Genomic DNA, 224961 nt, shown 5'->3' with positions numbered 1-224961 from the left:
CATCACAGAGGTTATGAGAATCAAACATTACTTTAGCCGCTGGTTGTAAGGCACTCTGTTAATTGTGCGATTTCTCACATGGCACTTTAATTATGTAAAGTTGAGGCATTCAGTTGAAATTCAGAATTGATTATTTTTTCATACAGTGTTACATATAATTGGTGGGTTTATTACAGTAATATCATTAGCTTGAGCTCAAAGGGAGATGGTATGGTGCTTTTTTCTGAAAGGTATTAGTAACTCTTAGATGAACTTTGACTACCTACAGTTTTGGAAAATTTTACAATTAAACTTTCAAAATTAAGACATGTGACCTGCTGCTGTAGCGTGAAATCAACCTCGGAGGCTAGTTTTCCCATGCTGGCATTTCATTTACGCTCATGCTTCCTTTTGTGCGGCGTCAATGTAACTATTGATAGACCGACAGCATGAGATGCATGTCAGACAGATTTGCATGCTTGTATCAGTTTCTGTTAAATGCTGTCAGTGTTGGCACATTTGTAGGATTTTCACACCAGGAAGATGGGCACTCTTTTCTCTGGCCAGAGGCTAATGCAGTTCTGACTCACATCCATAAACCATACAAGCTGGGCAGAGTGCCCACTGCTGCCAACCACAAAAGGTCTGCTCCGTGCCAAGCCTTTTAGCACTACAAACATACATACAAACACACACGCACACACACACAGCAGAGATGCACTGACAGGATAAGCCACAGCGTGCACAAAACAGAAACAGACCAAAGCACACACACACACACATAGATCCATACCCCTGGTGTATATACACTCAGCGCTTGCCTCTCGCAGGCAATTTTTGTAATGATAAATTCATTTCATAAATCATGCGACTTCCCGTCTCCAACTGAGATACGAGCTGTCATGGCAACAGAAGAAAACAGTGGTTGCAGCATGAGGGCTGGTTTGTTGGGACAAGCTGCACCAGAGCAGAGAATTGAGATGCAGCAGAAGTCTGGGCTGAAAGAATTAGTCATGAGTGTGTGTCCAATTACCCCTCTGAAGCCGACAAAGGATATCAAAATAATGAACAAAACCAGTTCTCCTCACTGTGCTTAAGAAGACACAGTGTCACAGTAAATCCAATATTCAACACCAAGAGAAAACTAAAGATACATGTGTAGAAATGTGAGTCAATAAGCTCACACAAACAAGAATAATGTTTTTTGGCCCTCAACTTCTTTCTTAACATAACAACAAAAGCTTCCTTCCACGTTTGTAAAATTGAAGTCCAGAGATTAAAATCAGTGATTAAGGACCTCAGATTGTATGTTATTTAGCTGTAGTAGCCTACTTAATGTCATGATTATACAGATTACACTGAAATGTAAGGCAGCAATTATCTTAATTATAGCAACGTGAAATTATAACTGGATGACTTAAAAGGCCATCCAGTCAGTAAAAATGCTACACTGTAGATCATGTAGCTACATTTTATACACTATATCATGAATATGCTGTGGCTCACGGAGATCTAAGAGATCATTTTCATTGATAACATAAAACAACCCTCTGTATCCCAGGAGTGATGAGCATGTGTCTGGCATGGAGAGATGGTTAACATGCATGTGGGATTTTTAAAAACTACACAATCTCTGAAGGTCAAAGAGCCGCAGCTGTCCACACTTGCCTTTTTGAACCTTCCAGAGACTACAGAGACAGAGGTGGAGGGAGACAGGGAATGAGGTCAAAAGAGGAGAGATGGGAGTGAACAACTTTTTGAATTCATCAGGGGTAGACATATATTTCTGCATGACTGTGTGTCTGTCAATCAGACAAAAAAAAGTTTACTACTGATGGATATGTTATCACCTTCACAGCTCAGTGCAGAGGAGGAATCTCCAAAAATCTAGTCGCATGAAGTCATGCCTACCTTTCACACATCCCTCTCTGTCTGTATACTCTAACACTCACACAGGATTTGACTGAACTTGTTGAAGCAGCGTCCGGAGAGAATTTTAAATGTGCGTATGTGATGACGATTTGCTCAAGGGGAAAACAAAAACCTTCAATAGTTAAAAAAAATATTAATGCCGTGGTGTGTGTGCGTGTACACCTTCATTCATTTATCTGTGTGTTTAGGTATTTTGCATGATTTATCAGCTGGGTGCCTGCCTGCCTGCCTGCCTGCCTGCCTGCCTGCACTGCACGCTGCACTCCATCCTACAGACTTGTACAGACTCCTCTGGCAGTCTAAACTTTTGCCTGCAAAGCACAAACAACAGAGGGGTTAAGCTACTGACTTGTAAATCCAGGTGTTTCTGTGAAATGATACTGCTTGGTAAAAGCATGGGAATTTAGAGCAAACTATGCCAATTAAACTCGACCTCATCTCAGAGAGTAGATGGGTAAAGTAGACAGAATTGACAGTGTGTTGAGGTGAATGCTTAAAACAGGCAACCTCTGTACAACCCATCTGGTAGGAAAGGACAGAAAACGTTTAGTGTGAATTACTCAGTAACCAAATTCAGCATTTAAGGTGATAAACATAGATGATCATAAAACTGTTGAAAGTTGTGGCAGTTATGTACATTAAACAACTTGCATATTTTGTGTGTCACCCAACTAATCCAGAAATCGACAGTTCGTACTGATCCCTTGTTAAAACACAATTTATATAGAAACCAAAAATGGTTTTGTTATAAAGGTTATCGTGTTGAAGGAGTTTGCTGCAAGACTTATGATTCAGTGCTTTTTCTGCACAGCTACACCTAATCCAGCTTTAGTGAGCAGAGCAGAACTGGATTTAACTGAGTTCACAGAGCAGGACTGTGAAGGACAGTACAGAGTTTATTCAGGTATGCAGTATATTCACATTAGTACTGGAATAGAGCGATTTTACAATGAAAGTACCCCAAAATGTAACTTTTAGAATGTATTAACTTTGGTTGGACAACGATCTTACTGAAGAACACTTTGGCTGCATATGAGCATCACAAGCTATCTGTGTAAAAGAGATATGAGTTCATACTTGGATTATCAAAAGTTTGGAAATATTTATGTTACTGTCCACAAATCTCATGAAAAGACAGGACATTAGTGCGTCTCTTAATACCGTCTGACTTCCCTACCCTGTGGCTCCAAGCAATTCTCAAACAGGAGTAAATTGTGCATTTGTTGGGGATATATTTGCAGCGGTGGATTAATTCACATTTGGTAGAATATTAATATTTACAGCATCAATATAGCCTCAATAACAACAATCAATCAAGGAACATTTTATGGACACAAATGGAGGTGTGTGGCACAGCTACTGGCTAGGCCTTGGTAACAGAAGCAGTATTTGTGTCATCAGACTAAACCTTTAATAGTAATGTACCTAATCTGTTGCTGATGTGAGCCATAATTGTGGGTTGTCACTTCATGGGTGAGAGTTTACCAATGTGCTCACCCGCTCCTGACTTTGACTTTAACCAGGATATGAGCTCATATCTGAGAACTGTATAAATATAAACACACTCCCTCCATCAGTCAGGAAGTGAACCCAGTGGAATGTGTCTTCTTGTATTGTATAATATTGCATGTTAGGAGAGATGACACACACAAACACACACCCACAAGCAGAGACAAGTCTGCTGTATGTCTACTGAGAGCAGGTCACTGGAGCTCTGCGGCAGTGCTCAATGGAATGGAAAATGGCCGGGGGGCGCACAGCCGCCATGAAAACCGCTGCTTCATGTGCATTATACAAAAGTGAGTGTTCGCATAAAATTTCAGGGAACTATTTTTTTGCATATAAACATGACAGCCAACAGAGACGTGGAGAGGTAAATGTGGTTCAACAATGTAGGAAAAAAAGATGGAAGCATAATTCCTAGCATTATCTACAACCTGCCGTGTTTTTTCATTAACTGCAGGTCGGGTTGCCATTTACTGACCTTCACAGTGTTCGGATTTTATGGAAACAAAAACAAAATTAATGTAAACACAAACACATGCTGTCTCTCATCCACCGACACAGGTTGTTTCTACATCAAATCCCGCTCACTGAAGTCCACTAACCCTGACTTGCTAGGAGTAAATAGAACAAATTCATTAGAGCTTGAGCATATGGTGGGGTGAAGGATTTCAAAGCAGGGACACCTGGGGGTTTTCACAACCGTCACATAACCTTTGTCCTCATAATCCACCTCTGCCTCTCCTCCCTCTGCTGTAATCGTCTCTTTTGACTCTTCTCTCCCATCATGTGCCCTTTGAAATGTCCCTCTTTGATCTAATTTAATATTGATAGCACAGTTGGGGGTACAAGGACAGTAATTTGTCGCATAGTCGGAGGCTCTTTCTTCTTTTAGGGGAAGCTATGGAGAGGAAATATGCAGTGGATCACTCGATTTGATGGGAAGTGGACTGTGGCGGTACAAGGCAACAACTTTAGGGAAATGAGAGGCTGGGATAAGAGGCAGTAAAAGCATATACAGTGACAGAGGGGGAGGAGTGGGTGATGAGAAAAGCATAGAGAGGTTGAAGTGACACAGAAATGGACTAGGCTTGAGGAAAATAGCTGTAAAATAATGCTTTCTGAAAGACAGCATGAAATACAAAGATCCTAAACAGAAAGTAAATACAGAATGAAAGGAAAAGAAAGAAAGAAATACTAAAAGAGGAAGATTATTGTTAACACATGTGGCATGGGCCAGCCTTTACTGGCTATTACCATATAGTTCAGCAGTTCTCACGGGAGAGGGAAGATAGGGAGACAGAGAAATGAAGTGATGGAGACAAATGTAGAGCTGGAGGAGTAGCAGACTGAGGAGAGTCACATCTGCAGAAAGAGAGAAACACATGGAGATGAAGGAGGAGGGGAGAAAAAGAATGAGACAGCCAGGGAGATGATATGATTGGAGGAGAAGGATGTGGGGGATGGGGGGGTTGTGAGGGGGGGAGGAGATAAAAAGGTTTATGAAAACTGCTGTCATCACCCTTTGGATAGCCGATGTCAAAGCAGAGGTCAAAAATATGATCAAAGGTCAGACCCTTAAAAATCAAAGGAAGGATCAAATAAGTGTACACATTCGCACAACCACACTTTCTCACACACACAGAGACTGTGAAATCCCACCTAACTAGAAACTCACAAACAGAATCAAACCATCTCCTTTTTCTTTCCCCTTTCTCAGCACAGCTGTAGCTCTGCTCCCTGGGGCCGCCATTCCCTGGCTCCCAGGTGAGGTCAGCCCACCCTGGAGGGGGCAGTATTGTTCCAGTAAGGGTATTTGTCTGGGCATGTCCACCCTTCACTTACTGAGATCTCCTTCCACCTGACCCACAGCCTGAGGGGACCAGCCAGATGTGGCATGACAGAGACAAAGATAGATGGATATATATTTGTGTGTGTCTGTGTGTGTGTGTTTGTCCTTTGTCCAGTTCAGTCTTCTTTCTCTGTTTGGACATTATTGCTGTGCTGGCCTGTCAGCTCGAATGTGTGCAAGCTAGCCAACAACAGCCAAAAGTTTTCAGTACCATAAAGTCAGTGTTATGTAATTTTTGCGGCACAGTTTGCGTTCTTACGTAAGAAACAGTCTGAAAAGTTTGTTTCCTCTGTAGGCCGGTGTCTTTGATGTAGTAAAAAAAAACATCACAGAGTAAAATCATGATCAACAAAGTTCTGTGAAACCAACTGGTGTCATGGTGTGACATGGTGTCAGACTTACAGTCAGCTTATTTTTCAAAACTCATACTCTGCACACAGTATGTTCTGTATCTAAAGTTCATCAAAATCCTTCAATATTTTTGATTATGTAGGCTACTTCACAAAAGTTTGAAGCACATCTCTTAAAACATGTTTCTTTTCCTATGAGATGGGTGGATAAAATGATAATTAGAGGAGGGTTTGGAAAATAATAAATATGTATGTGCACACAAGCATAAAAATAATTGTTTACAGTGTGCTTGTCATTGCACCCAGAAGAGTCTTTGAATAACAATGGCAGACAATCACAAAGCAACATTCAAATCAGATAAAGAAGCTGAAAACAGAGATGTGGGACATTTCAGAAAGAACAGCAATAACTTCTTTTTAAGAGCGAGAAAGACTCATTTGAGTGGTCACCACAACTAATGACAAGTATCTGATATGTGATTGTTTGGAGAAAGTCATGCCTGAAAGTTTTCAATACTGGTACCAAAGCAATAACAGAATTCTGGCACAGTAACAGGTAATACTTATTTTCTATACCTTACTTTGTTGTTGAATGTTTTTTGAAAGAAAATGTTTTTACAAATTACGAATCTGACCAGATATCCAATGTTTGGTTCTTGCTACAGAAACAGATATGAGAGTGAGACACTCTCAGCAAGGAAGCTGTATTTCCCATATTGTGAAACTATTCCCTTAAAGGTCAAGTGTGTAACACTTAGGAGGATCTATTGACGGAAATTGAATATAATATTCTTAGGGATGTGTATAATCACCGGAAAATAGGAATTGTTGTGTTTTCCTTACCTTAGAAATTAACCATTTTTGGGGCGCCTCACGTACCAAGGCTGAGTCCTTGTTGCAGCAGCCATGGGTTTGAACTCTGACCTGTGACCCTTTGCTGCCCCAGCCCCCAAACCCCCCTTTCCTGTCACTCTACAGCTGTTACTATCCATTAAAGTAAATAAAAGCCACAAAATAAATATGTATATATAAAAAAAGATGCCACTAAATTCTACACGCTGGCTCTTTACGGCTAATATGTGATCTGGAGTATTATATAGTAACTGCTGCATACTCTAAGTACATAAAAACACAACACAGCATTTGTTTTATGTTTGCAAATTAAAGACACTCACTATATGACCAATTACAGCCTAAATAATATGTAGATGAATGAGGGCCAAGTATCTGTTTGCTCTAAAAAACATCTTGTGTCCTCTCTCTATAACTGTATATTGATGAATGGCAAGTTCCTTAGTATGCACTGTGTATTGATTATTGCAATTACACACTATTACGGTTCTATTATCCGCACTGACTGTCTTTAATTACACTAGAGAGCAAGAGGAAGAGTGAAGGAGGAGAGAGAGACAGTGAGCGCGAGAGAGAGACACTATACAGATAGATAGATGAAGCGAGACACTGCACCGAACTAATTAAAACAGAAACTTTTTGTTTCAGCAAGTTGACAAGGAATGAATCTGGCAGGGAATTAATCTGTCCGCAGGGAACACAGTGAGGAGTTATACACACACACACACACACACACACACACACACACACACATATATATAGGGAGGTGCAGTGCAGACTGCCGTTGCCATAGTTACGGAGTGTGGCGCCACATCATGCGGCAGAGTTAATGCAGAGGTGTGTGTTGGGTGTGTGTGTCTTATTTAAGCTTTCATTATATCACCACCCTGACCTATTCCAACATCCTCTACAAAAGCACAGAGGGAGAAAGGTTGCAAAGATAAATCCAGAGTGTTCCTGTGGAAATAGCAAAGCCTTTGCCGTTAGTAACAGCTTCCAATCTGTAGCTCTCACCTTCGAGGTGAAGCATCCTTTATGCTTATGGTGGGTGATGACATACTGAAAGAAAATATTTGGCGAGGAAAGATAAGCACTTCGAGTCAAGGCCTTAATAAAGTGTTCCTTTAGTTGGTTCTAAAGGGGAGCGTGCTGTAGATAGCTCTTAAAGCAACTAATGCTTATATGTAGTTAAAAGTCCTACTTTCAGCCAGTGTTTGGTTCAACATGGTGGACTCCATGAAAGGCGACCAGCGGCGTATGTAGATAAAAATGGCTCATTCTAAGTTCACGAAAACATAACTATTCTTATTTTAAAGTAATTATACACTAATGGAAACATACCTATGAATATTATATTCCATTTCTGCCACTAGATCCTCCTAAATGTTACACACTGGACCTTTACATGAAAGTACAGATATATCATCAGGAAAATGTGTTTACTGTATTTTATGAGACATATTTGATTATTTGATCATTATAACTGCTGAATTAACAGTTGAGATGGAGCTTATTTCAATTAAAGCTGCATCACATTTTACAAACTGATCATATGTGTTGTGTGTACAGTCTTTATTTGTAAAAGTCACTAGTAAGTATAGCACCTGATAAATGCAGTTTAGTATAAAGTGATAATATTTCACTCTGGTATGTGGTCACAGAATCGAAGGATACAGTGTCATCAAACAGAAATACTAACGTAAAGAAACAACATGTTGAAACTATCTTTAAGTACAGTACTGGAGCAAATGTACGCAGTAACTTTCCACCACTGTGAGAGTCACAGAAAGGATGAAACAGAAGGATAAAGTTATGTAAGAGAGTCTTGCATGCTTCTCCAACAAACTACTTCCAGCAAATGTCCAGTAATCAAAACAAGGCAAGTTAAGCACAAATCCAAAGCATGTGGGACATGTCCGTTCTCATTGTCCTTTACCTAACCAATCTGCCCGTTCAAGTAACTGTCAAAACAGATCTGCACAAAGAGAATTACCGATGGAAGCTTACAAATAATACCAGCTCTCAGTTTCAAGAGCTATTGATTCACTGTCTGTTGTTCAAACCACATATTCTTTCCTCAAATAGAGAAAACAGCTAAAGCAGAAGACTGTAAAGATGGAGAATATCATTTCTTCTCTGTAGGCAGGATGTGTATGTTTGATCTTGAAATGAGTAGGTGTGTCCCTGCTCCTCCCTAACAGTCCACATGTGCAGAGGTTAGTGGTTTACAGCTGCAACAGTAACATATTATTGTACTTTCATAGACTATTTTCCAAGTCCATTCTGAGCCCCATAACCCTCCGTCTCACCTCCTGTTTTTTCACAAGACATTTTAAAAGGAAACCCCACAGTAGAGGAAATAGCTGTAAACACTGCCCTTGTATCCACTAACAAATCATTGTGGCTGTAAAGCAGGGCTATAATTGAAAGCAGTTTGAAATACTGTGTGGCAGCTCATAAGGCTCAATGATGGTTGCGTCCACTTGGTCAGAAGGCCTGCTGTCTGAAAATACTACAGGGACAGGCGCAAGAAGGATCTAACTGGGTAGAGAATGGAGAAATTAAGCTCTAAGTAAGTCTATACCATATTTAAACAGAGTACCGGTGTGCAGCACACTTTAGGCCCGCCACTGACAATTCGGATTGGTTAAACAAAATAATTCAAACAACCCAGATAGTTTGAGAAGTTCAGAATGACAGCAGGTTCAGCCAGAGCTATATCCTGTGCTGGCACAGTGAAATGGAGTGTGGAAATAGCTCTGGCAATGTAAGAGTATCATTATATTAAACTGCAGCTGACTGCTGAACATGACTGAATACATTAGCTGTGTAAGACCATTTCTTACAGGACAGATTAGTATTATTTTTTATCTATAAAAGACTACTCTGTAATCACACTTTCTTTGTTTAATTATTTTTCACATTTATATGTAAACATTTTACATATATTTAATAGGAATGAAATGTTGCAATAAGAACCACCATGACTCATTCACTATTTCATCATAGACACTCAAAAGTTTAAGCTAGTGAGCGATAAGTTGAGATTTCACACACTTCATCAATCATTCAGAATCCTCACTGACAAGGGTAATTCCTCAACTGTGATTAATATAATAATGGGTTGCACTTATGAGGGCACTACAGCGTACAGAATTCAGTCAGAATTTGGGTTCTCAAATAAAATGGTGGACAATAACACTGTGCTCTGTATAGGAATAGGCAGAGATTTCAAACACAGCCCATACATATGCAGGGTTTTTGTTTTGGGAATGCAAATATTCAGATACATCAGCACTGTTTGTGTCTCACAAGATCCAGGTTCTGATTTTGATGTGTCATTGCTTGATCCTTGCTTTTGTCTTTTGATCTTAATGCACAGTAGAGGAAAGAAACACAAAGGACTTGTTTCCCTGAGCAGAAACATATTTGGTCTACCTACAGCATGAACAAAGGTATGGGTAGTATAATATAGCATACCATAGTAACAAATACTATAGTATAGCATTATATAGTATAGTATAGTACCATATAGTAGGCAGTAGCTATACCTTTAGAATATCATTGTATTGTATAATGTAGTACCATACAGTATAGTATAGTACAAAACCACAGGCAATAGCTATAGAATAACATTTAGTATAGCAATTTAGTTTAATTTATTAAAGTTTAGTATAGTACAGTATAGTACAGTTAAGAATAGTATCATATATTATACTTCGTACCATATACTAGTACAGTATAGTTTTAAAATCACATACTATGAGACTGATTCACACTGACTATTAATCAAAAGGTTCACAAAAGGTGAAATCTGCTCAGTCAGTCAAACTGATGTAGTGCTGTTTCCAATTTATGTTATTTCTAACAACATCCTCGCTGGAATAAAAATATAGATTAATGCTCTTTCCTTCCATTGCTCAAGTCTCACAAATATCCTAAAAAATTAATTCATAACATTGGGCACTTGAGCTTTGTGAAAATTGATAACGTGCTTCTGCATATGTCCCATAACAACTCTTTCCTGCAGACATAAATCTAAGATTTCTTTGTTTCCCCCGAGAATGTGCTCTCCTTCTCTCTTTGGTGAAAAGTGTTGCTGTCTTGAGGAGTTATGTCTAAATGAAAGTGTGTGACATGTTTATTTTTCAGCAGCTGGTGAAGTGAGGGAAGTAGACGTGAGTGTGGCACGTTGTACACGCATACTGTATGCTGTTTAAACTTTCTTTGTTATAGAGGATGTTTTGCAATGGTTTATGATGCATAGAAACCAGCAGAGAGAGAGAGATACAGTTGTTTGTTGTTCTATTCAGTTAAACAGAATAGGCTGCAGAAGCTGCTGTAGTCATGCAATCTAACACTGCAAACAGGTAGGCACAAACACAAAGTAACAGAGTAACAGAGGCAGATGCATTAAAAATAGATTGACAAGCTCTGGTATCTACAAAGGTATGTATTGAGTGGAGACTGTCGGAGGGTAAAATATGAATACACATCCAGGACAACAAGCAAAGTTCCCAGTCACCTCTCATCTGTACCTCATATTATTCTTCTCCTAAAACAGACATATAGGCTATTGCAAACCTTCATTGTTTCAATACCTCTATCCTATGTAATGTTAAAGCACAGGAAGTCAACATGTTAGCCCATGATACGCCAGAGTAAGGGGTGCAGACTGCAGTGTAAGTAGGTTAGACCCCAGGGGCCCTAAAGACACTGTCTGGTTTCAAACTGCCAAAGAATTATGACAGGGTTGCAACATCTGCTGCCTGAGAGGAAGACAGACAGTGATGGATGGCCAGGTGTGTTTTGTGTGTACACACAAGCGTGTTAGTGTGGAAGCGCTGCATTCACATATACAGCTCAGGAACCAAGACATGCATACTGTATGTGCACATTCACATGCACCTACAAGAAGACTGGCTGTTAAATAAGAAATGCATACATCTATGGCAGATGACAATTTCCATTTACAATTAATCAAAAATGAACAATGGAGAATTCACAAACATATGGGTTCAATATGCATGGCTGTTTGCAACACACACACACACACACACACACACACACACACACACACACACACACACACACTCACAAACTGTCAAAAACACAGTAACTTGTTTGTGATGGCTCACTGTTTAATACCTGTCAACAACTTCCATATGAATGTGTTTCCAGTTGAATAAATAATCCCATCAGAAGAGATAAAGATTAATGATGTATTCATCATACAATGACAAGAGCTTCACGCTGCACATAAAAGATCAGTATCTAGATGTCAATGGCAAATCCTATTTGATGAGATTACTGAACAGTAGGAAATAAAATGCCACTTCACCGTCACGAAAATTAATGCTACATTCATAAAACATGACATGTACCACATACTTTGTAGACATGAACTTTTCCAAGATGGAAGGATACCCCCTTAAGTCATGAATCTGAACATATTAATGAAAACACAAAAGGAGCTTCAACACACATTTTGGATGACTGAAAGGCATGCTTGTCAATCTGTGTGAGCCTGAATCATAATGTGTGTCAACATTGTCTTTAGGTAATTCTACAAAGAGAAAAAAAGCAACAACTTTACCTATAATTATACTGTAGTCACCTTATATATGGTCATTAACACCATCACTTGTCATGTGTACTGTATATAGCAAGCGCCAAAGATCCGGACGTGTTAAGGCACGAGTAACAGATCACAGGGCAAGGCAAGTGCTGACAGTGTAATCTAACCTCAAGTGTTTGGCTCGGGTGTTTCAGATCACATTCTGTGTATTTTGTGGTAAGATAGCAACAAACGTGGTTTTGTGGTTGACTGTTAACATTTGATTGACTTTATCTTATTTTATTATAATGTTTGCAGGCTTCAAAAAGCAGCTACTTTGAATATTTACAAAGTTGTTAGATGACAGACACCTATAAAGCTTTAAAGCTATCTCTCCTTGTCTGCATCAAACCCCTCTCCGGCTGCTGGGTGTGGGCTGGTTCTGGGTGAAGGAGCTGGGCTGGGTGCTGCAGGGGTCTTGCGTCCAGTGGGGATTGGTGGCAGGATGGCCTTGACGTTGGATCCAGGATGTCTATCAGAGGAGGGAGACGTGGCCACTGCTAGCTGATCTGTGTCTGGACGAGTGGCTTCAGGAGTATGGTCTGATGCCAAGTGGTATGAAATGGGAGTATTTTACTTGACTTTTCAATTACAGATAGGAAAACACATATAATAAATCTTAAGAACTTAATATAGATTAGATTATCTTATAATCATATGTACTGATTTGGTGATTTACAGACAGTAAAGATAATAGTTTTAAACTATAAACTTCTAGTGGCCCAAACATCTTTCCTCTCTTTGCTTTCTATATATAACAAAATAGAACAAATTATTTTAAAAAACAAAACAATAATAACCTTTAAGTGTTTCCAAAGTGTGTCCCAGGGCAGAGATATCTAACGGCTCCACCAGGCCAGACAAGGCACCGGCCGAACTGGGCACGGAAAGTGCTGAACTAGCACGAGACTCATCTGAGCTTCAGGAGGGAAAGAAGGGATGGAGGAAGAGACAAACCACAGAGGGTGAAGGGAAAATAGACAGACAAGGAGAGAAAAGGGAAGTTCAGGTAGTGAGAGGTGTACTGAAATGTGTGCAGTGGAACAAAACAAAAGTTGTTAGAAAGTGAATAGCTTCTGCAAAAAGAAAATATAGCAGAATGTGCTGGTGGTAGTTTCACGATCATCCTGGGAACACCAAGAGGGACTCCAGAGCTGGAGATAGGGATTGTTATTGGTACTGTACAAACAAACAGGTATATATTTTGGGCATTTAATTTACTCATATACTGTAGTCCATGAAGCAAGACGCATACACATGCACACAAACTCACATGAGTAGAAATAAACAAACCCACAAACACAAGACTATGCCAGGAAGAAGAAGAATACAAAAGGATCCTCTGTTACAGTGTGTGAGATGGATACACACAAGTAAAGACATATCCCTATTAAGAGCAGTGTAGACAGATGTCTGGAATCCACTATAGAAATACTGAAGGGCTGAGTAATGCTAGCAGTACATACTGGGGGCATTTATTGCTCCAACCACGTTGACAGAACTTGCAGATTTTCAACAAGTTTGGTGAAACTTGCCTTCTGAGAATATGTATAATACCCACAGGCAACAAATTAAATTTGACTGAACACGCATGTATCTTAAATGTCCTCTTCTGAGAGAACTAACGAAATAAATTTGATGGTAATTTGTACAGGTGAGAGAAAGCTGTGTGTGCTGTTGCATGCAGAACACACACACACATATACACACACATACACACACACATACACACACACACACACATACACATATACACACACACACACACACACACACACACACACACACACACTCACACACACTCACACACACCCACATAACCGCACATACTATGTCAATGTCTGACTGATTTAATCCATATTTGCGCAGTAAGCCTGTTTATTGAGAATAAGTGTACACACAGGGGAGTCCAAAGCTATAAAATCAGAATTTTCAGCGAGTGCATTTGTGTTTAAGCAAGTGTGTGTGCGCATGTGTGTGGGATGTGTGCTCAGATTTGTCCCCACATGGACTGTACCAGCAGAATGAGCTCTATAAAAGTGAACGCAGGCTGTAAAAACAGGCCAGGGGAGTAAGGAATACTACTACAAAAGCTGTGTCCTGCTCCTAAATCTTCAGTCTCAGATTGTTTTTTTATGAAACCACAAGACTTCCTCTGGTTTCTCTCACCTCATCTTAAATCAAAAAGCTATTATTATGAATTTAGAAACCATATACAGAGTGAAATCTTATACGACTTTGAAGTATGTATATAAATCTGTTATGGTCACACAGCAGGATCTGGCCTTGTGACTTTTGACTGCATGTGTGTGTATTCTCACCTGCTGTCCTCACTGAAATGGGAACCAGGATCGTGATTATCCAGTGATGATGGTTCTGTTTGAGCCGATCTAAGGTGAACAAAAAATGGGAATAGTATAGTATAGAAAAGTATAAATCAATTTCACATTCAGATTTGGCTAGTGGCTGGTATATTTTTAGGACGACTGAGAAGAGAGTGCCACTACACAAGCCCATCATATTAACAAACAGTTAGATTCAAATAATTTGGGCACCTGCCACTTCACCCTGAAGGTCAAACAATAACCCAAAACAAACCATCAAAATGCAGTTAGGACAAGTGCACCAATTAAACTAATTTACCAGCTGAGAGTGCCCACTTGAAATTAAGCATTGGAGTGCAGTGGAGTGTGTGCTACTTATAATGCACCTTTTGAAGAGCTGGCTGTAGACCCCTGGACTCTTTCCCACTATAGCCTCTCTCACCAGCTGCTCACGCCTGCTGATGGAAGCTAGCTCCTGCAGAGGGGAGAGACGGAGGAGGAGTTTAGAAGAATTGGGGAGGTGAGAGGAAGGGGAGACAAAAGGGAGAGTGAGGTTGATGTGGAGGGTGATTAAAAGGGAGAGGAGAAGGGGTAGGGGGTGGGATGATGATGTATGGCAGTGAGGATGGGAAAGAAAACCAGCATCTTGTTAGAAGATTGAGGATTCTTTTTGCATACATTTTATACAGTCTATTTAACATTCACTTGCAGGCGTCATTACCAATAAATTTTTCATCAGACATGTTGTAACTCACAGTGGGGCTCTTCTGAGGGCTGAGCTCTGCCTGGATCCTTGCAAAATAGTTTCTGTACGAGGGATCTGCGGGGTCAAGGGCTGTGGCAGAGTGTGACGTGACTGGGCCTGATCCTGACCTTGACGGGGGTGAATGTGGCTTCTCCTGTGGCTCATGACCTGAGTGAGAAAGAGACAGATACAGTATATCAATACTGTGTATTACTGTATATTGTTTCAGCATACATACATACACGCATGCCTGTATGAAAACAGATTAATAGACAATACTATTATTATTATTATTATTAATTTAGACAACACCAAATCTAATTTATTGCCACATTAAAGGGGCACTCCAGTGATTTAGTATTGCAATTTCATAAAGTTAAGGGAAAGATTTAAAAAGAAGGGTCTAAATTGTTGCAGCATTAGGCCAAGATATCCTATTACTCATGTGCTTTATAAATAATAATAAAAAGTGAAAACTGTGCAAGGCGCACTTGACTGCACTTTGCACCCTGTGTCTGACTTCAAAAAATGAGCTTGTCTGCTAATGATGATCTAAACAAACAAACCTGCGGAGGTGTTGTCAGGGGATGTTCTGTTCTGTTTTTCTCCTTCTTCCTGCTCCTCTAGCAACAGGTACTCCTTCACTACCTGCCTCAGTGTTTGATAAGCTTCTTCCCAGTCATCTACTCACACATCCAAGTGCGCACATACACACAGAGCACAACACACAAAAAAAAATCTGGTTGAGAACAGAGCCAATGCATCTCCCATCAAACAGCAATGAATCAAAGATATGGGGATGATGACCTTAGTGTAATGAGGTGCTAGCTCGCAGTGCATAAAAGTGATGAGGTTCCCCACTCCCTGTATGTTCATCTCATTAAGAAAACAGCTAACATGTCTGAGTGCTTTCATGAGGGAATGATAAATACAGCTATTCTGTGGCTACGTGCCCTTAATACATGTGGTAATTGGATTGAAAGTGTAGCGTATGGATTTTAGTGAAGTGTGTTAATTTATCTAAGGCTATACCAATGACACTTGTGCCGAGCAGGGCAGGGTATTTTTCGCTCTGTGAGGCATTACAATGACAAACTGCCTGTGAACAAAGCATTCACAGAAGAGACGTCAAAATTTCTCTCTTACTAACATCATACATATCCAAAGGTTGAATAAGTAGAAAGAAACAAATGTCCTCTCTGGGAATCAATTAAATGTTTTCTTAAAAAAATTGATTTTTGTTGAAAATTAATTGTGAGTATTTATAATTACACATTGTACTACAATTAAACTTTCATTAACTAATTGCAAAATGGGTCTGTTAAGCCACTAGAGGATAATAAATTTGCATAATTATACTGTGTAATGTACACTTAAATCAACAAGTACAACATCAAACAACTTAAATAAATACATTGAATGTCATAATGAAATTCTTCAATTATAAAGTGCTTCCTACCACAGGGGATAACATTATCGAAGAATCCCGGCCGATGCCTGTTGGTATTGGCGTAAAGCACTATACGTGACACCGCCGTGTCAATCTGCGCTTGGGTGTAGAGGTCACGGCTTTTCAGGTGGTCCATGTACTTCTCCAACTGGGTGGGGATAAGCAGGATGTATCGAGGCTCAAAGTAGCTGTTCTTTAGACTGAACACACCCTGCGAGGATAGACAAACAGTTTGCAGTTCTGTTACAACAAGGGTTTAATATTCTGTTTATTGCAACTTTGAATTCTATTTGAATAGTTTGAACTGATCCACACGGGGCTGTAGCAATTTTGGAGATGAAAACTGACTGTCTAACAACTCAAATCCACTGGCAACACACTTCCTCACACAGACAGGTAAAAGCAATTTAGTGTTTCATACAGTGTTTGTACGACTTCACACGGTCTTATCCTGAATCACAGAAAATATTACAATCAACTTTCATTCCAATAAAGCACCCTATTGATACAGAGAAAGCATTTTCACTCTCTGCCCCATGGGTTTAAAACAACAACAGAAGACAACCAATATGGTTTGACAAAAATTCTTCCCCCCTGGCAGTTTTCCCATTAAAAGCAGTACATAAACATTGAATATAACATTGTTTATAACACACTGTAATGTAGTTGTATGCAGATATAGGCAATATTTACTTTGTCAACAACAATTATAAATTCTCCTATGAAGACATATTTTATAATAGTACAACTGTGTTTTAATATATTGTCATTCATTATCTGTTTATACACCAGCATCTACTGATGGGTACCCATGTGAGTTTTAGTTGTTGACAAATGCATTAATAAAAACTTAGACCTGCTTACAACTACTTTATTGTGTAGAGTGTGGTATATCATTTATTCAATGTTTATACACTAATTAAACATATTTTCACATTTATTGTACATGTAACGACTGCACATTTTTATTTCACTGTGCTGTGCTTTAGAAAATGTATCTAACATATAATATAGTATACATGTATAACATTCTATACGTACTACATATATATGTATAATGTATATATATATATATATATATATGGTTGCTGGTAGATCCTCCATCTTTACTGTTAGCCAACCTACTGGCTTTAATGACCACATATGGTATATGAATTTTCCATACGCACCTCTAGCTCCATATGCACACAGCAGGCTAGTCCTTCTCTGGCTACTTCCTCGATGGCGTCTCTGGTCAGACCGTACCTGTGACCCCCGTACTGCACGGTCTGCATAAACTTACCCTAAAAGGGAATTATGAGCAGAGAACATTTTAGTGCCCTGCTTTATTGTCCTCCTACTCATCATGTTACCAGTTATGAGCAGCATTTATCTCCTAAAGTTGACATGATACTTGACATGCATACACACAAACGCCTGCATGCTCTATCAAGATTAACAACCTAAAGCCATTTGCCCACCTGTGAACTGAACTTATGACCCTGTTGTAACCTGGTTTGTTACTTCTCACACATGACCCCTGACCTTTTGTCTGACAGCTTTTGGGGCAGTTTCATTTGAAAAGCATAATTTTTAACTCTTAACAACCTCATGGCCAAATCCAATCTAAAACAAGAATGTCTTGTTCTTTGGTTTGTGGTAGCAAAAGGGAATTGAACAATGAAATAAAACTGAAAGGATTTGTTATCATTCCAAAGAAAAGTTGTACTTAATAAATGTGTATGATATCTATTAACTGTAATTTAGTAGCTGTTGTAAAATGTAAATGTAAGTTTAAAGTATTTTGTTTTGTATTGTTTTATTGAAGCTTATTTTGACTTCATGACTGTGGTTTGCTACATTTAAAATCACAGCAATTAGAGGGCCGGTCTTTGTAACATTCATGTTGAAACTGGCCTGCCAATTAAATGACCACATGTGGAGCCAGTAGCAGTAAACAACATGCCAACAAGAAACTGGTGATCTAACTTAGCTTCATTATAAAAATAGACTCAACTCTCTGCCATTTAGAGCTGCATACCATATGAAAGACTGCATGATACAAAAGTGACACCGATGAGCCACATTGTGGTATCATGTTATGACAACATTATGAGCACTGACAGGTAAAGTGAATAACACTGATTATCTGGTTATCATGGCACCTGTCAGTGGGTGGGATATATTAGGCAGCAAGTGAACATTTTGTCTTCAAAGTTGATGTGTTAGAAGCAGGAAAAATGGGCAGCATGAGGATTTTGAGTGACTTTGACAACAATTTGTGATGGCTAGAAGACTGGGTCAGAGCATCTCCAAAACTGCAGCTCTTGTGGGGTGTTCCCAGTCAGCAGTGGTCAGTACCTATCAAAAGTGGTCCAAGGAAGAACAAGCGGTGAAATGGAAACAGGGTCATGGGCAGCCAAGGCTCACTGATGGTCCATGTGGTCTGATCCAACAGACGAGCTACTGTAGCTCAAATTGCTGAAAAAGTTAATGCTGGTTCTGATATGAAGGTGTCAGGACACACAGTGCATCACAGTTTGTTGCGTATGGGGCTGCATAACATTATTACCCAACAGGGTGCCCAAGTGGTCATAATGTTATCTCTGATCGGTGTATAATACTAATGTAGAGAAAACTCATTAACCGTGAGTCACTACATTTGACATTTATTTATGTAAGATATACTACTTTTTTCAAGCTCCCTTTAACATTTTTTATGTCCCTGAACCTTCCTAAATAGGTCTGACAAGCATTCAAACACTCAATTACAAGCATCATATTTGTGATTCTGTACTACCAGACCTAAATGCTATTCAGACAAAATTGCACAGCAGGTGATCCTTGTGTTTACAACACAGTAAGGAGTATAATAAGTACCAAGGACTGCTGATTAGGGTTCATTTTGTATAAGAACAGCCACAAGAGGTTAGCTCAAAAGGTTATGATTGCATAGTTACTGAAAAGCATCTCAGAGGAAGTGAAGAGGAACAGGGCAATAGACAAATGCAAAGTGAGTAAGAAAAGGAGGGGAGAACAGTGACGAACCAAGTAACTGGCAAGAGAAGAAAATGCAGGGTGAAGAAGAAGATTGGAAAAACCAAGTAGAGAAAGGGACAGACTGTACAGTTAACCTGATTCACTTCCTCTGCTGGAGGAGACAAAAGGCATAAAATCCAGCATCAAAGCCCACGCTGTGTAAATCACTACACGACGCAGACCTCCATTCATCATCCCCAACCGCTCTTACATAACAGGCAGCTTCACTAGAGGAATAAGATGGAAAACAAATGTGTCCGAGACCTCTGACCTCAGCACACATTTTTCTGAATTAAGTCTACTCATTTGACAGTTTTGTTATCTACAAAGCATTTGAGCACACGGTTGGTGTAAAGAATGAGATCTAGTTGCTGCTGATTAACACAAATACGAACCGACCGTGCCAAATAAAATCAGAGCCTGGCACCAGCTGACTCTCAGAAAAGAAATGTATTTTAAGCAATTTTGACCAATGTTTGCATAGAGGACTGTCAGACTAATAATCATCACTACCATGGTGTTTTGAGAGATGCTGTGATAAGTCATCCTCAAAATTTTTTTAATTAATACAGCCATTACACCTTATCAGAAAAACTAAATTCAACTTAACGTATCTTTGTTAAATGAAATATCGGCCAGTTAAAGTAAAATCAATCCATCCAAGTAAAAGTAATTATCTCAACTACTCAACTCATTATCGCCAGTGAGTGAATTCAGTCTGCAATTTGCGGAGTTATGTGAATGAAGAACAGTAAAAAAAAAAAAACTTTCAAAACCCAGAGTCCATTTAATTAGTTTGTGGTGAATATTAATCTCTTTGCATGATTTATAACACTGAATGTATGAGATTATTTTGAGCCCAGAACCCAAACTAATCTTGAAACATGTATTTTGTTCTCATTTAGTCGCTCCAAGGGTAAAAAAAGCTTAATGGCAAGCTAACCTACCATGTGAATCATGTTCTGAAAATCGTCCTCACTGACAAAATGGTAATCAATTCCATTCTCCTCTCCAAAGTATGGCCCCCTTGTGGTGTGACAGGTTCTGTAGAAACAGACAGACAGACAGACACAAACACAGACACACACATGGTAGAGAAACACTCAGTCTGGAGAGTTCAGGGAAACATATTTAGCTATATAATTTATGAGGGCTAAGTATGTGAAAAATTTCAGACCTACAACCACTAAAGGGGACCAGTAGGGGGGCTATGAGCTCGGATAAGACCCTTGAATTTCTGGAATGTTTCAGAAAGTAAAACCAGCCACTAGGTGGGAGCCAGGGAGATGTCAATAAGTTTGACTTGCACAGTGCTGCGCTGTTTTGCCCCTGCATTTAAAGGGTAGGTTCAGACTTTTTCAAGTCTATTGCTCATATGCTATATGTACGTTGGAAGAGTTATACGTCGGAGTTTATTATTAATAGTTATTAATAATTAATAATTATTCCTCTTCTCCATGAAGAGATCCCATCCACAGCAGTAAGCAAAATACAAAATAGAGAAAACTGATAGAGAAAACTGTTAAAACTGTCATACCACTAGTGATATTACCAACAGTATCATTCAGTATAAGTGAAAGCTTTACTGTCACCATTAACATTTTTTTTTAACTTGTTTTACCTAAATATCTTAAATAACAATTAATTTTTTCAACAAGTACTGACTGAAGACTGACCCATAAGCAAAGTATTCGCAGAACTCCTGACACAGTCTGTGAGCCAGCTCTCTCTTCCCACAGCCTTGAGGACCAGTCAGAACCAGCATGGGATACGGGGAGTCTGCACTGGGCAAAGTACTGCTTGGAGACACACACACACACACACACACACACACACACACACACACACACATACAGTTTCTAATACATTTAAACTAGATCATTCTTAGATAAGTTCTCTCTCACAAAAGAAAAGCAAGATTTAAGTTTACAGAGCACAAACAGTCGTGAAAGCCTTTTCTACAGTCAATATAAACGGGAGCCTTGTGGGCAATATGGATGTGGTCTTTCTAGGAAGCACGGAGGAGAATGGTAAATTGACTGTAGCTGCAGCATTTTATTTGCTGATGATGGATGTTTTTCAAAAAAGTGCTGATGCATGAACAAATTTTTTTTTTTTTAGGTAGTAGATAATGTGAGCAATACAGAAACACTGCAGATAAAATGCTGCTCATGTTTTTTAACAACTTTCTTGATAGTTGATTTTAAATGATTTTATGATTATGACTAATAATGTAAACCTCTACATGCACACCTCCTGGAACAACACAGAAGACCATTCAGAAGGTAGGATATTAAACCATACTGTATATTTGTACCAACCTGTCATAGACCACCTGGGGCTGCATCAGCTGATACACCAGATGGGTCATGTGATCCCTGGCTGCTACCACATCCAAAGGAGGGTCGTACTTGTTTATTGATGACACCTGGGATTTAAGGTTAGTAATCAAGTGTCATATAATTGACTTAGGTTGGTGGCATTCATTCTAGCTTTATAAAAAAAAAAAGGCTAATTACCAAAATACATGTTTATTTGTACCTTTTCTTCAGCAGTGACCTTCTCTTGGTCCAGCATAGTCAGATGTTGAAGGAGGAAGACAACTGCCAGTCTGTAATCCGGTTGCTCCTACCAATTACATTCACATGGTATATATTACAAAAACATATGATGAATCTATAATTAAAGCACAAACTGAATACAGTAAACGGAGGTGCCTGGTTGAAACACTATTAACTTTAAAAAGCAATATACAGATGGAAGTCATCATAGAAACTTGAGTGCTTACAGGCTTGGTACAGAATGTGTGATGAGTAGCTACAGGAAAGTGGCTGTGAAACTATCATACACAGTATATCTCCACACATTAAAAGAAAGTTCTCATAATAAGACACTGTTAGTAAAAGGTTGGGTTACCTGTACAGGGTTTTCCAGCAGGTTGAAGTCCCTCAACAGGAAAAGATCATGGATGTGTTTGCACTCCTGAATTTCACTAATCTGAAACAAAACCCCAAATTTATGCTGTGTAGCCTTCGTTTATTTGTGGTTGTTTTTTTAATTAGACAATGCCTGACAGCCATGCCTCCCTTTGAAATGTCCTTAAAATACAACACTTAACATCTACATACAAAATGTCTTTTGGGGGTTTAAAGAGAATGTACAGTACTAGAACTCAAAGTTCCCTATATGGTGCATGGACTTACTCTTACTTTACTCACAGGGTAGCCTTATTATATTTTCAGTAAATTTGTGGTACAGATCTATTTTTGTTTGAATTTGAATCTCATGAATTAGCTTAATCACATGTAAGACTTAGACTGACATATTTGTGCTATTAACCAACTCTTTCTGAATATTTTTTTCAAAGCAATACCAGGTTTTTCTCTAGATTGATGGACCCCAGAAGGTGGAGATTCTGGAGGCCAGAAAGACTGTTGATGCTGTTCAGAGACAAGTCGAGATCCTGCAGACTCTTCAGATTCTCCAACCCTTCAATCCTCTCCAGCTGATTCCCCCTCTGGACACAGACAGCAAAGAGAACACATTTAAAGAGAGAAGTACGTGATACACATGAATATGCACGCATAAGTAAGTGGCTTCCAACCCACAGCTCTATTTCATATACAGTCAACGATTCCCACTAATAAATATAAAGGACATGCCATGGTCGCTCTGCAGGATGCCTGAACCTTCTTTCCCCTCAGTACCGAGTTGAGTGGCAGGCCTGCCTCTCTCTGCTAAATCCTGACAGGTGACGACTGACAGCCAAACAGCTGGCGTGGTGCTAGCACAGCACGCTAACCAACTAAAGAACCAGACCTGGGCACTCCTCCCTTGTCAGGGTCCCCAGCCTGCTTCTCACTCCATTCCACCGACTAAAGTTGTTATCCAGCCGTCTGGCCACACCTCAACCTACTCTTGCCAAGCATGTTGCCTGGCAGAGGGCTGCTGTCAGTGGGGGTGGGTGACTGCAGTGGTCCCCTGCAGTTCTAGGTCGGTGCTGTGATGGGCTGTGAAACAGGCTGGCTGACAGGGCTGCGCTGTTTAGGGAGGCAGCATGTGAGGAAGAGGGGTCAGGGATGGGATTAGATGGATGCTGGATGGACAAGGTGTGAGTGTGTGTGTGTGTATGTGCTGAACTTGGTCCAGGCTCACTCAAACACCAGCAGCTGGTCCCAAAGCAAAGCTACAGACAGGGGCAGACACAGCCAGACCGATGGCTGCTGACAATGAGGAAACACTGATAAAGGACACAACACGCATGTGCACACACATACACACGCACAACCAGAGAAGAGAGAGAGAGAGAGAGAGAGAGAGAGAGAGAGAGAGAGAGAGAGAGAGAGAGAGAGAAAAGGCCTGCTGTTGGACCATATGGTGATTCTCGAACAGGGGGCCAAGGTTTTACTGGATGTAAAAATGCAGCCAAAAACAGAGACATAAAGAGAAAGACAGAGGGGAGAGAATGGAGAGACAAAGAGAAAAAGGTGAAATTTAGCATAAATAAGGTAAATACAGGCAATCAGAAAGAACTCCAAAATAACTCCTACTGTGTGTGTGTGTGTGTGTGTGTGTGTGTGTGTGTGTGTGTGTGCGCGCGCGCATAGATACTCTACAACATGTGGAGGGAAACAACCTCTTGTGAAGCAATGCCTTCCACGTAAATGGAGGCAAAGAAAGACAAATGAGATGTCTGCTTAAAATTAATGTTTGTAAGTATGTACTTGTACTGTATGTATGGATGTTTGTGTGTGAATGTGCACTCTGTGTATCATATTTCAGATTGTAATAGAGTAGGACCTACAAGACAGAGGTGTGTGAGAGGAAGACTGTCCAGGCCGCTGATCCTCGAGATCTTGTTGTGTGCCAGGCTGAGATGGGTGAGCTTGCAACATTGCTCAAGACCAGTGATCTCACTGAAACTGTTGTCTGGGTGTGGGCATGTTAGGAATAATACACATGGGGAAGATGCAGTTGAACATAATGCATTCGTGAAGTACATTTACATGGATATTAGGTAAAGAAAGAAGCTACAGTGTGTGTGACTGACAGCGAAATATGCAAAGACAAAGGAAGTGTGTGAGTTAATGTGCACATGGATGAATGTAAATGTCTCTCAGCAAGGATACGGCCCAGATCCAGTTTGCTAAGAGATGAATAGGCTGACAAATCCTTCATTTTTGTCATACGGTTGTGGGAGAAATTGACTTCCTGAAAAAAAGCAGCACACTGTTAACCAAAGTCATCAAAGTCTTCTGTACGTCTCACAGAAGAACATTTCCAGTAAAATCCATAGAGTATGGGAAAGAATTTTCAATTTGCTAAAGTTCACTGTCATTCAAGGGCAGTTAATGCCTTGTAAGCATATCCAAAGTGACTACAGATGGGCTATGGAAATGCAAGCCTATCTTGAGGGAATAAGCACGAGAGAGTGAAGCCCAAGCCAACAATCAAATGTGCTCTTATCCTGTCAGTTCAAGGTCTTGCATTACCTTTAGGTTCTTAGGAGGCTGGAATCCAAAGAAGTTGGAGATTTCATTGTGAGAAGCGTCCAGGATGACGAGGTAGGGCATGTGGCTCACACAGGACAAATCTAGCAGTTGAGAAAAGTTAGAGAAACTGATAAAAGGATAAAGACAGCCACAGGAAACTAAGATATTCAAATGTGAATAAATAATGTCTTAATTACGTCTTTAAAGGATATCTTATTAATCTAGTAACGAAAACTCACCCTTAATTTTGTTGTGTGGCAGTTCCAGCTTTTGAAGATGGACATATTTGCATAAAACGGAGATGTCACTGAGATTGTAACTCTGGAGAAGAGAAAAATACAACCTTGGTTAAAATAAATGTGACACTAGCAAAAAGAACTGTCAACATAAAAACAACATTACACAATGTGAAGGTAGGCTGATTTGTCCGGGAATGCTGTGTCTTGGCAAATCAGACCATATAACGCATGTATAAGTGTCTTACAGGCAGAGACAGGTGGTGGTACAAGTGTTGCAGCCCTGTGCCAAAGCGTCCAAGGTTGGACATATTTCCGGAGACCATCGCAGCAGTTAAAACGCCATCCTTCTGTAAACATAAGAATAAAATAAAATTCAGTGTTTGTGGAATTTACAGCAGTGAACTATAATGATCCCTGCAATAACAATACAGGGACAGAATTTACTGGACCACTAAAAGCATCAGCTATTGTGCTCACAGCTTCCTGCCCCCCAAAAACACACATGCACATATTCATGCAGCACACACACACACACACACACACATTGTGCACACAACGAATGCACTTTAATTGCTCTTAATGAGGCTATCGCACCTTGCTGTGTTGTTTTACTTCCCCGGACCTCTCGCGCAAGGTTACCTGCTTTACCTGTTGCATAACGGAACAAATATAAAGGTTTACTCAAACTGCTCCATTAACATGCAATCACTCTTCCTTTTGTTACATTTTATCTAACCCCCATTCCACTTTGGTACAATGCCATATTCTAACTTACATTTTTGCCATGATGCAAACAATAAAAAGAGAGAAACTTAAGTAAAAAAAAAAAAAAAAGTTTATTTCTGAAAAAGTATGAAGACACACTACATGTAGCTTAGTTAAGGGTTTCTGCTCCTTACCTCCATCTCCCCGTTTTCTTCTATCGTTAGCTCATTGCAACCGGGAGCCTCAGCACCGGGAGCGTCACTGTGGGACTCTGGGGGGCAGCAGCTAGGAGACGCTACGGAAAACTGTTGACTCGTAGTTTCCGTCATTATGTTATGATGAAAACTCGACGAGGAAGGACTAACTGGCTGATAGACAGTCAAAGTCGAAATATCCGGGTTCCAGCTATAACTAGTAACGTTACTTTAGTTTTTCCACATGAAGCGTACGCCGTCGTCGCTAGGCAACGCTAAGACAAGTGTGAGACGAAAGGAATTGTGGGTGCTGTAGTTGCAAAGCGACACAGGTGCTGTGAGCATTTGTTTTCACAGGTAAAGGGAGCGTTGTTAGCTTGAAAGAGCAATTAAAGTCATTGATAGATAGCCCAGGTGATTTAACTGAATAATGACTACTAAAATTCAATAAAACCCAACTTGTTTCTTTTTTTTTTTTTTACTTTTTATGATTTGACTAATTATTTCTATATTTTCTTCCAATATTTGGGCATTTTGAAATACACAATTTAGGAGATTGACTTATAGATGTAAATTGTAATGCAATTTATTTTTTGTAGTGTCTCAGTTTCAAAAGACCTCTCAATCAACGCGAGACTACTAAGGTTTCCAATAGTGTATTTTAATGACATGACAGAGGACACAATAGGGCTTATAACGCAGCAAGACACTGAGCCCCAAAGAGTCCAACAAATATGTATTTATGCCCACAGCAACACAAGCCTTAAGATGGTATGTTGTCTGTGTTTATTTAACTGATTCCAATATTCTGCGCTTTGGCACTTCATGCTTCAAACCATGTCTCACACCTGTCAGGTAAAGTACATCTTCTAGTGTTGGTTTTGGATCTGTCTCGCTCATATGATATAAGGTGGTAACATCCCAGGTGGATCAAAACAGTGATGGACTGTGTTGTCAAGTGTAGAAGGGGTGTTACTGCGTGCATGAACTCTTGTCAGCAGCACTTCCCCCAATGGAAAATATGACTGCGATGAACCACAAAAAGAAAAACACTGTACAAAATACACAAAACAAGGTTGGAATTTGAAGGGTTTATTTTTCAGTCTATTAGTGTATGCATTGACAAATGATGTGTGCTTCATTTAGAGTCATTTTAGAGCATTTGTGACAACAACCAGAGGAACAATGAGGATGTTTAAACTTAACAGTAACAGTTTGATGTCTAGAATTCAATACATTCTTACACAGAAATTACTCAATTGAAGAGATGTGTAAATTAAATATCCATTGCAAGGAAAAAGAAACATGAAAAAGAAAAGCAAATGAGCTGAGTTTTGCCTCCAAGTGAAAAATTAATCTTTATTACATTTTACATATTTCATTCATGATTAAAAAGCGTGGACAGCTGTTGTCCAGTGGTTTGCACTTACATATACGGAGTACGCCCAATACATAAGCCTGCTGGACTTTTACTTTTTTACTTTTATGTGTGTGAAGTTTGATAACAGTATAATAGTATCTGTGTGTGACATGACAGAACCAGTTAACATTGTATTAAAGTTTCCCATGTATAACATTACAAAAGTAGCTTTTAAGTGAACAGCTGAATGAGCAGATCTTAGATTTTACACCAAGTGTACATTTCAGAGTGGTAGGCCAACCCCTCAGCAGCTCCATGGTTGTTTTCCCATCGATCCCAGCCTATGTGTCATTATGATGGATTGCTTTGTGGGCTTCAGGGAGACCAGCGCCGGGCCCGCTGTATTGACAAGGCTCCCATTCCCCTCTCCTCTTCTCGTTAAGTACTTCTCTCCCAAGTTAATGAACTAAAAACAGGGAGGGTTGCAGGGAGGGGGGGAATGATTTGTGATCGTCTCTTGAGTTTATATGTTTAGTTCACTTTAAAACACTTGAGCACATGCAGTGGGGACGACAAAGTAAAGATTCAGAATTGCATTGTTTCAGTTTGGAGAGCTAGTATGACTGATGAAATGTATTCCCACATAAATCCCCAACACAGAAAAGTGCAAGTCATTCCACTGTAGGGTGCTGGACTTAAAATATCACATTTCAAATAAAACTTGTTTAATGGAAGGATGAAACTGAAATCAGCAAAAAATATCTCCATTATTGAGTCTCTTTTGTCCAATTTGTAAAAAATTTAATAAACTCACAACTTTCCACACTAGCCGCGCAAGTTTGCGGCACAAACTATAAGAAAAAAAAGACAGACACACAAGATTTTTAACAGCCACAGATATGATACAATTCTCAGCAAGGGAAATCTTTGGGGACCAACCCAAATTGGCAGCAGGCGGAAGATGTGGCCTCATTCAGACAGTCTAATCTGGCATCTGTTATTGCAGACAGTATCAGTGGGCCCATGGGGCTGCCAGGAGAGCAGAGATAGAGGTGTAATTGAGAGCAGCAGTTTAGATCTAATAGGAAAATGAGATGAGATGGGGCCTAAGTTTTGGGTGAGTGTCCAAGACAATCGCCTTTTATCTGGAGCTGGAGTCATGGTGAGCAGGGGACTGTTGGAGTCGAAGCGCGAGTGCTGCATTTGTAGTCTCTTTTAAAAAGTGTAAATTGACAATATAGGTTACCTTGTGACACAGATGCATGGGGAACTAGACTTGCAAACTTTGCAGCTGTGTTGGTTGTCACCTACACTTCCCAATTAGAGTGAGTCAGTGCTGCATACACTTTATATATATTTTATATATATATATAAAATCTACATGCCCAGAGTTGGAAGAAAGTACACCTGTGTCAACCCTCGACTACAATGTGTTTCATCACATCAGGCAAGACGAAATGGAGAAGACACACACTCTCCATCAACAGAATGCACACACATTATGATCTAGGTCTAGCGCCTCTATTTCAGTGTTTTCTAACCCAATTCTTAAATATCACCCACAAGTTCTGTAATTCGTTACTCTTGCATACATGACCCATTTATCTGCTGTACATGTTCCTGCAAGACAGATCTGACGGAATTGAAACAGTGTAGGACAGATTGGTGATTGGGAAACACACCATTATTCTCTTTTACTGGTCATATTTATCTGATTTCCAAGCATCTCAACACCCCCCCCTCCCACCCTGTCCTGTTTTATAATTACACTGTAGTTATCTTCTTGTCCTTGGTGGCCTGTTTAATGGCGGCCTGCTCACAGATGATCTCCTTCAGCCTCTGCAGCCGGATGTTTTGGGTGCTCAGGTCCCCTACACCCGTCTGGCTGCGGTGGAGTAAGGACAGGGCATTGATGTACTCCAGCTCTGTGTAGCGAACACCCTGATCCACCACCAGATTCAGCAGCTCATCTGCAGTGTTGTACAGCATCTCGTAGTACTGCCTAGATGGAGTGATACAAGGAATGAATTGAGAGGGAAAGAAAAATGAAAGAATGAAGAAAAGCAAGGGAGAGAAAAAGCAGGGGGAAAAAAGTTAATAACTTTATATTCCTCTGTTTTGCATTATTCCAGTGGAGAATCAAAAGGAGCGACAACAACAAAGGGAAAACACAAAATCCAAACTAACTGCTGTTGCTGTCAAGTCCAATTTCCTTAAAACGGCCTTCAAGGACTTCACCCTGCCGCCACCGGGAGCTGACGGTAGAGGGAAAACATTCACCGGCTACAAACTAGTGAAACCGTTTTAATGAAACACTGTTGACAGAGCCAAAAGAGGGAGGGGGTGTGTGTAGAATTAATAGCTCTTTAACCAGGACCTAATGCCACAATGGGCCATTTGAAAAAGACCATGAAGTACATACTGTTAAAGAAGGAGCACAAAGGGAGAGTATCTGTGGAAAACACACACTTCCAACTGGTAACTAAAACATCAGACATAAAGACTGTGTGTGTATTTATTTGTATGCATGTTGTCTGTAGTTATTGTTCACTGAATATTTACAGGTAGACCTCCTATGTGTGTGAACACGGAATGTAATAGTCATTAGAACCAATTAAGAGAGGAGTAAACAATATTTGGCCATAAATATGGATTTTAGTAGGAAGAAAGCACTGCTGGAGGTAAAGTAATGCACAGAAGAGTGCTGGGATGCAGGACAGACAATTTTTCTTTGCTCGGGGGCAAAACAGGTCAACTACCTTAGAGAATGTGTGTGTGTGTGTGTGTGTGTGTGTGTGTGTGTGGTGGCCAGACAACTATGCTCCCAAACACACACTCCCAAGAACAGCAAAATGCAGGCGCACACCAGAATAGCTTTCACCACTATCTGCCCCTGGCTATGGGACAAATCCCATTCTCTAAAGATACACCAAATGTTACACTTCCATACAGTAGTTGTAGATACGGTCAGAGCAAGAGGACAAAGAGGGAACTATCTACACAATGAACTATGATAGTACACTTTCGCTGACCATTTTTGAATGCGTGCTGTGCAGATAATGAGCTTTTTAGATGTATTTTTCCTACTGTCCTAAGCAGCTATTGGCTTCCAATCCTTTCTGTATGGAAATACAGAAGTCAATAACGTTGATACTATATATATATATATATATATATAGTCTAATTCATCACAATGAAGATCAAGTCTGTGTTCACTTTTGTCAATATTACACTGTTTTTGTTTGTTAATTCAGTTAATTGATGTTTACAGTGTACTGAAAGAGGCCTGGAGCATTAGCAAAAAAATAAAAAATAAAAACCTCATGTGTAGATACGATGTTATGGCTCCGTATGAGTAGCAATATATGTATTTTAATGAGTTTGTCTCAGTGTGACACTGACTTTACTCTGAATGTTGGGCTGAAACCGTTTCAGCTTTCAGGCAAAAGAAGCTTTCTTTCCTAGCATAAACTGGCCTCCTTGGCCAAAGGCAGATGCCAGTCACTCAACAGCAGTGGCTCCTGCTGCTTTGTGAGTGTTGCCGTTCAGTGAGGAAAGATAACTGCAGCTCTGACATTGTTAGGCTGAAGAAAGGCCTTGGAAGTGCTGTGGTTGAGAAAAAAAAAACATTAGGTCCACTTGTTTTCAAATCTTTGTTGGTGCGACAGCAGACAAAAAGGCTGATATATAATCATGTCCATCAAAGCATCTGGAGAAAGAGGGTTAAGCTCTCCATTGTGCCAGAGGAAGATGAAAGTAAATGGATTCAAATCTTTAGTGATTTCTGATATGGCGCAGTAAAAAGACACTTTGGTAAGAAAAGATATTTTTATCTCATTTGTTGAGCTCCTCCACCCATCCAAGACCCATTCCCTTCTTGAGATGATCATTTTCGATGCTAACGAGGCGTTAATGAGCACTCCGGGAGCTTCTGTTCCAAGGTGTTTTATGTGCCGTCATTTTGGAGATTCAACAGTAGAACACGACGAGGGATACAATGAATGAGATGGAGATGGAGACAAAGAGGGAGGGAAAAAGAGTGAGAGAAGAGAAGAATGAGGAATACAGGTACATATCTGTTTTTTGACTTCCCCCTTACAAGTAATGCCCTTGGCCATTGAAGCATTTGCATTCTGTCTCGCTCTCCATCCTGCTCTCAATTTCTCTCCAAGGTCTTGTTCATTTTTCCATCTCTGAGCTCATTTCATGAAAAACCTTGTCAATATTGATGAGGGTCACATTGGTTCACTCCTTAACCGGGGGCAAGACAGAAGAGAGGGATAAAAAGCGTGAAAAAGATGGCTGCCACATGTGGTTTTATCTTATAATGAAATGTGCAGTTTATTTGTGTGTCAGTGCCGTCCAATGTGTCTGTTTTGTATCTGTTTGTATATGCACACTTTGCATTTAAGTGTTAACACATTTACCTCACTGCAACCAAACACCAACTCGAAAGCATTATCATTTCATTCTCTAGACCCAGAGATTACCTGCACGCTTGAGGCAAACCACCCCGTTATGGGACCTAATAGGAAAAACACACATAACCAAAAAGAAAACACACATTTCTTTTGTTGCGGGAAGAAGCGTTGAACAGAAGGCTTCCGCTCTTTCAAATATCCATCCTCAGCTCTCAATGGGAAACAGCTTAGCAGAGAAAAGCAACTGTTGATTTTTACAGGGCAATAAACAGGAGTAGAAACTGCACTTGACTACCTGAGACTGATTCATTCTAACTCTCTAAATGGGCATAATTATCTGTGCAGTAGATGTGTGTGAAGTATTTGTGTACACAGTTTAGCTTGTTTTTTTTAGTTCTACAGTTATTTGCTATGTTACAATATGTTTGGAGAGTCTAAATTGCCTGTTGGTGTGAATCTGAGTGTTTCTATCTATACGTGTCAGCCCTGTGATAGATTGCCGATTTGTCCAAGGTGCATTCGACTGTCACCCAGTGAGAGCTGGGACAGGCTGCGGGTATTGTGCATAAATAATGATTGATGGACACTTAAAACCCCCCAAAAGTAACTGTTGCCAGTACAGATTTTCTCAAAGTTCTTGTTGTTGGATTTTCTGTAGGCTGACTGACTGACCTTTTAGGGTTGGCTCCTTCTTTCAATTAAGAAAACCCTTCTGGTAGACTAGTGACTTATGCATGCAGGGGGAAATGAACAGCAAACATCCCTGTGGAAAACCGAAAATATGACTGGGGCCACTTTGACAGGCACCAAATTCTGTTTGGACATTTTCCTCCAGTCTAAAAAACAATTTGTGTGATAAAATAGTAAAAGTAGCTGGAAAGCTTTGGGATCCATCTGTTAATGCAGCAGCCGGCACGAGCAAATAAAAAATACCTCATCAGTGCTACAAAACAGGGCTTAACTACAGTATAATGGCAACTATAATTCACTTGGCAGTGATGCATTTAGGACAAATCCCACACAGGATTTGTTGAAAGCAGATCTACTGATGCTCATTTATAACTGATGACGGTGTACTAAATCCACCGTGCAGTTTCTTTCTGTACTGCTAATATCAAAACAGAAAAGCTGCATCCACGGGATGACAGTGTGCTAGACTGTCAGCAGGTTGTTAGTTTGTGTATGTGTGTGTGTTTGTGTATGTCTTAGTCCTGAGGACAGCTGGCAATCTGGCCTCTGTTCAGTAGGAAGGGGAGGGGGCTGGTTCAGCAAGAGAAAGTGAAGGAGTGTGTGTGTGTAACTGTGTGTGTGTGTGTCTACGTATGTGTCTGAGTGATGTATGTTAGTGTGTGTTGAAAACACTTTCAAACAGTTCATTACCCAAGCAGTTGGAAAGCCATTTGCCAAACAGGGTAAGGGCTGTTAATAAGATTAAAATCTCTCGGCACCCCGCCATCAAGAAAGAACCCCCAGTGACACACACACACACACACACACACACACACACACACACACACACACACACACACACACGCTAACCACACACACACACATACCTCTCTTTATCAGTTAAAGACACAGATAGTTAATGAAACCAGCATTCCTTTTTTCTACAAAATCAAAGTGAGTTGTTGTTTTGTTGGTCCTTAAAGGAAGGACCAACAAAACACAACAACAACAACAACAACTCACTTTTTTTCTCTCTATTTATGGCCCTTAGTCTACCTCTCTCTCTCCCACACACACACACACACACACACACACACACACACACACACACACACACACACACACACACACACACACACACACACACACACACACACACACACACACACACACACACACACACTAATTTGACCAATTTGGACCTGCTTCTACCACAAGCCCCCTGTATGAGTGCTTTGGTAATCAGTGCATGTGTTCATCATCATACCTCCATGGAGCGCTTTCTATTAAATTTTAATTAGCACCCCCCCTTTCATTTTTCTCATATACCAAGAGCATTAAGTAAATTTATGATGCGTGGATGCAGAATAGGACAGACAGATATGTTTGTCAATAGCACGAAAGTGAGTAAGAGAACGAAAGATAAAGGGAGAGAAACATGGAGGAAAAGACGGAGAGCAGGAGGAAAAGGAAAAAAAGTAAAGACAGAGGAGAAAAGCGAGAGAAAGACAATAATCAGCACAATTCATTCCCCCTTCATTTTCAGCGTGTACAATATTAAGGCCATTACAGGCTGCTTCTGTCAGCGTCTTTGGAAGAACACATTAGTTAGTGGGGGAGAGATGAGGTTAGGAAGGAGGAGGAGTAGAAAGGATGAGAGACGGTGGATGAACTTCTCCATCAGCTGGAACCAAGACTTGTTGCTGCAGTAACAGATACCGGGGCTACTGACACCAACAACAGGACTTTTCAATTTCTTCCTTTCGTTTTTCCCTCCCTATAACATATACGTCCACACTTTATTTGTAAGCGCTGTTTACAAGCTCTGTTTTAGCCCTCTACCCTAATTAAACTGATCTTCTTGACATCCAAAAAACAGCCACAAAAGTGGATACATTTCAAAACCCTGACCGCACAATTTTAGTGTGAATAAGTAAAACTATAGTCAGACATTCAACTTTAAAATCGTTCTGTTGCATCTAACCTCTATATGATCACTAATTTTAAATGCCAATCACACAATACAGGTGCTGTAATGAAGCTGGATGTTTTTTTTGGACAGCCAACTTTGTAACCATAGCAGTGCCTGGTTGACAGGTGGTATTTATGACCTGTGATCAAATTGCTATTCTATGCTTGTCCAGTTGTATAAAAACAGAAAAACAAAAATATGTAAATGAGAACTACTAAAACAGTATATCGTACATGTAGATGGTCAGCAGGAAGGTTTAACACAGGTTTAACCAGCTGAGACAGGTGCAATACAGATATATGTAAGCCAAGAAGCCTCCACTGTACACATTTCTATGAGCTTTGTTTACAGTAAGAAATCCTTCCATCACTGCTCTGTCAGTTATTTCTGACAACTGTGCGCCTGGAAAACTTGTGTTCCCAGAAAACGTGTTGCGTTACCATGACAACCGGCAACTGTGCACTGCCCTGACCAGCATAACTGCACATTTAACAGGGCTTCTAATATGGTGAAAACATTTATTCTTCCGCTTTGATACTTTTAAAATGTAATATGAAGATGTAGTTAATGTAAATGTTGCCATGTTTTTTACGTGATGAGAAGTGGCTATAGATTCAGGGTTTAAATTGTTTTAATAAATCTTTCAGCACCTTTGGCTCTAAAGGACGACAGAGCTTAACAAAAATGAAACTGCTATCCTGGATGCGTGACGATTTCACATGTAAAATTTGCCAGCTTATTGTGAATGTAGTCTCAGTTTATACATGCCTCTGCCTCTTTCAATCTCTCTCTGAAGTATCTCCCTTTCCCCTCCCCTCTGTCTCCCTCCCTCCAAAGCAGTGCAATCGTCTCTCCTCTGATAATGAGGAAAGGTCTGCAGAGACACTGAGACTAAAGCTTCATCAGCAAAGACCAGTCCCATCATGCTGTGCTACGCACAACACAGACACACAGATGCTAACATACGAATATACACACTCTCACTGGTCTCATCAGCAAAGACCAGCGTCATCATAAACACACACACACACACACAAAGGCCAGCGTGGATAGACAGGCTTCATCAGTAAAGACAAGTCTCATCATACTGCATCTTGCTCATGCACACACAGAAAACAGGAGCAGAGGGAGGGAGGGGCTGGAGGAAGAAGGGAAGAGAGAGAATAAGAATTCAGCAGAGGCGTCGCAGGTGTTTGGATGGTAGCAAAGAAGAGAGGACTGGAAGAGAAAAATGAAGAAAAAGGGGCCGAGAAAGGAGGAAGAGAGAGATAAAGAGAGAGACACAAGGTGACAGGAAGGGAGACAGAAGCCGAGCAAAGTGACAGTGTACCGAAGCCAGGCCTAAATACAAACAGTTTTATCTGTTGACACCCACTACCTCCTGACACGGCCGTCAACTGTACTTATTACCACATTCTCTGTAGACACACCAGCCTGTCACCTCGACACACACACACACACACACACACACACACACACACACACACACACACACACACACACACACACACACACACACACACACACAAAACCAAAGACAGTTTATTTGCAGATTCGAACACACTGAATCCTAGAGACACACAGAAGCTGGGGCAGTACACTTCGGGACAATGCACAGTACACAAGGCTCTTGTACAATTCACACCTGTACACCCTCACAGGGTTGTAATTTCCAGTAGCAGACAGGTGGGTGCAATGGGCTGAACTCTGGGGCATCTCTACAGTGAGCCTGTCAGGCTGGTGTTTAGCCAAGCTACAGGCTATGGGGCTTGCGAGTTAGCTAGGGATGTTATGACAGCCCTGCAACCTGCCTACACGGGTCGCTGGGCAGCTCAGAGCTCCACTGTATGTGTGTTTGTGTTAGTGAGTGCGTGTTATGAGTTTGTCATGTCTCAGTGTGTGACTGGAAATACATACCTTAAATTCTGGTGGGCCAGACTTAGAAGATATTTACACAGACAAACATTACATTTATATTTGGTGTATGTAAATTTTTGGGGCAAAACATGTCTGTAGTGTGTAGTGTGTAGTGCCTGTGTTTTCATAGGCTTTGTCTAATGATCCTATGCTTTGGCATCAGGGGAGATGGTTCAAGTGAATTCAGAGTTCAGCTTTCATGACATAAAATCCAAAAAGTGCTGATACAATTAGTTGATTAGCCGATCGTCAGAAAACTAATCAACAACAATTCAGCATCAGGACACGTGCAGAGCAGAATGGAACTTCATGACAGGTAAAATGACAAAAAAACAAAAAAGTTGCAACATTAAAAGCACAACTGACATTTTTTAACAGTTTTTAAAGGCTTTAAGGCCACCTGTGAGCCTAGCTGTGCAGCAAACAATATGTGCTTCGATTTCAAATCTCAGTGAAAGCTAATTATTTTAGATCTCTATTTAAGGTTACTAAATCTGTTGCCGAGCAAAATAAGTCAACAATTTCTCCATAGGCTGAAGTGGACTGTTGCCAGGCAACACTAAGTTTTTGAAAGTTGTATTGTTATGTTTTCTTTGGAACTATGGCTTCTGGTCTTTTCAAGATAAAAGACTCACAAACAAAATCACCTTCATCTCATATCTGCTTCTGTCAAGAAACCAGCAATCAGCATAAAGAAAGAGAGAGACAGAAAGAGAGAGGTAGACACACAGGATAATGGCAGCTGATCAATGGAGTGAAGGTTGAGGGCACAGTCAATACACAGATGTGACATTGCAGTGACACACAGTTCTGCAGAATAGGACCGATCCCCTGAACTGTTTCTGAGCAGATGGTCTGTGTGTGTCCACTTTTGTGTCAGTGTTTAGGTGTGTGTGTGTGTGTGTGTGTGACCTTGACCCAGGAGCTGAAATCGCTGCCAAACGTCTGACTGAGAGACAAGAGACCGCCATAGGACCATGCCATACCAACACACATGCTCACACACATACACAAAGACATACTGAGTTTTACAGACTGTGCAACCTTAACCATCGACATACTGTAGGTTTTCACAGTATTATACTATATATAAACATGGATACTGCCACAGGGGGGCACTGTTTCCCCATCCTTCTTCACAGTCTAAGAGAGAGGAGTGAGAGAGTGTGTGAGAGCGAGTGTGTGTATGTGTGTGTCTTCATGAGTTCTGCAGTGCTGGTTACTGGGCCTCTCCTTAGTTTTAACTCAGATCAATGGTTATCACTGTGCCCTTGTCCAGGTCTCTCTCGCCTCTCCCTTTCCCATACAAGTAAATAAAAAATAAACACACGCACACAAACACATATATAGGAACATAAAAGTACATGGGTTCACAGTCAAGCATCTGCAGCCTTTCTCAAAAGCAGGCTTCCTGCTGTGATCACTTCCTTTCCTCATCTACTCTTGCTTTTCCACATGTGGTAATAAAACACTGATGAGTGTTCTTCTTCTAGGCCCCTTCCTCAGACTGCTTTTTCACTGCCGATTCTGGTTGGACGATATTCTCAAAATCGTTACAGCAAAACTGTTCACGATTCAAAATACTATGTATATGCAACTCAAATAACAATCATCACATCTTTCAATGTCCATGATATGTAGAGGTTTTAGCTGCTAAGTGATTCAATTTGTCAATCTTGGGTGTTCGATGCTCATATTCTTTGAAACATATGAGAAATTCATTATACTTTTGCAGCTAATTTTATATTTGAGTGCACGTCTTCTGAAAAGGAAGCTTAAAAATATTACTTCTGGCTTTTTGGTAAATCACAAATGCATCATTTTATCTCATCCTAATCATCATACTTTCTCACACAGGCCATATGGTCACCTACACTCGCAGGTCTGAGCCACGTATCACACTTTATGAATATTCATGTCCAAAACATAAATATGGTGATTTTAAAAGGCTGATTGGCTTGGCTGAGTTGAGTGTGTGTATGTGTGTGATGTGTGTTTGCAAGAGTCGGTGTGTCTTGGAGCCGGAGGCCGGCCAATCCAAAAAGCCATGAATTTGTAAACAATGTGCTCTGCAATTCCCAATCAACACCTCCACACCACCCACGCCTCGTAATCAGGGAGAGCGGGAGAAAGAGAGAGTAGACAGAAGAGCCATCACTGGCATTTCTCCATAATCAAAGTTGACAGAGGGTAGAAATAACATACTAATCAATGGCCCTCTACATCCAGTACAGTTCAGGTCATTTCAGTGTACTTCTTTGGTTTTTTTTTCCTGGGGGAAAACTTGGCTTGCAATACTGGCAAATTACAAATGTCCCAACACATAGACACCCATCCACTTCAACATATGACACACTCATAAAGAGTCCAAGAGCTGTGAAAAGCAGCTAATTAATCCTACGACACAACATGACAACGTGGCAAACACTGGTAAACACATTTTACAACATAAATATTAAGACTGAGAAGGTTAGGAAAGGTGTGTTAACACAGATAGTTGAAATGCTGCCATAAAAACAATTTTGTTTTTAGAAACAAAAAAGTCTGTTTACTGTGTCTTTACAGTCATGTGAGAAGCATGTCACAACCAAAACTTGTTCAAAGTTTTACTTTTATAACAGAGCCACTGTTGTACTTCTACAAAATAATGTAATGTGAGGAAAAGAGAGAAAGCAAGACCAGGAGAGAAATACAAAGAAACGGATACCCACTGACAGCTGAAAACAAAGTGGTAATATCTGAAAATCAAGCAGATAAAGTTTTTTCTTCCCTTTCTCTCTGTCTGTATCTTTCTCACTTTCATCTCTCACTCTGCTGTATTCAATCTTCTATCCATGCTGTCTTCTCCAAGTCAATTCAATGCCTTTGCCTGTGAAAGACATCTTTTCTATAACTTCCTTTCACTTAGTTTTTCAATTTTCCTCCCCCTAAGCCCTCCCTTCTTTCTCCATCTTTTCCATCACCCTTTCTCTCACACATTCTCTCCTGTCAAGGACACAGGCTTCAGAAAGAGAGAAAAAAAAATCATATGAAGACTATGAATCACCCTTTTCTTTCTGTCTTCTCTCTTTCAAGCCTCCTGCTCCCCCTCTCCTTCTTTTTCACAAATATATCTGAACGCTGATTTCCCCCATGCCTGTCAGGGCTGGAGAGCACTGGGCAACAGCAGGTAGACTCACGAAATATAAACGTATGAATGAGAAATAAACACCAACAACCGTGCACACACTGACACACGGTGTGTTTGACAATCTGTTTGACCATCTGTCTGCCTCGTGCATCGACATAGTCTGAACTTGAGGACATTGTGCAGGTCTGTGTGTGTCTGTGTAGGTGTGTAGTAGGGTCGGACCAACATAAACGGATTTAAACAGAAAAACTAATCATCAGCCAGTAAGCATTGTCTTAATACAGTTCATTTGATTTTATATTTGATATATTATTTACAAATATTACACCCTTTAGGTATCAAAATTAGAATGACTGTAGTACAGATAGCAACACATGAATATGTGTTAATATTAATAATTATAAGGTTATTATTATCTTGGATTTTAAGGTAGAGTCCTGTGATATCAGAGGCTTTATCACCATGACAACAGCAAACCCAAGGGAAAAACAGCAAGCTCTTCTAAAGTACTGGCAAGAAAGTGGCATGAAAATTTAGAGACACTGACTATCTGCACGGCATCTCTTCTGCCAGCTGCTTCGATCCAAGGTTATGAGCCTTTACAAACCAATACTGGTGGAAACTGAGTGCATATACAAGTTTCTGGTTTTGGTGTTTTTCTGTTGTGAAGCCAACAAACTGCTCCAGGTGAACTGCATTATAGCTAATCCCTGTGAAAACGTGACAAGACTCATACCTGGCAAAGTCGAGGTCAGCCTCCCTGGACATGGTGATGTTGGTGAGGTTCTGCTGAAGGACAAATATGTTCCTGCACATCTTCTTTATACCAGACTCGCTGATCCTTTTAAAGTACTGGGCCCCGTTGATTAGAATACAGGAGATCAGATGACCCAGACCTAGCAAGAGGGAAGAAGAGAAAGAGAAAATAATGATAGTCAGTTCAGCACAGAGAAGAACTGAAGTAGAGAGTAGCATAAAAACAGAAAAGGTTGGTGCTGACCTTCAAAGATGTACTGGAACTTGTGCTGCTGAAGGGCAGCCCCCATGGCCTCCTCTATGGCTGAGATGTCCTTGTTAAGTTTCACCACCAGTGGGTCGTAGTCCATGCTCTCCACATTAGCCACAATGGCATAATTGCCTTGCTTAGTCAAGGGGATCAGGTAATGGAAACAATGCACCCTGGATTAGGACACAGAAGGATAGTAGAGTTAATGGAAATAAAAGAGAAGGTGGAACATTTGTTGAAGACTGTTTATATGTTTAATCTTTTTCCAGGTCTTGTCAAACATGCATCTGCTGATTTTGCCATTGATGTTGAAAAAAAAAAAGAAAAAAGCTTATATACCGTAAAGAGATGAAGTGTTTTATGACATAGTTCGAAGGTAGACTTAAGTGGGCAATGAGTGTTCTCACTTCTGAAGCCCTGGTAATATGTATACCTAACTATAACACCTATGATTCAGTACTCATAATATATCCACTTATTCAGCTACCACTACTTCACTTCTGAATACGATTCAGCCAGGAAATCTGATTAGTTAAGGGGAACCTGTGGAGCACAGTGCTAAATACAGTTTGCTGTACAACTTTCAGAGGTATAAAAAGACTTAAACATCTAGTAAATTACAGCCTACAGCCTAACAGAAAAAAGGCTTTCACTTAAACTTTTGTATTGAAATAACACAGCCTGAGGATTTCTGTGAGTTTCCTTCATTCTACAGATCCTTCATGTCCAAAACAAATATGCCTTTGAAGCATTTAATTACATTTTCAGAATATATGCCAGAGAAGCTCATCTTTATGTCTCAACGCCTAAAGTACTGTATTAAAGATGTTTCGGAATTCATTTTATCTAAAAATATTTTTGTTCAGGGACCGTTAGATAAATATGTGGTACAAACATGGATTTGTGCTCTTTGCCAGTAAGCAGTGTAATTATGGGTTAAGAACCTTGCTCAAGGGTTTTTATATTCACTTTTCTTGGCCACATTTTTTTTTGGCAGGTGAAATTACATACTGTATATTCTTTTGTACATGTGTTCATAGCCAACTGCCATGGACAAGGCTGATTTAACTTTACAAGAGACCCAACATCAGAAAATGTCAGAATGTTCAAAATAATGTTTTTTATTCTTTTTACTTTTGGTTCACTGTGCTCTACATGAAAATAACTTTAATCACGAGAAGCAAAAAAATCCTATCCTAGTGTGTCCATGGTAACATATATCTTTAATAATACTTTTACAACTGTTATGTGCAGAGGAGGTGAAATTTAACCTATCCTTTAACAAGATGCTACTTCTCTCTGTCCATTTAAACACCTACATCTTAGTCTGAGGTCCTTTTGGTCCACAGAAGGCTCATTTATGTCTAAACTACAAGGAGTCAATACTCTCATAATTCCATAATCACAGTGCCCTGAGCAGAAAGTTATAAAATTATATGGGTGAATGTCTCTTCCCCCTAAGGTGAAGCCAACAACTACACCACCGTTTCAGTGCCTCCATCCTTATCTCTCTATTCAATCATTTCTTGCACTTAGCTACGGTATCTCCCTTCTTTAACCCCCACCATCACTTTAACCTCCACAATCATCTCTCTTCCTCCCTCCCCTCTCGCTCTCTTCCTCATGGCTTCATTTAGCTGGTACCACTATCAGGGGAAATTCGCTAGATGGGGAGAGTCAATGGAGTGTAGCATATAGCTAGACATCAGCCTCAGGGAGGGTTTTCTACTGAAATCATAAACAATATTGCATAAGCTACACAATAGTCTACAGGGAAATAGTGGTTCATGGGGGGATGGAAGCAAGGGAAGAGGGATGATGGAGGACTATTAGTGGTTTGTGGGGGGAGAAAGTATATGGTGTGGTAAATTAACTTGGATATTGACATTCAAAACACATACTCAAGACATGGTATAAATTCCTGAACTTGTGCATTTAGGGGAGAAGTGTGATGCCACTGATACTTTTTGTCCATATGATTTAATGGCCTGTCCTCCTCTTAGCTTGTGTGGTATGATCATAGTAAATAATTTAAAGTTATAGAGTAATGATCTAACATGCATCAAGATGCCACCAGTGCGCGGGTTACATAGAAAGCGTTGGGTGCGGTTGTTTGGTTGCACATCACACTGGTGTGTTCTGACGTTAAAGGATCCAATCGGAAAAATATAATTTAAAAATGCTACCATATTATGTGGTTGTAACTATATAATCTTCCAACACTTATTTAGGTATACTGTTTAACTAAAGGGAAACAAATCATCACATTGAAATAATCAGCATTGCTTCAATATATGAACCAGTGCAACATATAGGCCAATTCAAGCCAACCTGCTTTGAGCACTATGTTTAGAGTATAATGCTGCTAGGACTGTGTGTGCAGTTTAACGCCTTGACTTTCAAGCATTCAATTAAATAAGAGAAATGTATGATATTAAAAAAAAATTAAAAAAAACACTTAAACATGTCAAATTGTTAGTGTTTTAACAAATAAAATCAAGATTACTGATCATTTATAGTCTTGACATTGACTTTGGAGGATTTAAAAAAAGATTCTGAGGCCATCTGTCACCTGGTAATATGATAAGATAAATGTAATAATACCATGTAGCACCCCTGTGTGTGTTTTCATTTCTGCAATATAAGTGAAGTTTGGGTGAGTTTCTCTCTTTGTCATACCTGACCTCCAGGTGCAATACCAGGAGACAGCGGTCGGCAATGTCCTGGAAGCCCCGGGACAGGTCACTTAGGGTCTGTAGAATCTGCTCCCTGGTCCGTTCGCTCTCACCAACCACCTGGCTGTCTACTGAGCATGGGGATGCACCTGGAGGGACAGAAGAGACAGGAAGACACACCATTTACAAACACAGTTGTACCAAACAGGGGCAGTAGTAATGAGTAGAAGGGTCCTCCTTTAACTAGGGGAACTATGATGAAGTTTCAATGTCTGGATGATAAATGCTGAAGAATGCTTGAGCCAACTATTATAACCCTACCAGCACCAGAGGTGGTGCTCTATAGTTGACCCTGCCCACTGACCCCCACAAATGTGTCATACACTCATTATTACTGTGACCTATCTGTGCCCACACGCACTGCACTGTCCTACAAGATAACAAGCATGTGTGTCATTTAATGTTGACATAATCAGGTACTGAAAATGACACCAGCTTATACAGTACACACAAAAGAAAACCATTAGTTGCAACGTCACACACTTCCTGAGTCCTTCAGCAGGTTCTTGTACTTTCTTCTCGCCACTTTTGCTGAGACAGCAGGAGCATGTGTCAGTGCACTGCATTGTAAACCACACAAAGGACCTGTGCGTATGTGTGTGAGAAGAGAGAGAGAGAGAGAAAGAAAGAAAAAGAGAGAGAGAGAGAGAGAGAGAGAGAGAGAGAGAGAGAGAGAGAGAGAGAGAGAGAGAGAGAGAGAGAGAGAGAGCCAGAGAGCACGAGAGCATGATGAGTGTATATAAATTCAGCCCGGTGTAGATCAATGGCCATAAATTAGCAAGGGGAGGAAAGGGAGAGAAATTGGCCCCGTCACTCATATGTAAGTCTATTTGGTCAATGAGGCGAGTGTTTGTGTGCGTGTATATGTGTGTGTGTGTGTGTGTGTACGAAGAGTGACTGTTGAGCAGGAGAACAGGAGAATGCAGGGGTCCACGATCGATGTGCCGCAGTCAGAGCCAGCTCCCCAGTTACTCTTCCTGCCCTTCCGAAGGTCACACGCGCATGCACGCAGGTACAAATGCCATCGCACACACACACACACACACACACACACACACACACACACACACACACACACACACACACACACACACACACACACACACACACACACACACACACACACACACACACACACACACACACACACACACACACACACACACACACACACACACAGCTCAGGACAGAGTGGTAGCAAGTATGAAAGAAGGCTGAAATGACCTGTTCATTTGTCTTCCATCTCTATGACTAGATGAAAGAATACTTTTGACTGATATTCCTCAAAACAGACAGGAAGTGAGATACAGGTATCTTACTCCAAAGTTGTTGGTTTCATTATTTGTACATGGATCCATTCACATAACCCTAACACACACATAGATTAGCCCTAATCAGAACACACTGAAATATTTTTGCATTCATTATTTCTTACTTCTTTCTGTTCATTCTTACTTTGAAGTGTAGCTAAAACCCAAGAGTCTGCTGAATAGTACATCTGGAACCCAATAAATGGGAAAAATTACCTCTCTAATCATAAGTAAGGTAGTAAATGCAGTGTGTTTTTGAGCTAACTCTGAGCTTTTGAATGTATTGGAGCTCAGTTCAGCAGCTAGCTGTTGCAGTAAGATACCAGGGGATCCATTAATATTTAAATCCAGTACCAGTATCCAGATACTCCAGTTAGAGGACAAACCTTTCGGTAACATCAAATAACCTAAAAAATGGATACATATAAGCGGGCACGTTTATAACAACATGGTTCTACAGGAAGGCCTTTTATTTAATTTGGACTAAAGATCCTAGAAATCTGGTTGTATATCATTTCAAATGTCCTGCAGAAATGCTTATTACATAGATACAACTGAACACTACCTAATATCCGGGTTAAGTGAGCGTGCATGAAAACGACATCAATCTATCGAGAATATAGAAAAACAACACTTAAATAATTATATATATAGATATATGTATAGAAGGATGATCGAAAGGAGCAGATATAAATATTCCTTGAACAGTTGTTTTAAAGCTTCCACAGAAATTAAGTTTTTTAATTTATATCGAGAGATTTAGGTGTTGGATATCTGTTAATTTTACAAGCATGTGTGACATCATGAGCTTCATTAATGCAATCAGCTGGCACACAAGCTTTCAGTTTTAAAGCACAACTGAAACAATGTCTCTTTTTTTGGATTAGACAATGCTATTTGAAAAGAGGAATAACTTAGCATATCCCCCACATTAATAAGGCCAATTTAAGTTTGAAACCTTACTGAACGCATATTTCTACACTGTTTGAAATCATGACACTCAATCAAAGTAATTCTTTGCTGCTTTACATGGTGAGTGCTTCTGTGTGCTAATGTTTGACCATTTTGTATCTGCTGGTGAATATGTGCTTCTGACCCTACTGTTAGTTACTTTAAATGAACCCCCGATAAGACGAGGGACCATTGGCTTAGGCAAACAGCAGTGAGGTATGTGCCATGACCATCCAATCAACAACGCAAACACATCTGGGGGGTTAGGATGTGACAGCTGCTCTTATTGTCTGTGTGTCTGACATATAGCAATAAACGCTGCAGATAGTATTTCTTATTAAAAGTGTGCATGTGATGCGTGGGGCTGTGTCTGTGGAAGTGCTAAATGAATGTACTGTATGTATGAGATTACTTGCTAATTAACTGTCTTCTTTAGTAAACCTCTTGATAATGTGTGGGAGGAAACTGCAGTGCAGAGTCATTCGCAGCAGTTACAGGCAGTTTATACTGTAACAGAGTGTTTCAGTCATCATGTTACAGTCCTGTAATGGAAAGACTTTGACTCTGGCTTCAGATAAATGCCTAAGTTATAGAAATAAAATGTGCAATTGAGAAGGAAACTGTTGACTTCAAAAGAAAACTGTGGTCAGGAAAGCACAGATTTTTGTGACAATTGTCAATAAAAGAAAAAAAAAATAGAATCAAAGCATCAATATGTGCTTGCCTTTCTCACTTCTCGCTCTACAAAGTTGTAAGTAAACCACCAATTATGAGGCTTCCTATCCTCCTTTTAATCAGTTTCATTGTTACCACTAGAACCACCAGCATGAGTTCTGAGATGATTAGGAGGTAGAGTGGCTGACATTTTAGGCTTATAATCAGTCTTTGTTTTTTGTTAATGTAATTTATTTCACATAAAAAGTGTGAAAGTAAAGACTGGCTTAATTCAACAGAGCAGTCTGACATTGCTTGATTGCATGTTTTTTTCTATATTTTCAACACTATTTTTTAAGAAAATGTCAACCAACAGTCATTACAGTATAAAATTCATATGTCCACACTAGTGACTGCCTCCTACACCAACAGAAAACAAGAGTACCAATGATTAGATCTTTAAGTTGGCAATATCAACATTAATCCAGCTAAATGAGCCACAGGAACAACAAACAAGATTGGTCTTAACAGAAAAAATCCACAATGATTTCTCAAGGGAGCGGAGCATAATGACATTAATTGACTTCATTTGATTGTATTTAGCGGATGTTGTTTATTCTCCCTGGTCATCTTATCAGATTATTAACAAATATGGAATGCAGCACTGAAACACAATACTGCCACTCAAACTAAAAAGCCACAATTACAAGAACATTACCTATACAGCTAAGTAATCTTCATATACGACACTACTGATGTCTATTGGCCGCATAGGAATGGTAACAACATCGACAAGTGTTTGGTGCAGCTAGCAGTGCGCCGACAGTTTATAAAGATATAAAACTGTCACCTTGTGCTTCCATAAAGTCTAACTTAAAACACCTGACAAAAGGTACATGTATATTTGTCTGATATAGACCATTTTGCTCTCAGTGTGTCTCTTTCCTTCTCTTAGCTTGTGGTTGTGTTATGTGTGTGAAGAAAGCGAGAGCATTTCACTTGCTCTGCCTGTGGGAGTGTTTTCCCTCCAAGTATGTGTGTATGCGCACATAGGCGTGTGTGTGAAAGTGACTCGAAGGCTTCTGCTTCCTCTCATGTGCATTACACTCACTCACTTTGGCAGCAGAAAGGGAAAAAAAAGGGCTTGCTGTGGCACACACTGCTGGAGGTCTCTCCAGGGGGTGTCCGTGAAACACACACATGCCCAAAAACACACGCGCACTGACACCCACAGAAACACAGACACACACAGATTCCTGCCGCCCCCCAGCCTGCGCTGCTTTGATGATGCGAGGGAGGCGTCACAGCATGGGGGGCACCATTAGCGTCAGGGACAGACGGGCGAAAGGAGACGACTCATTGGTCCTGACTGACAACTTTCTTGCTCTCTTTTTTTCTCTTTATGCTGATTAAATGTGAGGATATGTATGTGCTTGTCGTGTATCTATTTATGCACTCATGTGTAGGCATGCATCTATGTGTGTGTTTGCGTGTGTGTGCTGCGCTTATCCAATTATTTTCGAATCCCATCTAAGAGAAACGTCTGTTGCATGCCATCTGCAGAAGATGAGGGTGGCAGACATTAAGGGAGAAGATCAGTGATGGAATTCACATTCTCACACACATACAGCAATGCAGATGCACACATACACCGAAAGTTCATATTAACACAAACTCAATCTTGCACACTCTTGACCTGTGTGCCATTGAGGGAATAAACAATACATGAAGACACAAGACAACAGTATGACTTGACATTTTCTGTGGCATTGACAAATGCAGACGCTAAATATTTGATACAAATCATGATCTGTTTTGTTTGAGAAGTACATCATGCCCTACCCCTCAACAGAAAAGAGGAATGAAGAGAAAATGGAGAAAGATAAGCAAAGGACAGTATCCTGCAGGGGTGGAGTGATGAATGATTCATAAGTGACTGACTGAGTAAGAGACAGGAGGAGTTATTAATTATTTTGCTGCCTCTGGTAGAGGATGAACATCTGCACACGGGGATCTGAACTTCTGTCCAGAGAGAAAGAGAGAAAGCGAGTGGGGAAGAGAGAGATTAAAATTGAGAATAAGATTGAAAGATATAGATATCTGAAGACCCCAGATTGTTAAATAGTATCTTACAATGAGAGACAATAAAAACATGCTAGACATTTTTGCCAGAAACATAAGTAAAACCCACATGGATGAAACAAAATACAATATTTCAACTACTGAAAAAACAACACCATCTCCCACTGCAACTAGTCCCCCAGGCCTGTGCAGTGAATAAGAATATGTTCTTAGTCAACTTGCCTTGTTAAATGGAGTCAAGTAAAAAAAAATCATTGCTAAAGGGAAAAGACCTACAGTCACCACAGTCAAGGTTAGAAAGTGTATTCTATAAGCCTGCCATATTCAGCAGAGCAACCACTGAAGGGAGGAGGAACTTATTCCCATGATGAGAGCACATAGTTATTGTCCAGAAACCCTACAGCATAGACTAGAGGCCCGTTTCTTAGCACCTAATGATGGTCAGGCCTCTGACATGAACACACATTTGCACACAACAACATAAAGAATTATGTTGGCAATTATAAAGGCAGGAAAAAGTCTGGAAAAGAAAAGACTGTCCGTTGAGACGGCCCTTCACACGGTTCTTGATCTCCTGCAGGTCCATCTTCTGTCCACAAAGATCCAACGAGGCTGCCAGACTAACTGGCAAATATTATTAAAAATGTTTAAAATTCATACAGACACACATAGCAGTCAAAAAAACTGTCTGACATTGCCCCTCAGGCGTCTGTGTGCGAGTGTGTGTGTGTTGTCGGGTAAATATTGTCAGAGTGGATTGGAAGTCCAATGCTGCGACCAGATGGGTGATAAGACCCTTTCTGCAGCCACCTTCACGGCCAATCACCATCAGTGGTCTGTTTGCATACACACACACACACACACACACACACACACACACACACACACACACACACACACACACACAGACACACACACACACACACACACACACACACACACACACACACACACACACACACACACACACACACACACACACACACACACACAGACACACAGACACACAGACAGACACACACACACACACACGCGGGCTCAATGAGACATTCTTAATAATCAGACACACACAGATATTCAAACAGAGATGTATGAAACTGCATGTGCGCACACACCTAAATTTAATTAGGATTTAGCCCTGTGAGGAAGTTGATGGGTTCAAATGTGCGTATGTTTTATACTTCAGAGCATAGCAATGTATGTAACTATACATACAGCAGGATTCAATCACACAAGAAGGTGACCAAACCAAACGTCCACTTTACAGAATCTACCAGCCCATCAGCACTCAAAGAACAGCAAGAACAATGTTCACAGTACCAGGATGAGGAAGGGCAGAAGGAAGGAAAGACAGAGCCATGGCAGAAAGAAAGAAATACTAGGAATGAAGCAAGAGAGTTAGAAAGAGGAATGAAAGAAAGAAAAAGCAAAAAGAGGGAGAGGAAAATGAGTTGTTCATACCTGACTGCTTCTGTAATATAAAATCCAATTTGGAGAGGCATAGACGTGAGGCGGGGGGTGGGTGGAGGATGAGATAAGGTGGGGTCCTTTTCCCCTGCCGTACCCCTGTCCCATCTTACACAGTGCATGCTTATGTACACACACACACACACACACACACACACACACACACACACACACACACACACACACACACACACACACACACACACACACACACACACACACACACACACACACACACACACACACACGCGTTGACACCCATACCAACACACACGTAGTCCGTCATCAGCTCAGCAAACACTAAATAATGAACAATACGGAGGCTGTCCCAGCATGATAAGTGACTGCCCTATCCTTCCCATTAGCGCCACCCGCCAGAATTAATGATAATTATGTCACGTCCCTTCCCGTACTTTTATTGAATTCTTATCTATGAATAAACGAAGAAAGCTAGCGTCAGAGTGAGAGGGAAGGGAAGTTTAAAAAGAGATAGTGACAAAGTCAAGCCCAAATAAGAATATCTGAAATTTCTCATTTAATTATTTTATGTCAGAAAGAAAAGTTGCGATATGGAACAGCAAAATAGTGCAAGTTCAATGAGCAATCAGAGGTCTGAAGCTAGAGAGTGGTGACAATCGCTGATAAGGGTTGAAGCCCTCTCTCTATCCCTCTAGGAAAGGTGCATAATTTACCAGAACTCCGCCAGAGGACTAAGATACTGCAGTGAACACGGCTACGTTTCTCCAGAGTACAGTAACACAATAAGTACAGAGGTGAATGAAAGAGCTGCGTAAATAGGTGATCAAACAATTACATATATTCTATAATCAAATAATAAGTCGTGATATGTTGAAAATGAATCCAATGCTGTATAAATCCTATTAATAACAAATAAAAACAAATGAGGTATTATAAATATCTAAATGCAGATGTCTGACTGCGAAACAAACACGGCAGTACTTTTCCAAGAAAAACAGAATCTTTACAAGCATCATATTGTTAAGATTGGTAATATATTCCGCTTGAAGACATTTTTAAATATGTTAAATATTGAATGAGCTTCCAAGAAAGACATAAACAACAACATGACTTTTGCATGGGACTGGAATAATGAAGTCTGACATCTGTTTGTACTGCAGGAATGGGGGGGGGTTTATACTGCACAATTACGCTCTAGTTTTGATTGAAAAAGAAATGTAAAATTACAAAACAAGTTATAGTACAATAATAAACCTGACCCTACTGTAAGAGTCACTTAATGGGAGTAATAACTCCCTGATTGCTATCATATGATCTTAATAAAAAAGATAGGGACTTGAAGAAGAATATTACAAGATGCTAGAATATTTTATTGGAGATTAAACATGTTCTTAAAGTGATAATGAGCATAAAAACGTTACTGTAATTATTAGTGGTTAACAAGGCCTACTTAAAGACTATGTGTTGGATGGAAATACAGACACCTCATTTTGATCAGTGATTAATGATTCAAAAGTGATGACTGAGCAGGGAATATATGAAATGCTTTTAAGAGTCCTGATTAGGGTAGGCATTTATGCGCACGCACTTGCGGAGGCAGAGCAAAGGATAATAAGTGTGTGTGTGTGTGTGTGTGTGTGTGTGTGTGTGTGTGTGTGTAAAGTGCTCTTTGACAACTCCAGTGGAGAAGGTAATGAGTGTGTGATAATACACTCAAACAAGAACTTAATGAGGCACAGGTAAGAAGTATTCCTACAAAAGCACTGCAGCTGAGGACTTCATATACCCCCGACTGCGACTCTCCATAAACCATCCAGACAATGTTCTTAATCTGGAATGTATTCTGATCAATAACTGCTTAATGGCCTGAGAGACTTGTAGCAACGTCTTCTGGAAAAATATCCATGAATATTGCACTATACTATAATATACCAGTCAGTAGAGGATGTATGTTGTTACTGAGGCTTGTCCCCAGGTGCTTTCAGGATTTAAACTTAACTCTCATATTCATCTATGTCCACTATGAACTCACACATTTTACACAAACACACCCTCAGTATTTTCCCAAATAGTAACATTTTTGGCAGCCATGAAAGCCTCTCTGTCTGTGCCAAAGTGGGAAAAAAAAAAGAAAAAACCGAGGAAAGAAAAAGACAGAAAAGGATAATAAATTTTTGGGTGTGATGCAACCACCCAACAAGCAGAATTCATGTGTCAAAGAAAATATTCAGTTTTTTAGTCTGCAGAATAAACAGCAACAGATGTCTGGTACTGGTCCGTAGGCGCAAAATTTACTGCATATGTCAATGTTTTTGTCAAAAATATAACCAAGTTTAGCTTAATTTGATTTCATCAACAGAATAACAGTTAGTAGGAAAAGGGTTTTTAGCATCCAATCTGTGACCACTCTGTTTTTATAATCCAGTGATGTTACAGCTTCTTGCCTATATGCACAGATATGAGAGCTTAATTATGCAAACTATGAGACCTCAAATATATCTGTTTTTACCAAGAGAACCAGCAGAGAAGCAGTTGAGGTGAAGAAGTGATGTTCTTCATTAAAATAAAGAGCTCAAGGTCTCTTTTTACATTTGTTAAACCACCTTTTTGCGTTTTTGCAGAGATTGTTTGATAATGTGCACCATTATTTCTTATTTAAATAATGATCGTGCCCTTCTCTACAGTATGCTTTCGACCCCGCCATAAACTGGTCCTCAGACATGATGTAAACCGACTGGTTGCTCCAGAGACACCCCAGAAATGTGTCAACTACTTCGACACCCTAAATGATTCTTCCTCTACTTACTGGAGGCATGAGGCAGGTTGGCGAAGAACGTCTTGAGGCGACCAGCAAGCCACTCCATGCTCTCGTGAAGGTTGGCCAGAGCCTTCAGGTCACTGACGTCACGCAGGATCTCATTCTGGGGGATCAACTTGTCTCCAAGGTTTCCAGTCAGCACCTCAGACTCCTTAGCAAAAGCCGCACTGAATGATGCGGAAAGTGAGGGACGAAAGAGTTTGTGGTTAGAAGGACAGATACAATATTTTGTTGGCAAAAAAAATTGAATTTAACGATCACTCCAGCAGACATCCTTTATTAAAAATGACTGCTATCAAAAAAGTTCTAGGACAAATATATGTCTGATGACTAAGAGGAATGACTGTGAATACCCTATAATCAGTCTAGAGTATTACGTTATCTGAAGGAAATTACAAGGCCCTTTGGACTCAAAATGTCTGGTCTGCAGAGGCAGAGAGTGGCTTACATACAATGCTATAATAGAAGCCAATTTTCAAAATTTAAAAACATAAGGAATTGCTGAATGGGACGGATGTGTTAATGCATGGGTGTGTAGTTTTTTCATTATAGTCCCATGCTTATGTGTACAATAGTTGGGGACTGAATTAAAGCTGTGACCTTTACAGTGATGCATGAATGCCAAAACAAGGTGAACAGAAACAAGACAAAGACAGACAAAGACAGAAATGGGAAGAGAATAAGAACACAATAAAGTTGGACACAGTGTTTGGAGGATTTTGTAGTTATAGTCACTTTAAAAGGAGGAAGTTGCATGTAGCTAAACAGTTGGTGGGAGAGAAAAACAACAGGTGATGGAGAACATTTAGAACTGGAAGACAAACAGAAGGCAGATATTTACAGACTGGAAAAACAAAGACAACAGATCAAAACCTCTTTTTCGCTATATTTACAAGCACTCGTGGTTTTGGAGGGATAATTGACTTCGGTTACAGGCGAGAAAGAAGGAGAGGGAACAGGGAACTAAATCTCAACACCACAGTGCCGCAAACACATGGCGTGTGGACCGGCCTCCAGAGTCGCCAGGATGCTCAAAAGATCAAGATCCTTTGAACAACAAATGGGTAAAAGAAAACACCAGACACACGAGCGCACATTCTCTCACATAGGCATGTGTAGCTTATTAATGAGGCTTTATTAAAGCACTGGGTTGCCAGTCGTGCAGAAGCTAATCCCCCTTTCATAGTGATGAAAACATCTACGGCTCTCAAATCAAACAGCCTTATGGTCTCCCTCTTCTCCCGCTATCTCTGAGCTCTTAGAGTGTGTGTGTGTCTCCATGTGTGTCTGAGGGAGGGAGTGGGAGAGAGGGAGAGAGCACGCACACAACAGATTGACTTTCTTTGGACACATAACCAATTTATTTATTTACTTTACTATTCCGCTCCGATGAGCTCCAGTGTTCCCTGAAGAGTGCGCACATTCAAAGGCAATTTCGATAAGACTGACCCCCCCCCAACCTGCCTCAATCTGCTGTCCTTATATTTTCCTATTTTGTTCTTCCCTCGTTTCCTCACTTCCTTCAGATAGAGGGTGTTTAAAAGAGCAATCATTACTTATTTTGTGGGTGCATCTTAGTCAACAAGAGATGGTTCAATAATATGCGAATAAAGGAGCGAAGAGGGGAGGGAGGCATTACTTGCGTGATTGCTCAAGTGTGCCTGTGTATGTCTACTTCTGCTTGTTAGGGTTCACGAGTGAGTCTAGTTGTTACCTTACTTGTTTGAGGTTCTTTATGGCAAAATTGTAAATGTGCACAGATGGACATATGTACATTTATATAAACTATTACAAATGTGTACCGAGTAAAGTCCTCTTCATCCTCTCTCTTCTGTCGGGTCTGTCTGGGTTGGGCCATGTTAGCCCAGTTAGGGAGTGACTGGAGCAGTCGACTGATGTCCTCGTCTTTAGACCAGGAAGCACTGATGGTGAGCTTCTCCTCACACTGGACTACACCCCTGAAGACAAACAGATGCACATAATAATATGTAGACAAGTTATAAAAAGAAACAATGTATTTATAGCATTACTAAAATGCTACTTGCACTTACTATTAACTAACTTACTATGTAACCGAGGCTGAAGGGAATTCATTATTTTGTCTAAAAGGTATCTGGTCTTGAACTGAGGTGATGAAAATTTTTTAATTCTGACCTGCTGGTGGTGCTAAATAAAAAGTCAGGGAATTGCCAAAGTGAATTGGATTAACCTTCTACAGACCGAGAATGTCTGCACCAAATATCATAGCAATCCATCCAAAGGTCGTTAAGATATTTCATTTGAAAATGTAGCCATGCAGAAAGTGTAGCTAAAAGTTAATTACCTGAATAATACTCATAGCCATACAGACAGAATAGTATCACTAATAGTCCGGTAGTTGAACACGTGGTTCTTAAACATCTGTACGGGCATATGAAATAGTATTACAGCAACTCTGATTAGGTGTGAAGAGAAATTGGGGCAGACTGCCAACATGTATTTGCTTTGTGAACATGTGTCTGGGTTAGAGAGAAACTCCTTGGTTCTGCAATTAATATCATACTATAATACCTTGTTCAGGAGACATAAGCCCTTTAGGGGTTCATATCTACACTACACACACACACACACACACACACACACACACACACACACACACACACACACACACACACACACACACACACACACACACACACACACACACACACACACACCTATTTATGTGAAAATGCACACAGGAACACAAACGTACACAGCACACACGAAAACACACATACACACTGGCAGCCTCTGTTGGGCTTGTCTTTATCACTCGGAGGCCCCAGTGAGACTGAGGCTGACCTGTGACAGAGACCAGATGGATTCCCAGCAGTCTGCCAGTCCTTTCCTGCGTCTCCTGGCCCGGTCATCACTCCCTCTCCTATCCCTCCATATTCTCTGGGCCCCCCCTTTACCTGGCCAGGTGTTACATGGTCCCAGGGGAGCACAAACGTGTATTTGATTGTGTGTGTGTAAAAACCAAAAACCAATTTAAACCTATTTCCATATTGTAAATAGTAAATATTCAGTGCTGTGAGCCCTTCATAAAAATGCGCCCCTACATTTCCCCATGCTTTTATTTATTTATTTGGCTGTGGTAAAAAAAAAAACTTCAGCTGTTGGGAAACCAAGTGTCAGACAGTGTTTCTAAAGAAAGCTAAGGAAAAGCTTCCATAAAAGCTTTGCCGTTATCAAGACTGCAGCCTAACTTAGGTTAGGTTTATCTGTCAAAAGCCAAAAAGTCATTGAAACCATAACAACAAAGAATTCCAGGGGCTGTCATCCTCAAGTAAGAGAAAAAATAATAATTTCATAGGATTCTCCTATTGCAGGTGAGCTAGCCTCCCCCATATTTACCTGTAGGCTGTGTTGCAGATCTCCTTGTAGTCTTTGAGCTTGTCACAGACCATCTCGAGGAACTGGTTCGAGTAGGCACTCAGGTCTTGCATTAGGCTCATTAGATCCTGGATGGACTTCTCCACTACCACTGTGCTCTGGAGGGAGACACAGGAGGAGAGCAATGAGTGTTTGGTTGGTTTTATTTACGCATAAAAAGTTTGAACTCCAATGTTAAGGAGAGAAAAACAGACAAGACACAGAGAAAAATAAGGGAGGACTAGATTTTATGTAAGTGCCTGGTCCAGTCTGCTGTAGTGCCAATATAACAGGATATATTTTACCTACAGCTGGACTGATGAGTGGTGCTGGAGTGCTTGTCAGAAGTTGTAACACTGTAATGGTGGAATAGATGATTCTTTGTGTGTAAGTGAATCAGAGTGCATGCACATATTTGTGTGTGTTTTAAACTTCTGTGTTGTGTGTGTTCTCAGGCTGAAAGTGAGTGTGTGTGCATTTGTCACAGTGCACCCATCACCAGGAGCCACGGCAGAGCTGTGACAGCAGCCATTACAGATTAGCCACTACTGCGTGACTAATAGCTGGCCCGGGAACAGCAGAGCAGCTTCATATCCCCAGATACACTCACACATACACAAGCAGAGCAAACTTTTCAAAACACACACCTTTGAGCAATTCAAAAGCTGTTAAATGAGATTACAACTCAGTATGTTCCCGTTTGCCTGCTCCTAGCACTTTACCAATCTATCCTACATCTCCAATAATAGTGATAACTTGCTATTAGTCAGGTGATAGCCTTGCCGCATTCACTCTGAAACTCGCTATGACTACGAAAGCAGTACTGTGTGTGAAGCAAAGTAATCCCACAAAAAGATACACAGAGAAGGAATCTTAAACACATGATTTCTATTCATCATTCACAGATTCTTAATATTCATCTCACTATTCTTCCTGTGTAAACGTAACATGGAGTTTCACTGTTTAGGTGTGAAATGGAAAAATTAATAGCTTTGTCAAAGATGAATAAAATGGAAATGATCTGTGGTAGGTGCAAACAACTGCAGGGGTAGAAGGCACTGACAACCAGAGGCTATTACTTGCTTTTTCGTGCAGCCTGCCAAAACCAGGCAGAAAATACAGACAACCAGATGATCGATTCTAGAGTCGACATCTTGTTTACTAGAAGAAATGGTTAAGAGCGAAAATAAAATATGTAGGAGGGTATGTTATTAATAACATACCTAAAATTAACAAATCCCAGATCTGTGTAATATAAGGGTAAGGATGATCTCTGTTATTTTTTAACAGATTTTTTAGAAACTTACATCATATTCAAGGCCAGCAGCAAGCTGCCAAAATCACCAAAAAGACTGTAGGGGGCAGTAGTGGCTGTAATTGATCATCAAAAAATATGGAGAGACCCCTGATGTGATAGAATGACATTAATATTAATAGCTCTTTCTGTGTTTCTGTTTCCCCCTCGCTCATTCTGTCACAAGCAGGCAAGCATGCACATACACATGCGTGCACACGCGCACACGCACACACGCACACACACACACACACACACACACACACACACACACACACACAGTAGCCACTCCACTGAGGGAAGTAATGATCCATAGCAGTGCCCATGCCCATGGAGTGCTAACCAAGGCCTTGTCTCTGCCAAGGGAGCACCCTTTACTGTCCATGCCTGACTCCCTGTCAGCCTGCCAGGGAAAGAAGAAATACATAGACCCTGCAGGAGGGCTAGCTGTTAGTGTAGCACTGGCAGCATCTGTCCTCATCTTCGTGTAGGCTGGTGGTACTGTGTAACACTCAAAAAAACAAACCAACACTGGCAATGACGACTATGACTATGGTGATGATAATCTAGTGATAATAATATGCTACATTTGTGATACCTGAAGGGAAATTGTTATTTATTTATTTATTTTTTTACTTGCCTACTCCAGGAGGGTCAGGTTATAGGGTCAGCACCACTGTGGCTGAAAGGTATTTAGTGGGTGGCTGACGGAAACTGCAGTCGTGAATTGAGTCCTGTATGGTGCTACAGTTTTTATGACCCATTTGAACGATTATTAAATAATTTGAATTAGATGATCTATTAAAATGGACTGATTTTGAACATACGCAACAATCCTTTTGGAGAAACTGGACTGCTGCAACAACAAAAACTATTAGGAAACAAAAGTACTGACTTTACAAAGTAAATAAGGATAGGACAAAGGTGCAATATCCAAAAATTTTCATTTCAGTTATCTGTTATATTAGGTAAAAGTTAACTTTTACTCAAGTTTAAACATTAAAATACACAAGATTTATTATGAAAAATGTGGGCAAATATAAACGATTATGAAAAATCCTTGAAATAGTTAAAAAAAAAACATGATTTGGAAATGTAGAGATAATAATTTGCTATTTTCAAACAGTTAATGTATGAATAATGTATAATGTGTAGTCAGAATCATAATAGAGGCCCTCCACTCTTGCTGCCTCTACTTTGAGGACATGGAGCTCAATAGCAGGCCAAGCCAGTGAATGGAGGAGAGTAAACAATGGATGCCCGATCCATTACTCCTGCTCTAACAAATGCTCTTGCACTCAGCTCCCTTGTCTAATTCTGCTCATTTAACACAGCCATTTGTCTCAGGCAGCAGAAATCATTAAAAAGTAATCAAGGGACAGATTGAGAAAGGGAGGGAGAGCGTTGGAGTGAGCGTGTTCTGCTACGTCTCCTCTATCTTACTTGACCGTTACATAGGAGACAACATCCACTGTGGAGGCTTCTCTGTCTATGTCTAGCTTACACTCTCCCTCTCTCTTTCTAATGTTTCAAGCTTAAAGGTCAACATACTGCGCAATCATGCGAAAACACCCATATTTCTCTTCGCAACTCTACTTTGCAGTATTGCATTACCCCTGACACTGAGCTTGGTTGCACTTTGTACTCTTTTACATCATTACTACGTAAAAGCATTGTCATCAAGGAAAATTAGACTTGTGTCTTGCAAATGGATCTCAGAAATTTGCTGGGGTAAACTGTCATTAAGAGTGAAATGAAGGCCATAGTGGTTTAATGACAGCAACAAGCACTCCGAGTGGCGCCTCAGCGGAAAGAGCTGTTAATGCGTGGTCATCGCAACAGAAACCATCGTGAGCTGGTGCTAAAAGTTGTTATTTCCTTTGGTTGAGTGAGTAAAAAGCAAAACACAGGGGAATACATTAATACAGTATGAGTGCAGGGATGTAATCGCTAAACTCTTCATCATCCAGAGGTATAAAGGAAGGGACGAAGAGGAAGTGCATTTTATTTATTAGTGCATGCTGTGTGTGAATAGCAGTTTGTTTCACACGGTTTCTGTAAAATGTTGTCTTAGCAACGTGCTTAGTGGAGGGGGCACTTGGGGGCCTCAGGTTTGAACTGGAAACGGATCATGGATTTCCCACTTATATATAATATAATAGTGGGGTGCCCCTCAAGGTTGCACGGGGGTCAGAGTGTTTAACCCCGTGCTCTTTGCCTTTTCGCTCACACCCTGACCCCAAACCGCTGACTCGTGTAATGCCTGTGCCATGCCATTCACATGTGTGACAGAGGGCTGCCAAAATAATACACACTCAGCAGGGCGTGTACACAACGGCACACACCCACGCCAACAAGAACACATGCAAAGATAAGCCCTGTCTGCCCCCTTTCCCCGACACACACACACACACACACACACACACACACACACACACACACACACACACACACACACACACACACACACACACACACACACACACACACACACACACACACACACACACACACACACACACAGGCTGTCCCTCTCCTGGGTAAAGGGGGAACTGGTCATGAGTGGGACATCGTCTTGACAGATCATTCATCAACGTCAGAGTAGAGCCATACTTCGAAGGCTCCCCTGACACACACCGGATGGCCCTCATGCTTGTGCCTGCTCAACCACAGCACATGCTTCTTTGTATGTGTGTGCAAGGGAGCAGGTTTGTACTGAAGTTTGTTTAAGCTCTGATAAGGTGTGTTCCTTTGTTTACTGAAGTGTGTATGATGTCTTAAAAAAAAGAAAACCATATAAAACAGAAAACATAGCCCCTAATTCTCATGGGATTTTATTCAGTAAGCTTAAGAATGTTATCTAAAATCTAAATTAATCTGCAAAATTACTTTTGTATTTGTCTTTTAATTGCCTGAATTCATGGCTTCCAAGATTTAAATCGTGTTTCTCTGGAAATTAAAATGTATGCTTTCATGCAATCAACCCCTTAGAAGAGGTTTAAATCTCCCATAATTTATTTGTACACATATTTATGTTATCACACACAAAAACACCTAAGTTCTTCCTATATAACCTCAAAGCCATGAGCTGTCGAATCTAATCAAGTACAAAGAATGATCCCTCTGATGGACTGCAGTATATATTATAACCTACATATGTATTTGCATAACAAACCCTTCATCAGTTTTTGGGTAAAATCTGAGGTAAAATTGAATCCTAGACGTCATTAAATGATCCATTTTGGACTGAAGGAAGCGAAACAAAGAGAATCGAATAGATTTTAGCTTTGATTGTCACACTGTGGCATTAAAAACGTCTCACCATGAAGTAAATAGACATACACAGAGAATAGACATCACACTCTGTGTGGACCAAATTGAGTCATTAAAAAGAACACATCTTCTCTTTCACCTCCACCATCACTTCTAATGCAAAGCTTAATGCACTGTTTGTAAGTGTTCTAATTGAGAGATGACGAGCAATATCACACTTGGCTGATTACAGATGGGTTTCCATATTACACACCCCCTATTCACACCCAAACAAAAAACACAAATGCAGGCTGAAATACGGAGCTTCTGCATTATGCTAATCCTAGGAATCACCCAAGAGTTCAGAGATGCCATTTGAGTCCACATAGTAACCCAAAAGTCAATTTTACTAATCACTCCGTGATCCTCTTGGTGATTATACAACTAGCACTGTATCATTGCCTTCTGGTGGATGTGAGACGAATGTCCTTACCATTTTATATCATTATTTATCACATATCATTATCAGTTATTCTAAATTATTAATCACAAGAACTGGGTTAAGCCATCACTGGTTTGTGTGGGAGAATAAAAGTCTGTATGAGAGTGAAAGAGTAATTATGAAGTAGTTTAATGTGTTCTGTGAGGGCTATATGTTCCTCTCTGTGCCCCATTAGGCCCATATGGAGCCATCTTATTGGTGTGTGTACACACACACACACACACACACACACACACACACACACACACACACACACACACACACACACACACACACACACACACACACAGATACATGTGCACAGACACACAGGCACGAACACGATGTGTGTGTTCACAGCAACACAGAGATTGTCATTTGCAAATTCAGAGCACTGACTTGCTTCTAAAAATTCAAGCTGTAACTTTTATCAGGCGCCCACAGCCAAAACCTTCTTTCCTTCATACCAAAGGGCATGTTTGTGGTAGAGCTGACATTTCAACTTCTCTCTCTCTAACTCACTCACTCCAAAGGCAAAGATTATGTCTTGTTACACACAGAGACTCTGTCAGTGGTAGCGCTGCATGGTGTGAACCTGTACTTCCTTAGGCTGTAGTCAGCAAGGCTGTTTTCTCCGCTCATTTAAAGGCTCTCTCTTTCACTACACACAGAGAGACAAGCACATACACACATGCTATATTATGTATAATATATATATCAATTATATTGATATAAATATATAAACAGCATAAACAAAGCCCAGCTGTGTCATATTTGTGGCAAAGGAACATTTCCATGGCGGAGGCAGGTCGGAAGCCCAGGGCACCTGGGCGCAAGCCTCAGGAGTATATGTGTTTGGTGTGAGATAACCAGGCGAAGGTGGGTGGTGGAGATTGTTACACCTTGAGCGGTGAAAAAGGAGGCAGAACAGAAATAAGGCTTTGGGATGAGTTAGACTAAAAAAAAAAAAACTCAGAATTTATCAGGGTGCGAGTCAATTTAGTAGAAAAAAAAGTGACTTCTTCCACATTATTGTACTGGAACAAATAGCTTATCACCAAAGACTACTGACATACGGTATAATACGTAGGATTATTTTTTTCAATATAGATATGGAAATACACAGATCTACTAGTAAATGGTTCAAACAAACTTCATTGAATAATAAATTACGCAAATATATATCTAAGAACTGAGAACGGGCAGTACGACAGGGAATCTAGCACAAGGCGAGGTATAATGTTAACACAAATCTAAATATATGTGATGGGACATAATACGTCAATGGTATGGCTAAAACAGCATCTGGATTTCAGTACCTTTAAAAGTAACCAGTAACTACAACTGGGGGAATAATAGGAAAAAACAATTTGCCATTTGTGTTGCCAGACTTTTTTGGTGCACTTCATGTACCGGTGTAACTGTACAGTGTTCCTTTTAAAGAACATGCATGCGCAGCAAACCTCCTTGTATTATCCTCAGATTATTTTTTGTGGCTGTGACTTTCTTTAAGGACAGAGGAACAGAGCGAGGAAGCAATACAAAGTCAGGAAACTCATTCTTTCATCCTACAACCTCTTCTTGACCCTTTTAAGAGCATGGAAGTGAATCTGACCAGTTTGAGATACTGCTACATCATCCAAGCTCAAGTAAGGCTGAGATGAGAACATAAAATCAAATAATCTCTGGAAACCACGACGTCGTCTTAGTGATTACAACTTTTGTCTCTCTTGGTGGTGGAGGAAAGGGAGTTTGGAGGGACTCATTTCAAGTGCAGCCAAAACTGCTGCAAGTAAGAGTGGTATTTTTTTTTTTGTTGAGGTGCCTCATTCCTTGATAACTCTTAACAGCTGTAAAATTGTCAACTGGATGCTTAGGCACAATCCATTTCATGACAGATAATGTAGTAGAGGGCTCTAGAAACTATTTGGACTAAATGGAAAAGCATTTAGATTATTTATTTTACTGTGAACAGGCCTATTTTGGCAGAGTTAAAATGGGTGTTATGCAGTTTCCCTAAGATTCTCTTTATACTAATAAACCTGGAAATGGCTTTTGGTTTTGTTTCTGGTAATGTTTGTGGGGGTAGTGCATGTGTGTGCATGTGTGTATACGAACCACCCTAATACCTTATTTTCCTCCTTCCTCCCACTCCCACTTGTGTCCCAATCACAGGGCACGGCTGATGCAGCTAACAGGTGTATTGTGTTGTGATTGCTGTGTCTGTTGATGGGAGCAGGGTGCTGAGAGTCTCCTTAATAAAGAGAAGCCCCCCCCCCCCACACGCTCTAATCTCCAATGTGTGTGTATGTGTGGGTGTGTGATGGGGTGTTCGTGGGGGGGCAGCAGGGAGCCAATCAACAGGAAGCGATCAGCCCCCCACAAATAAACATTGCCTACACACATCATCACAAATAAAAAGGTCAGTGTCATTACAGTTACTGGAGGTGGATGTGCAAGTGCGTGTGCATGCACAAGTAGCACGTGTATATGTGTGTATGCTCTCTCACAAAGCTACATGTGAATATAAAATTTAAAAAGGTCAACTTCATTAGCAGGCCATTGGCAGCTGAACATATCTGCAATACAGTGAGCGTTCTGGCAGCTGACGGAGGGTGAATGAAATCAGTCTTTATCTGCTTCCAGAACAAGTTATGTGTGCACTCAAACACCCCAAAAAACAGGCAAATACATGCACATACTGAATGAGTAACAAATGCAGGAACACTTATTGCACAAACACAAACACACACACATACGCAGATACAAAAGGACTAGTTAGCTGCTATTGTTTGGAGACACAGGGGACAAAGCTGAATGATACTTAGCTGGAAAGAGAGGGCTAATGTGAAATGTAATTATGGCTCTGGGGTGGTCTTGGCTGATGAAGTAAACAAGCGGAATATAAACAATTCATCCGCACTTACGGACTCTTATACGAGCAGGCGTGCAGGCTCAACACCGCTGTCTTCTGGGCAAAGAAATGTGGCCACTTCGTTGTTTCGGTGCGTATTTCTCATTGTGCTTGTGTGACACTGCATGTGCACACTGTGTGTATGCTTGTATGTTAGTGTTTCACAAATTGAGCTTGTAAAGGGGACATGGGAGGCGTGTGTGTATGTGTGCATGTGAGGGGGGGGGGGTCCTACCAAGATTAATGGAGCCAATCTTCAGAGCTATCCAACAGAGTGACCATACCCTCCCTATCCTACTTTCTTCTTCTACTCTATTCCCCATCTCTCTCCCCCCTCTACCGCTTTCCCTCGATCTAACTCTAATTAAATGAATCAATCAGTGGCAACACCAAAGCTGGACAGATAGCATCACACCACTAGGGCTATGTTTGTGTGTTGGATGCAAGTCCATGGAAAAAAAAAAAAAAGGAAAGAAAAACAAGAATAAAATGTGAAAGGTAGAGAGCAACAAAGACACCAAGCAAGCAAGAAAGAAAGCCAGATATCAAATAAGCCAAAAACAAAACAAAAAAAACAAAAAAACATAAAGAAACATAAAGAAGACTTAAATTTGTGGCTTGGTTGGCTTTCCTCGTTTCTTTAACACCCCTGCTCCTTCAGAGACTTATCAGCCATGGCTACGCTATCACACAGACACATGAATGGACGTTAACCTTTCCTACTGAACTATATACTGTCCCAGTCAGCTCTTATCTCATGCTCCTAGTGGACAATATATAGCCAGTGTCAGGCACATAATCATATCATTATTATGTAATATATGTACATGATATATATATAAATGCAGTATTTGACACTGCTGGTGCCTTGTGATAGGCAAATCATTACCCATATCAATATTACTTATTAACCTAAGCCCAGACTGCATGTGTATTGCTTATTATGGGCTGTTCAAGCAAACCTAAGGCATCATATTCACCTTGACTCTTGTGCAGTTTTTATATAAAGTCATTTTGTCCATTTCTCCTGATGAGATATCACTGTCAAAAGGTCAAATAATTCATATAACAAATGTATTTAATATATGGGCCCACTCCAAAAGTTAATGCTATGGAAATCCATCCATAAATATTCTCTTCATGCAACGAGAGGGAAGCAAAAATAGGTCAGAGGTAAAACTATCCCATATGATGTAGCAGAGGGTCATAAAATAATACAAATTATATGTAAAAGCAGCGATAGTGATGGCTTACTGTTCATCCACGAGTTACAAAAAAAATATCTGTGTGCACTGGCATATGCATGTGCGCTATTACATTTGTGCTTGGTTCAAAACTCTTCAGCTCTATTCCAGAACATACAAAACCACACATGCTGAACGCTAATGTCTTCCTCAAATTCGAACTATTGCACACATTACTATGTGCTTCAGTGGTTGCAGAGAGCAGATGCGTCTATAAAATGTGCTCCCATGTGGTGTCCCGTATGTGGCTCCAGCCAAGGTGTATGAGAGAGTGTGTTTAATGTGCTGTAGCAATATTGAGCTCTCTCCCTCTCGTCAACCACAGCAGCTCTGATGCCAGCGGTGTGTGTCTCTCTCTGATAACACCTGGCACAGAGAGTATCGTGGCACTTAAAGGGAGCACATACAGTACATGTGTGCTCACGAACATGCTCACACTCAAACCCCTTCATAGATATGTAGACACAAAGACACACATAGACACACACAACCACATCTGTTCCATTATTGGAAACTCTAGCAACCATTATATTGTACTGTCACTATAATCTTTAATTATCCATTGCAGTCGCAGGGTTGCTAGATTCACCAACTGGCCAGCCAGAAGCTCCTGACATATAGTACTTTGCGTTAACCCAGTTCAAAAACCTACTTTAGTTCAGTTTCTGGATAAAAGGGTGTCAAAACCCTTTATCAAAAGCTCTCGTGACAACTAAATGAATAAAAACTACACACTGAGGAAGAGAGCAGTCTCTCATAACAGTGACACTGTGGATGAAGGCCATCAAAGAAAACAGTGGGAATGCTCTCATATTGGAGCCCAAAACACAGCCATACACAGGTAGCCAAACAGACTCACAAACAGATACAAATACACACATGAAAAACTACCAAAAATCACACACAAACGCCATCCTGACCCTCGAATGTGAATGGCAGTAGAAGAAGAGCGGAAGGCTCTTTTATTTAGCCCAATTAAAAAGGCAAAAAGCCCAAACAAAAGGAGTGTTTTATTGCACTCCCCTCTATCAGCAGAAAGGCTCATTAGCCACAGCAGCATAATTAGCAAGATGCTGCACTCCTCGTTAAGGAGGGGCCCGAGCCGTAAACAAACCCTGCTGAACTCCAAACGCCCACGGTCTCTCTCTCTGTAATGATCTGCCACCGCTGTTCCCTCCCTGTGAGAGAACCAGGCACACAGACAGGAAGGCTCTGACAGAAACAAACACACAGCAAAACACACACACACACACACACACACACACACACACACACACACACACACACACACACACACACACACACACACACACACACACACACACACACTCTCTCTGACAAACACATATCCAAGGTCTGCTACACAAACACCCACAGCACAAACAAACTACCTTTCTGGGACACTGTCTTCCTTGACAACTGCGTGGACAAAAACACACGCACACACATCACACACAGACCTGTCAAAAGAAATACGTGTGCATGAGAAACGTACATTTTTACAATACTGTTGACATAGAGAGCCATACTCCACCAAACATCCAGAATATCTGACAGCTGAGACATAGAAAAATCTTGCCAACTGTCTGGATCTTGACTTTGGCACTGCTGTAATCTTCAACCTGCCATGAGCCTGCTTTGAATAAGAAAGGCTGCCAAAATCAGCAAGATGAGCCTGTGGTTAAATGTGCTGCAGTTAATGAGGCAGTCGATATCAGTTCAGTTTTTGGTTAAATTTCTAGTTCATAGCTGAGTTTAACAGTTTTTATTTAGACTGTTTGGACTTTGGACAAACATTTCAAATGTAATTTTCAGCAGCACAAATGAAATTCCATTCATCTCAGTTGTACTGGGGTGACAGCACCAATTTCAGAGGTGGATATCTCAAAACATCAGGAGATAGAAAACAAAAACTGCTTTGCAAAATATTACTAGAAGTAAGGGCGGGAATATGTTTTTTATGTGATTTGAGTGAACTGACCGTTTTAAAGGAAAATAATGACTCTCGCGTAAATGTATACTTAGACACAAACACAGCTTGCACTGCATAGAGAGACATCTCCAAAATAAGTACAGCACAGTAAAACTATATTCCTTGTCTGCTAGTGTGGTTGTGCAGTGACACAGTCATGGTGTGTGTGTGTCATGAGGGGCTGCAGAGTGAATTCGAGCCAAAAACCCTGTACTACTTTGGTTAGGTCAGTTACTGTAATCACAGACTTGCTATCTGTAGAAAATGGCCCTGGGAAAGGGAGAATGGTAGATACAAGTGTGTATGTGTAAATAACTACCAGTTAGCAACGGCTACAAACTCAAAGATCAAGCACTATTTCAACCGCAATTATGATCCTGTGAGATAGGTGGCAGGGTGGGCATTATGATCTGAGAGCAAAACAGAGAGGGTGAAAGTATGTGTGGAAGTGTGTGAGTGTTCGCCTGCCCCTGAACTAACTGACATCACAGAGAACTGCAAGGTGAGTGTACTCAAAAGAACCCTCCTCCATTGAACACAAGTACAAAAGAGAAATGGTTCCTACATATAATTTGTAAGCCTCTCTACTGTAACTACTCACATGGGGACATGCTAAAAGTGTGTGTGTCACTAAAAGTCAAAAGTTATTCACTTCCAGTGTTCACAGTTTGAACTGTTGTATTGATACAAAGGAGACTTATAGTCTATTTTTGTTGTTTTGAGAATGTATATGTTGGATGTTTCTTTACCTGTAGCAGGGGTCTCTGGACGCCCAGGACCTTCATGGTATCAGCGTTGGCAAGGATCTTCAAGGGGTCAGCTGCCTTGCTCACTGCCTCAATTTCCTTGTTGATCTCTGTTCGCACCTAATGGTTCAGCGACAAAATGTTACATTATATTGCGTATCTATTATATTATCTGTGCTTTTTGTTTTGATTCAACATTTCCCAAAGGTGAAGATGATGTTCCCATCAGTATAAACAAAAGCCAACGTAACTTAAAATAGTTTTTAATATTTCATGTATAAAAAAATAGCTCAGCTCCAGATGGCTGTCTGGATAAAACACATTGTTAGGAAACCAAGTAGTTGAAATTTCTTTTTAAAGCCAGAGGGCCAAACAGTTGCATTAAGCAGAATTACAATTGTGCTTGTATGTAAGTTTACATCTGTTTTAAAGCTAAAGCAGCTTTAAAAACAAACAAACAACACATGAAAAGATGCAGAGGTTTTTTATGTTACAAAGAAATCTTCTGTCTTTTTATGTAAACATGTACCAACACATAGGAAGAAGAGGAGAATCATCAGCCTGGAAAATAAAATTTAGAAGAACGGGTATTCTATTGAGGTAATGTTGAGAAGATTACGTTTTACCATGATTACTAGCACTATGCCATTGTATTATATAGTTATATGAGTTTTGAGAAATCCTGCCGGGGTACAATACAGTTAGGCCAATTGATTTACAAGACTTCGAGCACCAGAATTGCGTCAGTTTTTTAAATCTAATATATTATGCAAGGTTCCAGCTATTAAGTCCCAAGAACAGACTGGGACTTGCAGTAACAAACTATGCAAATATCTTTATTTTATTTAGTGCTACCAGTGTCTCATAGCTGAGGTTTTTATGATGAAAAATGTTATTTTCTGGGAAAGCTCCAATGTTCCACTAAAACATTGCCTTGAGTGCTGGTATGCCACTCTGTCAGACAGTATAAGAGGCATCAATTTGTCATTCCACTAACCTGGTTGAGGAAGAGGTCATTGATGTAGTAAGTGAGGAATGCTCGGAGCTGGCACTGCTTGGCTTGGCCTGGCCCCATGTTCATCTCTATCTCCTGAATGAACCTGGGAAGAATAGTGAAGACAATCAAACATTAAAACAGCTAAGCTATGGCACCAACATAACACCACCTGTAAACAGAGGCTAATTCACCACCAAAATGTTTGAAATGTTATCACAGGAGCAATGAGACACAGGCTTGTGAACAGCAACACAATAACTTTGCATCAATAGGTTCGACATTAACTGGGATGTAAGATCTGCCGTGGGAACTCACTTTGGAAGGCTTTGTATGACTCTCAAGGTGCTTTTGAGCAAGGTAGTTAACCTAAAAGTGCTCCAGTGGAGCTGCTCGGTGCCACTAGTGCAAGTCGTTAGTTATACTAGGCAACGCTCAGTTGTGAGTGTGTGCTACAGTACAAAAAGTATACAGCAAAACTCCCCTGTAAAGGAAAGAGAAAATATACCAAAGCTTTTTACAGCGTTAATGATATAAAATGATCAGGGCTTCAGTACGCATGGCCTCTGAATTCCCCCAGAAAGCTGGTGTCTGGTTGGTCAGATAGGGTCAGACAGTAATATATGGGTTGGTAGAGGCACATGCACACCTCGTTTGTCAGAGAATCATTGGTCACTGGCCTCGTCTCACACACACCACAGGGCAAACCATGCAAGAGCAAGTGCCTTCTCAAGCGTTCGGCACATATAAATGCACAAATAAATCAAACTCCTCACAAAAGAATTCTTTGACCTACAAGACCTGTAATATATGACCTAAACTTAGAGAATAGAGAGGTAAAGAGAGAGAGAGAGAGAGAGAGAGAGAGAGAGAGAGAGAGAGAGTTCAAAGAGAAATGTTTTATGTGAGAAAATGATGAAAAACTGAGAATAATATAGGAAGTGAAGCTACAAGATGACTCTAGATGGTGATTGGGATAAACAAAGGCTTCTTTTTTTAAAAGCAGGAGGAAGACTCCATTGCTTGGAAACAGTGACTGTGCAGTAGGAGCCTGTAGGAGGCTGCGGCACTGCAGACAACCAGGGATAGACAGTCTATGCAGGAACTATAGATCAGTGCAGGTGGATGATTGATTAGCTTAAGTTAACGTGCGTGAACATACACATACAAACACGTGCATGCGCAGGCAAACCTAAAAACACATGCAGACAAACAAACAGGGAGAACAAGCTCTAAGTTCACACTACTCAGCATCTGTACCCAATTAGTCAGCAAGAGCTGAGGCAAGTGTGTGCGTGTGTGAGTGAGTGTGTGAGTGGTGGAGGGGATACGTGCATCCTTGTGTGTCAGAGTGAGCAAGACAGAGACAGAGTGAGCGAGGAACCTAAACCTATTCTAAATCCTTCATTGATCCCCACTGAAACTCTACCACAACAGAAAGTTAAGTAGGAGAAACTCTTCTGTGGCCTCATTAAAACCGTCAAGCTTGCAAAACAATGGGTCCAGATAGTCAGCTTCTCTGTATAAATATGTAGAGAGCACAACTTTAAACGCTCCTCCTTTACAAAAAAAAAAAATTCTGCTGACAACTTCATTTCCAAGAATCGATCTTAGGACAAAAGTTGCCAGTTTAAACGTGTACCGTGTTGTTCTGAGATCCATCTCGTGCTGTCATTATTGTCATTGTTTCAATACAAGTGTCAAGATGATGGATCTTCAAGTTAGCATGTGAGCACAGATGGATTTTTGTAGGCAGGGGTGATAACGTTTGAGTAATGTAGCAGGGACGAGGCAGTAAAACGGCTTTGTCTATCCAGACGGCCATCTGGAGCCGAGCCGCAGGCCCCTACATGAGGATATGGAGCTCATGGGTGTTGCAAGAAAGTTTAGCCAAGGTAACTGGACTAAAAGCACTGTTGGGGCCCACAATGCTAACCCCAAGAGCTTATGTCAGCGTATTTACATTTTTAAGAGTATAAGTTTAGTGAGGAAGACACATGAATTAAACATTCCGAGAAATCATTTGGAATATAGAGTTGTGAAGCTGGTTAAAATGCAAGTGGATTAATAAGATGGGGCAAAGCACAGCAGAGCTTAAAGATTTCTAAATGGATCCTGAAAGAAAATCTCTCCCAGCTCATTATCATTACAACCACATCTTCTAAACGTCTACCTCGCTGACGGCGCAACATAATGCATAGAGAATAACAGCTTCTGGTGAAGATGATGGTCGTGATAACAAATTACACCGAACAAGTCACACACACACACACACAAACACACAAAAAAACATACATACATTCAAAAGCCATCAAGTTGTCTCAACTGCAAATGAATCACAAACCACCAAAACTCAGAAGAGAGCTTTCTTTGCAGGCAGTACAAGGCCATTTGCAGAAACTCGTACTTGGAGCCAAACCTCCTACACAATAACATGGTCAGACAGCCTGACCTCTCACTGAAGAATGACAGCTAGCCTCATTTGATGTCTCAGGGCTACATCTGAGCTTGACTTTACATTGGTCTAAATTGACATCATTTCACCAGTTATCATGAGCTTCTGCACGATACATCCAAAAAAGACCTGGCTTCTCAACTTGTCTGGCTGAAGTTCCCTCAATAATAGTGGTGGGAAAAGTTTTTTTTTGGAACAAGTCTCTCTACATTAAATAGTCAAAGTACATTTCAGGCATGTTTAAAGGTCAAGATAACACTGTTGTATGAAAGCAAGTAAGGTCCTTTAAGTGTTGTTATTGTTATATTACTGGAATAAATGTGCCAGTAGAGTTATATAGGTAAAGGCCTTTATCACTTCACAAGCATACTATACCACATCAAAGCCAATTTAATGATATCATAATAAATCCATTCCTTAAATAGCCTTCATTTACTTCAAAAAACACTACGCATTTAAAGAATGCTTTCAATCCATTCAGAACCACAAGAATCCAGTAATTGTGTCCGCTTCAGCTTATGAGGCTGCTATAATTGGACCCGATGTGACATTAACAATGTCAGTTTCATTGCCAGGTGACAACAAAACACACCAGTCAACCATATGGCAGCTGTACGCAAGAGAGGTGTCAGCCAAGTCGCTAAGGAGATGCGGTGGAGGCGCTGCAGAGACACAGCAGCAACTACACAGTGTAGACTCGCCCCGTGTGTGAAATCTTAATAACCTTAAATAATCTGCTTATCTACCCACTCACTCACACACACACACACACACACACACACACACACACACACACACACACACACACACACACACACACACACACACACAAATACTGTGGCAGACATTTACACACACACTGGCACGCAGCAAAGGTTGTAACAGTAGGCGTAAATTACATGAAGAGAATTAGAATTAGATCGGAAAAAGGACAAGAAGAACAAAAGTGAGTCTGTGGCGCTAATTGATTTACTGATTACAATAATGAATGCTGCTGATCATAGTAACAATAAATACATAAATAATCTGATAGTGACATTAAAGCAGATGAGATGCTTAACACAATGAAGCTTTGTTTCATTTGGAAAATATTTTGATCACTACTTATTTAAAGGCACAATCAAGTTCATAAAAAAAACAACCCACAAAATGACAGATGCTTTAAAATGGTGGTTTGGCATCATGTGATCTCTGAGTTCCATTCCTCCTGTTGCTAAGGTTAGATTTCAGAAATTGATCTCAGACCAGAGGCACAACAACTGCATTGACCAGGCAGACATGAAACATAGAATGAAATCATTTGTCCATCTAGAAGGCTAAAAGCTTCCCCTTCACGTGTCCATCCACTCACTACTAGTCTCACAGGTGCCAAGAACTCATCACACACACTCTCAATTGCATATGCACAGGCACACTTACACACCCACCCCTATTCAAATTCAGAGGGAGTTTGTCATATCATCCCCTGTGCTCCCCTTGGGGTGTGTTGTCTCCACTGGAACCAACTTGGCTGCACCAGTTGCACTCCAAATTCAGTTTCTTAGCAGCAATTGTCGATGATTGCACTTGACAGCATGTAATTATCTGTCATTAGAAAACAGATGTCAGAGCCTAGGGTCTGGATCTGGATAATTGTAGATGCCATGGCCTATGTGTATGTACGTCAAGAAATAACATTCCTGGATGGCATAATGTATTTATACCAAGAGGGATTTGGCTAATGAGTGAACCCACTGCATCCTAATGGCTCTCTGATTATTCAGAGAAAGCCAAGGTTTGATTTTTTTTTTAAGATAACTAAAACAAATGAGAACAGACAGGGACAAAGATGTTTTATAGCAGCAGCTCTGAATTCATTTCCCACTGGGAACTAAACCTAAGGTAACAAATGCTTCTTTAAATGGAAAGGGTTGGGATCCTATCATCCATCTCTATCTGCAGCGGCGGCGTAATGATGCCGAAAGAGGAATGGGATAAAGACAAAGATTTAAGAAAGACAGCAGAATAAGAGTGTGCTAAGATCGATTAGAGAGTCAGCATTTTTAAATCTCCCAGAATTCCCCCCAGGCACGAACCTATCAGCTATGGTGAATTCTGATTTTGCCGCCCAGAGAGGAAGGCTTGTTCTGTAAAGACCTGTCACACACCAAGGACAGGACACACTGAACCTCTGCCAACCGAGACAGAAGGAGAGAGAGAGTGCAGGCGTGTGCGTGTGTACCTGTGTCCGCCTCACATAAAAATTCAGTCTGTCTTTGTCACACTGACACACACTGACACACACACACACACACACACACACACACTAACACACACACACGCTCAAAGACTGACATAAAAATGTACAGCCACATGTCAATACAATAGACCACATCTTGAAAGCACTTCTCTATATGCAATTATTCTTACTCACAGCACTACCCAGTCACTTCAGGAAGATTTCAAAGTCATAAAAGGATTTTAATGGATGGTGACACTTTATGGGTTTTATGGCACAACCAACATTAGCTTTCATTCCAATGGATCAGACAATAAATGCCACGATGGCAGCTTTTAATTGTTATCCATCCACACATTAAATATTGATTCTCCGGCAATATTACACACTCCAATACACACTAGTTACTTATTTCTAATAGTGGTGTTAAATTAATGAAGTCACATCCAAGAATATAAAGATCTACTCAAAAGGCTTCAAAGCACATGGCTGTAGCATGTCATGAAAGAAGAGGAAAATTGAAGATGGATGACAGAAAATGACATTCTGTAAGACTACTGGCTTGATCCAGAACACCTTTTTATCCACAAGAGGTATTGCTTAAAAATATATACATACTTCTCGGTTAAATGTTCCAAAACCTCCTGCAATTACCACCATCACCACTGGATGGCACTGTGTCAGCTTTTTCCACCAGCTCAGGCTGCAAGACTAGTTGACTGAAGTTTTTTTTTTTTTTTTTTAAATCACAAATGGTTTTTAGGAAGAATTAAGATTCCAGTTGGTGTGTACCATCTGAAACCTGTACAGGATTTTCTCTATGGGTGTGTGTGTGTGTATGTGTATGCGTGTGAGAGAGAGAGAGAGAGAGAGAGAGAGAGTAAGAAAGAGAAGGACAAAGACATAAAGAAAGAGATGGTTGAATATTTTGTTGTATTTTTTTTCCTTAGGTGACAATACTGTGTGTGATTAAGTGTACCAGCATGTGTTTTTCGTCAGTGCCTGGTGAAATGCATATGGTCCGCCCACGCACCACCTACGCCTGTGCCAGACTCCCTGTTGTTTATACCCTGCCCTTGCCCCTGATGCTGCAACACATACGCTGAAGGCTTTTGGTGTGTTTGCACATGTGTGAGATAATGCCTGTGAGAGAGAGTGTGTATATGTGTGCAGGATATGTGTGTATGTGTGTGTGTGTGTGTGTGTGTGTGTGTGTGTGTGTGTAGGAATGGGGTGGAGGGGTGGAGTGGGGGGCATGAGCGTGTTTGTTTAAGAGAACAAAAGGCAGGAAAAGAGGAGTGCGATGGGAAGGTGCAAAGATGCATTATGTAAATGATGTGAGTCCGTGTGCATCCACATGCTTACGGAAGCAGGTATAAATGGGCTTCATAATCAGGACCTTTCCTTGGGAGAGCGAGGCTAATAGGATATAAAACAGAGGTTCATCTTCCTGTAACCCAACATAGACCACAACGGATGGCACACAGAATGAACTGTCACTGTGAGATAATGCATCACTTATTTATTCCCCATTATCCGAACTTGATCCCACCACACATTAAGAAAAAGCTGTACATATTTGATTGAAAAATACAGATTTGTAGATCATTAGTGAAAGGCAACCTAAAGGCTTTTATGCCAAAGCTCCCCAATAAAATAAAAACAGGGCTACAGACTTCCATTTGGTAAGGCTTGTGTGAAGTAATGTGACAGGATACTATCCAGGTTTCTACTGAAGACAGGTATACAAGCAGTAGCAGAATTAAATATGGGATGTCGACATAGATCCAAAACTTTTATCTCGATGTTCTGCCTTGAGATGAAATATCAGCAAACTAGTCCTAAAATCGATGTTGGACTAAATGGATCCCCCTCAGGGTTTCCTTGGTCTCTGCTTACAGCCTAAAGTCTCCCAAACAGAATTTATGTTCAACTGTTCCAATGGTTTTAAAACACTGGGTAAATATCTACAAATATACTGTACACTGTATGGAATATACTGTTGTCTGTCTACCATATGTGAATAAAGCCTTTTTCAAACAACACATTTTGCCATGTAAATGTAAATGTAAACTTCCATGGCTTACTGGGAGCCATTGTTAATGTTATTAAACACTTTTTTTCCACTGTGTCGAGGTCAGAATGTCTGCTGTGAAAAAGGCCTATTACAACCAAATCAAAGCCAGAGTAGTAGATGAATGTAAGGCTTCTGACTGTAAATCTGATAATCCCAGTAAAATCACCATTGGTGCTGCCATTGTGTCCTAGGAGTGTTTAAGTACAAACTGTCTATGAAGAAGACACAGAACAGCATGTGTGGCGGAAGAGTACAACTTGTTCAGATTTAAATTGAGATGTACAATATTACAAAAGTAAGATGTGATTATCTTATTATTATTGTAGGGTAGAGAAAAAGCAGCAGTATTAGATTTAAACACTGTATCTCTTCTCCTTCTTATACAGTAGACATATTGTTATTACTATATACCTCTGCCAGACTGTAAAAATGGAAAGAATTCATAAAAACAGGATCAGACCACAATGAACAGTCAGGACTGCAGTGAGGATCATTAGTGCCATTCTGCCCTCCATTCAGGAGACCAGAGTCCAGAGTCAGGAAACAGGCAGGCAGCACCACTGCAGATCTATCACACCCTGGACACAATCTGTTCCAACTTCTCCCCTCTAGTAGGTGCAACAGAGCACTGTACGCCAAAACAAACAGACACAAGAACAGTTTCTACCCCCAGGCCCCTCACACACACAGTTAATTCCAGACACATTATCAGGAACAATCCCTGTTTAATAGCCCTGTGACTCAAACATCTACAGTATCTGTTTCAGTAACGCATAATTTTCAATACAAACATTACAAACGCATCTATGCATGCAGTGCATAATGTATATACTGTCATATCTATCTATCTCAAGTACATAAAAAACTGCACAAAAATATTTATTCCAGCATCCTTTGTTGTATATATATATATATATATATATATATATATATATATATATATATATGTGTGTGTGTGTATGTATATGTATATGTATCAGTAGAACTGATGAAGGAAAATGCTTTTGTTCTTTAGTGGTTATCTGACTGTGACACAGAGGTAAGCAGGTGTATATCTATATATTTCTCTACAGATGTTCATTCTGTGTGTGTGCGTCCACACATGTATTGCTTGCATGCACACTTATGTCTCTGCTCCTATTTCTGTCAGTGTTTGTGTGTGTGTGTGTGTGTGTGTGTGTGTGTGTGTATGTGTGTGTGTGTGTGTGTGTGTGTGTGTGTGCTGGCCCGTCGCAGTGTGGTGCAGACCAATTAAAACGGGAGAGATTGATGACCAGGGGCTCTGAGTAGCAGCAGCAGCAGTAGCGGTAGCAGACAGCTGCTTCCTGCAGACAACAGGAAATGAGATGGCCTTGTTTAGCTGACGCTGCCAACACCAAAACCACAGAGCCTCAAAGACAAATCACCACCTTACCGCTGCTACTGGCCTACTCCTCCATCTTCCTACAGCGGGATCTCCACCTTCCATCTCTTTATCTCTCTCTCTAATTCCGCCCCAGACTATCTCTCTCGTTAGTGATTTCTCTAAGAGTAATGTAGTCAAGGTATATTCAGTTAATACAGTACAGATATGAAGTACAGATGTGCAAAGATAGAAGCTGCATCTGTTATTTTATCCTAAAACTGCAACAAAAAGCCTTTAGCCATCACTAATTTGGTGATTCTTGCTGGAATTTTCACCATAGATTTGTTTCTGCCACTTTGGGAGCATTTAGGGTATTTGTGTCAACTTAAGCCCACAAGTAATGTAAAAAAATCAATCATGTAGTCAGCTCTGTTATGTTGAGGCAATGCATTATTATAAGAGTATATTTTAGTTTAGCTGGTCTGCTAAATGATAATAGCTTCCCAGTGAATTATGATCCACTGCTGAATCATTGTCTACAGACCATGTTTTAATCATTAGATTCACAGTTGTGTCTGATGGGTATGCAGTGCAGAAAACCCCAACTCCACTAAAACTTGGTTTCAAAGACACACAGCTTTCCTGGCACGTTGCCTAAGGCAAGGAAATCATAGCAGCAGGAGTACAAACCTGTCCACTGCTGGTTCATTCCCATTCACAACAGCTTTCAAATTTTCAGTGGACCAGATCTCTTTATTTCTCAAGGTTTGTCACTGGCTTATGTATTTTATATAATGGGCTGTCTCTGCTGTCAACTGAATGGTAAATAGATTTTTTAGAATAAAGACAGACTCACAGCTTTACTAATGAGTCTGTAATATGTGGTGAAAATCAGTTATTAGGACAAAAAGGAATGTCCTGACCTACCTCATAGCATAGCATATTATATTATATTATATTGTCTCCTGGGCCTGTGCAATATACCTGTGCAATTTACAATGCAATTCACACTTCTATATATGGTTTTGTGCAATTTACAATGCCCTCACTTTCCCTTTATATAGGGTTTTATGCACTTTCCTTTTATTTTTAGAGAAGTATATGTTTTATAGATTTATGTGTCTTTCTTGTGTGTCTTTTTAACTTGACTTGACTCTCTGAACAAACAACCGCACAAGAGTTCCTATGTGTGGAAGCATAAATGGCAAATAAAGTTCTTGAATCTTGAATCTTGGAATTGCAGCATCAAATAGGGGAGACAATTAAATGCTGGTTAATATTAGGTCCTAATTTGTCTTAATGTTATATGCTGTTAAGTTGAGACTTCAAGACCCATCTGCTCTTCATCAATAGCTCAAAAAGGAAAGCGCCGCCCAACCACAGAGACGATATTTTTAAACCTGAAGCATCTGATGTTGTTAAATGGGTCTTGTTATTTCCATTTAAATTAAGTGTTGTGTAAATCACCCCTACGGAACATAGAGCACATTCTTCATTCACTTTTAATGGCAGATAACGGTTGCAATTTGTTGTGTTTTCTTCTTCTACTATCCTGTGAATGGAGGGCTGTGGGAGGTTCAACTCTCTAACAGGCTACATTGAGCCATTAGGACCACAAAGTGGCAAAGATGCCTCAATGTCACAATAGGAGTCTACAAGGGCTAAATTACTGCTTTTGTGCACACTGTACAATGTCAGTCAATACAGACAGAGAGGCAGGTGACAGAACTGTTCATGACCAGTCCCATGGTGCGTATGTGTGTGGGCGTATGGCCCCTACAAATGCTTATTTTCTTAATAACAGCGACCAGGCGCACAGTTCAGACACACAAACACACACATTATTCTCTAGTCAGATAGGCAGGTGCAGACAAATAATGTATCTGGTCTGATTGTACGCTGCTCAATGCTTAAGTATTTAAGTGTTCATCTCCTCCTTATAAAACAAGTCTGATTAATAAGCCGAGCATTAAGTGGCCTCCCACAGGTGACATTTACAGAAACATGGGGAAGGGGATTGCTTTATTAAAATAAGCCAGGAAGTAAAAAGCAAAGCTGATAGAGTAAAGTACAGGAACCACCACTTATTGAAACATGTAGACAAGTGACTGCTATTCTAATCCAAACGGTATCTATGACTTATCATTGGGTCTTCACTTTGGCAGTTTAGTCTAGTCAGAGAGGTTTTTTTTAAAGAAACTATTGATTATTTTGCATTTTGAGATAATCTGCATTGGCTGATGTCTGTGCTGCAAGGCCGCTAAAGAAACAATTTTTTCAGACACGTCTACGGGCAGCCTTGTCACGATATTAGCGCTCCACCTATCTAGGAAGATGGTGAAAAAGTTGGTTTTGAGGCCTGTATTATAACTCAGTTATAGTGCGTTGCTGTAAACATGTGCCAGAATTTCCTATAGAATGGAAAAGAATAATACATGACTTTTCTTTGTTTTGATATCGGCATTCTATATCGGCCATCAGCAGCCATGCTCTCTAACTATCGGCGTCGGCCATTAAAAAACCTATATCGGTCTACCACTAAAAGGAACCATAGCAAAGTACACATGAATGAAGGGGCGTGGCATAAGATGTAACTTCTGGGTTTGAGCCCTAAAAAAACAATACAATGTGAAAACCATAGCTTTAAAAACTGTAAGGTACATTTTGTTTTTAAGTCTGGGCATCTAGAAGTGTATAAAGGTGACCGTCTGAGAGAAACTTGCCTAACATTTCCCTCTGTGAGTCACTTCTCAGTTTCAGCAAAAGCTGAAAGACTTTCGGGTCAAGGGATGAAGTAGGTATTATCTACAGTGCACGATGATTCAACAGTCCTTAACACTGAGTCGGAGAGTTTGTGTTCCCTGCCTGTCTACATGTCTAACTTTTTACACAGTAAGTTAAAGTAGTGTGAGAGCAACAGATGAAGCAGGGTAGGCAAAATGATTAAATGCGTGTTAAGTCCATCTTTTCTCACCTTTGTAACACACACACACACACACACACACACACACACACACACACACACACACACACACACACACACACACACACACACACACACACACACACACACACAGTATGTTCTTTTATAGTTGATGGTGATGATATTGTCTTTTTGAGCCATGGAAGGACACTCATGGTTCAGTGAATGACTCAGCAAGACTGAAATGGCAACTATCCCTGGGAGAGCTAAGTGCGAAAGCACTTTTCAATTCGCCTGAAAACTACTGAGAAAAACACTTAACCTGCACACAACACACAAAGCCCTGGCAGCAGAGATGCACATGACAAGTCTATTTTGGCCCAGAGGGGAGGGTGAATGGAAAGTTTCCCTGAAGAAAGCAGGAAAGTCGAGGTCAAAAGGATTGTTGTGAGGAAACGGCTATAGTTTTGATATTTTCTCAAAAATACAACGGCCATAGGTGAAGGAATGCCATTCTGCTGAGTTATATATATATAAAAACAACAGCAAAGGCTACTTTAATCTTACATTCCCATTCAGGTAAGTGTGTGTTATATACTGTATTTATCTTCACCTTCCAGCCAACACATATCGGCACAGTATACTAGCACTGCGTAGTATCATAGATGTCTGAAGGTTGATGCATTCTTCCAAACAGGTTGCTATAGCAGATGAGGCGTTTCACATCACACTCTACTCTGATTAAAAAAACACTTTATATTTATCACCTCTTCTCCTGACTGTATGCCCTTATCTCCTCCTCTGTATCTCCCACCCTTCATTTCGCTCCTTTTTCTCTCCCCCGCTGTCATCTCTGGTCTGTTATCCTCTGTAACGCTTCAGACTCTTCCCTCTCCCTCATCTTTCTCTCTCACCCCCTTTCCCCTAATTCCCCTGCCTCTCTCTATTTTTACCACTCCATTGCTGTTATCTCTCCGTGGCACCATTTCAATGCAACCCCTCCCCTTCCTTACCAAACCTTTCCTCAATCCCTCTCCTTTCTCTCTCCCTTAGCCCTCCTTTCCATTTAGACCTTTATGTTAGCGTAGGACTTTCCATCCTGTGGCGTCCAGGTAGTAAATTGAAATGGTTCTGGGGGCTCCATTGAAGCCTGATTGAATTTAAAAAGAGAAAGTGCCATAAAGAGAACTAGTGGTGAGAGGTCTGTAATACACCGAAGGGCTCCCCAAGCTATGACAGTACTGACAGGGTGAAGGGGGGGGGGCACAGGAGGTGAGGATGGGTGGAATGGGAGAGAGGTAAGAGAAGGATGAAAGGAAGGGAGGAGTGAAGAAGGACAAAGCTAAGGTAGAGGGAAGCAGTTATAGGAAAAAAAACCAGGATGAAATAGAAAAAAGTGACAGCAAGAGGATGGAAGAAGGAGAGAAAGAAATAGAGAAAACTCTTCATCGGCAGCATGAAAACCAGCCCATTACCCGTCGTGCACAAGCAGATAGACAGAAACACAAAAACCCCAAGCATGCATCCTTGATAGTGACACCTCACAGAAATGCCTCAATCACAGTTTGCATGGCCTGGAGGGAGCGAGGTGACAGGTCTCATATTGGAGACGGCCAACAAAATGCAATTCCAGGAAGTCAGCTCTAGGGCTGTGTGTCTGTCATACCTACAGCTCTGATAATACTCCCACACATCACATTACATTGCTGAAATGGCCACCTCTCAGCATACAGGGCATACACAAAATAAAGGTGCATACACACCTCACAAGTATCTGCACACGCACGGACAGACACACGCCACGTGGACATGCAAGTCCTTCTGTATACATTACTGCCAGGGGAAATATGATGTTAGAGGTTAAATTATTCATTGATCCTTTCATAGCCTGTCCGAGCCTGCTTATTGTGGTGTCATGTCTTGGTCTCTGTGTGAGTGTGTGTGTCCACTTGAAAGGGCTCTCAGGGGAGAGAGGCAACCTTGAGCTGGCACTGACCTTTAACTTTGTGTGTTCCACTTTAAAAAGTGACATGTGTGTGGGGTTGGTGTGTGGGTGGTTGTGTTTTCATGTACATGGCCATATGTGTAAATAGAGAATCCATCCATAAAAATATTTCAGGTATCAGGATGACCAAAGGGAGGAGATCCATTTCACATACCCACTGAGTGATTTGCGGTTCACATAAGATTATGGTCCGGTTTAAATTCATTAAGATAATGAACTATAATTGATATAAATAAGCCTGAAAAAAGAACAAAATGGTCCTTTATTATTTATTAAAGCAGCCAATAATTGCACAATGAACTAATAAAAGGATAGAGTGTGAAATTTATTTCACAGAAATTGAATTGGACTACATTTAATTTTGAAAGGATCAGTAGAGTGCTGCCACAGTCTGCAATGGAAGTGGCAGCCCGCTGATCAGGATCTGATGGGAATTGCTTAGTCGGGAATTGCTTGGTCAGGGATTGCTTGGAATTGATGTGAGAAATGCAGGGTGCCCTCAGAATCTAAATAAGGACCAATGCAGGAAGGAAACACATGATAATGTAAGGGTTTGTTGTAGGGGGTCTTCCTCAGAGAGCCTCTCTACTTGCTCCTGGGGATGGGTCTAATTACTGGTGAGAGTGCAAGTGTTTGCACTCTGTGTGCATTACTGGATTGGATGATCTTTCAGGTGATAAACTCAGTTTGTGGTATTTCCTGTCTTTGTTGGCACAGGTTTACAGCTTTGTTAACATATATATATTGTTTATATCACGCAGCTCTAACTGAACTACCGCCAACTCAATACAGAGACCAAAAGTATTGGGGATGTTATTATACACTGTAGTATCTCTGAGTGTTCGTCACTTGTGCCAGTTTACACTCAGCCTGCTTTGTTAGGATGAAATATTTAAAATACAGATTTGTTACAACTGATTTGCATGTGTTGCTTCTTCACCCACCACAGAGGAATCTATGCATCTACCGTACTGGTTGTAACATGACACCAGGGAGAGTGCAAGGCGTACTATCTCCCCATGGCTCTTCAACAAGCATGTCAGTGTCATTCTTCATGTATGCCGTCATTCTTGATCAGTTCCCGTGAAATACGTTGTATTTAGCCAGCTGTCTGCAGCATATGTGAGAACAGTCAAGAGCTTCTGTTGGTTTCTTAAAGGTCAGCTGAAAACGCACTACTTTTTTTATGCTGCACAGGGAGAGAAAGAAAAAACGTTTATCTGACATGAACAATTATTCTTTTATATACACACACACACACACACACACACACACACACACACACAAATGTATGCCATGTATAAAAGAATGTGAATACGGAGGGCCGTACTTCCATTTAACATTTACATGACATTTCTATAATTATTTGTTCAGAGTTACATCCATTATTAAACTAATAGTTTCCAGTAATTACAGGAATATTTCATCTTCCTGTTTTTCTAGCAGAGAGACTGAGGCCAGCAGTAAATGGCCCGGTGAGAGAAAGAGGAACAGAGGAATAAAGAGAGGAGTCAGAGAAACAAGGAGAGATGGAGAGACAAGAAAAGAGGATTAGGCATGAGGAGTCATAATAATCAGTACACAGCCTACAGCTATAGAGAGACTAGAGAGACTAGAGAGGCTGAGAGATAAAAAGAGAGAAATAAATTGAGAGACAGGGGGAGAGATGTATAAAACCCGTGCTTAACAACAGCTGAGCCAAAGTTCTTGTTCAGATAATGAGATGACCTGCAATGAACATTTGTACACAACTGTTAATTCTAAGGTAATCTGCATAAAAAGGTTATCTTTATGAAACTGACAATGCACTTTTGTAAAACAATTTCGAAATACTATATAATATACCTTACACACCTTTGACCTTGGTGTATAGTACCTATATCTGTATAAGAGAAATTGAATAATACAATAGTTACCTTATTATACAGAAACGTTTAGTTGATGAATCAACAAGTTGGTCAACAAATACTTTGATTATAATAGTAATACTATGTATAGGTAATCAGATGAATCAATAATATTAATAAATGCTATTTGCAGCCCTAGATAACATAAAGCATGGCTTGTTAAAGTTACAATTAAGCTCTCCAGGTGTGCCAGACCTGTCTGATCTCCTATTAGTCATGTCTTTATAAACCAGAATATGAGGTTTAATCTACAAGTACTGACTATTCTGCTCTAGTAATAATAGTTAACAATAGTTAAAACTTAAAGACCACTGGAAAAACAATAGCCTGACCCACCTAGCTTATTCATACTCCAAGTACGAATACTCCCAGTCTGAATAAGGCAGGTGGTTGTGTTATCGAGTCTTTAGATCAACTAGACTCAATGGACTTACTCTTAACAATTTTTATTCAGTCTTTTTCACTCTGCTATCTTTCAGTGTAACGAAGGCTTTTGCCAGCCTACGTCCTGGAATGCTCTCATTACCTTGGTGCAGTTGCCAAGGGAGCCGGCGTGATATTCAATACTTCTGTTTCCCATCCCTCCAATCTCATTTACACTTGACACCTGACATTTGCATAATGGCCTCGCTCCATCTCCCATCTACTGAAATACAGGGTGGAGGTTAGGTAGTTATATTGTGTGTGTGTGTGTGTGTGAGAGAGAGACGTGCGCATGTGTGCTCACGCTTGTTTGGTTGTGATAAGTACAGATGCCTATCTAGAGTTTGCGTGTGTGGGTGTGTGCATGCGTGTGTGTGTGTGTGTGTGTCTGTCTGTCTGTCTGTCTGTGTCGCAGGCAGGGGTTAAATGACTTCCGTCTTAATCTAGCTCATTAAGCCTGCGGAGAGCTCAGGGTGCACCACATTGGCTGATTTGGGACAATTTACGGAAATGCTGGCAGGAACACGTAAATGTGTATGCTAATAAGGGATGCTGTGACCCCAATCAGTCAGACAGATATTAGGGTGTCGGGAAAATTGAAGACGAACATGAGTCTTTGTCTTTTTTTATAACGTAAGCAGTGTCAGATAGTGGTGAAGCGGTATGAAAATGGCACTCTGTCAGAGCACCGGAGTCTTGCATCACACTGGTCTGTTCATTCATTACAAGTTCAGGTAGAAATCTTATCACAGTGTGGAAGAGTACAAGAGACAAGAATCCTAGGCTCTCCTGATCAGGAAAGAGCTGCAGCAGAATATTCTCAGTTCAACAATGTAGCAAATCAAACTAACCAATTTATCAGCAAGACTAAGCAACCTGTTTTGTATGCATTTTAACAAGCTTGACATTACTTTATTAAATTAATGAAAATAATTTGTGGCTTTCACTTTGCATCTCTGACTTTGCACATATCACATTTTGAAAGTAATGAATCCCTGCGCACTTTCAAGATGTGTGACTCTGTGCAAGGTTAGCTCAGAAGAACCCCCAGGTGGCTTCTTATCACTATAAAAAGTTTTGCATATCAACAGTGGGTCCAACGACCTTGAAATCAATGTATGATGTTATAAAATGTGGAAAAGTCATCTTTAAAGCAGCAGTGACATTTCTAAAACAGAGGATGGCGTGTCACACAAAGGGTGTTTCAGTCACGTTTTTCACTCTTCTGTCTTCTTCTGATGGAACAGATATGCTTCTATTTTTATGTTGTTGTTTTTGTTTTGTTTTTTTCATTTTACGCACGTAACTACGGTAACTGTGTGTTGGGCTCTGAGCTCTGCCAAACACGCTTGACCTGCAACTCAATACTGTGCATGAATGCATCTTCTCTGGAGCACCGAAGTTTCTGTCCTTCTCAAGCGTTGCTGTCCTTACTATTTAAGGACTGGTGGAACATGTTGATATATGAAAAGCTGTGATAGATTACCGCTCTATTCATGGCACAATACCTCTCAAGTGTATATACCTCTCCATGTCATAGGAGACCAGATTAAGTTAAACTGACAGAAGCAAAACATGAAGTCACTGGACATGTTTGTCAGGCCCTACACCGATACATCTGCATACACTGGAATTAAGGTGATGTGGTGTTGAGGGAGGATTTGATTACGGAATTTAGCATCATATTGCAGGCTGTCAGACAGGTACAAGTCCAGATGTTTGTTTGTACGTTACATTTAATTACATTTGGATTCGTAGATTGAGCAAACTATCTGCATGAACACACGCACACAAAATAAAAACAGCTGAAGAAAGTCACATTTTCTTCTCTGAATACCTTTGCAAAAAATATAGAAATAATCTCTCTCATAATATAAAAAAAGGCACATATGTTGTGCCTTGAATATTTATCATCACATCTTTATGTAGTACCCCCCACAAAAAGAAAAAAAAGAAAAAATAATATAATCCTCCCCCACAGCTCTCCTAGCCAGAAAGCTATGTGAGCTAGAGCTGAGTGAAACGTCGTACTTAGCAAATTGCATTTGAAACCAGGGGGGAATAAATACTACAGATAAAGACTGCTCTAATGTGCTCAAATCCATTAGAAATCTCATATTCACACATACCAGAAATCACATTACAAGACGCCCCTAATGTCATTTCACAGGGTTTTTCCGCCAGCATTTGCTACCAGGGTGAGACACTAACATCAAACATAATGGATTTTCGCCTTTTCCCTTCTCTTCCCACCTCCCTTCTGTTGTTAATTCCCCTCGTAGAGTCTGTTCTGTCCTCTGGTTGAAATTCCCTTCCAGTCGTCATTGTTCTGGATGTGAGCTCTATTTCGGGTGGATGTAATGAATTTAGCCAAACAGTTCTACTGAAGAGACCACTCACAGAGGGGGGGCTATGGCGAACGTGTTACACTTTTGCTACTCATCAACCCTGGAGGAGAGCTTGGCAGTTCAGTGTTGTTGCACTTTATTGCAAAAGTGTTTTCTATCCCTTGACTTACCATGCTTCACTTCACAAAAACAGGAGAGCAGAGGGGGCGATGTGGAAATACCATGTGTACTTCTGCTTGTTTGGATAACTTTAAACGTGGTGTGATCGGCATCTACATTGATTTACCCTCCTCTGAGGAAAGATTCAAAGTCTTGGAGGGGAGTAGGATTGTTGTCTTGCAGATAAGTATTAAAATTAATAACTTTTGCCTCCAAACAATGCCTTCAAAGGGAGTAGAGTAGAATAGAATAGAGAGAGTCAAGAGGAGAGGAGATGAGAGGAGAGGAGAGGAAAGGTGAGGAGAGGAGAAGAGTGACTCAATAAACAGACTCAATCAGAGCCTGCCAGTTTGACTTTTCCACTGGTTGCACACTCAGTGGGCACACCATGACTCCAGAATGACTGGTCGGGGATCAAACCATTACCGATAGGAGAGAAAGGACGAAAGGGGAGAAATATCCATCTCTTTCAAAAGTGTACGCTGTGCCCTTTCCGAGTTTCGGTTTCCTCTTCTTCTCCTCTTCTTGAATGATTAGATTTGGGCACAGGGCAGACATATTTGGTTACCATTATATCCAGATTTAGAAACCCTATCTGAAAGAAATCATCTCTACTGAGTCAGACTCAAACTGCTTTTGGGAAAATAAATATAATATACACACCAAAGAGATCCTTCAGAACTACTGGAAGATGAGCAGAGCCACAGGCCAAATTCTTCAAAATGTGAGCAGCAAATAAACTATTTTTTTCAACAAACCTTATTTATTTTGCTTCTATTCACATTGAGACCAAGTCAGTCAAGTCAAATATGTCCATTATGTGGATAGCCGGACAATAAATTAAAGCAAGCAATGTAGTTAGAGACAACATAGCGCAACACAAAAACCAACAAATCATAAACTAAGTTAGCCTGCAGAAAATGACTTTACCCCCCCCCCCAAAACACACACACACACACACACACACACACACACACACACACACACACACACACACACACACAAACACACACAGGGCAAATATTCTCCAGGCCCAAACAGTTTCAACTGTGAAACACAGTCTCTTATAAATACCTGGGGTCTGTTTAGCCACTATTGGATTAGATGCTGCATTGAGTTGAGACCATCTATCTTTGAGAATAATTAACTATCCAGAAATATGGACTAACTTATGTAACCACCAATTAGGAGATCACAAACAATCCTTTCAGAGGGAGTTTGAGAATTTTAATGAGGTCTAATGACTTGTTGATTGGTTGGTGGGGTTTGTTTTGAGAAGTACACAGGGCAGATGTACTGGGAACAGTTTAAAGAACAAACTCCTTCCACTCTCTCCCTCATCTGCTGTCCTCTGGTACCAACTGTGTATTAAAATATACAATAACAGAAGTGTGTGGGCATATGTGCATGTGTTTGCATCTGTGTAGTCTGAGGTTTGTGTGTACATGGGTTTATGTATGCTTATCTAGAGCTCCCCTCAACAATCAACCAACCCCCCACTCCAACACACACACACATACCCACCCACACATCTGCAAAGGCTACTTCAGAAGCCTAGCCCCAGACAGGGTGAGCAGATCAATCAATTACATCTCTGCTCCAGCAATCAAACAAGGTTATTATCAGGCAGCAGCTCACCGACCTGGAAAGGCCTGGCCAATCAAAGGCTGCTGTGATGTGGGGGCCGGCGCTCGCTCATGTGACAGTAACACAGAGTGGCAGCTCATGTTGTCAAGGGATAGAAGGATGGAAAGAGGAAAGACAGACGGCTGAGACTGAATTTAAAGGAGAAAACAGAGGGAAGTGGGAGAGACAGGAACAAGAGAATATCTGTAAATTGCCCATCTCTGACACACTGTCTTTACCTTGACATTACGGACATTAAGGATTAAGGACAGGAGGAGATAAGAAACAGAAAATACAGTTCTTCATAAATAGAGTGAATAATTTTTTCAGGATTTTAGAAGGTGGTAAAACTGCTGCTTTTCTATCTTTGCTCGGCTGATTACATCCCTGGAAAATGCAGGAAATTACAGAAAAAAGGAGACAAACACAAGAGCGAGGGAGAAAGCAACACATGTTGAAAACATCTTCACATTGTGGTTCAGTAATTCTCTTCTTGGCAGTAGCTCCCTCTGGCATTTATTCGATAAGCATTAAGGGCATTCTGCCTTCCCACTTCTGTCCTTTCATAGCAACAGGTCTGAAGAGCCATACTAGGCTTAATTAAATTATTGTACACTCAAACTAAATTATTGTTGGTAACACATTACAACAAGACACACACACACACACACACACACACACACACACACACACACACACACACACACACACACACACACACACACACACACACACACACACACACACACACACACACACACACACAAATCTCCAGAGAATACAATCTAATCTCTTTCAAAAACAGCCAATCAGAGACAATCAAGCACTGTGGGGGACAACATCGATGGGGACAGCATGACTGTGTGAACATCTGTGTGATTATGACCTGGTCATCTGGAAAAGCTTCAAAGACCTAACCATGTGCATGTGTTTTTTATGGTACATAAATGTTTGTCTTTGTGTCCCGGCACAATTTCGGCGTCTAAACTGACCAGGGGACAATTCCCAGTATCCTCTATTTTCCCCCCACACAGACCTAAAACCGCAGGGACCTTCAAAGCCGACTTCATAAGAAGTCTACTGCTGAGCGTTCAGACAAACTAGACCCCCTTAAGCTCCAACTGACGACTGTCTGCTTCACATGAGCCTGTTGGACAGGTTGCCCGGGGAACCGAGTCTGATTCCATTATGGGATGGATAAACACAATCAAAGAGTTTATCCACCTTCTATAGCCAGAGAAAAGACCCCTGCAATGACGGATCTAATCTCCTGCACAATATCTGGTGTGTGTCCATTTGTGTGTGTGTTGGGGTGTGTGCCATGCCCAATGTGTGCATGTCTGTCTCCGTGCATGCGTGTGCTTGTAAGACAAGAGGAGATTGAAAACTCTGCACCTCACTGGAAAGTGGCCGAAGTTGCACTTTTGGAAAGCGATAAAGCCAGCGGTATTATTTACAACATGCGTGTGTGTGTGTGTGTATGTGGTCCTGTGAGGAGGGCATCAGAGAGATAAAAGAATAAAGATACATCGGTGCTGCAGCTAGTGACAGGTAGCAGCACCTGACAGATTCATAGCAAACTGGCATTGCGTTCTGCAGACATCCAGCAGCTTTCCATTTCTATACACGCTCTTTTTCTTTCCATCTCTCTCCTGCTGCTCTCCTTCCATGTGTATTTTTGTTTCTTTCTCTTGGTCGCCATTTTATTTTGCTTAGGTTTAGTTATAGGTTCACATAAGTTACTACATTATTTACTGTACAGTAGGAGTGTATTTGGTGTTTATGATAACTCTACTGTACATGGGCACGCCGTTGCGAATCAAATAGCTTTTTGGTTTACCTGGGAAGAGTTGGTGGTGCTATTATTTTTAGTTCCACACACAAGCCTTATATTAGTTTGCTCAAGTTGACCGCTCCTGCAGACAACTTTTCCAGAAACGCTCCACTGTTTTTGCCATGTCAGCAACTAAAAGTATTTACAACGTTGGTTGTGCCATTCGAATATTTTAGGGTAACGTTGCATGTTTTGCAAGGAGTCAAAGTACATTTGTTTCTGAAAAATTTGTAGGAACCATAGAAACACACACACACACCAACCACATAAGCCACCCATGCACCAAAAACTGCAACTCCTACTATATATTGAATATGTACAGGTTACACTCTACTGTTCAATAATCTACTTCATTGCCATCCTCTCTTTTCATTTACTCCCTAGCATATTATGGATGTATGGAGGGTGCATGTACACATAAACAACTTGAACACTTTCTTTCTTCTTCTTCGGACTTATCTCGCTCTATTCTCATCCCACCTGTCTGTTTGTTTTTTTTTATCATCTTTTCCTTTGTGTTTTTCTTTCATTGGCTCCCATCTGCTCTCTTCTCTCTGTTGTTGGTTTCTTTCTTCTCTCTCTCTCTCTCTCTCTCTCTCTCTCTCTCTCTCTCTCTCTCTCTCTCTCTCTCTCTCTCTCTCTCTCTCTCTCTCTCTCTCTCTCTCTCTCTCTGACCTTTCCAGTGTAAAATCCTCTCTCCACCTGATTCCCAGTTTTTAATGGGTGTGGGTTAGATAGAGAGAGAGAGAGGAAGGGTGCTATTTACTGAGGAAAATCCTCTTGAACAAGTGAGAAAAGATTAGAAGAGAGAGCAGGAGCTGGCAGAGCAAAGCAGTACGTGCATGTATGTGTGAGTAAGACTTAACACAAGACGTCTATGCTGCATTTTAATAGCCCATGTGCAGGCATCTTTTCGAGGTGGACTACAGACGTTATTGTTGAAGGAAAACTGTAGTCGTTACCAGTAATTATGAAGCTGCTGCCTGACTAAAAGAAGGTTAGAGTTCAACTGCAAATTATTTTTGCCATTTTCAGTTCTGCCGCAGTGGGAATTTGCATGTTTGAAACAGGTCACACACAAGGTAACTCAGTGGGCAACTACAAACACCAGTCTTGTCACGAACTGATCTCAGAAATGACTTTTCTGATCAAACAAATGTTGCTGCTGGAATGTATTTGAAAAGAATTTGATCCTGTGCTTTAGTCTGTTGTCTTCTACTGGGAATGTGGCTGTTCAGGCTGCCTAATGAACTGCGTAGTGGATCAACATCATAAAAGAATGTGTAATTGCGGGACTTATATGGATCATAAATACCTGAGTAATGGGTGCCATTTTCCTTGTTATAGTAGGGAGTGTATGGACACAGACTACTGTGGCACTACTTTGACAAAGAAAGCAATAATCAAATTTGTTTTTCTGTCTGCTCATCATTAGTAAACAATAAAAGATGGAGATACATGCAGATGACTCATAATAACTGCCTGCCTCTTAAAATCATGTCATCTTCAAGCCTTCGCAATTATTTTGACTTATGACCTATAGTGTTGCATTATTTCAAGGTGACAGCTACACTGGACCATGCTGTAGATGAGATATTTGTCTTACTTCATTATAATATTAATATAATATTATTATAATATCATTATAAGGAAATTCGGAACACCAAAGTCTTTCTCAGAGAAATACTAGACTTCTAAAATGAAAAGAAAATCTAAATGTTAAAAAAGGCTTTCTCCTTGGATGTCGTGTTTGAGAATTCAACAGTGCCAGTCTAAGCTAAATCATTTGAGTAACCTCAAAAATACTTTTTAAAAACTTCTTTAAAAAGGGTACTCCATTTCACCTCTAACTCTTGCTTTATCTATTTATCTTGGTCTGTGTGTGCTGCTCAGGAGGGGAGTTAATGAGAGTGGGAAATTAGTGCAGAATCATGGTGTGTTTCGTTTTCACCACAGGCTACAGCGGTGGGAGGCAGAGCCCTTCTGTCCATTTCCTGTCATCTCGCTTTCTATCCAATCCTCATTCCTTTCATCGCTTGTTCCATTGTCCTTCCCTCTCAGCTTCCCCCGAGCGCTCTCTGTCAATCTCCAACCTTCTGACTCCTTTCTTTCCCTCGCACTTTTCAACTCGACTATGGACACGTACAGTAGAACCAACTTCGAGTAGACCTTGTACGAATCTTTCTATCTATCTGTAACATGAGTACTTCTTAATAACCTATTGCTGTGAGTGCACATAAAGAGCTCTGTACTCAACTGACTGTTAAACAGCAGCAAAGAGATCAATCTAGTACACCTACCCATCTGACATAAACTGAACACCAGCAAGAAAAAGTCTCCTTTATGTTTTGGGACACAAATGCCAGACAATATGACACACAATGACATACACTTACATACACATAATTGGGCTTTGAGTCCTATTGGTTATGATAACATTTCACTTAATAATTAACTCAGATATGGCAACATAGCAGCTCTGCTGGACTTCACCTGTACACACAAAAACACACACTGCAACACATAACAACATAGCAAACATCTACAGGCAAGGCCATGCCTGGTCATCCTGAGGATGGTGAACAGGGAAAGATTAGGGGCCTGCTGAAGCTTTTCAAAATGCCAACCTCGTCCAGAGCAAGGGGTGTAAATACCACCCAAATGTCAGCAGGAGACCCCACGAGTCAAACTAAATTGGCTGCTACATGCACAAACACTCCCCTATGTCTGCCCCATATTGTGTGTGCGTCTATAAAGACATACATTCTTCGCTCTAACACATCAGGTTGGATTGCTATATTTGTGAGGGCAGAACAAATCTTATTCATTTGCTATCTACAAGCCCTAGGACTACTGAACCTAAAACAGACAAGAAACCGCAAGAAGTTTTAACAAACTGAATAAATGACCAACACATAGACAGACTAAACAATAAGGTTTGCTCTTTTGACACTTAGCTATTGATTTGAGGTTTGACATAACAGTAATTGTGTCTATCTCATAATATGAAGTATATAGAAGCAAAACACATACATATTGTTGCTTCAGAAAGACATATGGCCTGGGGCAATATAAGTATAAACCAAACATTAGCAGAATCCACTCCAGGCTAGTCCCCTTCTCATTATAATCCATCCATATTTTGTTGTTTAGGCAGGGCTAGATTGTGGTTGCAGCCGGCTAACCAAGGTAGCCCAGCTGTCCACTTTCCTAGCCACCTCTTCCAGTTCATCCTGGGGGAGCGCAAGGCTTTCCAAGACCAGGTGGGATATATAATCCCTCCAACATATTCTAGATCAGATGATCGACACATTCTGTCGCAAAACAGAATAGGTAACATGCCACAACCTTGGTTGAACCCAGTGCCCAAATGCATTGTTAATTACAGAGAACAGATACCACTCTCACTTGGGAATACATGAACTTGATAGCTCATTGTAATGGTGCTGGCAGTCTATATTTCTACAGTATTCCCCATAGAACATACTAGGAGGGCATTGTGAATAAAACAGGCATTTTCCAAGTCAATAAAGCACATGTAAACTGAATAGGAGAAGTCTTGAAGTACCTTTGCATGAGCAAAGACCTGCACCACTGCGCCATGACAAAAGGCCTGTATGATGAAGCAAGTTCAAATTAGTCTGGCTCTCTTTGGGTTACTTGGCTTCACTAAGCATTACATATGTCCTTAATTACAAGCCAATCAGATGCAACATCCTCTGAACCATGAGTGGAGCACTTAATATGACATAAGATGAAACGGTAATACCCACAGGGGAATTAGATTAACGTGCCAGCAGAAAGTGATATTCAGTGAGGCAAAAGATAAAATGTACACAAGTAGAATAGAGTGAGAAGCTTAGCCTTATTTTTATATCTGAAAATGCTGGGGGAATTCTTACGTAAGCTCTTTACAAGATCTGATTGGTCATTAAGCGGGTTGCTCTTAGGTTAACCCTCTCTGGAGCTGGTTATCTGTGCAGCAGAGGTTACCATGGTGATCTGTGCCAATTAAAAGTGAGTAACCTGAGTAAAGCCCACAGACAGCTGGATACAATCCAAACTGCTCCGCATGAATCTGAGGTCCAACATTACAACACAATATTTAACTCAAAAAGTACATGGATAGTTAAGTAATAAAATGTAGCATGTAACATCATATAAAAGTTTCAGAGGGTTGCAACTGCAGACGTGATTCTTTGAATATCAGATACAAACAAAGACCTGAAAAGCAGACACACAAGAACAAAATAAAGTACACTTGATTTTCAGAGAGAAAAAGAAATATACCACAATCAAACATTAAGACACTGTTGTCTTGTCCGCCCACACATTGCCACACACACCACTGATTTCCAGTGCTACAACCCCCAACTGCTTTTGTCATTAAAGCTGCCATGAGTTGCATGGTTGGCTGCAGGAGGTGTAGTGATCCATCAGCAGCGTGCCAGAGCTTTGCCATTACAAAACCATCTGCAAGAAACAGCGCTCCATTGGCACTAGAAGTCTAGAGAGGACAGGTCGGAGGGAGGTAGAGAAAGAAGAGAGAGCCCTGTGTGCGAGGCAGTTTGGTGTGATTGATATGAGCCATTACAGACAACATGGCAGAGGTTGGCAGAAAGCTAGTCACCGTTTTATTTTTGGTCATTTGTTCAGACAAAAGCTTGGCCAGACCCACGGTGAACAGGGGCTGAACTTCAGCGCGTGTGTGTGTGTAAGAGAGGGGGGTGTGAGAAGAGAGAGGGGGACTGGGAGAAAGACAAGGCTGAACCATCAGTAAAGCGACACAAACACACAAGCAAACACCTGCAAAGAAGGACATTAAAGTATGCTTGTGACACATGCATAAAAACATAGTTCTGAAACCGGTAATTGGCTTTCAAGGAGTCTCAATCAATCAAACGAAAAGGTAACATGACAACTGACAATACAGCTTAGGGCAGTGGGGATGAGGTGAAGAGCAAAATAGATCTGATAGCTGACGTGCACACGAGCTTAACTACATTAAGCTGATTTTCTTACATTCCATATTGTTTAGGTGCCAGTTCAACATTTAGTGGTCAGGGTACAAACATAAGTTAGTTCAAGTATACTTGAACAAAATTAAACAAAGATCTGTTCTGCACTGTCCGTGTTGGATTTTTTTTCCAAATGTATTCACTGACTGTAAGATAAAAAAAAATGCAAGTTAGCTAACTGATAATACAGATGGCCTGTGCAAAGCTCTCCACCAGCTGAGTAAGATTTTTACAGTCAAAACATATGTTAAACTGCCTACTTTATACAAATTTAAGGGATTAATAAAGAGTTTGCCAAAAAGGCACACTTATCCTGCCTCTATGCAATAAAACATGCTCCATGATGTTAAAATTGTAGAAATGTATGCCAAGAACTGTAGTGTGGAAGTAGGAAACATCTCTGTTTAATGGATCCTAAGGTAATGTATCACTGCATGGAGGCCAATTCAATTAAATTGCTTCACTATTAGATTTACACTACTCGCCTGGGACATCAGCGCTGTATAGAAAACTACCAGACATACAGAACATTACCACAAAGACAACCCTGCACAATACTCAAATTTAATGGGAAATAAAAGCGAGGGTGGTAGTCAATCCCAATTCCTGGATGGTATCAACAAAACATTTTGAACTGAAAGTACAGTATATTACATCACGTTTGATTAACGATATCCCGCCAAACATTAAAAAAAAAGATGAAATCGATAAATGGTCACTAAGAGGACATGTAATATAATAAGTGAACATTTTACTGGTATTGAGTCATGTCCCAGCCTTCATGTGTCTTGAGTGACTTGGTCATCCCTCTCTGACAGACCAGTATGACAGTACTGGCCCCTTTCACACGTGGACCTTGTAAAATTAATGGAATCCTGCCGAGGCTGTTCCAATAAAGACAGCGGTTCTGTTGTTCATTAACTTTATTTTAATCTGATCTGATCAAGTCACATATTGTTGGACATTGTTCTACATTAAAAAATCCTGTTGTTTAATATGCCAATAGCAGTAGTGTGCATTGCAGTACGTGTACAGCAAAATACTGTCAAATTAACGGCAAATTCTCAAAATTATGATTTGCTTATCACTTAATTTATCTTTACTTGTGACTCCACTCAGTCCACAGTCATCACACTAGTACACTACGTCAGCACTTACTTGTACAGCGAGCAGTGTATGAGTGATGAGCGACTAGAGACTTCTTGCTGTTTTGTGTTGCTGATCACATTCCCGATAAACTAAAAGCACATCTGGAAACCACATTAAATTTAGCTGGATGTTCAGTGTTTCGCTCAGTGCCGTACCTGAGAAGAGGCTGGAAGATCACGGTGATGTTCCTCGCTCCCGGTTTACACACAAACTTCATTTCTCCCCCTTCAATCAGGTTGTCATCAGCACCACCTAGAACATAAGAGATGGGACTCAATCAAAAGTGTCAAAATAGACATCGATACATAGGGTGCTTAAACTGCACAGTAAGTAAATTGGATATGTGCGGATCATATGTAGGATGACATTTGGAAGGTTCAGCTGCTTTCAGCGTGCCCATGCAGACTCAAAACCATCACCAACAATAATCACCTCTGTGTCCTTTAACAAGACACCAAATCCCAACCGACCCCAAGAGAGCTGCTCTGTAGGTGACCCTGAACTCTGATCTCCCTGGAAGGGGCATGTAACAATGATGTCCCCACTATTAATAATTTTTTTTTAAATCTTAATATTTAAATATTTGATCAGTGCAGGAGCACACATTCAGCCCTAATAAACACATCACTCAATCAGTGCAGCTCTCCATCACAAATCTAAATGCACCCCACATGCCTCTACTCCTCCATGTCCCGGCGTCACTGTGTGGGTGAACACACACAGCTAACAGGGTTAATCAGAAAATCATTGCCATGTAACACGCTCAGAAAGGAGTGGTGGAGTTAGACACTGGGGGGGGGGACAAGGGGAGATCATAGGGGAGAGAAAGAACACCAAAGCTCATTACCTCCACTCATCCTGAAGTAATCAATATAATTGATGGAGAAAAAATTGCAGCTTGTTGTCAATACAGCAAACTGCAAAGCAAAAGGATTGTGTGTGTGTGTGTGTGTGTATGTGGGTATATATAAAGGTTTTGAAAGACTACGATGCACAAGTGCATGCACAAGTTTATATATATATATGTTTATAGAGTGTTCGCAAGTAAAATGTGATAGAGAAGGAGAGGAAAGAGACATTCTAAGAGAGCATTACTGCCTTTATGTCGAGGAGAAAATGTTATTCATTAGAAATTCTTGTTTAAGGTTTATGATTAAGTCTCATGGCACTCAATAACAATATATCCATGAGACTGGAAAAAACAGACAAGGTAATAAATAACATTTTACATTCAAAACCAAAAACAAAAAAAGTTTCCAAGAAAGTAAGAATAATACCATCAACATGTTGACTGCACTTTCCTGTTGCATTCTGGTCAACTGAAACGATGTTTGATGCGATGTCAAGTGCACAGAGTAAGTAATGTGGAAACACTGGACAGAAACCAAACAAGATGGTGTTCCTTGCTACTTTGATAGGGTTTCCAAATGGGCAAAGGTGTGTGAGGATGTGTGTGTTCTGAAATGGTGAGATTTCCGTTAGGCACAAAGCCTTGCTCCGCTGTTTTCTTCCGTTTCATTTCCATGTCCAATATGGCCTTGCAAAGCTTGTGTGATATAACACAAAAGACACTTCGCCATAGTGCGAAAGCCTGTTCCGCATTACCTGTGCAGCCTGCCTAGCCTTGCATTCAAATGCATATCAACCCATTGTTCCCTGTGTCGGGCTCCATAATACACTTCTAATGGAACAAGTCTCATTTGAAAAGTATGGGAGACAACACTCTCCGTATTTTCATTAAAATGACAAGGGGGGCTTTCATTCAATCGAAAACTTTCAAATCAAGGGTTTCTGATTCTGATCTGTTGCCATGAAATTCGCCAGCACGGTAAGCCCACATGCGCGTTGCTAAGTGGAGACAGAGATGAGGTCCAATTCACTCAAACTCTCTCTCTCTCTCTCTCTCCATCCATTCATCCTTCCTTTGGTGCCAATTCAATTAAGACTCAATTACAGTCTCCTAAACAAAGCAGCCGCCAACGCACTTTCTTGCTCACCCTCCATCACATTCTCCATCTCTTGCTCTCTCTCACTGATCATCAACGTGGAAAGACTGGCTAAACTTTTGTTTGCTCGTCATCAACTTGCAAACACTCAAGTTCCCATGAATAACATCAACATGTCACAGACTCTGGGGAAGTTAGCGTTACTTGCCTGCTCTAACTGGTAACCCCACACACACACACAACCACACACACACAACCACACACACAACCACCCCCACACAACCACAACCACAACCACACACACACACACACACACACAGACACACAGACACACAGACACACAGACACACAGACACACACAGACACACAGACACACAGACACACAGACACACAGACAGACACACACACACACACACACACACACCAAATTGACTACCATGTATGTATTCCCAATGACAGTGACCAATTTAATTTCATGCTCTAAACATCTGCATCCGTGTCAAACAAAGGAGCGAGGAAGAGACCTCATTGATCCATGGGGTCTGGGACCAGCTGCCAACAGGGCATAGCACTGATGAATATTAAATAGTCCGGTATTAATATGCATAGGATTCTTCAGAGTTGTCTAGACGTGACAGGGTGGCTCCGGTTTCAGGTCAGGATGCCACTAAACTGCTGCCAGCCCTCTCTCCACATAATGTGTAAAAGTGCCATTTTGTTTGCGAGAGTTTTTGCATGTGTGTACTTCAGTATCTGTTAGTGTTGTCTGGATGAGTGTCTGTGCATTTGTGTCCCTTGGTGTGTGGTCTGATCCAGGATTAGTGGGAGGGGTGTGCGGAGGTGTGGTGCTCAGTGGGACGGCAACTGAAAGCTGGAAGGGAAGAAGTGACACATTCTAATGTGGCCAAATCTGCCTGAAATCCCCCTTGAGGACCACTGCTCCATCTGCAACACACACACACCTAAGCAGACATGACACACAACTTCTATCCCTACGAAACGTCCATGGATTAAAGGGGTACCAACAGACAGGTACAGATGTGGAATGAGTTTTAAACATCCAACAAGAACATAGACACGCACTTGTTTGCGTACTGAAATAAATCAATCAACCTAAACTACATAGATACCATATGTTCACACACCCACACCCACACCCACACTCACACAGTGACACCCATCCAGCCCCCTGTGGAACCTTAGCATGGGCTCCCCAGCCCACATGTAATCAAGTCAGGCAGTGACTTAGTGAAATTGCATTAGCTACACTTTCCTGGGTTTGATGAGAAACGGGTTTGATCCTGTGATGAATTCTGGCCCTGCCCAGATTTAGGCAGGGAAAGAATGAACGTGTGATGCCTTCTTTAACACACTCCAGTGTCTCCTGGGACCAGAGTGTTACTGTATGCATCTGTGAGTGTGTCAGAGAGGGCGAGATGAGGAAATCCAGAGAGACGGGAAAAAGGAACAGCCATAATCCCTAATTTACAAGTGGTTTTAATCTGTTTTGTGTCCACAATCAAAATGTGTGTATCTGTATGGAAAAAAGGACAGTGGCAAACATAGGCGTTATTACAAATACTCCCTACTATCACACATAAAACGAAAGATGTGGGTTCAATGTGCAAATATTTAAAAATTGCAATTGCTTTTTATTTTATTTTACAACTTCACACTTTCATCTGTAAAGCACTTTCTAATTATGTTTTTAAGAGGTGATATATCTTAAGTTTGCTTGATTTTAACTTCTCTCCATAAAACTGTACTATGACAAAATTCTCATATTGAGATTTCAATGTCTAACAGTTCTCGTGTCTAAATAAATGTTAGGTGAAGTATAATTCAAATGAAGATAGAATAAGCTGTTTCTAACATGTGGTTTTGAATGCATTAGTAAAGATAATTACATACTGATATTGAGATAATGTGATAATAACAGTAATGTTAAATTTGCCCATATGAATCATCCTTACATGCAATAGTTACATTATTGTTAATGTAGATTTGTTATATACTAATGGCTTTTCACATATTCAGTCCAGCAAACATAAAAATCCTAAATGTGTATAAGCTGTGTTTGTCTATATGACACTGTGATCGCAGCCGTAATCGCTTATTTATAGCCAGTGTGCCAAGCTGGGTTTGAATTTGTGTCAAATCAAAAGGATCAAAGATACCTGTGATCACTCTGGTTAGATTCTGATTGGGACTGGCAGGAGGGCGACTGGGTGATTGGTGTAATTGACTCACAATCATGTCACACACACACACACACACACACACACAGACACACAGACACACGCACACACACACACACACACACACACACACACACACACACACACACACACACACACACACACACACACACACACACACACACACACACACACACACACACACACACACACACACACACGGCTCACAGAAGTGAAGCTGTGTTGGTCAAGACAACACAAGCAAAATTTAACATTTGGATATAATTTTTCAAGCACACTCATAACATAATCCACATTACACTGATAGGATTCTGCAATATCTGCACCTCTCCAAGGTATGTACAGTGATTGTTGGCCAATAAACACCTAGCGAGAGGCACTGCTCTTCCTTTGATTGAGGCCCCTAATCTGTGCCGTTAGCCAGCACCGCACATTTCATGCTAAATTGTGCAAATAGAAAGCGCTATAAAGAATAATCCAATTTTCAACCTCAATGGCCTCACTTGTCTGCAGCGGTTATGCTAGGAAAATTAGTTTGGGAGTGATCAATTCAGGTAATATTCAGTGTACAAATCAGATGCATTTAATTGTGTGTGTGTGTGTGTGTGTGTGTGTGTGTGTGTGTGTGTGTGTGTGTGTGTGTGTGTGTGTGTGTGTATATATGCTTGTGAAAGAATGAGAGACAGACGGCCACATATTCACAGAGCTGAAACCTGCTGATCTAATAAGAACCATTTCCGTGTCAATAATGTATGACTCTATGGTCAATTCCTGGCAACCCATTCCACTCAGACTGTCTTCATGTCTGATTGGGTCTTAATGAGAGCCTTCTATTATTAAAATTAATTTGATGGGATGCTATCTGCTGCTCCACCCACCAAGAGACCAAATTCACCCCTCAGCTGAGAATAAACGGTATAAATAAATGATAGTATAAATAAATTGAGGTGTAAATTAAGTTGGATTAATTATTAAAACCACCACTGTGGCATACAATGTGTCTCCGTGGTCTTGAGTTTAATGAATGCACATCTGTCAGTGGTGGTATGACAACAATGCACTCCAGCAGCAGAATGAATATTAATTGTACAGGATGTCTCTTCTGAGACATGAGGACGAGTCACCTGAAATAAGGGACATTTTGGGGGAGAAAAACCCTTTGAACAGATGGAACGTATGTTGTTCGTCTTTGAAACTACAGCAATGTAGTTTCAATCTGCTGGCAAGTGGTGGCAATATTGGAAAATAAGCTTTGTACAAATTTCAGAAGTCTACCGTAATGCTAGCAGCTCTGTGAGGCTGTACTTTGGCACAGAGGTTGCTCCGAGCTAAACGCAAATGCAAAAGCAAATGTGCTGCTAACGCACTCAAGAAGTAAAAACAACATGCTGGTTGCACAACAGGAACACCAAAGTCATTACAATTTATTTTCTAGGCACCTTGAATATCTGAAGCAAAGTTCATTACAATCCAATCAGATTTTTTGAGTTGTTCCAGTCTGGAACAAAGAAGTAGACCAATAGATGTACTGGTGGACTGACAGACCGACATAGCCATAGGGCCATTCTCCTAGCATGGCTAAAAAAATACATTTCACGCAGCAAACAAAAAACTAAATCTAAATTGAGCCCAGCTCAACCAGTCACCCTAAAGAATCATATATGTACAAGTAAACCTCACATTCGTCTGTGAATTTCAATCTATACTTTATTTATTTCTCTAACACACTGAAACGTTCACTATTTGACGGAACGTTTCATGGCAGCAGATAACATGCATCTGTGTCTGGAGTACAAAAATCAGTTCAACTTTGGTGAACAGCGAGATACATATTTGAGCTGTTAACCAAGTGAAAACCATAATGACAGTGCTGACCGCTGTGGAAATGGAAACAACCAGGGAGTGCAAGTAATCACTACATCACCATACTCTGAGCACCACGTATTTAGCCAGACTTCTCAAATCAATTTCACTTTGCCACTTTCTGATATGACCAGGCACTTAGATTGGTGAGGGTGTCCCTTTTATCCATGAGAATACATCTTAGCAGGCTTCAATCTATCCTTTGAGGAACTAATGCTAGGTGTGTGTATAACAACGTGTGGGAGAAGTGACTGCTTGCTCGGTCTTTTTCATACGTCATCGAAAGGAATGGCACAGCAGCATCACTGTGTTCACTCCAGCGATAAAGGCTTTAAAAACTGCCATGGTCTCTTGAATCTGCCATAACAAGTATAACAACGAATTACATATGAGTGACTGAGCACATGCATGTATGTGTGTGTGTGTGTGCATGTATAAAGACAGACAGAACTAATCGGCCAGAAAACCATGTGTCATCACATCTTTGATTGGACCCAGCAGGGAATCAGACAACACAATGCACATACCCTTCTTTACCGGAAGAACCTGTTGCATGCTGTGAAAGCAAGAGGTGTGTGTTTATCTATCTGACCATTGAGCCTGGTACGGTGCAGGTGCCAAGGTCTCTACAGCATCAAGTCCCACATGTCCTTCTTCCACCCTTCCTCTCTCCCCCCCCCTCCCTCACTTCCTCCCTTTTGCATTTGTTCATCCCCCACCTCCCATCTTCTCCAATCAGCAGGTCTGAGATTAAAAGTAAACACAGAGGTGACAGTCAAAGCCGCCAATAATGACAAGACCAATGCTGATTAAAATTAGTCTCAGGTTGGGACAATACACCAAGCTCTTTCTCTCTGATTAAATGTCTGCACTGTGTAAACTATTACAACCTTGTTCTCCTTCTGTTGTCCTCTGCATCCACCTGTCGTTTCTATTCAAACCGCCTCCTTTTCTCACTGCGTTTAATGTCTGACTTATCTGTGCATCACCACGCCAGGGTGTCGGTCCATTCTTGATGTTGTGTGAAAATCTCATAACTTTTGGCCATTTTTATGCATTAGTCAGATAAAGCATTTTACATTTTGATTATGTGACAATATGCTTCCCTATAGCTTGCCATGTATGATATTTGGCAATTAGAAATAGTTATAATGCCAAGGCCATCACTGAATGGATGAAGTAACTGCCTGAGCCACGCATGTAGAGTCTAGTGTGGAAGTGCTGCGGTTACTGTTAATGCAGTAATTTTGGAAGACCTCCAGTTTTACTCCTGGGCTCGTACCAAGAGATGTTACTGGCTTGTATTTGGATAATCATCTATGATTCACATTTTGCCGAGAAGTGGAAAACCACAATTGCTAAATGAACTGGAAAAAAACAGGGTGCAATGTGCAAAGTAGTAGCATCAATTCTATCACACATTCTGTAAAATGTTTAGCTTTAGAAGGTTAAAAAAAAAGTATGACATAACAATGAGCCAAATGCTGGAAACTTTTATATCAGTCTTTGAATAACCACCTGCAATGTCTTTTCCATTATCATGCTCATATCCTTCAGTTTCCTAACCAGGGGCTTGGTGAGGAACAATACAGTAAAACGCTGATATTATTATTACAAGCCACAGTGCATTTTCCACACTGTCTCCATGCTCCAGTCTAATTTCAGGACCAGAGCTACTGTAATTCAATCACTGGTCCCACAACAGATGAGAAACCAACACTACATTTATGCCTGGGTGTGTGCATGTGTGCGTGCGTGTCTGTCTTCAAAGAAGAGGGGAGGAGAATCACATCTCTAATGTTTTAACCAATCAACCCTGCTGAAATCTCTGTACGAGTAAATTGAACATGATGAGCCCAAGTTAACACATACAAATAACTACTGAGAGCTACAGTAGGACATCTGCAGTAGTGTGTGTATGTGTGCCTGTTTTCCACAATATGCAGAGCTGCTCCATATTTGCTTTCATGCTGAACACAAATAAAGGCTTTTCACAGTAATAGCCTGTCAGGTAGCAGAGGTACCTCACATTTTATCAACAAACCCAGTTATGTCGCTGCTGGAACAAAGGTGTGGAACATTCATAAAGGTCTGGCACCTGAGCAAGAGGGGAAACATGTCATTTTCTTGTGACATTCTTACAGTGTACTGAAGAATAGACTGGGTTAAAACATGTCATTCAATTACAGCATGTCGTACATGTCATGTATGACATAACTTAGCATGCATACTTTATGGAGCATACGCACAGACCCACATCTGGCCAGTATGAAAGCACTCATTAGTCATTAATATGACATGTGCCTTTTCTACATCATTCAGTGTCATGGGTAATGTTCTATTAGAAATAATGGGGAAAAAAATTGTGAATGTGATGATATTCTGTATATAGAAAAGACTATTACCATGTTAATCAGTCTTTTCCTGGTCTTCTCTTTGCTGTAGGATAGGTCAATGAAAAGCAGCGTTGTCTTAAAGTTTAATAAAAGGTGCCTCTACTACTTTTCCCTACATTTTTTTAACTCTAAGACTGGGACAATGTTTCAGATGTTTGTCAGAAATGTACGACATAGTTATTATTATTATTATTGTTGAAAATACGTGTAGTAATTTTTATTTTACAGCAAAAAGATGTAAGTAATTTAGTGTTTTGAATGGCCTGGGGATTTACAGTTTATAAATCAATTAAAAAAAAAAACTTCCCTAGTCAAGTATTATTTTTGCTCAAACACAACACCTTGGAAAAACATGGACATAGAACATATTTTATGGACTTCTTTGTTTCTTTGTTTGAGAACCCTGAAATTATAAATAGATTTATTTAACTCATTTGACTGACATTTACTTATGGTGGGTCCACATGAACACTACAACACATTGCTTGTTTACTTTGACAGGATTTAATTTGCTTATGATCTGTTGTTAACCTGTTACTGAGTCTTCCATGTTGAGACACCTACGCATACTCACGTGTCTATTGAAATGTCAATCTCCAAGCAACAAAAAGCAAGAGAAAGTTAACTCCAGAAAAGACAGTAGAGCATGAAACATCCAATCTTGACAGAGCATCAGTTCACAAGCAAGAAGTAGAGAAAAGAAATAAAAATTGGAGGCATCAATCACAGCTAAGCAGGTGTCTTTGACCGGCGTCATAATCCTATAATAATTATTGACTTTTTCACCAACAGTTCAGTTCAATTTATGAATATGATAAATCATAATTGCAAGGTCAGCAGAAGTCAAGTATTGATCACTCCATAATATGAGTGAGCAACCATTATCCTTGAATGCCGACAAGAAATTAAGAGAATGTATGATTGGAAAGCGAATAATTGAAATGGCAAGTCAGGGGTTTTACAATAAAAATAACGAGTGATGAACTCCTTCTGAAAGTAGGAGTTGGGTGTAGGATAAGGATAGACCTGGAAAATGGGCTAGTTGCTTGATGAGCTATCTATATGAAAAAGGTGGAATATTAGAGTATGCTGGGGAGGGTGGTGTGTCTCTTTAAAACCTCTTCTGATGACCCCATCACCGTACTAAAATGCCCAAGCTTTCATGAAAAACTAACTTTCCCCTCAACATTAGACATTCCACCCCCCAGCAATCACAATCCCAGTTTCGTGTAACATCACACATCACTTGGCAGGAACATGCTGAACACACACACACACACACACACACACACACACACACACCACCCACACCCCCCCACACACACACACACACACACACACACACACACTTCTGTGAACGTGGCTATCAACATCTGCTAGCCCCACCCCTGATATCCCACCCCTCTTCACCTCTACCCATGTCTCCCACAAGACATTTTTTCCATTTGCACCTCTTCTTCCTCCCCTCCCCACTGGGGTGTACAAATCAGCTTGACAAGGAACACTACTTCTGGTCGCCCTCAGCCGTCACTCTCTTTCTCCTCCTCCTCCTCCTCCTCCTCCTCCCCCTCTTCCTCCTCTCCCTCATCCTCCAGTCTCACGGGAACATGATGCTATTATACATAAACAAGAAGCCGCTAATACAGCATGGGTTTTTTGTCTACTTCAGACCGAGCATTCGGTATGGGAGGGGGAGTGGTTTGTAACTAGATTGGACTCAGTCAGACTGTTCTTTTTGTTCGCCGGACACCCTGTGAACAAGTTTATTTGAATATCAAAAGCAAGATGCAATGTGTGAAATAGATTTGGAACCGAGTTGATTATGAATACATCTTAGGAGTGGAGGGAGGTTAGAGGTGGGAGACAGTTGAGAATGGAAGTATATGTTTGTGCCTGCAGGGAAGGGGGGGGGGGTTGTTTGTTTACATGCATATCCGGGGCAAGAGTGTGGTGATAGGCAGGCTTTGTGTACGGCTGTCACATGGGGGGAGGGGGTTGTCGCTTCAAATGTGCCCCGGGGCAAGGCAATATCGCACGAGACACAACGAACGGCCGTGACACAAAGAGAAATAAAATCAAAAAAAGGCTGTAAATGCATTACTGACTCGGCGTGGCGCAACACCGCAGTAGTTATTGAGATATATTCACACTTCACCTCCCGGATGACCACTGGGGCACTCCGAGTCATCCTCTGCCTACACACACACAACAGAGAGGCAATAAAAAAGCAGAGGGCGAGGATGTAAAAAGTCTAGTGGTTGGGAGACATGCAGAGGAATATGGGGGCATGGTAACACATCTATAGCTGGAAAATTGTTATTTTCATAATTTATTCATAGGGAACCTGATTGAATTTGGAAGGTTCTGTGATTCTGAAGTAGTGGTTTGCCAAGGATATAAATGCGCAAACACTATATACGCATTTATACGCACAGCTGTAAATATGAACACTGTATACATGCTCTAGCTGGCAGTGTCACTACATACATCCAGAATACATACTCCAGATGTGGCTACATATGGAGCTGTAATAGAGTCTTTAGATGAAGCATCGGATTAATTGAAGCATACCCGACGTGTTTCAGTGAAGAAGGCAAGCAATTAAGTCCCCCCCTGTGCGTTTGCATGTGTATGTGAGACATGTGCGCCTGTGTAGCTGAGTGCATGTGTGCAATGATATATGGTGGGTCCTTACAACACTCAGGAGACATAAATTACAGATATTACAGATTAATTTCAAACCCATTAGAGATATGGGACTGTGGAGCGGTTACAAAATTATTCCACGTTCTATACAAACACTGCTGCTCTGATTCTTACTTAAAGATCTGGGAGCCTGAACAAAGATATGTGAGATAATCCAGCGTCGCAGACATGAAAATATATTCTATATCGGTATGCAGTATCATTCACAAAAAGTACTATGCACCAAAGTACAGTGCAGCAAATACAGCAAAGTCATCTGCAAAAACTATGGAAACATCTGCAGTTCTGACTTTGTACTCTAGTGCATGACCATATTTCTTCCTTTGTTAACGGTGCATAGCTGGATTTAAAATGAACAATCAGAGTCTTATTTCCAAGGCTGCACTGGTGAGCATCTGAGTTAATGACTGTATTGACTTGAAGCAGGCCGTTGAGAAAAAAAGAGTTTAGGAAACTCCAAGTAGAGAGACTAAAAGACACACATGACTAAGCTTTAAGTGTTGAGTAATCCTGCAGCCAGAAGAACTCATCAACTCAATCTCTCATTCTAACTCTTTTCCTCTCCCTCCCTCCCTACAGTAAGTTTAATTTGAAGAGAGAGGAAAAAGTCCCTTTCCACACCGTCTCAATACATATTTTTCTAATTTCTTCCTTCAGAAATCTCTTAATGGCTTCTTCGCTGGACCCTGATGAAAACAATGACTTTTAACCTTCCTCTCCCTCCCTCCTTCCCTCCATCCATCTTTCCCCTCCCTCCATCACAGCCGACTTATTTCACTTTCTAAATGATTTCTTACTCCTTCAATCTCTTTGCAGCCATTCAGGCCCCGGCCTAGGCTTGTGGCCGGTGCTACGCATTGTGACAGGTGAAATGAAAGCCCAGAGAAATCTCATCTTCTTATAAACGCTCCGAGGCATTCAGCCAGTCAAAAAAATATTTTTTCCCCTTTCTTTCCGAGGCGCTGACAGATGGAAGAAAAAGAAAAAAAAAAGTGAGCTGTTATTTGAAGACCATTTGGGCTTTTCCTTTATCCACAGTTAATCAATGCTGTTCTTTTTGTGGCGTGGGGAGCTGAGGCAGTATATTTTGCATACATTTACAGACTAGCTACTGTATGAGCAGCATTTTTTTGACTACAGCGTGCATTGAAATGTCTTCAAGAGTTGTAAATCAAGTCCATCAAGTTGAACACCTAGAGAAGTCTAATTACTACTCTTTTATTTAAATAGTTTTCCCTCAAAAATCATAATTAGTTATGCAGATATTGTCAAAGGATCATTTTTGCATGTGTTATGGAGATGTCTCTACAGATTAAAAGCACTTTACTGTTATTGTCTCGCTCCATCTGCTATCTTTTCTATTTTATCCAAACAATGTCAATGAGGAGCTCGGTGTGAAAAAAGGAATAGCAGCAGACAAACAGTGCTGTCAGGCACTGCTGATTGAAACCTCAAGGTCATAGGCAGAGAAACAGAGAGCCAGAGACAGAGAGAGGGAGAGAGAGAGAGAGGGAGAGAGAGAGAGAGAAGCAGGAGCAGAAGAACAGCTTAGAATCTCCAGGGTCTGGCTGTGCAGCTCACTCACTCTGCTGTTTTGTGTGTCTGTGTCTGTGTCTGTGTGTGTGTGTGTGTGTGTGTGTGTGTGTGTGTGTGTGTGTGTGTGTGTGTGTGTGTGTGTGTGTGAGTGAGTGAGTGAGTGAGTGAGTGAGTGAGTGAGTGAGTGAGAGGTTTTCAAGGCCTCTCCCTGTAGGCGGATTCTGCAAAGTCACCCTGCTCTCTGCCTCTTGTCAATCTCTTTCTCTATCGCTGGCTCCCTCTCCACACTCCTGTTGTCTGCCTTTCTTTTTCCAGAAGTGTAACTTCTCGTCCAGCAACATGCCCCTTCCTATCTCTGCTGCACCTTTTGTTATACTGCTCCCTCATGCTCTCATTCAGATTCTCCATCTCCCCAAATACCCACCATTACACTCTGGCTAGATCCCTCCACAACCCAGCCTCTAACTTCTCTCCATCCTGTTCCCACTTGAGGAAAGACAGACACCTGTTTGCCATCTTGTAATAATCTCATAATCTCTCTTGTCATGTATCCATCTGTATTTATCTATTATTCCTGTCTTTTCAATAAGTTTGTAAGTCATTATTTTTCAACTTGGATCTCTTGGGGTTTTTTATGTTTTTTATTTTTTACCCTGCCCTAGGATTGCCCCCAAAAAGTTGATGATTCAAGTCATCAATCGTGAAGACCCAGAGTCGACTCGCATTTTGTCAGTTGAATCCCTGCACTTTTGTTTTTTAGCTGCGTCATTGTACACAGATCAATGCAGGAGTAACAGCATGGCAGGCTTTAAACTTTATAAACTGATGCTCTCTGCTCCGGTGATGACTGTCAATGAAGTCTGCTCAATAACTTTTGAACCAGACGGTGGAACAACTTCCTCTACTGTCGTCTACTGTGACTTTTCGGCTAGGGACTGGGATTTTATAACTGTACTGTGAACAGGACGCGCACTTTCTCTGACTGCGTGAAAATCCGATGCTTTCACATCACAGATGACGAAGAAAGCCATTCAAATGTGAGATAAAACATGAGAGTCATGTGGGCTAATATAGGAGTTTAGTGTGGTGCTGAACTGAAAAGAAAGGAAAAAAATAGAGGAATCTTCGTAACGAAAAGACAAATCCAATGTGACAAAAGTCTGAGTCGGGTACAGCCCTACTCAACCCACACACCTCGAACTTCCCTCCCTCTTTTCATCCTTCCACCCGACCTCAACCTTCTCTCTGTGTTCCAGCTGCTCTTTTCTCTCCCACACACTGCAAACGCTGCTCGATTTATTCGTCCTTCTTCGTCATATTTTCCAATTGAAAACTGTTGAAAACACAGTATGTCAATACTTTTCACACCTTCTGCTCTGTGATCTCTCGTTTCCGTCCTTCATCTCACTATCCTTCCACCCATCTTCACTTCACGCCTTCATCCAGCTGTTCAGGAGTCATCTCCATCCCCACTCTCTCTTTGTCTACTCTCCATTTCTCAGTTCATCCCTCTATCCCCCTCCTCACCTTGTAATTCTCCACTCTTGCTGTAGAGCTCTCGCCTCTGTTCCCTCAAGTAGGCACTCATGCTGATGGCATGGGAAGATGATTCAAACCTACAAACACATAAAAAGGTTTGACAAGTGGGCACAAGACAGTAAAGTACACAATGCAACACAGGAGACAAAAAATAACCATTACAATGACCAATGGCCTTGGGTCTGGCCAATGTAACCCCAAATGTAATATATACAGGATCCTTTATTCTTTTATTTTCCTTCCTTTGGACAAGCACAGAGAGCAAAAGGTATGACCCTTACTTGAAGAGCGACTGCTTGGCACGCTGTGGTTTTTTCTTCGCAAAAAAGGCAGCAAACTCACTGCCAGTGCTGGCATAGGAGAGTTGAGCCGACGGTTCCGTGGCACTGCGGCTGTTCTTCACATCCAGATACTCCATAAGCAGAACCTAAACAATACACAGAGCACTGGGTGTAAAGCTGAAAAGCAAACGAATCAAGGTGTAAAAAGTACTGTTAATTGGAGAGAGTCACGGTCTAGTAGGTCTAATGGTCAAATGTGAACGCCTGTATAATACTGAATCAGTCCATGAAACATAGAGATGAAGTGAAAGAGTTGCCTGGGTCCAGACCTTGAAATCCGCCCACTCTACCGAGTTGACTCAAATGGAGTATAACGAGTTGACAATTCTGTCTGATATCAGGCAACTGAAACTGAGAATCCAAGATAATTTACTGGAATAGCACAAAGTCACAACTAGTTAAAAGTCGACTAACACATGATGTGAGACAATCATGACCAACTACGAAGCATCAATCTAATCTTAGTCCCTAATTTATCCCATGCATAGGCTTCCTCTTAATATTACTACCCCCTGATAATGTAACATAATGTGACTCAAGCTTATTAATGACTTCAAAGCTCCCACCCATAATCACATCCTGTAAGCTCTGCTCTGTTCACTTATCAACTAATTGATTAATACTTTTTTTGTATCCATAAGGCCTTTGTGCAGTATGTCTACCTCTCCACTATAGGTAAAAACAATTACTACCCACATTAACATTTATTTGCCATCATATTATGCTCCATCTCTGTGGAGCTCACTATAAAATAAAGCTCTTGGTAAGTTTAAGAAATTATTGCAGTGTAGAATTGCAAATACAAAGTTTCCCATCCTGTGTTTGTATAAAATGTTTGGATCATTAGCCTTATTAAAGTGCTAATAGAAACATGTTATCTAACTGTCTTTGATTGTATCTGTACATCCCATTTTTTCTGCCACATTGGTGATACAAGCAATGATTCAATTCTGTTGAACTGTTCCAAGACAATTTAATTGACTTATTCTTCTATTTCCACATCCCATTTAACATAAAACTGAATTAAAAGTACCTTGTTCAGCAGAGATATGTATCTATCAGATAAGCTGGACATCCCTAGCAGCAGGTTTATATTTAGTATGGCTTGTAGTATTACAATTTACAACACACTGTCTACAAAGCCAAACCTGAAAAACAAAAGAAAAACCCAACTTGAGACAGAGAAAGGCCACTGACATGCCTGGGTGCCTTAAAAATTCTTGTCCTCCATTTCCCTCATCTGTCTGCATGATCCATGGTGAAATCCATCAACGTCTTATCATGCTTCATGAAAATCTTATCAACTTCTAACAATAGCTGAGGACAATCACATTGAAACTCTGGCCAGACAGAGAAAGTTAACTTCCTCTACTCTATCATTCTATCTGCACATTCCCTCTGTTGCTTTCATTGGCTCTCATTTTTCAAAATCTCTTAGTGCTTCATCTCTCATCGCTCACATTTCTATTTTCTCTCTGTTGCTCTGTCTACCTCAGTTCATCGTCCCCTTTCTCTCTCACCCTTCTTCATTCCTCTCTCTGTGTGAATACATATGTTCTAAAATAGCCTCCCATATCTAATAGCTTCATAATTTAGCAGGCCCATTTAGCCCGTGTGTGTCTAATTCTGAGGCACAGTGTGGGTCAGCCCAGAATGGGACAGGAGTAATGGCCAGGCAGATGGAGATCTATCCCGACCATAATGATGTAATTAACGCTGCCGAGAGCACCCCCCTCGTCATGCATGGGAAAGCCTTCACATGCTAGCATCGATGTTAATTCAAGTGCACACACATACACGTATATCCATGGAAAAATCACGCATAAGCAGGTTTTAAAACTCAATCATATTGATAGGCATATTCAGATAGTTTTGATAGACTACAAAAAACAAGTACAAATTGTAGAACAAATAACTAAAAATGTCTACTTTCATGACTTAAAATGGTTCTGATGTAAAGCTAAATGAGTCCGGTGTCATAGTACTAGGTCACAAAGGTTCATGTAAATACCCAAGTTCAGCGTGCGCACACAATCTCCCACCACATGTGTAATTACTCTCTAACACATTTCCTCACATCACAGGCAGCGCTGGAGGCCATATCACACACGCCCTCTCCAACTGGCAACACCAGGGCCTCCACTTGCCACTAGCGTCATGCTGCAGCTAATCCTATCAGTGTATTAATTACTAATGATGAGCTGATGGAGCGAAACCCCCACTTGCTTGCAAGCTAACGCCCAAGTAGACTTAATGAAATGCCAGCACTGGGCTGATGAAGGGGCTCCGACCCTACTTAAATTGCATTAGCCCAGAGACGGAGTGAACTTTGGAGCCAATTAACTGGACTGCTCGGACAGAGAGAAAGATAGAGGAAGAGAGGGATGGAAGGCAGAAAGCAACACAGATGGAGAGAGAGGAGAAAGGAGAGATAAAGAGTTGTGGAGAATAGAAAGAGCAAAGGATTATAGGTGGAGAATGAACACTGAACAGAATGCTAAAGAGAAAGGGGGAATTGAAAGAGGGAAGGAAGAGAAAAGTAAGGAAGACAAACAAACAAGAGAGACCAAGTTGGATAACCAATTGTCACTGATTTAACACCTCTAAGTGAAGTTACAAAAGAGGGTTGTTTCCCCTCGAACAGTCTCATCAATCTATCTCCAATCAGCCACAAACCATGTTACAGAGATAATAACTCACTCAACTTTTTTTTGGTTAAAGTCACCTCAAATAACAAAGCTGCTTCGGTAACAAGTGCGACATTGGTCCTAACAAAGTTACTTTGTGGCAAAGCCAAACCACTGCAAATTAGTGTTTTTTTCTAGTTACAAGTGGATAGGATGAAGCACACTAAATATATCTCAATCTCACTGTGCACCAAGCCAACTAATTATCAACAATAAAACAACAATTTCAGAAAGTGAAGACTTCATTCTTGGTTGTCTAGAAAGTATCTTAATTTAGTTTTTTTTAATAAATTGACAAGAGTATTACAATTACAGGTGCATCTTATTTAACTTGAGTCACGTCATTCTTGAAATATATTATCTTGAAGTGTTAATGTGAGCACTGTAATGTGTCAACGTCATCACCCCTTGTTACTTACTCCACTAAAATATATTCCATTTAATATTAGCAAACTACAATCAACGTGGTACTATACATATATGTGCATGGAAAGCAACAATGAATACATCCAATAAATCTAAAATAGTCTAAGGTATTTTTTGTTTCATAGAAAAGTTATCCCTCCTGTCTATGGAATACAGATGTGTTAGTCTGCTAATCACACATAAAACAATTACTCTTTTACTCTCTTATGTAGTAGATCTACTGTACTTGGTTCCATACAATGAAAAATACAATTCCCCCTTTCTTCTTTCGTCTTCCCTGTTACCCATCAGGTCAAGCATATAAATCTCATTAAAATTGCTATTACTCAAGCAACAAAGAGGCCTAGATCATATTACTGTCACCTGTCTATGACTGCACAGCTCAGTCAGTGAGGCACACTTAAAAAGGGACAAAGAAATATCAGAAATAAGGACAACAAAAAAAATAGCAAAACAAAAACTCAGGAATTATTGGATTACAAACAAAGAAAAAGGGCAGAAAGATCTCTGTTAGAAAGAATAAGACAGACCAAAAGATGACATTAGATGGATTGAGAGACAGGGATATATTTAGACATATGCAAAACTTTAATTAGGAGACAATGGGGACACAAAAGGCAAAGAAAAAGCAAGTGATGCAAGGAGGAAGAGGTCCCTCTGTCACAGCCAGCAGCATGACAGTTGCCAAAACAAGCAGCTGCCTCAGTGACTGCACCCAGAGCATCCCATCAATGCAAAACAGGACAGATCCACAAGTGACAAAAAAATAAACAAATTCATATATTCCTACAATATTAGAGAAGCTATGGTCCCCAGCGCCCGGTTCCAAACGGGAGCTCTGATAACATTTGACATAACTAACTCTGCTATCACAGGATGAGAAATGGGAATTCATGGAAATGACGCAAATATAATGACCTCCTCTTAACGCCTTCCATATTGGCAGCAGATAGAAACAGATGGAAACACCCCCACGTCTCTTTCCAGATTTCCTTCTTTGTTTCAACAGTTCAGAAAATCTGACATTCAAGCATCAAAGCACCTACTTAGCAACTACTTCACTGGCAGCCAAAAAAGTGTCTACATTTCTTCCACTAAAATGTTATACAGAGTTAATGGGAGAAACAGGAGAGAAGGAAATTAACTGCGTGAATTAAGTAAAAATCAATATTCATAGGTGTATCCGTGAAACTGTGGATGAAAAAAAGGGTGGTAAAGATGTGAGACATGGCAAATGGCTCTTCACACCAGATACTAAGACTAAGCTCAAGAGTTCACATCAACTCGAGTGTGTATGCGGGTTCGAGTGTGTATGCGGGTTCAAGAGTGTGTGTGTGTGTGTGTGTGTGTGTGTGTGTGTGTGTGTGTGAGTGGGCACACATGCAAAAATCACATCTCTCTCAAGGGCTCCACTGACAAAGACAATCATTTCCACCACAACTATTTAATGTAATTCTATCACCCAAACAAGCCTGTTCCACACTTGAGTGGCTTGGGTTCTCTTCCCAAACTTAAATCAGTCCACTGGGCTGAGTGCTAAGTTCTATTAAAAAAGGAGAAAAGCTTCATCGAAGTCTGCCTTTGTAATTCATTACCAGCACTCCCATTTATTTCTTCCAAACCGAATGTCCTGATGTCACCCTTTGTGCTCGGAGAAAGTGTATACTCATCCTCCATCCTGTCCATTAGGGCTTTAACACCCAAAAAATCAGTGCAATTAAGAAAGCATCACTCAAAGCTTTGCAGGTGAGCACTTGTAACTGTATGAACTTGGCAGTCAAACGCTTAAAATTAAAGGACTGAATATCACTTCATTTTCTTTTTCCTTGTTTTCATCCTCTCCTTCTTATTAAGTCATGTTAAAAGCAGCCTAGAGTACAATCTCCACAATTTGTTCCTTTCTCACAGCTTTATTGAAATCGGCTGTTTTGCCACTATATCCCTTGGCTGGTGTCTTGTCACAAAACATATTGACTGATATCCTTTGCTGCTAGCTTGAAGTTAAAGTCCAAAGTGTCCTTGGGCGTCAAAGAAAATGTTCTTTATACACCCTGTATTGATTGTGTTCCTGAAACTTCAATAACCTTCACAAGTTCTGACAGCGCTTCAGCCACAACTACTCCCGCAGCACTGAACTACCGCTAACCAGTGGGGGTTCCCACCTGGAGCGTTCTGCAGCTAGTCAATCTTCTGAAGGCTATCTTGTTGATGGAGGAAAGGAAGATGTGCCTGCGTGTTCACGGGAACCCATTTTATTTCTCTCCCCTGTCCTTGCTGTGTTCTCAACATGTTTTTGCTGTGAATACATTTATATGTGTATTTTATGTATTAAAACAAAGAAGATAGACAAATAACAGAATAGTTTAGAGTGTTGAATGTTGTTTCTATGGATACTGTACTTTGGGAATGCATGTGCATTAAATTGTTTTTAAAATTATTTTATAAGATAGTCAAAATAGCAATTAATATACTGAGAGAGTGAGGATTACTGTAAGTTTCAAATGCAAAAGAGAAAACAAAGCAGATTAAAACATACTTAAATACAGACCACTGGCAATATTACTATTCACGATAATTGGTTTAAATTATGGGTGAACTTTACCATTATGGCATTCCTTGAGATAAAAGTTCATTTCTCTGTTGTAGTGTCTACTGAATTTACAAGAAATTAAGTTAAGCATGGTTTTAGGTGACATATGAAAACTTTTGTTTACTTACTTTCCACCTTGTATGATATCTCTGAGAGTATGTGAGAACACTGATGGTAACAGAGCACTAAGTTCTGTGATTTAAAACTGTACAAAAAAACACCTGGCAGGGGGCGCCCTATAGCTCACCTGGTAGAGCTGGCACCCCATGTATAAAGGCAGAGTCCATGCTGCAACGGCCCAGGGTTTGAATCCGACCTTTGCTGTGTGTTATCCCCTCTCTCTTCCCCTTTTCCAGTCAATCTTCAGCTGTCCTATGCAATAAAGGCAAAAGGCCCTAAAAATATTCTGAAATAAGACCTGGCAAGTTCAGTCGCATTAGAATATCTATCTCTAAAACGATACACGTTGATGGTTTTCCAATAGTTGAGCGACTACACTAACCTTAGCTGAGACATTTTTTATTTAAAGTTGAAGTCACAATAGCGTTAACTGTACAGGACATAATATTGTGTACCCTTCGGCTTCACTGAGTCACAAACTATCAACAAGTCAAGGGAATTATTGCAAAAACATGCATCAGCAGTTGATGAAGTCTCCAGTGATTTTGATGTAGTAGATATGGGTGTGGTGATGTGTGTGGTGCTGAGAGAGAATAGACTTTGCAACACCAGGGAGATGGTAGACTTCACTGCACTCCAGCGATATGTAAATATGACAGCACTTTGGAGGGCAGAATAAATGTGACACATTGATTAAAATGTTGGGCGAGAACAACGTAGCGATGTCTGTGCTTCATATCTAATTAAAAGAGATCATTGTCTTCTGGCTGCTCTCTGGCAGTTCAATTCGCCTCGTTTTCACTGTGTTGATGAACCGAGAGAAGGCACTGCATATTTAAGGCACTTGTATATTTATTTATATATTTTCTGCACAAGCATGAAAATCCTCCTTTGTTTGGATTAATCTATGGCAGTGGAATTATTAATTTATGAAGCAAGTTTATACTAAAATGTAAGTTCACTTTTCAATCAAAAAAGACAGAGAAGGGATGAATGAATGATATCAGCAATATATAAAATGGGAAAGAATACAGTAGTAGTAGTTTCTGTTAGAAATAGATGGAGGTAATGTGTTAAAAGATATCACCAAAGCTCAGAAAAATCCAAGTACCAAAAAGAGAGAGGACTTTTCTGTTCTGCCACAAAGTGTATTCTAAAGCAGGGGCAGGTACCCAGCCGTCAATTTAATCAATTGCTTTTTTCAAAATATTATTTGGAGCCCACATAAAAAAAAACCCTCAACCCTTGTAGCACGCTATCTTATCTCTTGCTACAGTAGAAAATGTTAATATGCAAACATTCCAGTTCTCTGGTGAAGTTTCTATGATTTAGAAATCCGTTCTTTCAGAAGGCAGATAGTCAGCATCTGTCCATATTTTTGAATGTAGGCTCAAAGTTCCCAGAGAAGAAGCCACTCATTAAAAGTGCGATTTGCACTCTGGTCACATACTCACGGCAGACAACGGACATGGCCAGCAGTCACCCGGCCACAAATCCTTGCAGAATGCGCAAATGGCGAGCTAATTAACAAACTTGCACGCCTCAACACAGAACGACCGACAAGGTCAAAGGGTGATGGACGTCATTGGCCAGAGACACTCAGTGCCAAATATACATTAAATATCTTCCATTGGGTGGTCTTAATGACGAATGCATGGAATTTATGAACCATGATCTTTTATGAACTATGTTGCCCAATTACCTGATAACGTATTATGACATCCATCTCGTTAATGATTCAAAGGAAACTTGTGGATTTTCTTGCTTGGCACCTAATGTTGTTTTGACAACATTTTAACTCAGAGAACATTAATCCTGCCAGTCTTAATTGTGTGACGCTACTATACTGTATTTTCTGAAGAGGAAAGATAAGCATATTAAACATTTATGGATACACACAAATTCCAGTCACTGTGATTTCTTTGATAAAACCGACTGCTTTGAAGAACAAGATAGTTTCTGATGGAAAGGGGGGGGGGACATCATAGAGATAGGGAGTAGAAAATGCAAGCAGGGGTGTACACTGGGAAATGTAAATCCAATAATGGTGTAAATAATCAATAGATATACTCACACACATTCTACAGAAAGTCAATTGAAAAATTGTGAAGTAGTATTAAAACTCTCCTTTGAGCTTCCAGCATGTTATGCTTTGAATCAATACTTCTGCACTGAAATTAACCACCAGCAGAAGCATCTCGAGCATTTCTGAACAGGGATTAGAAACTTTACATGAAGCTTGTTTACCTCCTCCCCAGTCTCAGCCTACCGGGCCTCAGTCACACACTGATGAACGGTGATTCTCTGCCGTGGCCTTGTAACTGTGTGCACCCCCTGTTTCTGTCAGGTCTTGCATCTGTCTGCTGGTATGTCATGTGGAAAGGTCAACCTGGTTTCTCCACCTCTCAAAGTGGGGAAAAAATAACACCTACCAAGAGGCTTCTGTGCATATCAAAGATGTGAACTGCACTAAGTAAGAGGCGCAAGACGCAAAAAAGATACTAAAATGCAGTGTTTTTCTGTTCAAGCCTGAATATCAATTATCACTTTTAAACTGCATACTTTGTAGGCAATAGTGAAATACTGTTTGGAAAAACACTTACACTAGTTTTTGTGGAAGCGAAGAAAAACAAAGTCAAGAGAGACACCTAATGAGGGACTAACAAAGATCATAAACCAAATTTTGACCAATGCTGTGTAGGTTCCTGCCTCTTTGAGCCTCTTAACACATGAGATAAGAACTGGCTCAGTATCCAATAAAATTTGACAGAGCCACTATGGGAGCAGTAGGAATTTAATTTCTCTCATTGCTGATATGCAGCTCTCTAGGACAGAGTGGGCTAAACGAAGGGGGTGAAACGGAGTGTGGGAGTTGTGAGAGAAAAAGAAAGCAAGATAATGAGATTAAGAAGGAAATTACAAGGAGCAAGAGGGGTATGCACAAGGTATTGGGAAATTGAGAGACTGTAATACACAGGGCAGCAGGAATGATGCTGAAGAAGGAGGGAGCAAGGGAAATGGAAATGGAGAGTGGGAGAGAAAGACGAAAGCAAGAGATGAGAGAAATGGCAAGACGGAGGGTGGGATGGACGAGGGGCCTTTATATTGATACAATCGGTCAGGAAATAATAACACGAGTGAGTGAATAAGAAAACCTCATTTCACGTAATGAGTATTCTAATCAAGAGATTACATTATCTCACATCGAAGAGACAGGGGAGAGTGGAGCCCCTGGCAACTGGGTGTTGGCAGTGATCTCATGCTGGGGAATGGCTTAATGCCTTCTATAACTGTGCTAGTACAGCAGAGCTATTACAGTACATGCCTATGCACAATCACACCCTTGGAAACACACACGCATGCGTGCACCTAAACACTCCAGTATTTCTGCATCCATGCATGCCAGCTGGAAAAAACCTCAAGCTATTAGAAGCAGACAAGTCATAGTGCAAGAGTTAGAAATAGATGGGTTTTCAATTTAACCAGGCGAAAGCAGATTCTATATTTTTACACTTTGATGATTATTAAAAAAAAAACTGCTCTGTGCAGAAAGGACATCAACAAAAAACAAAAAAAAGATTGCTGATCTTGCTATCGATTGGTATGGCTACAATCAAAACATTCAGCTAAGCTCTCAGAAAAGAATTGCTTCCTGCTGTAACTTTCTTTCTCCTAAATAGATGTCAAATTCTTATCTGTCATGTATATTTATACACAGTACATCTAAGTCATGGATAGGTGAGAAAAGCCTATTAAAATGAAGGAAGAAGCACCCCTCATCCTCTTCAACAGATTCCAGCTAGTTAAAACATGGTCAGACACATGAAATTCATCAGAAAAATAAATACAATTAAAATTACACAATTCCCAGTGAAGGAGCATCACAGAAAATGCTGTGTTCCTGGGTATAAATACAAATAGGAAGACACACACACACACACACACACGCAGATCGCTTTGAGAGCAACGACTGCCACAGATTTTCCTCCGAGAATCACCATAGGTCAGCTCAACAGCTGCTCATCCCCTTAGCCAATCAAACAGGAGTAGGGAGCAAGAAACCAGCATAAATACAAACCAATTAAAGAACCTAAAATTAGTCCAAGCAATCAAGCTTCCCCTGTCTTTTTCTCTTGCTACTTCTTGCTGACAGACTGAATGCTATCCATCACATCACTGCCAGTTTCTCTGATTAATCGACTGTAAGAGAAGGTGAATTAAATCAATGTTTTAAGAAAAGTGCTGGATGGAAAATAAATTAAGGATGAGCAAATCTCCATGGCAGTGGATGAAAAATAAAAGCCTGGGGGTATGCCAGCAAGGGAAGACGAAACAAACAACAAATTCACCATGAAAGCATCTTGTTATAAGGCACAGTGCTTCAATTTGGCCCTAAAGTAGCAAAGGTAAAAATAATTGACACTTTAAGAGTCACAATAATGCCTGATTCATAGATTACACCGCTTTTTGCTCACAAATGGAATAAATAAATTAAAATCTACTCAACTGAAAGATATGGCAAACTATGCTTTGTGTAATCCAATTTCCTTTTCACATATATCAATGGTCTGAGTCAATGGACTGACCTGCAGCACCGTCTGGATCTTGGCAGAGACGTCAGCCTGCTCGTAGAGTTTGATGCCCTCTTCGTGGGCCCCGCGCGGGCACTGCACTGCAATCTGCTGCAGGTGGGCCAACACCACACTGTGAGCCTGGGCCACTGCCTTGAACTTGTCAAACAAAAGTTCCAGCAGTTCAAGCAGCAGCCTGTAGAGGGAGCCAGAGAGAGAAGAAAGGGAGGGAAGAGATGAGAAACAAGAGGGATGGAGAGCAGAAAAGTGGGGAGTAAAGAAGAGGAGAGGGAAAGTGGGGGATCAAGGAAACTTATGAGAAGTAATACTTAATGAAAAAAGATGATACATTTTTCACTTGACTACAATAAAAAATAACATTTGTTTAATAAGCATTTTCCCAGGGTCCTGTCTATCACAATCTACAGTAATGCAGGAGCTGCGAAGCACAACATTCACTAGACAGTTTATTGGTTAGGAAAATGCATACTCCAACAGTAAATCACTTGGTCTTGGATTTCTCTATAAACACAGCAGAGAGCCACCAAGGAATTTAGCTTCTGTTTCAGTATCAGAAAGAGAGAAAAATTAGACCTAGAAAATTAGACACCAAGTGTGTGTGACTGCTAGTGCCAGACGGCACAACAGATTTTTTCATTTCACCAGCAGCAACCATAAAAAGTCTTAACAGTCCAGAGTTGCCACAGATTTGCTGAGAAACAACAGCTGAGAAATACTGATACCAATACTTGAACTTTGCATACTGGCCAATACAGAGTATTGATCTGATACATGTGTGTTAATTGTTAATAATTAGCCTGAAAAATGTATATTTCTTTAAAAAGCATACTATATGTAGTATATGCCTGTATGATTGCTATCATTGTTGTATAGCCTCACTCAGGTTAAACCCTTTATCAGAGTCAGTCAGAGTAGGGTGAGTCATTACTTTGCTATCCTGGGGGAAGGAATGGTGAAGGGGATGCTGCTGGGAAGCAGCAGGGCCCTGTTTGGGGCTAATCCATTCCATGGTATCAGATTGGTGCGCAGATAGGCATACTTGCTGATACCTTATACCGCAATTTAGGCAGTATCAGAGTAGTTTTTGAGAGTGAGATCGGTATGAGAACACCTGAAATAACAACACAGTCCCTGCAGTTCTATCAAAAATAAATGATGCTAATGTGAAGAGATTATCGTGCATCTCCAGCCTCCAATCTGCCTTGAAGGATGTATATATGCACAGATAAATTCCACTAAATTATGAAATCCTTTCTATTGCACTTGATGTAAGGAAAACTGAAGGTAAAACTATAGTTGTTCTGAAGATAATGAGGGGAAATAACATAAAATCTACCCAGAAGTCATTCCTAAGTGTATTTCACAGCACCAGTTAGGTATTGCAGTTCCTTGTTTCCATTCAAATTTCCCATTTAGCAGATACTCACAGCTATTTTAACCCAGCACCTGGGCTGGCTATCGAAAAAGTAGTGAGCTGCCTAACCTGGCCTCAAATGAACAGCTACTCTCATTAGTTCTAAATGGCTCTGGCTGAAGAAGAAAGCACAGCCAAAACCAAAGAGACCTTCCACTTGATCTGAGTGCTAAGCTCTGAATTGGAAACTCACAGTTGCCTCATCTACACTAATGCTTTCATACAGACTTTCCTATACTGGCTTTCTGCACAAGGACAAAGCTTTCAAAGTAAAGAGGGAACACAGGTTACATTAGCTGAGTCTGACTGAGTACCCAGTGCACCCATGCCAGTGAGTGCCCACTTTATTTTAGTAGAGATATTACAGTTATATAAACATAGTCACTATGTTTGTCTAACACTAGTCCTTTAGTACTTTCCTATGGCATTTTAACTGAGTTTAATTAACTGACATTTTTCTTAAAAATATTGACAATTTGAAGTCCACACAACACATTTTAAACATTGTGAGACAGTGTTAAAGTTCCCTATTTTGTGGGACCCATATCTTTCCCACTCACCCTCAACTAAACTGAATTTCTTTCCAGCATCTAACCAATCAGCTCTCCTGCTGATTTAATTAAACCTACTACAAGGTGTTTTTAATTGGTTATGAAACAGAAATGTAATACTGATGCCTCTGCATAAACAAACAAGAACATCAGCATTATTCTTAATGTCTGCCACCGGGTTGGATTCAGTTGGATTCCCCTTGAAATCAAAGAAACAAGGTTGTGTGGTAGTGGTAGTGTTTACCACTTTTGTCCACATGGGCTGCAAGAACCAACAAAAAATTACAGTTCCTTGTTACTGCTTTAAGAAAAAAACAGAAAAGCTGCAACTGCCAAAAACCATCTTCTATTAAGAATACTCAAAAGCACCTGAGCCCATACCTCATTAATGCCAAGTCAATACAAATGATCAGCAATTTAAGTGCTGCAAGAGGAGAAAGCATGCTTAAAGTGTTGGGAAGTGGCCAAGGTTTCCTGGGAAGGTATAAGGATAATGTGGAGGCAAGATGGATGTTTCACTAGGGGGCATTTTGGTTGGCTGTCTGTCACTACACTGGCAGTAGCAGTGAGTAAATGTTATTAATGGAGAGGAAAGCAGGCACAAATCACTATGAGATATAACTCAGTGAATGGAAGATGTTCGTGAGACGAAGCGAAGACCTGTGGAATGCCAACGAGTCAAGGAATTCTCCTCCCACCCTCCCATCATCCACAGACATGAAGGGCTGACAAGAGGAATACGCAAGTCAAGACCAACTTATAGAAATGGCCAAACAAAACATAATCATCTCCATTCATAGAGGTAGACACACACAGTGTCAGTCACCACCTTTTTTTGTTTTGATTTCTAAGTGCACTACAACTTACCCCCACCTCACCCTTTTCACACACACACACAGACAAATGCACACACACACAAAGAGTAGATAGCTCAGTCCTCCTCATTATCTCCCAGTGGAGGCCATCCTAATCCATATCGTCTGTTCTTTGAGACCTCACTTCTCATTTCCCCTCAGGATCGAAGCCGACACACACATGGCTGATGAGCAGTCTGGAGAGACAGCGGGGAGCACACACGTGGACGTACAGTCCCTCACAAACTGGCCGACGGTAAATCTGTGTGTGTATGTGTGTCTTTCTTTCATTTTAAGAGGACGATGATTGTGTCCGCATTAGATTAGGTTGGTTGTCAGCCACAGATAATAAAATTACTGTAAATAGAGACAGAGTGTTTAAAGAACCCCTTTGAAATATCAAATGTGCAGGGTCCTGCTGTCATACACAAATGGCCACAGAGTAGAAACACTTTCACACAAATTTGTCCCTGAGAAGTTTCCAATGACAAAAAAAGAGAGTGTACAAGTGAGACAAGCAATCAATCTCGTGATCAAAGTGCTTTTCTTGTTTTTAAATTGGATTTAAAATACTTAGCCATTTCTTTTAATGTTCCTTGGTCATTCAACCATTTCTTTATTAAATCAGCTCTCTTGCTCAGGGATTCAGATTAGATTCAGAATCTTCTACATACCAAAACCAAAGCAAAGAAATTTTGAAAATAATGAATATGACTTCAACAAGTCTGATTTGATGTAAATGAAACTAAGCTACTCACAGATCAGTGGTGCATTCTAATAACTTTGGTGCATGGAGTAGGAACCTGTATGGAGTATCTTAGTAAAAGTAATATCCAGTAAAAGCAGTTCGAAATTAAAATGCACTTCCAGTGTGGCTGATCGCAGAGGACGTGAATGAGAACATAAACCTCCAAGAGGAAACCACACCGCCCCGCATATGCTGTAAAGTGCTTAAGTGCTGCCTGCATGTCTGCAATGCTATAAAATATAGTGTGCAATATGCAAGACCATTGTTCCCTACAAGTGTTACATTGGAAGGAGTTTCCATAGCAACAAGCCCCGACTTTAAATTGAAGTGAACATAGGCAGAACTTGGTGTGTATGGATCCAAATACGTACACACACAAACCTCTAAGTGTTCGCCCAAATGCACACAGATACAGTGTTAAGCACTCACACATGCGGGCAAACTTAAAACAATCTGTAAGGAGCAGAGCTGGGAATGAGCTACACGGTGGCCTATTACATTGAGGTCAGATGAGATTCAGCAGGCAACAGGAGAAGGAAGGCAGACGAGGCCGGAGAGAACATCCCTGACAGAAAACAAGACGTTCATCTTAAATGGTTCAGGATCAGTGGACTGAGACCTGTGTTTCCCAAGTCTGCTCGCTGCATGTGTATGTCTGCAGGAGCTGATGTGACTGCTTTTAAAATGTAGCAGTCTCTACGGCAGACCTGTGTGAAGTTGTTTATGTGTGTGTGTGTCTGTATGGGTGTGTTTAACCATGACTTGTCTTGGTTTAAAGCAGCAGAGTATCTGTTTTCATGGTCTGAGGCAGGCGTGCCTCCAGTCCTAGCCTTTTACTGTGTTTCATACCTGGTTGACTGTCTGACTATGGACGCCGTGGGACTGCACTCAAAACATGGCATCCACTGCCTTTACTGTCTGCTCTAAATATACCTAAAAAGATTCACTGTGTGTGCTGACACCAAAAATCCAAGCTATAATGATATTTATCAAAAGCTGTACTGTATTAGTAAGAATCTGCAGGGAGGGTAGATAAATTCCTAACCTTTACCGACCACTAGAGAGTGTGGCCACCTTGTAAGTAATGACACTGGGGAATAGATTCTAATGGGAACACTATAATTACAGAAGAACAAGCAAGCAGGCTTGTTTAATAAAACTCATGCATCGATACAATACTGGGGGGATTACAAGTGACAGCTTTATTAAGGTTTGCTTTCACTAGTAACAACAGTAGCTGCATACTGCTGTTTACACTGATAATTATTTTGGAAACATTGCTAATGCTACTTATTATTTTTCTAACAAAACATTATCATTTCAAAAAGATGGCTGTCATCGTTCCACAGAACTGCCTATAGTTTCCTACTTATGGCTATCTACTTACTACATCTCCCTTTCCCTCTTCATTTAACTATTTATTATTAACCTCCAGTTTTCTCCATTTTTTCACTGATCTGTAGCAATCCTCACTCTTCAGGGAGTTGTTCTCAACTCTCAGGAAGCCATGAAATTTCAGCATAGTGCTTTCCTTATCTGCCATGTCCCTTTTTACTGTACCTTGGCTGGCTCTCCTGGGCCAGGTTTTCTCCTCTCTGGTAAGCATGGTCTGCTATCTGAGTGGTGGACCTCTTCACAATCTGTTTCAGCTCAGGTTCCAGCCGCTCCATTATGGCTTTGATGGTCTCAGGGATTTTCTTCAACTTGGCCAGAGCCTGAAAAAGTAAAGGACAATGCAAACGGTTTACTTGAAGCAAGAAAAGAGAGACACTGAAATAACAGCATAGGTGGTTGTAACATAATTTATAAATATATTTTATTTTTGGCCTTTTTGCCTTTATTGGCTAGGACAGCTAAAGATTGACAGAAAAAGGGGAGAGAGGGGACTCAGCCATGGTACATGGGGTGGCAGCTCTACCAGGTGAGCTATAAAGCAACCCTGGTTGTAACATAATTGAGGTGTGAATATTCACAATTAACAGTAGTGTTCATTCGTGTTCATGTATGTACCTTGATCAGGATGCCCATAAACTCAGCACTGTTCTCCTCTGGATCCACCTCAGGAAGGTCTGCTTGGTTCAACTCTTTCCCATCCTCACGTACTAAAGAAAGTATAAACATTATACATACACATAGGTTAGCACATACTGCTTATATTATATTATTATATTTACAAGCATATGGATGTAATCATGTTATGGACAACCGTAAAAATAAAAAAATAAAAGTTGTACTTGCACATTTTAAACCACTTGTTAACTATCTTATTGCTCTTAAAACAAACAGTCCTTGGAGACAGGTCATGTCACCTAGTCAAACGGCTCACGTTTACAGTATTCTACTGAGCTTTGTTACCTATTCAGAAGTTTTACAACTACATTTTCAATAACACTCTAAAACAAATACAATTATAGCTTTAATTATATTAATATACCACATCTTTCTCGTTTAAACACACACACACCTGCCACCTCCTCTTATCCTCCCCCACTTCGTGCTCTCTCAATCTGACTTAGCCACATTAGCGGCTAAATTGAGAGTGGCAGCATCGAATGATGCTCTAATTTCCATTAGATGGGGCCTCCCAATTCCCCATCAAAGCACGGTAAGAGAGTTAATGTTTATGGCAAGTTAATGGACTTTGGGTGTATTTCCTCTTTCCCCCATTCCAACTGTAGTTTGTGTAATAATTATGACAATTACTAGCTACAAATGAGGTGCTCTAATGCTATTAGATAAAATGGCAAGCTAGGCCACTGATGGAAGATGGCTGCTGTGTCGTGACCACAGTTGTTAGCATGACGGTGTATAGGCACTTACCGCCTGGTGGTAGCTAATTGCCAGTGTTCTCTTTGCATAATGTGGAGGAAAACTGTGGTTTAGCTGTTACTTTTAGGCCCACATTGAGTGGATATTTATTATATATTAGTGGTAATTCGTACATTTCAGTGTGTGTTTGTGTGTTTGAGGTCATGCTATTCACATTTATGAGGACGTGCTGAGCTGAGTGAATAAAAAGAGATGGAGTAAAAGATATAGAACTGAAAGGACAGTTGTAGCTGACATAAGCCCTACAACATTTTATTTAAAGAACCGCAGGACAACATAAAAATGTTGCCCACATCGTAGCTTTCGGTGAAAAACCAAACATATGTTAATGTTGTTAATCTTTCTCTGCCAAACTAGTAAGGTACTCGCAGCAATGAGCTGTGTGTGTGGATACAGAGTGGTATGTACAGTACATGTATGGTTGGCTGGACCCACAGAGCTAAAAAGAAACGGTGAGTTGCTAACTTAGAATGCCAATAGTGGGTGGTGAAAAAAGTGCCAGGCTTAATATAAAAACTCAGAAACACCAAGGGAACACCAAGTTATTGCAGGATTAACTTTTTTCATTATCTTCTTGTTTGCGTTCCTCTGCGCTCTGCCTTGAAGGAATGCAGTGCTGACTCTACGCCCCTACAACCAAGAGAGAATTCATACATTCCTGAATACAGTTTTAGTCTGCATTATCAGTCCCTGTTACAGTGCTGGTTACCAGTTTGAGCGTAATGACTGCTGTAACCCTGCTGTGATGACAGAGGTGCTGGGTGACTGATGGTACAGATAGGGGGGACGAGATGATTATACCGTTAGCGAGGGAAATATATATTATGCTCATAGTTGAAGATGTTATGACATATACCACGAGGAAAGAAATGTGGGCTTGTGCCTGTGTGCAAAGTTGTGCACGTGTGTGTATGTGCACAGAAGCATCAGTGGTGTGTTTTGTAGTTCAGATCAGCAGATTCTGTGTGCATTTAGTAATACTGTGTGTGTGTGTGTGTGTGTGTGTGTGTGTGTGTGTGTGTGAAGAGTTGGCAATACACACCCATAATGACATGCAAATGAATGTAAGCCAGAGTGATGCTAATGACTTCATTATCACTAAGAATATCAGCATAGTGAACATAAAATTGCAAACGGAAATCCACACACTTTGTTAGTGGAAAGAGACCAAAAACACTGCTTTGTTGATGTGTTTATCTGTATAATATTCTTAATGTACGCAATTTTAATGTAGAACAAACCATATAACTTATGGTTTTTCATGAAACACCCTCTTACAATTCCCACTTCTTTTTGCTTCTCTTTTTCCTTCATTATCATCTTTTCACCACCATCCATTATTTTCCCCATCCCTATTTAATATTATCTCAGAACCGTACCACTGCTGGATCCAGGTGTGCTGAACTGTGTCGAATCCAAAAGCTTGCGTGGGGTGGACAGGCTGCCGACATCCAACACAGGCATTGGAGATGTGTCTTTGGCCGTGGAGCTGTGCAGGTGGAAGAAATCCAGGGAGAGAGATTATCAAGATAAGTCATGTTTGTGAATATTATGCTTTCTGTCTAATATAAAGCATGATATTGCAGCTGCATGAGAGGAATGGGCTCAAATTAACTTCAAAGAGCTTGAGTAATAGCTTTTTATGCGCATATACAAGTTTAGTATGCGCTAACAGTAATGCACCTACTAACCTGCCTTTCTCTAACAAAAACAATCTACTGTTATAACAAAAAGCCTTGCATCTCTGGGTGGGATTGGTGCTGTTTTCCAATGAGCCATTTATCAAGCCTTAAGCCAGAGGTGGAAGCAATCCAGGTCCTTTAAGTTGGGCGGTATAAACACAGTGTGCCTGCTAAGTGACTGGGGTGTATGGAGGCTGGCTTGTTGTTAGAGGCGACCCAATACAGGAAGGCCAGGACCTGTCACTGGCTGACCCTCAGTAATAAATCACTGTACCTCACCGACCCACCGCCACCATAATTACTGCACCCCCCACACAGAGACACACATGTGTAAAAGCGCAAACAACACTTAAGCTGAATGCCATCCACCGAACACAACAGCACCAACTGTGTGTTCGAAGCCATTGTGCCCCATTATCCCTAATAAGTTATACGGCCACATCATGAAACTGGCCCTCAAGTCACAGAGGCATGGCTGAAGTTATTCTCCTAGCAGCTGCAAAACCTACATTTAAAGCATCACTGATGTCAACACAGAAACTGTTGATGTTATATTCTGTCATTTTCTTTATTTGCTGCTCATTATTGGCAAATGGTTTGTTACCTGCAAACTAAAAAATACAATGTTTACAGTTGCACCTATCATGACTCCAAGTGTGTATTTCTTAAATCCCAATGAGTGAATGAGGGATCTTTTCCTTTTTACAATAAATGATGTGGGGTGTTTTTCGTCTGTGTCTTTGGAACTTCACAGCACAAACTACAAACACAAAGAAGAGCAACAAGTTATACAAGGTCTAATTGTTTTTGTCAGTAATTGGCTTGGTTTCCATACAGTAAATAATTGGCAAGTTGTCCAAGCAATGGAATAACTTATAATGAAGGAACATCTATACAGTCTAAACTTTTCAAAGAAAGCAATTTGAAGGCTACATTTCAGTTGACTACATAATAGGCAAACAATAAAGGCTTTTGGAGCCTCACACTAAACAAACTGGCAAGAACGATTATTTTATAACAGTCTAGGACTTTTTTTTCGATCTCACTCCCTCGGTCTCGTTTTAAACCTTGCACACTTTAATACAGTATATTAGTGATAACTCTGTTAAGAAATTACATTACATTTATTTAATGTTTGTTGTGTGGACCCCCAACTACAGCTTTGCCGAAGTTAATAGGAATGTTAATAAAGGAAATGAAAGCAAATGTGATGAAATTAAATCTCTAATGATAATTTTTTTCAAGCATGCACCCATAAGTAAATGGCAAAGCATCCCCTGATGACACTGTTTTATTTTCACAATTCCATTCTTATGAGGACAATCAAAGTGGTATTAATATAATGTAAGAAAAATGAGAAGCTGCCCCTTACCCTAAAAGACGGGCAGCATTTTTGTCCTTGTTCTTGTGTCCCAGTCGACTTGTGGACTTGATGTAGAGGTGTCGGTGCAGCTCATCAATGAGTACAAGGTGGATGTTGAGCTTCTTGCTGTGGAGCTCCAGTCGCAGATCTCCAAGCCCCTCCACCTGCAGCAGGGGGCCTTCCAAGGATTTCACGGCTGACACCTGCACATGACAACATACTAGTCAATCACCGTTATACTCAGCTAGCTGTGCCTTTCAAGTTTCACAGTGTGTGATCCTACCACTTTTGCAGCCAGACTACCTGTTGTTTCTACTAAGACATACTTTAACTTTGGTAAATGATATCTTATGTGTTTTCTTTTAACATTCTTTTTACATTGTTTTTACTGGACAGCTACCACTCAAAATCCACAGAAATCACATGTACTGTAGAGAGAGAGAGAGAGAGAGAGAGAGAGAGAGAGAGAGAGAGAGAGAGAGAGAGAGAGGGACAACATATGACAAAGATACCTGGCTCAGAATTGAACTGAGGACACCCTACAAAATGGTAAAAATTTAAATGCAACCCATTGCTTGGCCAATTTACATAAAACTCTCATGGCCTGTGAAAAAGTAATCATGACACAACCAACACTGGATGGTGAAGGTGAGGGGGGGCACATTTGTTGTTCTTTGAGACTCGTATAAAACTCATCTCTACAAATATAGGACAGTTATGTACAGGAAAAAACTCTACAAGGGACCTCTATATGGTAATATTGAATTCTTACCCAACAAAAGCTGCTTAAGGGCTATACATTCCACTAGCCTGTGGTTAGTATTCCTCTGTTGGTGAACTTCCCAAATCTTGCAAATATGATTGTACTTGACAAAAGGCTCCAGCTTTAGATAATTCCATTTGAAATTACACTTTATATACTTCCAGTGTCCAACCGATATCAGTCCGGCTCTACTCTATTTCTCTAAATTCAACCATCCTCCTCCCTCCTCCACTCTTTCCTCAGTTTTAGCAGGAGCAGCAGCGGTTGTGGTATGTTTGCAATTAATAAATCTTCATGCCATTAAATAAAAAGTGCCAGTCTGTGTGTGTGTATGTTTGTGTGTACTCCACGGGCACTGGCCAGATGATGGCACTGCGAAGAGTATTTGCACGACCAGGGCACGCCAGAAGGGAATGGGTAGCAAGGAGGGGAGGACGCTGGGCAGGGGGCATGGGTCAAGTGTGTGTTGATGCAAATGAGAGCCACATTAGTGACAAGATGAGCTAACGCGCTGCATGATCAGCCCCCTTTGGCTTAATAGAATAACACGGCATGTCTGCAAGGCTTTGCGTGTCCTATGTGTGTGTGTATGCACTTCTCAGATGTGTCTGTGTATTATTATATGTGTGTGATTGTATGACTGTAAATCATTTAACACTTAAATGATTGGGGGGGGGGATATCTCATTACCACTGGGATGAGATGACAGAGGAAGGCTGGTTAACATCATTAGGGGGCCAGGCCTGTCAGCATAATGAGGGATATGAAGACTCTTGTGGATTTGTTTGGGAGCAAATGGAGAGGAGAGAAGAGAAGAGGATAGAAGAGAAGAGAAGACAACAGTTTATCACTAAACCCTGAGCTCAGAGGAGGGTCGGTCACCAGTTGTATTTGTGTACACCTGGGTTTTGTGATACAAGAGAATGAGAGAAGATATAGATAAGCAAAGGAGTGGAGAGGACTGGACTTTTTCTGGAGCCAAAGCCAGTCTTGTTTTTAACCAACCCCATGGGGTCTAAGACTGCCATTCAATAGCAGACAGAGAGCATAGTCTGAATTCTAATTGTCAACCCTTAGAGATAAGCCACACACACACACACACACACATAGACACACAGACACACACACACACACACACACACACACACACCCCCCCCCCCCCACACACACAGAGAGAGAGAGAGAGAGAGAGAGAGAGAGAGAGAGAAGCGAGAGAATGGCGGGAGCCAGTGAAGGAGAGAGCGAGAGGGCAGGAAGTTCATTCCTAGCTGTTCTACTCTCGCCACACCAAACAACAAAAGTCTTTAGGCACAAATCATTTAAATCTTCTGTTAAATAAAGAAGAAAAGACGATGGGGAAAAAGAAAAGAAGCAACAGAAGGTGCATGTGAAAAACAAGGAGAAAAAAACATTAATCTGACAGATGAGTAATGAGTGCCAGCATGATGGGAATAAACACACCAGAGACTCTCAGACAAGTGACACAGGCAGTAGGATGTTACAGTGGAGAGACAGAGTGAGCATGTCTTGGCAGTATAAAGTACATTAGCCAATGCAATTCCATGGGGCTGATATTATTCCTTTTGGGCAGATTGAAGTGCAACTAAAGTAAGGTTTTTCACACTCCATAATACATTTAACAAGCTGATGTGCACTAGAAACAAGTATTTTTGTTTACATTAAATCACGTCTTAAATGAGTGACCAAAACACTGACTATCCTCACAAAACCCCTTCATTAACGTGCTTGGCAGTTTGACCTCTGGTTATCCGGCATCTACTGAATGTACGGTGATATTACGCCTCACATCAAAAGTGCAGAAAACTTAAAAATAAATGTGGAAGGTTGCGCACTCAATCCCAAACTAACCAAATATGCTATTTCAAGGATGTCATACTGCCATTTTATAATCATAAATAACATCCTCTACTTCAGCTTACGAGTGGGTTATTTAAAGTGGACTTTTCACATATTATATATTCATGAACTGCATAAATATGTCGCCAAAGCTAAAGGTAGAACGAATGCATCCAACAGCATTTTGATCTGCAGAGGCAAATAAAGTTTGCTTTTTACATACCAATGAAAAGTGCACCGTCCTGATCAAGAAAAGCGCATTTGAAGTTTACAAGACAGAGGCAAAGTGTCCAACTGACTTTGAACTTTTCACAACCTTTCAAAACACGCTGTACTGACTGAGCACAGGTTGAATGAAGTTCCACTCCTCTCCACGCCCACAAAGAGGATTTTTCATGGTCCTTTGGGCGTACCATCATCTCTCTTTTTTCCTCCTCCTCAGATAACCCCATTCTAGCAAACTAATTATTACCAAAGTCTGAAGCAAGATGTGTGGGAGTGTCAGAGGAATGGAGAGAGGAAAAGGGAAGGAAAGGAGAGGTACAGAGAGATCACAGAGCCTGGTCGTTTAGTCCTCAATGCCATCCTCCAGCACCCCTGCCGAGCATACTGCAAAACACACATCAAAACAACAAAAGTACACGCATACATACACACCTGCAGCGCCCTCACTGCACTTAGATGATGTTCGCTTGAAGTAAAAGAGTTGCATCCAATGGACTGTTCAAGGCTAGAAAATGATTCTTTAAAGGGATGACAGGACATCAATCTCAGCAGCAACACTTCATAGATACCGGTGTTTATGTGTGTGTACTGTGCACACTATGGGTCTCAGAAGCATATGCATTTAAAATATGCCAGTAGGTTTTCCCACAACTTCAAAAACAAGACAACAATCTGTTCCTTTTCCCATTTCTCACTTCCATCGCCCACCATCCAAACGCTATAGATTTGAAGGACCAAATCTATCATGGAATCAATTTTTTCTCTCTCTCCCTCTCTCTCTCTTTCAGCCTCTCTATATAACTGAAATACTGTACAGCTCACACATACTCAGACATACCATAGATGCTCCTGGACAACAACATTTCTAGCCATCAGTCTACTCACCAGCATATCTGTGGCATGAAGGTAGTGCTTGCTCGCCATATAGGCCTCCAGCCGTTGAGGCACCTGCTTGATGCTTTCGATTTCATCCAGCAGCTGGAGAACGTGCTTGTGCTCGATGCCCTCTATCCACAGCTTCCTCAACTCATCCCTTTTGCAATGGAGCAGCATCTTACAAGACAGGAGGTTTTCCTTCACCTGCAGGAAAGAGTGAGTTCAAATCCAACGTAGACACAAAAAGTTTGTCTACGGGGCGTATTTTAGCTACAGTAGTTCTACAACAGTTAGTTCTGTAAGGTAGATTTTGACTGAACTGGTGTGTTAACTTGAAAATAACCTTCCCTCCTTTTTCCTGCAACAAACTGGATTTTCTTGCACACTTTCATCAAAGATACAGTACAGTCATAAAGGTGATATATACAGTAAAACAATATCAACTTCATTTAAGAAATGTATGTGTAATCAGTGTAGAGAATCTCTGAAATGCAGGGGAAATTATATCCCTTGACACTTTTTTGGGAGACATTCATATACATTTTGGATTTTTACAAGAGCGATGAAACAGTTGGCAATTACATTAAAGGCTCTGTACACCTACACAGGTGCTTCTGGCTGATTAGACCCCAGGTTCAAGTTGGCCAGAGCTATGCTGCGAGTTAAAAAATGTATTATTCTCATTTTTATTTAGCTACTTCTATTTCAGGGCTATGGTATGCTGGCTCACTGTCACATCATCACAGCTTACTGGGATACTTGAATATATCATGAATATAACATTGTTAATGTTATTAGTATCACCTGTGCCTTTCTCTCATGGAGGGGACGGAGTGGCTGACCTCCCCATTTTGAATATTTTAAGTGTGATAGAGAAAATTATGTCCGGGGGCTAAGGATTCTGACTTCAGCTGAAGATTGTTAAGTAGGCAGTTTTCTTCTTTCTTTCTTGGGTGGACAGGATTTGCGTTAATTAACTCGGGCTTTCAGTCTTGTGGAATAAAAAAAGGCTAAAAACTGAGATAAGGAACCATTTTAATGTATGAGGAAGCAAATGTAAATGAATGAAAAACGTGTTTTGTTTTTAATTACACAGCTTAGACTCACTGTTCCAAAAGCCATCAGAAACAATGTCAGCATGACTTCTTATAGTTTTTACAACCCTTCAGAGTCCAGTATCCACCTTTGTATACAAGTCTGTCCTTTCTACCTGTTTGATCTTGTTGCGGGAGCTGGTGATGCGCTCGGTGATGCTCTGGTAGGTCCTGATGGCAGTGGTAAGCTCGGCATAATGCTGAACAATCAGCTCATCTAAATCCCTGTCGCATGTCTCGAAGGCCTCTTCCAGACGACCCTTCTCCGTCTCCCTGTCCTGCACATCATCGCTGCTGGACAGAGTCCTGCATCAGAGAAGAAGGAAAGGAAAGGTAGAATTCAACTCAGTAATTACATCCATATCATCATGAGTCTGAATGAAGCATCAATGTTGGAGTGGAGAATGGACACTTTCTGGAGATGGCAATTACAAGCAAAGTTTAAGCAAAGCAGAGCTTATGTAAAGCACTTGAAGGCAGCATAAGGTACAATTAGAACAACAGGGGTATGACATTATAGGCACCATTGCAGCATGATGGTACTTCCATGCTATAACAAATGGATCCAACTACAACATAAGGAGTGGTGTTGTAAAATATAGCATCTTTTCACATACCGTAAAACTTCTAATAATAGCTTTTATTGGAAGTTTTAACGGTATTTGGCAAAATAACCTCATTCAATCATCCTAGTAAAAAAAAAAAACAACAACTAAATCATTTATTTACATTATGGAAATTAAAGCATGTCTTACATTACATAGTAAGGACCAGCTGGAGGACTTACAGGGCCCCACGGACACTCCTGATATAACGTTACACTTTTGAAACACTATAAAGGTGAAGTTTTGTTTGTTTGCATCATTTTCATATATTTCCCTCTCCCCATCAGAGTTTTACAAGAGGCAGCGAAGCTTTGAGACAAGTAGTAACAACTGAGATAGTTAAAAAGGTCAGGAGTTTTTTGGTTAAGATTACATACGAGTCAAGCTTCTGTGTTCCTACAACATAAACAATCAAGTCAAACTTTAAAATCCCAGACTTGTCGTTACACAAAACCTAGCAACTGTTGCTAAGCGCCCTCTCTTAAATCCAAGACTGCCTAAATGTGTCCCGTTGTTAGGAAAATCACTGACGTTTCTAACACGAATAATCCATGTGTGGCCAAAATTCAACCATCTTCTGTGGCTTTCTGCAACAACAATACAGGAAGGATGTTGCTAACGTGTAGCTTTAGCGTAAAAGCTAGCTGTCAACCAGCGTCTGTGCCGCAAATACGAGCACGGGTCAAGGGTTGCCTGGCAACTTACCGGCGCCGTTAAGTTAATAAACTGAATGCAACAACGCTTACCTTATCACGGAGATAAGAAGACCAGAAGGGTCTTTGTTTTTGCTAACTGCAGTCCTGTATCTCCCTGTATCAGCTGCCATTTTTCCAGCTGCGGCACCCAAACAGGAAGACAGAAGCGCGAGGTTAAAGCGAAGGAATTCTGGGAGTTGTAGTTTGAACAGGGAACCTATTTTTTTGTAACCAGTAGAGCGCATTTTCTCTGCCTTCTGCTTTAGTCACAGTCACAAATGTGAAATATATGTTGTAGCTACATTGATATAGGTAATATAAAATAGACATACATTTGAAAACAGGTTTTGTAAGTAAATTGTCTAAATTGTGGGGCTTCTCTATTTGTATGGAAAGGTATTTTACACCCCATGTTCCACATTTTAGGGGGTTAGGTTTTGCTCAGGGATAACAACAAGGTTGGTCTGGTGTGTACCTGTAGGTCTATTTTTCATTATAAAATATTTAAAAAAATAAATCAGCCATTCAAATAATAAATGATAATAAAATAATGAACATTTTAATTTTAGATCCATTCTCGACATTGATCTCCATGAACAGGGATCTCCATAATCCGGATAATAAATTGTTTCATGGCACACTTCCAGTGTGTTCTGCACAATGGCGAAGATAGTGACTCATTGGTGTGTGCAGCGTGACAAAGTTATCTTAGTATAATACTGAATTGAAACTGTAATATGATATTTTGATGTTGATATTTTAACAATACAAGTATCACAATAGAAAAAAACTGTTTTATTGTAACATTTTCAATCCAGTCCTCTTGAGACTGATAAAGAAAAGGCTGAGCAGAGAAGAAAGGGAAGAGACAGTGTGTGTCAGTGAGTTAATAGCTTTCCCCATTTAGAACATATAGTGCTGGATTTGGCAGGTCTCTCCTGCACTGTATCTCTGACAATCTCTGCTGTACCAATGAGAATGGGAGAGGGCATTGATTCTGGAGCAAAGGGGGTCGATTCCCAACAGCCTGGGCCTTGATTGATGCGCTGGTGGACCGACGAGATAACATTGTGGGTGATCTTTGTGTCTCCTCCAAAAAAAAAAAGAAACAATCGCTGTGTCATGCAGGAGCCACTGTTTTTCTTTGGAAGGCGCCTGGCCTCCCAGGTCCAAGTTTAATTTTGAAGTTCTTATCACCTTTCCCTGCAGCCCATGTCCCATCAGTCCAACTAATCTACAGGGCTTCTTTTCTCCAATAACGCAGCGCCAAGGTTATTTCTTTCAGCCTGATGTGTGTTTGGACACTAAGTAATTGCTTTGACTGACTGACCCGTGTGTGGATTAAATACAAGGGCAATAAGGTCTTTGTAGGACATGCCTTTATGATCTGTTAATGTATAGATCTAAATGCAAATGCTGCATCTCAATTACTCTGTGTCCTTCATCTAATCTTTAGTAAAGAAAGTGTAGATACTTTGAAAAAGGTAACTTTTATAGTACTTTGAATAATGGTGATGCCACTTTTCCAATACAACTTTTCAGTACATAATTACAGTATATGGTTATTGAAGAAATAGCAGATGATATGGATTAAGATAAGAGGACCTCCATTAGCAGAAGCATGCATTTAAACGGCAGTGCTTTCCTTTAGATATGGTTCTTGTGATCACTAAATAATTCATGTGTTTGGTCTTAGGAATCTAGTTTTATGTAATTTTGGGGTTCTATTTAACTGATGAGTCACTGTTAATGTATGATAATAGCTTTAATAATTATCATGAGAGAAATACCACAGAAAAACAAGAGGGTTGTGTAAATACAGTATTTACACCTCTTCAGTGACACCCCTTGGAAACTTGTAACAAAATGTCATCCCTTGGTGATTAAGAAGAAGATACTTCTTTACTTGTTTCCATGGAAATGTGGTTGAGGGAAACAGCAAAACATTGCATCTATTTTATGCCTTCTGGATTTTTCATATGATCTTGAATCAGATAAAACAAAACATGTGTCTCATATCTCCAATTTAATGCACCACCTACATTAGGATACAGCACAGCAAACATTTTATTTTATTATTTTTTTTCTTTTCTTTCCATACTCAATTTTGCTGAAATAACACAAAGATAAATCGCATTAGATAAAGACTGATGGATTCCTAATGTGGAATCAAGTCAAACATCACAAGATCAAGGCAAAATTTGATTAGATATATTGCCTAAAGGTAGTACTAAAATACTGTATATTGGTTTAGAGGATAAAGCAAGATGTAAAAGTAGATATCCACACTATGAAGTGCATAACTTGACCACGTCATGTCTGTATTATGACTTGAGTGATCTTTGAGTTGCTTTGAGGTAGCAGATTTTCAGCCAATAATAGCAACAAAAGCAATTTTCTCGGTGTTTCCCTGGAAGGTTTAAAGTAACAAAAAAAAAGGTTAACTGATTCACATAATTCAGCATGCAAGGTGTGAAAACAGGATGATAAGTAATGATGCAAATTATATTCACATCATCAAACATTTAGGTAGCAGTAACATGAGTATAATCTAATAATATACTGGACATGCAGGAAAAAATAGTTGTCTCTCTCTCCCGCGCATATGGTTACTGAATGAAGTATTGCCAATATGTTAACCAAATCACCAAGCAGCATAATTGCTCAGTATCAGAGTCAGGGATCAGTCTTAATAATAATCTTGTTTTCTATAATAATGCTGTCACAAAAAGCAAGCAAGGCTGTTTTCCACACCATAACATTCAATCATGTCTCTGTTCTATAAGCTCTGTATTCAATACAGCCTGAGGCTTTTCAGAGAGTACCCTCAGGGCATTACTGAACATTCTAATTCTTTATTATGTAATCTGTTCATGTTGTAGCTGTGAGGGATTCCCCTTGGGGAAATCTGTTCATGACAATATGACACACTTCAAATACTTTCTGTATTATCGCAGAGCACCACAGAAAATGAAAAATTAATACAACTTCATAATCTGTTCATTTGTGGGTAAATGCATATCAGTATCCCCAAATACATATCGTATACTGACCAAATTGATTGGTATGGTCCTGCCGTGCACACTTGGCCATTACCTTCTTTGTTTTCATAGTTTGAATAACTGCTTTGTGTCATCAAATTTCTTTCAAGGCATACCTCATATCTTCACATTCCTAGTGATTGATGTCCTCTAATTCACTTTAAAATCTTTATCCTTAGCTTTCTTTTCCAGTTCATATATGAATTTTATATGTTTCTTTTGCACATGCAGCACTGTCAGCCATTCTGGTAGATAGTATATTATATTAAAATATGTATTTGATCAATGTTTATATTGTGTAGAAGATCTGAATGTGAGCCCACTGTGTATATGGAATTTCTCAATAATGTTACAGTATACACAACAACAATGAATTCTTAAAAAGGTTTTGATTGATTTATGTTTGCACAGCATTGCCAACGTATGCAATGCAGAAAACACAAAACCACAAAAATCAGCAGAAAAGAGCATTATAGAAAACTGTATTAGGTTATTGTGTGTGTATAATATATCAAGTTCAGAGGATGATTCTTATGATGTGTCATGCCTTATAATATCCTTTCTTCTCGAGGCATATCAAATTTCCAGCCGCTATTTTATGTCCTGCCAGGCTGTATTAGTTTCTGAAACTGATATTTCATGAAATATATACTTTTAAATGGATTCTCTTAACACACAATAGTTTTTTTGAATCTATTTCAAAATCAATATACTGTACATCTTTAAAACGGCTGATTTATTGACTACTTGATAAAATACCTGCTGATGATGGACCTTAAGATGAATGTTCAGCAAGTACACTTGACCTTTCTGCACTGACGTGATTCACAATTGATGAAAGTATATTCTATCTTTTTTTTCATACAATATTGAATCTTGGGAAGATGCTTTTTGTCTTGTCTGGGATTGTCTTGTATCAGATGTTCCAGTGGAATAGGATTTAATAGCTTTTCTTCTCATTTTGTACTCTTTTTGTACTCTTTATAGTTAGAGTATAAGAAAAATGCAATAGCAGTAATAGCAGAATGTTATTATACAGTTGCAAACAAGCTTAATTAAGAACTGAGATGTCTGTGATTCACCAATAACTTATATAGTCAATTATCATGTTGTCTGAAGAGCGGGGCTGGTTAATGCTGTGTGTCCAAAATGCAGTCTCAGTCAAACATCTCTGTTATAGAAACTCCTTCTCTTTCCTCTCCCTCGTCTGCTGTCTCCTACTCATCTGCATATTTAATTTTGGGTTTTGTTTGCTTAACATCCCTGGTTATCCCAGACAATGTCATACTTTCTATCACCCCATCTTTTCACCTGTCTGTTGCTGCTGCCTGATAGTTTCCCAGGTTGCTCACCACTGTTGTTTGTCAAATTGTCTATGTTGCCTTAAAGCGCTCTAAGCTTGTGCATGCTTACCCCTACCACGTTTGATCTATCTTCTGTCTTTGATTATCCCTGCTTGCCTTGCTCCTTTGGATTTGTTTGTCTGTTATGACAGGCTGCCTGTTACTGAATGTAAGCCACCTCACGACCAAATAAAGCCTTCTTTTATTATATCAGTTCTGCCTCATTGTTCCACAAATTAAAATCAGCATTTGTTGTTCACACATTAATTCCCAGGATTAGATATTCTGCTATACAAATAACAAAGACACGTACTGGGAGAAATATCAATAAGGTGTTGATGGTTTAAGAGACGTCTGAAACAAAGTGAGGGAAGACAAGGATAGAGAGAAGAGAGATACACCCTTCAAAAGTGGTTTAAACGTGATATCAGTAGCAAAGAAATTAGCCATTGGTGGTAGAGAGAGACAGCAGGATATGCAATGAACTTCAGTGGCAGAGTATGTGATGCAAAAGACTGTAAGTTATTTATTTGTCAGGAACACAGACAGAACATACAAGTTGAGGAGAAAGTATTGACAGTATAGGACACAAAAGTGATCTGACTGCTATATTCTACAGCATGACAGTGAGTCTCAGGATGTTGGACCAGTTCAGAAGCTAAGGTTCTCAATCAGAACATGGGCACTGAAACCGGCTATGTAATTGGTTTCCATTTATATTCCCTTTCCTTCTTTTCTTATTGCAGCTCTATTTCAATTTCCGGGGCTGCCTTTGCTTTCCCTGTTGGGTTTGGCAACTCATTCTGCATTTTTAAAATCAATCTGACGACACTGTCCATCAATTGGGATGTATATTCTCTCCTCCTCTCATTCCATCTCTCATATTCTTACTATAATTCTACTCTTTTCTTTTCTCTTTATGTGAGCTCAAGATGAGCAACAACACGCACACACACACAAAAACAAGACCAGTATTTGTGTTGAGTTCAAACAATAACTATAATTTATTAAATATTTATTTAAAAGTATGCAACAATTGAAATTCACGTACGGCTGGATACCAAGCCAAAAATAATTTTGAGTTAATACCAAATTATTTCCTTAGAGTAGCAGAGAACTGACATTATCAAGTACTAAACTGAATATTCAGGCATAATTCTTGTACCGCTATTTGTGTTAAAATATTATATAATTTGTTATAATTAAAATAATATGTGTACATTCAAAGCATATGATTTATGTCTTATCTGAATATATATTGTTGCCTACTTCAGGCAATTTAATTAATGAATGGCACAACTTGACAATGTATGGGGGGAAAACTAGAATATACTAGTTATTTCTTTCTGGATATTGCTGTACAAAAGTCATACACCAAACATCGAGCATGCTGCTGATGAACACAGGAGAAAGTCGGTCAAGTGGCGCTCTCACACTACCACTCTATCGCTTGCAAACAACAACCAATAACAATCCCCGATGCAAAGACGCCGCCGCTTCCGTCCAATCAGCTCACACGTTCTTCAACCACGTCATGCTAAGGAAGCGTTGACGTGCCAAAGCAGTGGCGTGTGGGCCCCAGCTAGCAATACCTGGCTCTAACGCAGAACAACTGTACAAAAACAAAAAAGTGGACTGTCTCCCGTATTACATGTAGATAGCTGACCCTTTGGCAACCTGCGGTCTGACAATGGGAGCGAGTAACAGTACCCGCCGCGTCTCATTTGAGTCAGATGAGAACGAGAATATAACGGTGGTGAAGGGCATACGGGTAGGTGACAGATGATACAAACCTGCTTTAGTGTTGAGTAAACAGTGTTTCACGACTCCCTGACTAACTGAACAGTTAGTGCAATGGCGTATTCTGGCTGTGTCGTAAATGCTTTACTAACTAAGAGTGCTATATGGCGTGTCTAATAGCAGCGAGCTAAGTTAAGTTGTTATTGCGACTTTCATTCATTCTGAAAGCTTCACCGGTCAGTCTGAAGCATTAAGTGTAACAACATAATAGTTGACAAGAAGCTTATAGATTTTAGTCTGAGTAAACTTTTGAATGCCCTTGTGTGGGTGATGTTGACATTGACGTCACCAGCCTCATGCTCGGCTGTCTGTCAGTCAGCGTATGAATGAACCGGACTCGAACCGGACTCGAACCGGGCACGCTGCCGCTGTCTAGGTTGTAGATAATGTTTTTCTTTTCGCGAATTGGATTCGTGTGCATGGGAGTCGTGAGTGCTGAAAGGGAACGACTGGGAGCTGTCACAGGTTCTTCTGTGCCACTGTCAGCTGATGTTAAATATAGATTTGAGAGGCTTTAGTCGATCAGATAAGACTTCAGTTGTCATGGGTCTTGTCTATTATTACTCAGTTGGCAAGCCAACCAAGCGAGGCTAATGTTATCTTTCAATGAGGTGTAATCCTGTTTATGCCAATTATGTCATGGTTGCGTAAACAGATTGAAAACAAAGCTTTGTCTGCATCAGTTAAACACAATGTATAGTTTTCCATAGGAACGATTTAGTGAAATACCCTTACTCGCTTTCTTGCTGAGAGTTAGATGAGAAGATCTGTACCACTCGCATATCTGTGAAGTTTGAAGCTAGGAGGTGGCTTGGCTTAGCATAAAGACTGATGACAGGGGAAGTAGCTGCACCTGGCTCCCTCCAAAGTTACAAAAATCAGCATCTGTAAAGCTCATTTATTAACCTATTGTGTTGTTTGTTCAGTCCGCACACACAGTAAATGTAAAAGTGACATGGTGTGGTTTTTATGTTGAATTATTCCTTTAAATCCATCTCTGAAACTTTTCTCCCACTCTCCTTTGCAGCTCTCTGAGAATGTCATCAACCGCATGAGGGAACCTGTTACTCCACCTAAACATGAACCAGCCCCCACACCGCCACCTTCCATGGCACCTACCCTCACTCCTTCTCCTCTCCTGCGGCCAGTGCCACCCCTCTTTGACCCGGTCACCTCCTTGCCTCCTCCCCCTCCTATTGTAGAACCTGTTGCACCTCCAGCTCATCCTCCACCAGCTCCATTTGCCACAGAGACAGTGGCTGCTCCTCCACCAACACCTCCTCAGCCTCCTACAGAACAGGTAGCAGCACCCACCATAATTGACATGGTGCTCCCATCTTCATCACCCCCAGCTGCTGCCAATGCTGTTACTGCTCCTGCTTTTGAGCCTGTGGCGGTACCTTCTTCTCCTCCTTCTTCTGCTGTTCCTGCTCCTGCTCCTGCTCCAGCTACTGTTGAGCCGGTAATTTTGCCTACACCTCTGCCCCCTGCTCCTCCTCCTCCCGCTCCCATTGTCCCCCTGATACCTGCTCCCTGCCCTGCTCCAGCTGTGGTGGAAGCGATCACTCCGCTTGCTCCTCCTCCCCATGTTATTGAACCATCTCCTCCTCCCATAAATCAATCCGTTGCTTCTTCTCCTCCAGTAATTGAACCCATTGCTCCTCCACATGTGATTGAACCCATTCCTGCTTCACCTGTAGCTGAACCCATACCACCTCCTCTTCCTGTCAAGATTGAACCCATCATTGCTCACCCTCTTCCTGAGTCGGAACCCCTCTCTTCCCCTCCTGTTTTTGAGCCTGTCGCCATCCTGCCAGTCCTACATCATTCAGGGGACACTTTATCCCCGCAGCCTGCTGAGCCATTTGCTGCACCTCCCCTTCCTGAGTTTACTGCTCCTTGTGACCCAGTTGCACCTCCTCCCCAGCCCCAAGTGGAGCCAGTATCCCCTGCTCCTGTCCCTGAGCCAGTGGTAGTGCCTGAGTCAAGTTTGGTCCCACCACCTCCTGCTGCACCGCCCGGTGAGTTTTATTCCAGTAGGCTGAAAAAATTTTTTGTAATACATTTCACAAACAAATGCTGATGGAAACAGTTGTGGCAAATGAGAAAAGCACCAGATTTATTGCTTTATGACTGGATGTTGTTCACTAATATTGTATTGATCGGAACGGTATAATATTCCGATGGTCAAGGGTAGCTTAATCAATGTAAAGACATAGACAAACCTATTATGAATCCTCTTTGTTTATGGACAATAGAGAAGTTGTGTGAGAATTTACTAAATGCTTTTTTGCTAGTTTTTGCTGCATTTGTGCGGTGGTCCTTTTTGACAGGCTGCTGTACCAACGTTTTTCATGCTGGTTCTAACAGGAGTGAATGCTCATTTATAAGAACTGAAGAAATGATTTGTTCTTGGTAATGGCTCATTTTATCCTGAAATATATGGGGTGCTTCTTCAGTAGCATGGTTAATTAGAAGGTAAAGGTTGGGATGGAATGAACTGTCCAAGGATTTATTTTAAGTCCAACTATATTGAATTTTAATCATTTTTATTGTGTGGGTGTTTACTTTAAACCACCTTAAGCTTTATGTCTCCAACTTTTTTTGGACAATTTGTAATTAGTCTTCATTTTAAAAATGGGCCTCGCAGTAGCCTTGGTCGTATTTTGATTTGTTGCCATTTCCAAATTGTTAATGAAATGATTAATTCTTTCTTGTAATAATGTTAATAAATTGATGCTGTAATTAGTGGCCCTCCATTCTGACTTGTCACTGTGGAACTCAAGCTGTCATGATAGCCCTTCACCTTCCTGCAGTCAGTGAGAGCACTCAAAATCATGAGGCTAAACAGTAGTTTTCTTCCTCTCAACATTTAATCTCCCCTCCATTTTTATTCCAACAATGGATCATATGACCACATATATGTGAAAGCTGTGACTTGCAGTGATAAACCCACAGAGAATTATAATATAATAATTAGAATAAACTGGGATTACTGTTTACCACAACCTTGCCAAAAATAGAATACAAAGGAGTGATTAGGAACAGAAACATAATAAATAAAGTTTTTTGATTACCTTTTGTAAAAGGTTAGCCCAATATAAGGAAAATCTATATAATCTCTACTGAGAAGTGCAAAGGAATTTATGTACACTGTGATGGTAGCAGGGAGTTTAATAACATTTGAACCCTGTCACTATAGATAATATAGTATCACACTACACTGATATTGCATATTGAGTTAAATGTGTACATAAGGACTCAAACACATGGATAAACTCACTCTATCTTTTTAGCTTTATTGTCTCTTTAGTGTGTGAGCACGCCCCTTATCTCTTGACATATCCTGCAGAGGACATTTGAATGTTACCTGTTCATTACAAAGTACAGAATGGGGCGTGGGTGCTGGTTCTTCAGAGGGTGGCATCCAGGGTGTGGGCAGGCTTCCCCATCCTTGACTGTGCTCAATCAGTAAGGTAATTAAAAAAGGCCAACTTATGCCACGCCACACTGACTCCAGTGATTAAAACGACACCTCCGCAGTTTCACACAACAAACCACCAGGCCTCATTAAGGGAAGTGTGTGTGTGTGTGTGTGTGTGTGTGTGTGTGTGTGTGTGTGTGTGTGTGTGTGTGTGTGTGTGTGTGTGTGTGTGTGTGTGTGTGTGTGTGTGTGTGTGGAGATAAACTTTTATTTGGCCATAGGGCTTCTCCGATATGACACTAAATTTGTGTGAGCTACCTGCCTTTTTGTCTAGTACATTCGTAACACAATGGGACAATTAAATTTATTCATTTATATTCCACAAAAACACTCACTCAGTCTGTTTTTCCATTTGCTCCAGGGCCACTTTCACAACAGTTTTATTTTTCTCCATGTTAAATAAAGTTTTTCCTCCATTGTTTGTGCTAATTAATTTTCATATTACAAGATAAATGTGACAATATCTCACTTAGTTTTGTGCAGTTGTGGAGTTTGTTTAGTGCATTTAGAAACTGCAAGCTGCTTTCACAGCACTAACAGTGTTTTTGTCAGATTACATACAAATCTATGCATCCTGAAGTGGTCAGTTTTGGATGTAGGTTCTACATTTTGTGTTGGAGGACATGAAGTAGTCATTGCTGCTGCCAAGTCCTTCAATATCCATTCTTTTTAAAAACACAGTTTGAGAAAAAGCAGAGCTCTTTCAGAATAAATAAAGACCTCTCCATGATTACTCCATTCAGATATGTGCAGATACAACACAACAGTGTTAAGGATTGTGATTATGTGTTTGTATTTTTGTTGTTGCTCCATAGTCACCATTGTTTGCAGTTCTATCCACGGCTGACTCCTACCAGGCATTGGCCCTTATATTTACCATATCACATAGCAGTGGTGTTGGTTGACATTTGCTCAGGTATTTTGCATATGCTGCCCTTGCAAGGTCATCTCACAGGCTGATATATACAAAGCTCACCAAATATTATGAAAGAGAGAAAAGAAAAGTCAACTTGGATGATTGATCAAGCATGCTCTTTTTAAGGAACCCCCCCCCAAAAAAAGGTACAATAAATGTAAATGTGAATCTCGTTAAAAAGTTGCAAAGTTCAGCCCAATCCTGAAAGGGTACGACCTTAATGAGGCTGACATTGATTATGTGTGTCCATGAGAGTCGGGTATCGAGTGAGGCTCTCAGCAGGTCGGCTGTCTCTAAATCATGGCCTGAGCCAGTATGTGTGCTGATTACACCATAGTCAAGGTTGAACCTCCTACACCTTCTCCCATGTGCTATAAATATTCATATGCCATAGCCCACACACTGCACTGGACTAATAGCCTGCTTAAAGATGTCTTCCAGGTGCTGGAAAATGGGAAAATGGGAAAGACGAGCAAGAACAATAAAACAAATATGGGTGACTTAGTGTGTGTGTGTTCATAAATGTGAGTGTGAAACTTGTATCACGCTCCATTTGAAACTGACTTTTCCTGTTCTCTTGTGAAAATGTGAAATGATCAGTTAGGTTGCATTTCATAACATGAGATTGAATTATCAGGAATGAGTGTGAATAAAAGAGAAAATCAGAAATGGCACCGGCCTGCCAGGACTGGAAGCCCGGTGCGTTTCTTTTTTTTTTTTCTTCTTTCCTGTTTTGAACATAGTGAAAGGTGTGCAGTGACTTGACTAAGCGCGAGCTGGAAACGTGAGGAAGTGGTAATGTTACAGATTATGCCCTCCACGCGGGTCCTGGGGTTAATGAAACTTCTGATGAGAAACGCAATTTGCCTTCGTCTATTATCTCCACTGCCAATAGCCTGTGCTCCACCGCCTCTCCTCCTCCTCTATGGGTTTTTCCACAGGGTTTAGTGATTGGTGGAAAAGGAAAGGAGGGAGACACGTCTAAAAAGATGATGAGTTTTTAATCTTTTTAACATTTACATGTCCTACTCAGGATTGACACAGGCTCTGTCGATCTGGAATTGTCTCTGACCCAACCAGCCTCCTTCGAGGACCCCAGACAGTGTTTATCATATCAGAACCTGTTCTCTGACTGACCCTGCAGGCCCGCTAGCTATCTGAAGCCTCTCTCTGCAGGGCTGAAGAGGATGTGGTGATAAATGCGAAGTTGCTGAGGCTTGCCTGAACTTGGAGGACTTTTAAAATTTTACTTTTCATTGTGCACTGCTAAAGGGGGTATATTTTTACTGTGAGATATTTTAAAGGGCGGTTGATACAGAAATGCCAGTCTTACCTGATTGAAAAAAGTTCATAATGGCAAGGCTTGACCTCTGATGTGCCTCTTGAGTGTGGTATCCAATATGCAGTGTTTTCATGTACTCTAAAGATCTTTGGAGGGAATAGTAAGTAATTGAGTTTTCTGCACAGCTCTCTTGTACAGCTGCTGGTTTTATAATCAGCTTCATTATTGGAAGAGGCAGCTAGTGTTATCACAACACTACTAAGGCACCATTGCAGTCTTCAGAAGATAGAATGAAGCATTAGTAATATGGATATTTATTTAAAGCTGCATCAATTGATTTATTTTTTTTGCTTTGGCAGTGGTACAAGCAGTTAAAACAACATTGACATGCAGCAGTGTCGCCTTATAAAGCTATTGAGTCCAATATTCACTCTCGTTTTAGCTCTGGTTTGGTTTCCACTAACTTCTGAGGGAAACATATGGCTTTTTAATGGCTAGCTCTTAACTTTGTTTGTCTGCCGTTTAGTGCTGAGTAGTGTACAGGGGCTTTTTCAGAGCTTTATCACTAAAAACAGCTGCCTGGTGTGGCTGAAACAACTCTGATGGGAGCCCTGAGACCGAACCAAAACTGTGAAGTTGCACGATGTAAGACCAAAACAATGAGCCTAAAGACACTAAAGTATTGAGAGTTTATCTTCAACCCCTTTCACATTACACCTAGTTGTTTGATCTATTGTTAATATAAACTGTAAGCTGTTGTATTTCATGATTTCTATGAGGACTCTTTACGAAGTCATTGTTGACAATATCATCATAGCCAATCACATGTTAAATTCCAGCAGCATTATTTTTTTTGACAGAAGACAACCATAACATATTATCTGACATTTTCATATTAACCTAATGTAAAATAGTATTATTACTTGTTACTTTATGGATGTACCAACAGAAAAGTCAGGATTTTAACCCTACAGGTTGTCTTTCTGTCGTAGTTCTTAACAGAGTTGTAATTAGACTCCCCTCTGCAGTGAGATCAATGGTGCTTGTGAGTGCTGTCAGACATGATGGATATTATTTTCTCATGCTCTGGACAGTAGGTGACAGCAGTCTCTGTCTTTGAGGATACACTATGTAGCAAAACGTTGTCAACTGTCAATCACCGCTTCTGTTTGCACTAGTGTTTCTTCTGAAGCCCTGTCATACCAAACCTCCCTCTACCTGACGCTTATTCATTCTCTTTACTGTAGCAAATAGTTGTCATACTGGGAGTTCTTGTTATATGTCGTTTGCTGCAGAGAAGAAAAGGCTATAGAGGTTGGAAATTAGAGAAGGGAATAAGTTAAACCATATTCTGGTTTTGTGTGTTTAAGCATGAATGTCACTTGAGAGCAAATTATTAACAATGTGGGTGTGACAAAGCTGCTGAAGGAGGTCGAAATTACTGAAATGACAGGTGGACTTGTTAACAAGCCGATATTTTATGCATCCATGACAGCTGTTGCATTGACTTTAGCCATGTCTTACTAACTAGTGTCCATCAATCTAGCGGTATCACTGACTGTTTTTTTTTTGAAGACTGAAGAAAATTACAATCTTTTAATAGCTAACGATTATGGGGTTATTAGATAACAACAACAATATTCAGACTAATTAACAACTACCTACGAGATTCAAACTTTCCTGAGTGTCCCTGAAATGCCAATTACATATTACTTTTAAGTATTTCATTAGGTACAGTTTATTTCAGTCTTCACAATGAGCAGAACACATCAAAGCCACTGAGGTTCAAGCCACTACTGGCTCAAGTCAAGAAAATTAAATCCCCTAAAATGAAACTTTTTTTTTTTCTTTCCCTGGTTTGTAGTTTGTCATTCTGTCCACACGCTATCTCAAAAGACTTTTAAATAGATTTCTAAGATAAATGGTGAGGACACTTTGAGCCAAGTAACATTCAAGATACAATGTTGATCTGGAGTTGCTGCATTTACTTTTAGACAATTAATCTTTTTGTTTTGTTTAGTTTTTTTCCCAAAACAGAGAAACTAATGGAGATATATTTTATTCCAAATCACTTGAGATTTGAATCAGCACCACATGTTCAAATTTAACAGAGACAGATGAAATCGTGACGATAATAAAAACTCCGAAGCTCCACACTTTTGTAAAACAGCCACAAAATAGGCACTGTAACTGAATGTGATTGAGCAGTTTTGCTTTAAGAAATCTTTGCCTTTTCCTGTATTTGTTTAACAGTAGGTACAAGATATTAAAAAGAAATGGCTTTGCACAGTTTTGTGTGCGTGTCCACTGGCCTGCCGTTACCACATGTTAACACGTAATAATAGACTCTGACAATAGGGATTATCCCATCTAACTAATGCAGTGGGAGAGTAATCTTGACACACTCAGACACTCCCCCCATCACTGCAGTGTCGCAGCACACCGCATGGCACTTCTGTCTTCAGAGCACGTTTTGGGCCTGGTCACAGGCTGGCATCTTTACTTTCATGCTTAATTACCTGCCAGGATAGACTGGTGGAGACATGGAATCACACATGTATGATGTCCCTGACATGAATATATGTAGATAAGGTGGCGCGGTGCTGAGATTTGAGAATGGGGGATGTGTGTGATTCTTCCTGTGTGTCTGTGTGTGTCTGTGTTGAGGCAATATAGGCATTTTTCTGTTTGAGGGTTGTGTATGATTTTGGGCTTTAATACCTTTCTGCCTTTGACAACTACACACACACTTACAAATACATAGCATTTCAGCCTGAGGGACAAGATTTCTGTCCCCCCCCCACCCTTCGTTCACTCACAGAAAGCACAGAGATGATGGCATACAGCAGTGTAACTACGATTAAATAGGATTAATCGGTCCGTTATTTTCTCAGTTAATTGTTTGGTCAGCCCAAGGTGATGTCATTTTGCTTTAGTATTTTTGACAGGACACTGAATCATGATGGTTTAAATGTTCATTTTAAACAACACATTTACTGATGAATGCATAATTTACAACTATTGTCAAAACACCCACCTTTCTCTGTCTTTTTTATTTATTTTTTACTTTTTAAACAGTATGACTCTATTCAGTGCCCCAACAAACACAATATGCCTGCAAACAACAACAGCTGTGTACTTAAAAACTCTCTTTAACTCTCTTTCTCTCGTCTCTTTTTGTCCCCAGTTGATAAGGAGGCCCTAAGGAAGAAGATCACTGATGAGCTGTACAAAAGCTTGGACCAGGACAGGGCTAAGGCAGAGCGAGAGCTGCAAGCCTGGTTAGACACACACACACACACACACACACACACACACACACACACACACACACACACACACACACACACACACACACACACACCCCAGAGAGAGTTTGGTGTTGAATGGTAAACCAGTTATCTTTATGACCTTGCACAAAAACAATGGGTTGTTGCAAAGCATTTCATTTATTTGTTTTGGAGTTGAAATTAAGATTCTTGGGTTTGCTGAAAGTTTGAATCTGTGGTCCAGTTCTCTACCCTTCTCTTTGGCCCTCTTTTCTTTTTCCTCTCTCCCATACCATCCTTTTTTTAGATCATGATCGATTGAATCAGGGCACTGCACCATTGTCAATTCCTGTTCTGCGATTTCATTAGAAAACTAAGACATTTTCACATGTGACTATTTCCCGCTTTCATTAATAGTCAAAAAGGTCAGCACCAGTCTTTTCCGATTCCCACTGTGTTTCCAATCTACCTCTCTTCCGAAGCACATCAGCACTTTTTTCTCCCTATATCACTGCCTCTTCTCTCCTTCTCTTGTTCTCTCCGGATCAATTAATCATGCCTGAGAAAGGAGGGTGCTATCCTGAGGTAATTTCCTGGGTGTTGAGTGGGTGATACATTAGCCCTGCCTGATGAAGAAACACACTCTTCATGTAAGCAGTAGATTTCTTCTATCCTATCCTCTCCTCTTCTCCTCTCCTCTCCCCTCTCCTCTTCTTTGTGACCTTAAAGAAGCAGGTGCATGTGCCATAATGTCTGATAATTGTGTTGCTCCCCCTCTTTAATAGCCTTGGATGATCTCCAGCAGACCCTAGCGAATGAACAACTGTGATTAGCCACTAAACGCACTTGTACTGTATGGGAAGAAAACACAACCTTTCTGTATCCAGGAGGAGGTAGTGTTAGCCTAGCGATTAGCCTCGTTTTTGAGGCTCATTCAAGAAGAGAGAAATTAACGAGTGGCTTTCAGAAATCATTTGTCTATTGATTTTTTTTTTTCCCTGGCTATTTTATGTTTTTTGATGTAACTGCTTCCTGCAGCTCGATTATTGATGTCTGTTCAGAGGAGTAAGTGCTTCAAAATGATGCCCTCCTTGCAAATAATTGAAATCATGGTGGCTTTCAAGGCCTCAATTTTTGTTCATGCTAGGCACGGGCTGTGTTTTCACTTAAGAAGACTTAACATGAACATGAAATGGTAAATAAGCAATCATCCTTTAGCCAACACTTGTGTGTATGTATGTGTTTTTGTGGAGAGGCATATTAATAACAGTTTAATGTGGCTTGTGTGCTCTGTGGTGGGCTTTGTCTAGACTCAGTAAGTATTATAAAAGAAATCAAAATGTAATCATGCTGAAAACATTTAATAAAATGTATATCAAACCTAATTTTAGTGATGAGAAGTGACATAAAGAAATGTTCAGATTGTGTGGAGCCAGGATTTTATCACATTTCAAGCCTGACTATATCAGAGTGTGGCTGCAGCCAGTGGTGTTTTCCTGATGTAAATAATTTTTTTCTAGCTTAGCTTTTTTTGTTTATTGCATGTTTCTGCAGAACAGACCACTACAAACATTTTCACCACCCCATTATGTTTGTAGATTAATATAAACTGGCTCCTCCAGCCTTTGATTTAAATTAACATATAACATAAACCACCATCTGTGATCACACCTTTGTCATTACTCTTGACAGTACTAGAAATTTGGTCTTTTGGGAATGCCAAATACTGTAGATCAGCCTATATCTTTCTAACCATAGGTCACCCCCTTTTGGCAGAGCCGAACACTCAATCACTGTAGTAACATTTTAGGTTGTTTTTGTTTGTATTGTGTTAGTTAAAACACTGGCTGTTTTCGTGGCCTGTGTCGACTACTGGATCTAAAATATAAGCTGAAACGCCTCCTGTGTATGCATGCCGTTACACCTGCTTGGCTTAAACATTTGAAAATATAAAATACCCTATAGTATTAATATTGCATACACAAATATAATAAAATATATATGAATAAATACAATATAAAAAAAGCACATTTATCTTGTTATTACGTGTTATCTTGTTTATAAAAACAATAAACAAAATAAACATAAAACTTTCCACCTATGCTAACACACCACTATCCATCAGGACTAAAAATGTCTTCCACAACTTTTTTTTGCCACAGTTGAACTTTTCTATTCATTTGTAGTTATTACAGATAAAGGTGACTGATGCTTTCTTTTAATTGAAATAGATGAGAGGAACACAGTGCCTTTTTTCTCATCCGTGCTGTCAAACCGTAATTAAATTGCAATGGTATTTTCACCTTCCCACAGTGCAGGCAGTAATTAAGGGGAGTTTTTGGTTGTTGAAAGCAAACGAGGCACAGTGATTGTGGCTTTTGTTGTGTTGGAAGAGACTGGATAGCTGTTGCTGCAAAACAGAAGTAAGAGGTTCATTTTTTGTGTGTGTGAGTATATCAAAGCTCAGCTAACAAGACTGCACAGTGCCTCTCTGGTTATAGAACCCTGCAGTGAAACTGTTGCACAGCTTAAACACAGGGAAATGGAAGAATATGTTAACCCCCAGGTCATTTGGACAGAACACACATACATGTACACACACACATATAAGATCCAGCCAAAATCTCAAGGTCGTGCTCAACCCCAAAAATTGCTCCTGCAGTTTGTCCGTTGTTAAAATGTCCTCACAGTGTACGCCGAATTCTTACATGCCCTTTTATTGTAAGTCATCCTAACTACTTAATAAATAAATAAGTCAAAAATAATAAATGCAGATTATAAAACAGAGCTATTAAACTGATAGATAAGCCGTTAATAAGAGTGCCAAAATAAGCCTAAAAATGATGTGTGGTTAAAGAATATTAGACCCCTTAGACATCAAATTGTTTCCACACTTAGTATAATTCCTCCATTCTATTCTATGCAATATTGCCGTGTAGGGTACACTGATCTGTGGAGTTTTGATGAACAGTGGTATTTAGATTAGGTAGTATTTCCTCTGTTTGGCTTTAGTGCCATGCTTGAACTCCAGAGATCTGGCTTTGCATGTTTTCCTCTGGTAGGAGTGAAGTACAGGCTCTGTGAGGAGTTCATTTGGGTGCAGCCTAAACTCATTTGTTGCAAGGAGCGGCTGCAGGGAGCAGATTTGCCTCTGCCGCTTCTCTGTGAGGCATCAGAGCAGAACGACTCAGAGAAAAGGATGAGAGAGAAGGAGGGACGAGGGGGAGAGAACTCTTACGCCATCCCGTCTCGCTTCCCTCAACCTAACTCATCCTGCGTCACCATTCAATCCAGGTCTTCTTCTCTCGGTTATTCTCTCAGGCTTTCCTCCATCATGCCTTCCCTGTCTTATCTTTTTATTCCTCCCTTATCCCCTTCCTTTCTGTTTCTCCGCATTTTATCCACCCATCTCCTTTGTCTGTTTCTCAATCTTCCCTCTCTATTTCTCAATCTATTTTCTTCCCTCCTTTTCATGCCTTCTTCCTGCCTCCCTCTCTCTCTCTCCCTTCCTGTGCATGAAATGCATGTGTTTGAGTGTCCAACTCGAACACTTAAAGGTTAGTCGTTGTTGTGAAACTTCTGCCCATTATTTCAGCTAGCAGTCAAACAGCTTGTGCTGGCTTGTGTGATATAATTGCATGTCAGACTTTTGAGTGAGAACACTGACCTTTTCTCAGAGCTTCTGCCTTCTCTTCCCACTAACCAGCCAGCCTCTTTCATAAATTCTTTATGGTTAGACGCAGACAGATAGTCTAAACTACGGAGTTTTACATTTAGTTTATTTTCATCTTTAATCTTTGTTCACACTGAAATAAATACACCGACGCACACACAGAACCCCTAACTCATTTTAACAGAGTTAGAAAGTTGCAAGGTTATTAAAAAACAAAAAGTTCTCAAATCCAACCTGATTTAGTTGGTATTGTGTCTGGGGAGTTGTGATTCCTTCTTTTAAAATGTGTCTGAATCAGCAACATTGCTAGTCTTTCATCAGATTCTGTGACTGCACTTTCATTTGCTATTTCTTCATGATATTCTAACTGCGGCTACTGCAAAAACATAGTACTCCCCAGCTACTTTTTGGTGGACTTTTGGTGGAAGGCTGAGTCCTTACCACAGCGGCCAGGATTTAATTCCAACCTGTGGCCCTTTGCATGTCATTCCCCTCTCTTTCTCCCCACTCCCATCTCTCTCCAGCTATCAATAATCATAATAATATTCTGTATGTGTATTGCACTTTTCAACCACCTCATGCTCCCAAACAATCAACCAGCTACCTTGCAGCTACTATGAATCTAGCTATCCCAAACACCCTAGCTATCACCCAGAAATACCCAACCCTACAGAACATCATAGCAGTTAGCAACCCCCTAATGATTTCCCACCAACCATCTGGTACTGTAAACTAACTATCTAATACCACCCTATCAATTGTGCAAAACGCTCCGACACCTACACCAAGCGCCAAAACAACACCATAGCAACTACGTGCAACCGTCTTCTCAGGCTTCAGCAGTACATTTTGTTTATTGCTTTTCTTTCTGGGGATACCCGTGTATGTGTGTGATGTGATCATCCTCGTGGTTCACTACTTGCATGAATAAATGTAATTTCCAACAAAGCACTTTCTTCCAATTCATGTTGCCTTTGTAAAACTGGTTATATCGTTGTAAATGTGCTTCCATCCCCAGTGTATAAGGCCATTTCAGCAGTTATTGAACTGTAAATATACAGTTATGAGAAGAAAAAAATTCAGCATTTTTCAATACTGTTGCCTGCTGCTGACCTTTTCAGTAGAACAGTAATGGTTATTGACTCTGTCCAATCTCCTAGCAAATCTACTGTCTGTGGTTTGTCTATTACTTGGGCTCTAACAGAACAGATAAAATCAGTTGGCAGGAGTTCTATAAACTTGAATTAATTTCTAATATCATCCCAGTGTTTAGGGTCCATACACCCTGGTAGCTATACAGAATAATAACCATCAGGCCTCTGAACCTATTCCACAACACTAAGTACTGTAGAGGGACTGTGCGCTCTGCCTCTTTCAGTGTATCAAATGACTATATGTTGGGAGCTTTATGCACTAGGTATGATATTTGAAGAGACGACAACAGAGGTGAGAGTGCCAACGTGTGATATTCACTTTTGACAGTGTGCTTGGTCGTCGCACTAAAAACATTGCTGTTATCTCTTCATAGTTGTGGTCAAAGTATAGGGGGAGTAAAAATAGGTTGTATGTCTCTTCTGCAGAGTGGGAGCCCTTCTGAATTAATTTTCTCACCACACTGTCCTTTGTTTCCCATACACTCAGTTTTATCTCTGTCCCAGCATTTCATAGCACCCATAGTCAGGTGTGGTGTATGTGTGTTTATTTGTGAGTGCATGTGTGTGTCAGGGAGAGTGCATAGCCCCATAAAATATTCATAGCCAGCATTCAGCGACATTATTCCTAACATCAATATTGCATTGGGCCTTTAAATGCCTGTGTTTCAAGGCACTTGGGCCGAGTCTGCACTGTTATGCAGGTCTGTCAGAATCCATCCTGCCAGGCAGACTGTATTAAGACACATCTTGTGTAGATGACAGGTAAACAACAGGAAACATTAATGGATGAAGAGCTGAGGAGAGAGAGAGACAGAAGGTAAAGAAATAAAGCGGGAAAGGGTAGAAGACATGAATTTATTTATTTTGTTTTGATATTTAGGGCAGTGATTTTCTGCGGATTATCAGCTAATGATATCTTAATGTACTTGTATTGGCTGTTGCAGTTTTGGCCGCACATCATTTTTGGCCATGTCTGCATTTACCATTGTTATTGGAAAGTGTGTATATACACTCACACATACACACAAGTGAAGCTTGCCCTGAATACAGTCACTTAACCCTAAACTGCAGCCTCTCAGCTACTAAACTTATGCATTTTTCATATAAACTGCCACAGATCTAATCTCTGCCAGTTTTAAGAATAGTGTCCTAAAAGAAGTATAACCAAAGTACTTCTGTTCAAGGTCATCTCCTGAAAATAAGTGAGTTACTTTTCTGGGAAGACCGACACAGTCCGACCCACTTGCACTCCTCTCCTTTTCAAATTAATAATACCTCACCGGTTCTGTCTTTCCATCTTTCTGTTTTCGAGGCCCGATCCACTGAGCCATCAAAACACAGGTTACTGGGGCAAGATTATCCTCCCTTTCTTCCCCCGTGCCGGGCCAAACATCATCCACTTATCCTCCGAAGACATGAGATTTTTTTCTTTCCTCTTCTTTCCTGTCTTTTTCCACTCTCTGTCTGACTCAACCATTCTCTACCTCAAAGCTCCCCTTTCCTACCCAGTGCCAATCTTCTACAGTGGAATGAAAAATGCGTCCAATATCCCAGGGACAGGGCAATAATGACTGGAAAGCAATAGAGGTGAAGCAGACAGATAGCATCCAGCTAGTGATAGCAGTCTTTGCTTCGCTTAGCACTTGCCAGGAAGTCAGTAGAAGGACGTTTTTGCAAGGCTGTCTATTTCCCGGGCTTCCTTTCTTTAACTTGTCCAGGGTGCAGCTTTTGGTCACCTTAGCACTTGACATGGTTTGGTTTACTTTTAGGTATTATGTAAGTTAATAAATTTCAGTTTTTAACTGAACCCTAACCCTAACCCATTAATTAATTTAGTGCAGGCAAAGTTCTTGTAACAAAGCTTCATGAGGTCAGTTTGCTTCGGCAGAATAGTTTTATCTCATTGAACATGTATTAACTTTTTTGGCTAAAGTAGGCTTACTTACTACCAAATTCCTGCATTTTCTGCAAATTGCTACAAAGGGTCCACTTATTGTACCACCAAAGTCCTCCTCCAAAAATGCTGTATACAGTCTCTTCTCTGTCATAGTAGTAGCAACAGCTAAAGCTTCTTGAGGTAGCTTAGGTGTATTAGCAGTGTAGGCAGGCGTGGACTGTATGGAAATGGTGAATGTAAAAGGCCATTAGGAGGCTCCCTGTGTGTGTATGTGTGTGTTGGAGTTGGAGCCAGATGATGGATGGAGTGTGCTGACGTGTGCAGCCCAGTGGACTGTGAGACTGGACATGGCTGGTCTCTCTCCGTCTCCCTCCATCTCTCCCACTCTCTGCCTCACACCCTCTTTGCTTCACTTCCTCAGGGCCAAACATGTCATGTTGCCACCGCTCACTCTCGCTCCTTCCTCTCCCTCTTTCCCTCCGTCTCCACCGTCTCGTCTTGCTCTCCCCTGCTCTCTGACATTTAGTGGTGTTGCAGGGCAAATGGCAGCTTTAAGACATCAGACATATTTTTTATTAGACCTACCCTCAGCTGCTCAAAGCCAAAGGCAACGGGATGGTGATCAGTTAGACTAGTCTGTCCATCACGATTCCTCACTGTCTAAATTTTGAGTATATTCACAGGTGAGTGAAGAGATGAATGAGATTTTTTGAAATAGAATAAAAGATGAAAACCCTTCACGTTGACAGATCAGTCGGTGCTTGTAATATCAGTAAAAACAGGGCCAAGAGGAGAAAAAGCCACATACTGTATCTATGCCTGTTACCACACACTTGACAACCAGGATGATGCACTTAAATTATCATAATGAGCAATGCACAAACCTAATGAGGCTGTGAATGAGTCATGCATTTAACTTTAAGTGTTCATGAATAAAACAAAAATGTCCCACCTTTAAAGCACAACATTGAAAATTATAGAAACACAGGAAAAAATGTTATTCTAATAATTCACCATTTATAAAACAACTACTTTGGTTTAATGGTGGTTCTGCTGTAGACGTCTTACAGAAAATGATAAATAAGAGCTGTAGCAAGGGATGGATCATAGATGTTTCATTTGAATGTGAAGGAATTTCGTATTGAACCGTTTTCCAATCCCACTTCTCATCAAGGCTGTCTTAGGATTTTTCTTAGGCAGAAGTTTATTAAGACCCTCATCTTCTTCATTCAGTCTGTTATAATTCACCCAGGCACTCGCTGTCTCTGTTCTGTGTTTATTTTACCTTGCCACCACCGTTTGATTCCAGGCAGAGGAAGACTTTCAGGGACGTTCCTCCTCTTCTCCAATCAAGCACACTGTCGCCAAGTAGGGAGTGCGTTGCTAGGCAACTATGAGAACCTAGTGACAGGGTTCAAATGGTGGTCTTGTGTCTGCAGAGAGTGTACTGCCTCCGTCTATATCACTATTTCATTGGATTGATGATTCTTGTTTTGGAGAAATGGAAGTGTCTGTTACACTCTGTTTGATATTGATAGTCAAATCACTCTTCTCTGTAAATTATTTGGAAATGATATGAATTGATTTGAACTGTCTGACAGTTGTTAACTGACTGCGGTACATCAGGTTTTTGACACTGAGGCAGTTAGAGTTCAACTTAAAACTTTAGTTTCAGTGTGTGATTGAGTGTGACTTCTCAATGTTGCCCTCTATTTGCAAGCTGTGGAATAGCAAGGGCATGTTTATGGATGCATCTGACGTTAGGGTTGGAAATTAATATACAAGTATATTGGCCTATATCTATGCTTCATTAGCACCGTAATTGTGTTTTTGACCCTTTTGATTCTTTTGGGAGACACTGCAGCATGCAGTATAGCAGGCGTGTGAACGTGGGCAGTGGTAAACTTTTGATAGTTTACCAAAAAAATGTTTTCTTCTCTGAAAAATAACATTTGATATCCATGAGGCAGATATTCAATATCTGTGCCTAACAAGATGATCATTTAATGTAATTTATGTCTTTGAGCGATAGATACCTGTATGTTCTTTCAAAAGATTTTTGTTTTAAAGTAGCTTGATTTTGGATGAAATAAACAAAACCTGCAAAAGGAAGCTTATGCTTTTGACATGTTGTACAAAGGCACCTTTGTGTGCAGTGCAGTAGACAGTGCAACACAGAAATTTGATTCATGCATTATAGAGAAAGCTGCAGGGGGAAGAATAGTGAGTAGTATATACTTTAGTGGAGTAGTATATACCATGAGGTGCATTGTTACTATACCCCTCGTGCAGTCTTAAGTTCTGCTGTGTTTTTGCAAATCATAATCGTGTGATAATTTGAAAAAAAAAATTAAAAATAAAGTGTATTAATCATATAAAATGTTGATGCTCCACAGGCTGGAGGAAGAGAAGGCTCGGTCAGCAGCCCAGGCTCAGGCTGATGCCCAGTCCCAGGTCCGGGGAGAAGTGTCCAGGCTTCTGTCTGTGGAGCGCGCCGTGGCCCAGGAGAGCCTCCAGCAGGCTGTAATAAGAGAGAGGATTGCCACCGAAGATGAGAAGCTGCGCGCTCAACTCTTTGTAAGTCTGTCCACAAACAACCTCGACGTGTGGCAGCTGCTGCGAGCTTAACATCTCATTCTATCTTGCTAAACAGTTTCATACATCCTCAGCATTCAGTTGGATAATCCTGCACCACAGTATCATATAGACACTGAACATTTTAACAGTATGACCTTGCAAGCACGGACTCACTGATGGGAGCAATGTTTACATGGAGACAGGTCCCATTTTATTTTCACACATTCCTGTTCTATCACAGACACACAGAAGTGAACCTATTTGCTGTAATCGACAGGTTATGGCTGGTACAGTGACAAATGCTGTGAGAGCGTGAGCAACGCTGTGAGCAGTAATTCATAAAACCACCCTGAGTGTGTTGGCACAAACGTACATACAAAGATTTAACTGTTTTTTCATAGTTATTTCAAGACATTAAAGCTTTATCTACATTATACCAATTCTGAGCACAATTTAAGTGCATTTTAAAAAACAAACGGTAAGTAAACCCCCCTTTACTGTATCCACATCTTGCAGTTCGGTATTTTTGTCCTCTACCATATCTTTGCCTGTTCATCCTGCTGTATTATAAAAGCTACCTTCATTATAGGCAGCCTGTGTCTTTATTTCCCGTAAATTGCCCTTGTAAACATTGTCAGATGAGCGTTCCTTACCACACTCACAAAGGCAGCATATTGTTTTCAAAAAGAAAACACATTTTCCCCGGAGTGCGGCTGCTGTTTACAAACCTATGCTATTGATTATATAGCTCATTTCACACGCTCATCGCCGTAATAGAAAAATGAATCATTTTGTTGAGCAAGAGAGAGGGAGAAGGAGAGGAGCGTTGACGTGATTCCACGCCGCAGGACAAGTGTATGAGGGATTCCTCATTTGGAACGGCGATCCAGTCGAATGAAAAAAAAGGCAGACACGAGGAGAGAGAGAGAGAGAGAGAGGGATGGCAAGTGTGGGAGACACATGATGTGATGTGTTTTTCCCTTCAGCGTCTGTGAAGAAAGCCGTTTCAGTTGCAGGTGTTCTGTAATTTAATTTAGGTTGTTTTTCATGGGGAGGGAGACAGGACAAATAGAGTGGAGGAAGGGCAAGAACGTAGCACCTGCTTTGTATCTGTAATCTATGAGCAGGATCGTGGGCGGTGGGTCTCACTGAGCGGTCGCAGAGGACAGTCCTTGTGCATGTCATTGCCTGTAGTAGTAACTCCATGTACTTAAGAGAACTCCCTCCTAGACTCTATGAAGCTTTTGCTTGTGGCCCCAAGGCTAACCTACAGATAGCAGCACTGCAGTGGCTATGCATTCCATATGAGACTAAGCATAGTACACACACAGTCATATACAGTCTTTGTCTGTAACTTTTCTATTCTCCCTCCAGTTTGTCTCTACTTCCTTAAAGCACACATATTTCAGAAACAGAATAATTGTCTGAGGGTTTTACTGTTTAAAAATGTGTGTGTGTGTGTGTGTGTGTGTGTGTGTGTGTGCCTGTGTGATAATTTCCTCAGTTTGAGCAATTCTTTTGGAGTGCTGGAGTTTTAATAGAATCCGACGGGTTATCAGTTGAGGCGCAGTGCCGTTCGCACCACTCATGTAATTGTCAAGTCAGACGTTTCCACACAGCCACTGTTCTTTTCAACTGGAAATGGACTTTTCCGTTTTTTAAAAGGCAGCCTCTCGCCCGAGACGTCTCCCACCCATTGTCATTTCACTCTGTGTTTGTCAAACTCTGGGATTGTCCGCTACCCACAGTGAACTCATCTTTGATGAAACATAAAACATGTCTTGAAGGTATTTTTTTGTGTGTGTGTTTGTCCCTGTCTCTTGCCTGTCATTCTTTCTCTGCCGTGTCTTAGTGTGAGACTTTTCTTTTTACTCAAAAAGAACTAAAAAGAACCAAAAGGATTATATTGAATTTGAAATATGTGCATGTGAGCCCATTTTTGCTCATTTTCACGCAAGGTGCTTTTAACTACCCTTCTCATTAAGCACAAGACGTCCTCTTCATAGGTTGCCCAACAAATTAGATTTACATTGTTGTAAAGCACATAAGCATCAGTAATTGGGAGGTGAAATTGGTTCTGATTGCTAGGCAAAGTCAATAAGCTGATGGAGAAAGAGCTCCGGAGAGGTTGTGGTTTGCTGTACTAAGCACATAATCTGGTGGCTGATAGACCTTTCAGAGGTGATTTGTTCAGTCCTTTTTCCTGGTAAACCTGTGAACACCACAAGTATTATCTTACAGGCTGCACTGTTATGTCCTTGAGCAATTAATCAAGATATAGGTTTAAAGGTCCAGTGTGTAAGATTTAGGGATATCTTTGCAGAAATGGAACATAATATTCAGAGTGATGTTTTTATTTGTGTATAATCACCTTAAAATAAGAATTGTTGTGTTTTTGTTACAATGAGCCATTTTTGCCCATTTTAGAGGGACTGAGTCCTCTCTACAGAGTGTGTCATGTTGTAATGTCATTTTCCTACAGTAGCCCAGAACAGACAAACCAAACAAGAGACTTTCAGTTTTCTTTATTTTTACTTTCATACAATTTTTGGCTTGTTGGCTAATACTCACTACAGTGTGTAGTGCTATGATTATGCTATAGTGCTGCAACCATGATGATGATGATGATGATGATGATGATGATGATGATGATAATAATAATAATCTATTATTTGACCCTATGAAATGTGCCGCATTGCACTTACACTGGAATATACGGCTTAACAACAATCTAGTGCTGACTCCTAAAATCTTAGTGATTGATACACAATAGTCTGCTGTGTTCCCAGAAAATCTTTTTGGGAAATTGCTGAAACAAGTGAGCGTGTTTTGAAAACTGCTGGATTTATCTCAGCCTACAGGCAGTTTTAGTGTCAAGAGAAATGATATTGTTTTTGGTTTTTTTTCCAGTCTTGTGGAAAGTGACAAAGGAGAGCTTCGACTACATGAGTAAACATTGCGTCTGTCATCAATCAATCTATTTGTCCAGCTGTGGAGGGCTGTTTTCTATTGGTTTGATATAGATAGGAGAAAGAAGTAGAAAACGTGGAGACAACAAGGTTTAGTCAGAATTTCGATGTTATTCTGTCTGGGATTTTACTGCACTTCACATTGTTTTAATTGAATGTGAATTGACCTGCTTTCATGTTCATTGCCGCTGAAAAAACATTTGTCTATGGCAGCTGTAGTTCTTGTGTTCTTTGTCCAGTGCGGGATTGATTTGTCCTTCTCATTAAGACACAGGTCACGGTGAGCAGCAGGACCCCATGCATTCCCTCCTCTACTTCACACACACACACACAATGAAGGCGATGCTGTGAGCAGTTATGCTTCCCCACGCTCACCTATAATGGCCATAACCTCCGCAACCATAGCTGGACCAATTACAGTGACACCCATTCTGCAGAATTGCCTTGAGACATGCGGTTAAACTAGGGTTGGGTATCGTTTAGATTTTATTGATTTAGATTCTGCTTATAGATTCTGGTTCTTCTGTATCCTGGGTCTGATTCTTGCCATTTTAAGTACTAAAATAAAGTAAATTATATGGAAAGCCAAAGCTTAACTACGTTTAATTTCAGCATATTTTAAGAGGTCAATTTCAAGTTTAAGTTCCTTAAATAATCGGCATGCAACTATTTTCTTCCTTGTCGTGGACAAGTTGGATGTAAGACACCTGTTTCTACTTGCTCTACTTGAGTTGAATGTCCCTTTCACTTCCTGTCTTTTTATATACAACTGGTATGCCTATTGTTGCTGCGTTTTATAGAGTAATGACCACACTGTCGGCTTGCCAACCTCTAAATTAAGCTTTAAATGAAGCTCTAAATTAAGTATGTATGAAGCAAACTATTTTGCATATCTATTCCGGTAGCAACCAGTTTTAGGGCTTCTTAATGCAACATAGTATGTTTTATTATATAGTGCTGTCAAGTGTAACCTAGATGGTTCCTACCACCCTGGTGAGACTGCTTGTCCTTCAGGCTTTTCCACCACTAGTCACTCCCCTCCCTGACAGGCTGACTGGCAGTAGCCAGCCACCAAGTCTACCAGTAATTGAAACTTCACAGCAGTGTAGGCAGCTGTGTGTGTTGTCATTGTCATTGTTGTTGGGTTCCTGGGGTTCTGTTGTCTGAGGGGAACATGTTCAGTGTCAGCGCTCACACATGTTCTGCCACTCAGGGGGAACCGCAGTAAAAGAAAGGGGAACTCTGGCGTACACTAGGGGTTTATGGTAGTTAGAAGCACAGCAGTATTGATTGAGTCTCATGTTATATAAACTCGTGTTGCATGGTGTTTTCACCTTTTTTGTGTACTTTGATCAGCTATTCGGCGGATAGAAAACGAGCAGACATAATTACTGTTGAAATAATTGACGTTTAAATAAGCCTTTGATGATCTATAGTTTTTGGAAAGTTGTATTTGTGATTTTTAATTTCACTCCTTATGCTATTATGCCTGCTTGTCTAGAGCAGGAGAAAAGGCGTCATTTCCGAAATCACAGTGCCTACAAATAACAAAGGGTCAGTCTGGTCAAATTGACACTGAAAAGAAAATAGTCACTTATCACTGTGTTGTTTTGTCTTCAACGTGCTTGGCAACCTAATGAACACAGACTTTCTTCTCATCATGTGGCCATTCTGAGTAATTTCTAGATGAGTGTACCGTCTGGTGTGTAAGAACTCTGATTGGTGGCTTTATATGGTAAGGTTGGCCTCATCAAGGAGTTACTTAGTAGGCTCATTACACAGAAATATACTCTTGATTAGTTAACAGGTCAATTAGTGCTTAATTTCCTAGCAAAATCAATTAGGAATATGTGATTCTTTGTTGTGGATAGTGGCTGAAGACAAAGCAGACAAACCAAGTGAATGAGTGAGCTCAATATAATATAATCTTGACTTAATGTACTAACAAATGATGCGTTTTGACAGAGAGATGTACTAGCTCATGTCATGAACGGGTCATGTACCTCTCTTATTCACAGTCTCCATCCATCTGTCAGTCCACACATCTGTGTTTTAATGAAATCATAGACTTCACCTGTCCCCTCTTGATTTTCAACGACTCTGCTCCCTCCAGAGCCAAACTGGCCTAGTGGCCAATCAATCACGGGCCACAGGTTTTCACCCAGACACAGGCTCTAACCCCGAGGCAAACTTTTCAATCAAATCCAGAATCATCAATCTTTCTGAGCTCCGAACAGTGGCCTGGGCGGGGTCAACCTGGCGGCAATGGTTTTGTCTACTGTTGGCAACTGGTCTAAAACCCTTTTTCTTTTTTTATGAGTCCTCAAGCTAAAACTCTGATTGAGAGGCACTAGGCAACACTATAACGTATATGACTATATGCTACAGAAGGATGTGCGCAGATTTGTGTCAGTTCCTGGGTATAAACAAAATAAACTGAAGTATATTCTGTCAACTGTTAAAGGGACATGCTCAGAAACTGGAAAATGGAAGGACACAGCTGGAGACGTTCACTTTTCAGGAATTGTATAGGCTATAATTCATAAATCATTCACACATTGTAGGTAAAGCAACCACACCAAATAGTGACACTGCACATAGACCTTTTTATGAGACCTACAGTATTTCAGGTTTTTTTTTTTTTTTTTTCACCAGCCTGTGTATGTGTGTGTGCGTGTGCGTGTGCGTGTGTCTGTGCATGGTTTCACCAGTGTGTGCACTTGTCTCTATGGGTCGAAAGTGTCTCGAATCAAGCGTGGTCTGTTGTACTTGTGACCCGGTTGTGATGTAGTTGGATACTACAATCCACATTACATTACAGGGTTTGAAAAAAAAAGCATGTTGTCACCACTAGTTGGCAGTGCAAGTTGGTTTGTTAGATTGTGTATGGTTTCTCTTAAACAGGTGGTTCTTGCTCATCCAAGGGTCAGTCAGTAAAATTATTTCTTTGGTCTTCCATGGTTTGCTGATCGTATAAGTTACAGGTGGACTTGCATATATGATTGTGTATGGCTTGGATGAAAAATAAGATTTTTTTGGAGTCCTTACCTTTGTTCAAAGATGTGGGCACTGTATCACCTCTTAATAATGGATTTAGTTAGTAAGAAATATTTTCAGATATGGAAATGAGGCCAAATGAAAACGTGTGCTAATTCTGTTCAATCCAGCGCCTTGTTCCACCTGTACGCCTTGTAGTTTATCACGCTTTTGTCGCTCCCCCTGTTTCCATCTTTATCTCTCTCTCATTCACACATACACCAGTAGCTAATGTGATTTTCCCTGATTTTTCCACCACCTCTGCTTTCACAGCAAGGGATAACACAGCATACCAAGAATGTTTGTTTGCTCCCTCCGCACACTCTCAGACACACACACCATGTCCATCCTGTCAGAGCTCCTGGAGAAAATCACTACTCTACTCTTTCCTTAAACTGTGTTCCATTTGATGCTTGGCTGGCTTGAAAATGACATTGGGTAAAGCTTAAAATTTTTAATGCAACAAGCCCCCCCCACACACACACACACCCCTCTGCCCACCCCGGTACTCCTCTCAGCTTCCACCCCTCTAAAAACTGCAGTCTCTAGCAAATGTCCTGCTTTTTTTTGGAAAACCTTGTGTACTTCACTTGCACGCTGTTGCATTTTAGATACAGCCGACTGGACCCAACTGATAATAGGGCGACAATTTAATTTCCCAGGTATTAAAGGAGACTTGCTGGGTTTTGAATTGGTGCCAGTTGGTGGTATTTAAAAATTGTGGAGGAAAAAAAGAAAAATATCTTTTTCTCTCAACTTATTATTCTTTCTATCCACATCACAGAGTATGAGGAAGATTGGGGGGAGAAAAGGTCCTCATGTCTTTTACTTTTGAATGAGATAAAGAGAGGTAGTGGTACACTGTGATTTACATATATTTTTGGATTTGCTCAGCTCGCCAAGGACAAATTGCATCCTATCTTTGATTCCAGTTCTCTGAGCTGTAAGAGTAACCCCTGCCAGGCTTGATGTAACTGGATTCAAGAGAACTGTCATTCTGTTTGATTAGTATGCTCTGCAGATGTATTATAGAAAAGGGTTAGGGTGATGTGGCATAGATCGCAGGTTGGGTTAAGACTTAAAACTGAAGGTACCTTTAAACAAATGGTACCACCAGCATGCCAGAGAGGCTGAATGAGATTGTTGCTCCATTTTCCCTAGGACCAGATTTATTTGTAGGCCACATACTTTGATTAGTTAAACAATACTTCCTGTATTTCACATGGTAGTATCAAAAGTGTTAAAGAGAGTAATCTGGTCTATATTAGAATATTTATAAAAACATCCAAGGGAATATATATATATATATTTTTTTGTTGTTTAAATGTTTTTTACGTGCAAGTTTCACATGTATAACTGGACTGTATTGACACTTTTGTCAGCAATGTTCTATGGCACTGAACAAAATCTGTACTTTGCTTTTTTTTAGACAATGCTGCTGACTGTATTTTGACTTTTTTTTTTTTTTTTTAAAGAAAGAAAAATGAATGGCACCACTGCTCTCCAGCATTATCAGAATTTCATTGACTGGCCCAGAGGGGGAGCTACAATTACAGATCTAACAAACAGACACTAATAGGCCTGAAAGGGAAATATATCAGTCACTTTCTATATATTATTAAGTTTGCATGGGTCCTTACAAGCTAAATACCTTCCACAATTAGGGGCTTATTAAAGCTACTAAAAAAGTACAATCTGACAACATGAGCATCAGCTGTTTCCCCATTTATTTTCTAATTTCGTTTAAGTTGCTGAAAGCTTTCATCCTTCAGTTTAAGTGCAAGAGGTAGAGACGTGTTTTGTCTGTGTGTGAGTTCTTGTCTGTTCCCTCAATGCATACAATGTAATTATATGTTCGTGTACTGCAAGAGGTCAACTTAAATGAGCAGATATTCTGTCCACACCACTGGCCTTTTGTTTGTTTCCTGCTGACAGTGTATTGTACATACATGTGTCCATTTTCTCTCTCTCACTCTTTCTCTCTCTCCTGTCTTTTGTAATGCTGTTTCTCTCACATCTTGGAGGGTGTCCATTCAACCGTCCTTTACATATTGGCGAACGTACCTCACCCCTGCCCAGGGTGTGGTGCCCACACACCGTTCCAGTATTAGGGTTAGACGGGAGGTCAGGCTCTAATTGGCGGGGCCTGTGGCTGGCACTCTGCGCCAGGCCCTTACCCTGTCAGCTAATTGGCACTGCGAGCGGCCAGCAGCGGGGCCGGGATACAGCAGCACTTCGATTGATGGATGGATACTGGTGTCAGGAAAGCTTCTTTCTGACAAGAGAGCTTGTATAGTCAATTTATTGCCTCAGCCTCAATGGGCGGTCTATGTATTTATGTATGTGTTCACGCTCATTTGTTCTAAACATTTTGAAAAGCTGTCTGGAATTGTCTTTTGTTTGCTTTTTTACCTTTGTCTGAGCAATTGACCCATTTTAATTACCTAATAGCAATTTCAGCATACTTTGCAGAACTGAAAATTTAAAAAATTTCAAAGGTCTGACTTTTCTTTTCCTCTGTATGGTCCACATTCCTGTTAGTGAATGACACAACAGACTGCTGTGTTAAATTCAAACGGCAAGTACTGCTAAAGACACTCATACAGCAACTGTATAACTGTCATTTAGGGAAAAACTGAAGTGATATCAAACAGGGTTTGATGGATTTTACTGTTTTCTGGGAGTAGATAAGCAGTAAAAGTGACTATTTGTTGGTGCTGTAGAATTATGACAATGCCAGTTGTTTGTCATGGTGGTAATTTGTATGGATGTTTATTTGATGCTGAGATATGTCTGAATTGTATTTATAAAAATGCAGCAATGTGTTGAATCTGGCTTTTTTTTGCCTTTTTTACTTGGGACTGTAGCTAGGGATTAGTCACAATAGGCATGACCTCTTGGCAGCCTGTAGAAGTTTTGCAATTTCTCTTTCTTTGTCTCTCACTTGGCTGAGCTCAGACTTCATTGGCCAGATATTGTCTAAGTGCAAAGGTTAGAAAAGCAAGTGTACTGAGTTAACTTTGATGAAGCATTGTATGTGTGTGTGTGGCTCAGTGCAGTAGATATGTTGGATTTGTAATATGACAGGTATTTTCTTTTGAGCTTGTCCCTTTCCCTTTTCTTGGTCTTTGTCTGTGTTTTCCCTCTTGGCTCTGACAGGAGAGTGGTATTAATGAGGTGCTATAGAAGTGAACAGTCGGCTCAGCTAATGGTGCTAGAGGTAGAGATTTTGATTGAACGATGGAAAGAACTTCGACATATGGAGGGAACGGAGACAAGAGGGGAGTCAAAAAGGCAGTGAACAGCAAAAAAAATCTGGATGAGATATGGAAGTAGTGAGAGAATGGAAAGGGGATAACAGATAGAGGAATAAATAGAGGCGCATGGAAGGAGCCGACAAGAGAGAAAAAGATATTGATTCACAAAGCAGTTTTAAAAACAAGGTTACAAACTCCAATTAGGACACAAACCAATCCAAAACAGCACTTACAACTACATAAAAAAGTGTAAACTTTAAACAAAAGTCAAATAACCTGAGAAGAATATAAACAACATAGCACTTTATCTGCAAACAGGAATTCTTCTGGAATTCTTTGACATGTTTGTGTAAATGATCATGAAGCGTACAAGTCGTATATAAATAAACAGGCTGATTTAAGAGAAGGAAAGTCTCTCAAAATGTCTCTTTTCCCCTGCATCCATTTAAAGTTAGCTGCCATGAGGGCTAACAGTAGGGCATGAAGGAAAAGGGAAAAAGCATATTTTCAGCTAAAGGGGTTAGTGGATTAGAGGTGACCCTGAGTCTGCTGACATGGGCTTGATGGACAGAATCTGAAGGTGGACTGTGGCCCCCTCCTGGCTTCATCGGGTCTGGGAAGACCACCTGCTGCTGAGTGGAATGCATATGCATTAATGCACAGCATGAGCACACATGCACTGAGAAATGTACAGTGTGCCCACAGCCATAATCACACAAGGATTCAGTCACACATACCCTAGGATGGTCTTAAATATGCAGATAGATCCAGGTTAAGGCTTCACATGCTGGATGCACATGCACACAGAAAGGCCAGGCACATGCTGCTTGACTTGTCCATAAGGTCCAATGTCAACACATCCTCAGGGTGTCTCTTTTTCTCCCTGCGTGTCTTCCCCTATTGTCTTCCCTTCTGTATTCCTCTCTCCTTTCTGCTATAGGTTGTTCCTCTCTTCTCCTCCACCAACTTTCTCTCTCATTCACTTTGCTCCCTTGGGACATCTGTTGTCCAAAGACAGTATGCCTCTCTCCACTCTCAGGTCATTCACTGTGTCCTCTGCCGTCAAGTAAAAGAATTTTCCACCATTGGCTTCTGTGTCTGACTGAATGCGTAATAGCATTCTCCAAACTTGTTCTGCCACCTTCTTCTCCCTGTATCCCATTACTCTCACTGTTTGCTGCTAAACAGGGATATGGTCTGGAATTATACATGAGTGGAGGTTGTATGTCCAAAAAAAACAATACTGGATCCTAGACAAGACCGGCCCTACGTTGTTGTTCTTGGCTTGGCCATGCTCCTTTCTCCTTCTGCCTTCATGTATGTCTGTATCTATCTTTTTCTCTCTTCAAGCACCAGAGTATCTTCTCCCTTCCTTTCATCGTCAACCCCTTTGTCCCAATCTTCCCATTGTTCTCTCGGCATGCCCCCTGTTCCCATCTTGGCTGAGACTTCCTCCATACATGCCCCCCATGTCTCGGTAATGAACCCACAGCTCTTCATCTCTCCTTCGTCTTCCCCTGTGTGTTGGACATGACAGATGACTGGGGACCTCCAAAGCTTCGCTCCCCAGGGCTCAAGATAAAGGCAGCTCCGACCGCAAGATGATCAATCAATCAGTTTACACCGCAGGCGCCTGATCAGCCAATTAATCAATCTCCGAGCCAGCAGATGTTGTTGCTGTCCCTCAGCGAAAGTGCTGGCAGTGGAGTGGTGGAGGTGGTGTCTCCAACAAAGGCTGAGGGGCTCGAAGTGTCTGGGAGTAGAAAGGAAAGTGATTTTTCATGTTTCTACCAGAATTTCAACTTTCATGGGCTCACTCGTTTTCAGTGGAGAATCTTTTCTCTTTTAGCTTTTCCCATGTTATTCCCTGCTTTTCAATCCTGAGACATCATAGCACGGTCCTAGTGATCTTTGATTAGCTTATGATGATTCCTGCAAGTATCACAGTTCATATATTTCCTTAAGATAAATTGGTACATCTACAAATTTGGGACAAGTGCAAAAGGGATGTAAATGTGCGCGTGGGTTGACACCGCTGTCTCAGCATCATTAAGGCCAGCTGGTTAAGATCAAGCCCTCTGTTGACCCTTGTTCACAGTCAATGAGCTACAGACTCCACAAGGACACTTCATTTTAACTTGCCCTTAAACAGCCAGTAGTTGAGCTACATGCACAGACATTGAGACACCCACACTAACCACCTACACCTTTTGGCCTTTAGTCCCTGTCCTGGCCCCTTGGTCCCTGTCCAGGGCAGGTCAGCCCTTTGACCGACGGGGTCATTGCGTCATTACTCACTGTGCTAAGAAATCCCCAAGGGAGAGTAATTCTGTCTGCAGCCTGTGGCTTTGTTATCTTTTTCTATGGGGATGCTCCATGCTTCAGTCATTTGTTTGTCAAGTTACCAAAGTTTCCAAATGTTTTAAAGAGTGAAGTAATGACATACCTGGATATGTGTGCTTGTACAGGGATTGACAACACAGTATTTTATTTCAGCGTTTGTTTCGTGCTAGAATCAGATGCAAAAAATGAAAACTCATAAGCGTAAGTAAAATGGACTGACAAGTAACTAATTCACTGGACAGATTTGATGATCTGCCACAATTGCTACACTGCCATAATGTGTGCCAACATGCACCTGGTAAGCAGCATCTGCACACTGCTGTCGTTTGTTTCAGATTTTTCCCAGAATTAGTAAGTGTCACTGGTGATACCATATACCCAACAGGGAAAAGGACAAAACAATGTATGGATAATAGGTTAAATCTAACAACATAGTGGTCAGAAGGTAAATTGCTTCAGATAGAGCTTCTTAGTCACAGCCAGCTTGTTCTCAGTGATTAATGATAACACTGCTTTGTTTTTTTTTACTCTGTTGTGACCATTCCCAGCTCTAGCTCCACTGACATAAATCCCAGTGAAGAGTCGTCAGGATGCTGCAATATTATGTTGTGACAAGGTGGCCATGCTGTCAAATTTGTTTCAGGGCATCCTTCTGGCCCAGCGGTCTAAGATGCATGTAACTGATTTAAAATCATTCAGCAGCCTTTGTTGCAAGTCAAACTCCCGCACTTTCTCCCCATGTTTCCTGTTGTTCTCTCTCTAAAAAAGCCAACTTAACTGATCTCATAGGGATTATTTATTTTCTTTGGTGGTCTTACCATCAGAGAGTCAACACTGAACCTGCACATGATCCATCACAGATAAGAATTTGTGCTAGAAGCATCTGATACTTTTCATCATTTGGGGGCGCCCGGATAGCTCACCTGGTAGAGCTGGTGCGCCATATACCAAGGCTAAATCCTTGTTGCAGCGGCCTTGGGTTCAACTCCAACTTGTGGCCCTTTGCTGCGTGTCATCCCCTCTCTTTCCCCCCTATCCTGTCACTCTGCTGTCACTGTCGATTAAATTCAACAAAAAAAAGCCATAAAAAATGTTTTTTTAAAGAAAGAAAATGGTTGTCATCATGTCAAGACAAATCAGGAATTGTATGTTATGTTTTTTTTGTTGGTTTGTTGTTGGATGTACTTTCTTACCACAAGCCAACTTCACTTCATGAAGTCATTATGGTTCGCTGCTTGCTTTGCAGTTGGTTTGCTGCTTTTGAACGGTTTTTGTAACTTTTCCAATCCGATAAGCATGCCACCTTGTTGGCTGTGTGGAAGTGAAAAAGTAGGCAGGATTTGAACTTGAGCTGTCTTTTTTCATTCTGCCATCCAACTACTGCAGGCAGATATTGTGTGTTTTAACAATTGCAACACCATAAATTCCTTCAAGGAGAGACTGTCCAAAGGTATTAGCAGTTATCCTCCCCTATATGATTGGCACAACTCACCCCTCTCTATTATGACAGGCCGTCTGTGTGTGTGCACGTATGCACGTGTGTAAATTCATTGATATATCCATTGTGGCTGTTCTGAACAGTATAAACACTTTTTTTGCATTCAGATATACTCAAATAAGTTGTACAAACTAGTTTGTTTCAAGCACTTTCTGCATTTGCAAAACAGGACAGAGGCCATTGTCTTAATGCAGTTCCGGCTTATTTGGTGTGCAACTTCAAGGACACAATTTATCATTACAAGGTTGTTTAACAAAATAAAATTTTGGAGTTTGCACATAGCGATAATTCAAATAAAACCAGTATAGTTATTTATATACATACACGTATACACCCAGGAAATGATTCGGCAGTACATCTTTTGAATATATCTCTATGGTTTCATCTTCACATAAAAACAGTGTTCATCAGCTTTCACTGCTTTTGAGCACCAAGCATCATTGATGTAAACACAGATTCTGCCTCCTCTCGCCCTGCTCTCTTTCAGATTGGAAGCAGTTCTCTATAAAGATGTAGATGCAACTTGGTTTAAATGTCATCAGGTTCAGTTGAATCAAACCAAACAGAATAGGTATGACATGACAAAGACATGTGCAGTGTGGGCTAAGTAAAAGCTAATTTGTAATGGATTTCAAACTTAATTTTCAGTTTATGATGGCATGTCTTTTCACATATAAACAGCATAGTATATGCAGTATTATATTTTAATAATTATGTAAATAATCCTTTAGATTTATTTTGCATACAGCACATTCACTGGATGAGGGGAGATCAGGCTCAGTTGCTCAGCTAAGAAAAACATTGAATCCTGTCACAGGATTGTTAGTAATAAAAAGTGAAATTTTTCTCAGGCGTCAGTATGTGTGTGAATAAGTGTTTGACAGTGTGTTTGTCCTTAAGTATTATCAGTCAAGGTTAAGCCCATTAACTGACCACACTGACATGATTTTGTCGCCCATAACCCTACCACCTCCCATGGAGACTAATAGCTAGCCATGAAACTAAGTGTTATTGCTGATCAGTAAAACCCCATGATGCTAATTAACCAGCCAGCCAGTGAATAGTTTCCAATGGAGTTTTACAGCTACTGCTACCATGACTTATGTTTTATTAGTGACTCTAAGGGTAATGCATAATACTGCCAATAAGGTCTGTGTTAGGTGATATCATTTTACACTCCATCACTTAGATTTGATCTGCCACTGATAGCTTTTAAAGGTAGAGTTGCAATGGTTTTAGAGGCAGTTACGGGATGTGCCAAGATTTGTGGGAGGAATGTGTGTCTGAAACCATCTTTGTGTGTGAGCTTTATATGCATGTGTTTGTGGCTGCAAAAAGAGACTGTGTGTCCCTTCATAAAATATTCTTGTATCTCCAAGCTTGATATGACCAACTGTCAGAAAACCCAATTCTCCCTCCAACTATCTTGTCATCCATATTCCATCCACACATTGACCCATCTCTCTCCCTCCCTTTCATCTTTTCTACCCCATGAACTCCCCCCTCCCTTACCTCTATCCATCTCTAACCTCCCATATGCCACCTACACCTCTGCCGTGCCAATTAACACCAGAGCACGGTCACATTGTGCTGCCCTTTGACCCCCTCCCTGCCTGTCGGAGCACACAGGACCTGAGGCCCGCGGCTTCAGTATTAGTTTGTCACAGGGCGCTGTCGCGCAGGTCTGTGATAGATGGGCCGTGGTGAGCAGCTCTGACCCACCATGCTGCAGCACTCACTTGGATGGTGTGAGGGAGCATTGATTATGATGCTACCCGTGACAGGGGTGAATCAGGCCTGAGCTGATGGTGGCAGGGGAAGACAAAGGAGACCAAGGTTATGGATGAGGCGCTGTTAGTTATTGTGATGAGATTTGATTTGTGCTCTATCGATCATGGCAGCATTTTCATCTAGCATGATTTATAAGCATGTAGTGGGCAAACATGTACCAGTGAGTCACCTCGTTGTTACAATACAGAGGTCTTCACCACTGAGGTGTGAAATGAAAAATGTAATATGTACAGAATTGCTAATGGCCATAATTAGATTTTTATTCTCAAGCAATGTTTTTTTATTTTTTATATTGTGGTGCCTAGCCTAAATTTATGCTGTTGGCAACTAGTATTGTAAACCTGTCATAAATTTAATTCTATCATGAGAAGATCCACTTGTTTAAGTCAAATGGTTCTCGACCTGGGGTCAGCCCTGCCAAAAGGTGTTACAATATATATGACAGCTGTAACAAGATGATGAATGGGATAGAAAATAAATCAAAAAACGTATTTCTTCTCCACTAAATTTTGTCCATTATTTGCAGACTTGTCTCTTATGCAGTAATATACGTTTTTCTTGTCAAACACTGGATAGTTTTACCAGGCCTCTAAAAGTTGTTAAAATGAAACAATTTAAGAAGAAAAAGTAAAAGTTTGGTTAAACTGCTCAAAGCTCAAAGAAATGTTTATCGTGTGACAAGGGATTGTAGGTACAGGCCAGAAAAGCATGGAACCATACTAGAATGACCTATTACAGCGTTTTCTGATATCGGCAGAATGATGTAATTTGTCCATGCCTTCTAAAAAAATCAGTTTTATAATGTGATTTATGGTGCATCAATGGGGTAAAGTTTGGTTAAGCACAAAAACAACTTGGTTAGGGTAAGGGAAACACCATGGTTTGTGTAGTAGTAGTAGTAGTAGTAGTAGTAGTAGTAGGAGAGCAGGAAACTATAATAATATGACGTAATTGTATTATCCCTGTAAATGATTATAACAGAGTCCCATACATAGCCTTACACAGTACATACTCACACATGCAATTGCCTTAAGCCTTCTGAATGCTGCAGGCAGGAGTTATTTTTATTTCAGTCCCTTGGAATGCTTTAAAAGAATAATGTGAACAGAGAGAACACTCTCACAAAAAGAAGCAGGTGTGAAAGAAAATAGAGTGTATGGGAGCAAATCAGTGAGAGAACAGGAGGTGGGTGGTGGGCCTGACGCAGCAAAATCCACCTGTTTTCATCCCTCTTCCATCCTTCTTCCATCCTGTTCTCCTCCCCTCCTCTCCTCCTCTTCTCTCCACCCTCACTCCCAGCTCAAACTGCGGCAGTCTGCTAATTAAAAAACATGGCTGTCCTTAATTATTCAGCGGCTGGCTAATTGATATTCACAGAGGCGTTCACCTCGCCTAAACGATCCGTTTAATCTGACCACCACGGTCTCACTCTCAACCGCCTGTCACCCTCAGCCATTGTGCTACTGTACTTAATAAGAGACCAGGGGGAGATGGATACAGGAGGGTAAATGGAAAAGTTAGCTGTTGATGTTAATGTGGTTTCCTGGGCTTCAAATAGCAGTGTGTTGACAGTGGGAGGGTGTTGTTGTGAGTGCTTGTGTTTTAACTATGCTTTTTCTTTTTCATGTCAAGGGTTGCTGCACAGGAAAATTAGACAGAGTGGGGCTGAATTAGAATTAGTGAATTAGCCAAAATGAATTGCATCATCCTCTGGACTTGCAAAGTTTTGAAATTGCTCATAAAAGATAAAAAAAAAACTCAGTTTCATCATGAGAGTGATTGACAGTCATTTTTCACTTCCACCAAGAAATCATTGTCTGGGAGAAAGTCTGGATTTCAAAGCTGGAAAGTTGTAAAAGCTTCAGGTGTCCCCTTTTCTCTTGTTTCTCCACTTTACTTCTTTCTGTACTTTGTGATCATTTTCTCTCTTTAACTTCTTTCTAAAGTCATAGAGACGCACTTGGCCCAGGCTCCATGTCCCATCTAACAGCCAGTTCCCCGTTCTTGACACCTCCAATGATAAATCACCTTTTATTGTCCTCCTCCTCTCTTTGTCTCTTATCTCTCTGTTCTTTCCACTCTCAAGTTCTTTTCCATTTTCTTGTCAAATTCTGCCCTTCTCTTCCTCTTCCTTCCCCCCACCCTTACCCTAGCTCTCCTCCTCCACCCGTGACCGCCTCTTCATTAGGGGAACAAAAGGTGTATGGGCAGTGGTGAAGTCTGTCCCATTGTTTGGCCTTTAGTATGATTAGATTATCTTTAAAGTCTGCTGAATGGGGTTAATCGGTCGGAAGTAATCCTGACATAGAGTGTGTGTGTGTGTGTGTGTGTGTGTGGGTGGGTGTGTGGGTGTGTGGGTGGGGGTGTGTGTGTGTGTGTGTGTGTGTGTGTGTGTGTGTGTGTGACGTCAAAGAGGAGGGCCAACCTGCTTGCATGGAAATTGAACACATGCATGGCTACATGTACGCACACGCATACGCATTGACACAAACAAAAGTGAGCAAAAATAAAAGAAAATCCCTAGATACACATTTCTGTCACAACCTCTCCTCTTTTAATGACCCCTTTAGTCTCGCCTTCAGCACGCATTTATCTCTCCACCCGCTCTCTGTGGGTACAGCTGCTCCGGCTGGTGTGTGGATGTGTGTATGTGCTGATGTGTGCGTTTCAGATCAGTGTCTGAGCCGTTGTTTGTGTCTCGGTGTCTGTGTGCATCTTTTGTCTTTCTCTGCAAAGCTAAAGTCTTTAGTCGCCACCTATCAGCGTAACATTGAATTTGGACACACTTGTGACAGTACACCACCCCCTGCCAATCCTCTCCTCTGTCTTTCCCTCCATCCCATCATCCCTCTTCGCTTCCTCTTAAATTGAGCTGTTGGTGGGAGACAGTTTTTTGGCACCTTGGTAATCCAGTCCCTAAAACTTTGCCAATCCATCATAGGAGCTCTGATTGCATGCTTTAAATCGATAACACATTTAGAGGTCGTAATAATGCTGCTTCTAGTGTACTTATACCTTTAAGGGTGTACTTCAGGGTACAATCACCCAGCACTATCTAGATTTAAGTTCAGCTTGATTCCATCGCGAAGTGCAGGCAGCTTTGGCAACACAATAGCACTTCAGACTTTTAAAGGGGAAACAATGGAGACAATGGTGCGGCCGCAACAATATGGCTGGTTAATGTTAGTGCTGAGGACAGCTGAGAAAGCGGCAACTTGGCTCCGGTGTTGCTTTACTGAGTGATGTCAGGAATGTCATAAAGTGTTGCTGTGGAGGTTTATTTCTCTACATCTGGATCTGGAGATGACATAACTTGTGCGTTTGCAGGTGTTCGCCTGTGTAAGTAGGTTTCTGTCTTGTGTGTAGTGGGTAAGCTCGGAGTATCCCCCTTGACTTTGAAACTTCCCCCACTCATTTCATGTGAGGACAGCCCCTCGGTGACACTCGTCGCTGCTCCTCATCACAATGCATAGAGCGCCCAGCTCTGCCTGCAGTGCATTGAGTAGCCAAACACAGATGGTTATCAGTGTAGTTGGGATTGGATGGGGTAATGCAATTTCTTTTTCTCCATACGTTGTATTTTCTTCAAACTCACCCTGTGTCTCCTTCAACATCCTATAGTGCTTAAAGCAAAGGCTTGCATGGCTGCTTTCCATAGTCCTCTGCAGTAAGGTGGTGTGTGTGTGTGTGTTTGACTTTGAGCTTCAATCTATGTAACTGTGCATGTGTGCATAATGGTATATTGTTATATACCATAAATGTGTTGTGTGTCTATGCACTGGTGTGTGTTTGAGTATGCCTGTGAGGGAGGAGATTGAGAGGATGAAGTGTGAGTGTTCAAGCAGAACAATGCGGTAGCCAGTCACCCCTGGCCTCTGAATACTAAACCTTTTCCAAACGTCACAAGAAGTCCGTAGATGAATCATTGCCTCTTTACACTCTTTTTCTTTTTCTCTATCTCTTGTTTTCTTTAAATGCTCCCCTTATTCAGGAGATAGGACAGAAGGTAAGTCCAGAGGTCTTTACCTACCTTCTCCTAGACTCTACAGTTCTCTCTCTCACTGTTTCTGCATGATAGAGTCAAGAATTTCTTTCCTCTTTCAGCTGCTTCGACATGTTACATTTTTCTTTCCACCAGGTATTTCAACTGCTCAAAGTTTTGATTATCCCTTTTAACAGCTTCTCTTTTGGCTCGTTTCTGAAGAGTTATTATCAGAAGGGAGCAGTAATACAAAATGCTAAAGTTCACTGTGGCTTTCAGTAACACAGTTCCCTGTCTTGTTTAAAGGTTTTTCACCTTTTCTTTTACAGACTTTTTATAGTATATTTTAGAATACTATGAATGTTTTTGGTTTGCTTGATGCAAGTCTGAATTCCACCAGTCTATATAGCATTATCATTCATACCACAGCTATTAATGTACCTATAGACTTTGTCAAGTAAATGCTGAGAAGTAATTACCAAAATACAAAATATGTGGTCCACAAAACTGTGTTCTGTCTGTAGAGAGGATTAAACTTCTATCACTATTAATAACATTTTAATTTCAATTTTGATTTGAGTCATGGCCCTCCGTCCCAGTGTGAAGGTCTGTTTTCTTCTGTCTGGGAGCTGATACATCCAGGTCTTATCTGTTCTGTATATCACCCAGAGAGTCAGCCGTACGTTTAGTGAAGGTCACAGTAGAGGGGAGGACAGTGGAGATTGGTATGCTGGGTAAATATATACGCCAGACCATGGTGCTCCTTCGCACTGAGAACTGATCTTATCCTCTTGGCCTGATAGTGGTTTGGGTGAAGATTGAACACAAGAGGACAAAGAAGCACATACAATACATGTCAAAGCATCACACATGTATTTTCTACACATTAAGCAAAATGTGCACTTGTTCCCTTACATGCAAAACTCGCCTAAACCTCTTGCGGTGGCAGGCACACATCATGAAACATTACATTAAAGAAATCATTCACAATGTGTTTCACAGTCTATATATGCCATTAAACAGAAACCCTGTGTCTGTGTTGTATTATAATGTGTCTCTTATTTATACACACTTGTCTGAGTTCTCATTATAGGCCTCTCTCATGTGTATGTGTGTATTTTGTAATCAGTTTGTTAAAATTGTCACTGCTCCACTGATCACATAAGTAATGGTTTTTCTTCTCTTCTGCGTGTGCATGTGTGTATGCTGCATATGGGTACGTGTGTGTGTGTGTGTGTGTGTGTGTGTGTGTGTGTGTGTGTTTGTTATTTGTGCGTGTTTAGGTGAAACAGCTGGAGGCAAGAGAAGCAGATCTAAAGAAGCAGGATGCTTTCTACAGAGAGCAGGTGGCACGGCTGGAGGAGAGGGTGAGAAACAGTTTGCACCAGACACCAACATGAAAAATGACCGTATATGGACATTACATTAATCGTTATAGGTAACCCAACCTGAGTCTCCGGTAATTACCATTTTCTTACTGGGAAAATATGTTGATGTCCGACATCCAAATTCTCTACCCAACTCACAAAACAAGGCTCTTCCAATTGCTCCAAGAAATAAAGTGATGATATTTCAATCATCTTACGATAGTGGTTTATTTTAATGGTAACGGTAAAGCTTTTATCACCCTTCAATTACCTAATTACTCAGCCAAAGTTGGAGAAACACACCTAATGGATTTTCTTTTAGTTTTTATTAGATTTTTCAGGTGGTATATCAGTAATTTGTCTCCTATGACAAGGTGGGGATCTTGTCGGTGGGAATGCAGATACCAACACTTTTTGCTTTTTAAAAAGCAGAAACCAACTCAGGACAGGATGCGGCAAGTGTACTGTGCCTTTTATATGTAGAGCTTTACATATGGCACATGTCTATTTAATGGGATTCTTATGGAAGTTGGTTAATTGCACACTGGGGTAGACTAACTTGACAAAACTGCTTTAGATGTTTTGTTTTTATGGGGACCAAGCAAATCACTGAGGGGAAAACAACAGTTTTGTGCTACAACATAACCACAAAAAGGAAATTAAAAAAAGACCTTAATAATGGAACAAAACCAAACCAAACCAAAGCATCAAACTAACAAGAGCATCCCAAGGTGAAGGATGCAGTATCCAAAGGTGAAGCAAAAAGTAACTTTCCATTTTATGCAGAAGACAAAGTAAAAACTAAATGCTGCATTATATAGTCACCAAGCAAGGGCATCGTTGTTATTTTCATGAACATACATCACACACTGCCTGCAACTCTAGTTTCTGCCTGGGGAAAAGTTTTCATATCATACCTCTATTAATGTATAATGCACTCATCAACAGCAGCAGTGCACACAGAGAAAAGCACACAGATTTGTACACACAATTTAGCCAGCATGCACAGTGGGCTTGGTCACCACTGGGCTCAGCCAAAGTACAGTCACATTTATTCTTTTTCTTCATCCCTCTGCCCCACTGCTTTTGTTATCATCCTTCAACTTAAACTCTGCATGCTTTCCCCAGTGTGGTGTTCAACGCTCCCTCTGTTGTTCTCCGACTCTCTGTAATTGCCTCTCTGCCGCTCTTTTGCTCTCTGGCTCTTTTTTTCTTAAATTCACTCTCCGTCCCTCCACCTGAAGGATAAAAGGTTACATCTCATTCATCTCAGTGTGTGTCCTCCTGTCCCTGAAAATGACACTACCTCGATGTTCCTTGTCAAACCAGCGTCCTATGGAGGGGGACAAGGGTCAGCTGCCATGCTTAACCCACTTCAATTGGCAGCTCCATGCTGGTCCCAGTGAGACATGCCTGCAAGGCAGGAAACCAGGGTCAAATGCCCTGTTAAAGTGTGTTTAAAGAGGATGCCTTCATGCTGCTCTCAAATCATAAGTGTATCTTAGCAAGGATAAAATGCCCTATGTAACGTGCTTAAAATGATGCCTTCATACTGGGAAGGAGGTTTCTCCCCTTTGGAGGGTGCAAGAAGTCAAATGCCCATAGTGCAGGCAAAATGGAAATTTCGCACCATTGTGAAACCAGATTTCATTGTGAACGATTCTTATTCTTATTCTTAGAACTCTTAGAAGTTTATATAAATTCACATGCATACAAGGATAGCAAAATATCACATACTCAGTGGGTAGATTGTTCTCAAAAGAACCTTAATGTCAAATAAGTTTTTCTTTATTTAAATGGCTGGTGTTTTCTTGGTGAAAACATGGTGTCTTACCCTGTGCATGCTTTTCCGTTTGTGTGCACACCTCATCGTTACAGAGATTGCTTTAAATATTCTGTTCTTTTTTGCTATCTGAAAGTTTGTTTTAGCTGATAAGTAATTCAAATTTGCAATAACCATGCTGGTTTATTGTTTTTAGTGTGGTTTAGTTGCAAATTTTCCTTCCTTCACTGTGTATACATTCTTTGACCCAACCTCTGAGTATTGAGTATTGAGTGGTAGTGGCCTTCTGTCAGTAATTGGAAGTGCATTGGTCTGTACAGTTTTGGTTGGGTAACAGAGGATCCCTGTTTGCTGACGTCAAGGAACAGTGTGAATTAATTTATTGATCATTTGCAAAGAAAACAACTTTTGTTACAGACTTTCATTGGCTTGGTAAAAAAAACCCTAAGGATTTTAAAATAATATGAGATGCAGGCATGTTCTCTGTTTGCACTTAAACCTCACAAATCCAGTCGTATAGCTGAGCTTCTGTCTTTCAATCGTGTTGCATTATTACATCTTTGGACAGTGTAGCTCTACTGCGTTGCCTTGTATAGGAGCAAATGTGAGCTCTGATGGTAGATGTGATGAGTCCCAACTAACGCAGGCATTATCGACTTCAGGCGCTAGCCATCCATCAGCCATGTTGGCCTCTGGTCAATATTCCCTAGATCAAAGTGTCAACAAATCACCTTCACACCACAGAAAGCGACAGAAGATTGAAAGACAGAGAGACAGGGATGGACTGAAAGGAATATTGTATTGAAGATGGAAACTAAAGGAAAAAGAGAGAAACCAGAGATTCAACATGAGATAAGACAAGATAGAAAAAGGACAGTTTGAGATTCTACCTGAGAAAGTATCACAAGATATTATGATAAAGTGACATTTGTGAGTGAGTGAGTGAGGATAAGAACAAGAAAAAGACAAAAGTGGAAGAAATAGAAGAGTGGTAAAAAGATAAAATGTCACTGAATGACAAAGAACAAGAGACACTGTAAAGAAAAGGTTGAAAGAGCACTACATCACGGAAAGGTAAAATAAAATGGAAGGCGAGTGTGAGAAATGGGGAATGTGAGACGAAGAAAGGGTCTGTGAAAATGAACAGTGGGCTCACTGCTTTATTTAATGATGAATTAAATGATAAATTCATCATATTTCACAAGCACTTTGTCTTCAAAATTTGCACACAAACACCACCATTTTCGATTTGAAAATGTTCTCAGGCTCAATGGCCTGCAGAGACGAAACACAACCGAAGTGGCAAGCATGTGTGCGTTTTGTGTGATGGTGTGTGATCCCGTGTATAACTGAGGATCAATGTGGGCATATTGCATGTTGTCTTACTGTGCAGCAAGCGGCTTGGGACTCCATAGGGGGTGCAGTTTGTTTGGACTGTGTTAAATAACGCTGATTTTTCTTGTTCTGGCCACAGTGCCCCATTTGGCACCCAGTCCATCATCTCTTCACTCCCAGTCCTCTTCACCCAGAGTACGCCCTGCAGTATACCAAACAAAATCATTTTTGGCATGCTCTGTTCCCGTGTACTCACTATAACTCCTGCTTGGTTCATGGTGTCCACTCTAGGTGAATAATACAAATAGATAATAGACAGTAAATGTGAGAATTTGTTGTTTTAAATCTATAGAAATTATATATCCTTGAGTTTGAGCGTGCATCTTATCTCCTCAATTATTGGAATATAATCAACAGATTAATCTATAATGAAAACCATTGGCTGCAGCCTTGTAATGCACGTTACTGCACCACACAACAAAATTTGTGAGTAGAGTAAGATGATTTGGTGTTGCAGGGTTTAGTGCACAGGATTTGTTTTGAGACATCACATGGCTGATTTAAATATTCATGAGAGTGATAGCGTGTCAAAAGAAACTCTGTATCAGCGCCCAATGCTGTGCCTCTTCCCGCTCGCTAACCCTTTATTTTGTCAGTGAGAATGCAGTAAATTTGATTTCACTGGGAGTATACTGCTAGCTTAATATTATCTCCCATCACGTTCCTCACCCTCCCTCCATCTGCCCTCCATTCCTCCCTTTACCTCAGGATTCCCCCAGCATCTTCACACACCAACAGAAAGAGGCACCAAAAGAGAGAGAGAGAGAGAGAGAGAGAGAGAGAGAGAGAGAATATAAGTCTGATATATATTACACGTCTGTTCCAATCCAACATGGCCATTCATCAGAGGGGCTTCCAGTGACAGGCCATCACCAGGCTCCCAGGCAGCTCAGCCTGCTGTTTCGGCTGTTGCCGCTCATTGGGGCCACAGCTACCAAATAGCCCCTGAAAACAATATCTATATATTTATTACATTTTCACTCAATACCTGCCCTGCTGTAAAACAATCTCATATTTAACAATCAACTTGCCCATGTTTTTTTTTTTCTCTTTTTTCTTTCTACAATGTCTCTTTCTAGCCCTCCCTCCCCAGCACATCTGTCTCTATATTTCTCCTTTTCAGCTTTTTTTTTCTTTTCTTTTTGGAGTGGTGTTTTGTTTTTTCTTCATACCTCAATTTCTTTTCTTTCTTTTTTTTTTTTTAGAAGACATTTTTCTTCTCTTTTTTCTATCTTTCTTTTCGCCTTGTATATCGATGAAATTGGATTTTTCTGCTCTCCCATGGAGGACAATCACTGCAGCAATTGCCATCTCATAGCAAAGTTCCACAGCGCTGTGAAAGGAAGAAATACAGGGGAAAGAGCATTAAAAAAACAGTAATAGCTTCTATCTCTCTATCTCTGTCGACGTTTCTGACTTGCTATCTTCATCTCTCCCTCAGTCTATCATTTCTCTATCCCTCTCCCTCTCAGCCTTTTGCCCTCTGTCTCGCTGTCTGTAGAATGGGGCTAAAATTTCAACTGCATTATGCTTGTGGTGTTAAAAATTTAAATTAAAACAGTTGTTTTTGGCTTATCTTGTTTCTGTTTTGTAGAAGAAAGTGGGTTTTTTTAACCATGAAGCAATCAATGTTGTCTTATCTAGCTCTGCTAGTTGTATAACTGGAGACAGTAATCCAAAGAGACATGACAGTGTGCTGCAGTGTTGAATTATTGTGTCTGAGACTGTTTGCTGTTATAGCTGCATGATGGGATTCACAGGGATTTAACTGGAAGTCTTTTCAAGGAATAGTGATTTCACAACAACAGAGTGGCACATTAGTTTATGTTTTATAAAAATCCTACAGCAGTAACACTCCACAGGCTAAAAGAATAATGCTGAGATACAACTTTTTAAATGTCAGCTTATGAGGCTCAGTTTTTCTTGAAACTAAGTCACAGAGACTAACTAACTGGTGGTATTTTATTGGACTGCATTATATTGAAAGGTGTAAAAATGAAAATAAGGGTGTAACACATTTTACTTAGTTATTAAGCTAGCTGTCTTGCATTGCCTAATTTGTTGAGATATATATATATATATATATATATATATAGATAGAAGAGAGAGAGAGAGAGAGAGAGAGAGAGAGAGAGAGAGAACATCTAGTGGTTTGCTAGAAAATTGATTTAAAGAACTAAAAACTTTAAATTGCTCATATAAATGTAAGGAATAGTTGCGAAATATGCTGTTATGCTTTCTTGCCGAGAGCTAGAGGAGAAGATTGATACCACTCTCGTGTCTATATCATAAATATGAAGCTGAAGAAGCCAGCAGCGGGTTAGCCTAGCTTAGCACAAAGCGGGAAACTAGCTAGGTCTGTGAGAATGCCAGGCAGCCGGCAGGGATTCCAGGAAGTGACTGAGCCTGGTCCGGCACATAGCTCCCATAAAACTACAGTATGCCATTTTTACATTTTGTTTTTTGCTTCAAATTTGACTGCTGGACATTTGTGTTTATTCTCCCCAAACAGCCAGTTTACCGACCGCACAGACTTTAGCTGTAAACTAACTAGCATTTGACACATCAACGTGTGTTAGAGTGTGTCTGTGTGAGTTTGTGCCTCTGACTGATCTCAGAACTCATCAGAAACTATTTTCCTCCAGTCTTTCTATGTTCACAAAGTAGAATTATAAAGCCCCGGGATACGTGCAGATGTTTTGCTCAAATGGAAACAGTTTCAACTGAGTCTATGTGTCAAGTCGTACTGCTCTGGGCAAATTCGTGCCTGATCACATTTTTCTGTTTACTTTGTATGCTAGCTCCACCTCTAAAATTGGCCTTGCGTTCTGTCTGAACACATGGTGATAGGTGCTGGTAGGCAGATTTAATTACTTTAGCCTCAAAGTAGGTCCTTTAAGGAGTTTTAACATGTTGATGGCAAAAATGGACAGTTCTGGTTTTCATATCTGCGCACCTCCCCCCCAGGATGTTGTCTTGCCCCTTAAGGCAAATTTTTGTCAATGCTTAGTCAGTTCTGTGTGTGCAAGATAGGCTCAATCTCAATAACAGTTTGTCAGCCTCTTTGCTCCCCTTATGAGCGAGTTGCAGTGAGTCACACAGCAGAAGTCTCATTTTCTCTAGCTCTGCAGAACCGTAATGTTGGCCATGGTGGGGTTTCTCCCCATTTCGGCCCTCCTGCTCAGCAGCAGATAAGAGAAAGAAGCCATCAGGACAGGGAGTTATTTGTTTTATTCATTAAAAATTGGAGGCTTTTTTCTCTAAATTGAGCTGGAACCTGCGTTGGGGTGCAGCTTCTATCTTCTCCATATCGCTGCAGTGCATTAGCAGTAATGACTTAATTTGTCTATGACACCCCCCACCAGCATATTGATGGCTCCAGATGAGCTAAAAACCTAGTGGAAAGCAAATAGAGTGAATGGAAAATAAACACTGGTTTAGAGGTAGATACTTGCACATGAGGCATACACAATACGAGGTTCTTGTAGCTACACACTTCTGTTCATCCATTGACACTGGATGATTTGGTTGACAGCAATCAAAACAAGGTTGTTTTTTCGAAGCTGGAAAAAAATTTTTTTTTTTCAGTCCAGGGAGGAATGTTTTCAACCAAACCAAGCATAGGCTCTCATCTCTGGGCTAACAAAAGGTCAGGGCTACTCTTTAAATCAGTTGGACCAACAGCTGGAAATCACAATTTGAGACCACTCAGTAATCACACAAATTACACTCTTCTCTGCCTGGTGGCGAGCGATTGAGTGACTGTTTATATCCAGCCACCAGGGTATGTGTAGACACGTTTTGCAGCATGTCCACAAATGTACTAGTGTGTTAGTACCTTTTGTGTGTAGTTGTTGGCGTGAATGCAGGTGCATTGTTTGTGTGTGTGTGTGTGTGTGTGTGAGAGTGTGTGAGTGTGTGTGAGTGAGTGTGTGTGTGTGCGTGTGTGTATTGTAAGTGGTCTGCAATCATTGTCACACATGGCCTTTTGTCCTCCCTGGTGGATTATTGCACTGATTAGTGCCAGCTCTGCCATTTAGCCAGGTATTATTACCTTATACTTAGTATTCTAGACAGAGACCCAAATCCAGTTCTTTCTGACTTTCTTTTTCTCTTCCAATGCCTCAATCTCGGCACCCAGGAGAAGTCTTATTTTCGCCTCTTTAGCAGCCCCAAAAATCTCTTTTTAGTCTTTTTATCTGTGAATAAGCTTCTCTTTTAAATCCTTTTCCTTAGCTCTTGACAGTTTCTTTGTCTACACTGAAAACCACTTGATTCAAGGCCAAGAGGGCACAGATATAGAATGAGCTTACAAGTTAACTCTTAAACTTTGGGCATACTTGTTTATAGTGTTTTACATACAAACTGATGTCTGCCTGAGGGACAACTGCAGTCAATTGTTAGAGAGTATTCAGACCCATTAATTATTTTCCACATTTTGTTCTTTTATACATTCCATGCAGGACCTTTTATATTTTCTCTTGTGTTTTTCAGTCTCTTACAATTTTTTACTAACATTTGAAATTATTGAAAATAACAGTCTCATACCCTCTTATATATTGTGGACAGGTAAGTAGGGTTTCTTGGAGATCATGACTTAATTACTCATGGGATATGGGACTCCACATAGACATAAATCATGTGTCAACTTAAGACATCTCATGAATAATCAAAAGGAAACAAAATGTATCTGAAAAACCTGAATTGTCAGAGCAAAGAGTGTAAATAAAATATGAATTAAATGTAAAATATATGTAAATGGGTGATTTGTTTCAGTTCAGTACACACATATATATATATATATATATATATATATATATATATATGTAAAGTATATAAATGCTATATACTGCATATGCTATATACTTGGTCTCCAACCTTTTTCAGATGGAGGACAACCTAAAAGGAGAAAATTGTCAGGAGGGATACTCTGTATACGAACGCCATGTTAAATTGATGCTTTCAATAGAATAACATAGCGGGAATGGAACTTATTTTTTTTTCTCTGGTTGTTGTATTAACACTGAAGGATCTTATGAGAAATCTTAATCAGTAATGTTTTTTGAATGCTTTGACACAATGGAACCCAAGTACACTCCCTTGGAAGTGTTATGCATGAAGGTTGAGAACATGCTCAGTGGGCCCCCCATAGGCTACTCGTGGCCTACGTTGGAAATCCCTGCTCTAGTGTATATATCGTGTACATAATCGTGTTTTCATGGTGAGCAGTCTGCATATTGATGTAAAAAAAAAACTTTTTTAAAATGACGTCTGTGAAAAAGTGGAGGACTCTGAATCTATTGCAAACTGTCAGAGTCCAGAGTCCATTCAAATGAAGAGGACTCAAATCTGTATCAGACCTTTTGTCAGTGTTGTCATGTCTCATCTTCTTTTAGCTCTACAACACATGACTATTGATCTTTTCAGCAGCGCAGTTCATTCCCATTGATCTTTTCTGAACTATGATGAATGTCTTTCCCGCAAGGAGGTTATGTTAGGGCAGATGGGACCAAGAGGCTTACATTTGTCACTTTTCTAATGTATCCAGTGTAATTCATGCATGACGATTGAAACATTTGGTTTCCAGTGAATTCTTTTGAAGTCTAAGGTTATTGTCAGGCCTTTGCTAAGACATGTAATTGTTGTTCTTTTAACAATGCACAGATTGTATAAAAGTATGTTTTTTAAAAATTTAAAAACTTCTCCAGAACCACCTGACAAGACCAACTTGCTTTGCACTAAATTAAAGCTTTTTTTTTTTTGTAGATTTTTTTGTGGTTCTTGTGAAGGTCTGCTTATGATTTTGGATAATTACATTCTGAATCTTTAGCTGAGCACTTCATCATGCAGTACTGATTGGCACAAAATCTCTGACCTGTCTAATTCGGAAGAAAAGTTCATGCTTGTGTGAACTATGCTTTTTTAATGAAAATATGTGTTTAAGTATGACTGTCATTAAAGTTCACAGGAAGACATTGGCATTGGTAGACATTGCCTAATTTTGCCTCTAGATCAAACCTTAGTCAAGCCATCCATCACACTTTACAACCTCTCACCATTTGATCATAAATGTGCAGAAAAGCCGCTAAGGGCTGACAAAACAGATCTTCCTCAAGTAGTATAAATGGTGTAGGAGCTAGGTTATATGGCCGTGTTTGAGTAGGTAATTCAGGTTGAGGGGTTCTGCTATGGGTTCATTTGCTATGGGTCACCAGGGGATTATGACCAGTGGTCTGTGCAATGTTGACTAGCGACCCTCTGACCCTATAGGATTGCTGCCTGTTATTACAGCAGTTGTTTGTGAGAGGATAAACACAGCCACATAAACACACAAATATCTGTAATTCCCACACTCACACAGAGAGGCAAACGTACATGGTGCACAACCACACAGAAACAAGACAAAATAGAAAAAATGCTGATATTTTTCATCGCTGCAGACTTCATACCTACAAACATAATCCCCACTTACAAACCATATACATTACAGATCACAAAGTTAGCTTCCGTGTTGTGGACAATAAGCCCAAATGGCAATAGACCTGTGCCCTTAATATCCCTCTCCATTAAGTTTTAATGGAGTTAGAGTGGTGGTCGATGAAGCATGGCTGTATAGGCTCAGCTGCACTGTACTGGACTATACCAGATCTTAACTGTTTGCTGAAATGTGGCCTTTTGCCTAAATAGCTTCAACCAAAAAGATGTGAATATATTGGATGGTCTTTTTTTATATAAGAAACACATTTTCATGCATTTGTCTCACTCACTGGCTTTTCTCTATGTCCCTCTGCAGAGCGCCCAGTTCTACAAGGTCACCACAGAGAACTACCATAAAGCTGCCGACCAAGTGAATGCCAAGTTCAAGTAAGTTAAGACGAAGTCGATCCAAAGTAGATCGAAAACTTTTAATCACATACCAGGAGTTGTACCTATTCTTTAGTAATAGCTCAGAAAATAAAACTTTCAATGTTGCTTTCTTGTTTCTTTTAAATTACTTTTTCATAAAAACACTTTTCTGGTAGAAATGGTTTTTTATAGCAAGTATTTATTTGATGACCTTCATGTGTATTTTCTAAAATTATGCATTCATTGAACATTTGAAATCCATGTGGACCAGTGAACATGCTATTGAATTATGCTAGCCACATTCTAACCTACATCTTTCAATCAGAACTGCATTAGCCCATCCCATTAGCTGATGTTGACGATGTGGTTCACTGATAAGCCTGATCGAATGTTAATGATAGCTGACAGGGCTTTTCTTGTGCCCTGTTACATTTTTCACTGTTGAAAGAGCTTAATTTAGTCTGTAAAATCTCATCTTCAACCAGACCTTGGACAAACGGGATTATGAAATAATTTGGAACAGTTTTATAACATGGTTAGTGTTTCAAGATAACCTCTGTGCTGCAGAAAAGAAGACTACATTGGCTTTCAAAAAGTTTTGCCCTCTTGTAGATTGCGAACTACTTACCACTAGTCTTGTACTCCAAGAAATATTAAATATTTTTAGCATCTACTTTTATCTAAAGTGCATTACAGTACCAGAAGTGCATATGTGGTCCTCACTCTGATAGTGCTATGCTCTAAACACATGTTACAGCCACACCTTGCAGTGAAAAGAACAATTACTTCATTGAAGCTATTAACAGGGAAGGTAATATTAAGCATCCAAGCAGTTACGGATGAAGCACATACCCAACACATATATGTAATTCAAGAAGATGCAGAATGCCCCCCCATCCGTGTTCCATCTGTCTTCTTAATAAGAGGCCATTAGGCTCCATAGTAATGTAAGGAAAGTGGATGAGGAGCCTGCAGGAGGTGGGGCAAGAATGGGCCCTGGCTCTGAGCTCTCCTCCAGGGAGGCTAGGCTAATTGTGTTAGCTTGTCATTAGCCAGCGCTAACACTGGGATCATTGTCTCCCTCAGAAATGCTGGAAACTGATTAGCCTAGCCCACTGGGGGTTTAGCGCTAGACTCATGGAAGCCGGAGTTGAGACTTCCCAAATCACATTAAAGAAAAAAAATCCTCTGGAATAACATTAGTGCCAAATGACAGCGCTAACTGCAAACGTAGGGCTAACGTGCGGGTAGTCATGTGACATAGGCTTTTGAATGAAGAGCAATGATTGGCTGATTGGATTATAGGAGGTGCATTAGAAGGGTTATGACTGGGTTGCAATTGTGGAAAGGTAGAGGATGAGAGAATCTGTGTGTGTGTGTGTGTGTGTGCTAATGAAATGGCGGGAAGGTCTGGTGTTACAAGACAGGGGCAGGGATGCATTGAGGAAATCAGAGCAGAGGGTTAATTGGATTTAACAGGGCGTGTTTGGCCCTTCCTTGTTTGTTTGTGTGAGTTCATGCGTGATGGTGTATGTTTGTATGCACTCATATGTTTGAACATCTTTTGTGAACATAACGTGTGTACCTTTCCTTTAAAGCTCTCTCTCGCTCTCTCCCTCTCTCTCTCGCTCTCTCCCTCTCTCTCTTATGACAGAGACCCCACAGAGATAAGATGCTATCTGTGGCCTCTGTTGAATAATAAAAGGAAATATTTTTTGTCTCACCCAGGCTTTTGATTTCCTCAAAGTTGAAAATGTCCCCCAGAGATAAAGGAAAAAAGAAAAGCCAGGGTCTTATCCATACTTGATAGAATTAACATTTGATATGTTAATGTAAGGGTTTGTTATAAAGTGTGGGAGATGACATCTTTCTTATTAGAATATCTTCATTTCCCCACTCTAGCTCATGTCAGTGCTACTGTAAAGAGAGTGATAGTACTCCAGGGATTGATTAGTGTTATGGCTGATATTAGGCTACGGTTCATTATAGTGAAGAAGGAAGATGTGTGGGACCAGAGCAGACTGCCTGTCATGGGTTATAACATCCATATATGTGCTTTTGGAAGTTTTAATTAGGACTGTTGGTTGGTTTGAGTTTACAGTACCATGTGCCATTACTTTGTGAGATTCAGTTGAGGACAAGATGGAAAAATCAGGTCTCCTGAGCGGATGGGATTTGGGAGGAATAGTATGTGTCATGGCTTTATACAGCACCTGTTCTTATTCAGGTTCTTTGGGTTGATGCTCAGTAATAGTCAACATGGGAAATCATGTTTCTGATTTGAAATGTGAGTAAAAGAGCTTAGATCGGGACGGGATATTTTTGGTAGCAAAAAACGATTCAGCTGAACTACACTGAGATAAAAAAGTCACTCCTGTGTCTTCCTCTTGAATGTGTCTCTCTTCCACCAGTGATACTCTTGCCCTTTTGGGTGAATTTAGTTTAATTGGTATGAGATATACGCAAGTTAACCATGTAATTTAGAAATAGGTGGTACAAATAGGCTTCAGCCAGTAGCCTGTGTGCATACGTTCATTGCAGTGGTACAACTTGGTCATTTTTCTTAGCGTTATAGAAAGAAATAAATTAAAGTATGAGAGGTAGGTACTCCAGGGAGGAGGGAAGAGTGTGTGTGTGTGTGTGTGTGTGTGTGTGTGTGTGTGTGTGTGTGTGTGTGTGTGTGTGTGTGTGTGTGTGTGTGTGTGTGTGTGTGTGTGTAGTTGTGCAGTACAGCTGTTCCTGCCGTTCTCCTGCAGTATTCCCGCCAGAGAATGATGGAGCTCTCCGAACCGGAACGCTACTGCATCACTGTGACCTCATTACATCCACAACACACAAAAATACACACATACATATGAAGAGACATACACACATCTTAATTTTAGCAATGATTTTCTACATAAAGCCAGAACCATACCAATACAGTAAAAAAGAAAAACTCGATTTCCCTTTCATCTTTTTCCATTTTTGAAAAATGTCTACTTTCCCCCCCACAAATTTAGGGATACATGAACAATATTGTCTGGAGTGAGTATGAACAAATACTGCTAAACTGTAAAAAAAAATAAATAAATAAATAAAAGTCTTGAATTGTTGCAATGAATCATAAACTGTTCTCAAAGATATAGAGAAAGACATTTGATGCACATTTCTTCCACATATACGTAAATATACACAGCATGTAACAGATAATGTAATAAGACAGTATGTTAGATACACACGCATACATGTAGCACCAAAGCTTTTACTCACTTTCCCTGTGACACTGACTGTAGATAAGAGTCGCCTGTGGAAAGGAGGCTATCTCTGCCTGTGCCTGATTTATATCCTGCCACCTTCACCACTAGTTGTTTATCCAAGTCTGATGCATTATCACACTGTCCAGCACTGAATGTGTGACCTTTACTGCACGACATGTATGTAAGACTGCACATGTGTGCGTGCTTTTGTCTGTGACGATGAATGAATTTGAGTGTGATATACGCATGTGTACGTGGATATCTGTTTTAGAATATGTGTGCGTGCCTTGACCGGCTGCAGTGACCCAACGGGGCTTTAGTTTGAAATGCAAGCTGACAGGCATGGAGAGAAATGATAGATGTGAGATTATGCGAAAAGATGGAATGGGGAATGAAAGAACGGTGGCGTGGTCCTAAGCCCTCCTGTCAGTGCTAACCTTTGGTGGGGCTTTGGGCTTCTTTGTTGAAGCTGGTCACTGTCACTGTTTGCCCAGGGTCCCTGCAGAATTGAGATGGGACAGGGACATCTTATAATGTCGAATGGGTCGGTCTGACAAGGCTGTGTAATACTGAAGGATTGAGACCATCATCTCTTATGTCTCCATCCCCCTTCTCAGGTCTCAAAAACTTGGGTTCCTCTAAGCTTTGAGCCTTGATGGTGAGATTTGTGATAAGATCAGGAAAGGCAAGATGTTTTTTCACACTTTTGTGTTCGCGTCTGAGAGTGCATTTGTGTGTCTAAGCCGTGCATTTTCCGTTTCTCCCCCATACAGTCGGCCATAGAGAATAAAATCTCATTTTAGTCTGTCACTTCACTGTCAGTCCTTTCCTCCCTCAGGCTACACACTCACTCCCTTTGTCTGTTGTTTATTTTTTTAGCTCTTTTGAATAAATCTTTTTTTAATTTAATCCAGTTGACAATAACAGCAGCCGCAGTCTTCGCCTTGTCTCTCTGTGCGCACACTCACGCACACACACGCAAAGGTGGAATGAGGAGGCGTGGAGCAAAACTTGTTGAATGTAAATGGCTTGTTGTTTTTCTTCATAACACTGGTGTGCTGTACTGCCTCGGTCAAGAGACCACACCTGACAGTCTGTCTTCTCCACACCATGTGGGAGAATTGGAGCCCACTCATCCCTCTTTCAGCCCCTTATAAACATAAACAATTTGCAGTAAACAACTTAAAAAACTCCTCATCTGCTTTATTTATTTATCTATATTAATACATTGCGCAATAATACCAGCAAACTAATTACTAAATAAGTTGCTGCTTGTTAAGTTATCACTACAGCATTTTTATGGAAATATGTCGTCAAATGAGTTGTGATGCTTTGGTTTACAATAAACAAAGACTGTAGTCAACTTTATTGCCAGTAGTGTCACTTAAATTTCAGACCACATTTCCCTTATCTTTTGTTGCAAACCATTGCTTCTTGTCACGAAGGTTGTGGAGGAAAAAAATCTGAAGAATCCTGTTCAACCCTAATGAAATCCAACACATAGCCCTGCACCGAAGCATTGCAGGACAACTGTGTTGTGTATGTTTCTTTTATCTTTCACATTACTGAAGAGGATAAATATCCTGGAGAAAATCCAGCGGAGGTTCATGCAAAAACCACCCTGCTGCTACAAACTGTAAATAAGGTGCAGGGGCAGGTAGAGGCTTTCCATTTTTCTTGGCAGTGCTCCTGTTTGTTTAACGGAATAATACCAATGTCCCGAAATTAATGAAGTAATGATTTATTGAGGTTCAATTGAGCCAAGCAGCACTTCTAATTACTAAAAATGACAGGAATTAATTTAGCAGGTAAGTTATTGCAAAGTATTTCAGTTGTAGTCACAGAGGCGAGGCAGGACAGACTGAGCAGCGCTTTGACCCCCTCTGTCAGGTGAGGGCGACCCACAATTCTGTAGCTAGGCAACCAGGGCACAGGGACAAGATGGTGGTCAGCTGAGGAGACAGAAGTCAATAACTGCTTTAAAAGCTCTTCTTTCGGTCTTAAGAGCTTCGCTGTGCTGGCTGTAAAAAGCACACACAATTTGAGAGACCTGCGTGGGAGCACACACGGAGACATGCGCATACACACCTTTTAGTGGCTGATTTAGTGACTTTGCTGCATTGGAAATGGCTGGGAAACCCACTCACAGCTTTTATTGCTTCTCTGTATTTTTTTTAGATTTTTTTATATAGTGAATAACACCAGCGACATGAGTGATGGAACAGAGAAAAACTGACATGGAGCGTTTCTTGGATATTCAGAAAAGTATAAAACGTTTTTACCAATCACAAAGCACTGCTACTCCTTGCCGTTTTGGGTGAACCTTGTGCTTTCAAGGTGTCTATCACAAATGAGGATCCCTGAATCAGTGAACATCTTTCCACTTGTAATAGTGTGTATAAAGAGGGGCCAGAAAGGACACAATCCCTTTCTCTTTCCTCTCCCTTATCCATCCTTCTTTGTCTCCCTCACTGCTCACTTAGGAACAGTGTTTTCTGTCTTAATTTAAATCTCTCTCACTCACTCGCTCTTTGTTATCGTCTGCTCACTCACTCAAACCGCTCTCTCTCTCCATTCTTTGGTAGTTTTTTATCCCACACTCTTGATTATCTTCTCTCTCTCTCTCTCTCTCTCATATATTCAATCTCTTATCCATGCTGATGGATTTCACTGCAGGGGGTCACTCAGGTCTGCTTTTAAAAAGCAGCGTGAGCGAAATGTGTGTCATTTTTCTCCTTAACTGGATCATTTGTATTTATTTACCCCCCTCAGTACTGACGCCTGCCTTAACTAGAGAGAACATGAGGGCTTTTTAAGGGTAAACCAGCACCCACCCCTTAACCCTATTAACCCCTAAGTGGACCCAAATGATGATAAATAGACAATGTGGTGATTGGGAACTCAATCTGGTGGCAGGCGAGGGTAATCCATACTGTCGATGGAGCTACAGTAGTCTGTGTGTTTTTCACGTGTGTGTGGGGCGAAAGGACAAGTTAGAGATTAGAGGGCAAAAATACTGGCAACGTGTGAAATCTAACCAAATCAGACCATAAAATGGCATCTGCCTGTTCTTGGTCAAGGGCTTTTTAATCATAATCATGGACTTTGTCCATTACAAAGTCATGTGACGGCACACTAAATGGCTTCCTCTAGCATAGGGTTGCTTGTCAAAAAGGATACTTTAACATGCAGAACATTCCTTATGTTTGTGTTTTTAGCTGCCATTATATATTTATTATTGCTCATCCACTGCTCTTTATGTTATTATGCTGGCTGGACGGAGCCAGTTCGTGTCCCCTTGGCCGCCTGTATCTGTGTGTCTTTGCCTTTGTTCAGAGTTATAATGTATCTCAAATTATGACAGATGGACGTACATGTTTCCAGATGCATCACTTTGTTCAACTATTGAAGCATGTTGTATCTTTAACAGAGATCTATGAATGCCATTTTAGTGCACAGCTCTACATTGTTACAGCAGACGGTAGTCATGGTCAATATATGTTGGTTTGAAAAATGAACTGATGCTGATCCTTAGCTCAGACTATTGGCATAACACATGCATACTGTATGAAAATCCCAACATCGATCTCAATACGTCCCCCAGCTCGCCGTCAATATGTTCTTTGAAGAATGTAGCTGTAACCATAAACCTATTCGAATATGTCCCCTCCATGGAAATGTGCTGACTTGAGCAGCAGGATGCTTGAAAGAAGGGATTTTATTAAATGATATAGGGACACCTTGAGGAGGGAGTGAGCAGGTAATCTGTTCTGCTTTATTACATGTTAAATGGGACACATTTACCCTCTCATATCATTTCTGCCCCTCCTCTCAACCCTTTTCTGTTCTTTCCTAAAGGAAAACTTTACAAAGAAAAGAGAGCTTCAGGAGTTTTTTTGTGGAGGTTTGTCTTCTGCTTCTCCAACTGTCTTCTCCAGTCTTCTTTCTTCATAGACTACCCTCTTCTCTTCTTTTCCACGCTTTCTTCTCTGACTCATTTTCTCCAATAAAGTGTATTTTCTCAATGGAGTGTCCCCCTCTCTCTGCCATATCTGTCCCCCTCCTCTCTGTCCTTTTCATATCCTCTCTTTTCGTCTCTGTTTCCTTCTCTCTGCTTTGTGATTTATGACGCAGAGCAGAGAAACTGTAATATAGATATCTAAAGCAAACGTACTCCTCCCTTTCATTCCTATCAGTGGATCAAGGCAAGAGGGACCTTGCTATGTGTATGTGTGTGGTGGGGGTTGGGGTGGATAAGGTGGTGTTATAGAGACCTTTACTGTTACTGATGGTATGAGGTGAGACCCCTATATGACTGTTTAGATTTACTGTCTCTGGGGTACAGAGGTGCAACACACACACACACACACACACACACACACACGCACACACACGCACACAGAGTGGAAATAACCAACTGTATCAGGCTAGATGTCTATATTTGTTTCAGTGTTTCCACCACATGGGGTTTTATTAAATATCCCATGAACCTCTGGGGATTGTGGGATGGAATTAAGGAGAAAGAAATTAAAGGAGGATGGAGATCATGACAAAAGGGAGAGACAAAGGGGTGTGTGGAACATTTATCGGCCATGGCTGCTTCTATAACCGGTTAACTGACGCCGTCAGTGTCCGTGTTGAGCAATGTGTGTGTGATGGCTGTATGGGTAAAGAGCAGTGTCACCAAGAGGGCTTATTTCCCTTATTCTGAGACCCAAAAAAATGTTTTTCAGACTTTTGAAAAAGTCTCTGTTTTGCATTCACCTCTAAAACGTATTCAAATTAAACAGTCTGAAAAGGAATATCAAGCCTCATTTAACTGCTCACAGCTTGCACATGCACCCTTTGATGAGGGGTTTTAAGTTAGAAATTGCTTCAATAAAAAGGGGTCAAAAGCAAAAGAGTTAACCTGTTAAGCAAAATTCTACATACAGCCTAAATAAGGGTGGTAAAAATGTCAAAGTGCCTCTGGCCTTCACCCCTTGTTTCATCTCCTATAAATCATTTAAACATAGCCAAAAAAGAAGTTTTGCTTTGGGAATGTGATATAGTCTTGGTGTTTATGAATGCCTTACTGCTCAGGTTACATGGGAACTGGATGATTCATTGTTGTTTTTGACTATATTTATAATTATACCCTATTCCCACAGTGAAGGAATCTACTGTGTGTGTGTGTGTTTTACTCCTGATACTTGGATCCATCTTGCTCTGAATTCAATACGAATAACCTAATGTTGGTCTTGTTTTTAGTGGTATTTGATATAGCTAGGGATGTAGGAATGGATTCTTGGTGCAAATTGTAATTAAATCCAAGAAACAAAATCTCCCTCTAGCTTGCCTAAAGCTGAGTACAGTAACTTGAGCGTATTTCCATAACTAGCCTGGAAGAATTTGATGATTACCTGAGGCCAATAACTGACTTTAAAAACAAAAAGCTTCTCTTTTCAGATATTATTGATAAGTTTTGAAATTACACTACAATAGTGGTTATGGTTCATGATATGTGTGTATATTTGTTTATAGCACTACAGCAGTATGCTATAGTAAATGACATGAGGACACCTAATGTAAAACTGAGGACGAGGGACATTTGTAGTCTTTCCCTACCAGCTCTGTGTGGTTGGTGGCAGGAACTTCATGTTAATCTTAATGATAGATGATAGAGGATGCAGTGTGCCGCCACCGAGTGTATGTGACAGTGTTATTGTCTCCATGATTAACTCAACCACTGTCTCAGCCCCTTCCCCAAAGAGAGAACCAGAGAGCAAGCAAAAATAGAAGTACCACTGTCTAGTTCCTCATCAAGAAGAAATGATCTTCATTTCTACCCCCCTACCAATCTCTTTCTCTCCCTCCCTCCCTTCCTCTGTCCTCCTTTCTCTCCCTCTCTCTCTCTCTCTCGGAGGCCATTACTGGTGATAAACACTGTGGTTTGTATCAGCAGGATGCACCTGGCATTAACGCAAACGCTTAAGAAAGTAATTAGTGGGTGTATGTGTCTCCCCTTGTCCCTGTAGATGCCCATAGGCGGTGTAATAAATGAGCGCCAGGATCCATAGGAATAGGATGGCAGCGATTTCTGTGAGCACTGCTGTCATCGTTCAATACCCTGACGCAGAGCAATGGCCTTGTCATGCCTCCTAGCAAATGACTGAATTTCTCCCCAGTGGATTCACAAATGCAGAACCTTCTTCACAAACCAGCAGTATAATGTTCCGGTCTGTGGAAAGACCTACCGTGGACATTTTGAGAAATATGCTTATCCACTTGCCTGAGTTTGATGAGAAGATGGACACAGCTCCCACGTCTTTGTAGTAAATACAGAACTTTTCAACTTAGCTTAGCATAAAGACTGGAAACGGGGGGTGAAACGGCTAGCCTTGCTCTGTCCATCGGTGACAAAAGTTGCCTAACAGCACCTCTAAAGCTCACTGATTCAACATGTTCTGTCTTGTTTGTTTAATCCATACATATACATACATATACAGTTGTAAAAATGGCGTGGTGGTCTTATGGCTCTCAGTGATAAGACTCAAGGACCACTGTTCCTGCTTCCAGTCTCTGGCTTTGCTAAGCTAACTGTCTCTTGGATGTAGCTTCATATTCATCATACAGATATGAGAGATATTGATCTTCTCATCTAATTCTTGGCAAGAAAGCAAATAAGCATGTCTCCCAAAATGTCAAACTATTCAATTTAGTGTCCAAACTGACTATTTGTGTTTAGTATATTCTTCAGACATTTAGCCTCTTAGCACTGTATTGGATGGTGAATGAGAAAGCCTATTGATTAATCATACTACTTTAGAAGGTGCGGAGAGCAGCTCTCACGTTGTCACAAATCGTCACTGACCTGCACTTACAAGGACTATAGATTTTTCCAGCCTCCCTAATAAATATGACCATGTGGTGATGCACATATGTACACATCTCCACTGCACCAGCTTCCTGCTGCATTTCACCCTGGGTAATGACCCATGCGACGAATCCTGTGCTTTGTATCCAACGGGGGTGTAATTTCTCACTCTGGGGGGCAAATCAAACATCTGATTCTGACTACAGGGGCTCTGCTTCACCCCCAATATTCCTTTGAGATCACCATAGTTGCTGACGGGCAAAATCTCTTTCCCTTTCACACTCATGCAAGGCATTTAGTGAGGCAGATGGAGTGTCCTGAGCACTGGTGTGAACAAAACGATGACACCACCATTAGCATAATAGCCCTAGCATGTGCATGTGTCATCATTATAGATTTTTATGGGGTGTGTGAAGAGACAGACAAAAGCAGTTAACATTGGGCAAGGCACCAGAGCTGGTGGAACATCCCTCTACTTAGATTGGCGAAAGGATCCAGTTCTAGTATACATCTAACAAAGGAGTCCAATTTTAAATGCACTGAAGTTGTAGTGTAGCATCTACCGTTAGAAGTGCTGGCATCTGGATCATGCCAGCTAAGACGGTAGCAGTAAAACTGTAGCAGACCTCAAGGACGGTCTTGAGCGTGCAAAGTTACTGATGCATGTCCTATAACCAGACATATTAGCATTCACAGACATAACAACGACCTCCTCTTGGATGCTAAAAGATTGAATTTGCTATTTAGACTAGTCCAAGGTGACAGCTACCCAGTCTTTAATGGTCGACACTCTCAGATAGCCTTCCTGCGTCAATGGATGGATTCACTGGTGCCCAATAGAGTGATCAATATTCTCTTCTGTGAGACCTTTTTAAAGGGTTTTTAGTGGTAAGACATAAAAACTGGGACTAATTTACCAGGAAGGTATACTTAGCTTGCCGGTAATTTTAACCTCATCATCATTATCATCATCACATTATAACAAGTAAGCCTTATTGCGTCTAGATTAAACCAATGCCCTTTCTTGTTCCCTTTGCGTTACACATTGATTTGCCGAGTTGGCTTCTCTTCCACGCACTCCCTTGGCACTGATGAACCTCCCTTTTCAGGAGGTGAAGCCACTGCTGGAAGCTTTATTCAACACCTCTCCGTTTTTAGAAAACCCCTGTGGCCTCTCTGTCAATATGTTGTGATGCACACATCGGCATGGTCATAGCGGCAGATTGTGGAGGCTGGACTGACCTTCGACCTTCCTTCCAGCGGTTACAGTAATGTTGATTCTTGCTTCAAGTGTTTTGGGCTGGAATGACCGTAGTAATAGAAAAGGCAGGGGGTGTCGCACACTGTCGACTTCAGTATAACTCAGTGGGCTCTAACAGTGCAGGGGCTCTCTTGAGATAAAAATGACCATCGATTTTTGCTCATTTTCTAGACCAACAATATGTCTTTGTTCCTCTTCTCTTGTTCTCTATTTCTATATCTCAAACTCATTTTCTCAATCCCCCTGCATTGCCCAAGGTTATGCCTTTTCTCTTAATTTTCTGTCCACCTTTGACTCTTTTCTCACTCACACATTTATCACTGTCCCCTTTTTTTTTACAATTTTATCCCTTTCCTATAACTCTCATCCCTCACACCGTTCCTCCTATCCCGTCCTCCCTTCCACTTTTACGCCAAATTTTCCCCCATTTTCACGCTATGTCTCTCCCCTTCTCACCCCCGCAGGCGGTATGAGATGTATCCTGTGTGCGCAGACCTGCAGGGCCAGATCCTTGCATGCTACAAAGAGAACGTTGGAAAAACCCTGAACTGCTCCAACATAGCATCCCTTTACCTACAGTGTGTCAACAACGCAAAACAGGTGCGTATTTACCAAACTAAGCTGTATGTCTTCTTCTTATCACTTTTCATATCTCATTTAGACATAATTTGCATATGAATATTCCGCATACTGTATGTGTATTGCATGCTTGTAAATTGGAATGAATGAGCATTTTATTGTGTACAACTGTACTCTTTGCACGTGAGTAAAATACTTGAAACTTGAACTTGAATCCTTAAAACCCCTCCAGAATAACATATTTTTTTCCCCATTGAAAAGAACAACAAGTATGCGCATGTACCCTCATGGACAGATGATATGTAAGTTGTAGCGCCTCCTAATCCTGTAGTGTAGCTTTCAGTTGAATTGATAGCCCCATTTGTGTTTGCTGCAGCATACGTCACTGGGCTCATAGATATGTATGGTAGCTAAAGTAGAGCTGCTTTTCCCTTTTTAAATGTCTAAATGAATTAATATAATATACACACTCTACACACACATGCACACTAGCATCCATTTACATGCGCCAGCTCTTTGCTTTTAGACAGGAGAATATAATTTCCACTGGGCTACTGGCGCCTGAATAAAGCTCCCCCTAAATAGCCAGTTTAAACCTTACGATCTATTTCCATAATACCTGCTGACACTGGCGTTCCCCCGGCTGTCTCTGTGTGTGTTTTAATGTAATAAGACCAAGGGAGTAGCCGCTGCTAGTTGGATACCATTGTCCTCTCTGGGGCTCTCTTCTTTCATTGCCAAGTGCAAATGTTTTTTTGCCCTCTGTCTCCCACGGTCACACACTGTATGGTAATAGTAATGTCACTCAGGTTGATATTAACTTGATTCCCCCTCTCTCACTGTATGTAACATCCATCGGCCCCAACAAGGCTCAATTCAGATTCATGGAGCTTTTCTATTAGATTTTTTTACAATTGCATTGTTTTGCCGGAAATGAGGAAAACTGAGTTTTGCGTCTCTAGCTCACTGTCGTGGGTATTAGTATTAGATCTAAAAGTCAGATGCTGGCAGATTTTTAAGCTATACATCATGTAAATTGCACAATGTTTTATTCATTGTATAGGTGTGTGTGTGCGTGTGTGTATAAGAGAGCTACCTGTAGCCTTGTCAAGATTCAGCAAGGGTACGTTCACAGTCCGGATGCTGTTATGATGTTGTAAATTGTTTGGAAGCAAGCCTGAAACGATATGGTAATCCGCTTGTGTTTATCACCCTGCGGCAATCACAGCACACTCCTGTTCGTCTGTGCTTATCTATCTAAGACTTGCTTTTAAAGTCATTAGGTGCAAAAAAAAAAAAAAAACAGTTCTGTGATAAGGCTTTAAAGGAATAATATGCAGAATTACACAGCCGACAAAATAGGGGGAAGGAATGAAGTAGGATTGATATGAGCTGATGCAGCTTCGTGATTAGGATGTTTACACAGCTTTATCAGAGCCAGGCAGGAAGCCGCATCGAGAACAAATGTCAAGAGGACACGACTTTGACCTCTGGAGGTCAGAAGATCCAAACGTGCCCTCTAAACAGCCGTCTCTCATCTCTTTGCCCTTTCTGTCAAAGGCACTTGATAGCATTGCTCAGACAGCTTTCAGACAGCAAAATCTCTTTCCCCTTCTTCGTCCTTCCCCTTCAAATCTTAAATTCTACTAACAACTGTGGTAGGGATGTCCAAGATGCCATCTCACTGAGGATAAAAACCAAATCCTTCCTAAATATAAGTTTTACAATATTGACCCCTCAACTGGAACCAAGACAGAGCCGTCGTCAGCAGCCCGGCCTTTGTCACTGATAATTAGCGCTCCTATCGCCGCGGTCAGTGATAACATTTAGACCCACTTTCGCTCCCTTTTGTGGCCTCTGTGCCCGCCACTATTCCTCCTTCACTCCCTCCATCCACTATCCCTTCATCCCTGGTCACATTTCTAATGCATTCAGCACTTAACAGGTCCAGATAACAAACTGTGAAGAAGAGGCAGTCGAAGGACAGATAAAGTCTCTTTCTCTCTGCCTCTCTCTCTATGAAAAAGAGTTTATCACGGAGGCCCATCTCTCCATCCACTGCTTGCCTCCTCATTCCATATTCTCGCCGCATGACCGCCTCTTGCTTCCTATCTTTTCCTTCTCCACTTCATTTTTTAGACTGACCCTTCCATCTCACTTTTACTCTCAAAGGAGCCAAGCTAGCTGACCTGTTTGTAGTTTGAGCGGTTGTTTGCAAGGATCGGAATAAAAAAGGTGCTGGCTCCTATAAAGGCCTATATTGATTTCAATCAGATTTGTAGAAAAAAAGTATATTTTAATCATTTAATTTGTCCTATTAATATTTCTAGACAATAAATGTTGTATGTCTTTGCTTTTTATTTCATAGACGTGTTTTGGTCATCTCTCTTATCCAGAATTACATTTTAGTTTATCAATATTGCAATAAGAAACGCAAGCATCTACACACCCATAGAGGTCTTAGTTAAAGTAGTTTTATAATAAAAACATGACAATCTGAAAGGGGTCGCTCGTAGTGCTTGAACCTACCCATAATTATCACCAGAATCTGCAGCTCCCCTTGGCTTTACGGTGAGTTTTAGCCCGCAGTCAGCTCATGAACTGCACCTCATAGTGCCCTTCAGATGTACCCTGCCACTGAAGGAGAGTTCAGAGACGCAGTCCACTCAGAAGTGGGATTCCTATGAGATCACTAAGCTCAGAAAATAAATCCTAACCGTGATCTTGATTACAAAATAGAGAGGAAGAGGGGTGAGGGAGAGGCAGAGTTGGGGACGGTTTTGATTTGGTTAATGTTGAGGTAAATGCAGTTTAAACATGCACTTGAATAATAATATTTGCAGCCTGCAGTGATTTTACAGTTCATTGATGGTCAAGTTCAAAATCAAGTTTGATGAACACAAACCACAACAGTCCTCACTATTGATTGCAGTAATCAGATATTTTATTAGCCATTAATAATAATAACAATCTTCCATGTGGCTCTTGTAAATCCCATCTGCAGTGTGATATCGCCTCCTTTTAGGAGGTGGAAATGTTTCCCAGCAGAGGCCCTCGACTCAGTTTTTAGTGCCACAGCAATCTCTGGCCTCGTGTTACCACCACATTATTTGTTGGTAAAAAACAAAAGTTAGGGCACCCGAAATGTCCAAAAAAAATCCCCCATTTTGTATGCATGTACTATGGCAAGTACAGTGGGTCGAATTTTAACCAGTAGAATCCCCAACATTGGTTTCCCTGTCGGTATTTATCGTACCAATGTTGCTGTGTTCCCAGATCTCAGCAGTAACTTTTGATTCAGTAAATACAATGTTACTTTAACCACTAGAAATGATGGCCAGAACTACAAAATAAAATGCCCAGGTTCTAATAAACTGGAATTATCCCTCTTTGATCTCCTCCTTGTCCTGACCTGTATTTTACAGTGTAGTAGACTGTTTGGATGGCTGTTTTTGTCAATAATAATTTCGTCGGCAGATCAATAACGCACAAAATAAACTCAGAAAATGTTACTGACATGGACTTACTTCATCCACAACACCATTATTAAGTTGGTCAGTGAGGATTTTTCTTTGTTACTTTCTGTCTACCTTATTCCCTTCCTTATGTCCCTCGCTTCGTCTCTCACTCTTCTCCTCTTAGGCAGTTTTCATCCAGTAGCATCAGCCGCAGTAAGCCAGTTCAAATGGTTATTGACAGGGAGTGCTGGGGATTTGTGGTTGCACTTATCACCAACATGGAATCCACTGCCCTCTGGTCTTTTCTCCAACTCACTCCATCCTCTTTCCTTTTATTGTACTCTCAGGCCCTCCTCTCTCTGTCTCGTCTCTCTTGTGTGACATAATATCTTACCCCGCTGTTTGTTTGGCTATTTAGATTTCTGTTTTATTTGTCTCTCTGTCTCTCTAATGCACTTTTCTCTCTTTTTTTCTTGTCTGCAGAACAAGTTGAGGACCGGGGGATAAGGACGAGAGAGAAAGAAAGAGGGAGCAATGAAGAGTTTATGGTGTGGGATTACTTATTATCGACCGACTGACAGACAGACCAAACCGGAGCGGCGGAAGCGAGGCACGAGTCAGCACCAAGACACACACTCTGTAAACCCCCGTGGAGAACCGAACCAAACCAGACTAGAGGCACCGAACACAGCACCCTGAGAGAGAAATAGACACGTTTTTCCCCTTGATTCCTGTCCCCTTTCCCCACTTCTCTTACCTTTTGTCTATCTCTCCTGTGAGTATGTAGGGAGTGACACTGTCTGCCTTTTTAAAGCGACAGCAGGGGCCGACAGGACCCAGCAGGCCTGAGCTCGGCCCGCTAAAAAGGACAGTAAAAAACGGAACCGGAACGAACACAAGAAAGCAAGCCACCTCTGTCGCAGGCCGCTTGGACCCATCCCTTCTCACTCCAGCACTGTTAGAAAATTAGAAGTTTATTTTTACTAATACAAGTCAGTCCTATTTTGTTGTCCATAAATCATTGAAATCATTGTGTTCCTGCTTCTAATGCACTATCCTGTACACAAAAACACATGTATGCGTCTGTTTCTTCTTTGCATCTGTTTCGTGTGAGTTTGTGTTATGTTAATAATGTAACGACATGCGTGTTGAGTATTCATCCAGACCAACGCTTGTGACGATGTCTGATCAGAGGAAATAAAAGACGAAACAATGCAGGAACTACTGTTGAACTTTCCTCCATAAATATTCATAATCTCTGTCTCTGGTGTGTGTATGTTATGTGTGTATTTTATGCTAATTACAGCAAGCATTGTACAACTTTGATGGATACGCGGCCCTCATGTTGTCAGGACGACATTTTGCCAAACGGAGTGAATGAGCCCAAGAGAGAGGGACTGAAGCGTGGGGGCGAAGTATTCGTCCCAGATGTTCTGGTTCATAATCTATCTTTCTCTCTGTTTCTCTATCTCTCTTTCTTTCTTTATATAGCTCTGTTGTTTGAATCCTCTGTGTGCCTTAGCTATTCAGTGAAAAAGCAGAGAGCTCTACCTCTTCCTTATCCCCTCATTGTCCCTCTTTTCTTTTACTTATCTACTTCTTTCTGTGTTTCTCTCCATCTTTCCTTCCGCTCTGGAGTGTGTTTCTTCCCTGCTCAGTCTCCCAGCCTAATGTTGCCTTGGAGGAGACGGCTTCTCTACGCTGTCTGCACTCTGCCAGACTCTCTGGGTTGGGATAGACAGACACTGTGTGTGTGTGTGTGTGTGTGTGTGTGTGTGTGTGTGTGTGTGTGTGTGTGTGTGTGTGTGTGTGTGTGTGTGTGTGTGTGTGTGTGTGTGTGTGTGTGTGTGTGTGTGTGTGTGTGTGGGGTAAGTAATGCAGCCATCCATTCACTTTTTATGCAGTATCAGTGTTTGTGTGTGTGTGAGTGGAGGTTGGGGTCTGGTTTTGATGTGGAAGCAGGTGATCGCAGACGAGGCGTTATCTTAATTCGGCATCAGAAAAAGAAAGTGTGTGTTTGTGGTGGACAGAGCAAGAGAAGAAGTGAGAGAGGCTGTGTGTGTGTGTGCAAGCATGTGATTCGTTGTGACTAATCCCCCTCTGTCTATCAGTCAGCTGTCCTTTTGCTTTTTGACTTTTGGAGTCTCGAAGGGGTGAGGGGTTGACTTCTATTATACAGCGTGTGTGTGTGTGTGTGTGTGTGTGTGTCAGTGCCTTGGAGGGGTTTTCTAAAGGTTGGGGATAATGGGTATTGGAGTTCATGGCAGGTGTTTCTCCACAGAGTAGACCATGGCCAATTTTTTTCCCCTCTTGTTTTTCCCTCTGACACAAGCTGCACGACTCCTCTATCTGACCCAGCACCTCCGAGCCAAGATAAGTGATTTAACGGTGTATTCTGTCTGTAATGAGATTATTTCCCCTCTAATATAATTAAAGGATGATTAGAATATCATGATATTCAAACAGGGCTTACCTATTCCGTTTTCAAGGCCTCCGCCCCGACCTCAAAAACAGCTTGTATATGAAGAGTTGCTTGTACTCTTTCCTTTTTTAAATTCACAAAGAAGGAGCATTTTAAGAGCATTTAATACAATGTTTTTCCCGAGAAAGTATATTAGGGAAGGGCATAATGCAATTCAAAATTAATGTAGTGCTAAATTAGCTGGAATTTATATACACGCCTCCCGAAGCCACTGTTAAAATCTTTCCTTTGTCAGGTGGTAGAAGTAATGAGATTTTGATGTAAGGTTTTCTGTATAAATAAGGTGTTAAATAATAACAGTGAGCTGAACGGGGGAAAAAAATATTTTCCCATCTCGGTGAAACAGTGTAGCTGAGGTGTCCTTGAGCACTGAGCTGCCCCTGAACACTGGAGTGACAACAGGCAGTGTTCAAATTTGTGTCAGTGTTCTTGAGGGGTCCCGAAGGCCGAGGCTACATGGTCGAGGTGATCGAGGTGATGGAGGCGGTGGAGAGCGAGGAGAACAAAAATCTGAAATGCAGGTATTTCATGTGAAGGTTACTCAAACTTAGCTTTCATATACAATTTTTTTTTCATAGAATGGACTGGGGTAACTAACATCAGGTTATAAACTGATGAAAAACACAAATCTCATTTCAGGATATCTATTTTATCAAAACTGTGACCTCTGAGCAGACATTCAGGTATTTTGCACTTTAGCGTATTAGGAATATTTTCTTTCCAATCAAAATTAAACTAATATACACACATAATATATGATATACATACATACAATATAATTCCATTTTCATTTAGAATAAGGAATTGTTTGTCATGTAGTCCCACTTTTCTGTACAAATGTTTCACTTTCCCCTTTTTGTAATTTTCCATTTCTCTTGATTTTAATAGTTAAATCTCTAGGAGGTTGCTAATACCTCAGGAAAATCTGTTATGTTATCCAAACATTTTGTGCCAAACTGATTGTTTCTTCAGTCTGTCTGCCACACATAAATGAGGTACCCGGCACCATCATGACTCACACATTTACCAACTAAAAAACACAATTTCCCTCGCCAAACTTCTCCTTCATGATCATCTGTGCTCAAGACAATGAAAATTCCTTTAATTCTTTTAGTTTAGTTGATAAGGGCATGTGCAGGAAGACATAGGAGGATCCACATTGCTGTCACACATGGAGTGTTGCACCCTGTCCCAAGAGAAAATGAGTCCAGCCAACGAATCTCATTAACAGGATGCTATCAGTGCCCACAACACCAGCTACAGTGTGCCAGAAAAGATTGGTAACTTTAGTGTCTCTAACCTGTGACTTGCTGTCCAACAAAAGACCTTGCAAAAGGCTTTAAAGAGGCATAAGAATTTGTGATTTAAATGAATGCACAGAGGAAACACGCATACAGTGCAAATGAGAGAAGGATTGGGTGGTGATCGTTCAGCCGCCATGGATATTTGCAACCAAAAAACAAAAACACTTCATTTTCCTTATTCACTGACTATCCTTTACTACTAAGACTATGTCAAAGATGTGGACGTAACCAACGTAACCAGTGCTGTAGTGCCTTAAACCTACATTCTTTCTAATTGCCAGCAGGGTGTGACTGCACTGGTTGCAAAAAGAAGTCACATCATGAAGAAGAGAGAAAATGACCCTACATTTCTCTCTAGATTTACACTTGATTTATTACCTCAGGAAACATTTTCCTCATGAGTTTATGGTCTCAATCAAATCTTCAATACAGTATGATTCTGTAAATTATGGTCCAATTTAGGGTCAAATAGACAATACAGCAGGGTATGCTTTAGGGTGTGGCTACGTTGTGATTGACAAGACCCTACCACAGCAACCTATCAATCAGGATAGAAGCGTAACAATGCGTATCCGTAGCACTGTGTGCATTTAAATATCCGTGAAATTGCTTTTGGGTGATGTCTGTGTTTTCTTCTTTGAACTTTGACCTTTTCACAGTGTGTTTTCAGTTCATGAAAGTTAATTGTAATATTTTGTTCACCTAGAAATGTATTGTTCAACATTCGGTTGTACTAAAAGACACTCTTTTTCTTTTAGTAAGAAGCTTACATTTTGTTTCAAGCCTGTTTTGATGCTAGCCACAATTATGAATTAATTCCTTAATATCACAGTTAATGTGAACTATGGATGCACTTTGCTAACCAAGGTAGCATTACCTGATATCTAGCATTTGTGTCAGATCCACCCCTCATTCCTCCCCTCTTGTCCAAATATGGTCACTTCTGGCTCCAAAAAAAGTTGTTGATGGCCAAAAATCCAGCCCCGAGGCTTCAGAACAATAGTACACCAGTCGTTGCTACATCGACGTCTTTTATACAGTCAATGCCTCCTCAAACTTTTTGGTGTCAAGGACCCCCAAACTGATACACATCAGGCTATGGACCAGTATTTAAGAAGATGTAGTCAACAGTGAAATCCAAATACAGTATTTCCCATCAGAACCACTTTTCTCTGCAACCCATGCATTATTGCCACACTCTGGCATGATTTTAAAGAATCTTTACTACACATCTCATATTGTAGGTACCCTTTATGTATAAGACATTTCACTTTGCACCTCTACCCATACTGCAGGTCTATGCTATTTTGACTGTTGTTTATATCAGCTTCTGTCAGTATGGCTTTCACTGTCTCTATAGTGCTCCATACCATCTGTCTCTGTTTAAACAGTGAGACTTTGTCGACACCAGTTCTTGTACTGGACTGTATAAAGAGATTAGAATAAAGCTACAATTTCATTTCAGTGCTTTTATGATATTTCAGCCCTATGTTGCTTCTGTTCTCTAAAGAGGCTGACTTGAAAATAACACCAGAATGCACTCAACTCTGCAATACAAAAGACAACATCCTCCACCATGATGACTAATCACATTTGATTTAATGACCTTCTCTGAAGAAAAAATAGCTTTTCCCTTTAAAGTTTTCCCCACACTCCCTCTCCGGCTCTTATCCGTCTGTGCGTCTCTTTGTGCCTTTTAGTGTCTCTCCACACAGTCTATCCTCACTCTTGTGTTTGCATTTATTCACTTTTTTGTTCTTTTGTTCTGTCTCACTTTCCTTCTGCTCTTTTTCTTACTCCCCCCCCCACTTTCTTTCTTTCTCTCACTCTCTACTCACCAAGGATACTGAGGAATAGACCGGCAGCCTGAGGGGCGGATCTGTTGGCGGTGATTGGCTCTCCTTGCTTGCCAATGAGGTGTGAAGCGTCTGCCACGCTGCTGTAACTCTTCTCTGAGGGCCACCCTCGCCTTCTTGCGTGTCCTCACAAACACATACACACACAGTGTGACACAATATGCTTCAAATAGATACAAGTGCTTGACAAATGCATTCACCCACACAAATTAAAAACGCCACAGAAGACACTTCAAAAATGCGGTTATGGTTCTGTCTAGGCAAGGACACCTCATCCTGTTTGGACTTCAGGAAGACTGAACTCGTACACATACATATAGAAATGTTCTTGGTTGCCAGCGATGCCAGTGGGGCCTGCAGATGAGAGTAGACCGTCATACACTCTATTCTAGTAATGGGCAGGCAGATGGCAGGCTGCTCTGTAGCCTCTGCTTAGGCTGATGGCTCTATTCATCAGGCTGCTCTCCCTCCCTGCAGCCCTGCACCAGGCTACAATTTATAGAGCTCTCTCTCCTTCACACTCCTCTCTCTACTATTCTCTCTTGCTGTTATTTATTTGTACTTTTTTGTTTTAGTCTGCACCTCTTCTCTTATTTTCTCTGAGTCTATGCTGGTGTCTGTCTGCTTGGCACCATAAAAGGCTGTTTCATTCCAGCTAGAATTTCTGCTGCTGGGGGAATGAGTTATTGGCTCGGTGTTAGAAAGAGCTGCTACCTTCCTGTCTTTTTTTTTTTTTTTTGGCAGACTGAAGTTTTGGTCATGCAAACACTTTTTTGAGGCAGAGCTGCTTGGTGGCAGAGGAAGTCTCATTGGAGTCAAACTTTAGTGGTTATCGAGCCAAAGCCTGTTTACTGCAGTGCAAGTTAGCTATACCTTGGAAAAAAAACAACAAGGAGTTCTTAAAGTGGTAGCTCGATATTTTTTTATTAGATTGATGCCACTTTTATATCTGTAAAAACATGAAGCTACAGCCAGCAGCTGATTAGCTTAGATAGCTTAGCATAAAGACTTTCTCTTGGGTGGGAACACTTCTGTTCACATTCCCACTTCCTTAAACCACTGCCATTCTCTTCCTGTCCACCAGATGCCCTCTGACTTTCCCTTCTTTATCTGAGTGCCCCACCCATCTACTCACCTGTTCCCACTTCTCTCACCGGCCATGCAGTTACTTGTCCTCTCCCGCCCACCTGCTCCAATTTCTTCATTAGTCCTCTTTCATTCAGCCGTTGTCAGTTAGTTCCCTGTTGCAATGTTGGTTTCTTCCATTGTTGTTTTTGCTTTTGAGCTTCTGTCAACCTGGACCTGTGCCTGCTTGCCTGTCTGCATACCTGTAGGCCATCTGAATCAATAAATCATTGAAATCATCCTGTCTGCCTTGACTGTCTGAACTCGGGTCCTCCCCCTGTTGCCACTCTCCCTCACCGTTACAGTGGCAACAAGATTTCACAAAGTTACTGCTCTTGGCCAAGAAATAGCACATAAACCACTGTAAAACAAAAAGGTTTTTCCACTTTGTTTTTTTCCACTTAAAGGTCTAGTGAGTAGGATTTAGTGGCATCTAACGGTGTAGCTGCAGATTGTGTGAAGGAAAAACTATGGTGGCGAAACATGCTAAAAATAAAAACGACTCATTCTAAGGAAAAAAAAAACATAATGATTCTTATTTTTGGTAATTATACATTAATAAAAAAAAACATACCCATAAATATCATATTCCATTTCTGCCAATAGATCCTCCTAAATGTTACACACTAGACTTTTAAACAAACAAGATATAATTTGTTATTAACGCTCCCTGTTTTCAGTTTGAATGCTAAGCTAAGCTAACTGTATGCTGGCTATGGCCATATATTTGCGAGAGAGATATGAGAGTGGAATCAGTCTCCCCATCTAACTCGAGATGGGAGGCGAGCTTGTCTCCTAAAATGTTGAAATATCTAAAAGACATAAATGATCACTGCTCCTGTTTAATTTCGCATGAATATGGTAGCCTATAGATGGAGAGGCTGCAGTGAATAGCCATGAGCTATTGCTGCTAGTTATTGGATGAAAGATTAGAAAAGGAAACAGAAAGCTGTCTAACCTGTCTGTAATACACAGTGTCTGTTGAACTAACAGCTTAGCAACTAAATATGAACATCATATATCAATGAAACTCAGCAGATTGCATGAGTAAATGTAAGTGCTTGTCTTGCCAGAGGTTAATTTGACCCTGCTACGGGTTCTTTTTAAATTGGTAACAGTTCTGTTATGAGGACAAGTACACTATGTCAGTTAAATGAGTTTTAATTATGTATAAATCACAGGCTTGCTGTCCTGTTGTGTAAAAGCTATGGAGATAAAGAATTACGTGTTGGATGGCCGTGCCTGTATGCTTGTGGCTGTGTGTGTGTTTGAGGGGAGACATAGGCAGTGAATGAGAACTTGGCTTTGACTGTCAGTTTCCCTCCAGAGATAAAGTGAGTGGTAATGAGGCCCTGAGCTGCTGTGCTGAGGAGACTGTAGGATCGCAGGGGGAGGAGGATGACCTCGAAGACCATGAACACACACAAACTTACACACACATCCACAAATCAAAACTATTTGTAAATTTAAAGGTTCACCATAAGGTAACAGGTTTGTTTCATTGTGTATATCTTTTTATTACTATACTATACGTGAGGCTAAATGGGGAAAAAATCCTTTCACTGACCAAAAAAGTGTCATGGTGCTGTGATGGTAATGGATTTTAAAGTGGAAACAGAAAACTTTTTCGCTTTAACTTATCATTATGGAGTAAATGCTAATTGCACCCTGTAATGGCTATAGAATAATGGCACCATTTGTGTTTAGATTGGTTCCCTATAAGCTAATTCTGTCCGCCACTGGGCACAATATTTCCCAGGGAAAATGAAGTCTCGATTTACAAGACTTAAACTAAATGAATGAACACGCCTTTTCTCCTACTGTCTTCCACCCCTACAACCAACTCCTGCTAAATTTACTTGTCTGTGCGATCAAATAACATAACTCAAACTATGTTATTACTACGCAACGCACATCATTACAATAGATTTTGCCTGTTCACAAATTAAATACAAAATTGCAATAACGATTACAATAACAATTTCAATTTACCTCTTCAGTGAACATGCTACTTTCTTCTCTCTTATTTCCAAAGTAGTGACGATCGCCCCCACGTCAAAATAGAGACACAAAGTACAATGACAATCCATTACAATCCATTTAAACAGACTTGCAGTCACCCATATTTCAAATTAACTTTGTGCCGAGGCTTAGTGTGGTGTTGATTCACCTTCCTGGGAGTTTTTGAAGCCATGGTCTGTGACGGTTTTACAGTCCATTTACCATAATTCCTGTTCGTGTTACCTGGTCAGTCGATGATATTTTCACCGCAAGATGGGAAATAACTTCCCCAAAAGCAGAGTAACAGCTCTACAGGCTTTTGTTTTAATGTGAGGAAAGTGACAGATTGTGGGTTTGAAGTGTGTCTGTGTTCTTTAGAGTGACAAGACTCATCATATTGCAACCAATCTTTCCCTTGCTCTTTTCTGGGCTGCTCAACTAAAAAAACTAGCTGGCTGGAAGGCTGAAGTCAGAAAGACAGAAGTTTGGTAATGAGGAAAAAAAACACAGCTGACAATGAAAACTTTGCCTTTGTTTCTTTTTGTCATATATACTTTTACTGCACAAAGAACATTTGTTTTTTTTTCCTCTGGTACATTTTCAAGTTTTTATTTAGTGATGTCTTTTTAACTACAAAAAGTAACTGGAGATGGTTGTTTGGATTTTCACGTATGAGCTGCACAGTTGCAGTAATAAATCATGTTAAAATGTTCCCGTGCCATTTCCCAATGGAAATTGTGCAGCTGCATAATAGTACTCATATGCTCACTGTATTGTATTACAGTATGTTGCTAGTTTTTCCATGATGCTCCAATGTTATAGGACCTGATTTGATATTGCAGTACTGAGGCAATGGTAATGCGGTCACTAAAATGGCAGAACACCACTATGCACTGCTACACCATAACCAAACAGTACCATGGTGCTGGTTACCTTTATTGTCATGTTGATTATAATAAACACTAATGGCTGGAAACTTCTTCTTCTTTACCAGGTGACAAACTTCTATCCCCTCATGGTGTAGGTTATATTGTCATATCACCTAACCCTAAATAGTACAGAACCAATATGGTACAGTGACAAAATTATCATGCAGTTTTGTTAACATATAACCCTGGTACCTTTTGTCAAGAAAATCCCAGTGACTAAAAGTAAGAAATGGGCTTTCAATTCAATTCAATTTTATTTGTGTAGCGCCAATTCATAACAGAAGTTATCTCAGGACACTTTCCAAATAGAGCAGGTGTAGACCGAACTCCTTATATAAGCTTTCACATGTACAATAGGTACAGCTATTCTTTATATAATAGCTATGTATTCTTTATCAGCTGATACAGACTGAATCAACTATAGGCCTAACCAAGATGTCCAGAAGTGAGGAGTTATTCACATGTGAAGGTTAGATACTCCCTACACATTAGAGAAGCATATAACGATGCCACAAGCCAGTGGCTACTAAACCTGTTACATGGCCCTGCATAAGCCTATCCATCCGTGACCTGCGAGAAGCCAGTTTAGACTAATCCCCACAACTGTAAAAAATGTTTTCTCATCCTTCAGAAGAGGATTTAAATTACTTTACACTTACAACTTGTGCTGAGGCTTGCCTGCGACGTGGCGTGTAGCTGGTGCCTGGAGCATTTCTGTCATTAATTTTGTCCACAAGCCCAGTACACTTGGGTGACCGGTGCCCATTTATATACAGTGTCCTGACATTGTCCCTTCTGAGATCTACACATGCACACACTGAAATGTATTTTACAGTAGCTTTTTTTTATTGTCATGTGAGATGCTTTAGTACACAAACACTTGCAGTTGAGGTTAAACACAAACGCACACAGCCATTCCTGCTAATACAGCACCGACAGAGGGTGAATACCGAGACACACATTGTTATTTATTAATTATAATATAACTGTAGCTCATGCACACACTGTAATCAAAGGCCTGGAGGGCATATTGCACATTAAAACACACACACACACACACACACACACACACACACACAAACACACATACACAAGCGCTCAAGCACGTATTGTGTTTGAGTTCTCATTGTCCCCAACGGTTGCATAAGGTGCCTCGAGGCATTTACAGCACAGCCACACACTCAAACATGATTATCTCCATTTGATGTCTGTGACTGGGTCATATTAGGATGGGTGACATCATCAACAATACACACACAGAGACACACACAAACATCTATATGTATAACCCAGGGGACACTAACACTTGGTCAGCACTCACTCCATCTGTGTGATTTGGAGAATTGTAATTTGGCATTGAGCTTTGGTGCTGTATTGATTGCTGTGTGTGTTTGTGTGTGTACATGCAAGTGTGTCTATTAGTACTGATGGCATAGGTTTTCATTTACTCTATATCCAGAAGACACATTTGGCCAGAAACATCTGAAACACCATTATGGCAGCTTTCAAATGAATATATACTGTAAATGTTACATATAATACACATTCTGATGTAACTTTTAGCAGGATTTTATACACTAAAAAACTTAGAACATAGTACCAGCCCATGGCCCTGCCCCACCCTCACACACAGTCTGGATTTGGTCTCCTTCAAACTCTTCTCCAATATATACCATGCATTATTCACCAGTTCTTGGCGATCACTCCTTATTCAGGGTGTCCTATGAGGTTGTTTCTGGTTTATTTATATTTAAGACATTAATTAGTCATAGCCGTTAGAAGTTGTAAAAGGAAATACCATAAAATAAAATAATAAGAATATGTTTGTTTGTTTTTTTTGTTTTTTTTTTACAGAGTTCAATATAAAGCTAAATAGAGATGATTTTCCCCTTTTCAACTCATTACATTAACATCTTCTTGCTGGAATAGTACATCTATTTATTTCCTTTCAGGGTGATATGGTGGGTATCCCATCATAATTTGGGTGGGTAAACACCCTGGAAAAGTTGTCACCACTCCATTGCAAGGCTACAAAAAACATTCACCACTTTCCACTTTACCTGACCTACATGACTTTGGACTGTAAGACAAAATCAACTAATCTATATAAATATATAAAACTTCATGCAGAGGAGTCTGGGGCCAATATTTGATCTGTGAACCTTCATGCTGTGAGGTGACAGTGCCAACCACTGAGCCCTGTGGTGTCCACAGACTAACATCTGTTAATATGATGGTAAACAGAGTCTGAGCTCACTGTGCAAAGCAATTTGGCAGTTATTTTGAGGTATGACATTTTCCCCTGCTGCATCATACATGAATGGGTCTTAGGGTTACCCAAACTAAATTTAACTCCAGTACATAATGTATTGCTATTTGGAGATTACAATATTGCACTGTGTATTTGATTATACACATACGTTTTTTATTTGTAGAAAATAAATGTTACATGTTTTTTTCTTCTCTTTTTTCATGTATTTTAGTATTTTCTTTGAAGAAATCACCTTAATAGCACAAATCATTTAAACTTTTGCCTTAATTTCTAATGTTTTTCAGTCATAATGATTGATAACATTCAAAATGTTGTCATATGTTTTACTGTATTCTTTCTTTCTTTGGTGCAATTGCAGATTGCAACTACTTTGCTTCACCCTCCACTTCCAGGCGCAAAGGAGAAACTACAGTGTCCGTGTTTGGTTTGTCCCTTCTGGGTTATTGTAGAAACAATATCAACATGGCAGCCTACATGGAAGACGACCTACAGTGTCTGTAGATAGTAATGGCTCATTCTAAGGTAACAAAAACTATATTCGGGTGATTATACATACCTGTGGATATTATATTTCACTTCTACCAATAGATTCTCCTAAATGTTACAAGCTTTAATATAGCCTCAGGTTTCAGGGATCATGGCAGAGCCAATATATCCTAACGTGCGTGGGTGTCCATATAGTCTAACCAAAGCAATGATTAAAACAGATCCTTTACCCAATAGCAACAACGTACATCCCATTTCCTGATGATCTTTGTTGAACATATACACATTGAACTTGTGTATATTCTGCCAAAAAAGTGTTGTTTTGACAAATGTGAGGCTGTTGGCAAGGAGAACATTCAGATCAATTTCATAATTTGGGTTTCCTCTATCATCCACATTTAGTCCGCTATTAGTTCAAAAAACAAAAAACGCCACCCTCTCTATTCCCCGAGCCCACACATACCCTCTCCTCGACAGCTTCCCCATCAGGCCCTGCATAGTCGCTCTTCAGTGGAGTGAGGCGTCCTGAGTGTTGACTAATCAAAGGCCCTTTCACAGGGCAAAGACTGATGGCTTAATTAGGACCGCTAATGTTAATCACACTTAAATATTTATAAGGAGGAATTCTTTTGTTTAGCCTTGACCTTTCTCTGGAGCTCATTAACATGGTTATTATTGCTGCTGGTGTTGTGCTGTTACTCTTAAACATGGCCGCAACACTCGCCCCGGGGCCATTATTGATTTTTGATGGAGCTGACATGGTGCTGTGTTAACGCTTTGTGTGAATGACATTGGCTTATCAGTGTTTGGAGGAGTTTAATCCCAGAGGTGTGTGCGTGTCTGTGTGTGTGGGGGTGTGTGTGTGTGTGTGTACGTTTGGGCAGCCTGAGGGGACGGTGGGTAATATCTTATCAATGTGGTGAGCTCATTGTGTTTAAGTGGCAGTGAAGGTAATAGAAGCAGGCCCATAAACACTAAAGGATCTTTCTTGGCTTGTGTCAGCTCAGCACTTTGACTGAATATCATGAACAAAATGGAATTGTTATTTTTAACACGCGCACACACAAACACTGAGCCGACCATCATTTTATGACGGAAATTGTTTCTTACCCATACTCACACAGAGCCAGAGGCAAAAGGTTTCATTACTATAAGATACACATTGGATAGCACAGCACTTGTAGCACTTGTGGGTTAATTGTAGAGGACACAAAGGACAACAGCTTCTCCTTCTATCTAGAGGTTCACTAGGACTATCTGTAGCATTTATATCAGCACAAATACAGCTCCTTATTACTTGCGTTCACCATTTGAATTTCTCTGTTTAAGATACCAGAACCTTATACAAATGACATGTGCTTTGGGGTAATATAATAAACATTATTGTGGTGTGCCGCTTTAATGAAAACCATTAATCAGTCATTGTTATTCTCTCAATTTAATATGTTCAGAGAGTGAGTTCCTGCACTCTCTGAACATAGCCTCTCCAACCCCAATTTTTAACAGCACCGGTACACTGCCCAAGGTACTCCACTGTTTTCATCCAATCTAATTATTTCATTTGGATGGGAACAGCCTCTTGTGCACTATTGACTATAAATGTATTATTCTACAATATTATTTTATGATCGTTTTCTGCAATTTTTATTATTTAATTGCAAAATGGAGCAAACTCTGGATCCAATTTGGTGGCAAGGTAACAAAGACGAAATTATAGTAATAAATATATTAGAATTTCTTCATAATCCATCTTTGTTCATGCTCAAATTCACATGGCATAAATTAATAATGCACACATCCACACACAGTATGTTAGATTTTATTTTATATTTATATATGATATTATATATTTTTTTTATTTTATATTTTATCCGTTTGTTGAGGCAGTAAGTACGTGGATTGGTTCTGACACACTATTTTCTCTCCTGAGCTGCTCCATCTGTTTCTCTTCGTGTTGCTTTTGATGCACTGGTGTTTTACAGGTGAGCTATCTAGAGGATGTATGAGCCTCTCTTTCTTTTGCTATAGCCAATGTAGAAGTCCTAGAGGCAGTCACCATGACAACATACTGAGTGAATACTACACATCACATTTTTATGGTCCGTAATGTAATAGTGAGAATGATATATATTGTGAGTGTGCATTTATGAATTGAATTAGAATGATGATGAGGTCTATTGAGTTTTTATACTGGCAATTGATACATCATTGCAAAGCCCTCCATGTGCATATTTTTGTTTCTGCAGGTAGGTGTGTGAGAGCGTTTGTGACAGAGAGAAAGTGTGCAGTTATTTTTGCATGTGACTGCATGAAAGAAATAAAATCCAACATCAAAATATCATCCCACTGACTTGTGTATGTTTGTGTGCATTAGAGAGTCCTAATTGTTAAATATATGTGGTTCCAGATATGTGCAAATGAGAGCAAAAGACATTTTTTAAAGAGTTATTGAATAACCATGCTACCTGATTGAAAGCAGCCACTCTGTCTCGCAGCTTTGTAATCACTAAATGCCGTTTGGGAAGTGACCGTAAGCACTTCAAACCACCTACGTGTTTCACAATCAGACCAATGAATAAAAGATTTTTTATTTTAAGTGCCTACATTTGGAATTTAAAGTAAGTGGAGATGGGGGACCGTAGAACAAAGCCAAAAAAGGACCAAATAGAGTTTGTGGCGACTCCTGCCGCCCCTCCTCATACTTCATACCACTTGTGGAGGCGGAATTGAAAAGCTGCTGTCAGTGTGTTGCTCACTGTCTCTGTCTTTAAGAGTGAGAATGAGGAGCAGGTGCAAAAGTATTTTCAATCTCAAGTTGTCTTTTTGATGTTTTTGTCATTGCTTCTAAGTCTTAGCCTTAGAATCTAAGTTCTGTGTGGGTTTTTTTTTCTTCCAATCCCACAACGGCCCACTCCCGCAGGATTTCCGACCATTACTGCCTGATCCCGCAGAGATTGTGATCTGTTTCCCACAGGGAACATAAATAATGTATGTAAACATGTATCCCTTTTAGATTTTTGCAATCTAAAGAAATGCAAATACTTTTCATCAGCTGTTTAATAAGTGTTTGAAGATGTGAGCTGGAACTATTAAACACCTTTGAAAGCATAAAAGAAACAACCTCAGGGCTGAAAGTGGATAAAAACATTACAGATGTTGTTATGTTTTTCTTATTTTCACTCATGTCCTTTCCCATAGCAACACATACAAAACCAGATGCAGGAATGTCAGATTCATAGCAGCAGCTACAGCGTCAGTGTTTACAGCTCAGGTTATATTAGGGATGGCAGTCTTTCATGTCACTGATGATTAAATGAAATTAATTTCACCAACTACGCAACTCGTTTATAAAGAGGAAGACTGCAAGTAGGCCAGCAAGAAAAACAGATGACCCTCAGACTTTATTTAGTGCTGTTTGCAGTTCATGGGACTGTGTATTTACATAAGCCCAATATAGGCCATAGAAATTTCATTTCACACTCATCTAGCAATGATAATACTCACTGCCTGCACGCATTAATTACAGAAATAAGTCTTGTGTCTGCAGGATTTGGATTGGGTCCCACCTGCTGCAGCGGTCTACGTTACTTTCCATCGACACTGAGGTCAAGACTTTGGTATTTTTTTGTGGGAAATTTTAGAAGCCTGTACGCATCACTTGGTACTATAGATACTTTAAAGACTGTCTGCAGTATTTTCTCCAACTCCATGCATGAAATTTGACAAATTTTAGGCCAAAGAAATATATTTAGAAACAAAAGATTCAATACTTCTCTACAGGAATTGTACTTGTAGGCTTTCAAACAGATCTTTATATTGGGAAAGTAAATTATTCCTAAAGATTTAATGGAAGACAGATCCAAGATAGAGGGAGAAAAAAAGGATGAAATACTGAAAGACAGAGACAAGAGTTGGTTTGTAGCATGTGGCTGTTTCAGTACCACAGAATGCTAGTGTGTGCAGTCGGCCATGTTCTGCAGGTGTTCCATGGATGCACACTGACCTGCAGGTGAATGCTCATTACACACAGACACACAGAGTAATAGACCCTAAAAGATGGGAAAGTAGCTGGGCTTAAATAGTTTTATCTCCTTATTTATCTTTTTTTCATGAGCAATTGACCGTGAATTTGTTGTAACCAGCAGCTGGACAGGTGTTGAGTGGGACACCTCTTCGTCCCTAATCACCACAGTAGGGACTGCACACATACATGCGGACAGAGAGGAAGAGAGAGAGACCCACACACCCATGAAAGGAACAGTAGGTGGCTTCCACTAACGGTGTCACTGTTCTTACTTATTGTGCTGTGAATGTATAACACAGGGACCGACATGAGGTGCATTTTCACTTCTTCTTCTCCTCCTCATCTCCTCTTGTCTAATTGTAACTGAATATTTCTTAGCTCTTTTCCACAAATTTAGAAAAAACCATGACACACTGTAAGGCAGCAAGAACAGAAGAGATGGTAAGTTTGATCTCAGCCAACAGGGGTCCATATGGTTACTAAAAGCAGGTGGATTAAATGCTATTCGATCTCTGGAAACCTCAATCCCTCTTCTCTTGTCTCCTGTTTTATTCTTTCATTTCCCTTCAACCTTCAACCATCAATCTTTCTTCTCTCTCTTTTATCTTGTCCACATGGGCAAGATTAACATTTCCTGAAGCAATAGCCACCTGTGAAGGTACATGAAGGTAAAGGAGAGGTCGATTTACTGCTTCTACATTTGAGCCACTTATTTCAAGACTGTATGTGTGTGTGCAGCTGCAGTTTCTCATGAAGTGAGGCACAGTTTCTGCCTCACTGAAACTCTGTAGCCAAGGCTGCAGCTACACTGACATTATAGGCCATAGAAAGATTGTCTGTGCGTGTGCATGTATCTCTTATCTGTATGTAGGATTTCAACAAGGGATGGTGGAGATTTTTTAATAAAATCTCAGATATGGCTGAGGTTATGCAACTAGAACACTTGTTTAAAAGCAAACACTGATTGCAGGTCGGACATGCTGCATGCCATCACCCATACCTGCACACCCTTACTTTCCACCTCATTACTGTTGGGAGAGGGCAGAGGTCAAGGGTGCATTTTGCAGTTGCTTCCTACCTGGCCCACCATCAGTAAAAAGAGGAACTAACCCAAAGACTGAGAAACTCAGACACTGTCCATCAGAACCAGTCAACACTACATAAAAGGTATACTACCTGCACTGACACTAAAACTTGGCACTGGACCTAAATCATAGAGGTTGTTTTTTCTCTTTTATAATTTTAAAAATGTAAACACAACCTTATCTAAGTAATAGTTCAACACCAGGAAATATGCTTATCTGCTTTCTTGCCAAGAGTTAGATGAGAAGATTGATACCCCTCTCCTACATATAAAGCTGCAGCC

General features: G+C 40.6%; 3 protein-coding genes and 1 long non-coding RNA gene across 13 annotated transcripts; 1 reads left to right on the top strand and 3 right to left on the bottom strand.

Moving 5' to 3' along the window:
* Positions 1–11588: 11588 nt before the first annotated feature.
* lrguk (leucine-rich repeats and guanylate kinase domain containing) lies at positions 11589–26514 on the bottom strand. 4 transcript variants are annotated; one of them, XM_051391958.1, is made up of 21 exons: positions 26253–26514; positions 25948–26001; positions 25599–25700; positions 25354–25435; positions 25115–25215; positions 24752–24833; positions 24427–24551; positions 22996–23139; positions 22539–22619; positions 22164–22250; positions 21944–22050; positions 21299–21421; positions 20570–20666; positions 17774–17887; positions 16614–16815; positions 15721–15837; positions 15165–15322; positions 14796–14884; positions 14407–14475; positions 12886–13004; positions 11589–12627 (listed from the first exon to the last, which is right to left on the bottom strand). In XM_051391958.1, exons 1-21 carry the CDS (start codon positions 26385–26387, stop codon positions 12413–12415), a joined length of 2403 nt encoding a protein of 800 aa, XP_051247918.1. In that variant the 5' UTR covers positions 26388–26514; the 3' UTR covers positions 11589–12412. The 4 variants fall into 4 exon arrangements, with proteins under 4 accessions (XP_051247918.1, XP_051247919.1, XP_051247921.1 ...); XM_051391959.1 differs by having other exon boundaries at positions 21299–21418; positions 26253–26513; XM_051391961.1 differs by lacking the exon at positions 26253–26514 and adding an exon at positions 26129–26230.
* An 814-nt stretch (positions 26515–27328) lies between these two features.
* Positions 27329–137181, bottom strand: exoc4 (exocyst complex component 4). Its single transcript, XM_051391951.1, has 20 exons — positions 137072–137181; positions 135837–136026; positions 134636–134830; positions 130915–131108; positions 129240–129349; positions 127042–127133; positions 126592–126746; positions 121459–121639; positions 110990–111135; positions 110697–110785; positions 96659–96755; positions 69020–69122; positions 68026–68142; positions 56102–56238; positions 54526–54681; positions 52712–52890; positions 43407–43551; positions 40722–40900; positions 40458–40617; positions 27329–29614 (listed from the first exon to the last, which is right to left on the bottom strand). Exons 1-20 carry the CDS (start codon positions 137149–137151, stop codon positions 29377–29379), a joined length of 2943 nt encoding a protein of 980 aa, XP_051247911.1. The 5' UTR covers positions 137152–137181; the 3' UTR covers positions 27329–29376.
* A 5753-nt stretch (positions 137182–142934) lies between these two features.
* Positions 142935–208331, top strand: chchd3a (coiled-coil-helix-coiled-coil-helix domain containing 3a). 7 transcript variants are annotated; one of them, XM_051391972.1, is made up of 11 exons: positions 142935–143175; positions 144232–144504; positions 145132–145225; positions 152074–152167; positions 161276–161456; positions 180342–180356; positions 181616–181699; positions 191671–191741; positions 203544–203679; positions 203920–203960; positions 207600–208331. In XM_051391972.1, exons 1-11 carry the CDS (start codon positions 143095–143097, stop codon positions 207607–207609), a joined length of 1080 nt encoding a protein of 359 aa, XP_051247932.1. In that variant the 5' UTR covers positions 142935–143094; the 3' UTR covers positions 207610–208331. The 7 variants fall into 7 exon arrangements, with proteins under 7 accessions (XP_051247932.1, XP_051247931.1, XP_051247930.1 ...); XM_051391971.1 differs by having other exon boundaries at positions 145057–145225; XM_051391970.1 differs by having other exon boundaries at positions 144232–144666; positions 145057–145225.
* A 941-nt stretch (positions 208332–209272) lies between these two features.
* On the bottom strand, positions 209273–213981 carry LOC127358707 (uncharacterized). The gene is made up of 3 exons (XR_007882506.1): positions 213894–213981; positions 212741–212884; positions 209273–210108 (listed from the first exon to the last, which is right to left on the bottom strand). It is a non-coding gene; the product is annotated as an uncharacterized LOC127358707 (long non-coding RNA).
* Between the last annotated feature and the right edge of the window lie 10980 nt (positions 213982–224961).

The sequence above is a fragment of the Dicentrarchus labrax genome, unplaced genomic scaffold (genome assembly GCF_905237075.1).
Source record: "Dicentrarchus labrax unplaced genomic scaffold, dlabrax2021, whole genome shotgun sequence".
Classification (NCBI taxonomy): domain Eukaryota; kingdom Metazoa; phylum Chordata; class Actinopteri; family Moronidae; genus Dicentrarchus; species Dicentrarchus labrax.
Note: the sequence above shows the minus strand (reverse complement) of the source record. Positions and strands in the feature narration are given on the sequence as shown.

What these genes read in the sequence shown, in the direction of transcription:
- lrguk (XM_051391958.1), bottom strand. Translation starts at nt 26,387, where the DNA reads ATGACGGAAACTACGAGTCAACAGTTTTCCGTAGCGTCTCCTAGCTGC. An exon ending in ACCACCACCTGTCTCTGCCT is followed by an intron (nt 25,436 to 25,598) that starts GTAAGACACTTA and finishes TCTCTTCTCCAG; the next exon opens with AGTTACAATCTCAGTGACAT. An exon ending in TGCGAATACTTTGCTTATGG is followed by an intron (nt 20,667 to 21,298) that starts GTCAGTCTTCAG and finishes CTGTTTCTACAG; the next exon opens with AACCTGTCACACCACAAGGG.
- exoc4 (XM_051391951.1), bottom strand. Translation starts at nt 137,151, where the DNA reads ATGGCAGCTGATACAGGGAGATACAGGACTGCAGTTAGCAAAAACAAA. An exon ending in AGATCCAGACGGTGCTGCAG is followed by an intron (nt 111,136 to 121,458) that starts GTCAGTCCATTG and finishes TGTATTGTTTAG; the next exon opens with GTTCTGCTTATGGAGTATCT. An exon ending in ATGACCTCTTCCTCAACCAG is followed by an intron (nt 68,143 to 69,019) that starts GTTAGTGGAATG and finishes CTGAACCATTAG; the next exon opens with GTGCGAACAGAGATCAACAA.
- chchd3a (XM_051391965.1), top strand. Translation starts at nt 143,095, where the DNA reads ATGGGAGCGAGTAACAGTACCCGCCGCGTCTCATTTGAGTCAGATGAG. An exon ending in CAAGTGAATGCCAAGTTCAA is followed by an intron (nt 191,742 to 203,543) that starts GTAAGTTAAGAC and finishes TCACCCCCGCAG; the next exon opens with GCGGTATGAGATGTATCCTG. An exon ending in GTGTCAACAACGCAAAACAG is followed by an intron (nt 203,680 to 203,919) that starts GTGCGTATTTAC and finishes CCCATTGAAAAG; the next exon opens with AACAACAAGTATGCGCATGT.